At 44.4% G+C, this 288,358-nt stretch overlaps 6 protein-coding genes, 2 long non-coding RNA genes and 1 pseudogene across 31 annotated transcripts in view; 5 read left to right on the top strand and 4 right to left on the bottom strand.

The window, feature by feature from the left end:
• URGCP (upregulator of cell proliferation) overlaps positions 1 to 56,340 on the bottom strand; it is a 92,327-nt gene extending 35,987 nt beyond the window's left edge. Inside the window, exons 1-2 of one of the 3 annotated variants that reach the window (XM_019939284.3) lie at positions 56,207 to 56,340; positions 45,450 to 45,573 (exon numbers count right to left, since the gene is read on the bottom strand). The gene's annotated coding sequence lies outside the window, so the exon portion shown is untranslated. Of the gene's footprint in view, positions 1 to 32,380; positions 32,475 to 45,449; positions 45,574 to 56,206 lie in introns of those variants that run through there. The other 2 variants (XM_073809488.1, XM_073809487.1) reach the window with 2 other exon arrangements.
• On the top strand, positions 32,348 to 32,949 carry LOC101337051 (ADP-ribosylation factor 4 pseudogene; annotated as a pseudogene).
• Positions 39,867 to 55,962, top strand: LOC141279497 (uncharacterized). The gene is made up of 3 exons (XR_012333831.1): positions 39,867 to 40,716; positions 50,402 to 50,490; positions 55,141 to 55,962. It is a non-coding gene; the product is annotated as an uncharacterized lncRNA (long non-coding RNA).
• A 213-nt stretch (positions 56,341 to 56,553) lies between the features above and the next one.
• On the top strand, positions 56,554 to 80,132 carry UBE2D4 (ubiquitin conjugating enzyme E2 D4). 10 transcript variants are annotated; one of them, XM_019939327.3, is made up of 7 exons: positions 56,588 to 56,681; positions 63,785 to 63,858; positions 63,970 to 64,033; positions 67,813 to 67,890; positions 71,341 to 71,380; positions 72,247 to 72,277; positions 79,716 to 80,132. In XM_019939327.3, exons 1-7 carry the CDS (start codon positions 56,658 to 56,660, stop codon positions 79,720 to 79,722), a joined length of 318 nt encoding a protein of 105 aa, XP_019794886.2. In that variant the 5' UTR covers positions 56,588 to 56,657; the 3' UTR covers positions 79,723 to 80,132. The 10 variants fall into 10 exon arrangements, 7 of the variants coding, with proteins under 7 accessions (XP_019794894.1, XP_019794886.2, XP_073665591.1 ...); XM_073809490.1 differs by lacking the exon at positions 79,716 to 80,132 and adding an exon at positions 73,524 to 77,166; XM_073809491.1 differs by lacking the exon at positions 79,716 to 80,132 and adding an exon at positions 73,720 to 77,165.
• LOC141279498 (uncharacterized) lies at positions 78,648 to 80,667 on the bottom strand. The gene is made up of 2 exons (XR_012333832.1): positions 80,574 to 80,667; positions 78,648 to 78,881 (listed from the first exon to the last, which is right to left on the bottom strand). It is a non-coding gene; the product is annotated as an uncharacterized lncRNA (long non-coding RNA).
• DBNL (drebrin like) lies at positions 80,625 to 92,964 on the top strand. Of its 7 annotated transcripts, none has more exons than XM_033862794.2 (13): positions 80,626 to 80,780; positions 84,282 to 84,337; positions 86,252 to 86,364; positions 86,976 to 87,050; positions 88,053 to 88,199; positions 88,993 to 89,070; positions 89,381 to 89,532; positions 89,643 to 89,688; positions 90,095 to 90,188; positions 90,789 to 90,884; positions 90,987 to 91,099; positions 91,332 to 91,428; positions 91,910 to 92,964. In XM_033862794.2, the coding sequence occupies exons 1-13, from the start codon at positions 80,698 to 80,700 to the stop codon at positions 92,047 to 92,049; spliced, it is 1,290 nt and encodes a 429-aa protein (XP_033718685.1). In that variant the 5' UTR covers positions 80,626 to 80,697; the 3' UTR covers positions 92,050 to 92,964. The 7 variants fall into 7 exon arrangements, with proteins under 7 accessions (XP_073665590.1, XP_033718685.1, XP_033718682.1 ...); XM_033862791.2 differs by having other exon boundaries at positions 90,963 to 91,099; XM_033862793.2 differs by having other exon boundaries at positions 89,640 to 89,688.
• Positions 92,965 to 93,785: 821 nt separating this feature from the next.
• PGAM2 (phosphoglycerate mutase 2) lies at positions 93,786 to 96,510 on the bottom strand. The gene is made up of 3 exons (XM_019939360.3): positions 95,721 to 96,510; positions 95,435 to 95,615; positions 93,786 to 93,988 (listed from the first exon to the last, which is right to left on the bottom strand). Exons 1-3 carry the CDS (start codon positions 96,132 to 96,134, stop codon positions 93,822 to 93,824), a joined length of 762 nt encoding a protein of 253 aa, XP_019794919.1. The 5' UTR covers positions 96,135 to 96,510; the 3' UTR covers positions 93,786 to 93,821.
• Positions 96,511 to 125,074: 28,564 nt separating this feature from the next.
• Positions 125,075 to 211,543, top strand: VOPP1 (VOPP1 WW domain binding protein). The gene is made up of 5 exons (XM_019939419.3): positions 125,075 to 125,357; positions 169,341 to 169,399; positions 194,307 to 194,384; positions 199,898 to 200,034; positions 208,731 to 211,543. The coding sequence occupies exons 1-5, from the start codon at positions 125,304 to 125,306 to the stop codon at positions 208,919 to 208,921; spliced, it is 519 nt and encodes a 172-aa protein (XP_019794978.1). The 5' UTR covers positions 125,075 to 125,303; the 3' UTR covers positions 208,922 to 211,543.
• On the bottom strand, positions 199,897 to 282,322 carry LANCL2 (LanC like glutathione S-transferase 2). 7 transcript variants are annotated; one of them, XR_012333823.1, is made up of 13 exons: positions 281,928 to 282,318; positions 264,015 to 264,132; positions 245,995 to 246,202; positions 244,969 to 245,116; positions 243,477 to 243,623; positions 240,339 to 240,521; positions 229,820 to 229,996; positions 226,768 to 226,840; positions 216,619 to 216,771; positions 213,826 to 215,767; positions 206,023 to 213,299; positions 201,041 to 201,224; positions 199,897 to 200,115 (listed from the first exon to the last, which is right to left on the bottom strand). XR_012333823.1 is itself a non-coding variant. In XM_019939387.3 (9 exons), the coding sequence occupies exons 1-9, from the start codon at positions 282,114 to 282,116 to the stop codon at positions 224,293 to 224,295; spliced, it is 1,353 nt and encodes a 450-aa protein (XP_019794946.1). In that variant the 5' UTR covers positions 282,117 to 282,314; the 3' UTR covers positions 224,093 to 224,292. The 7 variants fall into 7 exon arrangements, 3 of the variants coding, with proteins under 3 accessions (XP_019794946.1, XP_004310874.1, XP_033718676.1); XR_012333824.1 differs by having other exon boundaries at positions 206,023 to 211,509; XR_004528042.2 differs by lacking the exon at positions 206,023 to 213,299.
• Between the last annotated feature and the right edge of the window lie 6,036 nt (positions 282,323 to 288,358).

Raw genomic sequence — 288,358 nt, 5'->3', positions numbered from 1 at the left:
TTCCTTTGACATTCACCTTAACTATCTAAGGCCAGTATCCTGTTTTTAACGATCCTGAATTTCCTCGGGGTACACAGTCTGGGACGGCTGCAGGGGCTGATGGCTTGGTGGCTGCAACATACTTTGTTTACTGTTATGGCAGTCCACACAGACATATACGGAACACTCCACTCAATAACAGTAGAGTACACATTCTTCTCAAGTGCACATGGTACATTGTTTGGAATAGACCATACATTAGGCCACAAAACAAGTCTTAATAAATTTTAAGAGACTTAAATCATCTTTAAAGATCTTTAAAGATACTACAAAGTTACTTTTCTGATCACAGTGGAATGAAACTAGATACCAAAAAAGAAGGAAAACCGGAAAATTCACAAATATGTGGAAATTAACACACTCTTAAAAATCCAATGGATTAAAGAATAAATCATAAGAGAAATTACAAAATACCTTGCTAAAAATAAAACCACAATATATCAAAGCTTATGTGATGCAGCAAAGTCAAGGCTAAGAGAGAATTTTATACCTGTAAACATCTATGTTAAAGACGAAGAAAGATCTCAAATTAATAACCTAACTCTATGTCTTAAGGAACAACAGCAACAACAACAAAATGAAGGCAAACCAAACTCAAAGCTAGCAAAATGAAGGAAACATTAAAGTTTAGAGCAGAGAAAAAATACACTAGAGGATAAACAATAGAGAAAAATCAATGAAGTAAAAAGTTGATTCTTCGAAAAGATCAGCAAAATTAACAAATCTTTCGCTCAACTCACTAAGAAAAAAGGAGGGAAGACTCAAATTACTAAAATCAGAAATAAATGTGAGGACATTACTACTGATTTTACAGAAACAAAAATAATTTTAAGAGAACATTATAACAGGTGTACACCAACCAACTGGATAACCTAAATGAAAAAAAATAATTTCCTGGAAACACACTATCAACTATAACTCAATAATGAAGAAAGAAAAAATCTGAATGAATCTACAACAAGTAATGACTTTGAGTTGGTAGTCAAGAAACCTCCCAACAAAGAAAACTGTGGACCAGGTGGCTTCACTGGTGTATTTCACCAAATATTTAAAGAAGAACTAAGTCAAATACTTCTCTAACTCTTCCAAAATGTTAAAGAGCACCTCTGATTTCATGAGGTCAATATTACCCTGATACCAAAGCCTGACAAAGAAACTATAAGAAAACTACAGATCAATATCCCTTATGAATATTGATACAAAAATCCTCAACAAAATACTAGCAAACAGAACACAGAAACATAGAAAAGGATTATACATCATAACCAAGTGGATTTATTCCTGGAATGCAAGGATGCTTCAACACATGAAAATCTATCAATGTAATATATCACATTAATATGATGAGGGAAAAAACACCACATGATCATCTCAATTCATGCAGAAAAAAAAAACATTTGACAAAATTCGACAATCTTTCACAACATAATACACTAAAACTAGGAATAGAAGGAAACTTCTTCAGTATGATAAAGGTCATATATGAAAAACCCAGAACAATGATGAAACATTGATAAAAGTTTTTCCCTAAAATCAGAAACAAACAAACAACAACAACCAAAAAAAAGAATGCTCTCTTTTGCCACTTCTGTTCAACATAGTGCTATAAGTCCTAGAAAGAGCAATTAAGCAATAAGAAGGGGAAAAAAAGGCATCCAAATCAGAAAAGAAGAAGTAAAATTATCTCTGTTTGCAGATGACATGATCTTCTATGTAGAACATCCTAAAGACTCCACCCAAAACTGTTAGAACCAATATATGAATTCAGTAAATTTGCAGGATACGAAAGGCAACATAAAAATCAGTTGCATTTCAATACACAAATAAAAACCTATCCAAAAAGGAAAGTAAAAAAAAAAATCTCATTTATGATAGCATCAAAAAGAATAAAATACTTAGGAATAAGCTTAATCAAGGAGGTGAAAGACTTGCACACTAAAAACTATAAAACATTGATGAAAGAAATTAAAGAAGACACAAATAAATGGAAGGACATCCCATGTTCATGGATTGAAAGAATATGGTTAAAATATCCATACTACCCAAAGTGATCTATAGTTTTAATACAATCCCTATCAAAATCCCAATGGCATTCTTTACAGAAATAGAAAAAATAATCCTAGAATTCACTTGGAACCATAAAAGACCCTGTATGTCCAAAGCAATTTTACACAAGAAGCACAAAGCGGGAGGCATTACACTTCCTGATTTGAAAATATATTACAAAGCTATGGTACTGGCAATAAAACAATGGAACATAGTAGAGAGCTCAGAAATAAGTCCACACATCTACAGTCAACTGATCTTCGAGAAGTGTATCAAGAATACTGGGAATTCCCTGGCAGTCCAGTGGTTAGGACTCTGTGCTCTCACTGCCGAGGGTCAAGTTTCAATCCCTGGTTGGGGAACTAAGATCCCACAAGCCAGGTGGTGCAGCCAAAAGATAAATAAATAAATAATACAAAATTGGGAAAGGATAGTTTCTTCAATAAACAGTGATGGGAAAACTGGATATACACATGCAAAAGAATGAAGTTAGATCATTGTCTCACACCATATAGAAAAATCAACTCAAAATGCATTGAAGAAATAAACATGAAACCTTTATACATAAAACTCTTAGAAGAAAACATGAAAAAAGCAAAATATTGGACTTTGTGATGATTTATTGGATATGACATCAAGACCTCAGGCAACAAAAGCAAAAATAGACAAGCGGAATTATATCAAACTAAAAAGCTACTGCACAGCAAAAGAAATAAAATGTAAAGGGAAACTATGGAATGGAAGAAATATTTGCAAAAGACATATCTGATAAGAGGTTAATACCCAAAATATAGAAGGAACCGTTAAAAATTGGGCAAAGAACCTGAATAGACGTTTCCCAGAAAACAAACAAATGTCTTCCATTATACAAACAGGCATATGAGAAGGTGTTTATCAGGGAAATGCAAATAAATTAAAAAATGAGATATCACTTCACACCTGTTAGAATGGCTATTACCAAAAAAAATTAAAAATAAAAATAAAAGATAACAAGGATGGTGAGGATGTTGGTGAGGATGTTGAGAAATGGGATGCCTTGTACACTGTGGCTGGGTATGTAAATTTTTACAGCCACCATGGAAAACCTATGGAGGTTCTTCAAAAAGCTAAACATAGAAATACCTTATGATCCAGTAATCCCACTTCTGGTTATATCTCCAAAAGTATTGAAGTGAGAGTCTCAAAGAGATATCTGAACTCCCATATTCATTACAACATTATTCACAATAATCAGGATATAGACACAGCCTAAATGACTGTCAATAGATGAATGGGCAAAGAAAATGTGGTATATAAATACAGAATATTAGCCTTTAAAAAGCAGCAAATCCTGCCATTTGGAACAACCTGGATGTAACTGGAGGACGTTATGCTAAGTGAAATAACCAGACACAGAAAGACAAATCCTGGGACTTCCCTGGTGGTCCAGTGGTTAAGAACCCACCTTCTAACAGAGGGGAAGCAGGTTTGATCCCTGGTCAGGGAACTAAGATCCCACATGCCGCGGGGTCAACTAGGCCCGTGCACTGCAACTACTGAGCCCGTGTACTCTGGACCCTGTGTGCCACAGCTACTGAGCCCATGCTCTCTAAAGCCTGGACACCACAACTAGAGAGAAACCCATGCGCCAAAACGAAAGATCCAGCATGCCGCAACAAAGATCCCACATGCTGCAACTAGGACATGACACAGCCACAAAAATAAAAATAAAAAGACAAATATTACATTATCCTACTTTTATGAGGAATTTAATCAAATTCAGAACCAGAGCATAGAATATTGGTTACCAGGGGCTGATAAGAGGGAAAAATAAAGAGGGGTTGGTTGGTGAAAAGGCACAAAGTTTCAGTTATACAAAATGAGTAGGTTCTGGAGATCTGCTACACAACTTAAGGCCTAAGTTAACACTAATATACGGTATACTTAATCTGCAAAGAAAGTAGATCTTACGTTAAGTGCTCTTACCACAAAAGAAAAAAAAATGTATGATAGGGCTTCCCTGGTGGTGCAGTGGTTGAGAGTCCGCCTGCCGATGCAGGGGACGCGGGTTCATGCCCCGGTCCGGGAAGATCCCACATGCCGCGGAGCGGCTGGACCTGTGAGCCATGGCCGCTGAGCCTGTGTGTCTGGAGCCTGTGCTCCGCAATGGGAGAGGCCACAGCAGTGAGAGGCCCACGTACCGCAAAAAAAAAAAAGTATGATAAATATATAAGTAAACAAATAAATAAATAATAAAATTAATAAATGAATGGAGTGAGAGGAAACTTTAGGAGGTGATGCCTAAGTTTATGGCCTTGATTGTGGTGATGTTTTCACAGGTGTATACTTATCTCCAAGCTGATCAAGTTGTATACATCAGACATATATGGCATTTTTAAGTCAATCATACTCAATCAAGAGGTTAAGAAAAGGTCAGCTGCATTTCCATACACTAACAATGAGTAATAACTAAAAAGAAATTGAGAAAGCAATTCTGTTTATGTTAGCATCAAAAAGAAAAAATATTTAGAAACAAATTTATCCAAAAAGGCAAAACATGTGAACACTGAAAACAACAAAACAATATTGAAAAACATTAAAGAAAATATAAATGGAAAGACATCCCATTTTCACATTGGAATCTTAATATTAAGATGTCAGTACTAACAAAGCAATCTACAGATTCAATGAAATCCCTATGAAAATTCCAAGCATTTTCTACAGTAATAGAATAATCATTCCTAAACTTCATAAGGAATCTCAAGGAACACTGAATAATCAGAACCGTTTTAAAATAAAGTACAAAGTTGGAACTCACACATCCTGATTTGAAAACTAACTACAAATCTACAATGATCAAAACAGTGTAGTACTGGCATATAGGACAATGGAATAGAATAAAGAGTCCAGAAAATCTCAAATATATTGTCATATATATAATTGAAGTATATTTGATTTACAGTATTGTGTTAGTTTAAGGTGTACAGCAAAGTGATTCATTTATATATATATAATATTCATTTACATATATATAATATTCATTTATATATATATTATATATTATATATTTTTCTGATTATTTTCCATTATAGGTTACTACAAGATATTGAATATAGTACCCTGTGGTATGCAGTAAATCTTCGTTGCTTATCTATTCTCTGTAGAGTAGTTTGTATCTGTTAATCCCATACTCCTAATTTATCACTCCCCCCTTCCCCTTTGGTAAATATCAGTTTGTATTCCTATGTCTGTGAGTCTCTTTCTGTTTTGTATATAGGTTCATTTGTATTATTTTTTATATTCCACATGTAACTGATAGCATACAATATTTGTCTTTTTCTGTGTGACTTACTTCACTAAGTATAATATTCTCTAGGTCCACCCATTTTGCTACAAATGGCAATATTTCATTATTCTTTATAGCTGAGTAATATTCCATTATATATATATATATATATATATATGTATCTATATCACATTTTCTTAAGCCAATTGTCTGTTGATGGGCACTTGGGTTGTTTCCATGTCTTGGCATGGGGTGCATGTATCTTTTTGAATTATAGTTTTTGTCTTTTCTGGGTATCTACCCAGGAGTGGGGCTGCTATATGATAGCTCTATATTTAGTTTTTTAAGGAACCTCCACTGTTCTTCATAGTGGCTGTACCAATTTACATTCCCACCAACAGTGTAGGAGGGTTCCCTTTTCTCCACATGCTCTCCAACAGTTGATATTTGTAGACTTTTTGATGATTGCCATTTTGACCTGAGTGAAGTGATAACCCATTGTGATTTCGATTTACATTTCTCTAATAATTAGCGATTGTGAGCATCTTTTCATGTTGCCCATCTGTATGTCTTCTTTGGAAAAATGTCTATTTAGGTCTTCTGCCATTTTTTTTATTGGGCTGTTTGGGTTTTTTTTTTTTATATTTAGTTGTATGAGCTGTCTGTATATTTTGCATATTAATTCCTTGTTGCTTGCAACATTTGCAAATATTTCTCCCATTCTGTAGGTTGTCTTTTCATTTAGTTGATGTGCGAAAGCTTTTAAGTTTGATGTAGTCCAGTTCGTTTACTTTTGCTTTTATTTTTTTGCCTTGGGAGACTGATCTAAGAAAATATTGCTACAATTTATTTATGTTTGAGAATTTTATGCCTGTATTCTCTTCTAGAAATTTTATGGTATCATGTCTTGTACTTAGGTCTTTAAGCCATTTTGAGTTTATTTTTGGATATGCTGTGAGGGAGTGTTCTCATTTCATTGATTTACATGTAGCTGTCCAGCTTTCCCAACACCACTTGTTGAAGAGACTGTCTTTTCTCCGTTGTATATTCTTGCCTTTTTGGTCACAGATTAATTGACCATAGGTGTGTGGGTTTATCTCTGGGCTCTCTATTCTGCTCCATTGATCCATATATCCCTTATTGTACCAGTATCACACTGCTTTGATTACTAGAGCTGTGTAGTATAGTCTGAAGTCCAGAGGATTATGCCTCCGGCTTTATTCTCTTTCCTCAGGATTGCTTTGGCAACTCTGCGTCTTTTGTTGTTCCAAATAAATTTTAGGATTATTTGTTCTATTTCTGTGAAAAATATCATGGGTATTTTGATAGGGCTCACATTAAATCTGTAGATTGCTTTGGATAGTATGGCCATTTTAACAATATTAGTTCTTCCCATCCAAGAGCATGGGATATCTTTCCATTTCTTCGAATGGTCTTCATTTCCTTTATCAATGTTTTAGACTCTTCAGTGTATAGTTACTTCACTGCCTTGGTTAAGGCAGTGAAGTAACTTCCTCAGAGAGGCCTCGCCACCCCCTGCCCACTGTGGACCCGCTGGTACATGTGAGGTGATGCTCTGTCCTTTCCCACAGCACTCACCACATCGGCAATGACTGGATCTCCACTTCTGCCTCCCCCACCAGGTGGTGAGCCCCCCGAGGGCCAGGCTGGCTGTCTTGTTGACAGTTGTGTCCCCAAAGGCAGTGAAGTAATGAGTAATAAGTATTTTATTTTTTTGGACATGATTTTAAGTGGGATTTTTTTTTTTTTTTTTGGCTGTCTCTTTCTGACATTTCATTGTTAGTGTAAAGAAATGTAACAGATTTCTGCATATTAATCTTGCATCCTTCTACCTTGCTGAATTCATTTATTCTAATAATAGTTGTGTGGACACTTTAGGGTTCTCTATATGGAGTATCATGTACTCTGCAAATAGTGACAGTTTTACCTCTTCCCTTCCAAATTGTACTCATTTTATTTCTTTTTCTTGTCTGATTTCTGTGGCCAGGACTTCCAGTAGAAGTTGAATAGAAGTGGTGAGAGTGGGCATCCTTGTATTTTTCCTGAATTTAGCAGAAAGGCTTTCAGTTTTTCACTCTTGAGTATTATGTTTGCTGTGGGTTTGTCATAAATGGATTTTATTATGTTGAATTATGTTCCCTCTATACCCACTTTGGTGAGTTTTTAATCAAGAATAGATGTTGAATTTTGTCAAATGTTTTTCTGCATCTATTGAGATGATCATATATTTTTTGTCTTTCCTTTTGTTAATGTGATATATCTGCCTCTATAATCATCAAGATATTGACCTATAATTTTCTTTTTCTTTTCTATTTTGTTTTTTTAGTGTCTTTGTCTGGTTTTGGTAACAGGGTGATGGTGGCTTCATAGAATAAATTTGGGAGTGTTCCATCCTCTTCAATTTTCTGGAATAGTTGGAGCAGGATAGGTGTAAATTCTTTGTATGTTTGGTAGAATTCCCCAGAGAAGTTGTCCAGTCCTTGAATTTTGTTTGTAGGGACTTATTATTATTATTATTATTACAGAATCTATTTCACTTCTAGTGATTGGCCTGTTCAAATTACCTGATTTTTCTTGACTCAGTTTTGGCAGGCTATATATTTCTAGAACCTTGTCCATTTCTTCTAGGTTGTCCAATTTGTTGGCATATAACAATAGTATTCTCTTATGATTTTTTTTGTATTTCTGAGGTATATGTTGTGATTTCTCCTCTTTCATTTCTTATTTTGTTTATTTGGGTCCTCTCTCTTTTCTTCTTGGTGAACCTAGCTAGAGGTTTGTTGACTTTACCTTTTGAAAAAAAACCAGCTCCTGGTTTCATTGATCATTTTTATTGTTTTTAATATAAATATTATTTATTTCCACACTTATCATTATTATTTCCTTCCTTCTGCTGACTTTGGGTGTTGTTTATTCTTCTTTTTCTAATTCTTTTAGGTGGTAGGTTAGGTTTTGTGTTTGAGATTTTTCTTGTTTCTTGAGGAGGGCCTATATCACTATGAACTTCCCTCTCATAACTGCTTTTCTGCATCCCATAGATTGTGTAATGTTGTATTTTCATTGTCATTTGTCTTGAGGTATTTTCTGATTTCTCTTTGATTTCATTGTTGACCTGTTGGATTTTTTAGTAGTATGTTGTTTAGTTTCCTTATGTTTGTTATTTCCCCATATTACTTTTTGCAGTTGATTTCTAGTTTCATATCATTATGGTCAGAAAACATGCTTGTTGTAATTTCTATCCTCCTGAATTTGCGAGGCTTGTTTTGTGACCTTGTATGTGGTCCATCCTAGAGAATTTTTCTTGTGTGCTTGTAAAGAATATGTATTTGGATGTAGTGTCCTGTAGATATCAGTTAAAGCCAACTGGTCTGTTGTGTCATTTAGGACCTCCATTGCATTATTGATTTAATTTCTGGAAGATCTGTCCATTGGTGTCAGTAGATTGTTAAAGTCTCCTACTATCATTGTATTATTGTCCATTTGTCCCTTTATGTCTGTTATTATTGTTTTAGTATTTAGGTGCTCCTCTATTGGGTGCATATGTTAATGAGTGTAACATACTATTCTTCCCTTTATCATTATATAATGTCCTTCTTTGTCTTTCTTTATGGACTTTGTTTTAAAGTCTATTTTGTCTGATATGAGTATTTTTATCCCCAGTTAACCTGTCATTTCCAGTTGCATGAAATACATTTTCTCATCCCCTTACTTTCACTCTGTGTGTCTTTCGCTGTGAAGTGAGTTTCTTGTAGGCAGCATATTGTAAGGTCTTTTTTTTTTCAGTCTGCCACTCTATGTCTTTTGATCAGAGCATTTAGTCCATCAACATTTAAAGTAATTATTTATTGGTATATACTTATTGCCATTTTAAACTTTGTTTTCCAGTCATCGTTGTAGTTATTTTTGTTCATTTCTTCTTTTTGTTTTTCCTTTTGTGGTTTGTTGATTTTCTTTTGTAGTATACTTGAGTTCCTTTCCTTTTGTTTTTTGTGAATATATTGTCTGTTTTTTTTTTTTTTTTTTTTTTTTTTTCGGTATGCGGGTCTCTCACTGTTGTGGCCTCTCCCGTTGCAGAGCACAGGCTCCGGACGCGCAGGCTCAGCGGCCATGGCTCACGGGCCCAGCCGCTCCGCGGCACGTGGGATCTTCCCGGACCGGGGCAGGAACCCGTGTCCCCTGCATCGGCAGGCGGACTCTCAACCACTGTGCCACCAGGGAAGCCCCTATATTGTCTGTTTTTGATTTGTGGTTACCATGGAGTTCAAGTATGTTGACCCATACTATATATATTTGCTTTAAACTGATAGTTGTTCAACTTCAAACACATTCGAAAAGATGTACATTTTTATATACCCCTCTGCCACATTTTGTGATTTTTATGTCCTATTTTCCAACTTCATGTTTATCCTTTTGCTGTTAATTGTAGTTATCGTCACTTCTACAGATTTTTTGTTTTTTAAGCAATCCTCAATCCTTTCATATGTTTGCCTTACCTATTGTGATTTCCCCTTTCCTCTATTCTTGTTTCTTTTCTTTCTTTTTTTAATATATTTATTTATTTATTTATTTATTTTTGGCTGTGTTGGGTCTTCATTGCTGCGCACGGGCTTTCTATTGTTGTGGTGCATGGGTTTCTCATTGTGGTGGCCTCTCGTTGCAGAGCATGGGCTCTAAGCGTGCAGGCTTCATTAGTTGTGGCACACAGGCTCAGTAGTTGTGGCTCACGGGCTCTAGAGTGCAGGCTCAGTAGTTGTAGCACATGGGCTTAGTTGCTCCGTGGCATTTGGGATCTTCCGGTACAGGGCTCGAACCCATGTCGCCTGCCTTGGCAGGAGGATTCTTAACCATTGTGCCACCAGGGAAGCCCCTTGTTTCTTTTCTATTTGGAGAAAACCCTTAAATATTTCTTTAGGCTAGGTTTAATATTGCTGAATTCTTTTAGTTTTTGCTTGTCTGAGGAATTCTTTATCTATCCTTCTATTCTAAATGATAATCTTGTTGGGTAGAGTATCCAAAGTTGTAGGGTTTTCCCTTTCAGGAATTTGAATTTGTCGTTCGACTCCCTTCTGGCCTGCAAAGTTTCTGCAGCAAAATCAGCTGATAGTGTTATAGGCGTTCCCTTGTGACCTACTCTTTGTTTTTCTCTTGCTGCCTTTAGAATCCTCTTTTTATCTTTAAATTTTGCCATTTTAATTCTGATATGTCTTGGTGTGGGTCTGTTTGGGTTCACCTTGTTTGGGATCTTCTGTGATTCCTGTCCCTGGATATGTGTTCTTTTTAACACTTGGGAAGTTTTCAGCCATAATTTCATCAAATACATTTTTGATTCCCTTCTTTCTCTCCTCCTTCTGGAACCCGTATTATGTGTCATTTGACATGTGTTGTATTATCCCATAGATCTCATATATTGCTTTTTTTTTTCTTTTGTCTTTCTGTCTGCTGTTCTAGCTGGGTGATTTCCATTATTCTGTCATCCAGATCACTTATTCGTTCTTCTGTGTCATTTAGTATGTTATTCATTGCTTCTAGATTGGTATTTATCTCAGCAACTGAATTATCTAATTTTGGTTGGTTCATCTTTATAGTTTCTTGTTACAATGATATGCGTTTCTAATGATAATCTTTCTTAATTCCTTTAGTATTTTTAATACCTCCTTTTTAATTGGGTTCTAGTAAACTGAGGTCTATTTCATTATTTGTTCTTTCAGGGGATTTCTCTTCTTTTGTTTTTTTGCAGTACGCAGCCCTCTCACTGTTGTGGCCTCTCCCATTGCGGAGCACAGGCTCCGGACGTGCAGGCTCAGCAGCCATGGCTCACGGACCCAGCCGCTCCACGGCACGTGGGATCCTCCCGGACCGGGGCACGAACCCGCGTCCCCTGCATCGGCAGGTAGACTCTCAACTACTGCGCCACCAGGGAAGCCCCTCTTGTTCTTTTAATTGGGAATAATTCCTCTGCCTTTTTATTTTACTTAACTTTATCTCTATGAATTTAGGAGAAACAGTTGTCTACTGTAATCTTGAAGGGGAATTTTTATGTGGGAGCATCCCTGTGTAGACTGTGTGTGTCCAATATTTTTGGTGCAAGGGCTGGTTTTGGTATGGATACCAGCCACATCTTTCCTCCGAGTGTGCTGGCTGTTATCCCCTTGATAGGGGGTGTGGTTGGTGTTTCAGTGTCTAGAGCCTGTGCTGGATATGAGGTGGTTCTTTCTCTTTGTTCATGGCTGTCACTGCCCTGCTGGGGGCAGGGTCCATTTCCCAGTTGGAATAGAAGCCTTGAGGGTTGGGTTTCATCAGGCTCTGTTACCCTCGAGTGTGTCACCTGCCCCAAAGTTTGTAATTGCTGAAGTAAGTGAGGCCTGTGTGGTCACAGCTAACCTATGGGTCATCCATGCAGGTGTCCATGGTTCCACTCAGAAGCATCCCAAGGTTCCGTCCCTTTCTCTGTTAAGTTCATCCCACATTTAGTGAAGGGCTGTGGTGTGGAGTAGGCTGGGACTGGGGGTTGGGGCATTGTGGCTGCAGGAACTGAGGTGGCTGTGCTTCATCTGAGATCTGGGCTGCCTCTGTGGAAGACTTCTCTGAGGACCCGTCTGCCCCAGATCTAGTGCTAATCTGTGGTGTGGAGTGGGTGGGGTTGGAGCACTCATGCTACGACATAAACCACTGTGCACTCCTGCCCAGGGCCATTCTGCCTGAGAGTCAGTGCTGAGCGTTTGTACATTCTTGTGGCATCCCCCAGTGTGTGCGCTGACAACGTCTGCCCAGCCGGGCTTGGTGCCCCAGTGCATGTGCTGACAATGGTCTCTGTGGTTCCACCCAGATCACACCCCAGGTGCCCTGGTCTGTCTCTGCATAGCTAGACTGATCTTTGCCCTGATCTTGTGCCAGGCTGTGGTGTGGAGTGAGCAGGAGTGGGGTATTCATCCTTTTGGACTGGGAAGTGTGGCAAGATAGCAGCAGCCAGTACAAGGCTCTCTCCACCCTGATTCTTATCAAGCCAACATGCAGGCGCTGCTCACGAGTCTAGGCTTCCTCAGCCCTTCTATCTGTCTCAGCGGATTTCCCAGCAGGACCTCCCTGCAGGACCCCAGAACTGGGATGCCCATATTTTTAGTCAACCTGCTCCCCAGGGTGAGAATTCACCTATGTGGACTTCTGTTCCTTACAGATCCCTGCCAGGGGTGCAGCTTCTGACCCAATGCCTTTTTTCCCCATCCTGCACAGTTACATGGACATCTTTCTTCCAGCTTTGGCTGTATAGGAGGAGTTCTTTTGCCAGTTTCCAGTTAGTTTTCCGTGATTATCGTTCCACGTGTAGATGTACTTTTGATGTGTTTGTTGGGCGAGGTGAGCTCCATGTCCCCCTACTCTTCCATCTTGGTCCCCCTTGGCCCAATATATTTTTGACTTAAGTACTAAGGCCATTTAATGTGGAAAGGGTGGTCTTTTCAAAAACGGTGCTGAGAAAACTGAATATCCACATACTGAAGACTAAAGTTGGACTCATACCCCACATCATACACAGAATTACTCAAATGAATCTAAGACCTAAACATACAAGTTAAAACAATAAAACTCTTGGAAGGAACACAGGGGAGGAGCTTCAGGCGTTGGATTCAGCTGTAATACTTTGGATATGGCACTGCAAGCACAGGCAACAAAAGGAAAAATAGATAAATTGAGCTTCATCGAAATTTAAAATTTTTGTGCATCAAAGGACACTATGAAAAGAGAGTGAAATGGCAACCTATAGACTGGGAGAAGATATTTGCAAATCACATACCTGATAAGGGATTAATATCCAAAATTCATAAGGAAACCCTACAACTCAACGACAAAAAACAACCCAATAAAAAATGGGCAAAGGGCTTGGCTAGACATTTCTCCAAGGCAGATATACCCTCCGAGTATATGAAAATATGCTCAACACAATTAGTCATTAAAGAAATGCACATAAAAACCACAATGAGATACCACTCCCCACGTACTAAAATGGCTACAATCAAAACAACAGAAAACCCCAAGTGCTGATGAGAATGTAGAGAAGTTGGGACCCTCAGACACTGCTGGTGGGAATGTAAAGTGGTTCAGGCACTGTGGAGGACAGTTTGGCAGTTGTCCAAAAAGCTAAACAGAGAAATTCCGTATGATCCAACAGTTCAGCTTCTGGGTATATGCTCAAAAGAACTCAAAAGAAGGACTCAAACAGATACACACACACCAATATTCACAGCAGCAATGAACCACAATCGCTAAAAGGTGGAAGTAACCCAAATGTCCATCAACAACTGAGCGGATAAACAAAATATGGTATAAATATAAAATGGAATACTATTCAGTCATAAGAAGGAATGGAATTCTGAATCATGCTACCACATGGATGAAGCTTGAAAACATGCTAGGTGAAGTAAGGCAGACACGAAAGGATAAATATTGTATGATTCCACTTAGATGAGATAACAAGAAGAGGCAAATTAATAGAGAAAGAAAGTAGATTAGAGGTTACCAGGGCCCAGAGGTATATGGGGAATGGGGAGTTATTGCTTAATTGTTACAGAGTCCCTAGAGATGATAAAAAGTTTTCTTTGGAAATAGATATAGTGATGTTGTGGTTGCACAACATTATGAATGTAGTTAATGCCACTGAATTGTACACTTAAAAATGATTAAAATGGTACATTTATATGTTACCACAAAAAAAAATTATAAGAGAATCAATTACATATCTCAGAGTCTTTTAAATATATTGTTGAAATTAAAGGCCTGAAAGAGTGGATTTTAATCATCCGAAAATGCAGGCTAATAAAAAGAAACAAAATTGAGTTATTTGTAGTGAGGTGGATGGACCTAGAGTCTGTCATACAGAATGAAGTAAGTCAGAAGGAGAAAAACAAATACCATATGCTAACACTTATATATGGAATCTAAAAAAAAAAAAAAAATGGTCATGAAGAACCTAGGGGCAAGATGAGAATAAAGACGCAGACCTACTAGAGAATGGACTTGAGGACACGGGGAGGGGGAAGGGTAAGCTGGGACAAAGTGAGAGAGTGGCATGGACATATATACACTACCAAATATAAAACAGATAGCTAGTGGGAAGCAGCTGCATAGCACAGGGAGATCAGCTCAGTGCTTTGTGACCACCTAGAGGGGTGGGATAGGGAGGGTGGGAGGGTGGGAGGGAGGGAGACGCAAGGGGGAAGAGATATGGGGACATATGTATATGTATAACTGATTCACTTTGTTATAAAGCAGAAACTAACACACCATTGTAAAGCAATTATACTCCAATAAAGATGTTTAAAAAAAAAAAGAAAAAAGAAAATGCAGGCTATATATTTGCTTTGACCCTAGTGCTATAAAGAATTTTAAAACTCTGGACAATTTAAAAAATATTAAACCTCTCCAATGAGTTTGTAAGAAAGTTAGGAATTCTCTGGTTCAAAACAAAGAAGTGAACCTAGAGAGCAACTTCAGCCTCCTTCTCTTTGGGGATCTGTGCCTTACCAAGTGAACACGAGTTTGGGTTTTCATAGGCTCAGGTGTTTGAGAAAGAGAAAACAAATCTCAGGACCCACCCAAGGCAAGGACTGTAGAAGAAGAGCCTCCCTCCCTAAAGCTGCAACGCCAAAGGGCCACACACATAGTACTGGGAGTGAACTAGAAGTAAGCTGGCCTCCACCTCAGAGGAGAGTTGACTGTCTCCAGTTTGGCTTAGGAGGATAACCTCTGAGAATATCACAGTGATAAGTGATCCTCACATGAGTTTACAGCCTGAATTCATACTGTCTGGGTAATCGGAAAATTGAGAAGTCAATTTAGAGTAATCCTGGACTGGGAGTCCTTCCAGGAGCCTGGAAGAATACACATTTATTCCAGGCCTCAAAGAATTTCTGAAATAAAATTCCAAGAAAAATGAGCATCTGATAGTCAAAAATAAAACAAACAGAAACAAGGCCCCATGCATGCAAAAAAAAAAAAAAAAGCTGGAACAGACCTTCAAGAATTTTAAATAAACGGAATTATTAGACACAGATTTTACAGTAACTATGTTTAACACTTTGAAAGAAATAAAAGATAATCTTGAATATATATACAAAAAATGACGAATGAGATTTGGAAGAGAATCAAAACAAATAAAATATAATTAAAATCACAAGTGTAATGGATGGGTTTAACTGCAAGTTAGACACACTGAAAAGAAATTGGTGAACTGGAATATAGAACTGAAAAGATTATCTAGAATGGAGCAAAAGGTCAAAGAGATGGAAAATATGAAGAAGGGTTAAGAAACACAGAAGATGGAGAAAGTTTAACATATATGTAATTGTGGACCCAGCTGGGAAGGAAGAGAAAATGGAGAAGAAGCAATATCTGAAAGGATAATGACTAAGAATTGATGAAATACAACAACTCACAGATGCAAAGAGCTGAACAAATATCAAGCAAAACAAACAAACAAAAATCCATACCTGGTTAGATAAGAATGAAATGCGTAACACCAAAGAATGTACTCTAGGGAAGAGGAAAATTGGCAGATGGAATATCTGGGCTGCAAGCGTTAGTAAAGAGCACAGAAAATAGTAACTGTGTGGGTAAATTTAAACAAACATTGGCCTTAAAAACAAAAACAACGATAATAATGTATTTTAGGTTAAATAAAACAATTCTAAGGCAAGATTAGTAGGCAAAGTAATGGTGCCCCAAAGATGCCCACATTCTAATCCCTATAACCTGTGAACATGTTATGTTACATGGCAAAGGGAAATTAAGGTTGCAGGTGGAACTAAGGTTGGTAATCAGATGATTTTAATATGGGAAGAGGAAATGGATCACTGGGGGAGGAGCAGCGTCCACCACAAGGGTCCTTAAAGGTAGAAAAAAGTTAAAAAAAAAAAAAAGAAAAGTTCAGAATGATAGGATACAAGGACTTGACCTGCTGTTGCTGGATTTGAAGAATAAGGAAGGGGCCCTGAGCCAAGATATACAGGCCACCTCTAGAAGCTGAAAAAGGCAAGGAAACAGATTCTCCCCTAGGGCCTCTAGCAAGGAATACAGCCTTGCCAACACATTGATTTTAGCTCAATGAGGTCTGAATTGAACTTCTGGCCTACAGAATTGGAAGATAATAAATTGTGTTGTTTCAAGCCACTAAGCTTGTAGTGATTTGTTACAGCAGCAGGAAAAAACTAATACAGAGAGTTAAAATACATGTCAACAATAGCATAATAGTAAGTGGAAGAAAAGTATTCTAAGACCCTTTAATTGATTGAGGGTGTAAGTGGTGTGCTGGCAGCTCAATGCCACTTACAAGCCATTTCTGGACATTTCTTTCTGACTCCACATTCAACGATGCTAGCTTGAAATCAGCCATGATGGGAGCACTTACATCACAGAAACAGGCAAATGCTACAAACCAGATTTTTATTTATTATTTTTAAATTTATTTATTTATTACTTCTTGTTAAAGAAAAACAGCATATTTTAATTCTTGGAGTAAAAAAGTATTATAGCCCTAACCCTAACTTCCAGACTGGGCATGGGGGAGAGGGAAATAACAAGGGGAAGATGAGAAAAAATACCGAATATATCCAAAATAGGGCAAGAAAAGGGAAAAATACATATAAAACAGGTGGGAGAATAAAAAGTACAAAGATGATAGCTGTAAACTGAAACATTAGTGATTACAATCATAAAAGGCAAAGGTCGTCAGATTGGATTTTTTTTAAGTGTACTACCTGCTTTAAAGAGACACTTTTCAAGCACAAGGATGCTGAGATGTTGAAAGTAAAAGGTTAGAAAAAGATATTAGGGAAATTCTAACCAAAAGAAAGTTGCTAAAGTTACATTGATACCAGACAAAATAGACTTCAAGGCAAAAATCACTACAAGTGATAAAGAGGAAAACTTCATAAAGTATTATTTCACCAGGTAGATACACAATTTTAAATTTGCATGTGCCTAGTAATATAGCATTAACTATATAAAGTAAACACTGATACAATTATGAAGGGTAATAGACTAATCTACCATCATGGTGGAAGATTTTAACACATTCAATACTTGAGAAATGCACATAAAATCAGTTAAGCACATAAAACATTTTCACAAAAACTTGGCTTAAGGAACATTTTCAATGTACAGAAAATTTGCAATGATTGCATAATTCGCTATGTTCTTCACCCAGCATCCCCTAATGTCAACATCTGTATAACCATAATACAATTGTCAAAATTAAGAAATTAACATTGTTGCAATACCACACTAACTAAACTACAGACCTTACTCAGACTGTACCAATTTTCCCACTAATGTTCTTTTTTTTCTTCCAAAATTCAATCCAGGATTCCACTTTGCATTTAGCTGTCATGTTTCCTTACTTTCTTCTAATCTGTGACAGTTCCTCACTCTTTCCTTGCCTTTCATGACCTTGACACTTTTGAAGCGCACAGGTCAGGTATTTCGAAGAATGTCCTTCAATTTGGGTTTGCCTGATGTAATCTTGTAAGTAGACCGAGGTTACAAATTTTGGAGAATACCACAGAAATGTTGCTCAAATTTTTTCAGCTGTGACAATGGGAGCTCTTTCAGGTTGGCTCCTGTGTCTTTCTATGTGCTCCCATTTTTTTTCTCTCATCACCATTGGTGTGTCACTGCTTCTAGGTCCTCTCAGCTGGCAGAACAAGGAAATGTGTGAATATTAAGTCATATATACATACATCTGTATTTTAAAATCTATCTGTACAGATATGTATTTTTTCAGCTGAAAACAAGAAGTGTTGGCAAGGATGTGGAGAAATTGGAACTTTTGTGCATTTATAGTGGAAGTATAAAATGGTGCAGTCAGGGGCTTCCCTGGTGGCACAGTGGTTGAGAGTCCGCCTGCCAATGCAGGGGACACGGGTTCATGCCCCGGTCCGGGAAGATCCCACATGCCGCAGAGCGGCTGGGCCCGTGAGCCATGGCCGCTGAGCCTGTGCTTCTGGAGCCTGTGCTCCACAACGGGAGAGGCCACAACAGTGAGAGGCCTGTGTGCCAAAAAAAAAAAAAGAGACACTGATGAAAGAAATTAAAGATGATACAAATAGATGGAGAGATATACCATGTTCTTGGATTGGAAGAATCAACATTGTGAAAATGACTATACTACACAAAGCAATCTACAGATTCAATGCAATCCCTATCAAACTACCACTGGCATTTTTCACAGAACTAGAACAAAAAAATTCACAATTTGTATGGAAACACAAAAGACCCCGAATAGTCAAAGCAATCTTGAGAACGAAAAACGGAGCTGGAAGAATCAGGCTCCCTGACTTCAGACTATACTACAAAGCTACAGTAATCAAGACAGTATGGTACTGGCACAAAAACAGAAAGATAGATCAATGGAACAGGATAGAAAGCCCAGAGATAAACCCACGCACATATGGTCACCTTATCTTTGATAAAGGAGGCAGGAATGTACAGTGGAGAAAGGACAGCCTCTTCAATAAGTGGTGCTGGGAAAACCGGACAGGTAATGTAAAAGTATGAGATTAGATCACTCCCTAACACCATACACAAAAATAAGCTCAAAATGGATTAAAGACCTAAATGTAAGGCCAGAAACTATCAAACTCTTAGAGGAAAACATAGGCAGAACACTCTATGACATATGTCACAGCAAGATCCTTTTTGACCCACCTCCTAGAGAAATGGAAATAAAAACAAACATAAGCAAATGGGACCTAATGAAACTTAAAAGCTTTTGCACAGCAAAGGAAACCATAAACAAGACCAAAAGACAACCCTCAGAATGGGAGAAAATATTTGCAAATGAAGTAACTGACAAAGGACTAATCTCCAAAATTTACAAGCAGCTCACGCAGCTCAATACCAAAAAAACAAACAACCCAATCCAAAAATGGGCAGAAGACCTAAATAGACATTTCTCCAAAGAAGATATACAGACTGCCAACAAACACATGAAAGAATGCTCAACATCATTAATCATTAGAGAAATGCAAATCAAAACTACAATGAGATATCATCTCACATCAGTCAGAATGGCCATCATCAAAAAATCTAGAAACAATAAATGCTGGAGAGGGTGTGAAGAAAAGGGAACACTCTTGCACTGCTGGTGGGAATGTGAATTGGTACAGCCACTATGGAGAACAGTATGGAGGTTCCTTAAAAAACTACAAATAGGGCTTCCCTGGTGGCGCAGTGGTTGAGAGTCCGCCTGCCGATGCAGGGGACACGGGTTCGTGCCCCGGTCTGGGAAGATCCCACATGCCGCGGAGCGGCTGGGCCCGTGAGCCACGGCCGCTGAGCCTGCGCATCCGGAGCCTGTGCTCCGCAACGGGAGAGGCCACAACAGTGAGAGGCCCACATACCGCAAAAACAAACAAACAAACAAACAAAAAACTACAAATAGAACTACCATATGACCCAGCAATCCCACTACTGGGCGTATACCCTGAGAAAACCATAATTCAAAAAGAGTCATGTACCAAAATGTTCATTGCAGCTCTATTTACAATAGCCCAGAGATGGAAACAACCTAAGTGCCCATCATCGGATGAATGGATAAAGAAGATGTGGCACATATATACAATGGAATATTACTCAGCCATAAAAAGAAACGAAATTGAGCTATTTGTATGAGGTGGATAGACCTAGAGTCTGTCATATAGAGTGAAGTAAGTCAGAAAGAGAAAGACAAATACCGTATGCTAACACATATATATGGAATTTAAGAAAAAAAATGTCATGAAGAACCTAGGGGTAAGACAGGAATAAAGACACAGACCTACTAGAGAACGGATTTGAGGATATGGGGAGGGGGAAGGGTGAGCTGTGACAAAGCGAGAGAGTCATGGACATATATACACTACCAAATGTAAGGTAGATAGCTAGTGGGAAGCAGCCACATAGCATAGGGAGATCATCTCACTGCTTTGTGACCGCCTGGAGGGGTGGGAATAGGGAGGGTGGGAGGGAGGGAGACGCAAGAGGGAAGAGATATGGGAACATATGTATATGTATAACTGATTCACTTTTTTATAAAGCAGAAACTAACATACCATTGTAAAGCAATTATACACCAATAAAGATGTTTAAAAAAAAAAAAAGAATGGTGCAGTCATTGTGGAAAAAGTATGGCTGTCCTCAAAATATTAAACAGTCTTAACATTTGATCTAGCCATTTTCCTTCTGGGTATATAACTAAAAAAACTGAAAAGATGAACTCAAGCAATTGTCTGTAATCAGTGTTCATAGAAGCATTGTTCACAATAGCCAAAAGGTGGAAACAATCCAAATGTCCATCAATGGATGAATGGATAAACAAAATGTGGTATATATAGTCTTTAAAAAAGAATGAAATTCTGATACATGCTACAGTGTAGATATACCTTGAAGACATTATGCTAAGTGAAATAAGCCGAACAAAAAAATACAAATATTGTATGCGTCCACTTATATGAGGAAGCTTGAAGAGTTAAAAACATAAAGAAATGAAGTAGAGCAGAGATTATCAGGGGCTGGGGGAGGGAGAATGGGGCGGTATTGTTTAATAGATGCAGAGTTTCACTTTGGGATTATGAAAAAGTTCTGGAAATTGATAATGGTGATGCTTTCCCAACAATGTGAATGTACTATTTCCACTGTACTGTATACTTAAAAATTATTAAAATAAGGACTTCTATGTTATGTATTTTTACCACATTAAAAATGCATATTAAAAAAAGGTCAAACTAATACCTCAGAATCTAATCCAGGGACTTCTCTGGTGGTCCAGTGGTTAAGAATCTGCTTTCCAATGCAGGGGACGCAGGTTTGGTCCCTGATCGGTGAACTAAGATCCCACATGCCGTGGGGCAACTAAGCCCACACACCGCAACTACTGAGCCCGCACGCTCTGGAGCCCACACACGGCAACTAGAGAAGCCCACGCACTGCAACTAGAGAAGCCCATGCGTCGTAACAAGGAGCATGTGCACAGCAACGAAGCAAAGGCCCAGCGCAGCTAAAAATTAAAAAAAAAAAAAGAATCTAATCCAGCACAACAGCATAGAATTTTTCCTTTGTGTATCTGTAACTTCTTTCTCTGACAGTAAGAAACATGACTCTCGTTATCATAATATATATATATTTACCTGTTTGTCATATATGTAAACTAGTTTTAGAATTGCTAACCCATTTCCTGTGGGTTAAAGGATGTGAGAAATAAATTTAACAACCCAATTCAGTGTTTATGTATTATACAGTTCTTTTTATTATTAGCCTTACAATATTCAGTCAGAACACTGTTGTTCAAAGTTATATAGGTTAGCTCTTTTCTACCCTTTTCAAGTGTGGAATGTCATACATTTATAATACAGTTAGATTCATTGGTCATACTCTGCTTTTCATCTTGGGTTTCCCCAACAGCACTGTTTCCCCAACAGACAAAAAGCAGTAAGTGTTGGTGAGGGTATGGAGAAATCAGAACCCTCATACACTGCTTGTGGGAATGTAAAATGGTACAGCCACTTGGGAAACAGTTTGGCAGTTCCTCAAAAAATTAAACACAGAGTTACCATAGGACCTAGCAATTCTACTTTTAGAGAAATAAATTTCTACTCAAAAGAAATAAAATCATAAATCCCCACCAAAACTTACAGACTAATGTCCATAGTACCATTATTCATAATAGCCAAAAAGTGGAAAAAAACCAAATTTCCATCACTGAGAAACTATATGTATATATATATATAGTTTATAAACTATATATATAAGCTATATATATATATATATATATATATATATAAATAAATTTGGCCATAAAAAGGAATGCAGTACTCATACTTGCTATAAAATGGATGAACCTTAAAAACATTATGGTAAGTAAAAGAAACTGAAGACAAAAGGCCACATATTTTATGATCCATTTATATGAAATATCTAGAATAGGCAAATCTATAGAGACAGGAAGTAGATTAGTTGCAAGGGGCTGGTGGGGGGTGGGCAGTGACTTCTAGTGGGTCTGTGGTTTTTTTCGGGGGTGATGAAAATGTTCTGGAATTACTAGAGGTTATGTTTGCATAATCTTGTAAGTATACTAAAAACAATGGAATTGTATACTTTTAAGTGGTGAATTTTACAGTATGTGAATTTTGTATCAATTTTTTAAATTAACCATATATATGTCTATAAAGTCATTCTCAAAATGTTTCGGATTAAAACAATATGGACCACATCTCTGACCACAATGTAATTAAATTAGAAATTTAAAAGACAACTTAATAATATTTCTATGTTTAGAAATTAAGAAACTCACTTTTTTTAATTGAGGTTTTTTTTTTGAAGTTAGTTTCTGATGTACACAAAAGTGATTCAGATATATGTTCTTTTTAATAGTCTTTTCCATTATAATTTACCACAAGATATTGAATATAGTTCCCTGTGCTATACAGTAGGACCTTGTTGTTTATCTATTTTATATACAGTAGTTTGTATCTCCTAATCCCAAACTCCTCTAATTCCCTCCCCCTACCACCCCACTTTTCCTGTTGGTAACCATGTTTGTTTTCTATGTCTGTAAGTCTGTTTCCGTTTTGTAAGTAAGTTTATTTGTATCATATTTTAGATTCCACGTATAAGTGATATCACATGATATTTGTTTTTCTCTCTCTTACTTCACTTATTATGATAATCTCTAAGTCCATCCGTGTTGCTGCAAATGGCATTATTTCATTATTTCTTGTGGCTGAGTAATATTCCATTGTATATATGTACATCTTCTTTATCCATTCATCTGTCAATGGAAATTTAGGTTGCTTCCATGTCTTGGCTTTTATAAATAGTGCTGCTATGAACACTGGGGTGCATGTATTTAAGAAACTCACTTTTAAATAAAGTTTGCATCAAAAAGAAATTATAATGTAAAATATAATATATTGAATTAAATAAAAATGTAAAAATCTATTGATACCCTGTTTTAAGAAATAGAGTTCAAGGGCTTCCCTGGTGGCACAGTGGTTAAGAATCTGCCTGCCGAGGCAGGGGACACGGGTTTGTGCCCTGGTCCGGGAAGATCCCATATGCCGCGGAGTGGCTAGGCCCGTGAGCCATGGCCACTGAGCCTGCGCGTCCGGAGCCTGTGCTCCGCAACGGGAGAGGACACAACAGTGAGAGGCCTGCGTACCAAAAAAAAAAAAAAAAAGGATTATTTTAGGGTAAGTTAATAAAATTGTCTCACAAAAAGAGAAAACCTGAATAGACCAACAAGTATGGAATAATTTGAAAATATTTTAACCCTAAAAATGATACCAGTTCAGCGCTTTATGGAAGAGCTTTTACTACATCGTTTTATTGTGAGATCATTCTCTTACGTTATGATCAGAGAATGAGAACAGAGGAGAAAAAATGATGGAAATCTTCCAAACTATTCTTTGATGATAGTGTAACCTTTAATGTCAAAATCAGACAAAAATAGTACAAACAATGAAAACCGGAAACCAGACGTGTGAGCTTAAATGCAAAAATCCTAAGTGAAATCTAGCAATCTGTTCTAAAAGAGTAACATATCATGACCGAGCAGGTTTTTCCTAAGCATTCAGGGATGATTAAATATTATCTCAATGTAATAATCTACCTTAACTTTAGCTACATCCCACAAACTTTGAAATACTGTGTTTTTATTACTGGTCAGTTAAAAATAATTTCGAGTTTTGATTTTTACTTGTGCATTATTTAGAACTGTGTTAACTTCCAAATATTTGGGCTTTTCAAGTTTAACTTTATAATGGTAAAAAAACACAGTCTGTGAGAACTCAGACATTTGAATTTTATTGTTTGATGGCCCAGACCAGAGTCTGTCTTAGTCTGTTCAGACTATAACAAAATACCATCAGCTGGGTACCTTATAAACCGATATTTACTTCTCACAGCTCTAGAGGATGCAAAGTCCAAGATCAAGTCTTCAGCAAGGCCCCATTCTGGTGAAGGCCCTCTTCCTGGTTCACAGCCAGTGCCTTCTCACTGTGTCCTCACATGATGGAAGGGGGCTAGGAAGCTCTCTAGGGTATCTCTTTATAAGAGCACTAATCTCATTAATGAGGATTCCACCATTATGACTTAAGCACCTTCAAAAGGCTCCAAGTTCCATCACCATTATATTGGGCTTCAACATATGAATATGTGAGGGATACAAACATTCAGACCACAGAGTGGTCTATCTCAGTGAATGTTTCCTGTGCACTTGAAAAGATGTGTATTCTGCAGTTATTGGGTAAAGTGTCCTATAAATGTCAATTAAGTCAAAGTCATTGGTGGTGGCGTTCAAGTCTTGTATTGTACCTGACTTTTTGCCTAGCTGTTCTATCAGTTACTGAAAGAGGGGAGTTAAAATCTTCAACTCTTGTTGTGGATATGCCCATTTTCCCTTTCATTTCTGTTAGTTTTTGCTTTATATATTTTGAAGTTCAATTATTCGGAGCATAGACATTTATCACTGTTATAGCTTTATGACAGATTAATCCTTTTTCCACTATTAAATGCTCTGCTTTAATTCTGGAAATACTGAATTGTGGATACTCCAGCCTTCATATGTTTAGAGTTTGCATGATATATCTTTCCTATCCATTTGCTTTCAACTCCCTGTGCGGTTTTATAAAACTATGGCTTTATTGAAGTATAACTGACATACACTAAATAAACTGCACGTAAAGTATGTAATTTCATGTTTTGATATATGCATAAACACACAAAACCACCACAATCAAGATAATGAACATACCACCTCCAAAGTTTCTTCATGTCCCTAGTAATCCTTCCCTCTTCCCTCTCCCCCATCTTCTTCAAGCATTAACCTGCTATCACTATAGTTTATTTTGCATTTCCTAGAATTCTGTATACATTGAACCATTTTCATATAAACAAAAGCAGATTTCTTGAGCCAAAAAGACAAGAAGCCAACAGGTACTGAGGTCCATAGGAAGGCTGGGTGCTACCTCCAGAATGTCCTCCACGCAATGGGCTCGATGCAGCCTAGGCCCCAGGTCTCAGCTATCCAGTGAGAATCTGGGAGTAGTTTATATACAGTTTGGGGATTCACTCCCTCAGCATGGCCCTACCCCAGGATTTCGCCATGATTTCTGGACTTCTGTCCATTGACACTTCAGCTTTCAGCTTCCCTACAGGCAAAGAGACAGGGTAATGTAAACCCTGCCCTGGGCTGTTCAAGGGTAGACTTCCCTCCAACTTCTACCTGCTTTTGTTTGTCTCCAGAGCCTTCAAATAATTTTTTTGAATTTTCCCCATATTTTGTAATTATTATCTGTGGGAGGGTTTTGGTTCAATCAAGCTACTATGTCAGCTACCAGAAGTCACTGCCATCTGAACATTTGATTCACGGGTATACCTCAGAGATATAGCAGACTTGGTTCCAGACCACAGCAATAAAGTGAATACTGCCATAAAGTGAGTCACACAAATTTTTTAGCTTCCCAGTGCATATAAAAGTTATGTTTACTATACTATAGTCTATCAACTGTGCAGTAGCATTATGTTTTTTTAAAAAAAACAATGTCCATACCTACATTAAAACATGTTTTAGGGACTTCCCTGGTGGAGCAGTGGTTAAGAATCCACCTGCCAATGTAGGGGACACGGGTTCGATCCCTGGTCCAGGATGATCCTACGTGCCGTGGAGCAACTAAGCCCATGCGCCACAGCTACTGAAGCCCACTCTGTAGACCCCCGAGCCACAACTACTGAAGCCCATGTGCCACAACTACTGAAGCCCATGTGCCTAGAGCCCGTGCTCTGCAACAAGAGAAGCCACCGCAATAAGAAGCCCATGCACTGCAACGAAGAGCAGCCCCCGCTCGCTGCAACTAGAGAAAGCCCGTGTGCAGCAACAAAGACCCAATGCAGCCAAAAATAAATAAATTAATTAATTAAAAAAATATAGCAAAGATGTCAATTCTAAAAAAAAATACTTTATTGCTAAAAAATGCTAACCATCATCTGAGCCTTCAACAAGTCATAATCTTTTTGCTGGTGGAGGGTCTTGCATTGGTGTTGGTGGCTGCTGACTGATCAGGGTGGGGGATGCTGAAGGCTGGGGTGGCCATTTCTTAAGACAACAATGAAGTCTGCCACATCGATTGACTGTTCCTTTCATGAACGATTTCTCTGTAGCATGCAATGCTGTTTGAGAGCATTTTATCCACAGTAGAACTTTTTTCAAAATTGGAATCATTCCTATCAAACCCTGCTGCTGCTTTATAAACTAAGCAACATTCTAAATCTTTTGTGGTCATTTCAACAATCTTCAGAGTCTTCACCACAAATCGACCCTACCTCAAAGAAGCATTTTCTTTGCTCATTCATAAGAAGCAACTCCTCATCTGTTAAAGTTTCATCATGAGATTGCAACAATTCAATCATATCTTCAGGCTCCAGTTCTAATTCTAGTTCTCTTGCTGTTTATAACACATCTGCAGTTACTTCCTCCACTAAAGTCTTTAACCCCTGAAACTCATCATGAGGGTTAGAATCAAACCCCTGTTAATGTTGATATTTTGAGCTCTTCCCATGAATCACAAATGTTCTTAATGGCATCTAGAATGGTGAATCCTTTCCAGAAGGTTTGCAATTTACTTTACCCATATCTATCAGAGGAATTTCTATGGCAGCTATAGCCTTATGAAATGTACTTCTTAATAAGACTTGAAAGTCAAAATGACTCCTTGATCCATGGGCTGCAGGATAGATATTGTGTTAGCAGGCATGAAAACAATATGTATCTCATTATACATCTCCACTAGAGCTCTTGGGTGACCAGGTACATTGTCAATGAGCAGTAATATTTTGAAAGAAATCATTTTTTCTGAGCTGTAGTTCACAACAGTGGGCTTAAGATATTCAGTAGACCATGTTGTCAATAGACGTGCTGTCATGCAGGCTTTGTTGTTTTGTTTATGGAGCATAGGCAAGTTGGTTTAGCAAAATTCTTAACAGCCCTAGGATTTTCAGAATGGTAAATAAGCATTGGGTTCAACCTAAAGTGACCAGCTGCATTAGCCCCCAACAAGAACATCAGCCTGTCCTTTGAAGCTTTGAAGCCAGGAATTGACTTCTCCTCTCTAGCTTAAAGTCCTAGGTGGCAACTTCTTCCAATATAAGGCGGTTTCATCTACACTGATTCATTTGTTATTTAGTGTAGCCACCTTCATTATCTTAGCTAGATCTCCTGGATAAGATGCTGCAGCTTCTGCATCAGCACTTGCTGCCGTACCTTGCTCTTTGAAGTTATGAAGATGACTTATTCTCTTAAATCTCATGAACCAACCTCTGCTAGTTTCAACTTTTTCTTCTACAGCTTCCTCACCTCTCTCAGCCTTCATAGAATTTAAGAGAGTTAGGACCTTGCTCTGGTTTAGTTGGCTTAAGGAAATGTTGTGGCAAATGTTGTGATCTGATCTTCTATCCAGACCACTAAAACCATCTCCATATCAGCAATAAGGCTGTTTCATTCACGTGTTCACTGGAGTAGCACTTTTAATTTCCTTCAAGAAAGTATCTCTTGGAGGAGGAGGAGACAAGATAGCGGAGTAGAAGGACATGAGCTCACTTCTTCTTATGGAAACATCAAAATCCCAACTGACTGCTGAACAACAATCGACAAAACAAACAAAAAACAAACAAAAACACTGCAGCCTACCAGAAAAGATACCCTACATCCAAAAACAAAGAAGTCACAGGGACTTCCCTGGTGGTCCAGCAGTTGAGGACATGAGGCAGGGGAAGGGTAAGCTGGGACGAAGTGAGAGAGTGGCATGGACATATATACACTACCAAATGTAAGGTAGATAGCTAGTGGGAAGCAGCCGCATAGCACAGGGAGATCAGCTCAGTGCCTTGTGACCACCTAGAGGGGTGGGATAGGGAGGGTGGGAGGGAGACGCGAGAGGGAGGAGATAGGGGGATATATGTATATGTATGGCTGATTCACTTCGTTATAAAGCAGAAACTAACACACCATTGTAAAGCAATTATACTCCAATAAAGATGTTAAAAAAAAAAGATTCTGTGCTCCCATTGCAGGGGGCTCAGGTTTGATCCCTGGTCAGGGAACTAGGTCCTGCATGCCACAACTAAAAGATCCCGCATGCTGCAACTAAAGATCCCGCACGCAGAAACGAAGATCCCGTGTGCCTCAACTAACACCTAGTACAGCCAAATAAACAAATAAATAAATATGTTTTTAAAAAAGAAGCCACTAAATAGTAGGAGGAGCAAGACTGCAATAAAATCAAATCCCATAAACCCTAGGTGGGCGCCCCACAAACAGGAAGATAATTATACCACAGAAGTTCTCCTATAGGAGTGAAAGTTCTGAGCCCCACTTCAGGCTCTCCAGCCTGGGGGTCTAGCAATGGGAGAAGGAGCCCCCAGAGAGTTTGGCTTTGAAGGTGAGTGGGGCTTTATTGCAGGAATTCCACAGGACTGGGGGGAACAGAAACTCCACTCTTGGAGTGTGCACACAGGGTCTCATGTGTGCCAGGACCCAGGGAAAACAGCAGTGACATCATAAGAGACTGGGCCAGACCTACTTGCTAGTATTGGAGTGTCTCCTGCAGAGGTGGCTGGGGGGCGGCTGTGGCTCACTGTGGGGACAAGGCCACTAGCAGCAGTAGTTCTGGGGAGTACTCATTGGGGTGAGCCCTCTTGGAGGCTGCCATTTTCTCACCAAGACCTGGCCCCGCCGCAACAGCCTAAAGCCTCCAGTGCTGGGATGCCTCAAGCCAAACAACCAACAGGGTGGGAACACAGCCCCATGCATCAGCAGACAGGCTGCCTAAAGTCTTCCTGAGTATGCAGCTGCCCGATAATGAACACACAACCAGACACGAGCCTGCCCACCAGGGGGACCAGACCCAGGTCCACCCACCAGTGGGAAGCTACCAGTCCCTCCCACCAGGAAGCCTGCATAAGCCTCTTAGACAGCCTCATCCACCAGGGGGCAGACAGCAGAAGCTTGAAGAACTAAAACACTACAGCCTGTGGAACAAATCTGCAATCACAAAAATGAGACAAAATGAGATATCTGACAGAGGAATATGTCCCAGATAAAGGAACAAGATAAAACCCCAAAAGAACAACTAAGTGAAGTGGAGATAGGCAACTTATCTGAAAAAAATTCAGAGTAATGATAGTGAAGATGATCCAAGATCTCAGAAAAAGAATGGAGGCAAAGATCGAGAAGACATAAGAAATGTTTAACAAAGACCTAGAAGAACTAAAGAACAAACAAACAGAGATGAACAATACAATAACTGAAATGAATAATACACTAGAAGGAACCAATAGCAGAATAACAGAGGCAGAAGAACAGATAAGTGACCTGGAAAGCAGCATGGTGGAAATCACTGCTGCAGAACAGAATAAAGAGAAAAGAATGAAAAAGAAACGAGAACAGTCTGAGAGACCTCTGGGAAAACATGAAATGCACCAACATTTCCATTATAGGGGTCCCAGAAGGAGAAGAGAGAGAGAAAGGGCCTGAGAACATATTTGAACAGATAATAGCTGAAAACTTTCCTAACATGGGAAGGAAACAGTCACCCAAGTCCAGGAAGTACAGAGAGTCCCAGGCAGGATAAACCCAAGGAGGAACACACTGAGACAGTTAGTAATCAAACTGACAAAAATTAAAGACAAAGAAAAAGTATTAAAAGCAACAAAGGAAAAGCAACAAACAATATACAAGGGAACTCCCATAAGGTTGTCAGGTGATTTCTCAGCAGAAACTCTGCAGGCCGGAAGGGAGTGGCACAATATACTTAAAGTGATGAAAGGGAAGAACCTACAACCAAGAATACTCTACCCAGCAGGGCTGTCATTCAGATTCAACATAGAAATCAAAAGCTTTACAGACAAGTAAAAGCTAAGAGAATTCAGCACCACCATCCAGCTTTGCAACAAGTGCTAAAGGAACTTCTCTAGGTGGAAAAGAAAAGGCCACAACTAGAAACAAGAAAATTATGAATGAAAAGCTCACTGGTAAAGGCAAACATACAGTAAAGGTAGGAAATCATCTGCACACAAATATGATATCAAAATCAGCAATTGTGAGAAGATGAGAGCACAAATGCAGGATATTGGAAATGAATTTGAAATGAAAAGACTAGCAACTTAAAACAATCTATATTGTTGTTTATATACAGACATCTATATCAAAACCTCATGGGAACAGCAAACTGAAAATCTACAATAGATACACACAAAAAAGAAAAAGCAATCCAAACACAACACTAAAGTAAGTCATCAAATCACAAGAGAAGAGAATGAAAGAGGAAGGGAAGAAAAAACACAAAAACAAATCCAAAACAATTAACAAAATGACAATAAGAACATACATATCGATAATTACCTTAAACGTAAATGGATTAAATGCTCCAACCAAAAGACATAGACTGGCTGAATGGATACAAAAACAAGACCCGTACATATGCTGTTTATAAGAGACCTACTTTAGATCAAGGGACACATACAGACTGAAAGTGAGGGGGTGGAAAAATGTATTCCATGCCAATGGAAATCAAAATAAACCTGGAGTAGGGCTTCCCTGGTGGCGCAGCGGTTGAGAGTCCGCCTGCCAATGCAGGGGACATGGGTTCATGCCCCGGTCCGGGAAGATCCCACATGCCACGGAGCAGCTGGGCCTGTCAGCCATGGCCACTGAGCCTGCGCGTCCGGAGCCTGTGCTCCGCCACGGGAGAGGCCACAACAGTGAGAGGCCCACGTACCGCAAAAAACAAAAACAAAACAAAATAAACCTGGAGTAGCAATTCTCGTATCAGACAAAATAGACTTTAAAATAAAGACTGTTACAAGAGATGAAAAGGACACTACATAATGATCAAGAAATCAATCCAGGAAGATATAACAATTGGAAATATATATGCACCCAACATAGAAGCACCTCAAATTATAAGGCAAATACTAACAATCGTAAAAGGAGAAATCAACAGTAACAATATATATAATAGTGGAGGGCTCTAACACCCTACTTTCATCAATGGACAGATGATCCAGGCAGAAAATCAATAAGGAAACACAAGCCTTAAATGACACATTAGACCAGATGGATTAAATTGATATTTATAGAGCATTCCATCCCAAAACAGCAGAATACACATTCTTCTCAAGTGCACGTGCAACATTCTCCAGGATTGATCACAACCTGGGCCACAAAGTGAGCTTCGGTAAATTTAAGAAAATTGAAATCATATCAATCATCTTTTTCCGACCACAACGCTATAATATTAGAAATCAACTACAAGAAAAAACTGTAAAGAAACTGCGTCTTAGCCTAGGAAGCTTTACTTGTTCACTTCCGATACTAAACCTATTAAATATTTTTAAGGATAAAAGGAATCTTTAATAAAATCATTATAAGGCTCAAACAGAAATTTAGAGTTCAGAGAGAAAACTACCATGTATGGCAATAAAGCTGAAAGAATTTTTAGCAACAGAAACATAACCGTAGTGCCAGAAAAAGAGTTCAAAAGCTTTTTTCATGAAATGATCAGATACGGGCAAATAGATTTATGTACCAAGAGGTTCATCAAGGTATTTTGTATAATTGCAAAATCACTGGAAACAACCTAACTTTTTAAAACTAGGGGAGGGGGAGGTGGTGGCGGTGACGCGATTCTTTCCACGTTGGAGAGGCCGGGCCGCTGCCGGAGTCGCCGTGGCTGCCATGTGACATGGCACAGCTAAAGATTTAGCACCAGAGCCAGAGCTGCCCCGCCAGTCGTCAAGCAGGTCATCACCCCGCTAATTCCTGTCCCGGAGGGCAGCTCCAGCCTACACACCGGTTAGCGAGCTGTCCCTGCCAACTTCATCTCCTCTTTCCTCCCTGAGTTTGCCAGGAGCATGAAAGAAGGCCCAGGGATGCCCTAAACCCCTTCTGCTCCTGCCCATTGCAAGTGCCACTACCACCATGGGCCTCACCTTCTTCTCCCTCTTCTCGCATCTCTTCGGCAGGAAGCAGATGTGTATTTTGATGGTTGGATTGGATGCTGCTGGCAGGACAACCATTCTGTATAAACTGAAGTTAGGAGAGATAGTCACCACCATTCCTACCACTGGTTTTAATGTGGAAACAGTAGAATATAAGAACATTTGTTTCACAGTATGGGATGTTGATGGTCAAGATAAAATTAGGCATCTCTGGAGGCATTACTTCCAAAATACCCAGGGTCTTATTTTTGTGGTAGATAGCAATGATTGTGAAAGAATTCAGAAAGGAGCAGAAGAGCTGCATAAAATGCTTCAGGAAGATGAGTTGCGAGATGCAGCGTTGCTGCTTTTTGCAAACAAACAGGATTTGCCAAATGCTACGGCCATTAGGGAAATGACAGATATATTAGGTCTTCAGTCTCTTCGTAACAGAACATGGTATGTTCAAGCCACTTGTGCTACACAAGGAACCAGTCTGCATGAGGGACTTGACTGACTGTCAAATGAGCTTTCAAAACATTAAATGAAACTAGATATCTAACCAAGGACACATTTGATAGAACTGGTCTAGGCTTGTTACAACAAAATTAGTTTGCATCTTGGTTATTAAACAGTATCTGGGACTGGTTTGGGCAGAATATTACAGCATTTAAACATATTTTGTTGCCAGCTATTGTTTACCAAGTATAATGTTGCCATTTAGCAATATGCTTGGTTTTAAAGAGATTCTCCTTAACTTGGGGGAAAAAAGGTGTCCTCTTTTAATTTTACATCCCTTAAGCCTAAACGCCTGGACATAGCTAATGTGACACCTTTAAATCAATCCATTTTGAATGTTTTTCTGAGCCCACAGTGAATAATGTTTTAAAGTTGTCCCCTTGCTATTCTATTGATACCTTTATCATTCCTGGGACAGTCTGCTGATTTCAAAAATGTAGCATTCCATTTGTATTTATTTTTCTCCCTTGCCAAAAAGATTTTTTAATACTGCTTGTACCAGCCAGGGAAATGCTCCAAAACACTGTCCAGATCTTTTGCACTGAGGAATTTATATTTCCCCCCTATTATTGACTCCTGGCTTCCATCAGCCAAGCTTACCTTGGTGTGGTTTGGATTTGATAGCTAATTAATTCTGTGCTAGTTGCAAAGAGTTCATATTGAGATGATTTTTAATACTCAGCAGATTGTCTTCCTTTATATTGTATCTTTTTTATGTTGCATGTTGCTTTGGGTACCAGCCAGACTCTTTGCTCAGTATATGATAGTTCTGCTGCATGTTTTATTGTTCATTGGTGAACATGTCTTCATTAAGAGTTTTTGGAAAATTCATCAAACTCAATGAATAAGTTTTCTCCATAACCCATTTGGAATTATTCCTAATAAAATGATAAAACATGAAAAATAATTAATTAATTAAAAAAATAAAACTAGGGGATTTGTTAAGTAAAATAAAAATTATTATATGGCCATTAAAAACTATACTTTGAAACCTACTTAGTTATGTGGGAGAATGTTAATAACATCATTAAAGAGTGGTTTCTAAAGAGCAAATATGGTATACTTTTTAATAACAGATTTATTGAGATATAATTCATATATCATGCAATTCACATACTTAAAGTATACAATTCGATGGTTTTCGGTACATTTAGAATTGAATAACCATGACATCAACCAATTATAGAAAATTTTCATCACCTCTAAAAGAAATCTTACATCTACTAGTAGTCATTTTGTATGATAGTTTTTATTAAAAGTATATAGTTGTGGCATATCCACAAAATGGAATATTATTTGGCAATTTAAAAAAAGTATGACACATGCTACGACATGGATGAAGCTTGAAAACATGCTAAATGAATTAATCCAGTCACAGAAGACCATATATTGTATAATTCCATTTATATGAAATGGCCAGAACAGGTAAATAGAGAGAGAGAGAAAGTAGATTAGTGGCTGTCCTCAGGACTGAGGGTGGTGGTTATGAGCAAATGGGGGGTACTCGCTAATTGGGGTTTCTTTTCTGGAGTCATGAAAATGTTCTAAAATTGGTTGTGGTGATTTTCATAATCTTGTGAATATACTAAAAAACCACTGAATTGTACACATTAATGGATTACTTGCATGGTGTGAGAAATGTCTCTCAATAAGCTGCTTTAAAAAGTACATAGGTTTATAGAGAAAAAATCTGGAAAGATATTAAAAAGGTTAACATTATTTTCATGCAAAAGAATTAGATGATTTGTTTTACTTATTTTCTAATTTTTCTATAGTAATCACATATTAGTTGCATATTAAACAATTATTTTTAAAAAGAAGAAAAAAGAAAGTACTCTATGCATTCACAACTTGGCTAACTGTTTGGTGCAACCGTTTGCTTTCAGCCTATCTTGGATTTTGACATGCCTTCCTCACTAGGCGTAATCATTTCTAGCTTTTGGCTTAAAGTGAGAGACATGCAACTCTTTCTTTCACTTGAACACTTAGAGGCCATTGCAGGTTATTAATTGGCCAATTTCAATATTGTTTTGCCTCAGGGAATAGAGAGGCCTGAGGAGAGGGACAGAGATGACGGGACAGCTGATAAGTCGAGCAGTCAGAACACACACAGCATTTATTGATTAAGTTCACCATCTTATATGGGAGTGGTTTGTGGCAATGCAAAACAATTAAAATAGTAATATCAAAGATCGCTGATCACAGGTTACCATAACAAATATAATTCATCTTTTTAATAACTGCATAATAAATAATCCATAGTAAAGAGGTACTATAGTTTAGTCAAACATTCTATTGATTGGCATTCAAGTAGCGTTCAGTTGTTAATTAATTGTGTATATATTTATGCCCCTAGAAACCTGCCTGTGGAAAATATCTGTGTTTGTTTGTGTGTTTGTGTATGCTTTATTTCCACAAGATATATCCCCCAAAATGAAATTTCAAAGAACATATGTATTTTTCATCTTAATATCTATTTCCAGGCTTTTCTTCCCAAAGAATGGAGCAATCCATACTCCCATCAGGAGCATCTGAGGCCCTGCTCTGAAGTATTATGGTTATTGGCTAAATGAAAAAGAATATCCCTTGGCTGTTTTCAATTTCATTTTCCGTGATCACCAGTGAGGCTGGGAATCTTTTCAAACTGTCCTTAGTCATTGGATTTCCTCCAATGTAAATTGTTATTCATACCCTTCACCTGCTTTTTCCATTGGGCCTTTTCCTTATCGATTTTTATAAACTCTGCATATTTTTAAGGAGGAGGAATAAAAACACTGGTGAACAAGGATCTTATAATTTTGAAAAATAATATTTCTTCCAAAAGGGCAAGGCCTTAAGCAATAGAGAGATTTCTACTTCCTTCTGGACCTCTGCTCCTGATAATTCATTTTTTATAATTCCAGTGCTTAAAATCTGTTTTGATTATCTTTTGGTTTTGCTACTTCTCACCATGGTACCAGTTATCATGCATAAAAAATTAACTAACTTGAGGCCTTAGATGACAACACTGTCCTCCACAGAGGATCTGCTTTTGCTTCTGTTAAGCACCTGGAAGTATTATCAGTTTAGAATTATCTCCACCAAATTCAAGGTTTGAGGTCCCCCTCTGCAGACCACCCAGCAGTACAAACCTAGGCTGAAATTTAGAAGAGTTACTTCATGTTGCCACTTAATCTAGGGCCATAGCACTTTGGGATACAAATGTATTTAGACTCTAGTACAGGTCTTGAATTTGATTTTTGAGCCCATTACTTACAAGGCTGTCAAAACTGTCAAGATGAAAGATTAAGTTTGCTGTGATCATGGTTTCAATTGTCTTTTTTTTGTTTTTTTACTGTGATGAAATACACATAACATAAAATTTACCATATTAACTGTTTTTAAGTGTACAGTTCAGTGGTGTTAAGTATATTCATATTGTTGTGCAACCATCACCATGACCCATCTCCAGAACTCTTTTCATCTTGCAAGACTGAAATTCTGTACTAATTAAACAATAACTCCCCATTCCACCACCACCACCCCCCCCAGCTACTGGCAACCACCCTTCTACTTTCTGTCGCTATGATTTTGTCTGTTCTAAGTACTTCATATAAGTAGAACCATACATTATTTGTCTTTTTGTGATTGGCTTATTTCACTTAGCATAATGTCCTCAAGTTGCATCCATTTTGTAGTATATGTCAGAATTTTCTTCCTTTTTAAGGTTGAATACTATTGCCTTGAATGCATATACCACATTTTGCTTATCCATTCATACATCACTGGACACTTAGCTGGTTTCGACCTCTTGAGTATTGTGAGTAACGTTGCTATAAACATGCGCGTACAAATATTTCTTCCAGACCCTCTTTCAATTATTTTGAGGAAAGTGGAATTGCTGGATTAAATGGTAAGTCTATGTTTAATTCTTTGAGGAGCCACCATTCTCTTTTCCCCAGTGGTTGTACCATTTTACATTCTCACCACCAGTGCACAATTCCAATTTTTCCTCATCCTCACTGACACTTGTTATTTACCGTTTTTTCGATAGCAGTCATTCTAATGGGTGTGAGGTGGTATCTCACTACAGTTTCAATTTGCATTTGCTGAATAACTAGTGATGTTGAACATCTTTTCATGTGCTTATCAGCCATTTGTGTATCTTCCTTAGAGAAAAGCCTATTCAAGTCCTTTGCCCACTTTTTAATCAGGTTGTTTGTTCTCTTGTTTAGTTTCAGGAGTTCTATATATATTCATATTAATCTCTCATGAATATTTGATTTTCAAATATTTTCTCCCATTTTGTGAGTTTCCTTTTTACTTTGTTGATGTCTTTTGATGCACAAATTTTTTAAATTTTCATGAAATCCAATTGGTCTATTTTTATTTTTTTGTTGTTGTTGTCTGCGATTTTTTGGTGTCATATCCAATAAATCAAGGCCAGATCCAATGACATGAAGCTTCTGCCCTATATTCTAAGAGTTGTATAGTTTTCGGTCTTATATTTAGGTCATGGATCCATTTTGAATTGCTATAGATTGAATTGTGTTCCCCCCAAATTCATATTTAAGCCCTAACCCCCAATGTGAGCGTATCTGGAGATGGATCTTTAAGAGGTAATTAAGGTTAAATGAGGTCATAAGGGTGGGTTCCTAATCCTACAGGATTAATGACCTTATAAGAAGAGGAAAAGAAATCAGAGTGCCCCCTCCACCCTCTCTCCATATGTACTGAGGAAAGGCCAGATGAGCACACAGCAAAAGGCAGTCATCTGCAATGCAGGAGGAAGGCCTTCACCAGACACCAACTCTATTGGCACCTTAATCTTGGACTTCCCAGGCTCCAGAAGTGTGAGAAAATTAAATTTACATTGTTTAGCTACCCAGTCTGTAGTATTTTGTTACAGCAGCCCGAGCTCATACATGAGCTTATTTTTGTATATGGTGTGAGGGTCTAACATCATGTTTGCATGTGGATGTCCAGTTTTCTCAGCACCATTTCATGAAAAGCCTGTCCTTTCCCCATTGAATACTCTTTGGCCCCTTGTGGAAAATCATTTGACTATGCGAGGGTTACTTCCGGGCTCTCTATTCTTTTCGGGTAGTCTATATATGTAGGCCTTTTGCCAGTATTACGCTGTTTTGACTACTATGGCTTAATACTAAGTTGTGAAATCAGGATGGCAAGTCCTCTAGCTTTGTTCTTTTTCAAGATAGTTTTGGATATTCAGTGTCCCTTGAGATTCTATATGTATTTTAGAATGGGTTTTTCCATTTGTGCAAAAACTGTCACTGGGATTTTGATAACGACTTCATTGAAATGGTAGATTTCTTTGGTAATACTGATAATCTTAACAATATTAAGATTTCCAATGTGAACATGGAATGTCTTTTCATTTGCTCATGCATTCTTTAATTTCTTTTAGCAATGTTTTTTAGTTTTCATTGTACATGTCCTTCACCTCCTTGCTTCCTAAGTATTACTAAGTATTTTATTCTTTTTGATGCTAATGTAAATGGAATCGTTTTCTTAATTTCCTTTTGGTTCACTGTTAGTGTGTAGAAGTGCAACTGACTTTTTGTGTTGATTTTGTATCCTGTGACTCTACTGAAATTGTTTATAAGTTCTAACAATCTGTGTATGTGTGTGTAATCTTTAGAGTTTTCTACCTATAAGATCATATCATTTGTGTACAGAGATCATTTTACTTCTTCCTTTCCAATTTGGATGCCTTTCATTTCCTTTTCTTGCCTAACTGCTCTGGTTAGAATTCCCAAGACTCTGTTAAATAGATATGGTGAAAGTGGACCTTTTTGTCTTGTTCCTGATCTTAGAGGAAAAGCTTTCAGACTTTCACCTTTGAGTGAAAGATGTTCACTGAGGGGTTTTCATATACAGCTTTTATTATGTTGAGGTATTCCTTCTATTCATAGTTTGTTGTGTGTTTTTTTAATCATAAAAAGCTGTTAAATTGTGTAAAATGCTTTTATGCAACAATTGAGATAATCATGTGGTTTTTTTCCCCTTTCTACTGTTAATGTAATGTATTACAATGATTGGTTTTCCTATGTTGAACCATCCTTAAATTCCGGGGATAAATCCGATTTGGTCATGGTATATAGTCCTTTTCCTTTTGAGAAAACTTGGCACAAAGCAAATATTATTTTACCTTTATGAGTTACAAAAAGGGAGTCCGTCTTTTGTGTTTCCATACAAATTGTGCAATTTTTTGTTCTAGTGCTGTGAAAAAATGCCAGTGGTAGTTTGATAGGGATTGCATTGAATCTGTAGATTGCTTTGGGTAGTAGAGTCATTTTAACAATGTTGATTCTTCCAATCCAAGAACATGGTATATCTCTCCATCTGTTTGTGTCATCTTTAATTTCTTTCATCAGTGTCTTATAGTTTTCTGCATGCAGGTCTTTTGCCTTCTTAGGTAGGTTTATTCCTAGGTATTTTATTCTTTTTGTAGCAATGGTAAATGGGATTGTTTCCTTAATTTCTCTTTCTAATCTTCCACTGTTATTGTATAGGAATGCAAGAGATATCTGTGTATTAATTTTGTATCCTGCAACTTTGCTAAATTCATTGATTAGGTCTAGTAGTTTTCTAGTGGCATCTTTAGGATTTTCTATGTATAGAACCATGTCATCTGCAGACAGTGAGTTGTCCTTCTTCTTTCCCCAATTGGATTCCTTTTCTTTCTTTTTCTTCTCTGATTGTCATGGCTAGGACTTCCAAAACTATGTTGAATAATAGTGGTGAGAGTGGGCACCCTTGTCTTGTTCCTGATATTAGAGGAAATTCTTTCAGGTTTTCACCATTAAGAATAATGTTTGCTGTGGGTTTGTCATATATTGCCTTCATTATGTTGAGGGAGGTTCCCTCTATGCCCACTTTCTGGAGAGTTTTTATCATAAATTGATGTTTAATTTTCTCAAAAGCTTTTTCTGCGTCTATTGAGATGATTATATGGTTTTTATTCTTCAGTTTATTAAGATGGTGTATCACATGGATTGATTTGCATATATTGAAGAATCCTTGCATCCCTTGGATACATCCCACTTGATCATGGTGCATGATCCTTTTAATGTGTTGTTGGATTCCATTTGCTAGTATTTTGCTGAGGATTTTTGTGTCCATGATCATCAGTGATATTGGCCTGTAACTTTTTTGTGTGATATCTTGGTCTGGTTTTGGTATCAAGGTGATGGTGGCCTCGTAGAATGAGTTGGGGAGTGTTTCTCCCTCTGCAATTTTTAGGAAGAGTTTGAGAAGGATAGGTGTTAGCTCTTCTCTAAATGTTTGATAGAATTTGCCTGTGAAGCCATCTGATCCTGGACTTTTGTTTGTTGGGAGTTTTAAAATCACAGTTTCAATTACAGTACTTGTGATTGGTCTGTTCATATTTTGTTTCTTCCTGGTTCAGTTTGGGGAGGGTGTACCTTTCTAAAAATCTGTCCATGTCTTTTAGGTTGTCAATTTTATTGGCATATAGTTGCTTGTACTAGTCTCTTAAGATCCTTTGTATGTCTGTGGTGTCCATTGTAACGTCCCTGTTTTCATTTTTAATTTTTTTGATTTGAGCCCCCTCCCTCTTCTTCTTGATGAGTCTGGCTAAAGGTTTATCAATTTTTTTTTCTTTTTTTTCGGTATGTGGGCCTCTCACTGTTGTGGCCTCTCCTGTTGTGGAGCACAGGCTCTGGACGCGCAGGCTCAGTGGCCATGGCTCACAGGCCCAGCCGCTCCGTGGCATGTGGGATCTTCCCGAACCAGGGCATTGAACTCGTGTCCCCTGCATCGGCAGGCGGACTCTCAACCACTGCGCCACCAGGGAAGCCCTAAAGGTTTGTCAATTTTATTTATCTTTTCAAAGAACCACTTTTTACTTTCATTCATCTTTTCTATTAGTTTCTTCATCTCTATTTCATCTATTTCTGCTTTGATCTTTATGATTTGTTTCTTTCTACTGACTTTGGGTTTTGTTCTTCTTTCTCTAGTTGCTATAGGTGTAAGGTTAGGTTGTTTATTTGAGATTTTCCTTGTTTCCCGAGGTAAGTCTCTATTGCTATAAACTTCCCTCTTAGAACTGCTTTTGCTGTGTCCCATAGGTTTTGGATTGTTGTGATTTCATTTTCATTTGTCTCTAGGTATTTTATGATTTCCTCTTTGATTTCTTCAGTGATCCATTGGTTGTTTAGAAGCTTATTGTTTAACGTCCAACGTGTTTGTGTTCTGTACACTTTTTTTCTTTCTTGTAGTTGATTTCTAATCTTACAGCATTATGGTCATTAAAGATGATTGTTATGACTTCAATTTTATTAACACATTATTGACCAGAGATGTATTAATACATCTTTTGTTACCCGGATGTTATTGACCAGAGATGTATCAATATGTTCTTAGAGAGTGCTACAATTAACATCACTGTGCAATTTGTTAGAGCATAAATTGATCAAAGTTCTTTATACAACTTACAATTGTCATTATCATTCACATTTTGCTCCATTAAGTTTTTGTTCCAACCTTGTATATATTATATACATAAAATCTTCCAAAATGACGCTTTGCAAAATTTTGAGTGAAGAATTTTTCAGTCCATTTTATGCACATACTTTCTCTGATTGTCTGATTGACACATGTACTAGTGTCTCAGAAGATGATAGTTTTTCAGAATACAGTTCTGATTCAGATGATGTGAATATTAGACCAATAAAAAGATTTTAAAAAATAGTGACTGATTCTGATACAAAAAGTGAAAATGAAACTCAGGGTGCCAGAGAATGCACCTTTGCTTCTACAGAATAGTGAAGTGAAAACAACATTTCATGAAAATTAGAAGATTTTACAGGTATGTCAAGTGTCTCTATTGAAGGCAGTAACCCACAAAGTGTTAGTGAAATAAAAGAATTAATTTTTGGCCAGCCAAAATAAAAATCACCAGCTAAAGGCATTACTTTCTGCAAAAATCCCTGGGTCAATAATCAGTAAAATTTACTGAGGCTCGCTTTGTGGCCCAGCATGTGCTCAATCCTGGAGAATACTCCATGTGCACTTGAGAAGAACGTGTATTCTGCTGTTTTGGATGGAACGCTCTATAAATATCAATTTAGTCCCTCTGGTCAAATGTGTCATTTAAGGCCTGCATTTCCTTATTGATTTTCTGTCTGGATCATCTGTCCATTGATGAAAATAGGGTGTTAGAGTCCTCCACTGTTTTTGTGTTACTGCTGATTTCTCCTTTTATGGTTGTTAGTAATTGCCTTATAAATTGAGGTGCTCCTATGTTGGATGCATATATATCTACAATTGTTATATCTTCTTCTTGGATTGATCTCTTGATCATTATGTAGTGTCCTCTTTGTCTCTTGTAACAGTCTTTATTTTAAAGCCTATTTTGTCTAATATGAGTATTGCTACTCCAGCTTTCTTTTGACTTCCATTGGCATGGAATACATTTTTCCATCCCCTTACTTTCCGTCTGTATGTTTCCCTGGATCTAAAGTGGGTCTCTTGTAAACAGCATATATACAGGTATTGTTTTGTATCCATTCAGCCAGTCTATGTCTTTTGGTTGGAGCATTTAATCCATTTACATTTAAGGTAATTATCATATGTATGTTCTTATTGCCATTTTGTTAATTGTTTTGGATTTGTTTTTGTGTTTTTTCTTCCCTTCCTCTTTCATTCTCTTCTCTTGTGATTCAATGACTTACTTTAGTGTTGTGTTTGGATTGCTTTTGCTTTTTTGTGTGTATCTATTGTAGATTTTCAGTTTGCTGTTCCCATGAGGTTTTGATGTAGACGTCTGTATATAAACAACAATATAGATTGTTTTAATTCAATAAAGACAATATAGATTGTCTATAATTTCAAATGCATTTCCGATATCCTGCATTTGTGCTCTCCTCTTCTCACAATTGCTGATTTTGATATATTTGTGTGCAGATGATTTCCTACCTTTACTGTATGTTTGCCTTTACCAGTGAGCTTTTCATTCATAATTTTCTTGTTTCTAGTTGTGGCCTTTTCTTTTCCACCTAGAGAAGTTCCTTTAGCACTTGTTGCAAAACTGGATGGTGGTGCTGAATTCTCTTAGCTTTTACTTGTCTGTAAAGCTTTTGATTTCTATGTTGAATCTGAATGACAGCCCTGCTGGGTAGAGTATTCTTGGTTGTAGGTTCTTCCCTTTCATCACTTTAAGTATATTGTGCCACTCCTTTCCGGCCTTCAGAGTTTCTGCTGAGAAATCACCTGACAACCTTATGGGAGTTCCTTTGTATATCGTTCGTTGCTTTTCCCTTGTTGCTTTTGATATTTTTTCTTTGTCTTTAATATTTGTCAGTTTGATTACTATCTGTCTCAGTGTGTTCCTCCTTGGGTTTCTCCTGCCTGGGACTCTCTGCATTTCCTGGACTTAGGTGACCGCTTCCCTTCCCATGTTAGGGAAGTTTTCAGCTATTATCTGTTCAAATATTTTCTCAGGCCGTTTCTCCCTCTCTTCTCCTTCTGGGACCCCTATAATGCAAATGTTGGTGCATTTCATGTTTTCCCAGAGGTCTCTCAGACTGTTCTCATTTCTTTTCATTCTTTTCTCTTTATTCTGTTCTGCAGCAGTGATTTCCACCATGCTGCCTTCCATGTCACTTATCCGTTCTTTTGCCTCAGTTATTCTGCTACTGATTCCTTCTAGTGTATTTTTCATGTCAGTTATTGTATTGTTCATCTCTGTTTGTTTGTTCTTTAGTTCTTCTAGGTCTTTGTTAAACATTTCTTATGTCTTCTCAATCTGTGCCTTCACTCTTTTTCTGAGATCTTGGATCATCTTTACTACCATTACTCTGAATTTTTTTCAGATAAGTTGCCTATCTCCACTTCGCTTAGTTGTTTTTCTGGGGTTTTATCTTGTTCCTTTATCTGGGACATATTCCTCTGCCATCTCATTTTTTCTAACTATCTGTGATTGCAGTTCCTGTTCCACAGGCTGTAGGGTTGTAGTTCTCTTGCCTCTGCTGTCTGCCACCTGAGGCTGTCTGGTGGGAGGGACTGGTACCTGCCCACTGGTGGGTGGAGCTGGGCCTGGTCCCTCTGGTGGGCAGGGTTGTGTCTGAGTGTGTGTGCATTATTGGGTGGCTGTTTATTAAGGAAGACTTTAAGCAGCCTGTCTGCTGATGCATGGGGCTATGTTTCAGTCCTGTTGGTTGTTTGGCCTGAGGTGTCCCAGCACTGGAGCCTTCAGGCTGTTGGGTGGTGCCAGGTCTTGGTGAGAACATGGCACCCTCCTAGAGGGCCCACGCCAATGAGCACTCGCCACAGCCACCACCACCAGTGTCCCTTTCCCCACAGTGAGTCACAGTTGCCTCCTACCTCTGCAGGGTACCCTCCAACAATAGCAGCTAAGTCTGGCCCAGTCACTTATGAGGTCACCGCTTTTTTCCCTGGGTCCTGGTGCACATGAGACCCTGTGTACACCCTCCAAGAGTGGAGTTTCTCTTTCCCCCAGTGCTGTGGTCAAACCCCAGTGGCTTTCAATGCCAGACTCTCTGGGGGCTCTTCCTCCCATTCCCAGGCCCCCAAGCTGAGGAGCCCGACATGACGCTCTGAACTTTCACTCCTGTAGGAGAACAAATTCCACCCAGTGTGTATGGGATTCGATTTTATGGTGATTGCACCTGTCTTACCATCTCTTTGTGGCTTCTTCTTTGCCTTTGGATTTAGGATTTAGGGTATCCTATCTTTTTTGGTAGGTTCCAGCATTTTTTTTTTTTTTGGTCAGTGGTTTTTCAGCAGTTAGTTGTGATTCCAGTGTTTCCATAAGAAGGGGTGAGCTCACATCCTTCTACTCTACCATCTTGCCTCCTCTCCTTCCATAAACTCTTTTCAGGGACATATTTTGTTGATATATTTTTTTCCTTTGAATGGGCCACACTTTCCTGTTTTTTTGTATGCCTTGTAATGTTTTTGTTGAATACTGGACATTTGAATCTAATAATGTGGTAGCTCTGGAAATCAGATTCTTCCCCCTTCCCCAGGGTTTGCTGTTGTTGTTGTTTTTGATTGCCATAGGCTGTCTCTGTCCTGAGAATCAGCCTAAGGTGTAAAGTTAAGGGCTTATGTCTTTTCTGAGACTCTTCTTAGGCATGTGTAATCACTTTCTAATTTTACCCATATATGCAGCTGTTTTTTAATAGTCTAGCCTTTAATGTCTGTCTCCCAAAAGAGGAAAAGCAAAAAATGAAGGGGGGATGAAGAGTGCTGGCCTTTAAATATCTTGAAAGACACTTGAGCCAGATGGGGTAGGGGCTTGCAATAATGGGAGGAGGTGCAACAACAATGGCTCCCCTCTAGCTCTATTTGTCTGCACCTCTGTGATCAGAAGCAGCAATCAACAATCATATAACAGATCCCTGATATTTGAAAGAAAAGGTACTTGTTGCCCACCCTGACTCTCACAAGTTGGGTGCAAGTTGCTCCAGGAACACAGTCACACAGATTGTGTGTTGGGAATTGGTAGCTGCTACTGTGCCAAGTGCTGATTATTGACAGAAATTTACCATCCAAGGGTTCCCCTAAAAGTTACCTGTGTTCAACAGACTCCAGAGGTCCAAAACAGTTACATCAGATGATTCTGCTGGTGCAATTTTTGCCTAGTTGGGTAGACAGATTCCTGGTGTTTCTGGCTCCACCATCTTCCCAGAAGCCTCCTTTTAAAAAAAAAAAACAAAAAAAAAAAGTTTTGTTTTCATTCATTTTCCCTGCCATTTTTCTAATTTATATTTCATTCATCATCTCTGTTCTAATCTTTATTATTTATTCCTTGTGCTAGCTTTTGGTTTAATTTCTCCCTCCCTTCTAAGGACAGTTTGGGGCAGATTTAGGATTCTTGATTGACACTTTTTGGTGGTTTTCTTTTGGCACTTTGAATATACCAGCCCACTGACCTCTGGCCTCCAAAGTTTCAAGTGAGAAATCTGCTGATAATCTTACTGAAGATCACTTCTATGTGATGAATCACTTCTCTCTTGCTGCTTTCAAGATTTTCTTTTGCTTTCAACAGTTTCTATGTCTCAGTGTGACCTTCTTTGAATTCATCTTACTAGGCGTTCATTAAGGTTCTTGAGTGTTTAAGTTCATGTCTTTCTTCAAATTTGGGAAGTTTTAAGGCATTATTTCTTCAAATAATCCCTTTGCTCCTGTCTGTCTCTCTCTTCTTCTGGGACTCCCACAATGCATGTTGATACTCTTGAAGATGTTCCACAGGTTCCTTGGGCTTTGTTCACTTTCCTTCAATCTTTATTCTTTCTGTTCTGCAGACTTGACAATTTCAATTGTTTTATCTTCTTGTTCACTGATTCTTTCTTCTCCTACTCACATCTGCTTTTGACTGGGATCTAGTGAGTTTTTCATTCAAGTTATTGTACTTTTCAGCTCCAGAATCTCTTTTTAGTGTGCTCTTATACTTTCTCTTTATTCATAGTTCCATTTTGTTCATACATCATTATCTTGACTTTCTCCATGTATTCCTTTAGTTTTTTGAGCGTCTTTAAGACAGGTTTTTTTTAATTCTTTGTCTATTGGGTCTGCCATATGGCCTTTCTCACCAGTTTCTGTTGATTTTTTTTTCTTTGCATGGAAAAAATTTTTTTCCTGTTTCTTTGCACATAATTTTTTTCCCTGAAAATTTAATATTTGAATCTAACAATGTAGTAAGTCTGGAAATCAGATTTTTCCATTTCTCAAGCGTTTCCTTTCATTTTTGTTTACTTTATTGGTATTTTTATTGTTTTATGCTCTCTCTCCCAGGGATAAGCCTGAGGTATAAACTTAAGGTCTTATCAGGTCTGAGTCTGTGTTTTTCCTTAGACATGTATGGTGATCTGTACATGGGTTGCTTTTGAATGTCCTAGTCCTTAAATGTCTGGCTCCCCAAATAAGGAGAAAAGATAAATAAAGATGGAGAGAAAAGTGCCAGCTCTTTAAATCTCCTAGAAGTTGTTTCAGCTGTAGGGCTTGGGGCTTGCAACAATGGGAGGGGTGGTGCAGCAATGACTGCCCAGTTCTGTCTGTACTTCCATTATCAGAAGCAGCAATCAACAATCAGAAAACAGGTCCCTGATATTTGGAGGACAGGGTCCTTATTGCCCACCTTGGGTCAGCAAGCTGCATGTAAGATGCTCCTGGTACAAATGCACAACTGACTGTCTCAGAGCTGAGGTTGGGGGATGGGTAGCAATTGCTGAAATTGACCAAAATTAACTGCAATTTCCCGTTCAAGCCTTCTCCTTGAAGTTGCAAGTCTGAATAGACTTCAGAGTTCCAACATAGCTATATCAAGCAGATTCTGCCAGTGTAACTGTCCAGGAAAGAAGACAAGGTTCCCGGCACTTCCTACTCTGTCTTCCCAGAATCCCAAAACTCTTTTTATATATTGCTGAATTCTACTTATTAATGTTTCATTGAGGAATTTTTGCATCTGTATTCATGAGAGATATTAATCTGCAGTTTTCCTTTCTTGAATGGTCTTTGTATGGTTTTGGTATCAGGATAACACTGGCCTCACAAAATGAGTTGGGGAATTTCTCCTTTTCTGCTTTCTGGTAGATAATGTGTAAAATTGCTTCTTCTTTTAATGTTTGGTAGAATTCTCTGCTGAAAACATCTGATTCTTTCTTTGGAGTTTTTATGTTTTATTTCTATTTTATTTATTTATTTATTTGGCCACACTGCATGGCATGTGGGGTCTTAGTTCCCTGACCAGGGATTGAATACACGCCCCTTGCATTGGAAGCATGGAGTCTTAACCACTGGACCGCCAGGGAAGTCCCTTCTTGGGAGGTTTTAAATTAAAAACTCAATTTCTTTAATATTTATAGAACTATAAAAAATTTATATTCCATATTGGATGATTTTTGAGGAATTAGTCCATTTCACGTTAGTTGTCAAATTTATGTATGTAAAATTATTTATATTTCCTTATTACTTCTTTGAGATCTACAAGATTTGTAGTGGTATCCCACTTCATTTCTGATATTGCTAATTTGTGTCACTTGGCAATATTATTGATCTTTTCAAAGAACCATCTTTTGCTTACTTTCTCTATTGTTTTTCTACTTTCAATTTCATTATTTCCCTACTTCTGCACCAGATAGGATCCTAAAGTGAGAGCTTACATGATTTTCTTGAGACTTTCCCTTTTTTCTAATGTAAGAATTTGGTGCTATAAATTTATCTCTAGCACTACTTTAGTTATAGCCCACTTGTCTTGGTATGTTTTAATTTCATTTTCATTTAGTTCAACGTGTTGTTTTTATTTCCCTTGAGAGTTCCTCTTTGACTCAAAGATTATTTAGCAACTTGTTTCCAACTAGAGATTTTCCTGTTATCTTTCTGTTACCGATTTTTAGCTTGGTTCATTTGTGGTGAGAACACACACAGTATGATTTCACTTATTTTAAACATGTTGAAGTTTGTTTTATGGCTCTATCATGGTAAGTGGTCTATCTTGGTAAACGACCCATGGGAACTTGAAAAGAATGTGTATTCTGCTGTTGTTGGGTGAAGTGGTGTGTGTGTGTGCATGCTGCATCCTGTTAACTTATGGTACTGTTATTACATAATCTTGCTGATTTTCCACATAGTTCAGTCAATTATTGAAAGAGGGGCATTGAAGTCTCCAACTATAATCATGGGTTTGTCAATTTCTCCTCTCAGTTCTGTCCGTTTTTGCTTTAAGTATTTTGCAGCTCTGTTGTTTGGTACATACAAATTTAGGATTGCCATGTCTTCTTGATAGCCTTGACCCTTTTAGTATTATGAAATGCCCCTCTCTGACCCTAGTAATTTCCTTTGCTCTAGAGTCTACTTTATCTGACATTAATGTAGCCACTACAGCTTTTTTCTGATTAATGTTTGCATTGCATATCTTTTGCCATCTTTTTACTTTACTACCTATACCATTAATTTTGAACTGAGTTTCTTGTGGGGAGCATATAGTAGGGTCTTGTTTTTTATCTACTCTGTTCTTCTCTATTAGTTGGTATATTCAGACATTTACATGTAATGTAATTATTGATATGCTAGGACTTCAGTGGGGTTTTTTGTTTCATTTTGTTTCTTTCCTCTGTTTTCTTCTTCTGCCTTCCTTTGGGTTACTTGTACCTTTTTTTCTTTTAGAATTCCATTTTGCTTTATCAATAGTGCTTTTGAATGTATCTCTTTGTATAGACATTTAGTTGTATTATATTATGCACACATAACTTTTCATAGTCCTCTGGTGTCACGATTTCACCAGTTTGAGTGAAGTGTAAAAACCTTTCAATCCTTTCAGTTCCTTTACCCTCTGTCATTTATAATACAATTGTCCTAAATATTTCCCCTACATGCTTTGAGATCCATAGACAATGTTACAATTTTTGCTTCAATCACCAAATGTAATTTAGAAAACTTAAGAAGAGAAAAAATTCCATTGTATTAAGTAATATTTTTACTCTTTCTATTGTTCTATCTCCTTTCCTGATGTTTCAAGAATTCTTCTTTTATCATTTCCTTTCCAGTTCAAGAACCTCCTTCAGCCCTTTTTAAAAAATATAGGGTGGATCTACTGGTGACAAACCCTTCTAGTTTTCCTTCATCTGAGAATGTCTTGATATCTATACACTTTATTCCTAAAGAATATTTTCACTGCATATAGACTTCTTAGTTATAGTTGTTTTCAGCACTTGGAAATGTGATGCCCCTTCCTTCTGGCCTCTTTAGTTTCTGATAAGAAACTTGCTGTAATTCAAATTGTTTTTTACTTATAGGTAAAGTATTGTTTTTTTCTTTCTGCTTTCAAGATTTTTCATCTTTAGTTTTCAGAATTTTGACTATGATGTATCTTGGCATGATATTTTGGGGGTGCATCCTATTGTGGGTTAGCTCAGCTTCTTGAATCTATAGTTTTATGTCTTTTGCCAAATTTTTTTTTCAGTCATTATTTATTCAAATATGTTTTCAACCCCACCCTCTTTCTCCTCTCCCTCTGGGATGCAGATGAGATAAATATTAAATCATTTGTTATACTACCATAGGTCCCTGAGCCTCTATTCACTTTTTTTTTCCCAATCTATTTTTCTCTGTTGGTTAATTTCTATTGTTTTATCTTTACTTTCACCAATCCTTTCCCTATCATTTCCACTCTGCTGCTGAATCCTTCTAGTGAGTTTACTATTTCCTTTATTGTAATATCCAGTTTTAAAATTTCCACTTGGTTCCTCTTTATATTTTGTATTTCTTTGCTGAGACTTTCTAGTTTTTTGTTTCAAGCATTTTCAGAATTTTTTATTAAAGTATTTTTATCATGCCTGCTTTAAAACCTTTGTCAGAAAATGCCCATCTCTGTGTCATTTCTGGTTTGGTGTCTGATGATTATCTTGTCTTTCTCAAGTTAAGGTAGTCTTGGTTCTTGGTATAATGAGTGATTTTCAGTTGTACCCTGGACATTTTGATTACTGCATTGAGACTCAGATCCTATTTAAATCTTCTGTTTTACAGGCTCCTCTGACATCACATCAGTACAGAAGGGAAGACCCCACCTCAATTCTGCCAAGTGGGGGTGAAATTCCATCACCCTGGCTGGGAGGGTATGATGATTAATTTTATATGTCAGTTTGACTGGGCTACAGAATGCCTTGATTGTAAAGATTATTTCTGGATGTGCTGTGAGAGTGTTTCCAGAAGAGGTTAGCATTTGAATTGGTGGACTGAGTAAAGCTGATGGTCCTCTCCAAAGTGGGTGGGTATCATCCAATCTATTGAGAGCCTGAACAGAACAAAAGCTCAGGCGCAAATGCTTGAGCTGATATCAATCTTCTCTTGCCCTTAGTGTTCCTGGTTCATCTCTTCTTCCCACCTCCCTCTAGTTTCTCAGGAGAACCCTAATACGAGGCATGGGCGGTGGGGGGAAGAGGGGAGAGTGCCTTGTAACTGCTCCCTACATGTTCATGACTTTCATGAACACTATGAAGGAGGAAAGGTCTCATTATTATTGGGTGGCCATGACAATCCCAGCTTCTCTTGGTCTTTTCTGAAATCATCCCAGCAAGACAATCGTGGAAGTCTAGGTTCCCCACTTAACCTTTGCTGAGGGGGAGGAGGGCCCATTTTGTTCCATGGTGTCTGGCTGCAGTAAAGCAGTTATTGTCTGTAAGTTTTCTGTCTTGCTAAGTTGCCTCTTTCCTGGTCCTTGTTTATTCCCCCCCCAAATTCATATTTTGAAGCCCTACCCCTGAGTGTGGCTGTATTTGGAGATGGGGCCTCTAAGGAAGTAATTAAGGTTAAATGAGGTCATAACGTTGGGCTTTGATCCAATAGGGCTAGTGTCCTTATAAGGCACACCAGAGAACTAGTGTTCTCCCCATGCAGCCCCAATCCCTATGTACATGCACCAAGGAAAGACCTTGTAAATATATAGTGAGAAGGAGGCCATCTACACACCAGGAAGAAAGCCCTCACTGGAAACCAAGTCAGCCAGAACCTTGATCTTGGACTTCTGACCTCCAGATCTGTGAGAAAATTAATTTCTGCTGTTTAAGGCACCCAGCCTGTGGTACATAAGGTAGTCCTAGCAAACTAATACAGATTCCCTTGGCTCAAGGTTTTTCATGGGGTTGCAGTCAAGCTGTCAGCCAGGATCATCCCAAGGCTTAAATAAGGAAGGATGAATTTCCAAGCTCATTACTATGGTGTTGGCAGGATTCAGTTTCTTGTGGGGTGTTGGGCTGAGGGCCTGTTTTTCACTAGCTATTGCTAGGAGGCCTCTCTCAGTTCCTTGGCACAGGGGCCTCTCCACAGGGAAGCTCACAATATGGCAGCTGGTTTCCATCACAGTGAGGAAGTGAAGGAGCAAGGGAACAAGAGAATGAGAAAGCAAGAGTGTCTGCTCAAGAGAGAAGCCAGTCTTTTACTTAACCCTAATCTCAGCAGTGACATCCCATCACCTTTTCGATTCATTAGAAATGTCACTATATCCAGCCTACACTCACGGAGAGATTAAGAAAGGGCCTACTATCTACCTACTAAGAGGTAGATATTGTCGGAGGCCATCTTAGAGGCTCCCTACAAGCTTTCAGTGGCCAAATTTGGGACAATTTGAGCAGCATAATAAATGACACTAATGGATTAAAACTGATAGAATAAACATCCATGAGTCCATACTGTTATAAACAAAATAATTGAATAAATAAATACAGATCTTCAAAATATGGTGGGGTTATATCCTGATAAACCCATAAGTTGAAAATGCATTTAATACAGCTAACTTATGGAACATCATAGCTTAGCCAAGCCTATCTTAAATGTGCTCAGAACACTTACGTTAGCCTAAAGTTGGACAAAGTCATCTAACACAAAACCTACATTATAATAAACTACTGAATATCTCATGTATTTTATTGAATACTATGCTGAAAGTAAAAATCTAGAATAGTTGTAAGGGTACGGAATGGTTCTAAGTGTACTGGTTGTTTACCTCCCTGACTGTGTGGCTGACTGGTTCACTGCCACTGCCCAGCATCACAAGACAGTATCATACTACATATCACTAGCTCAGGAAAAGATCAAAATTCAAAATTCGATGTACAGTTTCTACTCAACTTCTATTGCTTTCACACTGTCGTAAAATCAAAAAATTATAAGTCAAACCACTGTAAGTCAGGGACTGTCTGTAAATAAATGGAGGGGAAAGGACAGCTCTTCCTTAGAGTAGAATTCCATTTAACAAAGGTAGAAAGAAAACAGGAAATAGAAAATCACCATTTGGTAAATACCACAGTAATAATTGCTGTGAGCAAGAATGAAATCTAAAATTACTGGATGAAACTCTGATTTAAAAAATAAGGTAAATGCAGTCTTAAAGTTTCTCCCCACAAGCTACTTATTAATTTCAAAAGAAAATTTTTTAACTTTACAGTGGAGAAATCTGATAAATAACAACTTAACAGAACGATCAGACTTAACCATTAATGACTTACCAATTTCATGTACCTCTAATATGATGCACCAAGAAGGGCACATCACTTCTGTAATCGTCTTGCCAAAAATGCATCAATCAGAAAACCCAAACTGATTGATTTCTCATCAGTCAGAAAACCCAAATTGAGGGACATCTTACAAAATAATTTTCCCATACTCTTCACGTGTCAAGATCATCAAAGATCATCAAAGACAAAGAAAGACTAAAAATTGTCTAAGATTCCAGGAGGCTAAGGCGACAGGATAAACCAACACAACGTGGGATCCTAAATTGGATCCTGAACCAGAAAAAAAGACATTGCTTGGATAATTTTTTTTAAGAACCATCTTTTATTGAACTATTTTGTTTATTTTTAAAAATTTTTATTGGAGTATAGTTGCTTTACAATGTTGTTAGTTTCTACTGTATAGTAAAGTGAATCAGCTATATGTATACATGTATCCCCTCTTTTTTGGATTTCCTTCCCATTTAGGTCACCACAGAGCACTGAGTAGAGTACCCTGTGCTATACAATAGGTTCTCATTATTTATCTATTTTATACATAGTATCAATAGTGTATATTGACCCCAATCTCCCAATTCATCCCACCCCCCTTTCCCCCTTGGTATCCATGTTTGGATAACTAATGAAATTTAAATGGAGTCTGTAAATTAGTAAAGAGTATTGTATAGATGTTAATTTTCTCAATTAAATAATTATATTACAGTTATGTAATATACTAACATTAGAAGCTGGATGAAGGGTAAACAAGAACTCTGAGTCTTGTTATATTTCAAACAACTTTACAGACGTATAATTTACCCACTAGCAATCCTGCTCTCCCTCAGCCCTAGGCAACTACTAATACACTTTGTCTCTAGAGTTGCCTATTCTGGACCTTGCACATAAATGGAATCATATGGAAATGGAAGCTTTTTGTAACTGGCTTCTTTCTTTCAGCATAATGTTTTCGAGGTTCATCCATTGTTATGTGTTGAATTGTGTACCCCCAAAAGATGTTCAAGTTCTAATCCCAGTACCTGTGAATGTGCCTTTATTTGAAATTTAGATCTCTGCAGATGTCAAGTAAAGATGAGGTCATTAGCTGTGGTGGGCCCTAATCCAATGATTGAGTCCTCATAAAGAGGGGAAATTTGGACACAGTGATAGATACACTTAGAGGGAAGATGAGATCAAGACACAGGAAGAACACCATCTGCAAGCCACAGAATGCCTGAGGCTACAAGAAGCTAGAGGATAGGCATGGAAAAGATTTTCCTTCACACCCCTCAGAAGAAACCAACCCTGCCAATACCTTGATTTCAGACTTCCAGCCTCCAAAACTATGAGACAATAAATTTCTGTTAAGCCTCCCAGTTTCTGGTACTTTGATATGGCAACCCCAGAAATTGAATATATTCATGATACAGCATATTATCACTACCTCGTTCCTTTTTATTGCCAAAATTATTCCACTGTGTGGCTGTATGACATCTGGCTTATCCACTCAACATCTGGGTTATTTTGACCTTTTGGCTAGCATAAAAAATGTTGCTGTAAATATCTGCATACAAGTTTCTGTGTGGACATGTTTTAATTTCTCTTGGGTATATACCTAAGAATGGAATTGCCAGGTCATATAATTCTATGTTTACCTTTTTAAGGAACTGCCAAACTATTTTCCAAAGTAGCTGCACCATTTTATATTCCCACCAGTGAAGTGTGAGGGTTTCAACTTCTCCACATCCTCACCAACACTTGTTACTATCTGTCCTTTTGATCATAGCTAAGAGAGTATGAAGTAGTATCTAATTGTGGCCTTGATTTGCATTTTTGTAATGACTAAGGATGTTGAGCTTTTTTTGTTTTATGTGCTTATTGGCCATTTCTATATCTTCTTTGAAGAAATTTCTACTCAAATCCTTTGCCTAGTTTTTAATGAGTTTATCTTTTTTAATGACTTGTAAGAGTGTATATATTCTGGATACTTCCTTATCAAATATATGATTTGCAAGTACTTTCTCTCATTCTTTTTGCTTTCTTGATGGTGCTGTTTGAAGCACAAAAGTTTTACATTTTTATTAAGTCCAATTTGTCAACTTTCATATCTTTTATTATATTTGCAAGACTTCAGTATATCTAAAATTATTTCAACATAAAAAAACTATAAAAATCTATGTAAAAAGTTTAGAAGACTATGTTCTAGACTACCAAAAGGAAGGAGAAATGGAATTTTTCATTTGCTATTCAACACAATTCTGTTTCTTTTCTTTTTTCTAGATTATACAAGTGATGCAAATTCTCTGGAAATTTTAGAAATTAACATCATTAGTAAACTCACCATACAGGGATAACCATCACTGTCACTGAAGTTTATAGTCTCACACAAGCTTATAAACACTCATAAAAATTGAGGATCATTTGTTCTATGAGGGGCGAGCCATGTAAACAATGTGGGGATGGATGACTCACGGACTAACAGGAATTTGTGTTGCCATGCTACACCAAGGAGAGGTGGTGCCGGGGCCATTCAGCGGGCAATGACTTGAACTGGCTTTACAAGGTGAATGATGGCTGTGCTTTAGGGGAAAGAGAGAGGAAGTTTTCTAGAGGGCAACCAGGAGTAAAGGAATGTCAACGGAGCAGTGATGTAAACCCCTGATAGTAAGCCACACTGGATGACACTGGATTTTGAAGGGGCTTCCATGGCATGGGATGCAATCCATGCAGGCCACGGGGCATCCTTGAAGACTTCTGGACAAAGACATGGCCGGGGACCATGGAAATGTCTGAGATACATTTTATATTCGGCGTACTCACATGCAGATGACCATACATCCTGGTTGGTCAGAGACAGCCTCAGATTACACCTTTGGTCCTAGAGTTGCACCCCCTTTCATTCTCAAAAGCGCCCAAATTTGGAGGATAAATATTATCATCTACACACACACACACACACACACACACACACACACAACAGAACTTTCACAATTCTCACCTTTATTATGCGAAATGCACTGAGATTTTGCGTTCTATTTTATTTCATTAAAAATATATATTGGTTGCAACCCATTAAACTGACTTTGACACACTAATAGCTCCTAGCCCAAAAACTCTGACCTAGATGCCTGTCAGGTCCTGGGAAAAGGGGGAAGAAGACAGTTAAGTTTGGATATGTACAGTTTAAGGCCGTGGTTCTCACCCTTGCCAGTGCATCAAAATCAACTAAAGCATTACTGAAAATGCACATCTCCAGGCCCACTGCATAGAAAGCTCTACGTGTATTTCTATGGAAAGAGCTGTAACATATTTGACAAATAACACATGAAAGGGGATGAATACTTACAGAATTAAGTTCAAAGCAGAACCACTACTTTCAGGAGTATGTGACAGCCTGGGATGGAACACGGCGGGGGGGTGGGTCAGAGGGCATGGCTGCGGTACCTCCTGGGTGCTCGGCGGGTCCCTGTTAAAGCAACGACCGCCCCTCTCTCCGCCAGCCTCCCTAGACCCTCACTGACCCGAGAGGTAGGGTCGCGTGGCGGCAGAGACCACGGGAGAGGCAACTGGCGGCGCGGCCGCTCCGGGTCGCCAGAGCCTGCTTCGCTCGCCGGCGCCAGGACGCGCCGACACGCGCCGAGACTCGCCACAGGCAGAACACCGCCCCATAGTGCCCCGCGGCGCGCACGCGCAGGCGGCCGTTCCCAGCTTGTAGCACAGCGCGGCGGCCGAGCCGGCCAGTGGCCGCCTCTGGCAGCCCCGGGCCGGTAGCCCCTGTCCCCAGCAGCGGTGGCAGGATGGCGCTGAGGCGGACCCAAAAGGTAAGGAGTCCTCCCGCCCTCGGGCTCCTTGCTAGTCCGAAGCGTCGATTCGCGGGCGGGGGTGGCGCGGCCGCCAAGTGAACGGCGGCTGGGAAGGAACAGGGTACGGTGACACCTGCCAGTGACGGAAGCAGAACCAGCGCCCGCGCGGCCTTAAAAGGGAACCGCGCTGCGCGGGGTTGGGGGGGGGGGCGAGGTCACGTGGGGCTAGCGTGGGGCGGGCGCGGGGCGGGGCGAGCGGAGCGTCTCCACCCGGCACTTGGAACCAGCTGCGGACTCGCCACGCCTTGGGCCATGTGCGCGGGCATCCTGGGCAGAGTGACGGCGGCTGGCCCCAGAGGAAGGAGTGTATGCCCTTGTCGGGGGATCTGGAGGGCTGAGCAGAGGAGTCGACGTTTGAACTGGGCCCTAAGGGATGAGTAGGGTCTCTGCAGGTGCAGAAAAGGGACAAGGGGATTCGTGGCCCGGGAGAGACGTGGTCGGGCTTGGGGCGGGGAGGGGATGACTGGGGTTTAAGCGCAGCTGGAGCTGGGGATGGGAGTGGGTGGGCCTTAGGGGCAGTGCTGGGATAACTTTTTTGTCCTGTAAGTAATTGGGAGTCTTTGCAGGCGTTTAATATATTAACTAGAATTTGGAAAATGCACAGCAGTAGAAGAAAGAAAAGGTATTTTCAGTTCTGCCAGATTTCAGTTCTGTTTGTTGACATTCTAGCATATCTACTACCAATCTGTTACCTCTACTTAAAATAAATTATGCTATATTTTGTATCCCGCTTTTTCATATAGTTTCATAACTGTATTCATAACTGTAATTTTTAGTATTCATAACTGTAATTTTTTTTTTTTCCGCTACGCGGGCCTCTCACTGTTGTGGCCTCTCCAGTGGCAGAGCACAGACTCCAGACGCGCAGGCTCAGCGGCCATGGCTCACGGCCCCAGCCGCTCTGCGGCATATGGGATTTTCCCGGACCGGGGCCGAACCCGCGTCCCCTGCATCGGCAGGCGGACTCTCAACCACTGCGCCACCAGGGAAGCCCCATAACTGTAATTTTTAACATTAGCATTCCGTAAGTACATTACCAGTAATTTATTTAATCATTACCTGTAGTGAATAAACACACTGGACATGGATGTCAGAGGGCAAGGCACTTAATCATTCCCACCCTCCGTGTCCACATGTTTTTACAGGTGTTTTTTTGAGACTTAGATGATACATGTTTAGTACATGCTTGGCATATATCAAGTGCCTGGTATGAGTTAACTGCCCCTGATATTCTAAATTTTATATAAAGTAAATAATGCTGTAATAAGCATCATTGTGTGGTGAGTTTAGGCTTGATTGCCAGAGGTGAGATAGCAGGATCTCTAAGGGTATGGGTCCTTTTTAATAAACAGCTCTCCAAAAAGGAATGTTTTCGGCAAATTATTCTCTGAAAGAGGTCATCTGTCATCCTAGGACTTTGAGACAGGTGAATGACATGCTCAGATCTGTGTTGCAAAAAGAGCCTTCTGGCTCTGATGTGGCCTGGAGTGGGCCAGACACTGGAACAAAGGGAGAGTGGAGGGTATTGTGAAAGTCCAGCAAAGGCTTCATCCGAGTGAATGACCATGGAATGGATACCGAGGCAAGAACTGTACTTGGATGATGTGGAAGAGTAGAATTGACAAGACTTGAAAAAGAGTATGTGGTGAAAGTGAGAGAGGGAGGTGCACAAGATGGGTAGCTGGGTGGGTGGTAGTAGTATTGCCTGTGTTGGGGAATCAGACATTGTGAGGGCAGGGAGCAGGGTGCGGGAGATAAGGAGGGTAGGTTTGAACTTACATGTGTGAACATGTAGGCTGGTAAGATTTACAAAAAGGAGAACTGAGAGTAACAAGTTTGGACCTTGAGGATGACATGGGAACCGTAGATGTAAGGTGATTGAGGTCACAAGGGCAGGGAGAACTTTCCTTGGTAGGAACCAATAAAGGAAGTAAGCAGAGCTGGCTTCACCAGTATGTGACTCGTAACTCGTAACTCATAACTTGTAATGTCTCACTTGCTATGAAGGGCCCTGCCCTTGGTTTAATGCTGTGCAGTCACCGTCTTGAAATTCTCAATAATTTTGACCAAGAAAGCCCGCATTTTCATTTTGCACGAGGACCCTGCAAATTCTGTATCAAGACCTGGAAGAAACAGACCACAGTGTTCAGAAGACATCACTGGGATAAGTTAGGAAGCCCTGGCTGCAAGTAACAGAGACCCAGCCACCCTTGCTCACAGAATTGGAGGTCCATAGAGCTTTGGAAGTGATTTTGGAGCTCCTGCTCTGTTTTTGTGAAATTCTCTGGACTGAGTAGCTCTGGGCCCCAGAGCTCACTGGACATACCCTGGGAGACAAGGAGGCGTTAGCTTCCAGAAGTTCTCAGAAAGCCCAGCAAATCATTTTTTTTTCCTTCACCCCTTGTTATGAATCATTTCACATGCTCATTCTTGAACCGGTGGATGGTAAGGGGTGCAGCTACTCTTAGACCTGGAGCTGAAGGTGAGTCTGCCTCTCCTGAGGGACTGGAACTGAACAGGAGCTCTTCAGGACAGAGGAAGAGGAGTGGCTGCCAGCAGTATGAGGCCTGATCAGGAGGTGGCCTTGCACTATGTCCCCTTAGCTCCCAACCCACAGCCCTTGCCAACCAATTCATACCTTTTTAAAAAGTTTCTTCCAAAGAGTTGAGTATTTGTACGTGAACTTTCAGTTTATTGATAAAGTATTTCCTTCAATTAAACAAGAATTCACATTTAAAAATCTGAATATGTGTCAGTGTAACATTTCTAAACGTCTTCAGCAGGGACAGGGATTTATGTGGCAGCATTACATTTATGTTTACATTAATGATTATTTTTTGCTTTTTAAGGCAATAGGTATCCTTTAGAGAAAATTTGGAAAATACCCCAAAATGCAGTCTTTTAAAAAGTCATCTGTAGCCCCATGGGATAATTATGGTTAACGTTTTGATAAGATTTCATTGCAGTCTCTTCACTGTGAATGTACGCTTCTGATTATCAGAGTCACGTGGTGCATCAAGCTTTATATTCTGCCTTTTCCCCCTCTTTTTACCTTAATGTTGTTTCATGACTTTTACTCCTGTAGTCTTTAGAAACTATAATTTTTAATGATTGCATAATACTTGATTTAGCTTTTCAGAAAAAGTTAACTCTTTTTCTGACTATGAATGTTAGTTGTTCTTCAGAGAGAACTTGGAAAATCAGGAAAGTATAGATAATACCATATTTCATCTACTCTAAGATGAACTGTTTTTTTACATTTTCACATCTCTGAAATTGGGATGCTGCTCAAAATCGCTGTCAGCCCGGCAGCAGTTGTAACTTGGTTGTCACCATCTGTATGTGAAAGCCATGTCCCAGCAGTGTATACTGAGGTTAAGTGCATTGTTGGTGTGTTGAGTAATTGCTTTAAAAATGTCTTCAAGAAGATACCGTGGGAGGCAGACACAGGAGGGAGAAGATATGGGGATATATGTATATGTATAGCTGATTCACTTTGTTATAAAGCACAAACTAACGCACCATTGTAAAGCAATTATACTCCAATAAAGATGTTTTAAAAAAAAAGATACTGTGACTTAATGCTGAAAATAAAAGCTTTTGTGGACACAGGCACAGAAGCAGAACAGTGGGGAATAAGTTTCATATCAATGGAATAAATGTTGCTGGAGAAAGGACTGCAGTTCTTTGTTTCCACGCCAAGCTAGCCAGATGCTTCATAGACCACAGAAAGGAAGGTTCCACCTACCCTCAGGTCGGTGAGGCTGGGTCCCCTTTACTCACCGAGGTTTGTGCAAAGAGATTGTGTATTGTGGGCCTTTGCGGAATGGATATCAGTGGCTTGGAAGAAAACTCCAGAAACCGTATAGTGGAGGACTGTTGAAGAATTGCCACATCATCATTGCCTGGAAGGCACAGGATGATGGTGAGGACATCCGTGACCCAGGGTTCGTATTGGACTCTAAACAGGAAGAACCAATTTATTTATTTCACTTGTTTTTCCTTTTTGGTGTGTGTGGTATGCATGACTGGGTGAAAAACAAAAGCATGTGCCCAAGTGAGCTTAAAGCTGAGTTTTAAAATAGAAGTTTTAAGTGTAAACAATATCATAATGATATCACTTGTGTGTGGAATTTTTAAAAAATGAGACAAATGAACTTGTTTACCAAACAGAAATAGATTCATAGACATAGAAAACAAACTTACGGTAACCAAAGGGGAAAGGGTTGGGGGGCGATAAATTAGGAGTTTGGGTTTAACAGATACATACTATAAAATAAACAATAAGGACCTACTGTGTAGCACAGGGAACTATATTCAATATCTTGTAATAACATATAATGAAAAAGAATCTGAAAAAGAAAAAATATATATATGTGTAAGTGAATCACTGGTGTAATCCAAAACTAACACAACATTGTAAATCAACTATACTTCAATTAAAAAAGATTTTTTTTGAAGATAGCAAGAACACAGCCCACAGAATGAAGGAAAATATTTGTTTGTCAAATATCTGAAAAGGGACATGTATCCAGAATATGTAAAAATTCTTACAACTCAACAATAAAAGACTATCCAATTAAGAATAGAAAAAAAAATGCATTTGGTCTTAGTTTAATTGCCAGTGTGTTTTCTTTCTTAGTTTTATATAAGATGGTCGTACATTGAATGAGATCTTGGATTCAGTGAAACACAGTAACAGAATTGAGTGTGTAACTATTTAAAGTATAATGGTTTGCTTAACTATTTTCCTCTGGTAATCTGCTATGCTTTAACCTTCTTTTCCCCTTTCAGGACTCACTTTTATCATCAATGTTATTTATAACAATAATTATTACACAATTTTAACCTGCCTAGTCCTTTACAATTCATAAAATATATTATTTATGTGTTTATTGACTAGGTAATAAATTCCCATGATTCAAAATTCAGAAAATACAAAAGGGTCTACAGGGGAAAGTCTTCCATTCACTCCTGTCCCCAGCCATCCAGTTTTTCTCCCAGGGTGTCATCAGTGTTAGTTTCTTCTGTATTCTTCCAGTACTAGATATCTCTATCCATTCCTCATTCTTCTTTGTGTAATACTAATGACTGCATCCTCTGTGAACTGTCAGCCTAGACTCTTCACTGGGTATACTTGTGTATGGTTATACACATTACAAAATTATAGCCAAACGTTAGTGCTGGCCGGTTGGCAGGCACGTGTTATAATTACAACTGAACAGATAATTATACTGAGGCCCAAAGAGGTCAAAGTTATTTTCCCAGTGACAGAGCTGGGACTCAGACCTGGGTCTTCTAGCCTCTATTGGGAAGACACAGGAATGCGATATATTAGTGAACTAGTTTCTTTCGAATCACACTGTCCTTCCTGGAAATGCCAGTTAGCATTTGAAACTCCTTGGTGCTAGTTGGAACCTGTCAGTTGAGCCCCCACTTGTGGGCCTTCAGGAATCATCAACTCTTAGTAACCATTCGCCACACCGTTTATGAGGTATATGCGCTCTAGAGACAGGGAACAACAGCCCATGCGAATGCCTGCAGCTGTGGAGAAACCTGCTGAGTTGGGGGGCATTGGCCAGGAAAAACTGCTAGCTTTTCCTGCCCCTGACTGCTCATCTGTTCTCTCTGGGATTTGCCTTAGTGCAGAGGGTATAAACAATCCCCTACAGAGTCGTAGTGGAGGTGTGGAGGACACAAAGCAGAGGGAAGCAGGAAAGAAACCGTTCTGAGGTTCCTGGAGCCATACTGCACTTTTGAGCACGTCCTCTGGTCCCTCACATGACCTTAGTTTTTCCCCAAGCTCATTTCTGTTGTGACAACTAGCAATGCTGAGTACTGAGTGATTACCAAGTGCAACCTATTTAGATACATTAGATACGAGCAAAGAACTGACTGGTGGTATACTGGTAGGTGTTTAAAAACCAGCCCTCTGGGGCTTCCCTGGTGGCGCAGTGGTTGAGAGTCCGCCTGCCAATGCGGGGGACACAGGTTCATGCCCCGGGCCAAGAGGATCCCACATGCCGCGGGGCGGCTGGGCCCGTGAGCCATGGCCGCTGAGCCTGCGCGTCCGGAGCCTGTGCTCCGCAACAGGAGAGGCCACAACAGTGAGAGGCCCGCGTACCGCAAAAAAAAAAAAACCAAAAAAACAACAACCCTGTGGGATGAAACATGGCCCTGATTTGTAACACTTTCTGGCTTCTGTGATACAGTTATTCTCACTGTGGCCAATTACATTTGTGCGTATGTGGGATAAGTACCGGATGGCCAGAGGGGTAGGGGTTACTAGAATGATCAGCATGCCCAGAGATGACAGTGGGATCAGGAGGGCGTTTGTGGATGAGCTCGGTTTCAGGCATAGTTCAGGTAAGGAAGAATGTGATCATCCGGGTTTAAACTTCAAGTGCGTGCCCCAGACCCTGGGGTTTGCCGTCCCCTGAGGAGTTTCCCTGCCACCTGATGGACCATTACTTGTGCCTCCTTCCTTCTCTTCAGAACCTCTCCGGAAACCCCAAGAAGTTTACCCAGATCTGGAATCTGGGGAGAGTGCGGAGTATTAGGCAACATCCTAGTACGTGCAAGCTAGAGCTTGAGTCACTGCCCAGACTCTTAGGCCTTGAGGCTCATGCTGGGCCGGGATAACTTTTGAGGATTGTGTCTACAAGTTGGTATCCCATTAAGGGAATCTAGTTATGATGTAATTCCTGTCTCCCCCGCTGGTACATGGGATAGCTGTGCTAGACTGATTGGCGTGTGCTTCATCTCCCACTTGGAGCCCTAGGACTCCCATACAACCAGAGGTGTGTAGGGCAGTCGGGGAGGTAGAGAGACTGAAATACAGGAGCCCTGTCCTTAATTGGGCACTTCCGCTTGGCTAAGTGCTTCCACTCAGGAGCCCAGAGCTAAAACCCAGCCCCTGTCCTTCTCCACCTGAGTGGGTGATGGAGCCCTGCCCTCTTCCAGCTCTATGACCTTGGGTAAGTAATTGAACCTCTTCACATCTCAATTTTCTAACTTATTAAATGGAAATGATAATACCTTCTTCCCACGTATCTTCACAGCCACGAGTAGACCCGTGTTTTCAAGGGTATTGCAGATCACTTGTTTTCCTTCGCCGGGCCAACACCCTCCTGAGGTGCGGGAGCCCCTCCCACTAGGAGGATGCACTTCTGGCCAAGAGGCGTGGGGTGTAGAGCGGCATCCCCGGGTCACACACCAGCTCTGAGCTCACTGTCGTGTGTTTCAGGAATGAACCGACTTGCAGAGGGATCCTCCTGCCCAGTGCTCTGCAGGACCTGTGGGAGATGATGGTAAGTACCTTTCAGGGCTCCAGATCCCAGGAGCCTTGCAATCAAGACCCCCAAATTTATCAGCCCCTCGCGTTTTTTTGTTTGTTTGCTTGTTTGAGAAAACCTATCGTTTTCCCTTCATTTGGTTGTGAATTGCTTTTTCACTAGACGCCTTGAGTTCATAGCCCGCCTGGTCAAGATGCTGCCAGAAATCACCATCTCCCTCCACAGGGGCACAAGAAAGCCATCTTATCCTGAGGCACATTGGCTTCTGGAAGGTGCCTCTGACCAACTACAACTTGGGATGTTGGTATAAAAATGGTCATGAAGCTAATCATGGAGGTCCTGCTGCTGTTGCACGAGGGGGCAGAGCTCTGGGGGTTGGTGAGGGGAGGGGGGGGTGCTGGCTCCTGGCCTCTGCGAAGGGGAGGGGCAGTTCTTTTCTCCCACTTCTGCTCTTCCCCAGGGGAGACTGAAGGAGCAGCGCTAGCCAGCCCTCTGCCGCCCTCTATAGCCGACTGGCCGTAGGCCAAGCTGCCCAACACTTGGGTTTCCCAAATCTGTACTCTGCTCTCCCACTTCACCTCCACTTTCTGAGCGTCTTAGGCTCTGGGACACACTCATCCTTTACTGTAAGGCTGCAGTAGCTACAGCTGAAGGAAAAGTAGGCCGGGAAGGGAAAGACTGCGTAAAAGAAGGGTGATGTGCCCTTCAAGGACACTGAAGAATTAAAAACACGGACTCAAACAGAACTTGTACACCAGTGTTCATTGCACCATTATTTACAATCCCCCAGAGGTGCCCAAGTGCCCATCAACAGATAAATGAAAAAGCACAGTGTGGTATATATATATACAATAGCATATTATTTAGCCTTAAAAAGGGATGAAGTTCTGACACATGCTCCAACGTGGGTGCACCTTGAAAACATGCCGTGTGAAATAAGCCAGAAAGAAAGGGGCAGATATTGGATGATTCCATTTACATGAACTAACTAGACAAGGCAAATTCATAGAGACAGAGGGCAGAGTAGAGGTTTCTAGAAGCTGAGGGGAGGTAGAAATGGGGAATTCTTTCGTGGTACAGAATTTGTTTGGAGTGATGAAAAAGTTTTAGAAATGGATAATGGTGGTTTGCACAACATTGTCAATGCACTTAATGCCACTGGCTTGTACACTTAAAAATGGCTAAAATGACATATTTGATGCTGTGTGTTTTAAAACTTTTTTTATCCTGTTAAAATACAAGAAAGAAAAATTTCACAGAGCTGGAATAAAAGAGGAAGTGGTGTCGTGTGTGTGTTCCTGCATGTCCTGCGGGCTGAGGCTTAGAGGAGCTGAAGGTGGGCAGACAGAGCCACTGAAAATGGCAGATTCCAAAAGCTTTATGCGAGAGTTTAAATAATTTTTTTAGAGCAAAACAGAAATGATTCCCACTGCATGTGCAGAGTTAATGAACAAGGGTGGCTTCACGCGATTGTTACCCGACCTGTGTTGTCCTTCCAAGCGTCCCACATCTTGCTAACGTATTTCCCCCTCTTACCTGTTGCTTAAGATAATGTTAACTAGGGTCACTGGTAAGATTGGACTGGTACTGATGCAGCCTCAGCTTTCTAAAGGTGTCCCTCGTTGCTTCTCTGCACCACACGCACTCTCACCCTTCCCTGCCGCCCTGCGCTGGAAGGTGGCTACCCTCACCCGAGAGGCTAGCCGCCCTCTGCACTCAGTACCTGAGTTCTGATGAGGTTTGTACAGCCTCGGAAACTAGCTTACCTTTGGGGGCCATTTCATGCCTGCCCTGTGGGCAAGTAGCCCCTTGCCAGCGTCCCTCTGCAATTTCCTTTCTCTTCCTCTCTCTTTTGGGTCCTTCTCTTCTGACTGTGCCCCCAAGCCCTGCTCAGCCCCTCAGCAGACCTCAGGGGTTAAAGTGAATGATGGGACCAGAGTGTCCCAACCTGTTTGCTAGAAGGAGCCACGCGTATTAGCTCCTCCTCCCCATGGGCTCCTATTCTCTAGTATGTTAATTATCAAAAACACTTATTTCATAAGCAATTCTAGTCTATATTATGCTTAGGCAAAAGTGTACCTACCAGCTAATGATTAGCATGAGTTGGAATAAAGGCAGTCAAAAGAAAAAGACGTGACACTTGCATTAGCTCAGGCAGCCTTATTGTAGGGAAAGGTGTTCTCTTCAGTAGCATTTCTTGAAACGTTTAGAAAAGGTCAAGGGCTGCTCTGTCTTTGGCTACCTCTAGGGGTTGGGGGAACCTCTCCTTTGGTCCCTTCACTTGCACCCCTTCTCATGCCTTGGCAGTTTCCTATCCTGCTGTCAAGGGTAGAGTCTGTGAGACATTTGAACAGGTGGCAGGAAACCCAGTACAGGACCAGGTCTGAAACCTTGGGCTAATACTTCCACGCCCGTCATGGAGCCGTAAGACAGAATTCCCTAGAGAATAACAGACCCCTCAGATGCTCTCAGCAGCCCATTCAGGTGGGCAGATAGGTGCTTTCCACAAAGACTGTCCTGGGAGCTTTGGAGATGAGTCACTGGCCCACTCTCGCCCAGCCCTGCTGAGTGTACAGGAGCTCAGCCCTGCTGAGTGTACAGGAGCTTCCCTAGGGATGGGTCCAGCAATGAAAGTAGCCTGAGACTCCAGAGAGGGCAGCAGGCAGGATGTGCTGCAAGAGAAGGCTCTAACCCACTAAGGAGGGAGCCTGGCCTGACCACCTAAGGTGGGGACCTGGGAGGGAAGCACAGGGGAAGCCCCCCTTGTTCTTGCTCCTGGTTCTGTCACCTAGTCCCTGGAGCACAGGGCACCACTTGGGGGATGTGTGAGAGGACACAGATGGAGGGTGGCCGCATTGAAGCCCCAGGGCCACGGGCATTGATTGGCTCCTAAAAGAGACCCTTTGGAGAGGACTTCAGAGTGAACTGGGAAGAACTAAGGAGCAAGATTTATAAAAGTAATGTGGAAAGTGGCTAAAGCCTACCTAAGGCTTAATTCTGTGCAAAGAGAAGACTGAATTGTAATTTACTGGCACCTGGGTAGTGAGGAATTTAATTTTGTTCTTAGAAGAGCTGGCCTCTGTCCCGAGCCTCTGGGAGGCGATCTCTAAAACGTCCTGCCTGATGGGACTGTCTGTTTACCCAAAGGCTTTGACCCATACCAACAATGTGAGTTAGGGTGAGGGCTGGCCACACTAGCTAGACCAGCCACGTGGTTTAAGGTGGCGGCTTTGGGTCATTGCCAGAGGAGCTGGAGACTCAGATCAGCCACGTGGGTGGTCCATTAATCCATCCTGCTTCCGTGATGGAGCCCTAGTAAAAGCTCTGCACGCTGAGCCAGGGGTGAGCATCCCTGCGGGCAGTGTTGTGTGTGCTGTCACACGTCAGTGCCAGGACTCCAAGGAGGAGGACAGTGGAAGCTCTGCATTTGGACCCCTCCTGGACTGTCCCCGTGAGCTCTCCCCTGTGATAAACTGGAGCTGTGAGTACAACAGCCTTTCATGAGTCTGGAGTCTAGTCAAATTACAGAACCCCCTGCAGGGGCGTTTGGTGTCAGAAGTGAGGGCAGGCGTGCGTGAACGGCACCCTCTGAGCAGAGCAGCTCCTCTTTGGTGGAGAGACGTGTTCGTCAGGGAGTCTCAGTTTCCCGTCTCTCTTTTGTCTTGCACTGTCCCACCGGCAGGCCACCATCGTGGGCCCGGTAGGTAGCAGCTGCCGGGTGCACCCCTCGCTTTGCTCGTTGCGCTGTACGCGCTCACAAACGCACTAACCCGCTTCGGTGTCTCCTCCTCCAGAATGACAGTCCTTACCAAGGAGGTGTTTTCTTCCTGACCATCCACTTTCCTACAGATTATCCTTTCAAGCCCCCAAAGGTAAGGACGGGACAGGGACAGCGTGTGATAAAGTCACTGGTACAGAAAGCTGCACCTGGGACTCCTCCCAAGGGCCCTCATCCACCACCATGGGTACGGCCTCCCAGGAGTTAAACGCGGGACTTCCAGAATCCATTCCTCTTGTGAGCAAGGGCCGGTGTGGTGACAGGGGTGCTGCTTGTAGGGTGGCTGAGTTGGGACGTGTCTCAGGCTCCAGTTCCCTTCTCTGCAGTCCCTTTCGGTCTAGGACAGGGCTTCTCAGCCCCTGTCCCAGGGACATTGGGCAATGTCCTGGGATATTTGTGGTAGTTAAAGCCTGACGTGGGAGGTGGGGAGAGGACAGGTGCTTCTAGTATCTAGTGGGTGGAGGCCAGGAATGCCACTCAGCACCCTGGATTGCATAGGACGGCCCTCAATGTCTGCAGGTGGAGAGACCCTGGTCTGGGGCCCTGGCAAGTCACCTCCTTCCCGCACCCAGAGGAGTCCTGCCCTCATGAGACTCACAGTCCTATGTGGGAGACATTCAGTATGAGAGCTGGGCCACGCAGAGGAGAAGCACAGAGCAGGAAAGTGGGACATGACAGTGAGGGCGGATGGCAGGGGGATCGCCCTGAGCATGGGAGGGCCCACAGGGAACTGGGGGACAAGCCTGTGTTTGGGGGCGGGGAGGATGCCAGAGGGGTGGCCCATGGCATGGGGTCTGTGGCTTGCTGTGGTGCAGAGAGGCGGAATGGGGGCCGGGCTGGTTGTGAAGGCAGGGCAGGTGGCACGAGGGCAGGCAGAAGAGGCAGATTCTGGAGGATTCCAAGATGGAGCCAACAGGAGAGGCGGCAGGCCAGATGTGGTCACACGGCAGTGACGTGTACGTGATTCACGTCACTTTTAACATATTTTTATTTTTCTGATTGGAAAATCGATAAAAATTGGTTATTTTAAAATTAGAACATTTGGAGAACTCACTAACATACAGATGGAAATCAGTCTCCTTATAAACCTATCCCCAGAGGAGATCGCAACTGACAGCCCTGTATACACTCCTCCAGGATTTTTTTTCATACACCAATATATATTTTCATTCTTATTTTTTTTAAAAAAATTGTCGATTCTGGTTGTGAATGAGAAAACTGAGGCTTTGAATGGGCACGTCATTTCCTGAAAATGGCATGGCTCATAGTGGAGGGTGGGACTTGAACCCAGATGTGTCAGCCTATTTTCTTTTTAACTTTTTATTTTGAATTAATTTTAGACTTAGAGAAAAGTTGCAAAAACAGTACAGAGTTTCCATATATCCCTGTCCAGCTTTCCCTAAGTCAACATCTTACGTTACGGTAGTACAAGTATCAAATCCAGGAAGTCAGTGTTGGCCATGATACTCTGAACTAAACTGACGGCCTTACTTTTTTACCAGTTTTCACTGCTGTCACCCTTGTGTTCTAGGACCCCGCACTGCATTTATTGGCTTGTCTCCTGCATCTCCACGGTCTGTAGCAGGGCCCCCGTTTCCCCTGGTCTTTCATGACCTTGATGCTCTTGCGAGGCATTGATCAGTTATATTGTCAGAGGTCCCTCTGTCCCTCTGTTTGTGTGATGTTTCCTCAGGGTGAACTAAGGCTTTGCGTTTTAGCAAGACATGCGCAGAAGTCTTGAGTCTGTCTCAGGGCCCCCGATCTCAGGGTTTGTGATATGTCGTACTGCCCCGAGGTTGACCTTGATGGTTCAGTTGGAATCAGACCCCTTACCCCGTGTGTGCACGTTGTATCGAAGCCGTGGGAAGAGGCCCCATCGGGCTTCTCAGCCGCAGCTCTTCCTGGGCATTGCCACCAGAGGCCATCTGGTGCCTCCGTATTTTAAATCATGGTTAAATGTGGTTAGGATCCCTGAGACCTTGCCAGCTTCTAGCAGGGGAGACCGGGGTGTGCTGGGCAGAGGCGGGCAGATGCTAAAATAACTCTCTTGAGTATGACTGTTATTCCAAGGGGTTTGGTTGCAAAGCGTGTTTCATGGTCTTGAATGTACTCCCTCGCCCCTTTCCCTGTTGAGAGATGCTGCAGTGTCTTGTAAGGTAGGAACCTTCCATCTTACCTCCTTCATGAGAGTATAAGCTGCTGCTGATCTTTCTTAAAATAAACAGGATGTAGTCCTGTATGTCTCTTGGGCATTTTCAGGATTCCTGACTCCCTGCCCAAGGACAAAGAGAAAACAGCGCCTATTATTAAAAGACTGAAGTAAGCCCTGTGAGTTGGAGAGGTGTGTGCTAAAAAGTCCTATCTCCTACAAGAGAAGAGGGTGTTTCTGTCTTTTTAAAATCTCCTTTCCACAGGAGAACAAGATAAAGTAGACTGACGTTTTGGCAAGAATTTTCTGACTCTGAGGGGGGTCTGGCAAGACTGTGTGATCTTCTTTCTAGGAGATTTTGGGAGATAAGGCAGATACTTAGTGCCTGAGACGCTTTGGAAGTTTGACCCGTCCTGGAAGAAATCATTTGGTAATAGATGATAAGCCTCCCATACACACAGCTTCCTCTCCTCATATTGTGAAATAAGTTGTTTTTTTTTTTAAAAAAAAACAGGCAAAACCCCCACTATTTTATTATAAACTATTTCAGGCATGTAAAATATTGTAGATAATAATATAACGGATGCCCACGTATGCGCCACCCAGCCTAAGAGCTCCATTTTTCAAGGAGACTTCCGAGTCTTTGCCACCGTCCTTCTTGTTGCCCCTTAGAGCACACTACTTTGGGGCAGGTGGTGTCAGTCCCCGTGTCTAGCTCAAGTACCCAGCAGGAAATGGGTTGGGGGTCTACTCCTCCGGGTGCCCCCTCCTGTATCCTGTTCAGGTTTGGGGAGGGAGCCCAGCTCATCCAGGACCGTGCAGGGCAGTAAGTTATTTCAACACTTACTATGATATATTTTAGATATACCCAGAGTGGTTGTTTTCATTGCCTCCTCTGATTGCAAATCTCTCTTACAGTGTCATGGCACCAGATTTCATTACAGTAATGAGGATAAACGCACATACTCTCAGTGGGCACCAGACCTGCTCCATGCTGCCAAGAGTGGCACTGACTCACACGCTGGTGGCCAGATTCCTGGAGCCCACATGCTGGACAGCCAGGGCTGTTCCACGCTGACCTCTGTGTATCTCTTCCTCATCCACATGCATCCGTGTTGTAGGACGGGAGAGACGGAGGGAGGAGGTTCTTTGCACTATGAAATCTTCCCCAGCAGACAGTTGTGAAGAACCCTCAGGACTCACCAGGCTAGGGGTTTACGGCCGTGAATGACCCGTTCCCGCTCCGGGCAGCCTTTATTGCATTCGTCCATCAGTCCTCGGTATTTGACTGGAAGCAGCAGCATTGCCCCCGTATCAGTTCTGTTCTCTGCTCTGCATTGAAAGGAAGTGACCATTATGCATGAGGGTGTCACCCCCTCTGCTTTTTTCTTCCAGGTACAACAGACTAGCGAGAGTGGACACAGAAATATGCTGTGTAAGTGCCTCAGAGGTTTTACGGGAGACATTGTCCAAGAGAAGCTGAGCTGAGGTGCTGGCCGAGCCACTCACAGAGCATCATGTCCTCTGCAAACAGACGCTGCTTGCCCACTTTCCCCAACCACAGCATGTTGGTACCACTCTCAGCCATCGTGCCAGATCAGCGGTCACTGTTATGATCTGCAGCCTTCCTGGCTACATTGGAATCTGTCCCGCCACCCCGACTCACTGCTCACCTCTTGGGGGGACCTGTGCGCCTCCCCTGCCCGGCCTCACTCAGGCGGCATCGCTCACGGAGGGGATACACAGGGGGCCTCAGCGTGGCCCCTTACCACGTGCTCTTGGCCTTTTAGAATTCAGTGCCAGCTCGGGTGCCCAGGGCGGAGCGGGCAGGCTTCCCTCACATCCTGTCTGCCGCAAACCACATCCCGAGGAGTCTCCACTCATCCCAGGAGTTCCTGGGACTTGGGAACAGTGTCACTGGGAAGTGGAGGCCTTACCCCACAGCTCCCACCAGCCTTCCTCGGCAGTGCCACACGCTGGCCCTCTCCCCTCACGCCGAGCAGCGGTAAATAGAAGATATAAAGGGGTATAAAGCACATAACACGCCATGAGAGATGACTGTCCTTGTAGAAGCAAGAGCAAAATTATGAAACCTGGAAAGATTTGGGTTATGCTTTTCTACCCGATGAGGTTTTTCATCACCCCTACCTCCTCCCGTTCAGAGCCTCCATGAAGTCCAAGTGTGAGCCAGTCACTGACCAGACACAGGGAGAGAGGGGGACTGTTAAACGTAAATAAAAATGTAATTCACTCATAACCCTAAATGATAACTGACATTGAAGTCTCTTTTTCTTTTTCCAGGCAGAAGAGAAGATACGGAAACTTCTAGCAGGTAGCCTGTCGGGTAACTGGCCTCCTCTCTTAAGTTTCTGATGCAACACATTTTAAGACTTGCCTTCAGAGTTCAAAGGTTTGAGATTACGTTAGTGAGGAGAAGGGTAGGAAAGGGGTTAGTCTAATTAAACCTCCAAAGAGAGGGAGGAAAACTGAGGGACTTCAAACCTCTAATGTCAAATTTGGCCTGGTCTTTCCTAAGGGCGTTTCAAAGCTGGTCCACTCCCAGAACAGCCCTATGAAAATAATGTCTGGGTGAGTAGGACCAGGGGGTGGAGAAACACTAAAATGCTGCAACCAGATGGCCAGGCCTGTGGAGTTTGGAAGGAAGCCTACAGACCTTGCAGCTGGGGATCAGCAAACGATAGGTGAGCCCGGGAGGCTCATCTGCTCCAGAAGGTGCCCAGTTGTAGCACAGCTTCATTGCTCTTGCTTCCCAGTGAGAGTGCCGGGATTAGTTACCACCGCTTCCTTAGCAAAGCAAGCAGCAGTCTGAGCCTGGTCTGCATCTACCTTATGGGGATCCCCACTGAGGATCCTCTGTTACCACAACAAGGCTGCTTCCTGTGTTCCGTGGGCCCCATTCCCTGCCTGTTACCGTGGTGAGGGTGGCCCTTTTAATTTTCGTGTCTTTGCTACCCCTTCGGTCTTTACCTAAACAAAATGATAAACGTTAGGTGTCCCCTGGGAACGCTGTCATCACACAGCTCTGCCACTTCAGACAGGGGTCACGGTGCTCCTTGAACCACGCGTAACAAAGCACGGGAAGGTAGATTCACGTTTCAGAGACAAGTCAGAGGCTCAGAGGAGAGACCTCCAGGCCCAAGTTGGTGCCACGTTTCAGCTTTCCAGTGTAATGGCTTATGACTCGCAGCAAGCTGATGAATTTTCTCAGTCCAGTCAAAATTTCCCCAAGCCTGCTCTCCCTGTTGGAGATCTGCAGTAGAAAAAGTAAAATTATCCCTTTGGGATCCCCAGTATAAATTACCATTCACTCTTCGCTAACTTGAGTCGCACTCTGTACCTGCCAGAGCCCTTGGACAGGCCACCACAGTGACGCTCCACAGGCCTGTCCCTGGCAAATTCCCTGGACTCTGTCCCCATGGGAAACTTGCTTTTCATGGCTTCCAGGGTTCAGGTCAGTCTGAAGGACAGGCATCTTAGGTCGAAAAGCTTATTTTAAAATGCACTGTGGTGCAGGCAGCTCCCGTGTAAGCCACAGGTACACATATCATGTTTCCAAGGCGAGTCCCAGGTCAGTCACTGGACAGCAGCTCTGAAAAGCTAACGGCGGGAGTGATACATTCTCTTCTCTGCGGACCAGAGATATCATGGAGATGCATGATCTTAAGCAATTGGTTCAACATGAACAAATGACTTAGCTCTGGCCAGAAGTGTCTCAGTTTGCAGGATGGTGCTGAGATCTTGATCCTTTGTCAGGCTACGGGAAGACCCAAGAGTTCCAAGAACACGGCACAGGGTCAGTCTCCCGACAAGGGATGAAAACACCAGAACACCAATGTCCAATGGCCTGGCAGCTCACAGCTGAGCTGTGTGTCAGCACCGTGGGGTCCCACACCACCCGACTGCAGATGCTCAAGGACGGGCCGGTTTCTGTCTCTGAAATTCAGGAGACAGTCTCCTGGAGTTCCAGAGAGGTGCTTATGGGACTGGTCTGCAGAACTCCTGGCCGGAGGCCTGTCCTGGCAGAGGCAGAGAAAGCTTGAGAGCAACATAGGCCACCCATCCCTCCCGCCCTCGCCCGCCCATCCCTCCTGTGCCTCTGTTCCTCCAGCTCTCCTCGCTGCGACACATGCTTCCTCCCTGGCAGCACTGGCTGAGGATTGGATGAGGATTAGATCTAGCCGTGAAAGCTGGTCCTCTGAGAAACGGAGGATGGCTTCCCAGGGTTACCAACCTGGGTCCTTGGACTATTTAATCAATAGAAATTGATGAGAGACCAGACAAGAAATTCCGGCGAGGCTTTAGTGGGACTTGAGCGGCGGCAGGGGGAGTGAGAACAAGTAACAGGCGCGCTTGCTCGCTCCCCGAGCCGCAGTGGGCATGGAGGGGTGGCTTCGGCGATCTGCGCACCCCCTTGCCGGTGCCGTGTGCGGGGATCACGTGCAGCCCCCCGCTTTTGCTCCGCGCACCTCAGAAATGGCAAGTGGGTTTTGGCCTTTTTGTATCTTACTGCTCATAACGGACCCCACCTGCGCACGCGTGCAGTTATGTTTTAGTCCCTTCGAGTTTCTTTGCATTCTGTCGCTTGAGGAGAGGAGGCGTTTGTCCAGGTGCAAGCACTCCAGGAAAGGGTCCCGAGTCCCAGGTCCCAGCCTATCTCGCCAGCACCCGCAAGCCAGCAGCCTGGTGCCACGCAGGCAGGCAATGCTCGCCCCTCAGGTCTGGTGTTCTCCCCCGGCCCGTCTGCTGGCCTCCTCATGACCACCACCAGGGTTTCTATTCTGTTGCCACAGAGGTTTTATTAAAAACGAACCCAAAAAGCTATAGAAAATCTGCAAACCCCCTATCAGACCAAATAGTGGCTTCTTGACTTTCCTTAAAAAAAGTCTCCTTCTTATCCCATCTCCACCCCACTTCTCCCAGACTCCCAATTCTCACCCTTCAGAGAGGCCCACTTGGTGTATCCAGCTCCCTACCACAGAGCTTCCCTCGGGGTGCAGGGGCTTGGCTACCTCTCTTTGGGAGGTAATGACAGAACTGCCCCGTTGGAGCCTGCCTCTCACGCCTGCTGCCCACCCCCATCACCGCAACAGCTCAAGGGCCTAGTCACACCGTGGCGGGGGGGAAGACCACAGGCCTCAGGGAGGAGGTGGGACTAGGGTCAGGTCTAATAGATGGACGGGGGAGAGGGTCCTGCAGGCAAAGGGAGCCCTTCAACAGAGGCTGGGTTCCAGCATATTCTGGGAGCTGACTCAGCACCTGGGGATAATTCCGCACATGGCCCTTCCCAAACTGGGGCCCTGTTACCTTCTGGCAGCCACAGGGGTCACCAGGACACTAGGGTAAATGGAATCACAGGGCTGACCTTTCCGGAGAATCACTGAAGGCAGAGGAGTGGCAGGATGAATACAAATGTTCATACTAAGTGGATGGTACGCTTCATATAAGCTGGTGTGTAAGACCATTTCACACCCTAGACCCCCAGGGAAACAAGCACCATCACTGGACCAGGGACCTGTTAGGGGCAAGGACACAGGCACAAAGCTGCATCTATCTAGCCCTCTATCCACGTGAAGAAAGACGTGCCATTAGGCCTGGGCCCAGCCTGGCCTCAGAGTTTGTTCTCAGGAGCAATAATGGCCTGGCTAGGGCACACGAAAGAAGGTCCGCAGTGCTCAATGGGCAAAATGATCCAACAGCTCCAGAAACAAGGATGCGGAGGGAGGCATGGGCCATGAAGTTGAGGGTGGCAGAAGCAAGGGATTTAAGGCTTCTGAGGAAAGTTGAAAGTTCCGTGTCAAATGTCCAGCAGTGGGAATTCCCTGGTGGTCCAGGGGTTAGGACTCTGCACTTCCACTGCAGGGGCCACAGGTTCAGTCCCTGGTGTGGGAACTAAGATCCTGTATGCCGTGTGGTGTAGCCACAATATATATGTATGTATGTCCAGCATGCAGGCTCAGGATGCCTTCATCCTGAAACAGGAGGGACTCACAGAACCTGTTGATATCTTTGGGTTTAAAATGTCGGCAAAGGGGCTTCCCTGGTGGCGCAGTGGTTGAGAGTCCCCCTGCTGATGCAGGGGACGCGGGTTCGTGCCCCGGTCCGGGAAGATCCCACATGCCGCGGAGCGGCTGGGCCCATGAGCCATGGCTGCTGAGCCCGCGCGTCCGGAGCCTGTGCTCCACAACGGGAGAGGCCACAACAGTGAGAGGCCCGTGTACCACAAAAAAAAAAAAAAAATTTTCTTTTTAGGGCAGGAAAAGCAACGATTTCATTTCTCTAACTCTGTAGTAATGTGGCCGTGTGTGGCTGGATCAGAGAGATGTAATCCTGGTGGTTTTTAAGAAAATGCTTTTCTTGCTAATTGACACATCTGTGGAGGAAGACTTTGAATAAACACCTATTCTTTCCTACTGATGGCTGTGGTCTGAATGATTGTGTCCCCTCAAAACTCCTATGTTGAAATCTTAACCCCCAAGGTAATGACATTAGGAGGTGGGGCCTTTGGGAGGTGATTAGGTCCTAACGGTGGAGCCCTCGTGAATGGCATTAGGGTGCTTACACAGGACGCCCCCAGAGAGCTCCTTTGCCCCTTCCACCACGTGAGGACACGTGACGGCCATCTATGAACCAGGCAGTGGGCTCTCACCAGATACCAGATCTACCGGTGCCCTGATCTTGGACTTCCAGCCTCTAGAACTGTGAGAAATGAATTTCAGTTGTTTGTAAGCCGCCCAGTCTGTGGTGTTTTGTTACAGCAGCTCGAATAGGTGGAAACCCTGGGGGACACCGCTGTGGCAATTCTTTTTCTTAACGTTGTTGACGCCTTCTAGGCAGTGGGCTCCGGAAGGCGTTTACCAGCATGGTCCCTCCACACTTGGGCCCAGATGCCTTCAGGACACAGCTGCCCTCAGAGTGTGAAGGACACTGAGCATTTGGAGCCCTGCTCTCATGCCCTGGATCTGTTATCCTAACGCACCAGGAGAGCATCAAGAAGTAAAGAAGATCTGAGTCTATCAACATGCAAGAAGAGCATACAGGCTTGTGTGAATGACAGAGCAATTTGCTAAGGAGAAGAGGGAAGAGTCCTAGGAATGACCTGTGGAGACATCTCACATTCTCAAACCAAGGAAAAACCAACAAGAGGGAGATGGCCAAAAGGAAATAGGAACTCAGGAAAAGCAGGAGTGGGAGGGAGAGGGGCGTGGACAGGATCTACACACAGCAGCCAGAGGGACATTTTTTTTTAATAAATTTATTTATTTATTTATGGCTGTGTTGGGTCTCGGTTGCTGCGCACGGGCTTTCTCTAATTGCGGCGAGCGGGGGCTGCTCTTCGTTGCAGTATGCGGGCTTCTCATTGTGGTGGTTTCTTTTGTTGCGGAGCATGGGCTCTAGGCATGCGGGCTTCAGTAGTTGTGGTGCATGGGCTCTAGAGCACAGGCTCAGTAGTTGTGGTGCACGGGCTTAGTTGCTCTGCGGCATATGGGATCTTCCCGGACCAGGGATCAAACCCGTGTTCCCTGCATTGGCAGGTCGATTCTTAACCACTGCACCACCAGGGAAGTCCCCAGAGGGACATTTTAAAAACATCCCTAGATCAGGGACTTCCCTGGTGGTCCAGTGGTTAAGACTCCATGCTCCCAATGCAGCGGGGGCCTGGATTCGATCTCTCGTCAGGGAACTAGATCCTGCATGCCGCAACTAAGAACCCACATGCCACAACTAAGAAAGATCCCACATGCTACAACAAAGATCCCACATGTGGCAATGAAGATCCCGCGTGCCACAGCTAAGACCCGGAGCAGCCAATAAATAAATAAATAAACATAGAAACATCCCTAGGTTACATCCTCTCTGTTTAAAGCCCTCCAGGGATTCCATCACACCTAAGAATAAAGTCCTCCCCCCTGACCCACAGGGTCCTACAGGATCCAACCCGCACCCATGCCTCCTTCCCTCTCTTCTTCTCTGGGCTCCCACCTCAGAGCTCCAGCACCTCTTGTTCCCTCTGCCTGGAACACTTCTCTCCAGATCTTCCACAGCTGCGTCCCCCACCCTCCCACCCCCATATCCAGTCTCTGCTCCTGTGTAACCTCTGGGAGGCCTTCCCTGATCTGTCAAGCTGAAATAGGCTACCACACACTAGAGCAGGAAGTGGAATCCTAATGTCCCCACCTTGCCACACCAGGGACCCCCTCAGCCTTCTTTCAGTGGAGCCTGGGTCTCCCTGCTCTTCCCTCATCAGTATGGATGGACCTGGTCACCACACTGAGCTGATCTAGTGCCAGGACAAAGAGACCTGCCTCTTTGGTCTGCACAGCCTGATTCAGGCAAGGTAGGGCCGCCTCCAGTTGACTGAAGTGTTGAAAAGTGCTCCCTAGTAGGCCTTAGGGATCCAGGGCCCCCAGGCTGGGGGACTGGCAACCAAGTGGATGAAGGAAACTGGTAACTAGGACGTGTTTAAATAGGAACATTCCCAGAGAAAGAAGAGAAAACAAAGACATGTGGAGCCAAAGAAAATAAGAAACAAGAACAATACGAGTGTCTGTGGGTTGAACTCCCCTGGAATATGGAGGCAAAGGGACTGGGGCGGATCAGAAAATCACCTGAAGGTCAAGTCTGAGGAAAAACATGACAGCAGAGTTGTTACTGAAGACAAAAAATAGACTAGAAATCGGGAGAGCTGGGAGGCCTCCATTTACTAGAGTTCATTTTTCCGAGGCAAACACATTAGCGAAGTCAAAGTGGAGAAACGAGGAGACCTGTACACTGCAGAAGATCCAGGGTGGTTGGGGAGTGAGCAGGGCCGCAGACAGAGCTGCTGAAGGCGAGGAGTATTTGGCCAGGACCGAAGGTTTCCCCAGGGTGGGACCAGGTAACTGCTCTGTCCATCAGAGAGATGCCAGAGTTTCTGCCTGTAAGACAAGCAACAGTGATGTGAACAGCAATGAAAATGGACATAACAAATGAAAAGTATTTGTGCCCAAATAAGGTTTACAAGCCCTTAAATGCACAGTCCAGACCCCAACACCTTAAGATTTTGGTAACTGATTTGGCAGCAAAATCTGACCTGAACTGCCATGAGGCTATTTAGAGTCTTTCTATAACCCACTTGACTGATTTTTCAGACGTCACTGCAGAAAAATGAACACGTTTGATTACCAGACTCTGCTCGGGTTCCTGTGGTAGAGTTTATAGAGTATAAAGGGTATATGCGATATTTTCTGAAAGCTGAATGACTCTGAATTCCAAAGCATGGAATTCTAAGGGCCTATGGGACTGTGGATCTGAATTTTAGGGAAGTGGGGGAGTTCTCTAGGGCAGAGGAGGAAGCTGTGAGCTGCTGTGGGCCGGGCATGTGTCTCTGTTTCCCTCCAGGTAGGTCAGTCATAGTCAGGTGCAGGTTGAGGCATGGTGGACCCCTTCCATCAGTCAGCCAGGGCCTGGAAAGAACCAGGACCATGACGGAGCAGGACCCTATGGGGCCTTCCCGGAGCAGACACCCCGCCCCTGCCACCATGTCCTCTGCCTGCCTCTTGTCTTTAGAAAAACTTTAGCCTTCTAGGCCTTCCCTAAGTTCCAACGAATAAATTTAATCAGAGAAGTGAGAAAATGCAGAAACAAAGGAAAACAGTCAAGCAAGACAAAATAATAATAGTTTAGCCACTAAACAAAGTCAAGGCCCTTTACTGCCTCCTCAAAGGCTATAGATATTATTTGGAGCCATATCCTTGAGCTATTTTTTGCAGATACTGAAGCCCCCACTAGGTGGAAGAAGTTGACTGCGTGCTGCCCACAACCCAGACTGCTTGGAACCAGAAGGTTGACGATGTTGATTACCGGTTACCTCACCACCAACCAATCAGAAGAATGTCCGCGAGATGATCACACACCCCCTCAGCCCCCTTGCCTCACCCTATCTTTAGAAACCTTTCCCTGAAAGCCAGCGTGGGGAGCTCAGATCTTTTGAGCGCTAGCTGCCAGGACTCCTTGCTTTGGCGCCCTGCAATAAATGCTGCACTTTTACTTCACAACTTCATGTCAGTGGATTGGCTTTACTGCACTGGGGCCAGTGGACCCAAATTTGGTTGGGTTAACAGGACCAGCACGGGGCAGGTTCTCATCTCTCCTCCGCCACCGCATCCTCTACCTCACTAGAAAATTCAGGTGAGGTCAAAGAAACACGACAGCACTTCGAGTTAGGTTTGTGGCAGTGTGACCATCACTTAGTGTTCATTTTTATTCCTCTCATTAACTCATGCCTGCTTCATTCATAGATAAAATTTCTTTTGAGGGTCCACACAGAGGATCGGGGTATCCCGTGCCTGTCATGAATCCAGGATTCTCAAGCAAGTGCTTTAACTGCAACAAGAGTTTAAGAATAAAATGCACGGTGCTCCGTGAGTGTAGCGAACAGGGGGCTGGGTGGGGTCCCTCCGCCGGACCCACAAGGCGCGCCCGGGCTCGGCGGGGCAGAGCACGGGGACGCGCAGAAGGCCGCGCCCTCCCTCCACCCCCTCGTCCAGCTGTCTGCAGACCGCGACCCGCACGCGGGCCCCAACTCCCCAGCAGCCCCCTAGACGCCTAGCCAGCACTCGCCCGCTCACCCGGGCCCCGCCTGCACCGCTTCCGCTTCCGGCTGTCGGGGCGGGGCTTCCGGCCGACGGGCGGGGCGTCGGGCTGCCCGGGCCCGGAAGCGGCGGCGGAGGCGCGGGCGCCGCAGTGTCGGCCATGGCTGTGAACCTGAGCCGGAACGGTCCGGCGCTGCAGGAGGCCTACGAGCAAGTGGTCAACGGGAAGTCCCCGACCGACTGGTGGGCGCCGAGGCGGCCAGGGGCGGGCCGGGGGCGGGCCGGGGGCGGGCCGGGAGCGGGCTGGGGCCAGGGGGCGCGGAGCCCTGTCTGCCCCGCACCTGCGCCACACCCCGGGGGGGTGGCGGTCCCCACCCTGTCACCCCTTGCCCCACCGTGCGTGGGCAGGTTAAACCCGGCGTGGGGGTCCGGTGAGTCCCCAGCCCTTTCCCTCCGCTGGCCACCGGTCTCGGCCGTACGGGCCTCGTTGATGCATCCTGTACTTGGCTGTGCTTGAGGGCTTCGCCAGGTTCTCCTTTCTTGCCCGGGGACTTCCGTGGACAAAGGGGCCCTCCACAGCCCTCCTTGAGAAAGCGGAAGCTACGCCCGGCTTCTTCCAAACTCTGTGTTCAGGGATGGCCCTCTGAGGGTGGTCTGGCAGCCTTGCTTTGGAGATGTCAAGCAGGAAGGTGGAGGGGTTTAAGTCCCTGGTTCCCTGTGAATGTGTATTTGAGAACCTCCCTTTCTCCAAGAAGAATATACTTCATATTCCTGAGCTATGGGGAGATGAAGGAAAGGACGATGCTGGTTATGTGTTTGGGAAAAGGTCCCATCTTCCGTCCACCTCCCAGTGACATCCTTTCCTAGGTTGTCAGTGTTAGGGGCTTTATAGTACTGGAAGCCTGGATCTGAAGTCTCTGGGAGAGCCCTGGGCAGCCCACACATAGGGCCTGCTGTCTGTCCTGCAGCTAGGGTTGTTTTTTGCATGGTAATTCTCTGTTACCTTCCTTTTTGCTTAAAGTGTGTTCACTGACCAGTTTTGAGAACTTGTACTTCCAAAAACTATGCTGAGTACGATCGAGTGAGGTGACCAGCTTTTGGGTTGGGAGCCTTTTCCCATTGCCAAGGGAGGGGCCCGCTGGGCGTGGCTGAGCTACTGTGGCTCTCTCCACTTGTCAGGTGCTACTGCTTTCTCGTGTCTACTTTCCCTGGTGCCCAGCACAGAGTGGCTTTTGTACAGTGTACTGTTGTGACACTGAGGGCATTGTTGCCTTGCCATTCCTTCACCCCCAGGCCTTTTAGGGAAGAGCTTCAGGACACCAGCTGCCTGGGTCTGCAGAATCTCTGGGGCCACGTCGATGTGGGCAGGTCTCCATTCACTAGCTGAAAAAATATCTAGATCCATGTCACTTCCCTGCTTAAGCTCTGCAGTGGCTTCCTGTTGCATCATAAACACAGCCTGGACTCTTTGCCATGGCCGACAGGCTCCTGACTGCCCCCCCTGTTTACCGTGCTGTGGTCACACCTGTTTACCACCACTCTACCTTTCTTTCTTTTCCTTAAACTTGCAAAGCAGTTTTCTCCTCATAGCTCTTGTTCTTTCTGCTTCCTCTGCATGGAGCGCCTTTCCACATCATCCTAGGGGGCTCCCCAAACTTCATTTCTCAGCTCTGATGTTGCCTTTTTGGAGAGGCCTTTCTGGATTCCTGTCTCCCTGGCTGCAGTACATTTTCCCATCTCCCTGGTTGACTGCCTTCAGGCATGCACCAGACACCCTCACTGGTTTTCTTGTCACCTTTGTTCTTCACCAGAAAGGGTGGGGTTGTCCCCATCTCTGTGCCTGATGTAGGGGTACTGAGAGCGGTGCGGAAAAAGAGGATATCAGAGCAAGAACAGGTGGTCTCCGGTTTGGCGGGTCATAACATGTTTCTCATGCAGAGTGGGTGCCCCGGGCTAGGCCCCGCAGGTGGTTCTCCCCCTAGCTTGTGGCATGTTTGCTCAGTTCCTGCTCCCACTGCACTATCTGACAGTATCTGACACTATGGGGGGGGGGGTTCCACGGGCAGGGCCTCTTAGGGATTATTTGAAGCTGCATTCCCATCGCTAGCAAGCAGCAGGGTCTCAGATTGGGTTTTTGGGAAGTGACTGGATTATAAGGTGCCCAGTGCCCCATACTCCTTGTGCTATGTGCCTGCACAAGCCAACACACCACTTTTTTTTTCATGTCGGTTTGAAAGAAGGGTTGTTTGATTGAATGTGGTATGAGCCTCTGAACCGGGAACATTCAGGAAGGTGGCTTAGGCTGGAGCCCAGGGTGGAGGGGAATGAAGTCAGAGGGGTAGGTAGCAGGCACGGAGCGTGGCCTTTGCTAGCTGCTGGATCCCTTCTTGGAAAAGCTAAGCTGAGCAGCCATCTCCGTTTCTTGCTGCTTGTCCGGGGCCCCTGTCTTGTGCAGCCAGGGGCTTCTTTCCTCCGGGAGGAAGGCTGGTCAGGACTCTGGCCACCAGAGGCTGGATGTCTGCCACCACCCAATCTTCCTTTTCCCTGTTTTTCTGAGTGTTTCTCTCCTTCTGCACTCTCTCCTCTGCTGGGAAGCAGTGGTTCTTTCCTGGCAGTCTGTCCTCCCTCCCAGCCAGATCTCTGGACCTGGGTCTAATTTCTTCTGACTTTCTCAGGCTTAGGCAGCTCTGCCCAGTGGCATTAGCGAGGCCCTGGGGAAGCTGAGTGGACGTTGACATGGTTCCTGTCAGGCTGTTGACCCTGGAGCTTCTGTCTGGCGCGCCTCAGCAGGCCTGTGCCGTGAAGCGTGGGGTGATGATACCCCAGACCGGGTTTTGCCTTTGACTTGCTGTCTGATGGATTAGCACCCTCACCCTGTGGTCTGCCAGCACTCCCTGGAGCTGGGCTGCTGCAGAGTTCATGCAGATGTCTGGGCTTCATGTGGACTGCACAGAGCCGCCTCTTCTAAAATGTTCTCTTTGAGTGACCTTTGTTCTGGTCAAGGGACCTTCCGTGGCCCAGATTTAATACAATTTACCATAATTTATAAGGCCACATCTTTACCAGAGTTCTTATGAATAATTAGGCTTACAGGAGAAGGGCGGTGTGACCCAGGGTCACCTGTGGAGACCTAAGGCTCTGCTAGATACAGCACGTGCCCAGCCAGGGAGCCTGTCTTGTGAGGAGCCTGACTGCGTGTTGAGTCATGGCCCCTGTGGTTTCCGGTGCCATATGCAACCGATAAAAGCCTGTGTGTGCTGGAAGGGCCTCAGGCCAGACAGACCTGCTCCAGCAACCCTTGAGGCTTCCCGGAAGACCACAGATACACACAGGGTCATTGGAAATGCACGTATTTCTCCTTCCTGCTTCTCCTTGGGGTGCTTTGGTTTCAGGAATATGCAGGTATCTTTTGTTTGTTCAAATGCACACACGTGGTAGCTAGGTGGGTGTTTCACACGTAAACGTGTAGAAGGTTGCCATAAAACTTCACAGCTTAGTTTTCTTCCGAGTGGATGTATGCTCCCCGTCTCCATAGGCTTGTCCTCACAACAGGCCGGCTGCAGCTGAGAAGGCTCAGCTCTGGGAGGCCCAGCGGCCTACTGAGGTCCCGCCTTGTAGTTCAGAGTGGGGTCTGGGTCAGCCTACAGGGCTACTGCCAGGCTGAGCTCTTTGGGGCGCAGCGTGAAGCCTTGGTGGGCACAGTGAGGGCAGATGGTGGTAGAGCCTGTTTGTGTTTTGTTTCAGGGCCCTCTTTACCTATGAAGGCAACAGCAATGACATCCGTGTGGCTGGCACTGGGGGTGAGTATGATAAGTGAGGAAGCAGATGGGCTCTTATGGACCATCAGGAGGCAGAAGCCCGGGAGGGAGGGTGAGGCGCGTGGAGGGGAGGGAGTCGTGACGTCACTGCTCCATCTCTGCTGGCATTTCAGCCGCCACAGCGGGAGGAAGGGCACTCAGGGTGCACAGGTGTCCCCTGCGTGTGGCGAGACTACAGTGACACCTCCCGTGGCTAAGGGTGAGCCTCCCCCACGTCAGTTTCATTCAATGTTCAGGAATTCCCTGGTGCCCTGATCGGGCCGGCTGCAGCCAGCCAGGCAGGACAGAGGCTCCTACTGAGCAGTGTGGGCCCCCTGGCACTCACAGCTCCTCCTGGCCAGCTTTAGGTTTCAGATGTTTCTAAGTGAAAATACCTTCTCCTTGGCTTTCTCTGCCTGGTGGTGCGAGGCAGCGCTGCTCTCTGTCTGTGTTGTAGTTGGAAGAGCTGAGATGGGAGATAGGCCAGCCCACTCCAGCTTGCAGGCAGCCCAAGGCCGGGCCTGTGCTGCATCCTTAGCCCTGGGCTGCAGCTGGGAGGGTAACAGTCCCACAGAGCTGGGTGCTCGTGGTGGAGGAGAAGGTGCGGACACATCCTTCCCTCTGTCCTCTTCCTGCTGGGCACACGCTTACCCAGGAGAGGTCACATCAGTGCACATTGGTCCACTGGGACAGGGTGACCTGGAAAAGTGCTACTCAAATACGGGATGATAGGAAGTGCCTCGGGAAGAACAGGCTCTTGGCCAGTGCTGGGCAGAGGGGTAGAAACTGCAGGCCCCCCACCTGATAGCCCTAACTCCTCGTTCTCAAGGCCAGCTCACCTGACCTGAGTGACACGGCTTCACTGTTCAGTGCATGTTCACTAGCATGTTCTCTGCTTGCCCCATGAATGGTTCTGGTGACTTGTTGGTAGAAAACGTCTCCCTCTTTCGAGTGCCTCTCCTTAGTGGTCCTCTTTCTAGAAGGACTGCCACTGACAGTGGTCTCAGGTGCAGTGTGATGCCGTAGGGGACTGAGAATTGCAGAGCTCAGCTGAGTTTCATACCACCGTCCTCAGTGGTATTCACAGGCTCTGCTGTAAGAGCCCAGAGCAGGGCCTCAGGACTGCCCCAGGTTCCCTGGAGCCCTGTAGCTAAAATACCTGATCCAGGTCCTTCTCACGGTCTGAGGAGGTTTGGGACACCTGATGAGAACCCAAAACTCTAGTACGTGCTGGGGCTCACAGCCTGAGTGTCAGGGGAGAACGGCATAGGGTGGTTCACTTCTATGCCCCGTCACTCCCTTATCCCCACTCAGAGAGTCTAAGAGCTGAGGCCCTATATGGCGGAGAGCTAACATCTGCTTGGGACCCTCTGGGTGGCCCTGGAGTCTGAGCAGACGTGGGTAAGGGCAGGGTGCCTCACATCAGGCCCTGTTATTCCAGGGCGGTTTGTGGAGTCCAGGCTATGGTAAAATTGTTGCAGAGCCCCTCCATTTGGAGGTCTGGTGCCTGCCTGGTTTGTAGCGTAAATGACATTTTTACTTCCAGAATCACGTGTGGGTTTACAGGAGTGGTTTTTAGACTAGTGTGGCTTAAAAAATCACCTGAGGTGCCTTTCCTTCCTCCGTCCCTCCCTCCCTCCCTCCCTCCCTCCCTTCCTTCCTTTGTCTTCATTGCCTCTTAGGGGCTTCTCTTGTGGTGAGCGGGGCTGAGGTGCTTTTCACAAATGTAGATCCTGGGTCCCATCCAGTTCTCATAAATCAGCTTAGTGCGGGTAGTCCTAGGAATCTGGTTCAGACGCAGATGGGGCTGAGAACCCTGGTTTAGAGGCAGCTGGGGTTCCCTTTCCTGATGGACTAGGTGCCAGGGTGGGCGTGGGGTGCCTGGCCTGCCCCTGACTCTCCTTGTGACTGCTGCAGAGGGGGGCCTGGAGGAAATGGTGGAGGAGCTCAACAGTGGGAAGGTGATGTACGCCTTCTGCAGAGTGAAGGACCCAAACTCCGGCCTGCCCAAGTTTGTCCTCATCAACTGGGTATGTGGAACTTGAGGGCTTCTGAGTTCTCACCTAGGTGTGACCTGGAAAAACTCCCTTTTCTTCCTTTGTGCTTTGCCTTTTGTGAGTGGAGTGGAAGAGGACCTGACTTTAGAACAGCTTGAATCTGGTGAATGAACAGAATAGTGGATTAATTCAGTGTGGCCCAAAGAATACCTAGGGCCTTGCTAGTGCAGAATTCACTGTTCCAGCCCAGAACTACTCCTGTGAATGGACTACACACAATCACAGGGCACTCATGTTCTTGTCCCCTTCAGGGTAGTCATCCTGAGGGAGCAGAGTGCCTGGATTAGGGCTGGGAGGGCACTGGGAGTATAGGACAGGGGCTCTAGTGAAGTGGAGCCCCCTGGGTGGGGACTAGGGAATTCTAAGGCAACGCCCCACAGTGGACGCTGGTGACCGTCCTGCTCCAAGAACCTCCCTGACTCGGAGGTATGGGGGCTCACCGTGTCCTCTGCTTTGGGGTTGTGGTTTGCTTTTTCCCGGGACACAGGGAAACTGCTGAGTCCCTGGAGTGGGCAGTGGCTTTGCGGGGAGACCTGGGTCACACCGAGGAATTGGCGGGTCATGCTGGGTGTGCTGTGTTGCAGACCGGCGAGGGTGTGAATGACGTACGGAAGGGAGCGTGCGCCAACCACGTCAGCACCATGGCCAGCTTCCTGAAGGTGAGGGCTGCTCTGTACAGGGCCTCACAGAGTTCACCAGGTCCCTAGGTTCCAGGGTGTGAGTGAGCGGGAATCACAGCCAGAGTCAGAAGTGTGCCTCACATCCCGATGATCTGTCTGGACTTCAGGGCGTAGCCAGAGGCTGCTCTCGTCTTGCCCAGGAGGCAGCCAGAGCCACCTGCAAGCTGGCTTCAGCGGGAAGGAAGGACGAAGGACCTTGAGGAGGCCCTGCTGGAGCTGGTCTTGGGGCGGGGCTAGGCCTTGGGCTGCATTTGTTTTATAAGTACAAACTTCTAGCAGTACTAGGAGGATTTGGACGAGAAGAAAGCTGCTTCTGCTCGCAACCTCAACGTGCATGTTCCCTTTAACGCATTCTTTCTGGTCCATTTCTGCACGTATTTATTTCAGTCATCATATAATGGAACCTCGTTTAACTTCAAAAGCATTTTGTATCAAAAAGCGTTTGTTGTTCACTTGTCAGCTTACTCTTTGCATTTCTTTGGTTACTGGCAAGGAGGCTCAGGACTTTGTTTTCTGGTTCTGCCAACGCTTCTTCAGATGCACCTCAGTTTCTCCATCTAGGAGCTGAAAGAGAAGGTCCCAAGCTTATTGGTATTTAGTAACAACAAGGTCATAGTTGTAACTTCTCAAGAAGAAATCAGTAACTTGCTTTTTGTAGAAAATGTGTTTGTTTCCAGATGACTTTGAAGGTTGGATTTCATTCACTAGAAAGAAGCCCTTTAATGCCGGGGCTGTCTTACAGCGGCACAGAACAGGCCACACCGTGGAGGGCAAGGGCCTCCCACGCAGGCTGGGACAAGAGCGATGGGTTTCCCTCAGCTGGTTTTTCTGAGGCCTCGGGACGAGCGTGCCTTGGTTCCTGGCAGGGTCTCCCGACCCTGAGCGCGGTGCAGCTGTTGCGCTGTGCAGGCCGAGGTGTGCGGCCTGTCTTCTCCTGGGATTGCAATGCTGCTTCTTCATTAAGTGTCGCTCCTGCTGCAGGGGGCCCACGTGACCGTCAACGCCAGGGCCGAGGAGGACGTGGAGCCCGAGTGGATCATGCAGAAGGTGGCCAGGGCCTCCGGGGCCAACTACACGTTCCACGGAGAGAGCAGCCGCTTCCATGACACAGGCCCCCAGGCCCCGGTGGTGAGTGCTGTGTGGGCCTGAGGTGGCCGGGCAGGAGCGCGCGGTTCTAGCTGTGGACCGATTCGGCCCGCCCTCAGCGCTTTCTCCCTCGGGGGCTGGGCTCCCCCTGCCTGGCTTCCGGTCCTGGAGCCGGACTGAGGTGCAGATGGTGACCCCGAGCCTGACAGGAGCAAGAGCTGCCTGCTGGTGAGGTGGGTGCTGGTGGGCATGAGGCGTGGCCTTTGACCCTGCCTGGTAGTTCCAGAGCCTCTTGTGTGTGCGCAGAGGTTCTCTGCGGGGAAATTCCATCCACCCTCCAGGCCGTGGCCCCAGAGTGTCCTGTGCCGCCCTGGATGGTGGTTGCTTTGGAGAAACTTCTGGTGGTGGACAGGGCAGGCCCCTCTGAGTTGTGGGCAGACGGACGCCTGTGGGCCTGTGGTCCGGTGCGGGATGGGAGCTGGGGTTCTTGGAGACCCTGTGGGCGCTGCCATGGCAGTCAGCTGTCTGAGGGCCCCTGTCCAGAGGCCTGCCTCAGAGCTGCCCCGCCTCCAGGAATCTCAGGCAGGCCAAGGGGCCTTTCCTGCCTTGGCTTCCATCCACAGGGGCCTGGTGCAGCCAGAGACTCCTCCAGTGTTGTCTGGGGTTGAGCTTCCCCACTTGTGGTTTCCAGGGCCTTTCAGGCCCTCTTGGTATCAGTCTCCTTATGGGCCACCGGGCCAGGCGCCACTCCGCCTGCCGGGTGCCATCCTAACAGTTCTTACCTGCATGCTCTGCTCTGTCGACGACCCTGTAGTGAATTCTCTGTCCGCCTCAGGGCTCTGTGTACCAGAAGACCAACGCCGTGTCTGAGATCAAAAGGGTTGGCAAAGACAGCTTCTGGGCCAAGGCAGAGGTAAGTGCCGCCCAGGGCATGAGGATGAGAGCTGGCATTCGGTCTGGTCCCGTATGCAGCAGACAGGAGGAAGTGGTTTACTCGCTGTGTCTCGGTTTTTCCTACAATAAGCTCCTAGATCAGATGTCCTTGGTAGCACCCATTCGCAGATGGTTGAACTAGGGGTCAGAGGTGTTAGGGAACAAGGCCAGGCAGCGAGTGTTGCTGTAGAGCCCACACTTGACCGCGGCCCGTGCGGGCTGCCTGGGCGGGTCCATGCCGCCGGCAGCGCCGAGGCCGAGGGGGCAGCCGCCTGCGCCTCTCCCCGCAGAAGGAGGAGGAGAACCGCAAGCTGGAGGAGAAGCGGCGGGCGGAGGAGGAGCGGCGGCGGCTGGAGCAGGAGCGCCGAGAGCGGGAGCTGCGTGAGGCCGCCCTCCGGGAGCAGCGCCACCAGCAGCAGGGCGGCGAGGCCGGGCCCCACAGGTGCGGCGGTGCTGCCCCCACCTCCTCTCCCCTCCCAAGGGCTGTCCCCCAGGACAGGGGAGGGGGGGCCGAGGCCGGGCTGCAGCTCTTGCCTCTGCCCCTCCCAGCAGGAAGTATGAGCAGCAGGAAGTGCTTTCAAGGAGCGGAGAGGAGCAGGTGAGTCTTGAGGGCCAGAGTGATGCGCGCGGGTTCCCGACCAGCTGAGGCTCGTCTGGGACAGGTGCGCAGGCTGCCTGCTGTGAGCCGTGGTGGCCGTGTGGGTCCCTCCAGATGCACACACCCCACCCAGCAGGCCTGAGGGAGGCGCTTACTGGGAGGGGCCTGCAGCCTGCTGGGGCAGATTAGAACGTGGGACACGTGGTGTGTCAGGGCCGTCAGTGGAGAGGAGAGCCAAGGGCAGAAGCTCAGCCCGGCATGGACCTCCGCCTGATGCTGGAAGAGGCCTGTGAGCCCCTCAGCTTTGGTGTTTTGCTTCCTGACCCCCTGCACAGCTGCAGGGAGCCAGGCAGGCCGATGGCTCCCGGATCCTCATTCACTGCCGGCTCCGTGCGCGCTCCTTCAGGAGCCTGTCTGTCCACAGCCAGCACACCCACGGGAGATTTTCAAGCAGAAGGAGAGGGCCGTGTCCACCACGCCCATCTCCAGCCCCCAGCCAGGTGAGACTTTGCTCTGCGCCCAGCTATGAGGCAGGGGAAGGCTGAAGGGGAGCCTGGGGTCCCAGGGCAGGGCCCCCTGACTTAGTGACAGATGTATCAGAAGGTGAAAGGGATGAGTAAGGAGAGCCCGTGCTCATGAGGGTTGCTTCTTGCACGGGAGCCGGGGACCTGGGTGTCCCCTTCCTGCTCTTGACGTGGTGGGACAAGAGGGGCCGTGTGTGGCTCTAGAGTGGACACCCTCCAGCCCCGGCCCTGTAAATCCCCCAACGTTGGGCTGTTAGCTGGGTCTCGGGCCTGCATCAGTCACCTCTCTGGCCCCCAAAGGCTGTATCGGACTGCACTGCTGGTCAGCTCTCCAGCACTGCACGTGGCCGCCAAGGGGCTGCTTGGAGTGTACCATGCGTGTGTGTGAGAGATGTGTGCACAGCGGGTGGTATTCCTGCAGCTGCTGCATGTCCCTGTTCGCTCCCTGTATGACAGCCACTGTCCCAGAACAGGTCCACCCTCCGGGCAACACAGGGCACAGAAGGGGTAGAGAGGACTCGGCTCTTCCCCCTTTCCAGCAGTGTGATGTCTTCGATGTTTACCGTTGGTTTGCAGGCAAGCTGAGGAGCCCCTTCCTGCAGAAGCAGCTCACCCAACCGGAGACCCCCCTCAGCAGAGAGTCAGTTCACGCCACCTCAAGGCCCAGGGCAGGCAAGGCTCTCGGCTGCCCTGTGGGGAGTTGGGGGTGGGAGGGAGACGTGGCATGTCCTCTCCCCTCCCCTGGGTCAGAGTGGGCCGTGTCCTCCCGTGCAGATCCCCGCCAGGAGCCGGTGCCCAGCGCCCCTCCGTGCTCGGTGCCGGCGGAAGAGGAGGCCGTGTACGAGGAGCCCCCAGAGCAGGAGACCCTCTACGAGGAGCCTCCAATGGTGGGTTCTCTGCAGCAGGGCAGATGTGTGAAGGGCCCATGTGCCCGGAAACGCGCTCCTTGGCCGTACCATTCCGTGGCTCCCTACCTGTGAATTACCTTGTTTAATTTTGGAGCATCCCGTGCCCCGTGTGCCCTCCCCCCAAGTCTGCCGTGAGCCCTGGTCACAGGCAGGGTTGAATCTGGGTAACCACGATCCCAGACTTCTCTTCTTCTTTCCCATCCGTGGGCAGGTGCAGCAGCAAGATACCAGCTCTGAGCGCATTGACCACTACCCGGGGCTGAGTGGGAAAGGGCTCTGTGCCCGGGCCCTGTATGACTACCAGGCAGGTAACGTGCTGCAGCCCTGCCACCTCAAACCACAGGGCCCAAGATCAGGAGGCAGGATTTGCAGACTCCCTCAAGGGGAGAGCCCCGGGGCGTGTCAGAAGGGAAGGCAGGAGGGTGCGAAGGGAGAGTGGGTGGGTGCCCTGCACAGCTCAGGCCTCCCCACATGCTGCGGGCAGCTACTTGCTGTCCACTGGTGTGAATCCCAGTTGCCCGCCTTGTCCTAGTGCCGGAAAGTGCGACTAGAGAAGAGGGGCCAGGCCTGGATGCCGGTGCCCCTGCTGACCCTGGGTAGAGGCCTCAGGGAGCAGGCTGATGTGTGGAAGTGCTGTGCTCCAGCCTTTCGCTGGGACAGTGAGCCCAGGGCCGGGCCCCGTAGGAAGGTGTGTGCTGGGGGAGTGGCCCCAGGAGCAGCGTCAGCACAGGCTGAGGGCCGGCTGGCCCAGGGCCCTCAGCACCGCATCTGGGCTCACCTTCTTTGCAGCCGACGAGACCGAGATCTCCTTCGACCCTGAGAACCTCATCACGGGCATTGAGGTGATCGACGAAGGCTGGTGGCGTGGCTACGGGCCGGACGGCCACTTTGGCATGTTTCCCGCCAACTACGTGGAGCTAATTGAGTAAAGGGCCCCGACTGCTGGCCGAGGCCAGGGGCTGTGCTTCCCCTCCCCTCCCAGACGCGACTTCCTCGTTGCTGGCAGAGGCGGCGTGAGGGCTGTGTACGGCACTTTTCTAGGAATGGGATCCCCCTGATGAGGGCAGGCCCTCGGGCTCCCTCTGGCTTGGGTGGCTCGGCCTCTGTTGCCCCAAATGCAGCAATAACCTGGTGATCTCCAGACGTGCTTCCAGCAGCTTCCCAAGTCCTCCCAACCAGCCTGGTCCTTGACCCCCAACAGAAGACACTGAGCCAAGCCTGCTCAGGGCCAGCCTCTTAGTGACCTCTGCCCAAGGGGTACGGCACTGCCAGTCTGCGGGGGCGGGTCTGAGCAGGGGCATCTAGAGGTCTTCTTGTGCACTTGCCTTCTTTTCCTTTTCCTCTTGGCTTTAAGGGACAGTGTCTGTAGCTTCAGTGACCCTTGGGAACAGTGAACTTAGAGTTTATGACCAAAGTCAGAGTGGGTCATGACAATTTTGGTAGCAGTCTTTCTGGAACCTGCTCTGTGCTCCCCATTTCTCTGTCCCTCTGCCTGGGCTCTGGGCAGTGGAGATAGGGACAACCAAGCCCCCATCTAAGTATGTGAAGGAAGAGGTGAAAACATCAACAGACACTGCGTGTCCTTCCACGTGGCTCACTCTTGTCTGCTGGCCCCGGTGTGCACCTCAGTTGATACGGTTTAGGGAAAGTAACCATGGTGGCCTGTTCCTACTGTCTTTCCTTCTTTCTGCCCCAGCCTATCCGTGCCTGCTTCTGGAGTAAGAATTGCCCTACACCGGCCCTAGCCCCCATCCCTCCTGTTGTAGCCCTCATGTGTGCACCCTCAGACCTCTGACCAGCCCTTAGCCACCTGAGGAGGCATAAAGGTCAATGTGTGACTGCAAGTCAGCCTCCTGCACTTCAGTTCTCGGGGGGGGCCGAGGGCCCCCCGACCCCTGCCACGGGGGGCCTCCTCCCACGCAGGACAGCCAGTGTGCACGTGTGCCTGGAGTGAGGCACCTGCACCCACAGAGCGTCTGGGGAATTAAGCTCTTACGCTCTGGGAGGTGCCAGGTGGAAGCAGCTTGGGGCAAAGGATGCGCCGAGGGGGCTGTCGGCCCAGGTGGTGGCCAATCCCAGTGCCCCCTCCCCACCTGGCTGCAGATGGCGTTTCCTGTCTTAGGCTGAGCTGCAGGCAGGCCTCACCGTGTCCTGATTTCTTAGGACAGCCTCCAGGGCCCACCCCAGCTATGAAAGCCCCTTGAATCAGGTATTGCCAGCTTTGAGGCCACCTGTGGGCTTGTCTGTCCCGGGACAAGGGAACCCCCGTGGGTCAGGGCTCAGGGTACCACCTTGCCCTTCCCACCCTGGGGCAACCAGGACAGTAGAGGACAACCAATGTGAAGGAAGTGGCGTGTTGGCCACAGTCCTCGCTCGCCATGGGGAGGGCTGGGTCACTTGGACTCTCCCTAAGTGACCCTGGACACTCGGATTTACAGCAGGCTTGCCAAGTGGCTCTTCTGCTTTGCGGGTCATCGTAGGGGCTTGTCAGGAGCCACTCGATAGCCGGGGATAGGGAGGCTCTTGGCCTCTGTGTTCCCGGGGTCCCCACACCCAGTGGGGGAGGCTTGGGCAGGCAGCGGGGGTCCGGGGCTCCAGGCCCACGGAACCAGCCCTGAGTGAGCACTGGGGGGCGGGCGTCCTGGGGCCACACTGGCCTGAGGCAGTGAGAGGACGTGCCTTTATTGCCGGAGCCCACCCTTCACTTGGCCTTGCCCTGGGCAGCCACAGCTTCCATGGCTTTGCGCACGGTCTCCTCGTCGCCCAGGAACCGCATGGGCTTGGTGGGCTTCAGTGCCTGGTCCAGCTCATACACGATGGGGATCCCCGTGGGCAGGTTCAGCTCCATGATGGCCTGGTCCGACATCCCTGGACCGGAGGAACAAGCGTCCTGAGCCCCTCCCAGCCTGTCTGCCAGGCAGCCACCTGCTCTTGCATTTAGCAGGCTTCGTGACCTTTATAGGCCACAGGGCTGTTGGCCAGGCAGCAGCCCTCCCACCCCAACAGCAAGGCCGCAGAAATGCTCCTCGAGAAGGTCAAGGCAGCCCTGAGACAGCAGCCTACAGAAATAGCTGTGGTGAACCGAGGACCTCGCTCCGGGCCCGAGCTGGCCGCATCTGGGGTGACGCCATCGGCCCCCTTGGCCCAATGTGAGCTCTGGTCAGACTGGTGGGTGTTTGGGATCAGGAAAGACCTTAACCACTTGGCTTCCAGAGAGTTCTAGTTTCTGGACGTCCTAAGCAGCGGAGCAGGGCTGCTCCTGAGAAGGGGGGTGCGATAGGGACGGCGAGAAGCGCTGCCTGTGGCCGAGGTGGATGCAAGGCCCTGCCAGGTGAAGAGAGTTCTCTGTGGAAACCCGACCCAACCCTGCTGGCCTCCCGAAGACCTGGCCTGGAATAGCAGCTCGACCTTTGGTATCGCTGTCATCCCGCCCAGCCCGCTGGTGCAGGGAGGCCTTAAGGGAACATGCTCTGGGCAGTGGGAGACCCCGGTCATGTTTGCCTCGGTGCATTCATTTCTCCTGGACCAGGCTGCAGGGAGCCCCCAGAAGGGAGGGAGGGCAGGTGGTCTTTCCATCTGCGAGGCTCAGCACCCGCCGTGAGGCGTCTGTGTGGACTCAGCCTCGGGAAGTCCTCAGAAAGGCCGACGGGGGCTTCCTTGGGGGAAGCCTGTCATGCTGGGAGGGGCTCCTTCCCTTTTAGTGGAAGCCAAGCTACCAACCTATGGTCTCTGGCATTCTCCACACCCTGCCACCTGTCTTTTGACTAGTCTTTTGCTCTGAGTGGGTGGGCAGGGGTGTGGGCAGGGCCCCACCCTCAGTCCCATATCCAGCAGCTGCCAGTGAAGTGACTTGACCAGGGTCACTCAGCAAGCTGGGATTTAGAGCCACATGGCCCTGCCTCTTCAGGGGTGGGTGTCCTTGGGCAAGATGCCACCCCTGGGCCTTCCCTCCTCTCCCCTGAGGCTTGTGTTGGGGAAGCCGGGCCAGCTGTGGACCCCTGTGCAGGGCCTGGGCCCTGGGTCAGTGGCGCACACATTTTCACCCAGAATCTTCAGAAGGATACGTTACACAGTGTCCCAGTACACACGGCAGTGGACGGTTCGTTCTTACAGAGCTGTTTTTTCAAGTGGTTTCTCGCCCCACCCAGTCTAGTTCACAGTTTGGAGGCCCTGCCCGGGGTGCGGATGTCTGTGAAGCCGCCTCGGCGAGGCAGCCAACACGTTTACGAAATGAGCAGCTGGGGGCTCACTGGTTCAAGGGGACGTGTCACCCCACCCGCCTCTGCCCACACCGTGTGTGAGAATGGGCCTCACCTTCCAGGTGCTTGACGATGCCCCGCAGACTGTTCCCGTGGGCTGCGATGAGCACCCTCTTGCCAGCCTTGATCTGGGGGACGATCTCATCATTCCAGAAGGGCAGAGCCCGGGCGATGGTGTCCTTGAGGCTCTCATGCGTGGGCAGCTCCCCCGGCTTCAGGCCTGCATAGCGACGTGCCTGGGGGCATCCGTGCTGCTGTTCACTCCCCAGACAGCCCCCCGCCCCCCAGCCTGGGCCCCTGTCCCCAGACCTCCCCTCCAGCCCCGCACCCCAGCCGCTCACCTTGCTGATGGAGTTGTAGTAGGGGTGCTTCTCATCCATGGGGGGTGGAGGTATGTCAAAGGAGCGCCTCCAGATCTTCACCTGCTCCTCCCCGTGCTTGGCGGCCGTCTCCGCCTTGTTGAGGCCAGTGAGACCCCCGTAGTGCCGCTCATTGAGGCGCCAGGTGCGCACCACAGGCAGCCACATCTGGTCCGTTGTGTCCAGGATGGTCCAGAGGGTGTGTATGGCCCTCTTCAGCACCGACGTGTAGCAGATGTCAAATTCCATCTTCACGTCCTTGATGGCATGGGCCCCCCTCTTGGCCTCCTCAGCCCCCTTCTCGCTCAGCTCCGCGTCGAACCAGCCGCAGAAGCGGTTCTCCTGGTTCCAGGTGCTCTCACCGTGCCGAACCATCACGAGGCGGTGGGTGGGCATGGTGGCGGCGGAGGGCACTCGCGGGCTGCAGACAGGGACAGGTGACCCCCAGGCGTCCCCAGCTTTATAACGATCCCCAGCCCCCGCCCCAGCCGACTGCCAGTCAGCATTCCAGGCCTGATGGGCGGCAGCAGGTGGCCGGCAGCAGAGCTGGGTGGAAGGCAGGCCGAGCGCCGGACTGGAAAAAGGGCCTCATCAGCTACCAGTCCCCACGTGCCCAGAGCCCAGGCTGGGCGGGGCTGCCGAGCAGGGCTGGGCATCAAGGGCAGAAGTCCCGGCCTCCAGCAAGCCTGAGAAGGGGGCTAGCGGGAACAGGAGGACTGGCCGGGGAAAGACTCCCCCTGAGGTCGGGGTCCCGAGCCCTGTCAGCCTGCCGCCTGCTCTCGGGGGTTGCCGCTGTCGGGCAGGGGCACGGGAAAATCCTGACTGCTTCCTCCGAGTCACTCAGCGCAACCGGAGACAAGCCCGCGTCTCGGGAAGTACACTAGCCTGGTGTCAGAGGGAGCCAAGGGTGTGAGTATGCACGTGTGTCCGCCCACCCACACGTGCGTGCCGAGGTGCGCGTGCACGTGCTGCGCACGTCCTACTGCATGTACACGTCCGTGTGCCTCGCGCTCACGTCTATGTTGCATGTGCGCACACCTGGGAGGAGCTGTGCCGTCATCTCCACGCGGGAGGAGGAAAGGTTGCTGTGGGCAGAGCGGGGGAGCTGGTGAGGAGCGTAGCCCTGGGGAGAGGTCTGGCCTTGTGGGAGGTGGCAGCAGTGTAGGGCAAGGGCTGAGCTGGGCAGAGCTGGGTTTCCAGGACAGCCAGGGGTAGCTGGGGGCCTGGCTGCTTGGGCCAGAGAGGAACAGAAGGTTTTCTGCTTTCGCATGCCTTTGTCAAGTTCTTATCCACAAGTGCCACACTCTCCCACTCTAGTTACCTTCACCCCAGCCAGGCTCACTCCTCCCAGCTGAAACCACCTTTGAAAAGAAAAAGAAAAATCCAGGATTCATGTCCCCAAGGAGCCCCAGAATCAGAGGTACTGGTTATTAGATCTGTGCCCAGCTCATCAGGAGCGCCCAGAGGTAGGCCAAGGTTGGGACTAGGGGCAGTGTAGAGTTGGGTGCAGGCCCAGGACTTCTGCATTCAGGTTTTGGGGGACAAGGGCTACTGCGATCTGGGCTGTGAAGAAACGAAGCAGAGCGGCGGGGTCAAGATGCCAAGTTGCAGGTGCACCAGCAAAGAACCAATCCTCATAGAACAGCAAACAGGTGTGTGGCAGAGAAGCATAGAGGGGCTGGGCCTTGTGTCCTGACGAATGGGAATCACTGGAGAGTCTGAAGCATGGTTATGTTTTAAAGTCACTTGCCGCTGTGGAGGCAGGATTGGAGGCCAAAGGCCCTGGTAGGGGTGGTGGCTTTGGGTTAGGTGAGAACAAGGCTGCTTGGCCTGGGCTGGGTGCAGGTGGCGTGGTGAGGAGCTGCTAGGCTGGGGGGCCACTGGGGCCGTACTGCCAGCCAAAGCAGGGGATGGGACATGCCTTCTTGCCTGTCTGATGGCTGTTGAGAAAGCCGGGGACCGCAGAGGAGAGTTAAAGCCTGAGAGGACTAGACACAGCTTGTAAGCCTTGGCTTGCTCCAGCCTGACTCTTACTCATTCAAAAAGTGTTTGTTGGGCATGTCTGGTGTGCCAGCGCTGTTGAAGCACTGGGCAAGCAAGGCCCTGCTCATGGGGGTCTCCATCCCAGTCATGGGAGATGGACAACATGTGATGTGTGGCATGGTAGGCAGCGATGAGGTCCATGGAGAAGCAAACAAGCGGGCAGGAGGGCTGCTGTTTCAACAGGACTGTCCTGGGAGGGTGGAGCGAGCACCCTCCACTGGTCTCTCCGCATGACCACAGCTATAAATCCTGGACAAAGGCAGAAAGCAGATCTCAGAGAACTGAAAAGTCAGTAGCAGGCAGATGAAGCGGATCAGATTCCAAGTTCCATGGTGAGTTTACCATTTTTATCTCCCAGGATTGCCCAGCTTGAAACCTAGAAGTGCCCCCAGTGTGGACAGAAAGGGCTCCAGAGAATCCCTCTGGTCCAAGGAACAGAAATAAAGTTCCTACAGGCCCCTTCCCTTTTTCCCCTTCTTACCCACCACAGCTCCTGGGCAGTAACGTAGAGGTGGCAGTGTTAGCCAGGCAGGCACCTGAAACCCTGAGAGAAGAGCTACCCTCTAACCAGAGGAGGTGAGGCCACAAGAGTGTATGGCAAACACCCACTGCTTTCTCTTTCCTCCCTCCTGCAGCTGAGGATGGGATGCAGCTGCAGGAACTGTGCGGCAAGGCGGGGGGAAACTAAGGCCCCAGGTTTCTGGCTGGAAGTCTTGGAAAGCAGGCCCCAGGGAGCTGTCAAGTATCAGGTCAGGCATGAAGAGGAGGGAGATTAGGTGAGTGATGCAGTACAGTTACAGGTGAATTCCTGGGCTCCCCGTACTTGTGGGCTCTGACCCAGGCTGACCCACTGGTGACCTGATTACCTGCCAAAACAATACGATCTACATTCTCCTTAGAATTTAAACAGACTCTCAAAATAATGTTCAAAATACCTAGGACAATTTTGCATGTGACTGTCCAGTTCTCCCAAAACCATTTATTGAATGTCCTTTCCCTATTGTATATTCTTGGCTCTTTTGTTGTAAATTAATTGACCACATGTGGGTGGGCTTATTTCTGGGTTCTCCATTTCTGTCCTTTGGTCTATGTGTGGGTTTTATGCCAATATCATACTGTTTGAGCACTATAGCTTTGTAATATAGTTACAAAGAACTGTGATGTCTCCAGCTTTGTTCCTCTTTTTCAAAATTGCCTTAGCTATTCATGGTCTTTTGTGGTTCCATACAAATTTTAGTGTTTTGTTTTGTTTTTTTCTTTTTTGAGAAAAATGCCATTGGAATTTTGATAGGGACTACATTGAATCTATAGATTGCTTTTGGTAGTATGGACATTTTAACCATGTCAATTCTTCCAATCCATGAGGATGGAATATTTTTACATTTATTGGTGTCATCTTCAAATTTTTCATCAATGTCTTAGTTTTTGGTGTACAGATCTTTTACCACCTTAGTTAAATTTATTTCTAGTTGTTTAATTCTTTTGATGCAATTGTAAATAGGATTTTTTTTAAATTTCTCCTAGTTGTTAGTGTATAGAAACAGACTGATATTTGTGTATTAATTTTATATTCCAAAACTTCATTGAATTTGTTTACTAGTTCTGACAGTTCTAGATTTCTTCTAGATTGTTGAATTTGTTGGCATAGTAGTTTCTTATGATCCTTTGTGTTTTATCAGTTGTAATGTATCCTCTTTCATTTATTATTTTGTTTGAGTCCTCTCTCTTGAATTGATAAGAGTAGCTAAAGGTTTGTCTATTTTGTTTCTTTTTTCAAAGAACCAGCTCTTAGTTTCATTGATATTTTCTGTTGTCCTTTTAGTCTCTGCTTCATTTATTTCTGCTCTGATCGTTGTTACTTCTGTCCTTCTGCTAACTTTGGGCTTTTCTAGTTCCTTCAGGTGTAAGGTTAGATTGTTTATTTGAGCCCTTTCTTTTTCTTAATGTAGGTGTATATTGCTATGGGCTTCCTTCTTAGAACTGCTTTTGCTGCATTCCATATGTTTTGGTATGTTGTATTTCCATTTTCATTTATCTTAAGATGTATCTGGGTTTCTCTTTTGACTTCTTTTTTGACTCATTGATTGTTCAGGAGTATGTTGTTTAATCTCCACAGGTTTGTGAATTTTCCAGGTTTCTTGTAATTGATTTCTAGTTTTACACCACTGTGTCAGAAAAGATGCTTGATATAATTTGTCTTCTTAAATTTATTAAGACTTGCTTTGTTGATATTATCCATCCTGTAGAATATTCCATGTGTGCCTGAGAAGAATGTGTATTCTGTTGATGGATGAAATGGTCTGTATGTCTGTTAAGTCAATCTGATGTAATGTGTAGTTTTAATCCACTGTTTCCTTATTTTCTGTCTGTATGATCTATCCATTGTTGAAAGTGGGATAGTAAAGTCCCCTACTATTACTGTATTTCTGTCTACTTTTCCCTTTATGTCTGTTAATGTTTGCTTTATATATTTAGGTGCCCCTATGGCAGGTGCAAAAATATTTTTAAATATTTGAAATTACTCTTGTTGGATTGACCCTTTTACCTTTATATAATGACATTCTACGTCTCATACATATATAATTTTAAGTGATTTTTAAAAAATTTTTATTGGAGTATAATTGATTTACAATGTTGTGTTAGTTTCAGGTGTACAGCACAGTGAATGAGTTATACATATAGCCACTCTTTCTTAGATTCTTTTCCATATAGGCCATTACAGAGTGCAGAATCCCCTGTACTATACAGTAGGTCCTCCTTAGTTATCTATTTTATTTTATTTATTGAAGTATAGTTGATTTACAATGCTGTGCCAATCTCCGCTGTGCAGCAAAGTGACTCAGTTATACACATGTATACATTTTTTTAATAGTCTTTTCCATTATGGTTTATCACAGAATATTGAATATAGTTTCCTGTGCTATACATTAGGACCTTGTTGTTTATCCATTCTAAATGTAATAGTTTGCATCTACCAACCCCAAACTCCCAGTCCAACCCTCTCCCTCCCCCTCTCCCCCTTGGCAACCACAAGTCTGTTCTCTATGTATATGAGTCTGTGTTTTGTAGATAGGCTCATTTGTGCCATATCTTAGATTCAACATATAAGTGATATCATATGGTATTTGTCTTTCTCCTTCTGACTTACTTCACTTAGTATGATAATCTCTAGTTGCATCCACATTGCTGCAAATGGCACTATTTTGTTCTTTTTTATGGCTGAGTAGTATTCCGTTATATATATATATATATATATATATATATATATATATATATATATATATATACCACATCTTCTTTATCCATTCATCTATTGATGGACATTTAAGTTGTTTGCATGTTTTGGTTATGTGAATAGTGCTGCTATGAATATAGAGGTGCATGTATCTTCTTGAATTGTAGGTTTGTCTGGGTATATTCCCAGGAGTGGGATTGCTGGATCATATGGTAATTCTATTTTTAGTTTTCTGAGGAACCTCCATACTGTTTTCCATAGTGGCTGCATCAATTTACATTCCCACCAACAGTGTAGGAGGGTTCCCTTTTCTCCACACCCTTTCCAGCATTTGTTATTTGTAGACTTTTTAATGATGGCCATTCTGACCAGTCTGAGGTGATACCTCATTGTAGTTTTGATTTGCATTTCTCTAATAATTAGTGATGTTGAGCATCTTTTCATGTGCCTACTGGGGCTTCTTTGGAGAAATGTCTATTAAGGTCTTCTGCCCATTTTTTGATTGGGTTGTTTGGGGGTTTTTTGTTGTTGAGTTGCATGAGCTGTTTGTATATTTTGGAGATTAAGCCCTTGTCTATCTCATCATTTGCAAATATTTTCTCCCATTCCTTGGGTTGCCTTTCATTTTTTTATGGTTTCCTTTGCTGTGCAAAAACTTGTAAGTTTGATTAGATTCTGTTTGTTTATTTTTGTTTTTATTTCCATTGCCTTGGGAGACTGACCTAAGAAAACATGATTTATATCAGAGAATGTTTTGCCTGTGCTCTTTTCTTGGAGTTTTATGGTGTCTTATGTTTAAGTCTTTAAACCATTTTGAGTTTATTATTGTGCATGGTGTGAGGGTGTGTTCTAACTTCACTGATTTACATGCAGCTGTCCAACTTTCCCAGCACCACTTGCTGAAGATACTGTCTTTTTCCCATTTTATATTCTTGCCTCCTTTGTCAAAGATTAATTGGTGTGTGGGTTTACTTCTGGGCTCTCTATTGTGTTCCATTGATCCATATGCCTGTTTTTGTACCAATATCACACTGTTTTGATTACTGTAGCTTTGTAGTATTGTCTGAAGTCTGGGAAAGTTATACCTCCTGCTTTGTTTTTTTCCTCAGGATTGCTCTAGCAGTTCTGGGTCTTTTATGGTTCCATGTACATTTTTGGATTATTTGTTCTAGTTCTGTGAAAAATATCTTGGGTAATTTGATAGGGATCACGTTAAATCTGTAGATTGCTGTGTGTTGTATTGCCATTTTAACGATATTAATTCTTCCAATCCAAGAGTGTGGGATATCTTTCCATTTTTTTGAATCCTCATTTATTTCCTTTATTAATGTTTTATAATTCTCAGTATATAAGTGTTTCACCTCCTTGCTCAGGTTTATTTCTAGATATTTTATTTTCTTGGTGCGATTTTAAAAGGTATTTTTTTTTTTTTTACTTTCCCTTTCTGATATTTCATTGTTAGTGTAAAGGAATGCAACTGATTTCTGAATGTTCATCTTATATCCTGCTACTTTGCTGAATTCATTTATTAGATCTAGTAGTTTTTGTGTGGAGTCCTTAGGGTTTTCTATATATAGTATCATGTCATCTGCATATAGTGACAGTTTTACCTCTTCCCTTCCAATTTGGATACCTTTTCTTTCTTTTTCTTTTTCTTTTTTTTTTTTTTGTCTGATTGCTGTGGGTAGGACTTCCACTACTATGTTGAAGAGAAGTGGTGAAAGTGGGCATACTTGTCTTGTTCCAGATTTTCGTGGGAAGTCTTTCAGCTTTTCACTCTTGAATATTATATTGGCTGTGAGTTTGTCATAAATGGCTTTTATTATGTCGAGATATGTTCTCTCTATTCCCACTTTGGTAAGAGTTTTTTTTTTATCATGAATGGATGTTGAATTTTGTCAAATGCTTTTTCTGCATCTATTGAGATGATCGTGTGTTTTTTGACTTTTCTTTTGTTAATGTGGTGTATTACATTGGTTGATTTGTGTATGTTGAACCATCCTTGTGAACCTGGCATGAATCCCACTTGGTCGTAGTGTATGACCTTTTTTATGTGTGGTTGGCTTCAGTTTGCTAATATTTTGTTGAGAATTTTTGCCTCTATATTCATCAAAGATATTGGCCTGTAATTTTCTTTTTTGGTGGTATCTTTGTCTGGTTTGGGTATCAGGGTGATGGTGGCTTCATAGAATGTCTTTCAGAGTGTTCCTTCCTCTTCAGTCCTTTGGAAGAATTTGAGAAGAATCGGTATAAGTTCTTCTTTGTATGTTTGGTAGAATTCTCTTGTGAAGCCATCTGGTCCTGGACTTTTGTTTGTAGGAAGTTTTTTTAAATTACAGATTCTATTTCATTTCTAGTGACGGATCTGTTCAAATTATCTATTTCTTCTTGATTCAATTTTAGTGTATGTTTCTAGAAAGTTATCCATTTCTTCTAGGCTGTCAAATTTGTTGACATATAATTGTTCATAGTATTCTCTTATTTTTTTTGTATTTCTATGATATCTATTGAGATTTCTTTTTCATTTCTTATTTTGTTTATTTGGGTTCTCTCTCTTTCTTCTTGGTGAGCCTGGCCAGAGGTTTGTCAATCTTGTTTACCCTTTCAAAGAACCAGCTCTTGGTTTTGTTGATTTTTTTCTATTGTTTTTTAATCTCTATTTTATTTATTTCCTCCCTGATCTTTATTATTTCCTTCCTTTTGCTGATTTTAGGTTTTGTTTGTCCTTATTCTTCTAATTCTTTCAGGTGGTAGGTTAGGTTGTTTACTTGAGATTTTTCTTGTTTTTTTTTGTTTGTTTGTTTTATGAAGGCCTGTATCTCTATGAACCTCCCTCTAAGAACTGCTTTTTTGCCGCATTCCATAGATTTTGTGTGGTTGTGTTTTCATTGTCATTTGTCTCAGGGTATTTTTTAATTTCCTTTTTGATTTCCTCGTTGACCCATTGGTTTTTTAGTAGCATGTTATTTAGTCTCCATGTAATCTTTTTTTTTTTTTTTTCATTTCTTTTCCTGTGGTTGATTTCTGGTTTCATGACATTGTGGTCAGAGAAGATGCTTGAAATATTTCTATACTCTTAAATTTGTTGAGGTTAATTTTGTGCTCTAGGATGTGGTCAATCCTAGAGAATGTTCCGTGTGCACTTGAAAATAATATATATTCTGTTTTTTTTGGATGTAATGTCCAAAAGTCACTACAAAAATAGTGATTGAAAATATCACTATCTAAAATGATCAATTAGGGGCTTCCCTGGTGGTTCAGTGGTTGAGAATCTGCCTGCTAATGCAGGGGACATGGGTTCGAGCCCTGGTCTGGGAGGATCCCACATGCCACAGAGCAACTAGGCCCATGAGCCACAACTACTGAGCCTGCACATCTGGAGCCTGTGCTCCGCAACAAGAGAGGCTGCGACAGTGAGAGGCCCGCGCACCACAATGAAGAGTGGCTCCCACTTGCCACAACTAGAGAAAGCCCTCACACAGAAACGAAGATCCAACACAGCAAAAAAATAAATTAATTAAAATGATCAATTAAGTCTAACTGTTCTGTTGTATCATTTAGGACCTCTGTTGTCTTACTGATTCTCTGTCTGGAAGATCTGTCCGTTGATGTGAGTGGGGTGTTAAAGTCTCCTACTGTTATTGTATTACCATCAGTTTCTCCCTTTATGTCTGTTAGTATTTGTTTTATGTATTTGGGTGCTTCTATATTAGGTGCATATATGATGATGAGTGTAAAATCCTCTTCTTGTTTTGATCCTTTTATCATTATATAGTGTCCTTCTTTATCTTTCTTGATAGCCTTTGCTTTAAGTCTATTTTGTCTGATATGAGTATTGCAACTCCCACTTTCTTGTCATTTCCATTTACATGAAATATCTTTCCCAATCCCCTCACTTTCAATCTATGTGTGTCCTTTGCCCTAAGGTGGGTCTCTTGTAGGCAGCATACTGTAGGCTTTTGTTTTTTTATCCAGTCTGCCACTCTATGTCTTTCAGTTGGAGCATCCAGTCCTTTGATATTTAAGGTATTTATTGATACATATGTATTAATTGACATTTCAAACCTTGTTTTCCAGTTGATTCTTTGTTTCTTCTTTCTTTTTCTTTTTCTTTTTTGTGGTTTGATGATTCCCTTTTATTTTATGCTTGTGTTCTCTTCTTTTAGGTTTTTGTGAATCTATTGTATGTTTTTGATTTGTGGTTGCCCTGTTTTTCAGTATGTTAACCCCTTCCTATATCTACTTGCTTTAGACTGATAGCCATATAGGCTCAAACACATTCTAAAAAAAAGGAAGAAAAAAGAAAAAGAATTTGCATTTTCTTACCCTCCTTCCCCACACTTTATGATTTTGATGTCCCTTTTTACATCTTCATGTTTGTCCTTTTGCTCTTCTTTGTGTTTATCATTGCTTTCACAAATAGGTTTTTTTCTTTTTCTTTTTGATCTGTATACTGGCTAATTTAAGTGATTTACTTTCCAATTGTGATTTCCTCCTTCCTGTTTCTTCTGCTTCTTTTCTATCTAGAGATGACCTTTCAATATTTCTTTTAGGATAGGTTTAGTATTGCTGTATTCTTGAAGTTTTTGTTTGTCTGAGAAATTCTTTATTTCTCCTCCTATTCTAAATGATAATCTTGGTGAGTAGAGTATTCTAGGTTGAAGATTTTTCTCTTTCAAGATTTTTAATATATTTTGCCACTACCTTCTGGCCTGCAGTGTTTCTGTAGAGAAATCAGCTGATAGCTTCATGAGGGTTCCCTTGTAAAGAACTCTTTGTTTTTCTCTTGTTACCTTTAGAATCCTCTCTATCTTTACCTTTGGCCATTTTTATTATAATATGCCTTGCTGTAGGTCTGTTTGGGTTCATCTTCTTTGGAACCCTCTATGCTTCCTATATCTGGATATCTGTTTCCTTCTTTAAGTTTGGGGACATTTTTAGCCATAATTTTTCAAATACATTTACATCCCCTTTTCTCTTTCTTCTCCTTTTGGAATCCCTATTATGCATAGATTGGCCTGCTTTATATTATCCCACAGGTATCTTATATTGCTCTCATTTTTTAAAAAAACTGGGCTTTCTGTCTGCTGTTTTGATTGGGTAATTTCCATTAGTCTATCTTCCAGGTCACTTAATCTTTCTTCTGTATTATTCGTTCTGCTGTTCATTGCCTTGAGCTCAGCTATCGTCTCAGCAAATGAATTTTCTAAGGTTTCTTGGCTCCTCGTAGTTTCTAGTTCCTTTTTACAGTAATCTGCATTTCTATTGATAGCCTTTCTTAATTCCTTCAGTATTTTTATTTGAACTCCTTTTTGAACTTGGTGTCTATTAGACTGAAGAGGTCTGTTTCATTGTTCCTTCAGAGGAGTTTTCTTGGTCTTTTAATTGAGGGTGGTTTCTCTGCTTCATTTTGCTTATATTTCTCTTAGTCTGTGAGTTTAGGAGAAACAATTATCTACTGTAGTCTTGGAGAGCTATTTATAAGTGGGTGTGTCCCTGTGTAGCTCGTGTGGGTTTAATATTTTTTGGTGTGAGGGCTGCTTTTGGTTTGGACGCTTGCCATCTCTTTCGTCAGTGTGTGCTGGCTGTTATCCCCTTGATAGGGGGTGTGTAGGTGCACAGCTGCACAGCTCCTGCAGGCTCCCAGGAAGGCAGGGGCAGCGGTTGGCTCCAGGTCGTGGGTCCCTCCACAGCAGCAGTGGCAGTGGGTCATGTGCCCCCAGGGAAGTTGGCCCCGGCCCCCACGGAGGTGGGGCAGTGACCTACGCTTGCTCACAGGACCCTTGGTGGTGGCAGCGGCAGCAGTCTGTGCCTGCCCCTGGAGCTCGTGTAGGTGATGCCCTGCTGCCTGCCTGTGAGCTTGGAGAAAGAAGCTCCTATGGCAGGCCCACCCCTCTCCTTATGCACCCCCCAACAATGGCGCCTTGCCTCTCTGGCGGGCCCAGGCTTTTTCTGGACTCCCTCAGTTGTGGCACACTACAACCTACCCCCCTCAGGCTGTCTTCACGCAGCCAATCCCAATCCTCTCTCTGGGGTCTGACCTCCAAACCCTGAACCTCAGTACCCAGCCCCCACCTGCCCCGCCCGAGCAGATGAGTGTCTCAGGCTAGGGAGGGCCGGTCAGCACCAACCCTCTGTGAAGGTCTCTCTCCACTTTGCCCTCAGCACACCTGTTGCTGCACTCTCCTCCAAGGCTCTGAAGCTCCCCCTCTGTCCCTGCCAGTGAGGGGACTTCCCAGTGTGCAGAGACCTCTCCTCTTTCACAGCTCCCTCCCAGAGACGCAGATCCTGTCTGGATTCCTTTCTCTCTTTTTTTTCTTTTGCCCTACCCAGGTATGTAGAGATTTTCTTGCCCTTTTGTAAGTCTGAGGCCTTCTGCCATCGTTCAGTAGATGTTCTGTGAGAGTTTTTCAACATGTAGGTGTATTTCTGATGTATCTGTGGGGAGAAGGTGAGCTCCACTTCCTACTCCTCCGCCATCTCGATCCAATCTCCCTAGTTATCTATTTTATATACAGTAGTGTGTACACGTCAATCCCAATCTCCTAATTTATCCCTCTTCCCCCTTCCCCCCTGACCAGTAATCATAAGTTTGTTTTCTACATTTGTAACTCTGTTTCTGTTTTGTAGATAAGTTCATTTGTACCCTTTCTTTAGATTCCACATATAAGAGATATTGTACGATATTTTTCTTTCTCTGACTTACTTCACTCAGTATGACAATCTCTGGGCCCATCCGTGTTGCTGCAAATGGCATTATTTTGTTCTTTTTTATGGATAAGTAATATTCCATTGTATATATGTACCACATCTTCTTTATCCATTCATCTGTTGTTGACATTCAGGTTGCTTCCATGTCCTGGCTATTGTCAATAGTGCTGCAATGAACATTGGGGTGCATGTATCTTTTTGAATTATGGTTTTCTCCAGATATATGCCCAGGACTGGGATTGCTGGATCATATGGTAGCCCTATTTTTAGTTTTTAAAGGAACCTCCATACTGTTTTCCATAGTGGCTGCACCAGTTTACATTGCCAGCAACAGTGTAGGAGGGCTCCCTTTTCTCTGTACCCTCCAGCATTTATTATTGTAGATTTTTAAAGATAACCATTCTGACAGGTGTGAGATGATACCTCACTACGGTTTTGATTTGCTTTTCTCTAATAATTAGTGATGTGCCTGTTGGCCATCTATATGTCTTCTTTGGAGACATGTCTATTTGGGTCTTCTGCCCATTTCTTGAGTTTTGTTTTTGTTTTTGATACTGAATTGTATTAGCTGTTTGTGTATTTTGGATATTAACTCCCTTGTCAGTCACATCATTTGCAAATATTTTCTCCCATTCTGTAGGTTGTCTTTTCATTTTGTTGATGGTTTCCATTGCTGTGCAAAAGCTTTTAAGTTTGATGTAGTCCCATTTGTTTATTTTTCCTTTTATTTCTTTTGACTTGGGAGACTGATCTAAGAAAATATTGCTACAATTTATGTCAGAGAAAGTTTTACACATGTTTTTGTCTAGGAATTTGTTGGTGTCATGTCTTATATTTAGGCCTTTAAACCATTTTGAGTTTATTCTTGTGTATGGTATAAGGGAGTGTTTGAATTTAATTGATTTACATGTAGCTGTCCAGCTTTCCTAGTGCCACTTGTTGGTGTCTTTTTTTCATTGTATATTCTTGCCTCCTTTGTTATAGATTAATTGACCAAAGGTGTGTGGGTTTCTTTCTGGGCTCTCTATTCTGTTCCATTGATCTATGTGTCTGTGTTTGTGCTAGTAACACAATGTTTTGATTACTAGAGCTTTAAAGTATAGTCTGAAGTCTGGAATGGTTATGCCTCCAGCTTTATTCTTTTTCCTCAGGATTGCTTTGACAATTCTGCGTCTTTTGTGGTTCCAGATAAATTTTAGGATGATTTGTTCTATTTCTGTGAAAAATGTCATGGGTACTTTGGGTAGTGCTGCCATTTTACCAATATTCTTCCCATCCAAGAGCATGGGATATTTTTCCATTTCTTTGAACGGTCTCCTTATCAATGTTTTAAAGTCTTAGGTTTATAGTTTTTTCACCTCCTTGGTTAAGTTTATTCCTAGGTATTTTTCTTTTTGGACACGATTTTTTGTTACTATTGTTCCTTTTCTTTTTCTAATTTATTTTTGGCTGTATTGGGTCTTCATTGCTGCGTGTGGGCTTTCTTTAGTTGTGGTGAGTGGGGGCTACTCTTAGTGGCAGTGCACAGGCTTCTCATTGCAGAACACGGACTCTAGGTGCATGGGCTTCAGTAGTTGTGGCTCTCAGGCTCTATAGAGTGCAGGCTCAGTAGTTGTGGCACATGGGCTTAGTTGCTCCGTGGCATGTGGGACCTTCCTGGATGAGGGCTCGAACCTGTATCCCCTGCATTGGCAGGCGGATGGATTCTCAACTACTGCACCACCAGGGAAGCCCTTGGACATGAATTTTAATGGGTTTTTTTTTTTTTTTTGCTTTCTCTTTCTGATATTTCATTGTTAGTGTAAAGAAATGCAACAGATTTCTGCATATTTATCTTATACCTTGCTACCTTGATGAATTCATTTTTCTAATGGTTTTTGTGTGGAGACTTTAGGGTTCTCTATATGGAGTATCATGTCATCTGCAAATAGTTGCAGTTTTACCTCTTCCCTTCCAATTTGTATACATTTTATTCCTTTTTCTTGTCTGGTTGCTGTGGCCAGGACTTCCAATACTATGTTTAATAGAACTGGTGACAGTGAGCATCCTTGTCTTCTTTCAGATTTTAATGGGAAGGCTTTCAGCTTTTCATCCTTGAGTATTATGTTGGCTGTGGGTTTTCATAAATGGCTTTTATTATGTTGAGATATGTTCCCTCTATACCCACTTTGGTGAGAGGTTTTATCATGAATGGATGTTTAATCTTGTCAAGTGCTTTCTCTGCATCTGTTGAGATAATCATGTGGGTTTTGTCTTTTCTTTTGTTAATGTATCATAATGATTGATTTCTGTATATTGAACCATCTTTGCAAACCTTGAATGAATCCAACTTGAACATGGAGTATGATCCTTTTTATGTATTTTGTTTTGTTTGCTAATATTTTGGTGAGGATTTTTGCATCTATATTCATCAAAGATATTTGCCTGTAATTTTTTTTTTTTTGGTAATGTCTTTATCTGATCTTGGTATCAGGGTGATGGTGGCTTCATAGAATGAATTTGGGAGTGTTCCCTCTTCTTGAATCTTTTTTTTTTTTTTTTTGCGGTACGGGGACCTCTCACTGTTGTGGCCTCTCCTGTCGCGGAGCACAGGCTCCGGACACGCAGGCCCAGCGGCCATGGCTCATGGGCCCAGGCGCTCCGCGGCATGTGGGATCTTCCCGGACTGGGGCACGAACCCACGTCCCCTGCATCGGCAGGCGGACTCTCAACCACTGCGCCACCAGGGAAGCCCCCTCTTCTTGAATCTTTTGCAATAGTTTGAGAAAGATAGGTATAAGCTTTTCTTTATATGTTTTGTAGAATTCCCCAGTAAAACCATTTCATCCTGGACTTTTGTTTGCAGGGAGTTTTTGTTTGTTTGTTTTATTTGTTTGTTTTAATTACAGATTCCATTTCACTTCTAGTGATTGGGACATTCAAATTATGTTTCTTCTTGACTCAGTTTTGGCAGGCTGTATGTTTCTAGAAACTTGTCCATTTTTTCTAGGTTGTCCAATTTGCTGTCATATAACTGTTCATAGTATTCTCTTACGATTTTTTTGTGTATTGCATGGTATCAGTTGCTATTTATCCTTGTTCATTTCTTATTTTGTTTAGTTGGTCCTCTCTCTTTTCTCCTTGGTGAGCCTGGCCAGAGGTTTGTCAATTTTGTTTATCTTTTCAAAAAACAAGGTCTTAGTTTTAGTAATCTTTTCTATTGTCTTTTGGTCTCTATTTATTTCCTGATCTGTGTTATTTCTTCCCTTTTGGCTTTGGCTTTTGTTTTTTCTTATTTTTCTAGGTGGTAGATGGTAGGTATTTTCTTTTAGGGGGTTGGTTAGGTTGTTTATTTGAGATTTTTCTTGTTTCTTGGGGAAGGCCTGTATGAACTACCCTCTTAGGACTGCTTTTGCTGCATCCCACAGATTTTGTAAGGTTATGTTTTCATTTTCATTTGTCTTGAGGTATTTTCTGATTTCCTTTTTGATTTCATCACTGACCCATTGTTTTTTCTAGTAGCATATTATTTAGGCTCCATGTGTTTGTTCTTTCCCTGTTTTTCTTTCAGTGGTGGTTGATTTCTAGTTTCATACCATTGTGGTCAGAAATGATGCTTGATATGATTTCCATCCTCTTAAATTTGTTGAGGCTTGATTTGTGACCTCATATGTGGTTTATCCTAGAGAATTTTTTATGTGCACTTGAAAAAAATGTGTATTTGTTTGTGGTGTCCTGTAGATATCAATTAGGTCCAACTGGTCTATAGTGTCATTTAGGACTTTGTTGCCTTATTGATTTTCTGTCTGGAAGATTTATCCATTGATGCTAGTGGAGTGTTAAAGTCTTTTACTATTATTGTACAGTTGTCCATTTCTCCCTTTCTGTCGGTTAGTATTTGTTTTATACATTTAAATATTTCTATATTGGGTGCCCATATGTTAACAAGTGTAATATCCTCTTTTTGTCTTTATCTCTTTATCATTATATAATGTCCTCATTTGTCTTTCTTTATGGATTCTCTTTCAAAGTCTATTTTGTCTGACATGAGTATTTCTACCCCCACTTTCTTGTCGTTTCCATTTGCATGAAATATCTTTTTCCATTCCCTCATTTTCAATCTGTGCGTGTGTCTTTTGCCCTGAAGAGAGTCTCTTGTAGGCAGCATATTGTAGGTTCTTGTTTTTTTAATCTAGTCTGCCACTCTATGTGTTTTGATCAGAGCATTTAGTCCATTGACATTTAAAGTAATTATTGGGGATTCCCTGGTGGCGCAGTGGTTGAGAGTCCACCTGCTGATGCAGGGGACGTGGGTTCATGTCTGGGAGGATCCCACGTGCCACGGAGCAGCTGGGCCTGTGAGCCATGGCCGCTGGGCCTGTGCATCCGGAGCGTCCGGAGCTTTACAAGATATGTTAAAGAGACTTCGCTAAACAGAAAAGATTACAACAAGAAATATGAAAATTACAAAAGGAAAAATCTGATTTGTAAAGGCAAACTTATAGTAAAGGTAGTAGATCAGACACTTACAAAACTAGTAGGAAAGTTAAAAGAAAAAACTGGTCAAATCATCTTTATCAAGAATAAGTAGTTAAGGAATACACAAAACAAAAAGATGTAAAATATGATGTCAGAAACAGTAAACGTGGTGAGAATGGAGTAAAAATGCAGATTGTTGAACTACGTTTGAACTTAAGGGATCAGCAACTAAAAATAATCACATATATAATAAATATAATGTATATATATATATCTTTTTTGTTTTTCTATATGTATAAATCTTATGATAACCACAAACCAAAAATCTATAATAGATAAGCACAAAAAAGAGAAAGAAATTGAAACATAACACAAAAGATAATCATCAAGTGAAGATAGTAAAAGAAGAAGAAACAACAAAGAACTAGAAAAATAACCTCAAAACAATTAACAAAATGTCGGAGAGACCTTCAAGATGGCAGAGGAGTAAGACATGGAGATCATCTTCCTCCTCACAAATACATCAGAAATACATCTACATGTGGAACAACTCCTACAGAACACCTACTGAATGCTGGCAGAAGACCTCAGACTTCCCAAAAGGCAAGAAACTCCCCACGTACCTGGGTAGGGCAAAAGAAAAAAGAAAACAGAGACAAAAGAATAGGGACAGGACCTGCATCTCTGGGAGGGAGCTGTGAAGGAGGAAAAGCTTCCACACACTAGGAAGCCCCTTCACTGGCAGAGACAGGAGGTAGCAGGGGGGAAGCTTCAGAGCCACAGAGGAGAGCGCAGCAACAGGGTTGCAGAGGGCAAAGCAGAGAGGTTCCCGCACAGCGGATCAGTGCTGACCAGCACTCACCAGCCCGAGAGGCTTGTCTCCTCACCCGCGGGGGCAGGCGGGGGCTAGGAGCTGAGGCTCGGGTTTCGAGGTCAGATCCCAGGGAGAGGACTGGGGTTGGCTACGTGAACACAGCCTGAAGGGGGCTAGTGTACCACAGCAAGCCAGGAGGGAGTCCTGGGAAAAGTCTGGACCTGCCTAAAAGGCAAGAGAACATTGTTTCAGGGTGTGCAAGTAGAGGGGATTCAGGGAACAGCCTAAACGAGTTCCAGAGACGGGCACAAGCTGCGGCTCTCGGCGCGGACACCAGAGACAGGTATCAAATGCTAAGCCACCAACAATCCTGGGTGCGAGCACAGGTCACTATCCACACTTCCCCTCCCGAGAGCCTGTGCAGCCTGTCACTGCCAGTGTCCCGTGATCCAGGGACAACTTCCCAGGGAGAACACACGGTGCACCTCAGGCTGTTGCAACGTCACGCCAGCCTCTGCCGCTGCAGGCTCGCCCCGCATTCCGTACCCCTCCCTTCCCCCGGCCTGAGTGAGCCAGAGCCCCCTAATCAGCTGCTCCTTTAACCCCCTTCTGTCTGGGTGAAGAACAGACACCAGAGGGCGACCTACACACAGAGGCGGGGCCAAATACAAAGCTGAGCCCCAGGAGCTGTGCAAACAAGGAAGAGAAAGGGAAATCTCTCCCAGCAGCCACAGGAGCAGCAGATTAAATCTCCACAATCAACTTGATGTACCTGCATCTCTGGAATACCTGAATAGACAACGAATCATCCCAAAATTGAGGTGGTGGATTTTGGGAGTAACTGTAGACTTGGGGTTTGTTTTCTGCATCTAATTTGTTTCTGGTTTTATGTTTATCTTTGTTTAGTATTTAGAGTTTATTATCATTGGGAGATTTGTTTACTGATTTGGTTGCTTTCTTCCTTTTTATTATATATATATATTTCCTTTTTCTCTTTTTGTGAGGGTGCATGTGTATGCTTCTGTGTGTGATTTTGTCTGTATAGCTTTGCTTTCACCATTTGTCCTAGGGTTCTGTCTGTTCCTTTCTTTTTTTTTTTTTAGTAAAGTTTTTAGTGCTTGTTATCATTGTCAGATTTGTTGTTTGGTTTGGTTGCTCTCTTCTTTCTTTCTTTTTATTTTAAAATTCTTTTGATTTTTAATAATTTTTTTATTTTAGTAAATTTTAAATTTTATTTATTTATTTTTTTCTCGCTTTTCTTCCGAGCCGTGTGGCTGACAGGGTCTTGGTGCTCCGGCCAGGTGTCAGGCTGTGCCTCTGAGGTGGGAGAGCCGATTCCAGGACATTGGTCCACCGGAGACCTCCCAGCTCCATGTAATATCAAACGGCAAAAGCTCTCCCAGAGATCTCCATCTCAACGCTAAGCCCAGCTCCACTCAATGACCAGCAAGCTACAGTGATGGACACCTTATGCCAAACAACTAGAAAGACAGGAACACAACACCACCCATTAGCAGAGAGGCTGCTTAAAATCATAATAAGTTCACAGACACCCTAAAACACACCACCGGATGCAGTCCTGCCCACCAGAAAGACAACATCCAGGCTCATCCACCAGAACACAGGCACCAGTCCCCTCCACCTGGAAGCCTACACAACCCACTGAACAAACCTTACCCACTGGGGGCAGACACCAAAAACAATGGGAACTACGAACCTGCGGCCTGTGAAAAGGAGACCCCAAATACAGTAAGTTAAGCAAAATGAGAAGACACAGAAACACAGCAGATGAAGGAGTAAGGAAAAAACCCACCAGACCAAACAAATGAAGAGGAAACAGGCAGTCTACCTGAAAGAGAATTCAGAGTAATGATAGTAAAGACGATCCAAAATCTTGGAAATAGAATGAAGAAAATACAAGAAACGTGCAACAGGGACCTAGAAGAACTAAAGAGCAAACAAACAATGATGAACAACAGAATAAATGAAATTAAAAATTCTCTAGAAGGAATCAATAGCAGAATAACTGAGGCAGAAGAACAGATAAGTGACCTGGAAGATAAAATAGTGGAAATAACTACTGCAGAGAAGAATAAAGAAAAAAGAATGAAAAGAATTGAAGACAGTCTCAGAGACATTTGGGACAACATTAAATGCACCAACATTCAAATTATAGGGGTCCCAGAAGAAGAAGAGAAAAAGAAAGGGACTGAGAAAATACTTGAAGAGATTATAGTTGAAAACTTCCCTAATATGGGAAAGGAAATAGTTAATCAAGTACAGGAAGCGCATAGAGTCTCATACAAGATAAATCCAAGGAGAAACACTCCAAGACACATATTAATCAAACTATCAAAAATTAAACACAAAGAAAAAATATTAAAAGCAGCAAGGGAAAAACAACAACATACAAGGGAATCCCCATAAGGTTAACAGCTGATCTTTCAGCAGAAACTCTGCAAGCCAGAAGGGAGGGGCAGGACATACTTAAAGTGATGAAAGGGAAAAACCTACAACCAAGGTTACTCTACCCAGCAAGGATCTCATTCAGACTCGACAGAGAAATTTAAAATGTTACAGACAAGCAAAACTAACAGAATTCAGCACCACCCAACCAGCTTTATGACAAATGCTAAAGGAACTTCTCTAGGCAGGAAACACAAGAGACCTACAATAACAAACCCGAAACAAATAAGAAAATGGTAATAGGAACATACATATTGATAACTACCTTAAATGTAAGTGGATTAAATGCTCCAACCAAAAGACATAGACTGGCTGAATGGATACAAAAGCAGACCTGTATATATGCTGTCTACAAGAGGCCCGCTTCAGACCTAGGGACACATACAGACTGAAAGTGAGGGGATGGAAAAAGATATTCCATGCAAATGGAAACCAAAACAAAACTGGAGTAGCAATTCTCATATGACACAAAAGAGACTTTAAAATAAAGAGTATTACAAGAGACAAAGAAGGACACTACATAATGATCAAGGGATCAACTCAAGAAGAAGATATAACAATTGTAAATCTTCATGCACCCAACATAGGAGCACCTCAATACATAAGGCAAATGCTAACAGCCATAAACAGTGAAATTGACAGTATCACAATAATAGTAGGGGACTTTAACACCCCACTTTCACCAATGGACAGATCATCCAAAATGAAAATAAATAAGGAAACACAAGCTTTAAATGATACATTAAACAAGATGGACTTAATTGCTATTTATAGGACATTCCATCCAAAAACAACAGAATACACTTTCTTCTCAAGTGCTCATGGAACATCCTCCAGGATAGATCATATCTTGGGTCACAAATTAAGCCTTGGTAAATTTAAGAAAATTGAAATTGTATCAAGTATCTTTTCTGATCACAATGCTATGAGACTAGATATCAATTAGAGGAAAAAAATCTGTAAAAAATACAAAGACGTGGAGGCTAAACAATACACTACTAAATAGCCAAGAGATCACTGAAGAAATCAAAAAATACCTAGAAACAAATGACAATGAAAACACAACAACCCAAAACCTATGGGATGCAGCAAAAGCAGTTCTAAGAGAGACGTTTATAGCAATACAATCCTACCTCAAATAAACAACCTAACCTTACACCTAAAGCAATTAGAGAAAGAAGAACAAAAGAACCCCAAAGTTAGAAGAAGGAAAGAAATCATAAAGATCAGATCAGAAATAAATGAAAAAGAAATGAAGGAAATGATAGCAAAGATCAATAAAACTAAAAGGTGGTTCTTTGAGAAGATAAACAAAATTGATAAACCATTAGCCAGACTCATCAAGAAAAAAGGCAGAAGACTCAAATCAATAGAATTAGAAATGAAAAAGGAAAAACAACAACTGACACTGCAGAAATACAAAGGATCATGATAGATTACTACAAGCAACTCTATGCCAATAAAATGGACAACCTGGAAGAAATGGACACACACTTAGAAAAGCACAACCTTCCAAGACTGAACCAGGAAGAAATAGAAAATAAGAACAGACCAATCACAAGCACTGAAATTGAGACTGTGATTAAAAATCTTGCAACAAACAAAAGCCCAGGACCAGATGGCTTCACAGGTGAATTCTATCAAACATTTAGAGAAGAGATAACACCTATCCTTCTCAAACTCTTCCAAAATATAGCAGAGGGAGGTACACTCTCAAACTCATTCTACGAGGCCACCATCACCCTAATACCAAAATCAGAGAAAGATCATAAAAAAGAAAACTACAGGCCAATATCTCTGATGAACATAGATGCAAAAATCCTCAACAAACTACTAGCAAACAGAATCCAACAGCACATTAAAAGGATCATGTACCACGATCAAGTGGGGTTTATCTCAGGAATGCAAGGATTCTTCAATACATGCAAATCAATCAATGTGATAAAGCACCCTAACACACTGGTGGAGGAAAACCATATGATCATCTCAATAGATGCAGAAAAAGCTTTCAACAAAATTGAACACCGATTTATGATAAAAACCCTCCAGAAAGTAGGCAAAGAGGGAACTTACCTCAACATAATAAAGACCATATATGACAAACCCACAGCCAACATCGTTCTCAATGGTGAAAAACTGAAACCATTTCCTCTAAGATCAGGAACAAGACAGGGTTGTCCACTCTCCCCACTATTATTCAACATAGTTTTGTAAGTTTTAGCAACAGCAGAGAAAAAAAAGAAATAATAAAAGGCACCCAAATCAGAAAAGAAGAAGTAAAGCTGTCACTGTTTGCAGATGACATGATACTATACATAGAGAATCCTAAAGATGCTACCAGAAAACTACTAGAGCTAATCAATTAATTTGGTAAAGTATTAGGATACAAAATTAATGCACAGAAGTCTCTGGCATTCCTATACACTAATGATGAAAAATCTGAAAGAGAAATTAAGGAAACACTCCCATTCACCATTGCAACAAAAAGAATAAATACCTAGGAATAAACCTACCTAAGGAAACAAAAGACCTGTATGCAGAAAACTATAAGACACTGATGAAAGAAATTAAAGATTACACAAACAGATGGAGAGATATACCATGTTCTTGGATTGGAAGAATCAACATTGTTAAAATGACTATACTACCCAAAGCAATCTACAGATTCAATGCAATCCCTATCAAACTACCAATGGCATTTTTCACAGAACTAAAACAAAAAATTTCACAATTTGTATGGAAACACAAAAGACCCCGAATAGCCAAAGCAATCTTTGAAAGGAAAACGGAGCTGGAGGAATTAGCCTTCTGGGATGCAGACTATACTACAAAGCTACAGTAATCAAGACAGTATGGGGCTTCCCTGCTGGCACAGTGGTTGGGACTCCACCTGCCAATGCAGGGGACACGGGTTCGAGCCCTGGTCTGGGAGGATCCCACATGCCGTGGAGCACCTGGGCCTGTGTGCCACAACTACTGAGCCTGCGCTCTAGAGCCAGCGAGCCACAACTACTGAGCCCATGAGCCACAACTACTGAGCCCGTGAGCCACAACTACTGAGCCCGCACGCCTGGAGCCCATGCTCTGCAACGAACAGTAGCCCCCTCTTGCCGCAACTAGAGAAAGCCCGTGCGCTGCAATGAAGACCCAAAGTAGCCAAAAATAAAATAAATAAATAAAATATCATTAAAAAAAAAGACAGTATGGTACTGGCACAAAAATAGAAATATAGATCAATGGAACAGGACAGAAAACCCAGAGGTAAACCCCACACATATGGTCACCTTATTTTTGATATAGGAGGTAAGAATATACAATGGAGAAAAGACAGCCTCTTCAATAAGTGGTGCTGGGAAAACTGGAGAGCTACATGTAAAAGAGTGAAATTAGAACACTTCCTAACACCATACACAAAAATCAACTCAAAATGGATTAAAGACCTAAATGTAAGGCCAGACACTATCAAACTCTTAGAGGAAAACATAGGCAGAACACTCCATGACATAAATCACAGCAAGATCCTTTTGACCACCTCCTAGAGAAATGGAAATAAAAACAAAAATAAACAAATGGGACCTAATGAAACTTAAAAGCTTTTGCACAGCAAAGGAAAACTTAAACAAGATGAAAAGACAACCCTCAGAATGGGAGAAAGTATTTTCAAATGAAGCAACTGACAAAGGATTAATCTCCAAAATTTACAAGGAGCTCATGAAGCTCACTATCAAAAAAAAAAGAAACAACCCAACCCAAAAAATGAGCAGAAGACCTAAATAGACATTTCTCCAAAGAAGATATACAGATTGCCAACAAACACATGAAAGGATGCTCAACATCACTAATCATTAGAGAAATGCAAAACAAAACTACAATGAGATATCACCTCACACCAGTCAGAATGGCCATCATCAAAAAATCCATAAACAATAGATGCTGGACAGGGTGTGGAGAAAAGGGAACCCTCTTGCACTGTTGGTGGGAATGTAAATTGATACAGCCACTATGGAGAACAGTATGGAGGTTCCTTATAAAAACTAAAATTAGAGCTACCATACGACCCAGCAATCTCACTACTGGGCATATACCCTGAGAAAACCATAAAAAAAAGAGTCATGTACCACAATATTTATTACAGCTCTATTTACAATAGCCAGGACATGGAAGCAACCTAAGTGTCCATCGACAGATGAATGGATAAAGAAGATGTGGCACATATGTACAATGGAATATTTCTCAGCCATAAAAAGAAATGAAATTGAGTTATTTGTAGTGAGGTGAATGGACCTAGAGTCATACAGAGTGAAGTAAGTCAGAAAGAGAAAAACAAATACCGTATGCTTACACATATATATGGAATCTAAAAGTTAAAAAAAATGGTTCTGAAGAACCTAGAGGCAGGACAGGAATAAAGACGCAGACTAGAGAATGGACTTGAGGACACGGGAAGGGGGAAGGGTAAGCTGGGACAACGTGAAGAGAGTGGCATGGACATATATACACTACCAAACGTAAAATAGATAGCTAGTGGGAAGCAGCCACATAGCACAGGGAGGTCAGCTCGGTGCTTTGTGACCACCTAGAGGCGTGGGATAGGGAGGGTGGGAGGGAGATGCAAGAGGGAGGGGATATGGGGATATGTATATGTATAGCTGATTCACTTTGTTATAAAGCAGAAACTAACACACCATTGTGAAGCAATTATACTCCAATAAAGATGTTTTTTAAAAAGTTATTAAAATTCAGATTCTATGTTCCAATTGGCTTGAAGCTGAATCTTAGTTATGCACACACTATTTGAAAAAAAAAAACGTGGCCCTTCTTCATGTGCATTTCTAACTAAATGGACTGATGGGACCAAAGGCAATTTAGAATATCAGTGGCCACTATGGGAAACTTTTGAAATCTCCAACCTTAATTTCCTTAAAACTAAACTGGACTACAATAGATCAGAGTTTCCCAGAACTGAGTGGAATGCTTATTTTGATTGGTATTTTGAGTCTTCCCAAGGTTATCAGTGGTCTCTCTTCAAAATAAGGTTTTAAGATTAACTGGGGCAAACAAATGATCAAAGGGCTCCTGAAGTTGCAGGCCTTTCTTCCTGGTCTCTTTTTCTCAGCTTTTGCGTCCTGGGCTGTCCTGTCTCTCTCAACCCCTGTGCTCAGACTCCACCTTCAGCACCATCTTCCTCCTTCTCTTCTATGCTGCCTATGCCTCCTGTATACCCTCAACTACCTCACACTAATTCTCTCACCAAACTTTTACTTTTCTCTGAAACTGTCTTCTCCTCTGAAACTATCAGAATCTGTCCCTTTAATATTAAGCCTTCTGAGGATCCCAAGGCTAATTTCTTACACTCCCTGGACTAAAGCTGAACTGTGAGCCAGTCAGAAATTTCCCAGAGTAATGCAGATCCTCAGAAATTTACTGAGGAATTCAATACAGTCGTTCAAATGTATCAGCCTGGTTTCACTGACTTATTCTTGTTCATATGCTTGTCAGCGAAGGGCAGGCCCAGCACTGGATGAAAACCACTAACTGGGAAAATCCTGAAAGATCTCTAGAGTTACAGCTGGGAGGCCAACCCTCTTGGCTACAATAGGCTAATCTATTATACAATCAAGCTCAGGCAATCGCTAGATGACTTCACTGAGCAATGCCTAGGGCTTTTCCAAAGTCTGTTGGTTGGAACAAAATTCAGTCTTGTGCACAAAAGTCTGATGAACCTGTTCATGAATATTATAATTGAGTTCAGGTTGTTTTTAAAGAAATGTCTGTAGAGAACAAACTTATGGTTACCGGGGGGGAAAGGACGGGGGATAGATTGGGAGTTTGGGATTGACATGTACACACTGCTATATTTAAAATGGATAACCAACAAGGACCTACTGTATAGCACAGGGAACTCTGCTCAATATTGTGTAACAACCTAAATGGGAAAAGAATTTGAAAAAGAATTAAAAAAGAAAGAAAGAAAGAAAAGTCTGGTCTTCCAGATGTTGACTCCACTGAGTAGCTTTTAACTCTATGCTTATTAATTGGCCAGACCAGGAGCTTTCCCTTCTAGTACAAAGGACCAGGATGGAAAGGGAAACTATGTCCACTCCAGGTTTGGTTAGACTGGCAAACCAGCCCTCTCACACTCCAGATGAGTCATCCAAAGGAAGACTGCTAAAATTCATAATCTTCAACGCCAGCAAATGAAGGCCCCTAAGCAAAACCAAAACCTTCCTATTTGTTGCTGCTGTGATTGCACAGAGCCAGGACATTGGAAAAGAAATTGTTACAGATTCAAACTCTTCAGGTACCTGCAGCCCTCTAACCAGCCTTTACAATGTACTCCCAATTCTCAAAGATGGGGCTCCGTAGACGGGGCTCTTCCCAATTCCCTCTCTTAATTGGCTGGGAGAAACGTTTCTCCAGATGGGGGATGAATCTCTTCCAGTACGAATTGACCCCAGAGCCACACTCTCAGAGCTCAGCCCCACTACTATAAAGCAGCCCCTGTATCAGAGGACTACAACTGTTCAAACAGTAGGGATCTCTAATGAACCTCAAGAGGTTCCTGTCTCTGAACCTATTCCGCTTTATTTAGGCCCTTTGAGAGAGACACACCCTTTTCTCCTGGAATTTATCTCTCCCCAAAGGGGAGAATGATTCTAGAAATTGACAGTGGTCATCAAAGTAACGCACCACATGAATTAAATGACCCTTTGACATCTTTTATTTGTCCCATCTCTGATGGTACCAGAGCTGATTCTGGAAACACTAATCATTTGTCCCTGTTGAGTCAGCTACCACCCTCCTTATGGGCAAAATCTCCAGGTGACCCCTCAAATCCTCTTAACGAATGTCCTACAAGTAAAGAAGCCCTTAAAGGTATAAAGACCATAATAGAAGATTACAAGGCTCAAGACCTCATAGTCCCTTGCACTAATCCTTGTAACACCCCCATTTTACTGGCAAGAAAATCTAAGGACCACGAGTGGAGGTCTGTCCAGGACCTCCAAGCAATAAACAACTTAAAAAAAATTTATTTATTTGGCTGTGTTGGGTCTTTGTTGCTGCGCGCGAGCTTTCTCTAGTTGCCGTGAGCAGGGGTTACTCTTCCTTGCGGTGCACAGGCTTCTCATTGCGGTGGCTTCTCTTATTGTGGAGCACGGGCTCTAGGCGTGGGGGCTTCAGTAGTTGTGGCACGTGGGCTCAGCAGTTGTGGCTCATGGGCTCTAGAGCACAGGCTCAGTAGTTGTGGCGCACGGGCTTAGTTAGTCTGCAGCATGTGGGATCTTCCCCGACCAGGGCTCGGTCCCCTATCCCCTGCATCGGCAAGCGGATTCTTAACCACTGCGCCACCAGGGAAGCCCTAAACAACTTATTTTTTAACACCTTGTTGTTCCTAATCCTCAGGTGTCACTAACATCCATTCCCACCAGAAGCCAATTCTTTACTGTAATTGGTTTATGCCGTGCATTCTTTACAAGCTGATCATCTACCCTGCGACCCCACCCCCCACCGCCTCTTGGCCTTTAACAATGCTTTGCCGAAACCCTTCGGGGAGCTCAAGGCTTTTCAGGGAATGAGTCACCTCGTCTCATTGCATGGCCTTGCAATAGACCTTTCTCTGTTCCAAACTCCGACGTTTTAGTTTGTTTGGCCTCACTGTGCTTTGAGCACACAAACTTGTGTTAAGGATCCCAAATAAACCCATCTTTGCCGTAGAAATAACTGGCAGTCTTATTTGTTTCAGGTCAACAACCCATTAATGAGGGAACCAGAGGATGACAAGGCTGCTTCAAAGGAGAATGCAGGCAACTGACTATGTGTACATAGCCAGCGAAAAAGAGCAGAAAAGGAAACTCTTGGGATGAGATCGATAAATCAAGCAGAAACCTGGTTAATGTTCTGAGCTGGCAGAGGTCATTTGCATTTTTACCAGATAAAATCATTTACATCACCACTGGAGGAAAAAATTTGCATCTCTATTACACAACAAAGCTTGTGTTTGGTTTTCTACAAGTTAACTTCTACCCTTAAAAGAGTAATAAGGGCTTCCCTGGTGGCGCAGTGGTTGGGAGTCCGCCTGTCAGTGCAGGGGACGTGGGTTCGGGCCCTGGTCCAGGGGGATCCCACATGCCGCGGAGCGGCTGGGCCCGTGCGCCACAACTGCTGAGCCTGCGCTCTGGAGCCCGCAAGCCACAACTACTGAGCCCACGTGCCACAACTGCTGAGGCCCGTGTGCCTGGAGCCCATGCTCCGCAACGGGAGAGGCCACTGCAATGAGAGGCACGCGCACTGCAACGAAGAGAAGCCCCCGCTTGACACAACTAGAGGAGAGCCCGCGCGCAGCAACGAAGACCCAATGCAGCCAAAAATAAAGAAAAAAAAAAAAAGAGTAATAAAATGCCCTCATTTAAAATAGTAAGTCAGGGCTTCCCTGGTGGTGCAGTGGTTGAGAGTCCGTCTGTCGATGCAGGGAACACGGGTTCGTGCCCCGGTCCGGGAGGATCCCACATGCCGCGGAACGGCTGGGCCCGTGAGCCATGGCCACTGAGCCTGCGTGTCCGGGGCCTGTGCTCCGAAATGGGAGAAGCCACAACAGTGAGAGGCCCGCGTACCGCAAAAAAAAATATAAATAAATAAATAAAATAAAATAGTAAGTCAAAGTTACTAAAATCCCAGGCAGGACCCTTGGTGGTCTTGTCTGATACTGTATTACCATGACAATGAAGGCCACCAAGCATCTTTTCTGCTTGACTTGCAAGTTCTGGTTCCAACAGGTGTGGTCTGGTGGTGCATGTTTTAGAGTCATCAGATGAGTAAATATGTTGAAGTCTGGAAAGCGTTTGGGACATGCATTAGGTAACATCTATTTCCCTGACCCCTCCCTTCACCTCCAGTCACCGGTAGGTTCATGTCCTTTATTATCCTGTACCTCCTGGTGTGCGCACCCAGCACTTTGCATCCTATTCGTGTAAGTGACTATCTCTCCCTTTGGACACCAGGCAGAGTTTTCTTGCCCCCCTCTATGTACTGGCTCTCCAGCTCAGGGTCTGGTACAACTTACAAGTTCAATAAATGCTTGTTGAATAACTGTATAAATGAGATGGAATCTGAGCCATGTTGTGAAAAAACCATGGTAGGTACGAGGTAGTGGGGGGAAGAAAGTCAGTTCAGCAGAGGCAAGGACATCGCAAACTTACTAGCGGGAGGGTGGGCTTCAATGTGGGCCAATTGTGCGGGGAGTACAGGCAGGGCCAGCACAGGAGGATGCGGGCATGAAAGCACCACATCTAAGCGAGAGGTGAAGCGCAGGGATTCTTCCATTCTCCGTCTGCCTCATCCTTTGGCCGTCCTTGCCGTCACACGTCGGGAGGGTGCACCGCCCCACGGTGTGCAGGGATGGGAGGGACGGTGAAGAACCTGGGGGCACACAACGGGTTCATGTATCTCCCTCTGGAACGAGCCTCACTCCGCGGAGACTTTGCTTCTTTTAAAAACCTTACCAGGTCTATTCAGGGGTGACTGGGCGGTCTCCTAGGAGGGAGGAAACAGCTGGCCCCTCCCCTCCCATTCGCCAGCCTCCGCGACTCATCTCCCAGCTCCTGGCGCGCGCACTCCGGCGGGGCTGACCCTGACACCCCGTAGCTGAGCCGGGGGCGCGCGAGCCGGGGGCGCGCGAGCCGGGGGCGCGCGCGGCGAGGGCTTAGCGGCTCAGCCCGGCTCCCCGCCCGCCAGCCCGAACCCCTGTGACTCCGGGCCGGGATCCCGCCCGCCAACCGGCTGGCCCCCTCGTAGGGGACGTGCTGCTGACCCGCGCCTGCGACCAGGAGGACGCGCAGCCATGGGCCGCCTGGCCGGGAGTGCGGCGGCGCTGCTGCTCGGGCTGCTCGTGGAGGTAGGGCCGGGCCGGGCGGGGCTGAGCGGTAACGGCACCGAGGCGCCCGGGAGACCGTGTGCGGGAGCCCTGAAGGCTGAGGGCCGAGAGCCGCGGCCTCACGGACCCGCACAAGCCCCCGTGCGGAAGGCGTCCGCGCCCTGGTGCCGGGGTCGTCCCAGCCCTCCCCGCTCCTCCGACGGCCCTCAGTCCCCCCGCCCCGCGTTACCGATTCTCGCGCGTGGGGAACACCCGGGAGAACCCTTTGCGCGCTGTGCGCCCGACCCCTCCCCTCGCCTCCCCCGGGGGCCCGGGTCTGGTGGGGCTGTTGGGCGGGTGGTCCCTGAAGCGGCGCAGGCGCAGAGTCAGGGCGACCAGCGGTTTGGGGCTGGGGAGGGGGCGCCGCCGGGTCGGGGCGCGACCGCGCGGAGACGTGGATGAGGGAGGTGTCACGGGTCCCCGAGTGAGATGGCGGGACTGAGCAGGAGTAAATGTCCCCGCCGGTGAGGATGAAGCGCAGTCTTCCGAAGCGAGAGAAAACCCCCGAAGAGCCGGGGTGGGTGTGGTCTTTTGGAGCCGAGACAGGGGACTTGTTGAAGCGACGGCGGAGGAATTGCTGGTGACCGCAACCTCGTGGGGACCTCGGCTGCCCCCGGCCGGAAAGTTGCGCCCTCGGATGGCGACCACCCCCTTCTTGTTAAAGCGGGTTCTTTAAAATGGGAGCTAGTGGGGCCCTAGGGTGCAGTCTGGATTAAGGTTTGTTCTATTCCCTGCTCACTTCCATTATTTTGAATGAAATTTTATTAAATTAATGAAGTCAAAGTAAATGAGTGACGAGGTTCTTACGTTTTCTCTTTTAGGTAGTAAAACTCTGGAAACGACTCCTTGGTTTTCTTCATGTATAAGGAAATCAGTGTTACAAAATGGGAGGGAGAGTCTGAGCTCTCCTGAAAAGAAGGTTGATGGAAGTTTCTTGCCCCCGGCCCCGCCATAGCAAAGACTTACTCTTTTTGTTCTTCTGTCTCCCTGGCTGAGTGGTTCATGTTTTTGTGGAGTGCCCTCCACTTGCGTCCTTTTTGTTGATTCATAATTTTATGACCTTAGGTATCACGTCTCCTGGGTGATCACCAGACAGATAATGGAGAAGTGAATCTGAGACCACTATTCACATAAAAACGCATGCATCTGTACCTACACATGCGATCCCCCCCACTTTTAAATCAGCACTTGGTGAAATTACCTAGCGTTTCGTTGGTTCTGCCTCCTGCACGTCTTTAGTGTGTGTGGTGTTGTGCCCTGTACGTAGGCTAGACTGCTTCAAGGACTCAGTTCTTTTCAAAATACTTAAGCCTGGGACACAGCCTCTCAGATCACTCGGAGGGACTGCTCTGAAGGGTTAAGGGAGGAGCCAGGATACAGAGGAGGTTTTTTTTTAATATAAAATTATTTATTTATTTTTGACTGCGTTGGGTCTTCGTTGCTGCCCGTGGGGTTTCTCTAGTTGTGGTGAGTGGGGGCTGCTCTTCGTTGCGGTGCGCGGCTTCTCATTGCAGTGGTTTCTTTTGTTGCGGAGCATGGGTTCTAGGCACACGGGCTTCAGTAGTTATGGTGCGCGGGCTCAGTAGTTGTGGCTCGCGGGCTCTAGAGCTCAGGCTCAGTAGTTGTGGCGCACGGGCTTAGTAGTTCCGCAGCATGTGGAATCTTCCCGGACTAGGGCTCGAACTTGTGTTCCCTGCGTTGGCAGGGGAATTCTTAACCACTGTGCCACCAGGGAAGCCCCCTATAGAGGAGTTTTTGCCAAACAAAAACAAAAACCAAACAAAAAAACCCCAGGTAGTTGGAACATCAAAAGATTACTATTAAAGAAAACCAGACATCTCAGGTTAATGAATTTAGCACTATTCTATGTATGGGAAGTTGCAAGAGTTTGAGCATATTGAAATCATTCCTTTGATATGCACCTCAGCTATCTGGGGCCAGTATCCTGTTTTTCTCCATCCTGAATCCCCTCTGCGTGCACAGTCTGGGAGACGCGACGTTCTTCAGGAATTTATCATCTTAAGAGAGAGTTCACATCAGGCCTGAAAGGTTCAAATGATATTAAGCAGAACTGTGACAACACTAAAATTTTTTTTTGCGGTACACGGGCCTGTCACGTTGTGGCCTCTCCTGTTGCGGAGCACAGGCTCCGGACGCGCAGGCTCAGCGGCCATGGTTCACGGGACCAGCCGCTCCGCGGCATGTGGGATCTTCCCGGACCGGGGCACGAACCCGTGTCCCCTGCATCGGCAGGTGGACTCCCAACCACTGCGCCACCAGGGAAGCCCATACACTAAAATTTAAAGGAGTAAATTGATGTTTTCACAAAGTCAGATATCTAGATGATTGGTCATTTTTGTTTTCATGGGATGGTGTGGTGTAGCCCACTTTTGCACGACTGTCCCAAGCACCTGTTTTGTTTGTGGTACAGAGGTGTCTCTCTGAGGAATTAAGGAGATTTCTTTATAATGTATCACATGGAGTCTTACACGTGAGTTATATATCTGAGATCTTTTCATCTTGAGTGGGTTGCTCTGAATTTCATCTAATATTGGTTGTTATCAGTACGCCTCTGATGCTTTTGAGGTCCTGAATCACATACATAAATGTGCTATTTCCGTTGCCGAGTATGTGATGAGGCAAAGAGCTCTCTTCAATTTGAGGGCCTAAGACAACTGGGAGAGATGTTTGAAGGCTTCTGACAGCCAGCTGCAACCTGGAATACCTGTCTTTGTTCTGCTTGAGCTGGTTTCACTGTGGCTGTCGTGTAGTGGACCATAAACCACCTGGCAGCCTTTATGCTGCCCTGGCCCTCTGGCATCCTGTTCCTAGGCAGCACTGCTCAGGGTTGTGTGGGGCGGGCTTGGGGCGGGGCTGGTGTGCTCAGGGAGAAGTCCTTGAGCATGGAGGGTGTCTAAAAGTTGTTTCAGAAGGGCTTTCCTCCCCTGCCTCACATCCTCCTGTAGAAGTTCACTTACCTGTTAGACAGCTAGACTGCGTATTGGTTTTTCACTTAGCAGAGTGCTTCCCCTGTGTTCTAAGCACATTACAAATATTAACTCGTTAATCTTCTTAGCGATTACTTTTAGTCCCATTTTTGTGTCAAATGGGGATGTTAAAGAGCTTGTCCACAGTCTCACTGCTGTGACGTGTGAGGGCCTGAGATGCTAACCCAGCCAGAGGGGCTCCGACTGCCGCATCCTGTGCCTCTCCCACTGCTGGACACAGAGACGTGGAGAGAATCTGTACTCGGTCTGTCCCGAGGCCAGTGGTAGACTTGGATGGGTATGGCCCCACGAAAACCAGCAAAATTCCCTCTAGGAACTCAGCTCCATTTAGGGGACCATATAATTTAGCATGCAAACTATGACACTGGAGAGTGACGCTGGGGACTGTTAACAGTCGTGTCCGCACAGCAGGCATCAGTAGGACTGTCCTGGAAGCCCCGGCCTGTGCTCACCCCAAAGCCCAGGCAGAGCTGTAAGTAGGAGCCGGCTGGGGGGCAGCATTATCCCTTCCCCGGGGAGGCTTCTGGGACGCTCATCACTGAAGTGACCTTTCCTTTCTGTTAACCCGGACTTGCCTGTGAATCGCATGGGATGCCGGCGAGGACCCTTATTTCATCTTCCCTCCTCCCCAGTTGCTCCGTGCCAGCTGGGTAGATATCCCAGGCACGTGGGCCATGGGGCGGCCACAGAATAGGGGAATCCCGCGGCTCTTCTTGGGTCATGAAATTCTAAAGTTGTGTGTTGTCCTCCTGTCCACTGGTCTGTGTGAGGCCCTGTGAACAGTGGCTGCAGGAACAGTGACGGTGCTGAGCCGTCTCCCAGTACCCCTGGTGAACTAGTCCGCTAGTGCGCTGGGTGGCAGCCGCAGCATAGAAACTGAAGAAGAAAAGCGGTTCCAAGCCTGAGTATGGCTTAGTAGAACCCGAGGAGTCATTAGGTGCTGAGCATATGCGCCCCCCGTGGGCTTTTGTCAGAATACGTGGCTTTCTGGATATTGTCACAGCAGTCTCTTTCTAGAGGTCAGGTTGTTGACACTTCTGTAATATACTGAGCAGTATTTGTTACGCGTTCTGTCCTTCCTGAAATGATCCCAGAAATGTGTAGTGTACTATTTAGTATAAATTCCCCCTGTGCCAGGGTTGGGGGCTCTGCTGCATCCATCCGTGGGGGAAAGAACTCTACTAGGTTATTTTATTCAAGAGACCGGCATCAGTATCTTTCTGTTCCTCCCCTGGAACCCAAAGCTGGAAACCTTTAAGTGAGGCCGCCATGTGTTTCAAACTTACTCCGGCCAAAGAACATCCCTTCTTGGGCTAGAAAAAGGAGTGGTCTTCTCTTCGAGAGAGAGGATTGGAAAGGGAACATTGTCTTTTGAAACTAGGGAAATTCACAGGCTTACTGAGTATTTTTCTAAAGTCCTTTGTATTTTGATGCCCAGGAGTCTTGAAATTAGAACCAAGTCATGTTTAAGGGTGTTTTTTGTCTCATGCCAAATGTTTTTTGTACCCTGGAATTGCGATGAACGTGGCAGCCCTTGGACGCCAATTTTCTGAAATAAACTACTGCCACCTTCCCACTCTTTAGAGTTTTTAGAATCTGAGCAACATGCAGTTTGAGTGAAAGAGAAGACTGTGGGGGAGTTTGTTATCTATGGAAGCTCCACGGAGGCTGGGTGCTGAGGACGAGGGGTGGCAGTGATACGTGAGCCTGGTGGCGAGGGCTCCACTCTGAACTGGGGGAAACTGGCTCCGGGTGTGTGAGGAGGGCCTGGGGCTCTGGGCCCTGACTTGGGGCCCTCCCTGGCCCTTGCTTTCCTGTGGCTTGTGCAAACCTATTAATGAATTAATTTATTTTTGCTGTGTTGGGTCTTCGTTTCTGTGCAAGGACTATCTCTAGTTGTGGCAAGTGGGGGCCACTCTTCATCGCGGTGCGCGGGCCTCTCACTATCGTGGCCTCTCTTGTTACGGAGCACAGGCTCCAGACGCGCAGGCTCAGTAGTTGTGGCTCACGGGCCTAGTTGCTCCGCGGCATGTGGGATCCTCCCAGACCAGGGCTCGAACCCGTGTCCCCTGCATTAGCAGGCAGATTCTCAACCACTGCGCCACCAGGGAAGCCCACTTGTGCAAACCTATAAAGACCAACGAGGGGGCCGTGACTCTAGAAGCACGTGGATCAGGCTTTTGGCCACTGGAATATCTAGCCATGGGATGGCAAGTCCTTTTCTTAGAACGTCCATTTATCCGCTCAGTGAGGCCTCAAATGTCACCCTCTTGATGAGGCCTACCTTGACCACCCTATATAAAATTCCAACCCAATTCTCCTCCCAGCACTCTGGCTCTGACCAATTCTCTCCTTTCTCTGTATCTCTTACCTTCAAAACATGATGGAATTTACCTTCCACAATCTACACATTATAGGAGCAAAGGTTTTGATCCATTTTGTTCACTGAAATATCCCCAGCTCCTGGAACAGTGCCTGGCACACAGCAAGGACTCAGTAAATATTTGAATGAGTACAAAGAACCGTGGTAATGACCCTGCGGGAGGGAGCTGACTAGGTCTACAGTAGGAGAGGGGAAGGTAGCTGATCAGCTATGACTCTGAAGGGGGCCTTGTGTGTTAGGACTTAGAGCTAATCATTATTTGAACACCTCTGGTGATGGAAACTCACTATCTCAAAGCAAGGCATCAACTTTTTGGACAATTTTAGTTGTTAAAGTTTTCTGTTATACTGAGTAGAAATGTCCGCATTGTTTCTACCTGGTTCTACTTTTGTACCCCTTGGGCTTTTCAGAATAAACATGTTCACAATGACAGTCCCTCAGTTGAACACAGCTGTGCTGGTCTCCGCGCACCCCCTGTTCCCCGCCCCGTGTTCTTCTCCAGGCATCATTTCCTTCTGTTATTTCTCACAAGATGTGGTTTTGAATCATCTCACCGTCCTCACAGCTGCCCTCTGAAAACTGCCAAACTGGATGAACAGTGGTCAGGAAATCATCACTGTCTGAAAAAAATGGTCCTAGAAAAAGGCCACTCAAAGTGAATCCACTTAAAACAGGGATCAAAATTTCATAGTTAATAGTGAGGAAAAAGTTTCAGCTTAATTTGGAAAAACAAAGCCCAGATAATAAAACTAAGATAATTCCATCCCAAGTACCCATTTTTAGAATTGAACCAATTTGGGCGGGGGAGATTAATTTCTCTGATAAAAGTCTGTGATGCGTAATAGCATAGTCTTCCCTTGACCTTGAAAGTGAGTGGCATGATCATAGTAAGGGACTTTTCTTTTTTTCCCAGAATTATTGCTCGAGTGATCAAACCCCGCCGTACGTCCACCTCTAGCTTCTCTTGGTCTTTTTTATTCATATCATTCTGTTTGGGGCATCTGTTGGGTCATTATTAACGGGTACCTGCCAGAGCCTTTTGTCTCTTCCATAGACTTCATGTATCTTTGCGAGATCTGCAGGGTCATTTTGCCGTCCATCTGTGTGGTATTTGTGTCGTACTTGCCTGTGATCCTGACACCGGAGGCTGATTATGGAGCTGCTGTGTTAAGTGGGCTGCAGTGTTGGTACGCTGTTTTAGAAGGAATGAGTTCAGTGTTGGGTGCATTTTGTCATGCAGCCTTTGGCTTGCCTCCCATCTCTTCCCCATTGGGACTTGTTTGAACAATAAGGACACTCTGTTCCGTAGATGTGGTCTCACTGGCACTGTCACAGCCCTTGTTTGGACCTTTGCATTATGCAGATAAGCCAAGAGATTTACACTGAGTTTGCGGTGACACAGATGTTTTTAACATCTGTTGGTGGTAACCCACAAATCCTAACAGTTGTAGAGTATAATATATAAAACCTAAATTGAGGACTATATATTAATTCTATTTTACATTACTTCCTTCATCTCATCTTCTTAAGCCTGTCCACCTCTGTCTGAATGCTATATTTTAAAATCCAGTACCCTTTATGGTTTTGTGCCATATACAGATTTGATTATCGTACCGTGTCGGCTTTGCCCAATGGAGTAAAAAAAATGTTAAATCGAGCCAAGTCAAAGATGGAGACTTACATCTGGGTTGAAGTAGATGATTGAGATTTTTTTAAAGTTAATTAATTAATTTTTGGCTGTGTTCGGTCTTCGTTGCTGTGCACAGGCTTTCTCTAGTTGCGGCGAGCGGGGGCTACTCTTCATTGTGGTACGCGGGCTTCTCCTTGCGGTGGCTTCTCCTTGTTGTGGAGCATGGCCTCTAGGCGCACGGGCTCAGTAGTTGTGGCTTGCGGGCTCAGTAGTTGTGGCTCGCAGGTTCAGTAGTTGTGGCTCACGGGCTTAGTTGCTCCGTGGCGCGTGGGATCTTCCCGGACAAGGGCTCGACCCCGTGTCCCCTGCATTGGCAGATGGATTCTTAACCACCGTGCCACCAGGGAAGTCCCTGGTTGAGATTTTGACTTGGAGAATACTGATGTCCTTAATTTTAAAAAGTCAGAATTTAGCTTTAAACGTGCAGTGTTTTGAAGTGTTTGATCATCTGCCCTCTGTGAGGAAAGATCCAAGAGTCTAGCCAGATATCTAAATTTGGGAGTTATCTGCGCTCATGCTGCAGAGCAGTTGAGAGCCTTATGCACGGCCATTGTGTTCGGTGAGTAGGACACGGTGACCTTTGCTGGTTGGGGTAAGGAGTCAAGTGGTCAGCGGATACAGGGAGGCAATGAATGTGAATATATATATTTTCACGAAGTGTAGCTGCATACTTCAAAGCTCTTGATTAGAGCACAACATCCTCAGACCAGAACAAAGAAGTAGTATCTTATAAATCAGGTTTGAAATTGATCGATTGTGTACTTGAGGCACAGAAGACCCGTGATGGGAGTTAAGTTTCTGGTTTAGATAGTGTCTTAGTGCATTTGAGCTGTTATAACAAAATATAAAATACTACCTACCGGGTAGTTTATAAACAGCACAATTTCTGGAGGCTGGGAGGTCAGTCAAGGCACCAGCAAGGTCCAGTTCGGTGAGGGCCCTCTTCCTGGTTCAAAGCTGGCGCCTCTGGCTGTGTCTTCCCATGGTGGAAGGGTAAGCAGTCTCTGTGGGGCCTCTTTTAGAAAAGCATCTATCCCACTCGCGAGGGCTCCACCCTTGCGATCTAATCACACCCTAAGTGCCCCTACTTCTTAATCCCACCGCATTGGCGTTAGCACTTCAGCGTGAATTTTGAGGGGACATGAGCATTCAGACCATAGCAGATGGCAACATAGCGATGTTTTGTGGAATCTCAGCCCTTTGTGTATTGGCTGGGAGTCTTTTGGGTAAATTACTTAGGCTCTCATTGACTCTACTGAGTCACCTGTAAGAAGAGAAGTGCCCCAGGGTAGAGGGAAGCTCGGGGAAAATCCACCGCTTGGAATTTAGCTCTGCACAGTTTGGACCAACAGATTGTGAACATTGTCAGTTGTTTCTAAGCAAGGTGCCTTGCCCAGGTTCCCTGCCAAAATGGAGAGAGGGCTCCAAAAATACCTTTTTATTTAAAAATTGTGCTTTCTTCCCTTTTTAGTATATCTGTGACTAGATTGAAAAGAAACTTGGTCATTAGTGTTCAAAACGAGGGAAAGGAAGATTGTGATTACTACCATCTTTGGCTTTCAATTTTTGCTCTGGGTAAAGCAATAAAAGGGTTCAAACTAGAATGCTCTTCCCCTTTGATGCTTTTTGGACGGCGGAGCAGAAGGCAGCATCCACAAAGGTAACACCTTGACTTTTAACTAACTGGGAGTAGAGTTGAGTGAAACCCTTTGGCTCTGTGGCTGGTCTCCGTCTCTTGGTATCTTGTGATTTATGCCCGTGTTGTCCAAAGAATCAAACTATGGCTTCCTGGAGAGAGTGGGGACAGATCTTAAACTCTTATGGGCGGGGTGGGGGGGGGGCAGGGAGTGGGGGAGTTAGTTTGCTTGTGAGAGTTTGTGGAAAGTTCCTAGTTGTGGTACTTTGTTTCCTTAGTTGTATAGAAAACAAACGGATGAGAAGGGGGTGGGGTGTGTGAGGCAAGTCCCACAGCCTCAGGGCATCCTTCTCACACTGCTGCAGGGTCTCCCCACTTGGTTAAAATCTCTGCAACCTCAGCTGCTCTCTACTGACTTCAAGGTACATTCCAAGCAGTTCAGGATTCTTTTTCCGGAACCCTGGCTTCTTTCTTTTGTTCTTTTTTACTTATTTCTTGTCACTTTCCTCCTGACCGTTTTTTTCTAGCTCAGAGAGTGTCAAACCTTTTGTTTGTATCCTCTCTTAAGGAATTTTCAAAAACTGTATACCCCTGCACATATTTTTTGAGTTGACTTGCAATCTTTTTTATTACAGATTTTAAATGACGAATGAATTGGATCCAGTGAGATGATTGGATTTGATCTCTTGTGTATTGTGAAAATTAACTATTTAAAATTGAACTAGAAGAGCACTCAGTGTATACAGTGGAATTTAAATACCAGGAGCAATTTGATACTGATTATTGTAGAGGAAGGATGTCACCGGCCACATCAGTTAACAAAGGTTGTTGCGGCCATCAAGCCCTCAGCCACTGCAGCCTCCCCAGACTGTGCACCCTGAGGGGATTCAGGATAGAAAAAAACAGGTTACCGGCCCTAAGTAGTTAAGGTGCACATCAAAAGAACGATTTCAAAGAGCCTAGACTCTTGCATCTTCCCATACATAGAAAACTGCTAAATTCATTAACTCGAGATGCCTGGTTTTCTTTAACAGTAATCTTTTGATGTTCCAACTACCTGGGAGGTTTTTGTTGTTGTTTTTAGAGAAAGACAGAGATACAGATATCTCTCTCTATATATATCTATCTCTTCGCTCCTCCCCGACCTCTTCAGAATAGTCCCTTAGAGCTACCTGAGAGCCTGTCTCCAGGGCTTAAGTCCTCAGTGTATCTCCTGAATAAAACATAATTCTCAACTTTTAGGCTGTGCACTATCATTCCTTTAAAAATATGCAAACAAGCTCATCTTTAACAGTTGGAAATTTTACATCACCTCCTTTTCTCTTTGATCTGCTTCCATTCTGCTTCCCACACAGAACTTTAATGAAATCTATGCTTGCAAGTCTGTTTTTGCCATCCTCTTTTTGGTCACAAAAATATATATTGAGTTAATTTTTAAAACGTTTCCTCAGATAAACGATTAAAAGATTAAAAATTTACTAACAGAGTTATCATTACAGTTATTACACATTCGATGGAAACACTGTAAATATATTACCAACTGAATATTAGTAAACAGAAAAGTTTACTGGCAATAATTTTCTGAGTGGGGTGGGGGAGGATTTTAGTTTTTCAGTTGGATCATGTATCACGGGTAGAAATGGAAGAAGTTTCATATTGAACTTCTTCTGAGTCATGGGCCCAAACCTCACAGTAAACTGTGATCAGGTCATTTTTCAATTTAATTTAAAGCAAAGAGTTTGAGAGCGCCTGAGGTGTAAAGTGTGTGTTGACAAAGGTAGTCTCCTTGACGGAACTTCAGTGAGGTTCCTCTGTGCTGTCTTGACTGGGCCTCTCCCTGGCCTTCTTCGTCTGTCTGCACTGACCCACGTTTAGCAAGGGTCTTGCTACATTATCCCCCTATCCTTGATATGCGATTACTTTGACCTGCCTTCAGCAAGAATTCTGTTAAATCAACTTAGCAAGAATGCCCCTCCCCTTGATATGTCCTCTTAGTGATTTTCCGTCCCTGATTCCTTCACTCTGTTCCTTGGCTGTAAATCCCCACCTGTCCTTCTTGAGTTTGGGATTGAGCTTCATCACACTCTCCCCTGGTGCCATAGTCTTTTTTTTCGCGGTACGCGGGCCTCTCACCGCCGTGGCCCCTCCCATTGCGGAGCACAGGCTCCGGACGCGCAGGCTCAGCGGCCATGGCTCACGGGCCCAGCCGCTCCGCGGCATGTGGGATCCTCCCGGACCGGGGCACGAACCCGTGTCCCCTGAATCGGCAGGCGGACTCTCAACCACTGTGCCACCAGGGAAGCCCAATTACTTTTTTGAAACATCTTAGAGTATTTTTAAAACTCTCCAACATTCTTTACTTTCTCTGACTTATAAGAGATGATGGTGATGATGTGATAACTAGCACTTACTGTGTGTTTACTATGTGCCAAAGACTATTTTTTTAAAAATTTTTTGATACTTTCCAATTTTCTTTTTCTCTTTTTTCCAGCTTTACTGAGGTATACTTGACAAATTAAAATTATATATATTTAAGGAGTATAATGTGCTGGTTTGATATGTGTATACATTGTGAAATGATCACCCCATTCAAGCTCATTAACACTTCACACCTCCCGTCACCTTGTGTATGTGTGGTGAGAACACTTAAGATCAATTCTCTCAGAAAAATTCAAGTACAGTTTTATTAATGACAGTCACCATGCTGTACCTGAAATCTCCAGAACTTAGGCATCCCGCATAACTGCATCTCTGTACCCTTGGACCGACACCTTTTCATTTCCCCATCCTCTCAACTCTTGGCAACTGCCATTCTGCTCTCTGCTTCTATGAGTTTAACTCTTTTACATTCCACATATAAGTAAGATTAGGTAGTATTTGTCTTGAGTTGTCTTATTTCACTTAGCATAATGTCCTCCAGGTTCATCTATATTGTTAAATGGCAGGATGTTCTTTTTTTTAAGATTTTTTTTTTTGGATGTGGATCATTTTTAAAGTCTTTATTAAATTTGTTACAATATTGCTTCTGTTTTATGTTTTTTGGTTTTTTGGCTGCAAATTGTGTGGGATCTTAGCTCTCTGACCAGGGATCAAACTGTACCCCTGGAATTGGAAGGCAAAGTCTTAACCACTGGACCGCCAGGGAAGTCCCAGTATATTCTTCTTTTTTAAGACTGAATCATATTCCATTATACATATAACATTATATTTTCTAAATAAATAAATTTATTTAAATAAGTTACTTTTATTTAAATACATGTATATTTATTTACTTTATTTTATTTAAATAAACACATATAATATATAAATATGTAAAATTTAAATGAATATATAAATAAATTAAATTTTATTTTACATAAATATGTATTATATATAAATATGTTTAATATGTTTATATATATATATAAATAAATGTTTTCTTTATCTCTTCATCCATTGTTGGACACCAGGGTTGTTTCCTTATCTTAGCTACTGCAAACAATGCTGCAGTGAGCATGAGGGTTCAGATATCTCTTCAAGATAGTGATGTTATTTCTTTTGGATTCGTACCCAGAAATGGGATTGTTGAATCATATGGTAGCTCTATTCTTAATTTGTTGAGGAGTCTCCATGCTGTTTTCCATAATGGCTGCACCAGTTTACATTCCCATTAATAGTGTGCAAGTGTTCCCTTTGCTCCACATCCTTGCCAACACTTGTTCTCTTGTGGTTTTGATAATAGCCATTATAACAGGTGTTAGGTGATATCTCATTGTGGTTTTGATTTACATTTCCCTGATAATTAGTGATGTTGAGCTGCTTTTCAGGTACCCGTTGGCCATCTGTATGTCTTCTCCGGGAAAATGTATTTTCAGGTACGTTGCCTAATTTTATTGGGTTATTTATTGTTTTGTTTGTTTGTTTGTTTTATTTTTTTGTTACTGAGTTGTATGAATTTCTTGTATATTTTAGATATTAACCCCTTATCAGGTTTGGTTTACAAGTATTTTATACCCCTCTGCAGGTTGCCTTTTCATTTTGTTGTTTCCTTTGCTGTGCAGAAGTTATCTAGTTAGATATTTAGTTACTTGTTTATTTTTACTTTTGTTGCCTCTGCTTTTGGTGTCATATTCAAAAACATACTGCCAAGACCCATGTCAAGGAGCTTTTTCCCTGTGTTTTCTTCTGGGTGTTTTGCAGTTTCAGGTCTTACATTTAAGGCTTTGAACTGGTAATGCTTTGATCTGTTTGAAATTTTTACAACCTGTTTTGTGAACTGTGATGTGATCTGTCTTGCAGAATGTTCTGTGCGCACTTGAGAAGTGTATGTATTCTTCTGTTGTTGATGGAAAGTTCTGTATATGTCTGTTAGGTCTATTTGGTCTATAGTGTTGTTCAGCTCTGCTGTTTCCTTACTGGTATTCTCTTTGGGTGACTTATCCATTTTGAGAGTGGGATACTGAACTCTCCTGTTATTATTGTGTTTCTGTCTATTTCTCCCTTCAGATCTGTCAGTATTTGCTTTATATATTTAGATGCTTTGATGGTGGGTAAATATATATTTATAACTTACAGTTTCCTGTTGAATTGACCTTTTATCATTATGTAATGACCTTCTTTGTCTCTTTTGACAGTTTTGACTTAAGGTCAATTTTGTATAATATAAGAATGGTTTACCCTTGAACAATGGGGGTTAGGGGTGCCAACTGCATGTAACGTTACAGTGAGCCCTCTGCATTCAAGATTCTGCATTCACAAATTCAACCAACTGTGGATCGTGTAGTACTGTGTATGTATTTATCAAAAAACATCTGCGTAAAAGTGGACTAGCATAGTTCAACACTGGCACAGTGTTGTTAAGACAACTTAGGACAACTGGGGCTTCCCTGGCGGCGCAGTGGTTGAGAGTCCACCTGCCGATGCAGGGGACACGGGTTCGTGCCCCGGTCCGGGAAGATCCCACATGCCGCGGAGCGGCTGGGCCCGTGAGCCATGGCCGCTGAGCCTGCGCGTCCGGAGCCTGTGCTCTGCAACGGGAGAGGCCACGACAGTGAGAGGCCCGCATACCGCAAAAAAAAAAAAAAAAAAAAAAAAAAAAGAGGGACAACTGTGTAGCCACTCCTGCTCTCTTTTGGTTAACATTTGCATGGAGTATCTTCTTCCATCCGTTTAAGCCTATGTGTATTTTTAAAGCTTGAGTCTCTTGCATGCAGCATGTAGTTGGATATTGTATTCTCATTCATTTAGCCACTTTGTTTTCTTGATTGGATAATTTAATCTGTTTACATTTAAAGTCATTATTGACAGGTAAGAACTTACTCTTGCCATTTTGTCCAGTATTTTCTGACTTTTTTGTAGTTTCTTTGTTCCTTTCTTCCTCTTGAAGAATGCCCTTTAGCGTTTCTTGTAAGACAGGTCTAGTGGTGATGATTCCCTAGTCACCACCATCATCTAGTGGTGATTTTGTTTGTCTGAGAAAGTCTTTGTCTTGTCTTCATTTCTGAAGGGCAGCTTTGCTGGGTATAGTATTCTTCATTGGTCATCTTTTTCTTTCATCACTTTGAATATATTTTCCCACTGTCTCCTGGCTTGTAAGTTTTCTGCTGAGAAATCCACTTATAGCCTTATAGGGGTTCCTTTGTATATCATAAATCCTTTTTTCTCTTGCTGCTTTTAAAATTTTCTCTTTGTCTTTGACTGTTGATAATTTAATTATAATGTGTTTCTGTGTAACATTCTTTGGGTTGATCCTGTTTGGGGACCTTTGAGCTTCAGGAACCTGGATGGGCATACCCCTCTTAAGATTTGGGAAAGTTTCAGCCATTATTCCTTTAACTAAACTTTCTGGTCCTTTCTCTCTCTTTTCTCCTTTTCAGAGTCCCATAGTGCATCTGTTGAGTTGATTGATGGTGTCCCATAAATCCCATAGGCTTTCTTCACTATGTTTCATTTCCCCTCCCCCCCGCCCCGACTGGATAATTTCAAATGACCTGTTTTTGAGTTCACAGATTCTTTCTTCTTCTCGGTCAAGTAGTGTTGAAGAAATCTGTTGGATTTTTCATTTCATTCATTGTGTTCCTCAGTTCCAGAATTTCTGTTTGGGTCTTTTTTTATGATTCCTCTTTTTTGAAATTCTCATCTTGTTCGTGTATCGTTATCCTGATTTTGTTGAGTTGTCTACCTGTGTTCTCTTGTAGCTTATTGAGCTACCTTAAGACCATTATTTTGAATTCTTCGCGAGGCAAGTCACAGATTTCCAGTTCTTTATGGTTGGTTACTGGGGCTTTATCAGTTTCCTGTGGTGGGGCATGTTTGCCTGATTCATCGTTATCCGTGTAGCCTTGTGTTGATGTCTGTGCATTTGAAGGAGCAAACACCTCTTCCTGTCTTTACAGGCTGGATTTTAGTAGGTAAAGACCTGCTGCTCTGTCCCCGGACTGATGGGACTGCCTCAGGGATTGCATTGGAGCAGGGCTAGAGCCTGGTCACTTGGCTGCCACCAGGTCTGCGGTTGTGTTCACCGTTGGCGGGCTTGTTACTGGGGATGCAGGTGGTTTGAATCCTGTCTATCACCTGGGTGATGGGCCTGCCTCCAGGGCTGTGGTTGAGCAGCCTGGTCATGGTGCCATTTCTAGGCCTGTTACCAGGGTCATGGGTGAGGGTGGCATCTGCTGTATCCCTAAGCGTGCTCCCACCAGGTCTCTGGGTAGGCGGCACTGCCTCTGGGACCAGGGTAGAGTGGGGTTAGAATAGGGTCACAGGGCTGCTTCAGGATTTGCAATCAGAACTGAGGTCAGCAGACCTGCCAGTGGGGGCTCGGACAGGCGTGTCTCACACTGGTTTCCTGGGTGGGCGGTATTGCCCCTGGACCATGGCATATTGGGCCTGGAATCAAGTCATAGGGCCCTTTGAGGGTCTGCAGCTGGGACTGAAGTCAGCAGTCCTGCTACCAGGGGCAAAGGTGGGTATGGCTGGGTCCCTGGGCCGGCAGGAGTGACTCTAAACCACCTTAGAGTGGGGCTGGGGCCGGTCACAGGTCGGGTCTGAGGTTGGAGATCCTGTTAACAGGGGCATAGACAGGGTGGCACCTCCTGGTGCCTAGGCAGCATGGCTCTGTGCAGGACCGTGGCCAAGCTGGGCCACAGCCGAGTCCATGGGGGCAGGGCTGCTTTCGGTCTGTATCCAGGGCCACTGTCAGGGAGCCTGCCTTCTCCCAGCGACTCGTCTCGGTCTTGGGCTCCACCAGGGTTTTGCAGCTTTGTACCTGGATCCCAAAGCTCCCATGAGGACCCTTTGGTCTGTGGATGGATGTCAGTTTGTTCTTAACGTGGGGGATGTGAGCTGGGCACCTTCTATTCAGACATCTTGCTGATACCCTGCTAAGCACGGCTTTAAACACTTGACGTTTCATCTCTACAACCCTTCTCTGAGTTTAGTGCTGCATTATATCCATCTTGCAGGTGAACCAGGTGAGGCGCAGGAGATTAAGAAGCTTGTCCAAGGTTTTCTAGCTCGAGCCAGGATTCCAACCTCGTCACACTGGCTTCAGAGTTTGTGTTCTTAAATACTGTTGGTTCCCCCGCCCCAGGTGTTTACGTTCGTATAATAATAATGTTCTCTTCTCTGCGGGTCCTGTCTGGGCTGCCCTGGAAGGAGTTCCTGCTAGATGGTTCACGTTTAGGACTTTTTCATTCTCAGAGTCTGAGAAATTCAGCCATGTTACCCTAAGTGATATATCTTTATTGTAAATAGTATATGGAAATGGGGAATGTGGGAATTTTGGTTCACGGAATCCAGAAACATATAAACAAACTTAAGATCTGGAAGGTAGCTCAGGAACCAGAGTACCTCATTGGGTTGTCTTTGTGGCCTTTGAGTCACGTCTCCTGCTGACCTGCCCCCCACCAGCGCCCCCGAGCCCCTACCTTGCTAGGTAGGCTGCAGTCAGGGGCCCAGCCTGTTCGGCCCAGTGCTTTGTGCCACCACGGGTCAGGGAGGGTTTAAGGGGGCTTGACAGGCGCTGTGGGAGTGGAAGACTGCAGAAGCAGGCTTCAGAGGTGCTAGGCGAGCGCCTTGTATTCGTAAATGTGACTGCTTGGTCCCTGCACACCTACCCACTGTGGCATTGCCTTGTAGAAATTATTATGAAAATCTGTTGGAAAATATCTTAGAGCACATATAAAAGAAAACAAACAGAAGAGTGGGTTTTGGTTTACGAACCCTTTGGCATTATTCATTAATTTATATTTATTTCCTCTCTTTATTTTCATTAGTAGAGCACATTGAAGGAATTCTAGTGCAAGCGGTCTTTTTTTTTTGTTGGCTGCGTAGTATATGGGATCTTAGTTCCCCCACCAGGGATCGAACCTGTGCCCCCTGCAGTGGAAGCACGGAGTCTTAACCTCTGGACTGCCGGGGAAGTCCCAAGCAGTCTTTAAATCAGTGGAATTATAATCCTTGAAAGGCCTTGCTAAGTAGAAATTATGTGAGTGAAATTTGGTTTTCTTTTTAAAACTCATCATAAAGACTTATGTTCTCAGGCAAAGGCATGCCACTCCTGTGAAAATAATTAGCCACTACTGCTGTATTTAATAATGAGGTATGGGGCAGGGAGATGAGGGGCCCATACTTAGCTTTTGCTACTTGGACACTTAGGGAAAGGGCCACCTAGAACAATACACTGGGCTAAGATGCCACTCCCGCCCGTAAGAGCCGGATCTCATCTGCGCTCCGTGTGCCGCGCACCGTTTTAGTTGTGTGCCTTACTTGTGTTCCCCACGCGAACCTTGTAAATGTCGTCACTCCACTTTACAGGGTGCAAACTAAGGTTGAGAAGTTAAGTGATTTATTAAAGGTCACGTGTGCAGTCAAAGAAGATGGTAGGAGCTTTCTCTTCAGCTTTCCCGTGTGGGGAAACTGAGGCACTGAAGTTTAGTGGTTGTTGCAAGTCAGCATCTGTTATACATGTTGTCCTTCAAGGGCTGGGGTTTGAGCCGGGGAGAAGGGAGCGGGCAGCAGTGCTGACGGGTGAGGGGGGTGTCGACACAGGGCCCCCGCCTTGCCCAATCCCCTGCACCCTCACCTTCTATCCCAGCCCCGCGTTTCGCTGCTTTCCTTCCCCTTTTTTTTGGCTACTTCTCCCAAGTCTGCAGACAGGCTGATGCTTTTTTAAAAGACTTTTTAAAGGTGTATTTCTCTGTGCACCTTAAGTTTCAGGTGGATCGTCCTTTGGCTTACAAGCATGTTTCAGTGTAACGGGCTAACTTGGAAGCAGCACCACTTCATGAAGCTCTTCTTCCCAGCACACAGCAGCACCCCTCCTCAGGGGCTCTTCTTTCACCGTCCCCGTCCCGACCTCTCGTCTGCACCTTCGATGCTCATGTCTTCTAGGCTTGGTGGAGCACCTCCTCGTCTTCCCGTTCTCTGAAAGATCCCGAGGAATCTCATTCGCATCTAAATCTTTAATCACAGTATTTACGCCAATGTCTCCAGAATCTGTGTTTCTAGCCCAAGAATTCCCTGCTCAGTGACAGCCCTTATCGATCCAGTTGCCTAATAGAAATCTCTCAGACCCTGTATCTGAAACAGAGCCCATCCTTTCTCCAAGCGGCCCCCGTTGGTTTTCATCTTGGTCAGTGGCCACGCCGCCCAGCCAGGAGGCTGCCCCAGAAGCCTGGACCACTCCAGCCCCGCCCCCTCTGCATTCTCCGCAGTCCTGTTGACCCTTCCTCCAAGGTTCTAGAATGCACCTCTCTCAGGCCTCCGTCCTGTGCGCCTGCCTCAGTCCTGGCTGTTCTCCCTGTGGACGGCCCTCTTCCTTCTGCCTGTGTGATCTCTTGAAACCCTAACCCAAGCTGTCACTTCCTTATTTGAAATCCATGAATGAACCTAAAATTTCACCCACCCTTAGCTTAGTTCAAAGTGCCCATCGGTGCCCGTGCATTCCTTAGGTAATGTGTGGTGTTTCTGTCCTGTCCCAAGCCTTGCTGACTCCACGCCCTTGCCCTGACCAGGTGCTGTGTCTAAGAGTGAGGCAGCAGACGGCACACATTTTTAAGTGTGTTTTTTTATCTTACGAGAATTAACTGATCGCTGTACGAGTTTTAGAGCCTGTCTCGTCAGCAGTGAGTGGGGGAGGAGGGCCTCTGAATGGCTCGTTCTCTCTGCCTCGCCTCTCTTTACCCGTGATCACAGTTCTGGATGAGGGTTCACTTTCTGGAAGTCACAACGGGTTGGAGGGAAGGAGATCCAAGATTGCCAATTTTGAACAGGGTGGGCAGCGTTGCTAAGATGCAACCAGGATATGCCTGTCAGAGCAGAGTCTTTCTGAATGGTACCTGCTGTGTTGTGCAGTGTGCCGTCCATGGTGCCGACCAGGACGGACTTGGGAGCAGCCGTGCTGTGAGGCTCCAGGGTCTGGAAGGAAACGATGCCTGGCTGTGCGGCTTAGGAAGAGTGTGAATGAGTGTGTGTGTGTGTGTGTGTGTGTAGGACACGGAGCACGGTGATACCAGTGGAATCAGAGGTTGGGAGGGCTTCTTACGTGGTGATGAATGACCTAAGCAGCTGTGGTGTGTGCAGGGATGGAGCTGCTGGGGTTGGGGATATAGGGACTGGGGGCGTCTGGTAGGGCTGAGGGGAGCCCCAGTGTGTCTCATTGGTTTTGTTCCGGGAAATATTTAAAGCAAAACCAAAATCTTGAGGCCTAGGTCTGTAATCTAAATATTGTTTGTCTGGCAGGAGATGAATTGGTGCTTACAGCCAAGCCTAGGAACCTTGTTTTAGGGTCTATGTTATAGGTAGACAGCCTCTGGCTCCCCAGGCTAGTCGTCTATTTCCCTCACTTTGAAAGCAGGCCTCCTACAAAGATTTTTCACTGGTGAGAATGCCACCAGCCCTGCCCTGACTCTTCCTCCCAAGTGGTACAAAAGTGGAAATGAAAATATATCCCCATTAAATTATGCTAGGTGGTGGAACTATAGTTGCTAGGGACTAGAGGCATTAAAAACTTTCCCCCAGGGCTTCCCTGGTGGTGCAGTGGTTGAGAGTCCACCTGCCCATGCAGGGGACACGGGTTTGTGCCCCGGTCCGGGAAGATCCCACATGCTGCGGAGAAGCTGGGCCTGTGAGCCATGGCCGCTGAGCCTGCGCCTCCGGAGCCTGTGCTCCGCAGCGGGAGAGTCCGCAACAGTGAGAGGCCCGCGTACCGCAAAAAAAAAAAATAAATAAACTTTCCCCCAAACCTCTCCTTTTTGTGAAAAAAAAAAAAAAAATCTTGAATTGAAAATTTAAAATTAGCCGGTACGACGGATGAACGATGGTTCCTTTCCAGCAATAACCTCCTGGCGGTGTAATGCACACTGGGAATAAGGTTATGAGATGCAGTTAACTCCTGTACCTACTGTTTAATTCCTTGTAGGAAGATTGACAGTTGTAATTATGTTGTCAAGCGTTTGTCTTTTTTGCTGTAGCAACACTGACACCCAGACAGAGAGCTCCGCCCTGACTTTGACTAGCGCGAGGCGCAGGTCTTGGTCGCGTGTCTTTCCCAAAGTATGTCATCATTCATCAGCACTTTGCAGCCAGTGCTGTGTGTACGTTTTTCTCTGGGTTCAAGGGTACAGTCTAGGGAATCCTGTGTCTCTTCTTCACAGCGTTCTGTCGACTTTCTGAGTTTAGCACAGTCGGCACTTGGACGTTCTCCTGGGAGAACAGGGCTCCACCGGCTGCCTTATCACTTTCTTCTGTGAGTGAATCTCCGTCAGCTGCTTGGTAGATCAGACTCCATGACCTGAGGTCTCCCCCAGTCTGGGGAGGTGATGTGATGTGGTAGAAAAAGGGCCACTTTGGAGCCAGGCAGACTTGAGTTTTAAACTGACTTCTGGCATTTCGTTTTGGGGCGTGTGTCGCTTAGCTTTCCTGGACTTCCTTTGTAACCCAGGGGAACTCTTGCCGGGGGTGTGTGAGTGTGAAGGTCTGCCAGGTAAGAGACATTTAGTAGACCGTGCCTTATGTCCTTAAAATGTCTTATGCTTTCTGATAGGAGCAGCCGTTCAATGTAAGGTGGGAAGGAAAATACTTGCCACCCCATTTCTAGAGACAGTGTGGAGAGAACAGCCTGTGAAGGCAACTTAAGCTTCTTGCGGGGAGACGCATTTTGTGCAGAGCTTTTGAAATCACCTAACTTCTCTCCTTGCTGTTCCTAAATCCCAAAGTCGATCGTGTTTGTCCGTCTCGTCTAGTCCTTTAATGGACCGCCTTACCCATGCAATGCATGTTAAAACCCGGCAGAAGGCCCGGGCCTCGACGGCAGCGGGTCCCACCATGGCCTTGGTCCTGTGTCGCTGGTCTCTGACTTGCCTTCCAGCGCCGTCCCTCCACCTCTCCGCCCTTTATATCAGTTCAGCACCCACTTTGTATTGTCCGTGTGCTCCAGCTTCCATTCCCTCCTTTGCTGTGTTTCCGTCTGCCTTCTTCCTGTACCAGAGGGAATCCAAGCCCTCTTTCTCTGCCTCATGGACCCTTCCCACTCAGGGCTTCCCTTGGGAGGAATGAATAAGACGACCCTTCTCCATTTATTTTTGTGCACTTTAGACATTCGCTTGGATGGGAAAATTGACCTTGGAGATGTGAGGTGTGCTCAGAATCTGATTTGGCACTGAACACATCTTGTGCTGTTTCAGCCCGCTAGGAAATTTGTAGGTAATTTGCCAACCAAACTGGACTGATCAGTGTTTCCACAGAAGAGCCTGTCCCTTTGCTTCTGGTGGCGCTGTTCCCCGCACTGGGAACGCCCTCTCTCTTTGTCTTTCTGTTTTCACTTCAAATACAGCCTCCCCCGGGAAGCCTGTCCTGATGCCTCAAGCCAGTGTAATCTCTGACTTTCCAACTTCATAGTTAAAACATTGCTGTGTTTATTATGAAAATGAAACGAATGCATTCTAATCATGGAATAATTTTAAACTAGAGAAATACACAGAGAAACAAAACCACGTCTCATAATTCACAAGGACAGGAGCTGTCAATGTCGAATGACGTTTTCCTTCCAGCCATTTTCTTTGCATTCTTCATACAGTGGTCATAACCTGTATAAAGTTTTGTATTCTCCTGTCATGATCACTCCCATTCCGTTCTTTTTGTTTTGTTTTGTTTTTTTGCGGTACGCAGGCCTCTCCCTGCTGTGGCCTCTCCTGCCGCGGAGCACAGGCTCCGGACGCGCAGGCCCAATGGCCATGGCTCACGGGCCCAGCCGCTCCGCGGCATGTGGGATCCTCCCGGACCGGGGCACGAACCCGTGTCCCCTGCATTGGCGGGTGGATTCTTAACCACTGCGCCACTAGGGAAGCCCTTCCATTCCGTTTTAAATTACCTGTAAACATTGTAGTAGCTGTATAATATTTCATGATGTCGCTATTGATTGACTCATCGTTCTTCTGATGTTGAATATTTAGCTCGTTCCTTATTTTCCTGTGTTTTAAGAATCCTAAGATAAGCATCTTTGTGCATTTTGGATTTTTTTTTAAGATAGGTTTCTAGAAATGAGATAACCAGACCAGAGCTCATTGACAGTTTTTTTTTTAAAGAATGAAGTGGAGGGCTTCCCTGGTGCCGCAGTGGTTAAGAATCCACCTGCCAATGCAGGAGACATGGGTTCGAGCCCTGGTCCGGGAAGATCCCACATGCCGTGGAGCAACTAAGCCCGTGCGCCACAGCTACTGAGCCCGTACTCTAGAGCCCGTGCTCTGCAACAAGAGGAGCCAACGCAGTGAGAAGCCTGCGCACTGCAACGAACAGTAGCCCCCGCTCACCGCAACTAGAGAAAGTCCACGTGCAGCAGCAAAGACCCAACGCAGCCCAAAACAAATAAATTAAAAAAAAAAAAGAATGAAGTGGACCATTTTTATTTAAAAAAATAAACTTATTTATTTATTTATTTTTGGCTTTGTTGGGTCTTCATTGCTGCGCATGGGCTTCCTCTAGTTGCAGCGATCGGGGGCTGCTCTTCCTTGCAGCGTGCGTGTTTCTCACTGTGGTGGCTTCTCTTGTTGTGCAGCACGGGTTCTAGGCACGTGGGCTTCAGTAGCTGTGGCACGTGGGCTCAGTAGTTGTGGCTCACAAGCTCTAGAGCCCAGGCACAGTAGTTGTGACGCATGGGCTTAGTTGCTCCGCGACATGTGGGATCTTCCCGGACCAGGGCTTGAACCCATGTCCCCTGCATTGGCAGGCGGATTCTTAACCACTGGGCCACCAGGAACGACCCCGAAGTGGACCATTTTTAAAATCTTTATTGAATTTGTTACAATATTGCTTCTGTTTTATGTTTTGGTTTTTTTGGCTGCGAGGCACGTGGGTTCTTAGCTCCCTGACTGGAGATCGAACCTGCACCCCCTGCATTGGAAGGTGAAGTCTTAACCACAGGACCGCCAGGGAAGTCCCTATTGACAGATTTAAAGGCATCTGATATGTCTTACCAGACTGACTTTCAGAAAGTTTACTTTTTAAGCCAAATTTATACTCCCTCCCGCAGTGTATATGACTACAGGGTCAAATATTATATGTTTGCTTATTTGAACAAACATACATTTTCCCCATGTTACAAGACGCAGAGGTTTAAGACACTAGCATGTGTGTGTGTTCATTGGGTGTTGGCTGGTGTCCTCTCGGAGGCGGACCAAGAGTCCACCCTCTTGTCCCGCTCTCACGCCAGGTAGACTGGCCTCTCGGCTGGTGTTGGATTGGACTGAGTTACGCAGTGATAGGAAGTGGGATTCTGCCGGGAGTCCTTGGACTGATGCCGTGCCCTCTCCCAAGCACCGTGTTCTCCGGTGTCCTCCTTCATTCTGCTCGGCTGTTCTGGCCCCTTGACCCCCGCCCTGTGGTCCTCAGGGACCTGGGCTCTGGGGGCATCCTGGAAAGCAGCCAGTCTGGATGTGGATGACCCAGGGGCTGTTTTCCTGGTCAGGGCAGTCAGTCCCTGCAGTCACCCTGATGGGAGTGGGTGAAAATGAGCCTTTTCCTGATTTGAGAGCACCATTTTTTCCTTCAGAAAGGATGGAAGTGGAAGCTTTTAAATATATGGGATTTCTCTACGCGGGCCTCTCACTGCCGCGGCCTCTTCCACCGTGGAGCACAGGCTCCGGACTCACAGACTCAGTGGCCATGGCTCACGGGCCCAGCCGCTCCGCGGCATGCGGGACCCCCCCAGACCGGGGCACGAACCCGTGTCGCCTGCATCGGCAGGCGGACTCTCAACCACTGCGCCACCAGGGAAGCCCGGGGGATTTCTTTGCGAATAGTTCCACATTCTCTTGTCTGGAAAGCAGGCAAAGTCTTCTTCATATAGTTGGGTACGTGTCTGTCTAGAATGTAGCGTTTGGGGTAAAGGAAGTCGATAAAGCCTTGCATGCGTCAGCATACGCTTCCTCTCTTTGTTTTGTCTTCAGGGTAAGTGTTCAGTGCAGAGTGTCCGCCCGTGCAGCCCTGACTCTACCAGTCCCCCTGGGGAGGATGTGAAGGTAGAGCAGAGTGTTTCAAAGGGTGGGAAAAGTGAGAAGGTCTCTAAGAACATGGGGCCCTGGTTCTGTCCCAGTTGCAAAAATGACGTTTGAGGGTCACTGCCTTTCTCAGCTTTTGTCCAGATGAGTCACAGATTTGGGGGTTTTGGTAGAAATTAAGCCATATCACCAAGGCTCCTGTTCCGTGGATTGTGGATGCCTGACCTGGGGGCCCCTTGCCCTGAGGGAAAGGCAGATGGTAAAAGACTTGGGCCCCTTGCTAACCTTCTTGTCCCCTGATGTCTGTAGAAATGGGCCTTTGCTTTAAGAGCCTGGGTGTTTGTAATGCTTGGGAATGGTTTATGATGAGTTAGTCCAGTCTCCTTTATCAAGCCTTTAGGTAATTTCGGGTCCATTTGGAATACCTGGTCTCCCGCTGCCTGGACTGTCTGTTGCCGGCTGGGAAACCTCTCAGATGTGCCTTCTCCCTGCCACGCAGGACCTCACATGACCCTCCTCCAGTGCTGACACCAGGCCCTGTATGTGACCAGCCCCACTGTCGTCACTCCAGGCTGTTCCGAGACATAAATGGTGATAAAACAAGACGCCCCTCTCTCCCTCCTAAGATTGTTGATCTTGTTGGTTATTGGGAGATGCTGTTTTCTCATTATCCTGTAGTACCTGTTGCAGAACCCGTAACATTTGCCAGCTTTTCCTCATATTTCGTTTACTCCTAGCTTCATCTCATCCCAGGTAATGGGAAGGAGGTGGTGATCCAGCGCGGTCTCGTCATGTGAAAGGCATGTTGGCGGGGGGCAGGGGGAGGGAGACGGTATGTACCACTCAAGGTCTAGGTGATTGTCGACAGGGCCTTGGATTTGTCACAAAAAGCTGAACATCTAGCTTTTTCTGTAAAGTTTCCTTATCTTAAAACTGCTGTGGGCCAAAGAAAACGCATCCGTGGGTGGCTAGCTGGAGATGACCGTTCCGAGCTCAGCTTCCGGTAAGGGCTTGAATGATTGGTGCATTTAGTTCTGGGTGTTCAGAGGTCTCTGTAAAGGAATTTTCCTGCTGTTTCTCGAATTAAATGGTTCTGTAACTCCCAAGAAGCTGGCAGGATTTATTGGTTTGCAGAGACCTAAGGATAAGTTACGGATCCCTGCACTTAAATGTCACAGAACAGGACTTCACTGTAAGATTAGCCAACATGCCCCGCCTCAGTACTCCACGTGGCATGACAGTTGGGAGGAGCCTCAGAGGTCACTTGGGCGCCCCTCGTCCTCTTCGGGCCTCCGGGGGACGGGGTGACCATCCTCCTGCGGGATTCTATTTGTGAAATCCCTGGGGTCTCTTGTGTCTTGTTCCCCAGCCTCAGAGAGGGGGGCAGGGTTTGACAGGAATGTTAGCAGGCATGAGCTGAGAGGATTGGACAAATATCTAGCGCACCAACATCCCGCTCTGCTTCCTAGAGCCGTGCCAGCTGCCCCCATGTCCTTACCACTGACCTGGGGCTGCTGAAATCCAGGTCACAGGGATTACGAAGGGCCCAGTTCTGCCACGCTGGACACTTGGCGTCCTGTGGGTCAGGAGAGCTGACTCGCCAAGCTCACTTCTGTGCTCAGGTGCGGGTTCACTCCTCTGTACCCCGAGGCCTGCCCACCAGCCCGTGTCCCAGAGGCTTCCCCTCACGCTCAGGATGAAGCCTCAGGGCGAGGCTTGAGGGACGGTCACCCCGACCAGTCCTTCCCCATCCCGCCTGCCTCTGTTCTTTGCGCTTGAAAGCCAGGAACCTTCGTTGAGGTTTTGTGGACGTTGTTGTCTATTTGTTTTTGGCACAATATGTATATTTTTAGTCAGCTTTTAACTTTGAAAAGAGTTTAGATTTATAGCAAAGTCGCAAAGCCAATGTAGAGTTCCTATATGCCTCTTACCCATTTTCTGCTAATTTAACATCCGCTATTGCCACACTATATTTGCTTAAAAAAAACAAACCTACATTGATAATGTTACGATTAATTAAACGTCTGGCTTTATTTGAATTTCACTAGTTTTCCCACTTGTGTCTTTTCCTGTTGCAGGATTCCATGTTGAATTTAGGCTTAGTTCAGTGTTACCCTAGCTTCCTGCCTCCCTTTCCCTTTTCTTTCCAGGTTCTCTCTGTGTCACCATTCTCAACCTGGGGCACTCCTGGGAAGGGGTACAGCTAACACAAACCCACGTGGGGGGCTTCTCAGGGGCCTTGGAAGCAGAATAGGGGCACAGCCACCCCGAGCTCTGTCAGACGTGTAACTGGTGCGGCCCATAAGCTGGGACTCCAGCTGCAGTCATGTCTGTTTTATTTTTCCAGTCACACCAGGGTGTCATCATACCTGCATTTCTCTCTGGGTAAAGTCAGCTATGCCCACCTGGCCAGAAGGTGGGAGCAGGAAAGGACACAGTGTGGACCGCACCCATGCGCATCGGCCGTGTTGGGGCTGGCGGGAGGCCCCGGCCAGGCGCCGGCGGGTGGGCGAGCTCCTCCACCACAGCACCAGGGGCTCCTCACCTGGTCTCACCCGGTACCTTCTTTGCTAAAGCCACGTTCACAGCTTATACTGACTATAAATGATGTTTGCTGTATGTAGCTGGTTTATTTTTATTTTTTTATTATTATTTTTGCGGTACGCCGGCCTCTCACTGTTGCCGCCTCTCCCGTTGCGGAGCACAGGCTCCGGACGCACAGGCCCAGCGGCCATGGCTCACGGGCCCAGCCGCTCCGCGGCATGTGGGATCTTCCCGGACCGGGGCACGAACCCGCGTCCCCTGCATCGGCAGGCGGACTCCCAACCACTGCACCACCAGGGAAGCCCTATTGTTTTTTATTTTTAAGAAAGTGACATATGCATATCAGTGGAAACGCTGAATAGTGCCAGAGCTTAAAACTAAGAAGAGTAGCCCCCTTATGCCTCTGCTATGGTGGTCTGCTTCTGAAAGGCAACGACGTTCAACTTTTTTAGCTGGTTCATTTAATATTTGCCTCCAGATTTAAAAATAATACACATATACTTCTAGCTGTAGACTCAGCGGTGTTGGACATTATCTATTCAGTCTCTCTCCCTCTGTCCTCTCAGTGTGTTCGGTTATAGCAATGCACCTACGACACAGTTTGTATACAATATTTGGCTAAATCCCTACCCAGATCCTCATTATTATGACTGTTTAAACTTCGCTGACTGTTGAGCCATGTAGAATACTAACATTTTACCTCTTTTATTGGACAACTTTTTCGTTTTACCTTGAGTTCAAAGAGGCCTCATGTTTTCATTAACTTAGTTTATTTAGAATGCGTGTCTGAGCTCCCAAGGTCTCCACCAGGCTCTGCAGAAATCCTCAACAGCATTTTCCAGAGTTTAACATCAGATGACATTGTCAGTTGCAGTTCCCCTCTGGGGAGGCCCTCCCTGGAACCCTGAACTCTCTTTCATGCCACTCACACTGTGTTCTCCTTGGGAAGAACATTCCGATATCAGAAAGATGACTGATCCTCTGAATTTTCTCCCATCTGATGGATCTCGGGATGTTCTGGCTGATCACGTTTCTGTCTGCCTTGGCCTCTGGAAGCTGGGCGCCCACCTCCTTCATCCACCAGCCATACTGCCCCAGATCACCAACGTTGTGTTATTTCGTGTATGTCGTTCATTCCAGTTTCATCATATTGATATTTTCCTCTTGTTTCCATTTTGCTCAGCTGTCATTTAAAAAAATGTATCTTAGAAATTAACACAAACGAATACATGCTGGTTGCTCTTATATTTTTTTAAAGCAGTTTAATTGAGATATAATTCACATACCATACACTTTGCCCGCTTGAATTGTACAGTTCAATATATTCTAGTATATTCACAGGGTTATGCAACCATCACCATGATCTAATTTTAGAATATTTTTTACCTCCTGAAAGAAACCCCATGTGCATTAGCAGTCACTCCCCATTCTGCCCCACCCCGTGCCCAGCCCTAAGCAACTGTTGATCTACTTTCTGTCTCTCTAAAGTTACTCGTTAGGGACATGTTATGTAAATGGAGCGTACAATATGTGGTCTTCTGTGACTGGCTTCTTCCCTATTATAGCACGTATTAGTACTTCATTCCTTTTTTATTGCCCAGGAATAGGCCAAAGTATTTATTCATCCGTGGATGTACTTTTTGAGTTGTTTCCACTTTTTTTTTAATGCATAATGCTGCTCTGGGCATTTGTGTACAAGTTTTTATGTGGATGTATGTTTTAATCTCTGTTGAGTGCATACCTGGGCATGAAATTGCTGGGTCATATGCTAACTGTTTAGCCTTTTGAAAACCAGCCAGAACGGTTTTCAAAGCGGCTGCACCATTTTATATTCTCAGAATCAATGTACGAGGGCTCCAGTTTCTCACATCCTTGTCAACACTTTTAATTGTGTCTTTTTTATCATAGTCATCCTAGTGAGTGTGGTGTCTCATTGTGATTTTGACTTGCATTTTCTTAATGACTAATGATGTTGAGCATCTTTTTATGTGCTTAATGGCCATCTGTATTTCTTCCTTGGAGAAATATCTATTCAAATAATTGCCCATTTAAAGAAGAACAATTTTATTGAGTTATAATCCACATACATGCAATTCACCATTTAAAGTGAACAAGTCAGTGGTTTTTAACATTCAGAGTTGTGCAAGTCAGTGGTTTTTAACACTCACAGAGTTGTACAAGTCAGTGGTTTTTAACATTCACAGAGTTGTGCAAGTCAGTGGTTTTTAACATTCAGAGTTGTACAAGTCAGTGGTTTTTAACACTCACAGAGTTGTACAAGTCAGTGGCTTTTAACATCCACAGAGTTGTGCAAGTCAGTGGTTTTTAACACTCACAGAGTTGTACAAGTCAGTGGCTTTTAACATCCACAGAGTTGTGCAAGTCAGTGGTTTTTTAACATTCACAGAGTTGTGCAAACGTATTACCACAGTCATTCCTTTGTTCCTTTTTCATGGGTTGTCTTTTTATTGATGAGTTTTAAGACTTCTTTATAGAAGTTGCTTATCAGCTGTAGGACTGGCAAATATTTTCTCCCATTCTATGGGTTGCCTTTTTACTTTCTTGATGGTGTCGTTTGCAGCATAACAGGTTTTTTTTGTTGTTGTTGTTTTTGGTTTTTTTGGCTGCGTTGTGTCTTCGTTGCCGTGCACGGGCTTTCTCTAGTTGAGGCGAGTGGGGGCTGCTCTTTGTTGCGGTGCGCGGGCTTCTCATTGCAGTGGCTTCTCTTGTTGTGGAGCATGGGTTCTAGGCACGCGGGCTTCAGTAGTTGTGGCTCACGGGCTCAGTAGTTGTGGCTTGTGGGCTCTAGAGCACAGGCTCAGTAGTTGTGGCACACGGGCTTAGTTGCTCCGCGGCATGTGGAATCTTCCCGGACCAGGGCTTGAACCCATGTCCCCTGCATTGGCAGGCGGACTCTCAACCACTGCACCACCAGGGAAGTCCCAGCATAACAGTTTTAAATTTTGCTGTAGTCCCGTTTATTTATCTATTTTTTCTTTCAATACATTTGCCTTTGGTGTTTTTTTTTTGTTTTGTTTTGTTTTTTCCGGTACGCGGGCCTCTCACTGCTGTGGCATCTCCCGCTGCGGAGCACAGGCTCCGGACGTGCAGGCTCAGCGGCCATGGCTCACGGGCCCAGCCACTCCGCGGCATGTGGGATCTTCCCGGACCGGGGCACGAACCCGTGTCACCTGCATCGGCAGATGGACTCTCAACCACTGCGCCACCAGGGAAGCCCTCAAATTAAAACTTTTGAGCAGGCACTAGAGGAGGAGGATACGTGAGCATTTCCACAAAAGCATTTCCTGAACCCCTGCCCTGGGCCAGACACTGGCGGTCACTGGGCGGATGTGACAGGACCCCTAAACTCCCGAGGCGCCTGGTCTGTGGGAAGAGAGCACCCCAGCAGTGGGTGGGCAGGAGTGTGAAAGAGTGGGCCTCACGGGGACAGCACACAGGCACTTGGAGACAGCCTCATACCAGCTGCCAGGTGGGTGCCACACGCTCCCTGATGTAAGAGGGACGGTCCCCCCCGCCACCACAGCATGGGACGGCCCACCCCACGCTAAGCATGCCTCCAGCCTCAGCAGCCTGCCCATTCATACAACACTTTTAGGACCAAATAAGATAATGCAAATGAAACGTTTTGTGCTAATGATTTTAGTAAAATTTAGAGCCCCAAGGAGAAAACTAACATCTTCTTTTCTGAAAGTTCAGGAAATTTTCATCCACGCGACACTGAGCCGGGCCCCAAACCATGGGAGCTCCAGGGAAGAGCATTGCAGGTGGAGATAAAGAAGACCTAGACTTGTCTTCAGGAGCTCGCCCTCTAGAGGCGGTGGATGGCAGGGGATGGAAGGTGGCCGTGGAGTGGCAGAGACTGGAGCTCTAGTGGGCTGGGGGCCGTGGCCAGGACCTTCCCTGGTTGTCTGGATTTTAATCTGTCAGTGAGGCATTTTCAGGGTTTCTGGGGAAACTGGTACAGGCCAGGTTCTCTGAGCCCCACCACTTTTGCTTGTTCCGTATGTATGCAGTCCTGTCTAGGCTCAAATTATATTCAGAAGGAGGGGTTTTGTGACCTCCAGGAAAGAAGAAAAGAGAGAAACGTGCAATGAGTGGGGATCCACCGGAGAACCGCAAGCAAGGAGTGGGTGTGCTCGCTCTCTTCCCTCTGGGCTGTCCTCTGCAGAGCCCTGTGTAGCCACCTGAGCCTTGCAAAGTCTCGTGAGAAGGGAGGGAGGCAGGTGCAGTGCCAGCAGCGCCCCGAGCCTGGCCTCCCGGGGTGCAAGAGGTCATGCGGGCTGTTGAGGATGCAGGAGCGGCCCTGGGCTCTCCTGTCCCCACTGGTCTCCACCTGCCTCTCCTCGTCTTCCGCATCCCCTCCTTTACCACGGGCAAGCCCACACGCGCTCGCTCTTCATCTCCCGGCCCCGGACCAGCCTCACTGACCAGGTGCGTGGGGAGGAGCTGGCCCTGGCGGGCTGGAATGCCGTCTTGGGCGGCGCTGCTGCTCCCAGCTAGGAGCCCGAGGGGCCAGAGGTGGTGGAGGCTCTCTGCTGGGATGCCACCGTGAGGTTCCAGCAGGCACGGGGTCAAGGTGCGAGGCGGCAGGTGGAGAGAGGTCCCCGGCTCAGTAGAGAACCCCGCACAGCGTCGCATTCTGGCATGTGTTGTGCTCAGGACACCCGCAAGAGGGCCACAACAGAGACACGTGGGGGACTTGAGGTCAGACTTGGGGAAACTGCAGAGCAAACTCAGAAGCAGAAAGCCAGTTGGGGGCAATACTGAACATCGGGCTCTGAATGACAGACGGATGCAGAGATGTGGCGTGAGGCTGTGGGCAGCCCCAGCTTCCCAAACAGCTGCCCGCCCTGGGAGTAGAATCGGCACGTGCTACAGGTAACTGTTGCAGGACCTTGTCCTTGCCAGGACTGCACAGGAGAAAACTGCATGAGAATTGAAGCTGAGTCCACCAGTGGAATTTGTCATCTGCTTGCATTTGCTTTTTTACCACCAGACGGTCTTCCTCTTCTCTCTCCATCCTCCGTTCCCTTAAGGAAAAAAAAAAAAACAAAACAAAAAAAAAACAGCCGTACAAAACAATCTCCGTCACAGATTTTTAAAAGCAGAACACAGTGACAGCTATTAGAAATGATAGCTGACAAGCTAGGAGACAGAGCTATAAAAAGTTTGCTGACATTCTTCCAGAAATGTGCTGCATTGGGCGGAAAGCCATGGCTGTCTACGATACTTAAAGAATTGCTTTCCTTTTTGACCCGAGTTCTGCTGTCCTCCTCCCTGTGGGTGTTTTCCCCCAGCCCGCCCCAGCCCACTTCCTCAGTAGGAGAAAAGGTGAGGCGGCACCCAAAACGGAGCATCAAGAGGGTGATGTCCCCATGAGATCAGTTGAGTGTAGCCGCTGTCAGATGTGGGCCAGCAGGTCATTCAGACTACGTGCCCTGGACTGTTTCAGGGCATATTTCCTTTCACTTTTTAAACTCAGATATTATGCACCGTGTACCTGCAAGGGCCAAGTGTGAGGTCATGCCGATGTGTCCCTGCCCTCCTGTTTAGGGGGGGCAAGGGTGGTGACAGCAGGTAACGCCAAGCACTGCGCTCGCTGTGCATTTCCTGGAGAGACGAGAGTCCAGGAGATGTACGCATGGGGCTCAGACGGCACCGGGGTGGTCAGTTCAGCAGAGTCCTCCCGGGTGGATTCAGATCTAGGAGGAACTTCATGTTTAAGCTGAGACCTGAAGGAGGAGTGGCGGCTGCTGTGGAGTTGGCACGGGGATGCCCCTGGTAAGTCGAAGCTGCAGGACGGGACTTGCGGGGCACAAGCAAAGGGCTGCAGGTTCCTGCCCCAGGGTGAGGGGTAGGTCACGTCGCCTCTGACCACGGGGAGCCACGTCAAACCTCAGCTCTTGTCACTCTCTTGTCCTCTTTACAGTTAGAATCCAGACTTTTAGAAACCTATCTGTCGTCACACAATCCGACACACATTCCTTCCAAAACATAAATCGAATAGGGAGGGAGGGCAGTGCACAACCTAAGTTAGGGAATCCTTACCTACTCTGGCATTTTTGCTCTCAAAGCCGCTGCTGTTACTAATCAGTCTTTCTAGGCATTCCTCTCCACACAAGCTGAGAAGTTGCTATTTTCTCCTCTGTCTGGTGGTTAAGTTTTGGGTCTGCCGGTAAAGACTTAGGCCCAGTATATATCTGTTATCCCACTTGGGGGGACTGTGTGATGTGGTTGGAAACAACGTATCTTTCTCACATTCTCACTCACTCCCCATGAGGTCATTAAAGCAGCGTGTCCCCTGCCACCCCGGCCTGCGGTTGCAGAGCTGCTCTGTTGGCCTCTTCACGTTGCAGCTCTTGAGCTCCGGGCAGTGCCGTTGAAAGGGGTGCCTTTCCTGGATTAGGCCCTTAGGGAGAGTATTGAAGGTCTGGTCTTTCTGCAGTGCTTCTGTTGGAATTGAGCCCATAACCAAGGTTGATTATATGCGTTTGTTGCCAGCAGATAACAGTGGCACTGCTATTTCCATCTGTTATCACTGCTTTCAGATCATTCTAATTAAATCTCCTAGTCAGTTTCTGAATGAATTATGTTTTGGGGCATTTGGAAAATTTGTCCCATAAACCCTTTGAGCTGCAGCCCATGCATTCATTTCATGTTGTTTTGTGCCCCAAAGTTGCACCTCTGAATATTTTTAGGAGCTGAGAACTCTCTTCTAAGGGCACGAGGGGTTGTTTTGTGGTTTGCCTCTAAGACGGGCTTTGGGCCCCCTTGGTTTGTGGTTGTTCATTGGCAGGTCAGCCATTCTGAGTACCTTTGTTTTGATTTTGCTCTCAGAGGTGCAGTAATTGGTAGTTGACATAGCTGAGGTATAATCCCTGATAACCCGTAAAAGGAGATGGAGGTGGGCTCTTCCATGTGGTTTCAATTGTCATTTTAGTTCTCTTCTAGACAGTGAAATGATGCCTAAAATAAACCTCATTCTGACTCCTTGTGAGAGATGTGTCAGACATCCCAAAGAATGAGATTATGCATCATTGTGGCACAGGAAACGGCAGCATCTATATACTGCCAGAGAACGTGCACAGACGTTAGAAACCGACTGACCTCATTCAAACCCAACTTTCTGCTTGCTTCTTGTGTTAACCTTGGCCAAGTTAATTCACCTCTCCCATACTTAGTTTACCCCTCTGTAAGTACATAAGCTGCCCAATTCCCAGGGTTTTTAGGCTGTTGCATGAGATTTCATATGAAAAGCCCCTGGAGGATAATAGGTTCTCCATAAATGGTGGCTGCTACCTTACAACTGAGCCAGTGTGAAAAGATGCTCTACCTCGTTATTAGGGAAATGCCGGTTAAAACCACGGTGGGATACCAGTACAATACCAGATGATTAATGTGGAGAAACTGGAACCTCATACATTGCTGGTGGGAATGTAAAATAGTGCGGCTGCTTGGAAAACAGGAGGTTCCTCAAAAAGTTAAATGTAGAGTTGCCACCTGACCTAACAATTCCACTCCCAGGTATCTACCCAAGGAATGAAGACACAGGTCCACACAAAGACCTGCATGTAAATGTTCATAGCAGCCTTATTCATAGTAGCCAAAACGAGGAAACAACCCAAATGAATGGATAAACAAATTGTGGTGTATTCATTCAAGAGAATACTATTTAGCACTGAAAAGGAGTGAACTGCCGATAAATGCAAGGTTGATGGACATATGCAGACATGAAAGACTATAAGTTGTATGATTCTTATTTAATTGAACCTTGTAGAAAAGGCAGAGCTATAGAGATGGAGAATTGGTTGGTGCTGCCTGGGCTGCAGTGGGAGCTGGACTTGACTGCAGAAGGAAATGAGAGAACTTTTACGGGGGATGGAAATGTTCTGAAACTTGATTGTGGTGTTGAATGCACAGCTGCGTAAATTTCTAAAACTCAGCAAGCTGTGCATTGAAAATGGGTGACTTTTAGGAACTCCCTGGTGGTCCAGTGGCTAGTAGTCCATGCTTTCACTGCCGAGGGCCTGGGTTCAATCCCTGGTCAGGGAACTAAGATCCCACAAGCTGTGCAGCTCAAGCCCCCCCAAAAGAAAGAAAAGAAAGAAAATGAGTGACTTTTATGGTTGTGATTTTGTGACTTATAGTGAGAAATATATACCCCTGTAAAGGTGTCTGTTGTTAGGTTAAGGGAGTGACTTTTGGAAAGCCCGTAGGTAGTCTAAGGATGGGGGCTGCTTCCAGGGGAACCAGCCATGTGATTAGAGGATTGGAACTTTCAGTCCACCCCCAGATCTCCAGAGGAACGGACAAGAGCGGGAGATTGAATCTGTTTACCAGTGGCCAATGATTTCATCATGCCTGTGTAATGAAGCCTCCATAAAAACCCAAAAGGATGGGGTTCACAGGCTTCCAGGGTGACCACGTGGAGATTCGGGAAGAGCGGTACACAGAGAGCCTGGAGACTGTGCCCTGCCCTTCCCCCAGACCTTGCCCTATGCGTTGCTTCCATCTGGCTGCTCCTGAGTTATATCCCTTTACAATAAACCAGTGATCTAGTGAGTAAAATGTTTCCATGAGTTCTGTGAGCTGCTCTAGCAAATTGACGGAACCCAACGAGGGGGTCGTGGGAACCTCCAATCTATAGCTGGTTGGTCAGAAGCACAGGTGACAACCTGGACTTGCGATTGATGTCTGAGAGGGGAGGGGAGTAGGGCAGTCATGGAGGACTGAGCCCTTGACCTGTGGGCTCTGACGCTGTCTCCAGGTAGTGTCAGATGGAGTTGAATTGTAGGACCGCCGGCTGGTGTCGGAGCATTGCTTGGTGAGGGGGAAGCCCACGCACATCGGGCATCAGATGTGTCGTGAGTGTGGTCATTGTGTGTGAGGGAAGCACAGGAGGAGTGTGGCTTTTCCAACGCAGTGGTGTATAAATTAAACCTCACGTTGAGCTAGAACTTGGATGACATGACAGTCTCATAAATTATGCTTTCTATTGATAATTATGTTAACAAAACAACGTGGTTTTCAGAACTCTTGTGTTCAGGTGAACAGGAGCGCTGCACGCCTGTTTTGAGTGCTTCAGGGGATCCTGTCTTTTGCACTAATTTAGGGTTATGTGCCTGTTGTTACCACAACAGCTTCTGATTATTGTTAGAGGAACTTAAGACTCAACGGCGAGATATTTGTAAAGTAACCCAAAAGAAATCACACTGTCCAAAAAAATAACACTATAAAGTTAAGCTTATATATAGTCCCATTCTTTTTCCTATGACTATACATTAATATTTATTTTTATATTGTTAAAATCAAGTATATGTAATGTGTTTAAGATTGACTGCATAAAATGAGCATTTTCCATGATGTTAAAATTTTTATAAATACGGTTTTAATTACTGATTACGTGAGTATTTGTTTCAGTAACCCCCTCTGGCCTTGTATATTCTTTTTAACAAACTTTGCTTATCTGTTACTTCTTATTTAATTCCTAGTTGGATAATGTTCACTTTTGTCAACCAATTATATTTCCTTAATTTCAATATCTCTTTATATCCACTCTCGAATTCTGTATTGATACGCAAATGATCTGCTTTTTAAAGTGACATTTATCATCAGTATTTTGAAATATATCTTTTCATGTTATTTTCTCTCTCCTATGATTTATAACAAAAATATACTATCTTAGATATACTATTTTACTGACTTTATTTTTCTTAGCAAAATACTCCCGTGCTATTGTATGCTTCTCTACAATGTCTTTTGGATGTGTTATAATATTGTTAGCCAAACCCATATTCTGAAAATTTTGGTTATTTCCAATTTTTATTACTAACATTTTTTCACAATTGTTAATATTATTTCCTTGGGATAAATGGGTTTTTTTTTACATCTTTATTGGAGTATAATTGCTTTACAATGGTGTGTTAGTTTCTGCTTTATAACAAAGTGAATCAGCTATACATATATCCCCATATCCGCTCCCTCTTGTGTCTCCCTCCCACCCTCCCTATCCCACCCCTCCAGGCGGTCACAAAGCACTGAGCTGATCTCCCTGTGCTATGTGGCTGCTTCCCACTAGCTATCTGCCTTACGTTTGGTAGTGTATATATGTCCATGCCTCTCTCTCGCTTTGTCACAGCTTACCCTTCCCCCTCCCCATATCCTCAAGTCCCTTCTCTAGTAGGTCTGTGTCTTTATTCCTGTCTTACCCCTAAGTTCTTCATGACATTTTTTTTTCTTAAATTCCATATATATGTGTTAGCATACGGTATTTGTCTTTCTCTTTCTGACTTACTTCACTCTGTATGACAGACTCTAGGTCTATCCACCTCATTACAAATAGCTCAATTTCGTTTCTTTTTATGGCTGAGTAATATTCCATTGTATATATGTGCCACATCTTCTTTATCCATTCATCCAATGATGGACAAGGGATAAATGTTAATAACCCTGTTTAAGTTATGTACATTTCAAAGGTTCTTTGACATATATTGAAAAATTGTCCTCCTGAGACATTATACTCCCAACAGTATCGTGTGATATGTATTTTCCTTCATGCCCTCATCAACTGTAGATACTAGGTCTTTTTCTTTTTCATTAAATAATTTGATATATAAATCCATACTATTATAATTTACATTTATTTGATTACTAATGAACTGCATCTTTTGAAATAGGTTTATTGACCTTTTGTGTTTCTTCTTTGAAGAATTCTCATTTCTATCACTTTTATTTTTTCCTATTGGGATTTTTATCCTTTCTTATTGGATTATATAAGCTCTTTATTGTTTAAGGGCATTAGTCTTATTCTACTTGAATGCTTTCCTCTATTTTCCTTTTAATTTTGGTGATCTAATTGAACTTGAGGAAATCTGCTCTCCTACCATTCTTTTATGAAAAACCAAAGCAGATAAAGCAAAGAGACTTTATTTAGAGTAAGTTATGGGAGTTCACAGAATTTTCTCAGGGCTATGCAGCTGGGACTACTTATGTCTTATAGTCTCCATGACCCTAAGATCTTCAGGATATTAGTAGATAGTGCTACCTCTCTGTTGGTTATTTGCTGGCCATTTATGATGTGGTTTCTTCTGTAAGACACTGGAAGATTCTTTATTTCTGTTTTCTTGAGTTTCTCTGCTTTTTTCCCCTTTAATAAATGATGTTTATGAGCAGCCTCATGCTCTTATTTCTAAAGACAGCAGCAACAACAAAACAAACACAAAAAAACCAAGGTTCCTTGGAAATGTGCTCCTGAAAAAAATGAATGTCCAGAAACCCAAGGATTAAGTAATAAACACTTAGGGAATTGATTTAAATTCCAGTACAGGAATTTAAAGCATGATCATTCCTATTTATTATTTGAAATTCGGAGACCTTGAGATAATTAACTGTCACTCCCTCCATAAATTCTTGATCAGACTTCAAGGCCTCTCCACGCCTCGTGCCTCTGTCCCTGGTCCTGAGCACAAAACCCACCAGCGTCCGGGAGGCTCCCTCTTTCAGACTGCAGAGTGTGGAGCCCATGCTCACTGGGCTGAACTGAACGCAGCCGGATCTCAAGGCGCATCTGAGTTCAGCTTTTGACCAATGTGAAAGCAGCACCTTGTCCCAGCACAGCGCGGAGAGAGTCGTCGGGCTGATTTCTCTTGGGGCAGAGCAGATTGTGGGCTTACTGGCCCACGGACAGACTGGCTAAAGTTATTACCACAATAAGTAAAATAAGGATCCTTACTTTCCAGGTGTGGGTGGGATTAGTTCTGTTAGTGAAGCCCTCGTTTGCCAGTTTGCTATTCATTTAAAGATCCCACCTAAACTGCCACTGAACAGAAGGAAGAGGGGTAGGATTTAGATAAAATCCTCCGTGCTTTGAATCCCTTCGACTTTGCTCTTGACTACCACGTGTCCCAAAGTCACAGGTGGATTCACTTCTCTCAGAGTCGATCAGAATTGTGGTACAGCTATTCTTTGAGCTTGGAATAGAAAAAGGATGTACTATTTTATTAAACGGTGGCATCCTGGTTCTTCCTATAGGCAGTAGAGATAGATGTAGAATAACTTATGTCAGCATGAGGATTATTATTTGGGATTAGCAAGGATTTGTTCTTTGGGGCTTATTAGATCTTGGCTAACTATGGATAACTATATTTAGGAGGGCTTAACTACATTTATAGATATCCTAGTCCTTCAATCACAGACCACTGGGATTCTTTCCTGAGTACAGATGTCTTACAAGACTTTCCAGTTTAAAGCTTAGATTCCTCACTTGGATTTCTCCTGACACTAGATGTTCTCTCACAATTCCACAGATTCTGCTTTGTTAATAGTTTGTAAATTGTATGTCGCTACTCTTTACACTCTCTTCAGGAAATAGATGCTTGTGCTATCAGTGCTTCCACTAGACACATCATGAGCTCTTTGAAGGCCTGCCGTTTGCCCGGAACGTGGTAGAGCATCTTGGCTATTGTGGGCGCCCAGTCAGTGACAGAAAGTAGCCGACCTGACCCCTCCTAACAAGTGTATTTTCTGTTTCAGTAGATGGTCAGTTTTTGAGAAATCACGGTAGTATCTTTGCAGAATGCATAGAGCTACTTTTAGGGGTAGACGTAAAACCCTGAAATTGATTTTTTCCCCCCTTATTTACTTTTCAAAGTCTTTTTGGAGAGGGGCTTATTGTTTTTAGGGAGATTTTGGAAAACTGCATACCACAGAGTTTCCCAAAATGTAAGGTATTATATATTTAGAATCTTTGTTCTCAAGAGGTTCGGAAGCATGGCTTCTGCTTAAATGATAGATGGTCACGGGAAAAATGAGCCTTGGAAGTCATTTGTTCTAGAGAATTGAGATAGCTGGCTTCAGGGTGCGCATTTCGGGATAGAGTTGCTAACGGTGGCTGTGGCATTTAGTCAGCTATACCCAGGTCTGGCATTTAGATATGTGCGGTCTCAGTTACTTCATAAAGCCGTCTTATACATTCAGCAGGGAGGAGAGTCTGTCCTGTTTTATTTATTTTTTATTTTTTTATAACATCTTTATTGGAGTATAATTGCTTTATAATGGTGTGTTAGTTTCTGCTTTATAACAAAGTGAATCAGCTGTACATATACATATATCCCCATATCTCCTCCCTCTTGCGTCTCCTTCCCACCCGCCCTGTCCCACCCCTCTAGGTGGTCACAAAGCACCGATCTGTCCTGTTTCAGAGGTAAGGAAGCTGAGATCTGGACTAACTGGCGACATGGCTGGTGAGTGGCAGTCAGGATTGGAACCCAGTTTTCTAGGCTTTAATCCATCCTTCCTCTGTGGGGTGGATTCATCCGGGCCCCTGTGCCATGGAACCTGGCACAGTGCTTCTGTCTGCTTTTGCCCATGCTGCCATCTGCCTGCCTGTTGTGTTGCCTCTGACAGCCCAGCATTGTTGGGCAGTATTCTGGAAAGCCCCGCGTCACTCATCCTTTACAAACTCCCATTTTGACCACATCTGCAAAGTTCCAGCTGTCTGGCTCCGCTGAATCCTGGTGTTTATGCTGATTTGGAAATTGGAATCGGTAGGCTAACTGTGGCTCTGCTGGTGGACTTTCACTTGGCAGGAACTGGCTCTTCATCCTGGGTGGTTTCCAGCAGGAATCTCCCTCTGCACTTCCTACCTGTGGAACCTAATCTCCATTTTTAACACGAGGCCTCTCGGATGCTGTGCAAACCGACTGTGACACCGGTGTGCAGTTAACCAGCGTTTACTGGAGGAGAGGCTCAGCAATGGAAAGGATCAGAGCTCCCCAGTCCTCATTCACTGTTTTTCAGTTGATTCATGAAATGTGACTTGCGTTCTTCCTATTCTCCAGCTCTAAAATGATATAATAATGTGTTAACTTTTGTGAGGTACCATATATACGTGTTGCTACGGTATCGACATTCCTTACAGGAAAGCTGTTGTAAAAAGTCCAGCGTCCAAAAGTAGTGAAGACGTTGCCTGGATATTAGCAGATTTCAAGAACTTAACTTCTAGGCAGCTCAGTTTAAAAGGGATTTTTCTCTTCTCAGGAAATATGGCCGCAACATTTTCTTAAGAGAATCTCTAATAAAGGAACAAACGGGGTTCATACTTTAAAAATTGGTCTTACTTGAGTGGCTTAGTGAAAAATGGTGAAAGGTTATCAGCAAAGAACTGAGAAAAAGTAACAAACAAGCACCAGTGGAGTTACTGGATACCCCAGCAAACGCTGGGAAGAGACTGTGGGAGGTCTGAGCGCGAGTGGGTGGAGCTAGTGACCTTGGCATCTGAGGGCCCAGGAGGAGAGGGTGTCCTTGTAAGTTTCGTGTGCGCGTTAATCCCAGCTCCCTCCATGTGGTCACTCCTGGCAAAGGGGTGGCCTGTGTAGGAGCTCCGTGATGGCACTTAGGGAATCTCTTTGGGCCGGGGAGAGTGGATTTAAAAAAAAATCTGGGCCCATTGCCCTGAGTCTCCATTGAGATGCCTTTTGGCGTGGCCAGGGCAGCAGGAAGGGAGGTTTTGTTTTTTTTTAAATTTTATTTATTTATTTTTGGCTGCGTTGTCTTCCTTGTGGTGTGCGGGCTTCTCACTGCGGTGGCTTCTCTTGTTGCAGAGCACGGGCACTAGGCACTAGGCACGTGGGCTCAGTAGTTGTGGCATGCGGGCTCAGTAGTTGCAGCGCAATGGGCTCCAGGTGCGTGGGCTCAGTAGCTGTGGCTTGCAGGCTCTAGAGCGCAGGCTCAGTAGTTGTGGTGCATGGGCTTAGTTGCTCTGCGGCATGTGGGATCTTCCTGGACCAGGGCTGAGAACCCGTGTCCCCTGCATTGGCAGGCGGATTCTTAACCACTGCGCCACCAGGGAAGTCCAAGGGAGGCGTTTTGGACTTGGGCTCTGGTATCCTGAGCTTCGGGACTGGCATCAGGGGCACCGTTTCTTGACTGTGTGTGGAACTTGAGTGTCAAATTCCAAGAAAGTGTGTCTGTCTCTAGCGGTGATGGAGAATGAAGAAGAGACGTTGGAAATGCCACCTGGAAATAAGACCCAGTTTCTCAGTTTATCATAGAAGACTCTAGTGAAATGAGTTGTAATTTAGGGCAGAGACCTGAAATTGCTCTTCCTTGCCAAAATAAATTGATTTCTTCAGCTGTCTGAACTTCATTTCTTGAACTGGACAAGAGCTAACCTAGTCTAAATTAAACTCATTTTCCCTTAATAAAACTGGGTCACTTCAGGTTGCCTGAATGTGCTTCTGAGTGTCTTAAAGCATATATATATTTTTAAAATCCCACGTTTCATGCTCTTTTCATAACTCATCTAATTTAGCCAGCATAACACATAACAATTTTTTAATATATTTATTTATTTATTTGGCTGTGTTGGGTCTTCATTGCTGCGCGCGGGCTTTCTCTAGTTGCGGCGAGCGGGGTCTACTCTTTGTTGTGGTGCATGGGCTTCTCATTGTCATGGCTTCTCTTGTTGCAGAGCACGGGTTCTAGGCATGCAGGCTTCAGTAGTTGTGGCTCACGGGCTCTAGAGCGCAGGCTCAGTAGTTGTGGCGCACGGGCTTAGTTGCTCCGCGGCATGTGGGATCTTCCCGGATCAGGGCTCGAACCCGTGTCCCCTGCATTGGCAGGCGGATTCTTAACCACTGCGCCACCAGGGAAGTCCAACACATAACATTCGAACTCATCTCTCCCTTGGCATTCTGCAATAGATTTGGGGTCTGTTTCTGAACTTCTACAGCTGTCAGGCAGACTGAGGCAGGAGGACATCACCATACTCCCGCAGGGGTAGGCGCTGGACAAGACAGTTCGTCCCTGCCTTGCCCAAAGAAAGCTTTGTTTTCACTGTGCCTTTTCCTGCTGGTAGGGACCGATGAACATGGATCATGGAGGTAGGAAGTCGTGTATTTTTAAAGTGATGGCATGAGTGGATTAATTTTAGAAGAGCCTTGCTCAGCTAGGTCAGAGCGTTTCTGCTTGGAGCGCTCACTTGCAGTTGGTGCCACTGGCTTCCTCTTACTTGTCAGGTGTTTGAGATACTGAAGCCTCCAGGGTGGCATCGCACCTGCTCTGCCCTGCCCTCCCCTCCAGAAAGTTCAGCATCAACTTCCTTGGAAAACACAGGGAAGTCTCTCCTTGCGTCCTCTTCCGTCTTTCTCCTCCCTGGGAATGATCAAGGGCAGGGCCCCTGCGGATGCGTCAGGTCAGTTCTGCCTCACAGAGTCTGGCAGACATGGGTGCCCACTGGGGAATCAACGACTTGAATATGGCTTTTGGAAGACAGTGGACCCTTGAACAACGTAGGTTTGAACTGCATGGATCCACTTACACCTGAATTGTTTTCTGTGGTAAATACGACAGCACTACACGATCTGTGGGGACAGAGGGCTGACCAAAGTTCTACGCGAATTTTCAACTGTGTGGACAGTGGGTGCCCCGAACGTCTGCGTTGTTCGAGGGTCAGCTGTATTCTGAAATATAAAGGTCTAGAAATGTTGAGACTCTGGGAAATGTCTTTCAAAACCAAAGATTGGGTGAAACCTTTGTAATAATTTACTTCTATCATTCTTTAGATATTTGAAGTATCATACCATGTGAATTTTTAAGAATGGATTGTTTGTAATCTGCATTTTTAATGAATTATTCATCGCCATTTATTTATTTATTTATTTGGCTGGGCTGGGTCTTAGCTGTGGCACACGGGATCTTCGTTGCAGCCTGCTGGGTCTTTAGTTGCGGCGTGCGAACTCTTACTTGCGGCATGTGGGATCTAGTTCCCCGACCAGGAATTGAACCCGGGCCCCGTGCATTGGGAGCACAGAATCTTAGCCACTGGACCACCAGGGAAGTCCCCCCACCCCTTGTATTTAGTCCCCCCACCCCTCTAAATACAAGGGGTGGGGGGACTTCCCTGGTGGTCTAAATACAAGGGGTGGGGGGACTTCCCTGGTGGTCCAGTGGCTAAGATTTTCTCTTCTGAAAAGCTAGAAAAATTATAGGGAAATAGATGTTTTCCTATGTTTTCTTCTCTTTTAAAAAATTTGAAGAAATAACAAGTCATGTTGGGGATGGATCTCCCTCTAGTTCATCGTCCCCCCAACCCCTGCTTCTCACGCTTTAAGCTGCATTCACTCATCCTTCCTTGTTTCTTTTCATGGGATCTTCTCAACAATATGCAAACTACTTTTCACTGACAAAGCTTTTCTTCCTTCTATTTCCAGTGCACAGAGGCCAAAAAGCATTGCTGGTATTTTGAAGGACTCTATCCAACCTATTACATGTAAGTATTTGCACTTATCTGTTGGTTTGATTCTGTGGGCACATCTTTCTCTGGGAATTATTTCTTTCATAGGTCACAGGACTGGTTATGGGATGGGGCATGCCCAGCCTCACGAGGCCTCCACCCCACAATGAGCAGGCGACCTCCCTAAGGATGCTCTCCCTGCCCAGACCAGCTGCTCTGAGGACAGCATGGAATTCTGGGTGCTCTGTTCTGTGAGGCATGTTAGCTTGTACATGATTGGTCACAAAGGGTAAAATGTCTGAACAAGGCCAGAGTTATGCTGGTTTATACAAATCTTCCTAGGCAAAGGGAGCAAAAGGTGGTGGGAAAGAATTTTGAACTTGAGCAGGACAGGACAAAGTACTTAGCTCAGCTGCTGTGACTGTGAGAGAGAGAGAGAGAGAGAGAGAGAGAGAGAGAGAGAGACGACAGTGATCACAAGGGTCACCCAGCCTGGCCCCTCCCCAGGCAGGTGCAGTCAGCCTTGTATGGCTCTTGGTTCAGGGCAGGTTATGCCTCTTCCTGTGCCCTCAGCACCTGCCAATATTACTCTTATTAAAGCATTACCATATTTTCTCCCTATTGTTTTTCTGTATTTTTAATATCTGCTGTGTTAGCCACTAGCTCTGCTGAGCCACCTGTCTAGGTGGCCAGATTAACTCTCTAGATTATTAATTATTATTTTTGATAGTGTTTTGAAGTTCTGTAAGTTTTGAGTGGAATGAGCCAAATTAATTTTTCCCAGAAACTCTTCTATTGAATTTTGTGAAACATGAGAAATTTCAGTAATGCATATAATTGTGTTATAGAAGAAACACTCTCTTTTCTAGTATATAGGGAGATTGGACAGGAAATACTACACAAAGAGGATTAGTTCTTAATTGGCCAAGATGTATGTTTTTCTTACCTGGCGTTCTTGGGGAGTTTTTTTTTTTTTTTTTCGGTACGCGGGCCTCTCACTGTTGCGGCCTCTCCTGTTGCGGAGCACAGGCTCCGGACGCGCAGGCTCAGCGGCCATGGCTCACGGACCCAGCCGCTCCGCGGCATGTGGGATCTTCCCGGACCGGGGCACGAACCTGTGTCCCCTGCATCGGCAGGCAGACTCTCAACCACTGCGCCACCAGGGAAGCCCTTGGGGAGTTTTTAATCTCAGAGAGACCAGTGTAGGTGGGGAAGGTTGCTGGGCTGTGAATGGGGACGAAGCACAGGGAAATGGGCAGTTTTCCAGCCTTGGCTTCATATCAACAAGCAGGAGTCCTTACTGCCCTACGTGGTGGGAGTCCTGGCAGAAATCCTCTGAAACTGCAAAAAGGCAAAATCCACTTGGAAGGTAAAGCAGCAGCAAAAGGGCTTCGGTTCTAATTACAGAGTTGTCAGGTTGAAGAAAAATGGTTGTGGGATAACAGGGAGATGAAAAACTTGGTTCTTAGTACAGTGGGTTTTCCCTGGGAAGCTTTAGTTCTTGATTCAACTTCTTACGCAGGTGTGGCAGGTGTGAATCAACCGTGTCTTCCTTTGAGCTCTTTCTCCAGCTGTTTTGTAGATCAGCTGATGAACCATTTCCTGGTTTTTCAGAGGTTGGTAGTCAGAGGTCCTTGCTGTTCTTGTACTTACTTGCTCGTTTGTTCCTTTATACGTTTATTTATTCACTACATATTTTGAAAGTGTTTTTGCATTGACAGAAAATACAGAGACAAGCCCTGTTTTGTCACTCAGACCTGCTGGTTTGGATTCCTTTCACCTCTCTTCTCTGCTGATAGTGAGGGGAAGGGTCCTAAAAATTAAAAAGCAAAGTCACTCTGCTTTTAGAGTACTGAAGCTCAGTATAAAAGTAACAACAGGTGACATTCATTGAGCACTTAATATAGGCTAGGCAGTTTTACGTCCCTTACATGAATTTATGTCACTTAATCCCCTAGCCATTCCTCTCCTCTCTGTTCCCACTGCCTTCACCTGAGTCCATACCTCTGTCAATGCTCATCTGAAGCACTGTATAAGCTCCCCCTGCCCAGTGTTACTGAGCTATAATTGGCATATAACATTGTATAGGTTTAAGGTATATAACGTGATGATTTGATACACTTATATATTACAAAATGATTACCACAATAGCGTTAGCTAACACCTACATCACATCACATAATTACATTTTTTTGGTAAGGAGAACATTTAAGATGTACTCTTTTAGTAACTTTAAAGTATATAATAAAGTATTATTAACTATAATCACCATGCTGTACATTAGAGCCCCAGAACTACTTATTTATCTTATAACTGGAAGTTTGTACTCCTTAACACGTCTCCTCATTCCACGCCTCCTGCCCCAGTCCCTGGTAACCACCATTCTACCCTCTTTTTCTTTTTAATAAATTTATTTATTTATTTTTGGCTGCATTGGGTCTTCGTTGCTGTGCACGGGCTTTCTCTAGCTGTGGTGAGCAGGGGCTGCTCTTCATTGCGATGCACGGGCTTCTCCTTGCGGAGCATGGGCTCTAGGCGCACGGGCTTCAGTAGTTGTGGCACTCAGGCTCATTAGTTGTAGCTCGCGGGCTCTAGAGCACAGGCTCAGTAGTTGTGGCGCACAGGCTTAGTTGTTCCGCGGCATGTGGGATCTTCCTGGGCCAGGGCTTGAACCCGTGTCCCCTGCATTGGCAGGTGGATTCTTTTTTTTTTTTTTTTTTTGTGGTACGCGGGCTTCTCACTGTTGTGGCGTCTCCCGTTGCGGAGCACAGGCTCCGGACGCTCAGGCTCAGCGGCCATGGCTCACGGGCCCAGCCGATCTGCGGCATGTGGGATTCCCCCTGGACCGGGGCACGAACCTGTGTCCCCTGCATCGGCAGGCAGACTCCCAACCACTGCGCCACCAGGGAAGCCCGGCAGGTGGATTCTTAACCACTGTGCCACCAGGGAAGTCCTACCCTCTTTTTCTAAGAGTTCTGTGTTTTAGATTCCACATGTAAGTGAGATCATAACGATTTATCTTTCTCTGTCTTATTTCGCTTAGCATAATGCCCTCAAAGTCCATCTATGTTGTTGCAAATGGCAGGATTTCCCTCTTTCTCAGGACTGAATAAAATTCCATTGTGTATATATGTACCAGATCGTCTTTATCCATTCATCCATCGACAGACAGGTTGTTTCCATGTCTTGGCTATTGTGAATGATGCTACAAGGAACCATAAGATTGCAGATACCTCTTTGAGATCTTGTTTCCACTTCCTTTGCATATACACCCAGAAGTAGAATTGGCAGCTCTATTTTTAATTTTTTGCTGTTCTCCATAGTGGCTGTACCAATTTACATTCCTACCAACGGTGCACAGGGTTCACATTTTTTCCACACCAACACTTATCTTGTCTTTTTGATGATAGCCATTCTAACAGGTGTGAGGTGATACCTCTGCGTGGTTTTGGTTTGCATTTCCGTGATGATTCGTGATGATTGAGCACATTTTCTTGTACCCGTTGGCTATCTCTGTGCCTTCTTTGGAAAATGATCTGTTCAGTTCCTCTGCCCATTTTTTAATTGGATTATTTGGTTTTTTTGCTGTTGAGTTATATGAGTTCCTTGTATGTTTTAGATATTAATCCCTTATCTGATATATGGTTTGCAAATATTTTCTTCCATTCAGTAGACTGCCTTTTCATTTTGTTGAGTGTTTCTTCTGCTGAACAGAAGTGTTTTAGTTTAATGTAGTCCCTTTTGTTTTTTGTGTTTTTGTTGTTTGTGCTTTTGGTGTCATGTCCAAAGTCATTGCCAAGACCAGTGTTGAGGAGTTTCAGTGTCTTCCCTACAGTTTCTTCTAGGAGTTTTAGATCCATTTCAAGTTAATTTTTGTGCGTGGTATAAGATAGGGGTTCAATTTCATTTTTCTCCATGTGTTTCTTCAGTTTTCCCAGAGCTATTTGTTAAAGAGACTATCTTTCCCCATTGGATGCTTTTGGCTCTTGTGTTAAATATTAGTTGACCTTTTATGCTAGGGTTTATTTCTGGGCTTTTTATTCTGTTCCATTGGTTAGTGTGTCTATATCATGTCAGTACCAAACTGTTTTATTACTGTAGCTTTGTTGTATAATCTGAAGTCAGGGAGTGTGATACCTCCAGCTTAGTTCTTTTCAGGGTTGCTTTGGCTATTCAAGGTCTTTTGTGATTCCATACAAATTTTAGGATTGTTTTTTCTATTTCTGTAAAAATGCCATTGGAATTTTGATAGGAATTCCAGTGATGCTCTAGATGACTTTATAATGGATCTCCTTTCATTCTCTTCTCCCATCAAGTTCTCACTTCTTTCTAAATTACTGAAAATTTTGTGTCACTCTCCTACTTAGAAACATCAGGAACAAAGTTCAAATCCTTAGCCAACTGTAAACAGGTTTCCATGATACTTGGCTGGTTTTATCTTCTTTATTGTGAGTCCCATGAAGGCAAGGCCCACAGCTTTATTTTAAAAATTTTCTTATTTGTCTTTTTTTTTTAATTGAAGTAAAGTTTATTTACAATGTTGTGTTAGTTTCAGGTGTACAGCAAAGTGACTCAGTTATTTTTATATATATATATATAAAGAATATATATTCTTATCAGATTCTTTTCCGTTATAGGTTATTACAAGATATTGAATGTAGTTCCCTGTACAACAGTAGGTCCTTGCTGTTTATCTATTTTATCTAGTAGTTGTGCCTGTTAATCCCAAACTCCTAATTTATCCTTCCCCCCTTCCCCCTTTGGTAGCCATAAGTTTGTTCTCTATGTCTGTGAGTATATTTCTGTTTTGTATTAATGAACTTATGTAAGTTCATTTGTATAGTTTTTTAGATTCCACATATAAGTGATATCATGTGATACATGTCTTTCTTTGTCTGGTTTACTTCAGCTTAGTATGATAATCTCTAGGTCCACCCATGTTGCTGCAAATGGCATTATTTCATTCTTTTTAAAAAATTTTTGTTGCAGTATAGTTGATTTACAATGTTGTGTTAATTTCTGCTGTACAGCAAAGTGATTCAGTTATACATATATATATTCCTTTTCATATTCTTTTCCATTATGGTTTATCACAAGATATTGAATGTAGTTCCCTGTGCTATATGGTAGGACCTTGTTGTTTACCTATCCTGTATACTATAGCATCTGCTAATCCCAAACTCCCAACCCTTCCCTCCCCCACCCCTCCCCTTGGCAACCACAAGTCTGTTCTCTATGTCTGTTTCTGTTTTGTAGATATGTTCATTTGTGTTGTATTTTAGATTCCACATATAAATGATATATGGTATTTGTCTTTCTCTTTCTGACTTATTTTGCTTAGTATGATAATCTCTAGGTCCATTCATGTTGCTGCAAATGGCATTATTTCATTCTTTTTATGGCTGAGAAATAATCCATTGTATATATGTACCACATCTTCTTTATCCATTCATCTGGTGATAGACATTTAGGTTGCTTCCATGTCTTAGCTATTGTACATACTGCTGCAATGAACACTGGGGTGCATGTTTGAAATAGAGCTTTTGTCTTTTCCGGATATATGCCCAGGAGTGGGATTGCAGGATCATACGGTAATTTTTAGTTTTTTAAGGAACCTCCATACTGTTCTCCATAGTGGCTGCACCAATTTACATTCCCACCAACAGTGGAGGAGGGTTCCCTTTTCTCCACACCCTCTCCAGCATTTATTGTTTGTACACTTTCTGATGATGGCCATTCTGACTGGTGTAAGTTGGTACCTCATTGTAGTTTTGATTTGCCTTTCTCTAATAATTAGCACTGTTGAGCTTCTTTTCATGTCCCTATTAGGGCCCACAACTTTTAAATGAACTCTCCATGCTAGGACAGTGCCTGGCACACAGGGGACATCCCTGAATGTTAAGTGGATTTGAGTGGGTGCTTTTCTATCCAGTTACCACCACTGGTCAGCATTGGCTCTGCTGGTTCCTCTCAGGCATTTCCATGTTCTCTGCTGGGCAGGGTCCTAAGTTCCTCCTTCCTAGTTGGCTCTGATATAGCATCTTAGAGGGTCTTCACACAGTGTTGTGTGTCCACTGAGGGCTTCTGAGATAGATTGGGCCTTGATGTGTGCATCTGTTTGGCCTCAGTGTGTGGCATAGTACGTGGCACTCGATGCTTGTCTTCACGTTTGCAGTTTGTTTACTACCAGCTTGTTTTGCCCGGATTTCATTTCCCATATTCTGGAAACTTGTCCTTAAATAGATCTTTAAGTGTTCTGGGGTCCAGAAGATCAGGGGTCAAATATTTGCTCTATTACTTTTTTACAAAACTGAGATGAAACTTACCACAAAAAAAGAAAATTACAGGCCAGTATCACTGATGAACATAGGTACAAAAATCCTTGACAAAATACAAGCAAACTTAATCCAACAGTACATTAGAAGGATCATACACTGGGTTCAAGATGGCAGAGTAAAAGGACGTGCTCTCACTCCCTCTTGTAGCAACACCAGAATTACAACTAACTGCTGAACAATCATCAACAGGAAGACAGTGGAACTCAGCAAAAAGGATACCCCACATCCAAAGACAAAGGAGAAGCCACAATGAGACACCAGTAGGAGGGGCGCAATCACAATAAAATCAAATCCCATAACTGCTGGGTGGGTGACTCACAAACTGGAGAACACTTATACCACAGAAGTCCACCCACTGGAGTGAAGGTTCTGAGCCCCATGTCAGGCTTCCCAACCTCGGGGCCTGGCAATGGGAGGAGGAATTCCTAGAGAATCAGACTTTGAAGGCTAGCGGGATTTGATTGCAAGATTTCGACAGGACTGGGGGAAACAGAGACTCCACTCTTGGAGGGCACACACAAAGTAGTGTGCGCATCGGGACCTAGGGGAAGGAGCAGTGACCCCATAGGAGACTGAACCAGACCTACCTGCTAGTGTTGGAGGGTCTCCTGCAGAGGCAGGGTATGGCTGTGTGTCACCTTGAGGACAAGGACACTGGCAGCAGAAGTTCTGGGAAGTACTCCTTGGCATGAGCCCTCCCAGATTCCACCATTAGCCCCACCAAAGAGCCCAGGTAGGCTCCAGTGTTGGGTTGCCTCAGGCCAAAAAACCAACAGGGAGGGAACCCAGCCCCACCCATCAGCAGACAAGTGGATTAAAGTTTTACTTAGCTCTGCCCACCAAAGCAACAGCCAGCTCTACCCACCACCAGTCCCTCCCATCAGGTAACTTGCGCAAGCCTCTTAGATAGCCTCATCCACCAGACGGCAGACAGCAGAAGCAAGAAGAACTACAATCCTGCAGCCTGTGGAACAAAAAACACATTCACAGAAAGATAGACAAGATGAAAAGGCAGAGGGCTATGTACCAGATGAAGGAACAAGATAAAACCTCAGAAAAACAATGAAATGAAGTGAAGATAGGCAACCTTCCAGAAAAAGAATTCAGAATAATGATAGTGAAGGTGATCCAGGACCTTGGAAAAAGAATGGAGGCAAAGATTGAGAAGATGGAAGAAATGTTTAACAAAGACCTAGAAGAATTAAAGAACAAACAAACAGAGATGAACAACACAATAACTGAAATGAAAACTACACTAGAAGGAATAGCAGAATAACTGAGGCAGAAGAACGGATAAGTGACCTGGAAGACAGAATGGTGGAATTCACTGCTGTGGAACAGAATAAAGAAAAAAGAATGAAAAGAAATGAAGACAGCCTAAGAGACCTCTGGGACAGCATTAAACACAACAACATTCGCATTATAGGGGTCCAAGAGGAGAATAGAGAGAGAAAGGACCCGAGAAAATATTTGAAGAGATTATAGTCGAAAACTTCCCTAACATGGGAAAGGAAATAGCCACCCAAGTCCAGGAAGTACAGAGTCCCATACAGGATGAACCCAAGGAGAAACACGCTGAGACATAGTAATCAAATTGGCAAAAATTAAAGACAAAGAAAAATTATTGAAAGCAACAAGGGAAAAATGACAAATAACATACAAGGGAACTCCCATAAGGTTAACAGCTGATTACTCAGCAGAAACTCTACAAGCCAGAAGGGAGTGGCATGATATACTTAAAGTGATGAAAGGGAAGAACCTACAACAAAGATTACTCTACCCAGCAAGAATCTCATTCAGACTCGATGGAGAAATCAAAAGCTTTACAGACGAGCAAAAGCAAAGAGAATTCAGCACCACCAAACCAGCTCTACAACAAATGCTAAAGGAACTTCTCTAAGTGGGAAACACAAGAGAAGAAAAGAACCTACAAAGACAAACCCACAACAGTTAAGAAAATCGTAATAGGAACATACATATTGATAATTACCTTAAATGTGAATGGATTAAATGCTCCCACCAAAAGACACAGGCTTGCTGAATGGATACAAAAACAAGACCCATATATATGCTGTCTACAAGAGACCCACTTCAGAGCTAGGGACACATTCAGACTGAAAGTGAGGAGATGGAAAAAGATATTCCATGCAAATGCATATCAAAAGAAAGCTGGAGTAACAATACTTATATCAGATAAAATAGACTTTAAAATAAAGAATGTTACAAGAGACAAGGAAGGACACTACATAATGATCAAGGGATCAATCCAAGAAGAAGATATAACAAGTAGAAATATATATACACCCAACATAGGAGCACCTCAATATATAAGGCAACTGCTAACAGCTCTAAAAGAGGAAATTGACAGTAACACAATAATAGTGGGGGACTTTAACACCTCACTTACACCAATGGACAGATCATCCAAACAGAAAATTAATAAGGAAACACAAGCTTTAAATGACACAATAAACCGGACGGATTTAATTGTTAGTTATAGGACATTCCATCCAAAAACCGCAGATTACACTTTCTTCTTAAGTGCACGTGGAACATTCTCCAGGATAGATCACATCTTGGGTCACAAATCAAGCCTCAGTAAATTTAAGAAAATTGAAATCATATCAAGCATCTTTTGTGACCACAACGCTATGAGATTAGAAATCAGTTACAGGGAAAAAAACGTAAAAAGCACAAACACATGGAAGCTAAACAATACGTTACTAAATAACCAAGAGATCACTGAAGAAATCAAAGAGGAAATCAAAAAATACCTAGAGACAAATGACAATGAAAACACAACGATCCAAAACCTATGGGATACAGCAAAAACAGTTCTAAAGGGAAGTTTGTAGCTATACAAGCCTACCTCAAGAAACAAGAAAAATCTCAAATAAACAATCTAACATTACACCTAAAGGAACTAAAGAAAGAAGAACAAACAAAACCTAAAGTTAGGAGAAGGAAAAAAATCATAAAGATCAGAGCAGAAATAAATGAATTAGAAACAAAGAAAACAATGGCAAAGATCAATAAAACTAAAAGCTGGTTCTTTGAGAAGATAAACAAAATTGATAAACCATTAGCCAGACTCATCAAGAGGGAGAGGACTCAAATCAATAAAATTACAAATGAAAAAGGAGAAATCACAACTGACACTGCAGAAATACAAAGGATTATAAGAGATTACTACAAACAACTCTATGCCAATAAAATGTACAACCTGGAAGAAATGGACAAATTCTTAGAAAGGTATAACCTTCCAAGACTGAACCAGGAAGAAATAGAAAATATGAACAGACCAATCACAAGTAATGAAATTCAAACTGTGATTAAAAATCTTCCAACAAACTAAAGTCCAGGACCAGATGGCTTCACAGGTGAATTCTATCAAACATTTAGAGAAGAGCTAACACCCATCCTTCTCAAACTCTTCCCAAAAACTGCAGAGGAAGGAAAACTCCCAAACTCATTCTATGAGGCCATCACCACCCTAAAACCAAAACCAGACCAAGATACTACTAAAAAAGAAAATTACAGACCAATATCACTGATGAATATAGATGCAAAAATCCTCAACAAAATATTAGCAAACAAAATCCAACAACACATTAAAAGGATCATACACCATGATCAAGTGGGATTAATCTCAGGGATGCAAGGATTCTTCAATATATGCAAATCAATCAATGTGATACACCATATTAACAAATTGAAGAAGAAAAACCATATGATCATCTCAATAGATGCAGAAAAAGCTTTTGACAAAATTCAACACCCATTTATGATAAAAACTCTCCAGAAAGTGGGCATAGAGGGAACCTACCTCAACATAATAAAGGCCCTGTATGACAAACCCATAGCAAACATCATTCTCAATGGTGAAAAACTGAAAGCATTTCCTCTAAGATCAGGAACAAGACAAGGATGTCCACTCTCACCACTATTATTAAACGTAGTTTTGGAAGTCCTAGTCACAGCAATCAGAGAAGAAAAAGAAATAAAAGGAATCCAAATTGGAAAAGAAGAAGTAAAACTGTCACTGTTTGCAGATGACATGATACTATACATAGAGAATCCTAAAGATGCCACCAGAAAATTACTAGGGCTAATCAATGAATTTGGTAAAGTTGCAGGATACAAAATTAATGCACAGAAATCTTTTGCATTCCTAAACACTAATGATGAAAAATCTAAAAGAGAAATTAAGGAAACACTCCCATTTACCATTGCAACAAAAAGAATAAAATACCTAGGAATAAACCTACCTAGGAAGACAAAAGACCTGTATGCAGAAAACTATAAGACACTGTTGAAAGAAATTAAAGATGATACCAACAGATGGAGAGATCTTCCATGTTCTTGGATTGGAAGAATCAACATTGTTAAAATGACTATACTACCCAAAGCAATCTACAGATTCAATGCAATCCCTGTCAAATTACCAATGGCATTTTTTTTAATAGAACTAGAACAAAAAAATCTTAAAATTTGTATGGAGGCACAAAAGACCCCGAATAGCCAAATCAGTCTTGAGGGGAAAAAATGGAGTTGGAGGAATCAGACTCCCTGACTTCAGACTATACTACAAAGCTACAGCAATCAAGACAATATGGTACTGGCACAAAAACAGAAATCTAGATCAATGGAACAGGATAGAAAGCCCAGAGATAAACCCACACACCTATGATCAACTAATCTATACAAAGGAGGCAAGGATATACAATGGAGAAAAGACAGTCTCTTCAATAAGTGGTGCTAGGAAAACTGGACAGCTACGTGTAAAAGAATGAAATTAGAACACTCCCCAACACCATACACAAAAATAAACTCAAAATGGATTAGAGACCTAAATGTAAGACCGGACACTGTGAAACTCTTAGGAAAACATAGGAAGAACACTCTGACATAAATCATAGCAGAATCTTTTTTGATCCACCTCCTAGAGTAATGGAAATAAAAACAAAAATAAACAAATGGGACCTAATGAAACTTTAAAAGCTTTTGCAAAGGAAAGGAAACTACAAGGAAGACGAAAAGACAACACTCAGAATGGGAAAAAATGTTTGCAAACAAATCAACGGACAAAGGATTAATCTCCAAAATATATAAACAGCTCATGATGCTCCATATTAAAAAAACAAACAACCCAATCAAAACATGGGCAGAAGACCTAAATAGGCATTTCTCCAAAGACGACATACAGATGGCCAAGAAGCACATGAAAAGCTGCTCAACATCACTAATTATTAGAGAAATGCAAATCAAAACTACAGTGAAGTATCACCTCACACCTGTTAGAATGGGCATCATCAGAAAATCTACAAACAACAAATGCTAGAGAGGGTGTGGAGAAAAGGGAACCCTCCTACACTGTTGCTGATAAAGTAAATTGGTGCAGCCACTGTGGAGAACAGTATGGAGTTTCTTTAAAAACTAAAAATAAAACTACAACATTATCCTGCAATCCTACTTCTGGGCATATACCCAGAAAAGATGAAAACTCTAATTTAAAAGATACATGCACCCCAATGTTCGTTGCAGCATTACTTACAATAGCTAAATGGAACCAACCTAAATGTCCATCAACGGAGGAATGGATAAAGGAGATGTGGTATATATATATATACACCACATATATAATGGAATATTACTCAGCCATAAAAAAGAATGAAATTATGCCATTTGTGGCAACATGGATGGACCTGGAGATTATCATACTACTAAGTGAAGTAAGCCAGACAGAGAAAGACAACTATCATATGATTATCACTTATATGTGGAATATAAAAAAAAGATACAAATGAACTTATATACAAAACAGAAATAGACCCACAGACTTAGAAAACAAACTTATGGTTACCAAAGGGGGAAGGTAGGGGGAGGGATAAATTAGGAGTTTGGGACTATCATACCCACACTGCTATATATAAACTAGATAAACAACAGGGACCTACTTTATAGCACAGGCAACTCTACTCAATATTTTACAATAACATATAAGGGAAAAGATTCTGAAAAAGAATATATATGTATTTATATATGTGTGTATATATGTGTGTGTGTGTGTATTGTGTATATATATATATATACATATATATACACACACATATATGCATAACAATTACTTTGCTGTACACCTGAAACACAATATTGTAAATCAACTATAGTTCAATTAAAAAAAAAAAACCAGGTGAAATTTACATAACAGAATGAACCATTTTGAAGTGAACAGCGTGGTGGCATTGTAGTTTGGGGCCTGTGCATGGCCAGCACTGAAATCATATGCAGATGTATACACACCCAAGTGTAGCTTGCATCTGTGCTGTGTATGCACACAAGGCTGGTTCTTACACAAACCGACCTTGCCACTTGCCTCCACCCTTGAGGCGTGTTGATGGCCTGACACACCCACGGGCTCAGTGTGCTGCTGGCAGAAGAGCTGCTTTTTACCGTCCGCTCCATTGAGCATGTGAAAACGCATCTCCCTGCTTTCCATCAAGCTGGGGCAATGGAGTGCTTATATCCAAGGGGAGTCAGGAGCAGTGACTTAGATGTATTCTACTCTGTCCCAGCTTTCGTTGCTCAAGGATCGATTTGCTGCAGGCTAGATACCAGCCGCAGACCGATCACAACCTAGGCTAGAAGCACTTGCGCCTGTGTGTCGTTCCTGGAAGCCAACCCCATCGTGGTTTCTGTGGACGTGGCACAGATGGTGGTACAGGAAAAGGAGACTCGCTTACAGCCCAGGCTTGCCCTTGCTGGGGGCCTGGGCATCAAGGTCCAGCACTGTGGTCTGCATGGCACACCAGACCTGCCTCTGGACACACGTCCGGTGCCACGTGCTTACTGCTCGAGGAGCCGGATGCTACACCTCCTTCGTTCAATCCCCCGATGCCTGTTGAGTGTCTGCCACATGCCGGCTGTTGGGGTCCAGTGGTGCAGGTCAGGGGTGGTACTGTGCCCCAGGGAGCTGGGACACAATAATGTGTGACCGACCAGTTAATATTTTGAAGCACCTTTAACATTAAATTGAAAAATCATGAGTTATGACCGATCTCATTTAACAAATATATTCCTGGTATATTCTGCCTTCCATTTCTTCTGGGCAAAGTGCTTTGTGTAAGATTCTCCTAGACAGATAATTCCTGAAAGATATGTTGACTCAAGATGGTATTTTTATTCTGTTTGAGGGTTCCCCCCTGTGGAAAAACATGTTACAAACAACACCTCTGTTTTGTGCTTATAACTTACCATGGAGCACACTGGGGAGAGAACATGCAGGTCACACACTTGTTTTACAGATTTTACTCTTGCTTTTGAAATCTAATTTCATTTGACTCACCAGAAGTCCCAGAAGTAGACACTCCTTCTGCTTCCTTTGTCTGTCTTCATGTTCCTGAATTTCATTCTAGCATTGTAGTCATCAAGCTACTAGAGGCTAATTTTTTAAAAAGATAATTAGGTTTCCACTGTAGCTACCTGGACGTGTAAAATGACTCTCCCCTGATTGGTTTGTTGATCCAAACTATATCTCTGTCTGCCCTCTCCCTTCATCAAGGTTTTTGATCTCTTTAATTTGTTCATTTATGGAATAGGTGTATGTACAAGCAAAATGTATTCTCATTTTTGAAGAAAAAGTCCCTTTGGAATCTGAACAGAGAAGCAACACATATTTCAACCCTCTTTCCTATGATTTTTTTCTTTCCATCTGTCCTTCACTACCTTTCTTTCCTATCTACAGTCTGAGCTTTCAAAAGCTTTTAATTGAAATGTACCTTTTCTTTTTTTTTGGCTGTGTTGGGTCTTCGTTGCTGCGCACGGGCTTTCTCTAGTTGCGGCGAGCGGGGGCTACTCTTCCTTGCAGTGCGTGGGCTTCTCATTGCAGTGGCTTCCCGTGTTGCAGGGCACGGGCTCTAGGCGCGCAGGCTTCAGTAGTTGCAGCATGGGGGCTCAGTAGTTGTGGCTCACGGGCTCAGTAGTTGTGGCTCACGGGCTGTAGAGTGCAGGCTTCAGTAGTTGTGGCTCGTGGGCTCAGTAGTTGTGGCTCATGGGTTCTAGAGTGCAGGCTTCAGTAGTTGTGGCTTGTGGGCTCAGTAGTTGTGGCTTGTGGGCCGTAGAGCACAGGCTCAGTAGTTGTGGCGCACAGGCTTAGTTGTTCTGCAGCATGTGGGATTTTCCCGGACCAGGGCTCGAACCTGTGTCCCCTGCATTGGCAGGCAGATTCTTAACCACTGTACCACCAGGGAAGTCCTAAAATGTACGTTTTTTGTGCTTTGGTTCTGGGCTTACTAGATACGTGCTCTTAGCAACAGTGTGATTTAAAAATAGCAGGGAGGTCATGTGGCCTCACCAGTCCCGTCCCTTTGCTTTCATTCTCGACTTGAGTTGTTCTTGGGCCAAGGACTTGCTCATTCAGCCCCTCTGTCTGCTGCAGGGGCGGGTGAGGTGAGCAGATGGGGACGGGTCTGCTGAGGAGCCCTTGCCGCTGGCCGCGCAGGGCTGCACACGTCTGCAGGGCCTGGCTTCCTTCCTGTGTGTTCAGAGTCCAGAGGGCACTGCAGACCAAGGTGGCAGTTGTCAGGGAAGAGTCCCAGTGCAGTGTCACATCCTGGAGCACTTCGATGCCCTGGTGGCTGGCGGGAGCGCCTGTCCTGCTGGGAGGTGCACCCCGGGCTCCGCTCCTGCGTGTGCAGGAGGGCAGGCACGGGGCACGGGGCTGGCTCTGCTCCAGCTGCTCTCACCAGCAGACCCCTTGGCCTCTACGCCTTGGTTCTTGGGGTCCCGTGGCTGTGGTCATGGTCACTACCACATTCAGTTTCTGAGAGGGTAGATACTGCCCTGCGTGTCCCTAGTGTCTATAATCATCACTGATATTTGCAGTTTCCTGGTGGCTTGGAGAGGGTCAGTGGGTCTGTGTCCAGAGGACCAGATGGGGCCCCTGACTTTAGATGTGGGCACTGCTGCCCCAGAGAGAGGCAGGAGGGCTGGGCGAACCTGCCTCACTGTGGGGTACAATCCTGGTGACTCTGGGAGGGCCCTTCCGCTTGTCTCCAGTGTCCAGAGGGCCCCTGGTGGACCACCACGGCCACAGTCGACACCCTTGTGGGCAGAGGGGGCCTCTCAGGTCAGGAACAGTGTCTCTCTGTTGATGAGAAATGTCACACTTTCTGCTGAGATCTGTAGCCCCGAGGCTCGCTTGCCCACAGCCGCCGTCCGCGGAAGGATGTGAGTGTCCAAGGGCAGAGGTGGGAGGCAGAACCAGGTGGAAGGCGGAGGGTGCTGGGTCTGTGTCGGTCGCTTGGACTCGTGTGAGTCTCCAAGTATGGGGCCCAGGGACCTCAGGGCCTTCTCCGAAGTTCACGGTGGCGGAAGGACCTCAGTGCCCTGGCGCACCCGCCAGCACTCACCGGGAGCCACCCATGCTTCCGTGTCTCCCTCAGACCAAGACAGAGCAGAGCGTGTCCCTGAGTTTTCCCAGACTGTAGCTGAGGCGGAGCGCTCCACGGCGGCGAGGAAATTGTCCGGGAATTAATCGTAATACAAAGACTAAGAATAATAACAGCTGACATTCATTGAGTGCTTACGGCACGCAGTGGACTTTTCTGAGCACGCTACATGCATACTCTTCCGAGGGCTTTTGAGAGTGGCCCCTCTCTCCTCCCCTCCCTTCTTTTCCCTCCGTTTCAGCTGAGGGACCTGTGTCCTTCTCGTCCTTTGGTACCACGCTCCATCCTCGGACTTCCTGTTGCTGAAATAAAACATCCATTGTTTCCTCCCTAGACTGGGGGTTCGTTGAGGGCACGAGTTCTGTCTTCTGTGCTGACACACTGTCAGGCACATGGAAAGCACTCGGTACTCGTTTAGTAACTCACACGTGGTGGCCTGGAGCAGGGTTGGGGAAGGAAAGAGTGACTCACTGTCATTCTTCAGTGATGGAAATTGTTTTAGGGACCTAATGTCAAGAGACCTCTAGCCCTGCTCTGCCGTTAGGTTGCTCTGTGATCTCGATCAAGTCTCCTAACCTTTCTGGGCCCCAACTTCCTGGGCTATATAATCTCCAAGGTCTTATACTGCTTAATTCTATGACACCCTCTGGCTGGCTGTGCAGAATAATTTAGAGCATAGAGAACAAACAATGAACGACCAAGCAGGCTTCTGTGTTGTAGCAGAGACAAGGGTACAGATATGAGATGGATGTTAGTGCATTAAGGGTCCAACCTGCTTGCCAAGTACAAAGCAATCACCTAACATTTCCTTTCTAAGCAGTGAGTCATCTTTCTTCTGCAGGTCTTAGTATTGACACAACAGTGGGGAGGAGATGTTAATCACACAGTCAGATGGTGGAATGGATCTGGGAGCCTGGGACCACTCCCTGCTCCAGACTGGGAGGTTCCTGAGATGTCTTATTAGGTGCTGAACTGGGCCTTCGTGGGAGTCAGGTACATGGATGCTTACTTAAACCATGACTGTTTTCATTGGATTTTAAACAGGCCAGAGAAAGCTGGTGATTTAGACGTGCATGTTTCCTGTTCTTTAGGAATAGAATTGGATCTGGTAATTCCTTCCAGAAAATTGAGGGTAGGTTAGAAATGGGTTGGGTCTTCTTAACTAGACACCAGTGATTTAAAAACAAGATGAACCAGTGGCGCTCTGTAGAGCTGGCCAGTGGGAAAGGACCCAGAGGGGATCCTTGATTTACCTATAGTCTCCTGGAATACTAAGGAAACCTTAAGACCCTCCCTACCTAGTTTTACAAATGAAGTAATTGACAGCACCCACCTGGGCCCACAGTGTCTTCAGGGGCCTCATTGTCTGACTGGGTCACACCTCTGGCCGCCGCGTGGATGGAACAGAGCTGCAGGGCATTTGGGTCCTGGGTGTTGTGTTTGCACACTTATTCTAGTTTCTGGTTCAGCTCTAAGTACCACTGAAGGAGAGAATGTGGGGACGCTTGTCTTAATCATCTCCACTGAGACTTGAGGAAATCCCCAACTGCCCAGCTCAAGGGAGAGAGTGAAAGGGAACAGATGGTTGGAAAGCACTTTGGTCAGACATATAAAAGGAAGATAGGATGCATGAAACAGTGAGGACACACATCAGGGTCATTCACTGATGACCCTGACGTGTGTGCTTTGTTGAGTACCTGTTACGTGCACACCACCGCTACGGGGGAGGGAGTGAGCGTGTACCAACCCTGGGAGTAGAGACACAGAGGCGGGCCTCAGGCCCACCTCCTGCAGCTCTAGGAAGGGCCGTTCCTTCCAGCACTGCCCTCCTCTGGCTATCGGTTTCGACCAGGCTATTCTCAGGCCCTGTGCCCAAGTTTCCCATTGCAGTGTTGAAGCTTCTTTCAAAGTACTCCCATTACCCTGGTTTATCGTGTCTTTCTTTCTGGGTTCATTCCTCAGCTGTGAATAATTAATGGTGTGAATGGGTGAAGTGTTTGCAGGTGTCAGATCAAGATCCCAGATTCAGGCTTTGCAGAGCCCGCACCCAGCTAGGAGGTTGGTGCCAAGGTCAGTTCAGGGGCCCTGCGGCACAAGGTCCCCCCGAGCAGTAGCAGGCTGTGTTGTGACCTGGGCCCGGTGCCCTGCGCCCTCTGTGCCCAGCTCCCCAGCAGCTTGGGGAGCCTGAGGTGTGTGCAGGGTGGGGCAGGGGAGGGGGGGCTTCAGCTGGTGAAGCAGCTGAGCACAGCCTTTGGAAGCAGCCTGGGGAGGGGGAGGTGTCTGGTCTGGGGACAGATACTCTAGAGAAGAATTTTTCTCCTCCCTCACTCCTTGTTGTTGGGCTTCTCACTGAAGACTGCTGGCGTAAGTTGGGGGCATTTTCGTGTCCTTAGAACAGGGAGAAAGGTTTCACCGTCATCCCCCTTTCGGATCGCTAGACTCCTGTTGTGGTCTGAATATTTGTGTCCCCCCCAAATTCACATGCGGAGTCCTAACCCCCAAAGGTGATAGTATTAGGAAGTAAGGACTTTGGGAGGAGCTGAGGTCCTGAGGGTGGAGCCTTTGTAAATGGGATTCGTGCTCTTGTATAAGAGCCTCCAGAGGGCTCCCTTGCGCCATCCACCATGTGAGGACACAGGCTGTGAACCGGAAGGGGGCCCTCACCAAAACACGACCATCAGCTTGATCTTGGACCTCCCAGCCCCCAGAACTGTGAGAAGTCAATTTATGTTGTTTGTAAGCCGGTGGTATTTTGTTATAGCAGCCGGAACAGACTAAGACAGCCTCTAAAATGTCATGTTTCTCTATATATTCTGTAACTGGATTTTTTCCCCTTAACTATAGATTATAAATCTTCTTCTAAATCAGTATACAAAGCAACCTCATTGTTTTTCTTCATGACAGAGTGTTCCCTGGGGAGGTACCATAGTTCATTTACACATTCCATTATAAGCATTGTACATTCAGGTAGTGCCACTTTTGTTTTGTTTTTACTACTGAAGGTCTGCATATCCTTACCTGTTATTCCAGAATTTGAGACAGTGATCATAAACGAATTTTTTAATACTTGGTAGCAGGAATGGATTTGGACAACACGAGGCTTTTAAAATTCTTTTTAGAATTCCATTTAGTAGGATGTGCTACTGAGGCATATTAAAGTTTTCAGGAGTTTATCTGAGGAAACATCAATTCACATTGGGCAGTGATGAGCATTCCACCGCCAGAAGCCAGGGGCGAGGTGTTTATAGAGAATCAAACAAGGAAGTGATTTGATTGGCTACAGTTTAAGAGATTGCCTAGTCTGGGAAAGTCCTGTTGGCGGTTGGTCATTGGTTTCCTTCCCACCTTGAGGCATTCACGGGAATCCACTCTGCCTTAGGTTTCAGTTTGCTTCCAAAGGCAACACAACTGTCAGAGCCCCCTCAGGCTAACGGCCTTCTTGTTTGAGAACTGTAACAGATGTTTTGTGTATTTCAGTGCAGATTTCTGCTGGTAATGTTATGTAGCACGTGGTTACATATCTTACAATTCATGAATCCAGACAGTTCTCAGTCTGCACATATCTGGTCCCCAGAGTTTGGAGGAAGGATTCTGATATGCCCCGTACTCACTAAACATCTTCCTACACGTACTAGAACTTATTTTGTCGTGAAATGGATTTGCAGAAATAGAATTGCTGAAGCAAAGGTTATGCTTGTTTCATATTTTAATAAATGCTGTTAGTCTCCCAAACGTTGTCATAATATAATCGGCCATCAGGGTGTGAGAGCGGCTGCTTTCGACCATCCTCAGCACCACTGGGTGTAACACCGTAATCAGAGGACGCTTTGTACTCTGGGTTCTTGTTAGTTATGTGTTGTCTCATCCCAGGGAGTCTCTTTCTGCTGCAACATCACTTCCGCTGAAGGCAGACACATGTGATACCGGGAACCGTGGTAGGCACCTTGGCTATACATAGAGGAATGAGATAGGATTGCTCTTGAGCTCATGGTCTGGTGGCGGATCTATAGATGCCTTTAACGGTGAACAAATATTGTACGTGGTCAGAGCTGGAGACCCAGCAAAGGGAGGATCCTGGCCTGGTGGGGAGGACGGGGGATGGTGCTGAGAAAGACCTCACAGAGCTGATCTTTGACGGCTGACGAGCAGTTTCAGAGGCTCTAGTGAGAGTGTATTTGGGGCAGCACAAGGCTGGAGTGTAGGCTGCCCTGCCGATGGCAGGGGCTGAGATGAGTAAGGAGGGGGAGGGGCCTTGAATGTCCTTCTGAGGAGCTGAGACTTCCTTCTGCACGAAGCAAGGCGACAGCACCAGCTTGGCCTCTCAGAAGGCTGCTGGCACAGCACTGGGCTGGGAGGTGGAGACTGGAGCTAAGGAGGTTGCTGTGTAGTAAGGGCACAGTGTGGAGGGTCTCTTTCAGTGAAGATGGGCTGAGAGACCAGTCGGTGGGCTCCAGTGTATCTCAGAAGCATCAGTGTGGGGCTGAAGAGTGGTCTCTGCTTGGCAGACAGTGAGAGAGGGTGCAGAGAACGGGTTCAGCGAGGGGTTTCGCAGAAGGGGGAGAGGGGGGCGGTGAGTTGAAGTTCTTGCAGGGCAGTGGGGCTTTGCTTCTGCAGCTCCGGAGGGTCCACGGACAGAATGTAGATTTGAGAGTTCTGAGCAGGTAAGGAAAGTGAAACCAACTCAAGTAAAAGTCAAGCTGAGAAAGTCAGCCGGGTGTCAGCCTGAATCCAGGTTTCTAGACTTTTGAGCTAATGGGGACTGGGGTCCGTCTGCTTTCCAGAGCTCATGGCCACACTCATTATGCCATTTATATTTGCCTTACTTGTGTTATTTCAGTGAAATGCAACCTAGTATCAGGTTTCAATTCTATAAGATCACAGGAGGACTTCTGTTTTTCACGTTCAGTATTACTTCACTGACCAGCATTTATTTTTTAACCTGAGGGTTAATCAGCCCAAGCTATAGAAGGATAAGTTTCTTGTTTTCCAGGTTAGAGTTGAATAGAACTGATATTAAATGATCAGCAGTTCACTGAAAGGAGGAAGAGGAGAAACCTCTACCCCAGAAACACAAGGGCAGAGTTTGAAAACCTGGAGCCAGCGATGTCAGCAGTCATGGGAAAGCGTCTAGGCCATCTATCTTTCCTCGTCCGCTCCCTCAGCTCCGGGGGCAGCTGGGCGTGGAGGCAGCAGCTGTTCAAGGGTTAAAATGGCAAGGAAATGAGCACTTCTAACCCATTCGGTCTGTTAATTTTAGGGCTTATAATAAGCACTTATAATACTTCCTCCGTGGAAGAAGTAGAGTGGAAGTTCCCTGTGTAAATCCCATAAGCCACCCTAAGTACAAGCAATTTTGGTTTATTCCAGTTTGAGATGTTTTCTGGTAAAAGATGTGTCTCTGGAGGAATGACTCCCAGGGCACCTGTCCTCCCAACCCCCAAAGGCTCAAGATTGGGTCTCATCAGAGCCACTGTGGTCCCCTCTTTAGAGCCCATAGACGTGTGACTTTGCCATGGAGTGTTAAAAGGTCATCAAACTCTAACCATCTGTTTCCACAGACGGGCACATCCCCGCCTGTCAGGGAGATCAAGTCAGACTGGAAGGAAAATATTCTGACATATGAATTGTCAGCTGAGATTGACAGAAAGAACCGTCAGTTCATCCTCAGATCTGTGAAGTTTTTGACTTGACAGCCAGACACGTATAAGGTCTAAAACCTGTGATTGGAGAGATGAAAGTTCTTTTTTTTTTTAATTTTATTTATTTAATTTATTTATTTTTGGCTGCGTTGGGTCTTTGTGGCTGCGCGCCGGCTTTCTCTAGTTGCGGTGAGCGGGGGCTACTCTTCATTGTGGTGCGTGGGCTTCTCATTGCAGTGGCTTCTCTCGTTGCGGAGCACGGGCTCTAGGCGCATGGCCTTCAGTAGTTGTGGCACGTGGGCTCAGTAGTTGTGGCTCACGGGCTCTAGAGTGCAGGCTCGGTAGTTGTGGCGTATGGGCTTAGTTGCTCCGTGGCATGTGGGATCTTCCCGGACCAGGGCTCGAACCCGTGTCCCCTGCACTGGCAGGCGGATTCTTAACCACTGCACCACCAGGGAAGCCCGAAAGTTCTTTTGAAATGACTTTTTCTCACAGATATTTAATATTGAAACTTATGAGAATATGTCTATTACCTCTTGTGTGATGATGGTGTCACGGGTTTGTGTGGGTCCAAACTCAACAAATTGTACCTATTAAATATGTACAGTTCTTTGTATATCGATTATACTTCAGTAGAACTGTTTTTTTAAAAAACCGATCAGGAAAGCCAAAACAGCGTCTCCTCCCCTGCTATGTTCCTGCCGGGTGCCCCGAGAGGAAACACCGACAAGCGGGTGGTTCTCCGTCCCGGCTGTGTCCTAGACTCACCTGAGGAGCGATTACCAACCCACAGGCAGAGGCGTGTCTTAAAGCTGCCCAGTAATTGGGAGGTGAGCCAGGGTCGAGAACCACTGCTTTCCAGAGTGCTCGTCACAGAGTGACCACCTGAAGCTGCAGAGGTTCCTCCTGGGCTGCCTCCTTTCCTGTTATACGCCCACAGGTGGAGGGTTCTGCTACTTCGTTCAAATGGAGAACTTTCCCATGGCAGGTTTGGGCCCTTAAGGAAAAGCTGGAGAGATGGTCTCCATGTTAGGCCATAATAAGGCTAAAAATAAATAAATATTGAAACATTAAATAATATTTTAAAAGCTTGCTATAGGAAGGTAGAATTGGTGGTGAGTAGTATATTTTAGGATGATAGACTCAATATTGGGAAAGAGATGGCTGTGACATATTGATGTCCGTCTGAACGGGAAGATGCTTCGGGGAATTAGTGGGAAACCCGAAATGTCACGAAGGTCACAGAGACCTAGTTTAAGGAGGGAAGAGGCGGGAATTCCCAGGATGTCAGTATACTAAGGAAACAAGCAGCCTGCTGGGGTGAGATTTTAACAGCGCACGTGCGAAAGATGAAGGGTGGGCTCATCACCCAGCGCAGAGTGGTAGGGAACCTACATGAAGGCTTCAGGAGAATCATCTAAAACAGATTATTAAAGGGGCCTTTTGTGATCATTTGGAACTAATTTGGGTTTGCCTGTTAACGTCCTGTGAGGTTGGGCTCATTTTTTCGATGGGACCGTGAGACGGGGAGATCTGTGACTTGACAGTGTGCCCGAGTTGCATGAAGACATTTAATAGCAACTCACTCCGTATTTCAGCTGATAAGATAGAAAGTCTGGTCTAAACAAACAGGCCAGTTAGGTAGATTTGTGGCTGGTGTAATAGCTGTACCTATAAAAGTACGATTAGTAAAATACCACCATGGAAGGCAGGCCTTTAATGGAATTGACCATTGGCTCCATCATCACTACTTTATAATTGATTTGAATGAAAATATGGAAGGCATGCTGTAGCAGTCATATTCTCAGGTTGTAGGGAGAGGGGTATCGCATCCAGCTCTTTCTTTTTAAAAGTTCTTTTAAAATTTTTATTTATTTAGTTTATTTATTTGCGGCTGCATTGGGTCTTCGTTGCTGTGCACGGGCTCTCTCTAGTTGTGGCAACGGGGGCTGCTCTTCCTTGCGGTGCGTGGCTTCTCTTGTTGCGGAGCACGGGCTCCAGGCGCACGGGCTCTAGAGCGCAGGTTCAGTAGTTGTGGCGCGTGGGCTTAGTTGCTCCACGGCATGTGGGATTTTTCTGGACCAGGGCTCGAACCTGTGTCCCCTGAATTGGCAGACAGATTCTTAACCACTGCGCCACCAGAGAAGCCTTCCATCTCTTTCCTTTTCCTTTCCTTCTTTCTCGCTGGCGCGCCCTCCTGTCCTTCCGTCCTCATTTTTTTTTTTTTTTTTTTTTTTTTTTTAGGTACGCGGGCCTCTCACTGCTGTGGCCTCTCCCGTTGCGGAGCACAGGCTCCGGACGCGCAGGCTCAGCGGCCATGGCTCACGGGCCTAGCTGCTCCGCGGCATGTGGGATCTTCCCGGACCGGGGCACGAACCCGCGTCCCCTGCATCGGCAGGCGGACTCTCAACCACTGCGCCACCAGGGAAACCCTTAACTAATGTTTTATAGGGAGCTATTTTCTACATATTTTTCTACATAAAACAAGTCAATTTGTACTGGAATTACCTACAAATTGTGTCCAAGGTCTTGGATCAAATTGTGCATTTCTCCCAACTACTTTTTTGTTTTTAAAAGAAAAAAATTGCCAGGAACCTAGATCACAATTCTGTGATCATTTAATACGATTGAGAAACAGCCTTGCCCACCCTCGCACACACCCAGTCCACTGCCCCTTGGACTGATATTGCTTTAGTGAAAGTGTCTCTGTGAAAACCAAAGTGCAGACGTTTTCACAGCTCCTCTCTTTTCATAAAGAAGGCGGGGCTGGAGAAGAGTGGGAATATTGAAGGAGGCCAAAATAACCGCTTGGAGCCTGGACCCTGACCTGCTCTGGACCTGCCCTCGGAGGGCGAGGGCCTTTCTCAGGGATCTTCTGGGGGAGGGAGGGTGCTGAGCGCTGTGAGTGTCAGCATCGCGGGGGCAGGACAGGTGTGAGCAGCCCTGGCCCTTGTCAGCACTTCACACGAGGATGCTGGCCTTCAGACTTAAAACAGCGCTGTAAGGAGCACCTGCCCACCCACCCCTTTTGCTTATGGGGAAACTGAGGCTCACAGCGGTTGAATAACTTGCTAGAAGTCCTGCAGCTGGCAAGTGGCAAGACCAGGACTCAACCACCTGACTTGTCTGACTTCGTAACCTCTTCCCTTGACCTCGCTGGCCTTGTCGGTACAGAGTCCCATCTTCTGACGGGGGTCAGCGCTGAGCAGGGTCTACAGCGCTCTGATGCTCCCCTCTGGTTTCATGCAGGTGTTTGGTCATCCAGTTACAGGGCCTCCCTGGAAGGAAACCACTGTGATTCTGCCCACAGGATATGGAGCAGACAGGTGCTTTGCATGACACTGTCCCTCTCAGCGCCTTCCGTTTGGGCCACCCGTTTGGACTACCACAGCTCCGCTAGTTTCCTGAAGTGCAGTGGTGGCAGTTCTGTCCTTTGCACTGAAGTCTGCCTGGACCTCCCGACTGGTCTGGCCCTTCTTCCGCAGGGTGCTGACGGCCTGTGTCCTCTCTCCCGCAGATGCCGCCCCTACGAGGACTGCTGTGGTTCCAGGTGCTGTGTGCGGGCCCTCTCCATCCAGAGGCTCTGGTATTTTTGGTAGGTCACGACTCTTCCTGGTCTCAGCTGCTCCCCCTGCCCTCCCCCAGGGCTCTGCCCGGTCAGTTTGTCACAGCCAAGGTGACGTCACCTTCCCCTGAGGACGTGGTCTCTGGGTGGCCTCAAGAAAGCAGGTACGTTGGGGCTGGCTTCATGTCAAGCACTTCTGCTCACGGAGTTTGGAGAAAGCTCGTCCCCATTTCCACAGACTTGTGGCTCAGAAAGCAGACTTACTCTTTTGGAAGCTGGACTGTACAGAAGCCGGGTCCTTCAGCGGCTCCTCCACCGATTTCTGAAAGGGAGCTGAGGCCAGTTGTGTTAATCAGAGAATCGGCCCATCTCGTTATAACGTTTCCACTGCCTGGAAATCTTCCGTATTCGCATTGTGTCAGCTGAGTCCTGACGTTCCAGACAGACAGCCCGCATCCTTGCCCATCTTCCAGCTCTACCGGGGGAAGTTGGAAGAGCTGTCTGGAGTCTGTAAGATTGGACCTTGGGAGAGAATGAGGGAGTAAAGCTGACAGGAACCTCCCGTGAGTGGCCACCCTCAGAGGATGCCTGTTTGGAGGTTTGCCTGAAGATTCATCTGACTCTGTAGATAAGAGGTAGGCTTCAGATGACAGAGATGGCAGAGTATGTGTGGGAAAGGATTTGCCTAAAACCAAAAGGGCATTTCCTGTGCCTGCCGCGCTCTCCTCTGCACCACTGCAGAGGTACAGTCTTCGAGGCAAACCCCGTGAGGGATTAGGACCCAGCTTTAAGGTTTAAGCTTCTTCATGGGTTTCAGATTCTGACATTCCTGACGTCTAAAGACTTTAAGGCCTTTCCTGAGCATGTGGCGGCAGACACTTGGATTTCTGGTGAGATTTTTGCCTTTGCCTCCTGACGGCTGTTCCTAATGTTTGATTAGGGAAGTCAGCAGGAAGTGGGCACTCCACCTGCCACGTTTTCTTTAATAGGAGACCCTCTTCTTGTTCTCACCATCACCACCTCCTTGATGGGCTTTGGCCATTTGGGGGCTGGACTCACCTGTCACGTCGGGCCCTGAACAGTGCCACGCTGGTGTTGGCTTCTCCCCACCTCCTAGTTGCTAGTGCCTCAAACTCTATAGCAGAAGGAGAACTTTTTTACCCTGAGATTTTCCACATGTTAACACCTCTGTGTACCTAGCAAGGTGGAAGGGACTGGTACCAAAGCTGGGGTGAGGAGGGCCGGGGGAGGGGGCACTTCAGAGCTTTGCCTGGCTTTACACACGCGCCCCCTCAGAACTTGCCTCCCCGGGGTCTTGTGGTCGAGGGTCCCGAAAGGGATCAGCTGTGCTTCAGGTTGGCCTGAAACACCAGGCGAATGATGATGAGATTGTGGAAATGCTCCTAAAAATGAGAAAACGTGTCGACGTTTAGACATCACGTGATTAGAAAGAAGGAAAAATGGAAAGTCCAGGAGAGCTCTGAGGACCTGGCTGCTAGAGCAGCTTCTGTCGACCTTCCCTGGAAGCGTTCGTTCCCTGAGCTGGTAGCCGGTGCTTCTGAGCTGTCGGCCGGTGTCACTTGTCAGGGTCAGGGCACCTCGGCGAGCCAGTGGGTCCCTACACAGAGGCATCTCATGAGAGCCGTGGAAGGGGGGCAGGTCTCCACGGTCGGGGTGCCAGATACCAGAAGGTTCGGTTGAGTTCTTTGAGTTGAGATTCTGATACCAGATAGCAGCTTCTAAACTGGGGATACAGCCAGAGAGCACCTTGAGATGCAAGCCTGAGGTGCCCCAGCTGAAGTCAGAGGACACAGGGTTTCCGCTCCATGGGTTCCTTCTCTCAGTTATGTGTCTGGTGTGGAGAAGGCCCCACGGCAGCCGGGCTCCTGAAACAGACAGATGTCTAGACACATGAAGAGTTTTAAACCAGTGTTCTGGAAACGAAGCGTGCAGCCTCTGATGCCACAGACGCTGGGGAGAGCTGCACAGCTTCTGACCGGGCCTCAGAGAGGGGCCTTCCCTGCAAAGGGCCCAGCACACTGCACTCAGGGAGGGCCTTCCCTGCGAAGGGCCCAACACACTGCACTCAGAGAGGGCCTTCCCTGCGAAGGGCCCAGCACACTGCACTCAGGGAGGGCCTTCCCTGCGAAGGGCCCAACACACTGCACTCAGAGAGGGCCTTCCCTGCGAAGGGCCCAGCACACGGCACTCAGAGAGGGCTTTCCCTGCGAAGGGCCCAGCACATCGCACTCAGAGGGGGGCCTTCCCTGCGAAGGGCCCAGCACACTGCACTCAGAGGGGGCCTTCCCTGCGAAGGGCCCAACACACTGCACTCAGAGAGGGCCTTCCCTGCGAAGGGCCCAGCACACTGCACTCAGAGGGGGCCTTCCCTGCGAAGGGCCCAGCACACTGCACTCAGGGAGGGCCTTCCCTGCGAAGGGCCCAGCACACTGCACTCAGGGAGGGCCTTCCCTGCGAAGGGCCCAACACACTGCACTCAGAGAGGGCCTTCCCTGCGAAGGGCCCAGCACACGGCACTCAGAGAGGGCTTTCCCTGCGAAGGGCCCAGCACATCGCACTCAGAGGGGGGCCTTCCCTGCGAAGGGCCCAGCACACTGCACTCAGAGGGGGCCTTCCCTGCGAAGGGCCCAGCACACCGCACGCAGAGAGGGCCTTCCCTGCGAAGGGCCCAGCACACGGCACTCAGAGGGGGGCCTTCCCTGCGAAGGGCCCAGCACATTGCACGGGTAGGGACGTAGGCATGCCCCTGGTGAGGGGGTGATGGGGAGCTGGTGTGGGGGCAGGTTTGCAGGGCGGGCAGGAGGTTGGCAGGATGGAGCTGGGCATCGCGCGGAGGGAGGGCGGCTCTCCAAGCTGGTCCCACTTGACTCTGGAGGAATTTGGGCTCCTTACCATAACACAAGAGGTTTTGGAGGAGGATGCTTTCAGAAGTCCCTGCCAGCTCTAAAATCTTAAGTAATCTTTAACCAGGATAGTCAAATGAAATCCCCAGGATCAGAAAAGGTGTGGAGTTGGAGAGCGCACTGCAACAGAGCGCAGCCTGGCAGGTGAGTGCAGCCCTGCTGCCAGGGCTGCCGCGGGGCTGGGGGCTGGGGCAGGCCGGCCCTGGATCTGCAGGGGCTCTGCTGCTGCCTGGGGCCTGCATTGGGAGCTGAGAACTGCTGTTCCAAGTGCTGCGGCAGGGAGGCAGGAAGGGACTGGAAAAACAAATTGAATTGAAGAAACCGGATTACTTTTGATGACAGAAAAGGCACATACTTCCTCTCTTGATCCCAGGGAAGCTCCCCAGACTCGCTCAGCAGTGGAAGAGAATGTCTAGGAAACAATCGTCCTGTAACTCACAGCACTTCCAAGAGCTGCTTTCTTACCGTGGCACGCCTTCCCTCACTGCCACCCTGCTTCCTCTCGCTGCTACCAGAAGCTCATTCCCCTGCACCCTTGTTACTTTCTCTCACACTGCTGCTTCAATACGGAATGAGTCTGATGATTGCCCCCCAAGCCGGGAGCTGGTCTCCTGCCATGTGACTTTGTTCTTATTAGCTTGCACCTGTGTGCTCGCCAGCAGCCCACGGTGTGAGGTGTGTATCACTTTTATGTGTCTAGGAAGAAATATGTATTCCATTTGACGGTGCAACCGACATTTTGGCTTGTCTCGTGGAAGAGACCAAGACCTCGTATGGCTTCTGCATTTCTGATCCAGAGAGCCTGGTCCCTTGGGAGCGAGCAGTAGCGTTACTGAGAAGGGAAACCCTCACGTGCATTTAGCTTCCCTGTGCCTTACCTTTCTGCCCGGGTGTTTAGAGTTGGACCCAGGGTTGAACGTAAGATTATCATGGAGTCCAGATGAAGCTGTCCCCTTGGGCTTCCAGCATCTGACTTCGGAGAGGGCCTTGTTTTGCACGCCTTGGATTCCTCTAGCTCCCCAAGACTGTGCCCCTCTGACCCCCTCCCCATCTGCAGCTCACAGCTGTCCTCTCCGGGTCTCTCACCCACCCAGCTTTTCCTGTGGGAGCACCTGTGCTGTTCTTTCCACCCAGAAAGAAAGCTCCTTCCCTTCCCTTCAATTTGTCTCTTTCTTTCCATCATTCAGACTCAGCTCAGATGTTGCTCCTCGCTCTGACAGATGCCCTTGTTAACCCTCCTGTTGCATTGAACTGTACCCTTGAAACGATGAACACAATTGTGTGTTATGCATGTTTTACCTGCCACTCCCACCCCGAACCTGTGTTGTATCCTTGCTTTTCTTAGCGCTATCAGAGCTGTAAATAAACACTTTTGTTAATTTGTTGTTTACTGTCCCCCTCCTCTATGAGAACTCAAGTTCAGTGAGGGGGAGACCCCACCTGTCTTACGCCCTGGAATGCACAGACTGGTGCTGGGAGCATTTTTGTTGAATGAATAATGAATTAGACGAGAGATCAGGAAGCCACAATTTCAGTCCTTTTCCTGAATCATTTCCTGTCTGGTGCCCCTGATCTTTGTTCGTGTTCAGCGCTCCAGGGTTGTCCGGTAAACGCTTACTGACTGACTAATGGACTTAATTTAACCCTTAACATTATGTTAATTATTCTTGAAGCCTTTATTGTCTCCTCTTTTCTTAAATTTCATTTGTGTGTGGACAGGTGCCTTTAGACCATGACATGGCCAGCTCAGCTGTGTGTGCATCCTTCACAAGAGTGTGCGTGCGTGTTGAGTGAGGTTCTGGAAGGTTCTGTGAGTCCCATCGTCATGTCAGTTTAGAGATGGGCAAGTTTCTCAGTTATATCTGTGTGGAACAGACAACTCGGCCCTTCTCAGAATGACTCCCCCTGTTTCTAGAAAAACAGGTATAGTGCAAATGTGAGGTGGGAAGAGTCATTCATTATTTATTGAATGCCAGTGATACATCTGAGAATTCTTAGATGATTTGGACAAAGGTCCCATCCTTAGCCGTCCACTCTGTGTCCATTAGACTGTAGGGTCATGGTAGAAGGTTCAGCCATACTTAGAACCTAGAGATTTAAAAACAGCCTGTTTATTGATTGTGAGTGTTTTCTCTATTCCTATAGCTTCTCTCTAATTAAGAAGTGCTCTAGGAAGGGCACTTAAAAAAATTTTTTTTATGGATGTTCATATAATAATGGAGAGAAAACTGCTAGAAAGGATCACGTGCTTACTCTTCTTGCTTTGACAGTAAAGAAAAATGGGGGAAATAGACAGCGAAGACCAGCAGTAGTGTTCAAACTGGATTGAAAAGGCATCTCCCGTTTTGACTAAAATATCGAGTTGAGGTCAGGAAGGTAATTGCACCAGCCCTTTGAAGCCAACAGCCATCTGGAGCTTTGAAGCAGAAAGCTCACTTCGAGAGCTTCTCAGGACGAGTGGCCTCCATCCAGGGGCACCCAGAGCTCTGCAAGCCAGCTGTCTCCCTGGTGTGCTCCACCGGGCCCGTCCCGGGGGAAGGTGGTCGGGGAGGACCAGCCAGGGAGGCCTGCCGTCTGCCCGGGCCTCTGCCTGGGGCCTCACCCTGTGCTCTCGCCCAGGTTCCTCCTGATGATGGGCGTGCTCTTCTGCTGTGGAGCCGGCTTCTTCATCCGGAGGCGCATGTACCCCCCGCCGCTGATCGAGGAGCCGGCGTTCAACGTGTCCTACACCAGGCAGCCCCCGAACCCCACTCCAGGTCAGCCAAGCCCTCTGTCCTTGTCTCTCCTCCTTTCAGTTTACATGTTCTCTGTAAGCATGTTCTCTGCCACGGAATATGCTGGAAGAAAAAATTCAGGCCATGCTTATTCATTTAAGTTCTGATGATCAACCTTCCTGTGCATCTGTGCTGCTAGCAAGTGCACTGTCTGCTGTGTTGCATGTCTGTCGCCTCTTATTCTTACCTAATTATTGGTGCATCTTTTATGCATGTTTATGCAGGACATTATTTGCTCTTTTTTCCTAAAAATTATTTCATGTGTAAATTTTTATGTAGAAACTGTACTGTCCATGATATTCTTAATGCTTCTGGACTAAATATTAATCGTGTTACTAAATGGTGATTTGCTTAGATAGTCTGTCCTTGCTGATCACTTGTTTTCTTTTGTTTTGCTTTTCATTCGTTCATTCAATAAGCGTTTGCTGTGCGTTTATGCGTATTGTGAGTACTTATTAGTTGTGCTGCTATGGACACGTCTGCACAAGTTACATTTGGCCTATTTAGGGAACATTACCCGGAGTGGTGCCCCAGGGTCAAAAAGAATTCGTGGTTTCCTAATTCTTATAAAACGCTGCTTTAACTACCTAAACCTCAGACATACTGTGGTGGGTGAATTCAAGTTTCCCTCGGGACACGAGCCCGTTCCTTGTTTTGAAATTACATGTGAGATGATGCCCTTCCCTTTGGGGGCAGGGGGCGCCAGGGACTCTGCAGGGCTGGGGAGGCACTGCTCCTTGAGCTCCTGTCTTTGGGCCCGTGTGGTGGGCCAGTGGCTGCGTGGCTCCCTGCGTGCCACCTGCCCCGTCAGGCTTCCCACCTCCAGAGTGTGGGCGGGTTCCCTCTATTCATCACACGCCACAGGGAGACAGTCGGACATCTAGAGTTCTGTTCCAGTGTTTACAGAGTTCCGGTTCTGTAAGATAAGTCCTAAGATCTGCTGTACAGCGTGGGACCTATAGTTAGTAACGCTGTGTCGTATACTCACGCCTTTGCTGAGTGGAGGTCTTATGTTGTGTCATCACAAATTCAGAGGGCAGCAGGAAATGCTTGGAGGTGATGGACAGGTTTATGGCATATACTGTGGTGACGGCTTCACGGTGTATATGTATGTCGAAACTCATCAAGTTGTAGACGTTACATATGTTCACCTTTTTGTATGTCAGTCACACCTCAAAGAGAAAAGAAAGAAGTTGGGGGATTGAGCGTGGGAAGAGCTCTCTCTCATCTGCCCTTTAGACACAGAGATGCAGAGATGGGCATTTGCTGGTCTGTGTTTTATAGTTTTATTCCACCAAACACTCCGCCGGGTTTTCTTTTATTATTTTTTAAAACGTTGCTGAAAATCTGAATATGTGTTTTCCACAACAGTTCTGAGGTTGCTGTAGCTTAAACTTTCTCTCAGGGTTAGTACCACTTTTCATGCATAAGTGGATTTTTATTCTTTCATATTTGGAAAGATTTGAATAGCTTCAAATCTATGCTCCAGCATAGGGCAAAGTGAAAATTTTCAGTTAAAATGGGAGGCCAAACCTAGATTTTATCTGGCTTAGTCTGAGTTGTCAGTCCTTTGATTTTTTTTTTTTTTTCAAGAAGCAGACAGTAGATCAGAGAAATGAGTAAAAGACTAATGAATTTCCTTTTCCTTCTGTCTTCATGACATGGATTTTTAGTGGCCTGTGTGGCCACAGACGCAAGATGCCGCGTGTGCTTGGCCCACAGCGTCAGGCCTGGGCTGGGGCCCGGGAGCTCAGCTGCCTGCACACAGCGGCCTCTTTTCTTTCTTTCTTTTTTTTTTTTTTTTGCGGTACGTGGGCCTCTCACTGTTGTGGCCTCTCCCGTTGCGGAGCACAGGCTCCAGACGCGCAGGCTCAGTGAATGACGTATCAATGAAAAATTAATACAAAAACATATGCAATGTAAGTGAACTGACATTTAAAGGTAAATTCATAGCCTTATTCTTTGTTACAAGTTTAAAATAAGAAAGTGAATTAGCTGACCTCTCCTTGAAAGAGGTTCAGAAATTAATAAACTCACAGAAAGCAGTAAGAAGTACATAATAAAAAATAAAAATTAATTACAGGAAAAAGAAAAATCGATTTGCAGATCTAAAAGTTAGTGCTTGGTGAAAGGCAATAAAAGTAAATGATATTGCTAATATAGGTCCAGAAAAAACTTTAGTTGGAAAAGATACATGCACCCCTATGTTCACAGCAGCAGTATTTGCAATAGGCAAGACATGGAAGCAACCTAATGTCCATCGACAGATAAATGGCTAAGGAAGATGTGGCACATATACACAAAGGAATATTACTCAGCCATAAAAAGAATGAAATGATGCCATTTGCAGCAACATGGATGGACTTATCATATTAAGTGAAGTAAGTCAGAAAGAGAAAGACAAATACCATATGATATCACTTACATGTGGAATCTAAAATATGGCACAAATGAACCTATCTACAAAACAGAAACAGAATCACGGACATAGAGAACAGACGGGTGGTTTCCAAGGGGGAAAGGGGTGGGAGAGGGATGGAGTGGGCGTTTGGGATTTCCAGATGCAAACTATTATGTATAGAATGGATAAACAACAAGATCCTGCTGTAGAGCACAGGGAACTATATTCAATATCCTGTAATAAACCATAATGGAAAAGAATATAAAAAAGAATATATATATATATGTCACTTTGCTGTACAGCAGAAATTAACACAACGTTGTAAATCAACTGTACTTCAATAAAGTAAATTTTAAATAAAGTAAATGACATTGCCAATCCCATCCCTGATAAATCTAATTAGTAAAGCTGGATAAAGAAGAAGTAAAATCATAAACTGAAACATTACATATCCAGAGATTAAAAATTACAAAGAAGTACTCCTGAAATGGAAAATTTTGGTAAGATAGGAAAGTGTACATTACCAAAGATTCATTAGAATATTGAAAATTTCAGTGGTCCACAAAGCAAGCAAGAGTTTGAGGATGTTTTCAAAGAGTTAGCTCTCAGAATGGCTCCGAATTCATATGGTATCTTTGAAACTTTTAAGAAACAGTTCATGTCAATGCTTATGAATTACTACAAGTATAGAAAGTTATGGAAATTACCTAATTTGTTTTGTAAAGCTAGTATAACTTGTAGAACTAGTGTAACCAAAGTAAAATTATATTGGATCATGTTTAATGATCGTAAATACAAAAATCTTGGGAAACGGAATTAAACAGTGTGTCTGCTCGGTTGGGGCGCTTGTCAGTCGACGCATCTCTGCTGAATCTAGGGCTCCCTCTCAAATCGCACAGACACTCTCAAGGAGGAAGAGACGATGGCTGCAAGGGGTGGAATAACTTCAAGTCTCCGGAGAAGGAGGCTGTGGCCGGCTTAAGAGCGCAGCCCGGGGCGGGTGGTGGAGCCCGGGGAGCCTGGGCCGTGACAGCCCCCAGCCAAGCCCTTAGTCCTCGGATGGCGCCCAGAATGTCGGTCCCTCACGTCACCAGCCTTCTCTGGTTTTGCCCGTCCCTCTTTAGCCGGAACTTCTTCCCCCATTTCCTCACCCCGTTGTGAGACACACGCCACAGTGGAAACAGCCTGGGCTTGCCAGTACACTACTGGGTGCAAATTCCAGCGCCTCCATGTGGCAGCTGTGTGACCTTGGCACGTTTTGTCTCGCTGAGCCTCCGTGTCTTCAGGAAAGTGGATGCAAGGCCGATACCCTTGCTGTCCCCACCGCGCCCTCCGCATAGGGTAGAGATGCAATGCAGGTGAGGGAACAGCGGGGGCAGCGGTGTGGCTGCAGCCGTTTTGCCCACTTCTCCTGGTCCTTTCCTCTCTATCTCCTGGAGAAACAGTCTTCCTCTAACTCCAGCTTCTTCACAGACGCTCTGTCTTTTCTTTCTCTAACTAAACCATCTACCGTAAGCCTTCAGAATTGAAGGGCAAGTTCTCTTCTCCCACATTCCGCCCCCGCTAAGTTAGGGAGATGGTGCAGGTGTCCCCTTGTCTCCTGGCCATCATTTCTGTACCCTTACAGTCCCGGCTACTTTGAATCCCATGCCAGTTGGCTGTGCCGCTCTTTGTCACCATTTTGCTACTGTCTGTGAGCATCTCTTCTTTGAGGACTTTGGAATGTGTCTGCTCAAATCACCGACCCGCAGTGGCACGCAGTACAGAGGCTGCCTGTGTGAGCGCCAGGTCCTTCTTCCCACGCACGGAACTGTGGGTCCCTGTGTGCTGCTTCTCTCTGCCCAATTGACAGGACGTGTTGGGTGCCCTCCTGTGTACCAGGCTCTTTGCTAGACAGTGGGGTTCAAATGTTGAACCAGGCTTATAAGGTCCCTGCCATCATTGAGCTTATATTCTCTGTAGAAATCCTCTCTCTTTCCTGTATTTCTGCCCCTACCTCTATAAACGCACTCAAGCATTTCCCATCCTTAAAAATACTTCTGCCGTAAGAATATACAGTGGGGAAAACACAGTCTCTTCAGTAAGTGGTGCTGGGAAAACTAGACAGCTACATGTAAAAGAATGAAATTAGAATATTTTCTCATACCATATACAAAAATAAACTCAAAATGGATTAAAGACCTAAACGTAAGCCCTGAAACATAAAACTCCTAGGAGACAACGTAAAGCAGAACCCTCTTTGACATAAGTCAGCAATATTTTTTTTTGGATCTGTCTCCTAAGGCAAAGGAAACAAAAGCAAAAATAAACAAATAGGACTACATCAAACTAAAAAGCTTTTAACAGGGAAGGAAACCATCGTCAAACTAAAAAGGGAACCTTCTGAATGGGAGAAAATATTTGCAAATCATATATAAGGGGTTAATATCCAAAATATATAAAGAACTCATGCAACTCAACAACAAAAAAACCAAACAACCTGATTAAAAAATGGGCAGAAGACCTGAACAGACATATTTCCAGAGAAGATATCCAGATGGCCAATAGGCACGTGAAAGGACGCTCAGCATCACTGATCACCAGGGAAATGCAAATCAGAGTCACACCGAGATATCACCTCACACCTGTCAGAATGGCTAACATCAACAAGTTAGCAAGGATGTGGAGAAAAGGGAACCCTGTGCACTGCTGGTGGGACTATAAGTTGGTGCAGCCACTATGGAAAACAGCATGGAGGTTCCTCAAAAAACTAAAAATAGAACTAATAGAAATAAAATGATCCTGCAGTTCTACTCCTGGGTAAAACATCCAAAGAAAATGAAAACACTGATTTGAAAAGTACATGCCACCCAGTATTCTCAGCAGCTCTATGTACAGCAGCCAAAATACGGAAGTAAACTAAGTGTCCATCAACAGATGAACGGATAAGAAGACCTGGTGTATATGTGTGTGTAGATATATATATACTGCATTACACACACACACACACACACACACACACACACACACACACACACACACAATGGACTATTACTCAGCCATAAAAAAGAATAAATTTTTGCCATTTATAACAATGTGGATGGACCTGGAGGGTATTATGCTAAGTGAAGTCAGTCAGACAGAGAAAGACAGACACTGTTATCACTTATATGTGGGATCTAAAAAATACAACAAATGAATATAACAACACAGAAGCAGACTCACAGACAGAGAGAGCAAACTAGTGGTTACCAGTGGGGAGAGGGAAGGATGGAGGGGCAAGATAGGGGTAGGAGGTTAAGAGGTACAAACTGCTATGTCTAAAATAATAAACAAGGATATATTGTACAGCCTAGGGAAATATAGCCATTATTTTGTAATAACTTGAAATGGAGTATAATCTATAAAAATTCAGAGAGGTTAAGAGGTACAAACTGCTATGTCTAAAATAATAAACAAGGATATATTGTACAGCCTAGGGAAATATAGCCATTATTTTGTAATAACTTGAAATGGAGTATAATCTATAAAAATTCAGAATCACTGTGTTGTACACCTGAAACTAATATAATCTTGTAAATCAACTGTACCTTAATTTAAAGCAGTTTTTTTCTGTTTGTTTTGTTTTGGCTGCGTTGGGTCTTTGTTGCTGCACGCGGGCTTTCTCTAGTTGCGGTTAGCTGGGGCTACTATTCGTTGCAGTGCGCGGGCTTCTCATTGCGGTGGCTTCTCTTGTTGTGGAGCACAGGCTCTAGGCACGTGCGCTTCAGTAGTTGTGGCACACAGGCTCAGTCGTTGTGGCTCACGGGCTCTAGATGGCAGGCTCAGTAGTTGTGGCGCACGGGCTTAGTTGCTCCGCGGCATGTGGGATCCTCCTGGACCAGTGATTGAACCCGTGTCTCCTGCATTGGCAGGCGGATTCTTAACCACTGCGCCACCAGGGAATTCCCTTAAAGCAGTTTTTTAAAGAATAAAAAAAAAACAAAAAACACGTCTGCCCTTGTCATGCATCCCTTTAGCCACCACTCCTCCCCTCTGGTCTTCACCCCTTACCCTGGAGCAGCTGTTTGCCCCGGCAGCTGGGCTTCTGTGCCAGCCATGGTGCTGAAACCGCTGGCCAGAAATCCCGAATGTCCTGTGGGCTGATAAGGCGCGGTGCTGCCCTGTTCCCTCCTGAACCCCGCCCGGTGACACAGCTCCCGCCTCACTGCTTCACTCTTTCCTCGCATTCTCCTTTCATTCTTTGCTGCCGCCTACGCCTCCTGTGTTTCTCCTCGTCTGAATGCTGGCCTTGTCTGCGCTGCTCTCCCCAGCCGTCCTCTGGCCCTCCCACACACTCCTCCTGGGAGGTTTCGGCCAAGGCCACGTCTGTGCTGCCACTTCCACAAAGAAGGCCCCCAGAGCTGCCTGGGCTCCCGCAGGCCCTGCCCTTTTCCTCTGTCCCCTCTCTCGCCTGGTGGGCCCCTTATCAACACCAGAAGCCGGGCCTTTCCGACGCAGGCCTCTCCTCCTCCCGACGCGCTCCACACTGAGCTGGTCCCGGGTCCTTGGATACACCTCCTGGGCCCCTCTCTCGTTCTCTCGTCCCCATTTCTTCTCTCATATTCAGAGGCTTCCATTGTGTCTTTCCTGGACTCTTACATTAGCCTCTTTTTATTCATCTTTAACTTTTTATTTGTATAAAATATAAAGGGATTCAGAGATAAATAAAATATAATCTCTGCCCCTGAGAAGCGCACGGTCCTGGCTGGTCACGGGCTCGTATACAAACATGTCTTGTAAACGAGCCCGTTTCCTGGCAGCAGGCAAGATGCACCAGGAGAAGCAGGTGCCGTCTGTTGGGCCACACAGGTGTGAGACGAGGCAGGAGCTGATGAAGGTGCCACCCGTGGCTGATGGCCGGCCTCCCGACACCCTTGAGTGCCTCTCTGGCCAGGTGTTTCTGTCCTGTACTCTCTCCTTCAGCACACCTGTAGATTTCCAAGACATCCTGCACACCTCGGTGGGCATCTTTCCAGGAATCTGACCTTTATTCAGTTAAACTGTGGCAGAGGAAGATTTGCACAAAAAAAGACCCTACACGATACACACACAGAGACGACCTCTCTGGTGCCCGAGCGTCTCCTGGGTTGAATGAGGCCTAACTCAGATACACCTGATTTCACTTGTGAACTTAGCCCAGCCCACATAAAACCCGGAGCCCCCAGTTTTTCTTCTTGATTCTTTGTTTAGTCAGTATCCTGTCATGTTGTCAACACGATCAGAAAAAGCAGATCTAAGGAATAGGCTCCAAAGCAGCAGCTCAGGTATTTCTACTGTTAACATGAGAGGTAGGGGCCTTCCCCAGTGGCGCAGTGTTTGAGAGTCCACCTGCCGATGCAGGGGACGCGGGTTCGTGCCCCGGTCCGGGAAGATCCCACGTGCCGCGGAGCGGCTGGGCCCGTGAGCCATGGCCGCTGAGCCTGCGCGTCCGGAGCCTGTGCTCCGCAACGGGAGAGGCCACAGCAGTGAGAGGCCCGCGTACCGCAAAAAAAAAAAAAAGAGAGAGAGAGAGAGTTAGGGCTAGATTTGGGGCAGGGTGACCAGTATATTCCCTCTTGTCACCGTCTATGCTCTCTGGACCCCCGTGCCCTGCACCCTGGCTCGCAGCAGGGCTCAGCCTGCATCCTACAGCCTCTCCTTGAGACAAGAGCATCCTTCTCCTGCAGCGTCCAGGGCAGGGAGAGTCCACAGACACGTCAGCCCACCCCGCTGGCATCCGCCCCTTAGGTCGTCGCCTTATCTGGGAACTGGGTTCACCTGGATGACAGGTAATCGGCCCTGATTAAACGTTAATCCAGCAGGTGGGAGTGGAGCTGATCCTTCAGCAAACTGTTCTCAGAAAGTGCGTGGAGGTGCCGGTGATGATTCTGGCCGAGATTCGGGAACACAGGGTCCTCTTGTCAGTTCTCTCTGAGTTGACTCACCTTTCCACGCCCAGGCTGTTTAGGCTGTAAGGGACACTCGGCCCTCTCCGTTGGTAATTTCTTGGTGCACCTCCCCAAGGTCTTGGCAGGGCTGCCCTGCGTGTCACTCCCACACCTATCCCGCTAATGTCCCTCCATCACTTAGACGCCCTCTTGGGTTGTGGTGCTTTCTGGCTGTCTGCATCCAGTAGAGGAGAAGCTCCAGGAGGCCAGGGCTGGCATGTCGCCTTTGCTCGTCACCTGATCCCAGGTGCCCTGCTGTGTCTGGGCCCTGGCTGTGATGGGCTGTGGGTTTTTTCTGCTGCGCTCACATCTGCTTACCTGTCTTTCAGGAGCCCAGCAGCTGGGGCTGCCGTTTTACACCGACCCTGGAGGACCAGGGGTCAATCCTGCTGGGAACCCTGTGGCGATGGCTTTCCAGGTCCAACCCAACTCACCCCAGGGAAGCATGGCCTACCCACCACCCCCTTCCTACTGCAACACGCCACCGCCCCCCTATGAACAGGTGGTGAAGGCCAAGTAGCCGGGAGCAGCCTGGCACCTGCCTGTGCAACTGGCCGGGGAGGCCGAGGGAAGCTGTCACCCGCCCTCCCTGGCGCCCCATCACTGTTCACCTCCAGGAATGGTCTTCTGAGCCACTAAGGGCAAATTCCTTTCTGATATCTTCAAAGCAAGCACAGCTTCCTTTCAAGCTTTCCGCGGAGGACCAGTATTTGAATTCACCCCGTGTCTCGTCTGTTGCTTCTGTTTCCAATGTCATCTCTGCTCTGGCCGAGTGGACAGTCCCGAGGGTTGACCCCCAAGGGTGGCGCACCCAGACCCTCAGGGGAGAGACCCCGGCAGAAGGTGAGGCAGGGCGCGTGCAGGTGAGTACGCGCGAACGCAAGGAGGGGCCCAGGGCGCCCGGAAGGCCCCCCACACGGCAGGTGGCCCGTCTGAAATGAGGCACCACAGGGCCAGCTGTGTGAGCCCCTTGCCCGTCAGTCTTCCCCTTCCAAAGGCTCTCAGAGAAACAGGCGTGGGCAGCGCAGCCTCGGAGCCCTCGCTTCTCCATCCCCTTCCTGAAGACCAGAGCTGCCCTCTGCACAGCCAGGGCGGGGAGAGCCCTGGGCACGGCTTGCACCTCAAGGAGATGGGGATCCAGAATCAGGCCAAGCCGCTGTCTATAGTTACCTGAAGGTCACTAAGGAACGTTATTTAAATTCATGGGAAATTGCCCCCTGCCTCCAACCGGACATTGCGTTTGATGAGCTCTTGGTCTGACTTGGGGAAAAAAGTGTTCGAGCCCTTTTCAGTGTGTCCTGTGGAAGGTGGCGTGGAGTCCTGTCCTGAGGTCAGACTCGGAGTCTTTCCTGGACATCGGCAGCTCTCTGGCCTGGGATCACGGCCAGGCAGCTCTGCGCCCTCCCCTGAGGTAGCTCTGACGGTGCGTTGTGATGGACGCTTTCAAAGCAGACAGGCACATCCGGCTGGGAAGCCACGTCAGCCTCTGGAGAGAGGTGTCCCGGCAGGGCGCAGTCAGTGGCTCGAGCCTGGGTTGGGCAGGCCTGGGCCCTGGCTGGTTGGCCTCAGCAGGTGTACGCCGGGCTCCGAACAGGAGGAGCTTGCTAAGAAAGAGACGGGAACGCAAGACCCCAGGACTGCAGAGCGATCTCTTCAGAAAGGACTGAACAGATTTCACTGATGATGAGTTCACCAAAATTAGAATAAAGAAGATCTGGTTGGAAATGCAAAGCCTGGCTCAGAAACCTCTCTGGCCCTGGGATCACAGGTAGTCCTGGGGTTGTCAGGGGGCCGGGGTCCTGTTCCTCTGCGTAGCGAGTACTGCCCACGATCGCGTATTTAAACCCAGAGTGAGCCCTGACAGGTCACGTACAGGAAGGGCAAAGCCGCGTAGCCGAGACATGTAGATCCCTGTATATGTAGTGGTGGGGCGAAGTGCTTTTTTTTTTTTTTTTTTTTTTTTTTTTGCGGTACGCGGGCCTCTCACTGCTGTGGCCTCTCCCGTTGCGGAGCACAGGCTCCGGACGCACAGGCTCAGCGGCCATGGCTCACGGGCCAAGCCGCTCCGCGGCATGTGGGATCTTCCCGGACCAGGGCATGAACCCGCGTCCCCTGCATCGGCAGGCCGACTCTCAACCGCTGCGCCACCGGGGAAGCCCAGAGTGCTTATTTTTGAAATGAACTCAACAGAGCCTCTTGAGGAGTTGTCACTCATTGAACCTGAGCGTCAGGACATCTCACCGAGTAGATACTGAGGGTTTTCATTCCCTAGCCCTAGTCTCCGTGTCCCTGCTCTACTGGGACACGTCTGTGGCATAGGAGTGAGGAATCAGGATGGGGCCACAGTGACTTACCTTTTCTAAGGGTGGGGAACCTGGGAGCCTCCCCGGGAATTCCACAGGACACTCCTGCAGCCAGATGAACCCCTTGGAAACAATCTGTGAACACGGATGCTGCTGCCGGTGTCTTTGACCACCGAGTGTGACCTCCGAACTCCTGTACCCAACGTCAGTACCTCCCCGCACTCAAGTCCTTGATTCGAATGAGACAGGAAAGCGCAACATTTGCTGTTTACAACCCAGGACAACTACATGGGTCCAGAAGGTCCTCTTCCTCCAGGTCATTCGTTTTGCATTTTCAGGTCCAGTTTCTCCCTTTACTGTTCCGATGAGGAAGCGCGCCGAGAGCTGCCCCTGGCGTTGGCCTGGGTGCAGCTGAGTAGCCACCCAAATGTCCGTGACGAAATTTTGTTTATCTTTTTGATAGCAAATGATCTTGAGACAATGATTTACGTAGCACTCAACAATTTTATATTCATGTTTGTGTGAGATAAATTTTGTTTTCCCTTGAACCGGGGTGAGAACCCACTACTGTGGGCACTGACACTGTGTGTGGAAATTCCACTCGCAGTGACATTTCCTGCCCATTCTGTTTCCCCCCGTGCTGTCGGTGGACAGTGCCCACTGCCTGGAGCCGGTCCAGCTCCTGGTGTGTGAAGTTCCGTAGCAGGTGTGGCCAGGAGGAGCTGGGAGTAGATCCGTGTGTGCTTTTCCTCTTGTAACACTTGGCTTATTTCTCTTTTCTGTTCTTTTGATAGGGTCGTGTTTCCTATGTATGCAAAATAAAAATAAATTTGGGTGTGTGCTTTGACTCTTTTGCTGGGGAGTGGGAAAGAGGGGAGAGACAAAGTTTCTGAAGAAGGATGCACAGTGGGCTCTCAGTTCGGCTGGGTGGGGTGGAGCACGTGAGGAATGCACCCAGTCTCAGGAGAACTGGAAATTAGATGCTATCCAAGAAGATAAGGAACTTTTGTTTCACCAACACATATAAAATATCTAGCTAAGGAAAAAGTTATCGGAATAGGAAGACAGAAGCATTAATTATGTGGACTCACAGCTAATACTGATATTAATTATCTGGGGGCCTGAGTGTGCTTTGCATAGGTAGGGGAGCCTTGATTTTAAAATCCAACTCTAGGGCTTCCCTGGTGGCTCAGTGGTTAAGAATCCGCCTGCCAACGCAGGGTACATGGGTTCGAGCCCTGGTCTGGGAAGATCCCACATGCCGTGGAGCTACTAAGCCCGTGTGCCACAACTACTGAGCCCACGTGCTGCAACTACTGAAGCCTGTGCACCTAGAGCCCATGCTTCACAACAAAGAGAAGCCACTGCAATGAGAAGCCCGCGCACCACAAAGAAGAGTAGCCCCCGCTCGCTGCAACTAGAGAAAGCCCGCGCGCAACAACGAAGACCCAATGCAGCTAAAAATAAATAAATAAATTTATTTAAAAAAAGAAAGAATCCAACTCTATTTGGTCAGAAACTATTTCTCTCACAGATCTATAGCTGCTACAGTTAGGCTGTATTTTAGATGAATCACCAACTGAGATAATGTTTATCAAGAAGTGTCTTATAATTTACTACATTAAAACAGGACAGGAAACAAGGTAGAAGAGGCCAGCCTGCCTGCTGGTGGGGAACGCAGAGCTGGTTTAGACGCCTCACTGGACAACCCACTGGTCCTCAGCTTCCCCCAGTGAAACAGGAGCAGGTCATTTACACATCAAAGGTCATGACTGGAGATGGCAAACAGTACTCACTCTTGCTTGTCTGTCCCTCCCAAATTTCATGGAACTCCAAAAAGTCCATAATAGTTATCAAGGCAAAAAAGTGCAAGATCACAAATTGTAATTTCTGAAATAGAAGGTGAGCTGCTATCAAGCAAGGGTAGGGAGGGAAAGGCAGTAGTTGGCTTCTTCACGCCTGTCATGGTCAGGAGGAAGGTAGCAGCGTGCCCCCGTGTGGGTGCATAAGAGATGCGGACACGGATTGCAGAAGTCGTGTCCTCTCGCCAGAGCCCTCATCCCCCAAAACCTGCTAACCACGCGTGCCCTTGAATGAGTTTCTCCCCTCAGAGGTGACAAGGTTGTACTCACAGGCAGCTAGGACCTTTCTCACCTGAGTCTAGGACTCGGCCCTAGGATGCAGGTACAGGAGTTGGATGGGTGGAGGGGTGAGGGGGGCAGAAAGAAGGTGACAGGATCCACTGAGGGCAGAGTCTGGTGGGCGGGAGGCCTCCTGTCTCCAGGTCCCCGGGCAGGCAGTCCCGCTCTCCACGCCCCTTCTCTGCGCTCCCCTGGGGAGATGTGAAGCCCGGTCCCTCCCTCCAGGCGGCGGAGCAGGGAGGGTCCGTTTGTCTCGTCCTCAAGTACCCAAAGGCCCCAGTGCCCGGCACGTGTAGTTCGGTTCTGCGGAGCCCTGGGAAGGCACATCCGCGCCTAGCTCAGGCCGGTGCCCGGCCAGCCGAGTCCCCCAGAGCCTGGGGAGGACGCTGACCTTGGAGACCGGCTCCCTCTGCCCACCTTCTGCGCTTGCTCTCGCCGTGCCGTCCTCGTCGCCCTGTGTTGTGGTGAGGGCCCTGGCTTAAAACTCGCGGTGGAGCCGCGCGAGGGACCATACGCGCACATGGATGGGCGTTTCGGACGCCCTGCCTCGGAGTCGCCCTGACGACTGGGGGCACGGGACGTCCTGGTGTCCCCGTTTCCCCATCTGGAAAGTGGGGCTACGGAGGCGCCCAGGGTGTGGTGCGAGTTGGACAGCCAGCGACGCACGCTACACCCCGCGATGAGCCCGGGACCGGGGACCGCGGCTTCTGCGCCCAGATCGCCCGCCCAGAGAGGGGACCGGAGACTGGGCCCCGGGCCCCGCCCCAGCCCCGCCCCGCCCCGAGCCAGGTTGGGGCGCGGCACCTGCGTGAAGTGGGTGGGGCGGCCCCGGGGAGGCTCCAGGAGGGGACCCTGCTTAGCCCTTCGTGGCAAAGTCCCTGCTGATATTTTTTTACTCAAAACCAAACCCATGCCTTTATTTTTAATCTAAAATGAAGACCGTACAGGAAAGCACAAAGCAAAAGGTAAGCAGAAATCACCTGCGACCCCAGCATCCCGAGACTGCAGCTGGGCGTGTTTCCGTCGCTTTCTAGGTCCCTCGCTCTGACGACACAGGTGCACCGCGGGATCCTTCGTAGCCCGCTTTCCGCTAGCATTTTTCCTGGCATTTAAATAGTCTCCTGCTTCTTCCCTGCAACGATTAAACAGCGCCCCACCACACGGCTGCGCCGCAGGTGATTTAACCCACACACTCCGATCTAATTTTGGGGTCGCTCCATTTTATTTTTCATTTTTAAACAGCAAAGTATTCTACACACCCAGAATAATGAGAGTAACTTTTGCCTAAGGCGTATGGTGGATGCTTGCCGGACGCTCGGGAGCGAGCGGCGAGGGGCCGGGCCGGTGGTGGGTCAGGACGCAGGGGACCCGAGTCGCCCTGAACTCCCGCCGGGCCCCGAGGCGCTCCCTCCCGCGCCAGCCCGGACCCCGGGCCGTGGACGCCTAGTCCCGGATGACTGTGCGGGGCCGAGATCGCCTACAAACCCCCAGGACGGTGGCTGGCATAACCGCGGATGCTGCAGGGCAGATGTACTCACGTGAACACGCAAGCCACTCGGGACACAGGACGGAGGCGCCCCGCGCAGCTGCTCCACTGCGCCGCCTACCACCGCCTGCATTTTACGTTTACCACCCACTGCTTTTCTTCCTAATTTTACCACATATATGTTTTGTTTCACTTTTCGGTATTAATGTATTTCTCCAACTTGCTTTTTTTGCAAAAATTGTTGCTGATTTTTCCCTATTATGGACAATGCTGTGCTGAGCGAGCTTGTGACCATTTTAAAGGTTCATCCACATTTATTTCCTCAGAATAAAACCTTAGACTTAAATTGCTGGCTCGAAGCATCTGTACCTTTCTTCAGGCTTTCGGCAAATATTCCCATTAGGAAGATTGTACTGACGTGTCCCAGCAGGCTTTGCAGGCACTGCGTATGAGCCATGGTCCATGCATACCTGCATGGAAGAGGGGCTGGAAGCCCCATTTTTGTTCAATTTGTATCATTTATTCCATGAATCTCTTACCAATTGTGAGAAGCACCTTCTCGAAAGGTGTGTGGTTGGCAAGACCAAGGATGGCAACACTAAGCTCTCATGGAAAAGAGAAGGTTGGGGAGAAAACATGAAATGTAGTATATATTAAATAAATATATTTATGAAATATTTATGATACAGAAACGTAGCACTGAATATATATAGCATTAAGTATATAGATACATGAAATGTAGCTTTAAATATATATTACGAGTGGAGTAAGTAAAACTTCTCTAAGCTGTCCATCCCCAAATACCTCTGGCACTCTTCTCCTGAATGTCCTTCCTCAGTTTATTATTCGGGTGGCAGCATCACGGTCTGGGGCAGCCTCTCCCCTGTTCTTTGAGGACACACACATCCTACCTCTTGAAGTGTTTGAACCAGCCCAGACCTGGCAACCTGAGTCCTCATCTTCATTCTTCAGTGAGCACACTGTACTCATCATGGGCTCTGGAGTCAAAGCATCTCTGCCGCTGAAACTCACTGGGTAGCCTCCGGTGAGGGATTCTGCACTCTGAGCATCAGCTTCCTCAACTGAACCGTGAGGACAGGAACACCTCCATGTTGTTTGGTTTAATCCAACCTCCATTCCCTTGCCTGTTTCTTCTGCAGAAGCCAGAAGAGCCACACATTTTCTTTGCGACGGGCACAGTCTTGGCCAATGATAGATACTACAGAAGTCTCCTCTGGGCCTCTGGGAAAGATTTCACTTTTGTCATAAATGAGACTGGAGTTGCTGGCACTGCCACATGCAGGTTCACCCTGCTTTCAACACTGATGTGATATCTGGAGCTGCAGCAGCTACCTTGTGACCATGACGGAAAGGCCAAGATGATCACAGAGATACCAGCTTTCATAGGGTTGAACCAATTCTAGGTTTCTTATTACCTGAAAAAATAAATTCCTGTTAATCAGAGATTTTCTGTAGTAACCTTCCTTGTGGGGTGGTTGTGAGAATCGTGTGAAGTAATTTTTTTAAGGACTAACTACAGTACCTGACACTGATAAATATTTTATGATTATTTTTAGTAGTGTGATCTCAGTTGCCACAGGGTATTTTCGACTCTGATATACGCATGGCCAGGAGTACGAAGATGCTTGTCGAAGGTGATTCTCTGCTTCCAACTAGCATCAGTGACCTTGGGCAAGTCTTGAACCTCTATGGGCCTCAGTTTCCTCAGCTGCTTATAAAATAATCAAACTTCCCTCTCAGCTCTAATATTCTTTGATTTTATTTTCTTTTCCCTAGAAATCTTTCCATCGCAGGATGTAGCATCCCGACTGACGACCAGAGAAGGATGTGGCGGGCGTGTGATATTCCTAGTGCAGTTTACAAGTCCCTCAGGACACCCTGGGACTCCCAACCAGGCCTCTGCGTGTGATGCAGTACTGAGTACAAAATACCACCTAAGAAAGTCTTGCCAAAAATGTCCAACCAGGATATAACCACATCTGGAGCAGCGTTACCCGACAGAAATTTTTATGATGATGGAAATACTTGCACTGCCCAGTACAGTAGCCACGGGCTAAATGTGGATATTGGGCACTTGAAATGAGGCTAGGATACATATAGCTGATTCACCTTGTTATACAGCAGAAACTAACACAACACTGTAAAGCAATTATAGTCCAACAAAGATGTTAAAAAAAAAAAAAGAAACGAGGCTAGGGAGATGCAGGAACTGGATTTTAAAATTTAACTTAATCTTCATGAAACTAATTTACATTCCGATACTCACCGGTGGCTAGTGGTTACCATATTGGACAGTGTAGCTCCAGAGTCCAAACTGAACCTCCGAGTTGCAGGAAGTGGGAGATGGCAGGACAAGTTTCCGTGGGGAAAGAATCAGACAAACTCATGGGGGAGATTTATGAGACAACAGTCCTGGTGTCTTCAGAAAGTTGATGTCGTTAAAAACAAAACAAAAAAGCAGGTGAGTGTCCTAGGTTATGAAAAGATTAACAAAATATAAAGCAGGAACCTAGATTGGATCCCGACGGAAAACAGCAATAGAGACTTAAAGCACTCCTGACTCGGTTGGGGCACCAGACATGGCCTGGATGCAGCGTAATATTACAGAATCATTGTTAGTTTTCTCAGGTGTGACACTGGTATTGTGATTATGCAGCACATTATTATAATAGTAATTTATTTTTGGCTGCGTTGGGTCTTCATTGCTGCGTGCGGGCTTTTCTCTGATTGCAGCGAGCGGGGGCTGCTCATTGTTGCAGGGCGCGGGCTTCTCATTGCAGTGGCCTCTCTTGTTGCAGAGCACAGGCCCTAGAGCACAGAGGTTTCAGTGGTTGCAGCACGCGGGCTCAGTAGTTGTGGCTCACGGGCTGTAGAGTGCAGGCTAAGTAGTTGTGGCACACGGGCTTAGTTGCACTGCAGCGTGTGGGATCTTCCCGGACCAGGGATTGAACCTGTGTCCCCTGCATTGGCAGGCAGATTCTTAACCACTGAGCCACCAGGGAAGTCCCTACATCATGTTTTTTAAAAGCTCCCATTGGATCACATTGGTTTACAAACATGCTATTTAAAAAAAAAAAGTTTTTTCTTGATCTTATTTCTTTTACCAACTATGGCCCCATTTCTTTCCTCTCTTTTGCAACCAAACTCCTTTTAGCGTTGTCTGTTCTGCTCACCAATTCACCAAGGACCTCCAGGCTGCTGGATGCAATGGCCAACTCCTAGCATTTCTCTCACTTATCAGGATCGGCTGAAACAGCTGGTCACTCCTCTGCACACGTAAAATTTCCTCACTGGCCTCCAGGAAAACAGACCTCTACCCAATGAGGTAGAGGTCTTCTTCTCATCCTCCTTTGCTGGAGCAAACTCCTCCCGATTCTTGGTGTTACGTGGCCAAGGCTCTGCCTTAGCTCCTTCCTTCCCTATTCCCTTTCCCCTCACTTTCTGGGTGAGCTCTCTCAGCTCATAGCTGTAAATAATCAATATGCAAATGACTCCAAAGTGACAGTTCCCTCCCAGATTTCTCTCCAAACTCCAGCCGTCCCGGTCACCTCAGACTCCACATGCCCTGAGCCCCGAGTGGCCTCTTCCACATCTCAGCTGCTGGCGACGCCCCTTCCAAGGCTAACTCTGCTCTCTCGTGCTCTGCACTGGCCGTCAGGAATCCTACTGGCTCTAGGACACAGCAAGAGGCCGACCATTCTCGCCAAGCCCACATCATTTCTCTCCTGGACCAGCCTTCTGGTTTCCCTACGTCCACCAGGCATTCTCTCAGGATGTCCCCTTCGACGCATAAATCAGATAACGTCCTTCCTTTGCTCAAACCCTCCAGTGGCTCTGTAGTTCACCCAGAGCAAAAGCCAAACTCCTCCGAATGGCCTTCCAGGCCTGGGCCTTCCTTCCTCCCCGCCCCCTCCCCCGTGTGGTCATTCACTCCACTCTTGAACAGGGCACGGCCTTTGTCAGGTGCTCTTTCCACAGATACTCATCTGGCCAACTCCTTCAATTTCTTCAAGTCTTGGCTCAAATGTCACCGTCTCTAGTCTTACTCTGACCATCCTGTTTAGAACAGTAATTTGTGTTCTCTCCACCATCAGTCCCTCTTATTTTGTTTTATTCTATCTTTTTTTCCATATTATTTATTACCTTATAACATAGGAGAAAATTTGTCTATTTAGCCTTATTGCTTGTCTCTCGCTGCTACAAACTCTACAAGATAAAACTTTTTGACTGTTTTGATCACTGATGGATTCCAAGTGCCCAGAATAATGTGTGGCATTGAATAAGCCCTTCATGACTATGTGTTGAATAAATTAACATCCTCAAAGAGATACAATATTGCAACAAGAAGAGGATATACACAAAAGATACCCTGAGAACAAGAAAAACTCCTGGAACTAAACACACAATGGAAGGATTCGAAAATAAAGTTGAAATCTCTTGGAAAGGAAAGCAAAAAGGTGGAAGGGAAAAAAACATTAAGAAATAATTCAAGAAAATTTCCTACAATTGAAACACACAAGTTCCCAGATTGGAAGGGGCTACCAAGAACCCAGGACTACATCGACAGATGAATGGATAAAGAAGATGTGGCACATATATACAGTGGACTCTTACTCAGCCATAAAAAGAAATGAAATTGAGTTATTTGTGGTGAGGTGGATGGACCTAGAGTCTGTCATACAGAGTGAAGTAAGTCAGAAAGAGAAAAACAAATACCGTATACTAACATATATATATGGAATCTAAGAAAAACCCAAAAAGTTCTGAAGAACGTAGGGGCAGGACAGGAATAAAGATGCAGACATAGAGAATGGACTTGAGGACACGGGGAGGGGGAAGGGTAAGCTGGGACGAAGCCAGAGAGTGGCATGGACATATATACACTATTAAATGTAAAACAGATAGCTAGTGGGAAGCAGCCGCATAGCACAGGGAGATCAGCTCGGTGCTTTGTGACCACCTAGAGGGGTGGGATAGGGAGGGTGGGAGGGAGACGCGAGAGGGAGGGGATATGGGGATATATGTATACATATAGCTGATTCACTTTGTTATACAGCAGAAACTAACACACCATTGTAAAGCAATTATACCCCAATAAAGATGTTAAAGCAAAAAAAAAAAAAAAACCAGGACTAGGCTCATCATCGTGACAGAGAAAAAACTGTACAATTTGCAAAGTGCTCACAATCAAAACACAACATCTGAGCACAAGGAAACAAGAATCACTGTGGCTCTGAGGTTCTCGGAGGTAACACTGGAAGCTAGATGTCAGTATGCTGCCTCGAAATTTCAGGAGGAAAGTGGCTTCCAGTGCAGAATTCTCTAAACAATCTCTGATTCAAGTGTCAGGGCAGAACAATGACACCCTTCAGGCAGGCAAGTTCTCAGGACTTTCAGTTCAGCTGCAGGGAGCATGGTCCTTCTTGCTACTGGAGAGCCTCTGGAGGCAGCACCGTCCTGTTCATTACCCCCCTTTTAGTTCCCAGCAGCCAAGCATAAAGCGCTGGATAACTTCCCTGTGGCCTCTCTGACGAAATGGTTGAAAAGCTGGCTTCCTCAGTTCTTGGGACCGTGGGAGACATTTGTATGATTGTGGGTGGATATGTGATTATGCTGCTTGCTACACGCTTTATTCTCTCATGAACAATACTTTAAAAAGGGCGTAAGGTCCCTGTTAACATGTGACCAGCACTGCATCTGATGATGATCTTATGAAAGCCACAAGGATCTACCTGGTACAGAAGCGGGAAGACCTCCAGGGGCATTAAACAAAGAACAGGCTGGAGGACGGAGAACCCAGCCTCTCTGAACGTCTAGATTTTGTGTAAGCCTGAAACTGTGGCTTGGTTCCTCCTTGCCCCTGTGGCAGACTCTTCCCCTTGAAGGACCCTGGTGCGGCTGGGCACACACACGCCCACGCCCACGATGGCCGAAAGCTCGGGGATGCTAGGCAGAGCAGTGGTGCGCGATGGTGGCGTGGCTTGGGATCTTGGAGCTGGACAGACCTGGGTTTTCATTTCATTACTCAGGAGAGTGAGCCCGTTTCTTCACACACAAGCACTACCTGCACACCTTCAAGTCCCCCATCACAGAGCACTTCCGCATGCTAGATGCTTTCTCCGTTTGTTATTCCGTTTTAATTCTCCCACTAACCAAATAAGGTTGGTTAGTCCAAATAAGGCCCTGATTACACAGAGAGACTCTGTAGGAAACAGCTGATCCAAATTCACACAGGCTGCTCCAGCCTCTGCGCTGGATGCCCACTCCACAGGCTCCCTGACGACTGGGGCCAGCCGCAGCCTCACGCCAGAGGTCACGGCGCCGCAAGGCTGAACCGGTCACACTTCGCCGCGGTGCCCTCCTGCCATTAGCAGAAGTGCACGCCCGGAGGCCCGCCGCCCCGCCCGCGCTGCGGAAGAGCTGTCCGAGGTCCTGACACAGGCGGGCCGGCCCTGAGCCTGAGCGGGGCTGCGCCCTTCCGCAGGCGTCCGTCGCGGGGCCGGGCGAGCTGCAGGAGGGTGGCTGTCGCCGTCCCTCTCAGCACCGAGCACAAGGCCTGGCATGCTGGGTGGAGCACTTGAGCAAACTGGAGACGGAAATGGGGGCAGGGGCGCGTTGTGAGGCCGACTGGACGCGTCATAGCCTCCGTCACCCAGCGACCCAACCCCAGGGAGCAGGGGCCGTGGAGGAGCCTGCGGCCTTCCTCTGATCAGGAGAAGCGATGATGACGCAGCACACGGCCTTACGGGCCACCGGCCAGTTTGACAGAAGGCTGACAGGCACTGGGGGTGACCGTCTGGTTGGAATGGACACCTGGCTCTCCTCCAGAACACAGGATGTGGAAAAACAGAGACCTGAGAGGAAGGGGCCCTTGAAGCTTAGCAAAGAGACTGGGAAGGAGTAAAGACAGTCTGTAAACACGTTTGGGGGACCTGGGCCTCACGCCTGGGTCCTGCTTTTGTGAATTTAGCAAATGAAGTGATAGCGGTTGAGAACTGCCTCACGAAGTTAAGAGTATGGAATTGCACTGAATGGTTCAAGGGACCCAGGAGGACAGGGGCACAGATGACAGGGCCTCTCCGGGGTTTCAATTTCTCACCTTCCACGTTGGGCACGTAGGGGAAGAGGTACTGAGTACAAGTCAGAAGTATGGCCACTGGCAAGAACCGTCGGGTCGGAAGCCTGACTGTCCCTCATTCCAGCTGTGACCCTGGGCAAGGCCATCAGCTTTCTCATGTGTAAGACAGTGATGAGAAGAGTGCCCACCACCATGCACGCTGTGACCCCAGCCGTGCTGGGGCCATTCACGGTGACTGTGAGCGTAAAGGCCTGTCACACGGGCAGGCTCAAGACAGGCTTCCCTTGGTGCTGCCCAGGGCTCGGAGGCCCTTGGGATAGAGAGAGAAAGCCGTCATTCTAGTGAAGCACCTGGCACGCCATAACGTGAGCAACGGCCACGTTTTCCGTGAGCAAGGCCATCTCCAGAACGGTGGCCGAGGCTTCCAACCGTCGCTCTCAAAGGCAGTGGTGAGAAGAGACGAAGACCCCGCAAGTGTCACAACAAAACCATGTTTTTACTAAGTACCGAACCAGGGAACCCCACACACTTTCTGTGGACATCGTTTTCTCTTTCATATTTTAAAATGGCATTGTGCATACACATTATTTTAAACACTTAGACACATCTTGGATACAGAAATGTAAGAAATCGCCGTGAGCTGCTCTGAGATCCGAAATCGCACTCATCAGAACCACTAAACCAGCTCTGGGACTCCTCTGTCCCGCTGCCTCTGGGGACTGAGAGCTGGACCCGGCACCATGCAGCCGCCCGCGTCGCGCCCCAGGAAGCGGGTTACTGTGGAGTCACAGACTGCGTCTCTGTTGACATCTGGTGGGTAAGCGGGAGGGGTCAATCCAGCTGGCTTCTAAAAACACCCTGCAAATACAATCTCCTCCGTTTACCTCACCAGCGCGCCATCTTCCCTCAGTGTGCGAGCAGAAACAAGCCAAACGCACAAGGCATCGTGATGCCCAGGTGTCACGAAGGGTCACCCTCACTGCTTCCGGTCAGGAGACACGTGGCCAGGACCAGGGCCTCCATGAGCTGCCCCCTCTTGCTGAGGGGGGTGAATCCTGTGCAGCCCCACTGGCCTCCCCTGAGAAATGAGACGGCTTGGGTAACACTCTGTGCCGAAGCCCCGGGGGCTGCCCTGAGCTTTGGCCGAGGTGGCAGCAGTGCAGCTGGGCTGAGCTGTGACACCAGGGGAGCTCTTCGGACAAACAGCCCCTCAGCTCACTCACGTCCCCGCCTGCAGGTCCCGGGGAACCGGGCTGCCTGAGACGCACATGAGCAGGCCCAGGAAGACGGTTAAAACACAACCGTGAGGATTTATACCCATGGAAGTCATCAGCCTAACCTGAACAGTCGTGACGGAGACTCATGAGGCATCATTTAGAAACCGAAGGGCACGTGTTCGGGAGTCAGCCCCACCGCCAAGGCTCAGCGGGACCCTGAGGACTGCACAGAATCACACACGTGTGAAGGATCTGTCTTCTACATGGACACTCTTTCACCTTTATGAAAGGAGTGGAAACGAGGCTGATAAACATCTGACAATCCCTTGTAGATAAGGACCAGACCATCAGAGAGACCTATCTTGTCTTTTATGAACTGGCTTAGCTCATGAGAAGTCTGTACAGTCCTAGACCACTCACACCATGACAGCAAAACTCTCCTAAAAACAGATGTACAGGGTATAATTACTGAGGGTATGCTAACCCAAAGTAATGCCCAGTTTTAAAATAAAAGTTGTCAGACAGAATCGTAATTTTCTTGGTTAGAAGACTGCTTTCCATATGCATAAATGCAGACTAGTACTTTATGCTTAATACATTTCATCAAAGGTGAGACTTTTATCAACCAAATAGTAGACAAAAATAAGGACTAAATTCATTCCAATTTGTACTTGGATAACTTACCAAGTTTTGGAGTAAGTTTAATTGGAGGGACATGGAAGAGATGAATATCTTTCTGCTTATTATGCATCTGGAATTGTATCCACTGCACTTATAACACTAAGTTATAATGTTGATAGAACCGAGGTGCAGCCTGCTTTAATAATACACACTGAATCTAGACTTGCCAGCCCTCAGTCGCTGCTACATGATTTACAATGTGGCCACGAACACGGTTCCCTCGAGTGGCCCTGGTGTCATGAGTCCACCCCCCAGGGCACGGGCTGCCTTGGATTGCGAGGAGGGTCCGGAACTTCACACGAAGAGCCTGAGAATGGGAGCCCCAGCAGAGCTGCAATGCACCCCCTTTGGCTTCTTAAAAACACTGAGGTGAGCACAAAACACAAAGAGGGAGCATTCGACTACCTGGTGGAAAGGCTCACCACCCCCTACTCCAGCAAACCCCCTCTACCTGTTCTATTTCTTTTCATTTCTGGAGTGGTCTTTCTCTCATGCTGATCTGAAAGGTACCCACAGAAAATGCTGGAAAGTCTTACGACTGGGACATCACTGCGGAGAATATTCTGTTACATAGGACGGACACCACCTGCCTATTTCCTGTTTGTCAGTACAGAAAACACCCCACTTTAAATATTATGTACAGAGAAGAGGCTGCCGCGTGCCCTCATGCACAGCCAGCTCGGGCTCATGGACAGAGAAGGGCTTCCGTTTAGAACCTACACCTACAGACAGCAAACACCAAGAGACATGCACACACTACAGAGAACTGGACACGAGGAATTCATATTTTACACCAGTGAGGGGACACTGTTACAGAACGCTGATGGGATGGTCTGTCATCACACTCTGACACAGGGGGTCTGGGAGGGTGCCTGCTTCTCCTTTTTCTCCCTCTTTCAGGATTCACACTTGGTTCCGTGTCAGGCATTAAGCAACCCGGTGGCTTCTGGTCCAGTTGGATCTCTCAGTCGTCTTTTTGCACCTTTGTATCCCTCTGTGGAGAGCCGAGTTCAAATGCTGGAAACCGTGATGCCTCTGGGGCCAGGATGTCGGAGAGGAAGTGAACAGTGCCAGCCATACCTGCAACGCAAAACGCGGTCCTTCGTGAGAAAGGGTGCGTGGTGGGGTCCAGAACCAAGTGACCTCTGATCGCTGCCTTTACTGGGGCTGTAAGGATGTGGGAAAAGGTGGGGAGGACTTTGAAAATAACTTCACACGCACAAAAAGGAAGTCTTCACATCAGCACCCAGCAGGTAACACCAGTTTTCTTCATTATCTTAATTTTAAAAATTGGTTTCTGAGCTTTAATCTTGTATCTTGACACTTTAAGATGATTTCACAGAAGTGCTAACACAGAAGTTAAGGGCGCTGCTACTGTGATATTCCAACATATAAACGTCCTCTCAGAGCCTTTACGTTTTTATTCCAAACGGAAGGTTGCACTTTGGGTTTCAAAAATGTTACTTTAAAACGAACTTTACTTGCTTGGTCAAAGTCCCCACCGCCAATCACTGCAGTAACTCAGCAGCCTACCCGAAGGATCCCTTGGAGGGAGGGAGCTCCTCCACAAAGGGTCCTGGGCGCTGTGGGCCCTTCCAGCCTAGTGGCCTCCACACCGGCACTCACCCATCCAACGAGAACCTAGTCAGCGCCTCCTGCCAGGCACTTGTGAGGCACAGGGGCCCAGAAGAATGCAAGAGCTTCCCAGCCTCTCGGGAGGGTACATTCGAAGATTTTCACCCGCTGGGGCTTTGAATTTGCCATTATCAACTTGAATTTATGAACCTGAATGAACTCCATTTAGAGTTCAGGTATTAACTGTGTTATATCTGATACAAATACACCTCATTTTTATGACCCAAAAGACGACATTTTTATTCTGAGAAACATTTTTTCCATTACGGTTTCTTTGAATATTAAAAAGATCTTATTCGGCAAAAGATAACAACAGACGCTCTGATTTTTGCTCGTTTATCTATTATATGATTAAAATCTCAGTAGCTGACATAAAACACGGCATTAGCACGACAGACAGTTCAGACATCAAGAAGATAACGAAGGACTGCCACCAAAGCTTTTTATGCACAAAAATTTAACCCCTCAGGTGAACTGGAGCCATATCTTGAAAATACAAACTACTAAAACTCACTGAATATGAAACAGATAACTTGAACAGCCTTGTAACCTATTAAACAAACTGAATTTGTAAATTTCAAACTCCCGGAAAAGAAATCTCTCGGCTAGGAAGGTTTCGCTGAAGAATGCTACCAAACATTTAAATGAGAATTCTTCCACCAATTAATATACAATCTATTACAGAAAACAGAGGAGAAGGTACTTCTCAGTACAGTTTATTAGGCCAGCATTACCCAGATAGCAAAACCAGACAAACACAGTATAACAAAGGAAAACTACAGGCCAATATTCCTCATGAATATAGACACAAAAATCATCAACATATTAGCAAATATTATTCTGCAATACATAAAAAGAACTGTACACCATGGCCAAGTAAGGTTTATTCCAGAGATGCAAGGTTGGCTTAATATTTGAAAATCAACCAGTGTGATCCACATTGCTAGGGGCCTGAAGAAGAAAAGCCACATGATCTTACCAACTGATGCAAGAAAAGCACCTGACAAAATTCAACACCCATCTAATTTTTGAGTTTTTAAAAAGTATTCATTTATTCCTTCTGAAATTTATTTTGGAATTACTATAAAAGGTGGCTCTAAAGTAATTAAAAAGTCACCATCCATTTATCGTAACACCATTAACGTTTGCCCTCTGGTTTCTGTGGCTTATGTTCCAAATTACCATTACACACACACACACACACACTAAACAAAGAATATCTGAGTCTCTGTAGGACTTCCGTTTTGTTTTCCTGAATTATATTCTATGTACTGTGTGTGCCTGGAGCAGACTCGCAATGTGTTTGCTGGTTTCTTTCATTGCTCTTGTTTTTCAGAACTGTCTTCAATATTCTCATTATTTTTTCCAACTACTAATACTTGTATTTACTAATACTTTTAAATTACTAATATTAATTATTTACACTTCTTTACATGACTTAATTAAATACATTTAAGTAACTAACCAAGTTTGCTGTGAATAGATCAATACTACACGCACAATATTACCGATGAAATGCACAGGAGTAAACGTTATTTTCTTCCATTACTGAGCAGCAGACAGTCTATGCCTATACAGGTCACAAAAGATCTAAAAATACTTGGAGGAAGTTCACACGAGCACACACAAAACAGGCAAGAAGGTAAAGAGACTCAATATAATTTTCAGCAATGAACAACTTTGCTCACGGTATTTACCAGCTGTGCAGCGATTACTAATTAAGATCAACTGTGAGTGTGCACAGTCAGGAGAACCAAATGCACACACCCAGATACTTAAACCTGGAGCTTTCCCTCACTCTTACCTTCAAAGAGAGAATAGGGTCTGTCAGGAATGCGGCAACCATGTGTTCCATATTCTAGGCACCATTCTGCAAACTAGGGAGAAAGACATTTCTTTTTAAGAGTGGGGATTTCACTTGGTGAAAATGGAACGCCTAAGACACTGCAGTGAATTCACCCAGAATCAAAGTAAGCAGACTCCCAGGCAACAGAGTGGTCAGGAGCGTGAGCTCGGAGCGACTCGGCACCACCTCTTCTGAGCAGGTGAGACCTGGCAAGCTGTCACCTGCCTAGGCCTGCTTCCTCCTCCGTAGGGGGGAATTTACCTAGGAAGGTTGTTGGGAAGGCTGAAGTAAGGAATCTCACAGCCCAACAACCTCCGGTCTTTTCTAAGCACCGCCTCCTGCCCTTGCAGGCGCTCCATCCAGATTAAAACACTGGCTCTGAAACCGCTTGCCTGGCTGCGCTCTCTGGGCTCACCGCCAGCCCCTCTGCTGAACACGCAGCCCTCCCTCCCTCCCTCCTCTCCCCACTGCTCCCCGGCCGGCCCACCCACTGCCCACTGCCCACCCTGCTCATCTTGAAAACTCATCCCTTAGCTTTATCAGCAATTTCCTCTGGGCTCCCTGACCCTTTCTTCTTAAACCTCTTCAATGGATTTTTATAACATTATAATAAATTTCCCTTTTTGGCTTAAGGTAACTTATTTTTGTCATGTGTACATAAAGAATCATAAATTCAGCACATATACAATAAACCTTCTACCCTCCAGATCTGCTCACTCTTCTAGCTTGTCTGATGCTCCACCACCTAGTCAGAGACCAGAGAGACATTCACACATTTCTGTCTTCTCCACATTAAGAAAACCCACTGAATTCTGTGGGCTCAGCTCCATATCTGTTTTTTTTTTAGTGTCTATCATGAGGAATTTATTTATTTTTTTAACATCTTTATTGGAGTATACTTGCTTTATGCTGGTGTATTACTTTCTACTTTATAACAAAGTGAGTCAGCTGTATCAATAGCTTAAGTGTTTCTGAATCTCTCCTCTTCAGTATCACAGCCAATGCCCTTGGGTTTATAACTCAACATTTCTTGCATTAATTATTAAACAACAATTTGGAGAAACCCAAATTGTTTACCTCTACCTCATCCATTCCACCGTGGCCACGGCAATCCTTCTGAGAGGAGTCTGGACATGAATCACAAACCTTTGGGAAGCCCCGCCTGCAGATGAGAACCACCCAGGAGCTGGTACCCGGGGGCCTGGCCTCCCGCAGAACCGGGCCCAGGGTGTGGTCCAGGCACTCTTTTTTTTTTTTGCAGTACGCGGGCCTCTCACTGTTGTGGCCTCTCCCGTTGCGGAGCACAGGCTCCGGACGCGCAGGCTCAGCGGCCATGGCTCACAGGCCCAGCCGCTCTGCGGCATGTGGGATCTTCCCGGATCGGGGCCCGAACCCGTGTCCCCCACATCAGCAGGCGGACTCTCAACCACTGTGCCACCAGGGAAGCCCCAGGCACTCTTTTAAAGCTCCAGTGATTCTAAGGTGTAACCAAGGCTCAGATCTACTGACTAAGGGGAAGGACCAGCTTTCTTTGGCCTCGGCCCCTCTGACTTCACCCCTCGCCCTTGCACCCTCCCGTGCTGAGCGCTCGGGGTCAGGCTGCACTGTGCCGTGCCTGCCTCCGTGGCTCTGCAGGGGCTCTTCTCCTACTGGGGTGCACTTCGCCTCCCCATGCCCTGCCTTCCTGGCCCACCTGGAAAGCTCCACATCTTTAGAAAACTAGCTGTGCCTCAGCCCCCATGAAGCCTTCCCCAATCCCCATATTTTCTTACCCATCTGCTACTGTGACTGCCGTCCACCCGAGCTGCCCCTCGCCTCGCTGACCCCAGCTCCTGCCCTGCTCTGCTCTGGCCGAGGGAACGCTGCGGGCCCCAGGGTGCTCACCCCGCCAGCTTCCTCGGCTGGCGGCACCGCTCCCACCCGCCTGCTCAAGCTCCAGCTCTGCTCTGGGTCTCCGCCTACACGGCACCCTCGACGCCCGGGTCAGGCACCTGCCCTCTGCATCCCCACAATACCCCGCGTGGCCTCTGCTGAGTGTGGGCACTACGACCGTGTGCGTGTCTCGGGGCACCAGGTCGGAAGGCTCTGTTCCATCTGGTGTGAGAAAAGGCTTCAGAACAGTAATAAATATACAGAATAAGCCACCCGAATGCCTCCATCTGTCAAGGTCATGGGACATTTTGGTGCATTTTCTTCCAATCTTTTTTCTGTGTTCCTGTAACTTTATTTTGTGAAATGTGCACAGCAATAAAAACGCCAGCAAACATTTACCGAGTCTTGTTCTGTGCGTCCACTTGCGCACATCCCATGCGTATCTATTAGGCCTGTCCTCGGTGCCGGCACTGCCCTAGGTACTGGGTAGGGTCGGACGTTGACTAGAAGATCACGCGGCTCGTGGTCTAGGGTGCGGCACACTCAGGCACAAGCAGAAGCGCACGGTGAGTGCCCTGGTGGCTCTGTCACTGGGGAGCCCTCAGAGGTCGCCTCCACCAGGCAGATTTCGGGGAAGCCCCGGGAACGCTGCACCCCGTGGAGAGCGTGGGGCAAGGCGGGCGAGAGGCAGGCAGGGGCCGAGGCGCACGGGGCTCTCCACTTCGGGGCTGTGGGTGCCGCTCACGGGCAGTGGGAAACCACTGGAGGATTTTAAGCAGGGGCAACTACCGACGACCTGCCCATTACCTCAACTGATTCTTCCTGGAACAAATTTAGGAGGCGGGTAGTATTTTTACAGATGAGGAAACTGAGGCTTGAAGAAGGGGCGCCCCAAAGTCATGAAGCGAATAAATGCACAGGAGGGCATCCTAACAGGTCATGGGACTCCTGAATGCATTTCCACCCCTTAGTCCCATTGTACAGATGGTACGGCCAAGGCACACGGCCGCCAGGGACAAGGCTCTGCAGAAGAAACCCCAGAGTTGGGAGAAACATGTCTGAAGGAGGAGAGAGCTGTATTTGGGCTGTGTGTGTGCCCTGGAGGGTTCAGAAGCGGTTTGGATAGAGATGCCCTTACCTTGCAAGCGCGGTAGAGGTACTTCTTGTCCCGTGTGAGGTGGTAAAGGGAAAGGAAAGAGTAGCCGTTGCCAGCGGTCCCATGGCAGATCCCATAGCCCTTCCGCAGCAGACCTCGCTGCCAAATCACGTCGCTGCACTCCATGGCCTCCTTCAAGTACTTCTCCTCCTTAAACACCTGGGCGATGAGAAACAAAGCAGTGTTAAACAGAGGTCTTATGCAACGAGTTAGCGAAATATTTCCCCTTTCTGTTTAGGAAACTGCACGGCATTCAGAAACCTGAAATGACGGGTAAACCAAGCCCAGAGGCAGCAGCAGTGCACCAGGTACCGTGCCTCCTGGGACCTGTAGGCTGCAGCTGTGACACCCCTACTCGTGCAGAGGGCAGTCGAGGATTCCGCACTGTCCCGTCATGCAGGTCAGGAAAATTCCACATCCTAGGTTAGCCACACATCCAATGCACCCGATGAGCTGTCATAAACCGTCACAAGGAACCCCGCAAAGAGTGTCCTCAGCCCCAGCGCCAGGCGGCACCATCTCCACGCAATGGTTTATGGGGACGGAGGGACAAACGTGCTCAGTGGAGGCAAGTGCGCCAGCATGAGGAAGCTTTCGCTCCCCCAGATTCCCCTGGACACTCCTCTGTCTCCTCTCATTTCATTTATTTTCTTTCCCTGGTCCTCTCCTCTGAATCTGTTATTAGCAGTCTCCCCTGCTTATTAGCTCATTCCATTCTAGTGCAAATGCGTTTTGGACCACGGATGAGAGGCAAAGGGTCACTGGAGAAGAGCTCCTCGGGGTGGCAAAGGGGACCCTCCTTGTGACTGCTGAGCGGTGACTCCTGGGCACCCGCCGAGGAGGCTCTGAGGTGCAGGAAAACCCAAGTGCCTGAACTGCGACCAGCGCCTGCCGTGGCCAGCAGGGGACGGAGGCAGATCCGCACCGCAGTCACCGCTCCGGGCGCAGGGCCTCGCCAGGGGCAGGAGCAGGCCTCTCGGTCATAAAAGCAGCTGAGACGTGGACTCTGGGGCCCCTGAGTGTCAACCTCAGCTCTGTCACCTTTTAACTGTGACCGAGGACAAGGCACCTCTTACGTCTTAATGTACTATAAAAAGATACCCTTTCTTCATCTCAGCGGCTTGTTGTATTAAAATGAAATAACACACAAGAAGCTCTCAGAACACTGCCTGGCGCCTGGTGAGTGCTACTTCCGAGCTGTCACTGACCACCATCCTTTCTGTGTTATGAGGCCAGCACAAACGTGTCATCCTCGCATTCGCATCTTAAGCCTCTTAAAATGAATTCTAAAAGGAACCTTGCTCCCATCCTGAAAAAGACTAGGTCAAAGCTGACAGCTGAAAGGAGACTGTTTTGGAGGCTCTGTCATAAAATCACACTGAGTAAGGCCAGTCCTAAAGAAAACCTGACTGGCTCCTTTCTGATGGTCACCCAGGGGTACGTGCAATCAGTCGGACTTCTTTCCCATTGTCCCTGCCCCCTGCTGAGACTGAGCTGCTAGAGGCACCCCACGCAGCAAGCTTTACCTTCCTTCCCCGGTGCATGCCCGCAGCACGCCCACCACGCCCACTACCGTCACACACTCATGCTCCACGTGAGGAGCTACTCTGAATAGCGGGCCATTTGAGGGGCTTCCCTGGTGGCGCAGTGGTTAACAATCCGCCTGCCAATGCAGGAGACATGGGTTCGAGCCCTGGTCCAGGAAGATCCCACATGCCGCGGAGCAGCTAAGCCCGAGTGCCACAACTACTGAGCCTGTGCTATAGAGCCCACGAGCCACAACTACTGAGCCTGTACTCTAGAGCCCGTGAGCCACAACTACTGAGCCTGCGCTCTAGAGCCCGCGAGCCACAACTACTGAGCCTGTGCTCTAGAGCCCACGAGCCGCAACTACTGAGCCCACGTGCCACAACTACTGAGCCTGCGCTCTAGAGCCCGTGCTCTGCAATGAGAAGCCACCGCAATGAGAAGCCCACACACCACAACGAAGAGTAGCCCCCGCTCGCTTCAACTAGAGAAAGCCCACGTGCAGCAACGAAGACCCAACGCAGCCATAAATAAACAAAAAAAAAAATAAATAAATATTCCTTTTAAAAAAAATAAATAGTAGGACATTTAAAAATTTAATGAACACTGAAGCTCCCAGATTTATCTTCTCTACATTGTAGCCATTATAACTTGGCCAGAAAATCTATCTACTGATCCACATTACCTCTCTCAAATCATAAATTTCCCTGGGAAATGTCATGACAGAAAGTTTGAAGAGACAGTGCGATGCAGAGGAAGAAGTAAGACATCTGGAGTCGGAAGATATGGCTGGACTCCCTCTTCCACGACAACTGACCAAGTAACTTTGGGTGAGTCATCTCAACTTCTCTGAGTCTGTCTGATCACATTAGAAAATGAACTGATGCTGAGACGACCAAATGTTGAAAACAGAGACAAGCATTTGGGGCAGTTATTAAAAATCTTTAAGGATGAAAAAGAAACTAAATACATCATCAATGAATGGTTTGGAAATCTCAGAGAAACATTACTATAAAAAGAAATAGATATTCAGGAACTGAAAAAACACCAATAGATGAAATTAAAAACTTATTGAGTAAGGCTTAATAGAGAAGAACTCATTAGTGAATATGAAGCTAAATAAATAGCAATTATACAATCTGAATTACAGAAAAGAAAAGAAATTAAAAACAAAAGCCTCAGAGACCTGTTGGAAAGTAAAGGCCTAACGTTTACCAAATGTAGTGGAAGACATACAAGTTCAAGAAGCTTAAAGGCTCTCAAGCAGGATAAACACAAACAGATACACATGGGTACATGATAAAAATATTGAAAACCAAAAAGAGAAAATCCCGAAAGCTTCCAGAGAAAACACAGACTACTTATAAGAGAACAATATAAAGAATGACTAACATCCTAAAAACAGTGAAGGCCAGAAGACAGTGGAGCAGTATCTTTAAAGAACTGAAAGGAAAAAAAAAAACTGTCAGCCTAGATATTCAGCAAAAATATCTTCAAAGAATGAAGGTGAAACTTACAATAGCCAAGACATAGAAGTAACCTAAGTGTCCATAGACAGATGAATGGATAAAGATGTGGTACATATATACAATGGAATACTACTCAGCCGTAAAAAATAAGAAAATAATGCCACTTGCAGCAACATGGATGGACCTAGAGATTATCACACTAAGTGAAGTTAGAAAGAGAAAGACGAATGCCACATGATATCACTTATATGTGGAACCTAAAATATGACACAAATGAACTTACCTATGAAACAGACACAGACTCACAGACATAGAAAACAAACTTATGGTTACCAAAGGGGAAAGGGGGGACAGATAAATAAGGAGTTTAGGATTAACACACACACACTACTATATATAAAATACATAAACAACACGGTCCTACTGTATAGCACAGGGAACTACAGTCAATATCTTGTAATAATCTATAAGGGAAAAGAATCTGAAAAAGGATATATATAATATCTCTGAATCACTTTGCTGTACACCTAAAACCAACGCAACACTGTAAATCAACTATACTTCAATAAAAAACATAAAATAAGAGAGTGAAGAGTAGGAGCCAGTGGTACCACAGCCCTCTGAGACCACACACTGTTTCACACCTAACCCTTTGTAGAGTGAACCTAGCTCTTCTGCACCACGGTGGACTAGAACACACCCTGTCCCTTCCTCAGACCTGGTCCCCGAGACCTCTCCTCGGTATAACCCTGTTGTGGATTGCATGGTATGAAGCAGAATTCAGAATTTTTTAATACCTGGTGTAATTTTCCATTGAGCTATAAGAGTCTGACCTTACTCCCTCTGCCTCTTAAGCTTTTCCAAGGGAAAACTGGGTTGATTTTTTTCTTTTATGGCTTAATACATGACTACATGCAACAGCCTTTGGGATGCAAATCATTATGTCTTACTGTCATGGTGTTTACCATTTCTTCATAAACACTGTGAATAACAATGTCTGCTCCAAGGAAATGAAGATTTTTTTTCCCTTCCTTCTTAATGCTTTCATCTTTTCATCCAATATTTCCTTTATCTTCTTTAAGATGATTTCAACTACTAAAATTAAAGCCTTCAAGGAAAATATCAAAACAGGAAAAATGAGCTCATATTCAGTGAAACTGGATTGGTAAGAGGGTCTGGACTTGCCAAGAAACAAACATGACAGGAAGTTAATAACACTACTTAACATTTTTTTTTATTCTCATAAGTAGAAGTGACGTTTCAGCTGATTCATTTACAAGACCTCTTCCAGTAACAATACTCAATTTATTAGGAGATTAACCTTACAATATTTTAGTAGTTAATTAAAAAACTAATTCCTAAGAGGCATTTCCACTGTAGGTCTTGGAGAGAAGGAATCCTTCACAATTTTCCACTTCAATTTTTTTTTCCCTCTTCCATTTAGACTTAGTAGCCAATCTGATGGGGCAGCAGAACTGAGTTTTCTTAAGTACAGGGTAATATTCACCTCTCTCATTGCTTTTGCTTATTATTAGGCATTCCTAAAGTGCAAGGGAATTTCTGGATCAGTTATTACAAAACCCCTGTTCTCTGCAGTTTTCGGGATAATAAAGAAATGTCCACAGAATTGATCTACATGTTCACGGTAAGGACAGCATTCTTCACAAACCACCACAGGATGTGGAAGGAAGATTGAAGCACCACCCCAGAGGGACTGTTTCAGATTTTGCCTATGGAAATCACCATTGTAGGAACAACCAGGAAGTAACCAAAACTTTTACCTACATTAGGAAAAGTTCCCTGGTATGTAAGGCAGATATACTAGTAATCCCAAAATGTCAAGCTCACCTTGAAAACTACAAAGCAATTCGGTACAAACTGTACCAGTGCCACAGGAATATGTAACAGTAGGAATTCTACTGTTAGAATTGTATCAGTTCATTCGGATGTCAAGAACCACACATCATCGTCACACAGAACTGCAAGAAATTTTCTTCAGTTAGAGGAAGATACAGAATCCTCGTTATCACAGATTCCACAACGATCTACAAACTAGAGGCTGTTTGCAGACATGCATTCCTTGCAAGAATCATCTCTTTGACAATGGATCATCCTTTAAGTAATCTGCTGAATCAATGAAAGCCAGGCCAAAGGAGTTCCGACTGGCGCATTCAAGTGGGTGGCTCCAGGCAGAACATGGTGCCCATATGGCGCTCACCACCCGAGGCAGGGCCGGAGGCACGGGACTGTTTAGCAATGAGTTGGGATCCAAATGCATGCACTACAACTAAAATGTACTGTCCTTTATTTTCCATTAAGAAAAAAAAAAAAGAATGAATGAAAGTGAAATAAAGACAAATTTAAGATAAGTGATAAATCTGCTGTCACCAAACCTGGACTATAAGAAATGCTAAAGGAAGTTCTCTGGGCTGAAGGAAATGATACTTGATAGAAATCGGGACCTTCAAGAAGGAATGAAGAGCACTGAAAAGAGGAAATATACAAATACATATCAAAGACCATCTTCTTTGCTTGTCTTAATTTCTTTAAAATACATATAGGACTATTTAAAAAGCAAAAATTATGAAACTATACTGGGGGTTTATAACATTTGTTGATACATCTTGACAGATGTAATAAAGATGTACAGAACTGCTGTCAAGAGAACTAGGCACTTACTATCTCCTTACATTTTATATGAAGTGTACAATGTTAATTCTAAGCAGACTGTGAAAAGTTAAGGATGTATATTGCAATGTTAAAGATGTATATTGAGCAACCACTAAAAAAATGTTCAAATAGACATAGTTAAAAGAGCCAACAGAGAACTTAAAATGGAATTCCAGAAAATATTCAGTTACTCTCTCCTACCTCCCTAAAAAGGCAAGAAAGAAAAAACAGAGGAGGAAAAAAGAGTTCCAAGATGTAGCCAATAGAAACCATATGGAAAAATGGCAGAGCTAAATCCAACCACATAAATAATTACATTAACTCTATATGAACTTAACATTCCAAATTAAAGCCTGAGGTTGTTAGACTGCATTGCTAGACAACACCCAACTACGAAGACACACACTTTAAATATAAAGACATCAAAAACTATAAAACACTGCTGACATAAATGAAAGAAAACGTAAAAAGTGGAGAGATATACCATATTTGTGCATAAGAACACTCAATACTGGTATCAATTCTACCAAAACTGTTCTACAGACTGAATGCAATCTCAGTCATAATCCCACTAGGCCTCTTTTGCTGACAAACTGATTTCTAAAACTTATACAGGAATGCAAAGGATCTAGAATATTTAAAGCAATTTTGAAAAAGAAGAACAAAGCTGAAGTCTTAAATTACCTGATGTCAAAACTTAGAGTAAAGCTAAAGTAATCCAAACAGCATGGTATCACAGTGACAGATAAAGAAGCCAAAGAAACAGAACAGAGAGCCCAGAAATAAACCTACACTTACTAGGTCATTTGACTTTTGAACTAGTGCCTCTACATGTACCAAATCAATCAATGGGGAAATCAAATGATGTGGGAACAATCAGATACTCCTATGGTTAAAAAAAGTTCTTCACTCCTTACTTCACATAATATACAAAACTTAATTTGAGACAGTTCTCAACGTAAAATCTAAATCCATGAAGCATGTAGGAGAATACTATCTGTATAACCTGGGAGTAAGTAAAATTTCTCAGACAAGATACAGAAAGTAGTTACCATTACAAAAAACACACTGATAAGGCAGATTTTACCAGAATTTAAAACTCTATTCATTAGAAGATGCCATAAAGAACATGATCGGGCCAACTACAGACTGGGAGAAATTATTTCCAAAACGTATCTGACAAAAGGACTTACAACCAGAACATAGGAAGAATTTTTATGACTCCATAATAAAAGGAAAACAATAAATACATAAAACAGTGTGGGTAAAAGATATGAACAGACACTCAACAAAGATACACAGTTGACCCTTGAACAACATGGGGGTTGGGGTGCCAGCCCCCACCTTGTTGAAAATCCTCGCGTAACTTTACAATGGGCTCTCTCTGTATGCCATTCTGCATCCCCGTATTCACCACACTGCATACCGTGTGGTACCACAGTACTGTATTTACTGAAAAAATCCATGTATAAGTGGCCCCACGCAGTTCAAACCCATGTTGTTCAAGGGTCAACTGTACAAACAACCCATGAGCACAAGCAAAATTGCTCAACATCATTAACCATCAGGAAGGCAGAAATTAAAGCCACAATGAAACACCCACCAGAATAAAATCAAGATGCCTTTCAACACCAGGTGTTAGCAGAGATGCGGAGCGACTGGAACTCTGTTTACACTGCAGATGGAATGTAAACCGGTACAGCCCTTTGAGAAAAGGTCTGGCAGTGTCTTATGAAACTAAAAAAGCTGCCTTCTGATCAAGCAGTTCTAATCCTAGTTATTAGCCCCAGAGAAATGCAAACATATGCCTACGAAAAGGTCTGTACAAGAATGTTCACTACAGCTTATTCACAATAGCAAAAAACTAGAAACAACTGAAAAACAAAGGCATAAACTGTGGTACGTTTATAAATGATGCTTAATATTAGGAAGATACCAGAATCTTGAGGAAGAAGGAAAGAAAATATAGTTTGAAAATAACCTCTCCAGGTGATCCTGATATACACCACCTAGAAAGACATTCCATGTTAGAAATAATCAACTTACAAATGAGCTTTTGGAAAATAATTCATATGAAAACATTTTCTGATGGACAGTGAAGAGTCGACCATGAGGACGCATTCTAACCCAGGTCTACTGTGGGAATTTCAGAGCAGGATTGTGGGTGCAGGAGGCGAAGGTATGGTTGTTTCACACATCTGGCCCAGAATCAAAGGATTACTTTGATATCACTTTGGTATGACTTACCTGGTTTTCCTGGGCAACATATTTACTTTTCCAAATGTAATTTTATTTGACCAATGCTAGCATTTGTTTATTAGTGGCTGAGTCCACACAAACTGCTAATGCCCCAGGGCCTAAATGTGTGGTTAGAAGGTGGTAGGATTTGTTACCGTAACCTGTAATTTACTGTCAGATAATTAAGAACTGATCGTAACTATTCATCAAAATGGAGTCCAGCTACGAGGTCCACAAATGTAATTGTTAGGAAATCATTTGCAAGTAACAAAATTCCTAATACAGCATACAAATATTGTTAAAAATCTTGACCTTTTTTCCAAGGCCATCTACAATACTACATAACGGCGAATACATGTTCATACCAAGAAGAGTATACCCTACGTGAAATGTGATTAGCATCTATAGGAAGGGAAAACAAATTTAGTGTGAATCTGGACTCAAATTATAGTTCTATTTGTGAAAGATATTAATATATTTTTTAAATACTTGAACACCTTATGCCTTCCTAAGTGCTGCTGAAGGACTTACAACTTTATGTGCCAGCGTAAGAAACTGCTGAAAGCTTGTTATTACACAAAATTTAAACATTTCCTCGCTTTGAGAGATGGCTTCAATGGACAATGACCCTCTTAATCTGAGTTAACAATAACCTGAGAGAAAATAGAGTCTAGAGCTGTGTTTCTCTAGCTTTGTGCCACCCCCTGTCCTGGCCAAGTACAAATTTCATACTCCACTAACTTATACTCTGAAGACATATTTTCACCCCCAACTGTAAAACTACATGATCTATGCTTCTTCAAACTACCAGTGACACCTTCTGCCCCAGAAGATTCCGCTATTCCTCCCCTTCCTCGTGTTTGGGAATTCTGAAGTACATGGACAAAATTAAGTTTTAGTGACTAAGTATGGGATCTTATTGACATTGTCCATGCTTCTAGAAAAGAGGAACTTCTGTTTTGGAATCAGTGTGTGTAGGGGGGTGGGGGCGGGGACAGGCACCCAGTGGTCTCTGGAGCGGAAGCCCTGCAGGCAGAGCCGGGCTGGGACGCAGTGGCCCTGCCGCTGGCAGGGGTCTGTGGCGCCTGCTCCCTTGGTACCAGCAGTGGTGGAAGCAGCAGGTGGTGGCCACGGTCAGCATGGCTAATGGAAATGGAACTGCCCAGGACAAGGGCCCACTGAGAGCCCTGGCTCCTGACCACTTCTTACTGGCCACAGCTCAGCTCCTAAAGCAGGAGTGGGGAGACCCCCAGAAGCCAAGACTACCAGCCACCAGGAGTGCCCACCCTATAGCTGATCCTCTTTAAAGCAAAAGGGAAAAGGAGTTTGACAAATAGAAGCTTTCAGCTTTTAACAGTCAAACATCTGTTTTGAATACCAAAGGATTCCTGTTTATGCTGTCAGTGCTCAGATACTATGGTTGGATATTTATAATATTACAGACTTATCTCTACGTCACTGAAGTTACATTTCCTCTAAAGCTCTAGAAAAGGGGAGGCAATGACTGGAACAGAAGTCTGTTCTAATTTAAAAGCTGAGGTATTGTTAAGAAGATGAATCATTAAGTTCTTCAGATCTCCGAAAAGTATACTTCGTTGTGCTTTCCTCTCATCAAACATCATAACTTTCTGAGTTATTTTCTTGAATGCTCGTACCTGACTTCTATATTATGTGAGTATTTTTGGTGTTATTGTTGTAGGACTAAAAAATTCTGAGAAATCAGCCTAAATCATGAAAGGTTAATTCCCCACAGTTTTTCTAAGTAATTTACTATAGTTAATGACAAAAGGAAAATAAAATTGATTCAGGGACCAGTTCTTCTGTAATTTTCAGGTAGACATATGAATTCTGCTCCAGTAAGCCTATTTCTGCAAAACTAAGAGACCTTGCCAAAACACTAATCAGTCACAGTGGTTACATTTGTATACGCTGGTATATAAGCAACAATCTCCAACGTCAACTATTACAAACAAAGACGCATTAAAAGAAAAATAAAATTGCAAAAGAAGAATTGTTTGCTTTCAACTCACATGATAATTCTAAGTCCAGGGGAGAAATCAACAGTATTCTTAATACTGTGCCCAGATAGATCTACAGAGTCTACTACAATTCATCAGTAAAGGTACTGCCTAATTTCCAATAATACCTCATACGTGTAAAAATTTGAATGCCACATCGATCTTTTGTAAATAATTTTATAATAATTTAAAACTCAAATTTAACAGCTCCTGGATCATCATCATCCGGCAATAAAGGCTTATTCAAGCAAGGAAATCAAATGATGTGAAGGCAAATAAAAAGCATTTTGGTTACAATACTGCCTCCTGCCTTATTGGATATTCACACTTATGTCATCTAGGTTTTCTTTTACACACGAATATAATCCCTGTTAAAACACACACACACATACTTACAACTCTGATTACAGTGGTGATGAACAGTGAAATAAAAAGACTTTCTGTTTACTAGTAAAAACATTAACTCTAAAATGTTTTTAGTTTGCAAGCAAATGTGCCTACCAAAACCAAACTGAAAACTTGGCGGTGAAAACCTGTCTGTGCACATCGGGTGCTAAGGACACGCCCTGCAGCACTGACCTTGTACGCCTGCATGAGCATGTGGATGACACCGGGGGCCCCGTGACACCAGTGCACCAGTCGGTCTGTCTCATTGCTTAGGGATGACGGATAATTCCCAGATCGGAATCTTTTGTGGCGCATATAGTCAATACTAGGTTTCACCATTTCTGTCAAGGTTTCTTGGTCCACTTTTGCTGCTGGCTTTTAAACAAACAAAAATAAAACATTTAATTTATGTTTCCATAAGCTTTTTTTTTCTTTTTTTTTAAACCTCTGCATTGTGGCTAATATAGTTAAGCATCAATTACCCAGAATACTGAGGAACACATAAAATTAGAATTAGTCCACTTCTCTGGTTACTTAAGGCCTGGGCAGACCTTTGCATCAACCCTTTCCAATGCTGTGCATGAAACTGATGGCCATCCGCTGGGGAATTCCCTCTTGCTCGGGGGAGGCAACTGACTGGATGAGGCCCACCCACAATGCAACTGACTGGATGAGGCCCACCCACAAGCGGAGAGCAAACTGCTTTACTACAAGTCCACCTGTTTAAATGTAAGTATCACCCAAACTCCCTCACAGACACACCCAGAATAATGTTTGACCAAACAGCTGGGCAATGGCAGCCCAGCCAAGTGAACACATACAAGTAACCACCGCAGACAGCTAGCCACCTTTTTTAATGGGGACTGCCACATACCTATACCTACACATCTTTTATCTGAGCTGTTTCTCCAAAAGAGAGACTTCACTCCCCCAGGTGAGGTGGTGGCCGTGTTGCCGGCTGGGGCGGGGAAAGGTGCTGGCGCAAGGCTGGCTGTGGCAGCAGGGAGGTCTCCCGCTGACCGTGTGGACAGTCACCAAGCCCCGCTTTCAGGTCTGTGCTCCACTTCCACTCTCCTCTCCACCTGCTTTTCTGGAGTCAGAAGAACTGGTTTGACTGCTCCAGACCACGTACTGTTTCCTGCAGTCACCTCACCCTGCACAGTGATCTCACTGCACAGGTCCAGCTGGGCCGCACAAGGATCTCCAAAGAAGCTCTCCTGCAGCCCAGACCTCACTCCCACCTGAACACACGTGTGGCGCCGACACCGAGGGCGCCGTAAGCTCCCGAGTGCAGGGGCCTGCAGGACACCTGGCTGGCTCCTTGCTGGCATCCTCCTCCTCAGGCACCTTGTGCGGGCATCCCTGTCCCGTCAGGTCCCCTGCTGCTCCTTCGTTCCTTCATCCGTTCTCAGTCCACTTGTCGCACAGGGCTCCAGAAGTCTCCGAGTCTCATCAGAGAAGCTGGGTGTCTGTTTTCCTTGAGGTTTTGAAATGATTTTCCAGAGGAGAACTGTGCTTTTATTCTTCATCGTGAGAGCGGAGTTCCCTTTAAGTGATATTTTGAAAGTTCTTGTGTATGTCGTTCTGACAGCTGTCCAGATGAAACCACACATGGAACCCCCGCACAGCTAGGCTGGCATCGCTGGGGAGCGGCGTGTGCGGCTGGCCTTGTGAGCCCAGCTCTGGCACACTGCTGCTATCCACCAGGAGAACGCTGACACCAGTTTCTAAATAGGATCCTCACGAAAGAGCGTTTCCACGTTCTTCACTTTAAAAGCAGATGAGTTGTAAATTTTATGATTCGTGATTCTCTCAAGGAACCTCCCAATATCTAGCAAAATTAAACTAAACACCTAAATCTAACTTATTTTTTATTGGTGTGATTCTCATATGATTATGTTTCCCTTAAGGGTATGATCACTTTTAAAACAGGGTTCAAAAGCCACTGTTAAAACCTTTTTCTCGGAAAATAGAGAAAAACGGACAATCTACCAACTGTCTAGAACAACACTGCCATTTTAAAATGAGACATGGAATTGATTATTTTGGAAACATGTCTGCACCTAGATTCACAAATTGGAATACATACGTGTTTTACTTTCTACAATGATAACCAAAGACACCTACTAATCACCAGAGAAGGGAGTTCTAGTCCTGTGCAGACAGGAATCTCCAGTTTTCCCTTAGTGAGTGGCAGCATGATGCAAAATGTAGAAATAAAACAGGAATTTGTAAGTGAAAATTTAAAAAAGGAATACATGGGCTTTTAGTTAAAAAGATCTAAATTCTAATCCATGCTCCTTGACTTACTAGCGTTGTAATTTTGAATAAATTTATAAAGTACTCTGTTATGGGTGTAGTAGAATAAAGGCTTAATTGGGGGAAAAAACAAACAAACAAGAGGCACAGCCAGACCGTGTTTTACTGTTCTTTGCTTTACTGAGCTGCACTTGCGGTTTTTAAAAATTGAAGGCTTGCAGCACCATTTTCCCAATAGCATTCGCTCATTTTGTATCTCTGAAACATTTTGGTAATTCTCACAATATTTCAAACTTTTTCATTGTTATGTTTGTTATGGTGATCTGTGATCTTTGATCTTACTATTGCAAAAAGATTACAACTCACTGAAGGCTCAGATGATGGTTAAGCATTTTTTAGCAACAAAATATTTTTAATTTCAGGTAAGTACACTTTTTTTTTTAAGACAATGCTATTGCACGCTTAACAGACTACAGCATAGTCTTGCTTCACTGCGACGTTTTGCTTTATTGCAGCAGTCTGGAACTGAACCCGCAACGTCGCCGAGGTCTGCCTGCAGGCTGCATACAGAGCGGAAGAGGGACCCACAGGCCATAAGGCTGGAAGCAGGTTGAAGCAATATTTGGGGTGAGGTCTCTGACTGCCTGACGCAAGAGTCAGTATTTAATTCAGTAGATGTCAGGGATGATTCAGAGACAAAATCATAACCACAGCAATAAACTAGTTAAATTTTGAACACAACTGATAGGAAGCTGGGGGTATCTGAATATGAAGTCTCTGCCCTAGTCTGCATTCTGGAAGCCCTCTCTGCTCCCCGAAGGTTTTCCCCTATTAAAAGAGCAGGAGGACATGGACAGAAAGAAAGTGTGGGCCACAGACAACTAATCCAACACGTAACTGCACACAGAATGTGCTCTCAGGAGGCCACTGCTTGGGGATCCATGGTTCAAAGCAGGATCCTTATTTCATTTCAGCCTGCTTGGTTTGTAGTAAAATGTCAGTACACATTTCCGATTTGATCTAGTATTTTATAATACGGTCACTGCACTAGTATTTCAGAGTATCACTCACCTGCATTAACATGTAGTAGATTCCGGCCATGCCATGGGCGGCTCCAACATACTGCTTCCTGTGCCACTGATACAACAGGGGACAGCGCTCAGCCTTCTTTTCTTCCCTTGACAAAGCCTTGCCCGATTCAATAATAGCGTCGACTACCTACAGACATAACGAGATAGCGTAAGTCTAAAAAACTTACATGTAATCTGTTTCAGTCTAATTAACAATAACAACATGTCTTTATATAGATTACTTATTCTAAAAATCTTTAAGCAGTTAGTAGCCAACACTGTTATCTTTATTTTATAAATAAATACAGGCAGAGAGAAACCAGAAGACAATCTCAGAGTAGAAAAAGATGTTAAGAAGTAGAACCAAGAGATCAAAAGGTCTTTCCATGAACAGTTTACTACAACCTGGAAAAACTTCCAATAAAAACTATCCTAGACTTAGTTGCTTTGTAGCTTCAATGTTTTCCCCCAAACACTGGCAAGTACAGTCGGCCCTCCATATTTGCTGCGGGTTTCACACCCACGGATTCACCAACCTCAGATCAAAAATACTGGTAAAAAAACATTCCAGAAAGTTCCAAGAAGCAAAACTTGAATTTGCTGCATGTGCGCAACTTTTTACATAGCATTTACGTGGTGTTAGGTATTATAAGTAATCTAGAGATGATTTAAAGTACATGGGACGATGTGCACAGTTTATATGCAAATACATACCACTTTATATAAGGGACTTCAGCATCCCGGCGTTCTAGTATCCAAGGGGGGTCCTGGAACCAATCCCTAACAGGTACTAAAGGATAACTGTACATCTTCCAAGGCTGGAGGAACTGGCTTTATTTATGAAAGGCTAAGGAAGTGGGGTCTGTTGCAGGATTTTAGAATGACTATGCAGCAAAGACAGTATTGTTTCCTCATATCCTCTCTCCCCTCACACTTTTGGTAACAGTGCCCCAAGTTTTAGCAAGGCATCTGGCCTCAGAGATACAAACAGCTGGACACGGTCATCTGACTGAGTTCTGGAAGTGGGATGGGAGCAGAAGTGAGGTGGGCAACTTCTAGTTCTCAGGCTTAAAAAGGAAGCTGCTCATCTCCCACTTCCTCACCGCCCCCTGGGCTGGGGGTGCTCAGCGAGCTGTGGTCGTGCACACAGGGGCACGGTCCTAGGATAAGGCAGAACAAGACAGAAGCTGGTGCCTAGCCATATTCGCCTGGTTTGCCTACCAGTTCTGATACCTCCTGAAAGAGAAATAAACATTCTATCTTCCTGACGCTGCTGTTTGATTCTAGTAAAGACAGCTAAATTAATACAGACCTAAAGTTTTTTTAAAAACATCCCTGGAAGAGAAAAAAGGAGCAATTTATTAATTTTATGAGTGGCCTTGGGAAGTTACTCCTACCTAGAAGCAGAGTCCAGCCACTACTGCAAGTTTCTGCTAGCAGACAGGCTGCGTGGCAGATAGGAGAGGACGCCCCGGGGCGGGACCCCACAGTACCTCTTTGACAGCTGACCCACACACGGCGCCCGGCCCCATCTCCGTGCTCACGTAGAGTAAGGCGTACAGATAGCCTGCCCGGCCCTGAAGCAGCTCGTCGGGAAGGTCTGAATCTCGGCAGACGATGGCTCTCTGGAGCTGCAAAAGTCTACCCAACAAGAAACATCCTGCTTTCCCAGAGAGAGAATGTCTAACATACCTCTTCCTGAAACTGCAAGGAACCCTGTCACTTTAGGAACCATCTGCTACTATTTTTAATTTAAAACTAATTTTTAAAAATACCAAAAAAGAGGGAAAACAACGAAAACTTCCCCACTACAAAACCAAACAAAAACTTCTCTCTCAGATATCATCAACACGAATGATAAAACACCTTGCTGTTCAAAAGTTCTACATTTATATCTAAAATGTATAGGATATATGCATATAAGAGAAGATACTCTAAACCATATACGAGAAGATACTCAATTTTGTAATCCAGAATTACAAGAAAGTGATTTCAAATTTTAACAAAAATGTTACTAAAATGTAGCCAATGCTTGAAAATTAGCTTGAGTCACCCCATCTTTAACAAACGTTAACCGACCAGCACCTGCCAGACACTCCACCAGACCATGGCCGTGAGCTCTGATTTCTGCTGCTTCAAAAGAGAATATAAACCAAAAGGTACCATAAAAGCTTACATTCTGTAATTGTTTCCTAACAATTGAACCTAAAAATAACTGAGTTATTATAGAGAATCTAAGGCATATAAGGTAATTTTCATGCATTGAAGGCAACCAAAAATTATTTAGGAAAGAACATGTTTATTCCTCCCTCAAATTAAGGCAAACGCATGCTTGGATAGAAAGGTAGCATACAATCCCACCATTACGCTCAAGATTAAACTACAAACTCTTCGCTTATTGGAGAGAACTGTCTGCAAGAGCAGGTGAATTAAAAGATAAATTCTTTTTCGTTTTTTGAGTTTCTTTCTACATCAAGACTGAGAATTTGGAGAAAATACTTCCAGTTGTAACAACTCACTTTGTGATGCATTCCTGGGACTCGTAATCACTTCTGAGTTTATGATATACCACAGCTCCAACGGCCAAGGGCCCAGCATCTCCACAGAGGAAAGTGACCCTCCGGCCATTCAGATTCCGAAGTGTTCTCTTTACGTAATCCAGGGATCTGAGCAGATAGGTCTGGTCACATGTGACCCGATACAACTGCAGGTACAAAAGGGCTATGCCTGGAATAATCACCACCACCCCCCCGCAAAAGAAAAGCATTATTGTCTTTCCTTTTTACTGTCAGGACATTATTTCATGATTACGTGAAAAACCTACATAAAGCCTACGTTTCTGAAGGAGTAACTTCAAACAAATTACATATGATATGTTTCTTAAAAATGGGGAAAAAAAAGAACCCAGTGTAGAAAAAATTGCAAACAAGTTAAAATGTTGCTAACTGTTCTGACACAATGATTCACTACCTCCTAGATAAAGGAAATACAAGACTTCCCACTCATTCCCCTTTAATTTTCATTCGTTTCCAGGTTGTACTTATTCTCCTTTGTATTATAAGCTAATCTGGATCCTTTTCTTCTTACTTCTCATATAATAATGTCCTCCTATCTTACGCCAAATTACATGATTGCTTTTCTGAGTTTTATACCATCTTCTTTCTAATTTATCTATTTCTCACAATTTTTCAATTTTCTTTAGTGACCAACCAACCAGTGAGTCAACTCACCGTTTACAGAACAGCTACATGATGCAGAGTAAGGTAGTGAATTCAGAAGACATAGCTTATCACCTATCCAAACTTCCTATTTTAGATTAAAGAACAGATCTGCTTACTCAAGGGAACCAGAGAGGGGCCTTTTTCCGAAAATCTATGGAGGATGACCTATATGACTTCTAAAAGGAGCATGCTATTATTCCTGGGCTCAAGAAGTCAATGTGACAGATAAGTAATAAAGGAATCTGTATAAATATATACCTAATAAAGTATACCGTAGGAAAAAATACTTAAAGAAATGATATGATGGCGAAAAGGCAAAAAAATCTATTAATGTTTGAACTGAGGTTCTCTAATATTCTGTTCTTTGTCTGATATCCTACTCTCACTTTTAATATTTTTCATTTTGCTTTTCAAATTTCTCTAAACAGGTAGCTTCTTCTTTAATTCTCCTATTCAGCGTATCCTACTTGCCTTTCGAATTAATTCTTAACACCTACATATATTTTTTGAGAAGTCCTTCTTTTGTCATTATCCATTTTTTCTTTTAAAGACATTAAGTCAAACAGATATAAAAGCATATTTGTAAGCCCTGAAAAAAATCCCTCCATATGAATTGCTTATGACCTCGAGTGTCTTCTGTATTCAAAAAATTGAAATGATAAACATACAGAAAACAAGTTAGCAGTTAAATACCTACAAATTTCAAACATAATAATCACTATAAAAGGTTTACAAGTACTTCATGATTGACTCAGAAACCTCTAAAAATAGGATGATGATCTGGTCAACCTGTGAACCTAAAAACCTATGGTTGTATACATTCAAAGCTTAAGTATTTTAAAGTAAATGATGATGGGTAAAGTATCAAAAAAAAAAGTCATCATGACATTCTGCCCCTGAATACTTCAGTATGAAAATCTAAAATATATGAACCTTTTCTTACAAGCCAAAACAGCACCATAACTATCAAAATTAATACTTAGTGAGACTGAGCTGTGTTTTTTTTTTGGTAGATATTTATATCAGTTTTGGTACCAGTATTAACCTTGCTTCATAAAACAATGGGACGTATTCCTTATTTTCCTATTCTCTAAAACACTGTAAGAGGAGCACTGAGATTTCCTGTTCTTTAAAAAAAATTGTCTTTTTATTAGTTTGTTGTTTCTTTTTCCCGTTTTATTGAGGTATAATTGACAAATAAAACTGTATATATTAAAGTGTACAACAGGATGATTTGACATACAATGTGGAAATATTACCACAATCAGGTTAACACATCCATCATCACACACAGTTATCATTTTGTGTGTGTGTGTATGAGAATGCTTCAAATCTACTCTCTTAGCAGATAACAAGTATACAATACACTGTGTGTATGTATAAAAATGCTTAAAATCTACTCTCTTAGCAGATTACAAGTATACAAATTACAAGTATACAATATAGTCCCAGGTTGTACATTAGATCTATAGAACTGGTATATCTTATAAGTGAAGGCTTATGCCCTTTGACCACCATTTCCCCATTTCCCCTACTACACAACCCCTGGTAATCACCATTCTATTGTTTCCATGAGTTTGACATTTTGTTTGTTTGTTTTAGAATTAATATGTATGTGAGATCATACAGTTTGGGCCTTTCTCTGTCAGGCTTTTCACTTAGCATAATACCCCCTAGGACCATCCATATTGTCAAAAATGACAGGATTTCACTTTTTCTTGTGGCTGAACATTCCATTCATAGACAGCATAACATTCCATTAGATATAGTTAGAGAGATGGATCAATCGATCACAACTTCTTTATCCATTCAAGGATGGATGGATATTAGTTGTTCCCATATCTTGGCTATTGTTAATAATGCTGCTATAAACATGGGGGTGCAGATGTCTCTCTGAGATACTGACTTCCCCAGAAGTGAGACTGCTGGATCATATGGCTCTATTTTTAGTTTTTTGAGGAATCTCCAAACTGTTTTCCAGAGTGGCTGCACCAATTTATGTTCCCACCATATACTAGGGTCCCCTCTTCTCCACACCCTCAACCAACACTTGTTCTCTCTTGTCTTTTTGACAAAAGCCTTCCTAATAGGTGTGACGTGATAGCTGCAGTTTTTGATTTGCACTTTGCTGATAACTAGTGACGTTGAACACTTTTTCATATATGTGCCAGCCATATGTATGTCTTCTTTGGAAAAATGTCCACTCAGGTCCTTTGCCCATATTTTAATTATTTATTTTTTGCTATTGAGTTATATAAGTTCCCAATATACTCTGGATACTAACCTCTTAGCAGATATATGGCTTGCAAATATTTTCTCCTGTTCTATAAAGCTGCCTTTTCATTTCAACTGTTTCCCTTGCAGTGCAGGAACTTTTTAGCTTGACCTACTCCGCTTGCTTATTTTTTTATTTTACTGCCTGTGCTGTTGGTGTCATATCCAAAAAGTCATTGCGAAGACCCAAGGAGCTTTTCCTTTGTTTTCTTCTAGGAGTTTCACGGTTTCAGGCCTTACATATTTAAGTCTTTAATCCATTTTGAGTTAATTTTTGAGAGCGGTAATAAGACAGGGATCCAGTTTGATTCTTTTGCACGTGGCAATCCAGTTTTCAGCATTTATTGAAGAGGCAATTTTCCCCACTGTGTGTTCTCGGTTTCTTTGTCAAGAATTAATGAACCATTTATGTATGGATTTCCTCCTGGGCTCTCTATTCTGTTCCATTGGTCTCTGTGTCTGTTTTTATGCCAGTGACATATTGCTTTGATTACTATACCTTTATAATATACTTTAAAATCAGGAAGTGTAATGCCACCAGCTTTATTCTTCTTTCTCAAGATTGCTTTGGCTATTCTCGGTCTTTTGTAATTCTATATGAATTGTAGGACTGATTTCAATTCCTCTGAAAAATACCATTAGAATTTTGATAAAGACCGTATTAAATCTATCGATCACTTTGGGTAGTATGGATATCTTAACAACATTAATGCTTCCAATCCATGAACAGAGAATATTTTTCCATTTATTTGCAGCTGCTTCAATTCCTTTCATCAATGTCTTATAATTTTCAGTATACAGGTCTTTTACCTCTTTGATTAAATTTATTCCTAAGTATTGTTCTTTCACGCTGTTGTAAACAGAATTGTTTTCTTAGTTTCTTTCTTCAATAGTTTGTTGTTAATGTACAGAAGAAACTGATTTTTGTATATTGATTTTATATACTGCAACTCTGCTGAATTGATTAGTTCTAACAAATTTTTTCGGTGGATCTTCAGGGTTCTTTACATATAAGATTATGTCATCTGCAAGCAGAAGCAACTTTACTTCTTCTGATTCGGATGCCTTTTATTTATTTATTTATTTTTGGGCAGGCCTTAATTGCTCCCCCCTAGAATTTTCAGTACTATGTTAAATGGAAGTGGCAAGATTGAGTGTCCTTGTCTTGTTCTAGATCTTAGAGGAAACGCTGAGTATTGTTAGCTGAGTACGAGTATCCTTGAGTATGACGATAGCTGTGGGCTTATCATATATTGCTTTTGTGATGTTGAGGTACATTCTTTCTGTACCAAATTTGAGAGTTTTTATTATGAAAGTATGTTGAGTATTATCAAATGCTTTTTCTGCATCTACTGAGATGATCATGATTTTTATCCTCCATTCTGTAAATGTTGTGTATCATATTTATTGACTTGTGTATGTTGAAACATCCTAGCATCCCTGGGATAAAACCCATTGATCATGCATATTCTTTTAATGTGCTCTTGAATTGTGTTTGCTAGTATTTTGTTGAGGATTTCTGTATCTGTGGTTTATCAGAGATACTGACCTTTAGTTTTCTTCTTTCCTTCAGCTTTTTTGGAACAGTGTGAGAGGGACTGGTATTAATTCTTTAAATGTCTGACAGAATTCACCAGTAAAATCATCAGGTCCTAGGCTTTTGTTGGGAGGTTTTTGATTACTGATTCCATCTCTTTACTCATTATTGGTTTGTTTAGATTTTCTGTTTCTTTATGATTCGGTTTTGGTAGGCTGTATGTTTCTAGGAGCTGATCCATTTCTTCTGGGTTATCCAATTTGCTGGCTTATAATTGTTCATTGTAGTGTTTTATGATCCTTCCTATTTCTGTGGTATCAAGTATAATGTCTTCTCTTTTACTTCAGATTTTATTTACTTGGATCTTCTCTCTTGTTTTCTCAGCTAGGCTTGGTAAATTGCCTATTTTGTTTATTTACTGAAAACCCAGCTCTTAGTTTCACTGATCTTTTCCACTGCTTTCTGGTTTCTATTTCACTTATTTCTGCTCTGATCTTTCTTATCTCCTTTCTGCCATCTTTGGGTTTAGTTTGTTCTTGTTTTTCTAGTTCCCTGAGGTGTAAAGTTAGGTTCTTTATTTGAGACCTTTCTTTTCTCTTAATGTAGTTGCTTACTGCAAGGTACTTCCCTCTTAGAACTACTTCTGCTACATCCTATTAAGTTTTAATATGTTGTGCTCTCATCTTCATTTGTTTCAAGATATTTTTTGCTATTCCTTTGATTATTCTTTGACCCACTGGTTGTTCTGGAGCTTTCTGTTTTACTATCCACATAGTTATGAATTTTCCAGTTTTTCTACTATTACTGATTTCTAGTTTCTTACCACTGTGGCTAGAAAAGATACCTGATATAACTTCTATCTTCTTAAATTCATTGAGACTTGTTCTGAGTTGTAACACATGATCATCTTGAGGAACGTTCTGTATGCACTTGAGAAGAACGTGTTCTGCTGCTACTGAATGCAATATTCTGTTTATGTCTGTTAGATCCATTTGGTGGATCTAACAGACATAAACGCATAACGCATAGTTATGCGTTTATGCGTATAGTTATAAAACTATATATAGTTATATATAACTATATATAGCATAGTTATAAACGCATAGTTCTAAAACTATGCGTTTATAAACATAACGCATAGTTCAATTCTAATGTTTCCTATTGATAATGCAGATGACCTGTCCAATGTTGGAAGAGGGATCTTGAAGTCCCCTATTACTGTTGCATTGTTGTATATTTTCCCCTTCAGAACTGTTAGTGTTCGCTATATTTTTAGGTGCATATATATTTACAACAGTTATATTCTCTTGATAAACTGACTCCTTTATCATTATATAATGACCTTCTTTGCTTCTTGTTAAAGTTTTTGAAGTTAAAGTCTATTTGTTCTGACATAAGTATACCTACTCCTGCTCTATTTTGGTTTCGAGTTGCATGGAATATAATTTCCCATCTCTTCACTTTCAGCCTATGTTCATAAAGCTGATATGAGTCTCTTGTAAGTAGCATATAGTTTTTCTTATCCATTTAACCACTCTGTCTTTGATTTGAGAATTTAAGCCATTTAGATTTAAAGTACTTACTGATAATGTAAGGACTTACTAATGCTATCTTATTATTTTTCTGGCTGTTCCATAGCTCCTTTCTTGATCTCTAGCTGTCTTCCCTTGCAATTTGATGATCTTCTCTATTGGTATGCTTCAATTCCTTTTTTTTTAACAACTGCTTGTGTATCTACTACAGGTTTTTGCTTTGTAGTTACTATGAGATTTACATAAAACATCTTACAACGTTCTATTTTAAGCTAGTACAAAAACTCTCCTCCCCTCTCCCAACATCTTATGTTTCTGACATCACAAATTTACATATTTTATGTTGTATACCCAGTAAAAAATTATTATTGTAGCTAGAGTTAATTTTAATACTTCTGCTAAAACTTTTATAGTAAAATTAAGCACTACATGACCATATTACATTACTATAGTATTTGGATTTGACTACACACTTGCTTATAACAGTATGTTTTATATTTTCATGTTACTAATTAGCATCCTTTTGTTTCAGCTTGAAGAACTCATTTCAACATTTCTTGTGAGGCAGGTTTACTTGTGATGAACTCCCTCAGCTTTTGTTTGCTTGTGAAAGTATTTCTCCTTCATTTCTGAAGGACAGCGTGCCAGGTATATAGTATTTTTGGTTGGCATTTTTTTTTAAGTACCTAGAATACATCAACCCACTTTCTCCTCGCCTGTAGTTTCTGCTGAGAAATCTTCTGACAGCTTTCTTGGGGTTCCTTTGTATGTAAGTAGATTTTTGTTTCCTGCTTTGGAAATTCTCTGTCTTTGGTTTTAGACAGTTTTATTATAACGTGTCTCAGTAAAGTCCTCTTTGGGATGAGTCTGTATGGGAAATTATGAACATCATTAACTCTCTCCCCAGATTTGGAAAACTGTCAGCCATTATTTCTTTAAATAAACGTTCTGCCCCTTTCTCCCTGTTTTTCCTTCTGTGACACCTATAATGCATTAATTGCTTTACTTGATTATGTCCCTTAATTCACGTAGGCTTTCTTTACTTTTATTCACTCTTTTTACTTTTTTCTGCTCTGAATGGTTAATTACAAATGACCTGCCTTCAAGTTCACAGATTTTTTTTCTTGTTGATTCATTCTGCTGCTGCTCTCTACTGCACTTTTCATGTCATTCATTTATATTCTCCAGCTCTACACTTCGTTTTTGGTTCTCTCTCTTAAACTTGTTTTGTTTATGTATGGCTTTCCTAATTTCATTAATATGTCCCCTGCACTGGAAGGCGGATTCTTAACGAATGGACCACCAGGGAAGTCCTCTAATTTGAATTCTTTATCAGGCACACCATAAACCTCCATTTCTTTGGGGGTGGTTACTGGCAAATTATTTTATTATAAAATTATAAATTATTAGTGCTGTTATATTTCCTTGATCTTTCATTTTCCTTGAAGTCTTGTGTTGCTGTCTTAGCATTTGAAGACACAGTCGCCTCCTCCAGTCTTTACTGACAGCCTTCAGGAATGAAATGTCTTCTGTCAGCCTTACTACAGATTCTCAGGCATTCTCAGGCCTTCTCTATGGATATGCCTGCTCCACACTTTTTGTTCCCTGTTAGGGGAGAATTCTTAAGACTGTATGCCTTCTCCTGATTCCACAAAGCCAGGCTGAGTGCGGACAGTCTCGTTTGCTTCCCTAGGGCAGTGAGGGATGCTCAGGTGTCTATGCCTTCTCCCAGTTCTGCAGGGCTGGGCCAGCTTTCTGCCCATGCTCACTGTCCACTAAGGTTTGCACACACTGCCCTCAAGGGCACACACAGTTATGGGGTGGATCAGTGTGTGGGTGAGGAATGCAGAACGTTGGAGGTAACCATGGGCTAACTGGGGGATCCACTGGTGAGGTGTCCCCAGTGGCTCACAGGCAGGCTTCCTGATGGAGTCCTCAAAGTGGCTAGTGGACCTGCATCCCTTGTTGAATTCTGAGCCCTGGTTGCTATGCTCTCAGCCCTTCCTTGCCCCTTGGTCATGAACATCTCCTCTGTGTTCTGAAAGGGATGGGAAAGAAGTGGGTATCCTTTGTAGCTTCCCACATAGCTGGGGAAGCCGGGCACTCATTCACATGTTCTCACTTTCCCCTGTAGGAGAAATCACAGGCTGAATGTGTCTCTTGGCATAAGCTGTGCCACCTTGGGGATGGGGTGACACAGGTGAAGTGAAAATTTTCCTCTTACCCTTTTCAATGTGTCCAATCTCAGTTTTTGTTTTGTGTCCCCCCCCGCCCCCGCCCAATGGTATTGTGTAAATCCTCCACTGGACTCTTGGATCCCAGAAAGGTACTCTCATCTGTGTATAATTATCAAAGTCAGTGTTCTTTGGGGAGGAAGACAGTAGAAAACTCCTATTCCACCATTTTACTGTTGTCACTCCTAAGGATTTCCTGTCCTTTAGTAAAGGTTTGGTATAATTTCCCAGTGAAATTTTTGGGTAAATATTTGACAACATTCTCAACTTTTTATTTGGAATTTTGTCTGTTTACATGTCCTATCTCTTCTAGGGTCAGGTTTGGTAGATTATGTATTCACAGAGAATTATCCATTTCAAGTTACATCGTGAAATAAATTTTTGTAAAGTGAAAAGTAGTCATGTGATTTCTAAAATTTCCTCTATTTATTTATTTATTTGGCCGCGTCGGGTCTTAGTTGCAGCATGTGGGATCTTCACTGTGGCATGCGGAAACTTTCGTTGTGGTGCGCGGGCTTCTAAGTTGTAACGCTAGGGCTCTAGAGCACGCGGGCTCTCTACTTGAGGCATGAGGGCGCCAGAGTGCGCAGGCTCAGCAGTCGTTGTGTGTGGGCTCTCTAGCTGTGGTGCACGAGCTCTAGAGCACACGGGCTCAGGAGTTGCAGCACATGGGCTTAGTTACCCTGCAACATGTGGGATCTTAGTTCCCCAACCTGGGATTGAACCTGTGTCCCCTGCATTGGAAGGAGGATTCTTAACCACTGGACCACCAGGGAAGTCCCTAAAATTTCCTCTGTTTTAAGGCTTCCCGATTTCATTTATGTTTTTGTGCCCTTCATCCCCTATCTGTAAACTTCTGTTCCTAATTAATGTCACTATAAAATTATGCCCATTTCCTCAATCATATTTGGCTAGTCCTCTAATACAGGAATCAGCAATTTTTTTTCCATAAAGGCCAGATAATCATCTTTAGGTTAGGCTTCAAGGGCCACATTTAGTCTTTGTTGGGTTTTCTTTTATTTCAAAATTCTTAAGAATGTAAATAAAAATGCTTCTTGGTTCAAGGCCTGTGAACAAACAGGCTGTATCCCAGATTTGGCCCACGAGCCACTGTTTGTCAATTACTACACTAGTAGAGTCCTCTGGAATGCTCTTGATAAAAATATTTCCTAGGTTACTGTTATACTTTTTGTTATATTTCATATGCCTGGAGGGCAGTAACCTAGCTGGATTTAACATCTTCATATTTTCATTCCTTGAATATCTTGTAGGATGCCAGTTAACTTCTTTTTTAAAAAATATTTATTTATTTATTTGGCTGTGCCGGGTCTTAGCTGCAGCACATGGGATCTTAGTTGCGGCATGCAGGATCTAGTTCCCTGACCAGGGATCGAACCCAGGCCCCCTGTATTGGGAGCGTGGATACTTAACCACTGGACCACCAGGGAAGCCCCTGCTGGTGAACTTCTGAATGTGGCCACTTAGAGGTTTGATACCAATGTGATTTTCTCCCTGTTGATATTTCTGTCATATACCTCCTCCTCAACTACTGACATCCCACACCACAGTGGTACATTTATTACAATTGATGAATTGACACTGACACATCATTTTCACCAAAAGCCCATAGTTTTTATTACGGTACACTCGTGGTGCTGTACATTCTGTGGGTCTGGACAAATGTGTAATGAGATGTATCCACTACTGTACAATGATCCAGAGCAGTTTCACTGTCCTGAATATCCTCTGTGCTCTACCTATTCATCTGTCCTTCACCCTCTAGCTCACTGAAAACACTAACCATTTTTATTGTCTTCACAGTTATACATTCTCCAGAATATCATATAGTTGGAATCACATAGTATGTAGCCTTTACAGATGTCTTCTTTCAATTAGAAATATACAATTTAAAAAATTAATTAATTAATTAATTTTTTGGCTGCATTGGGTCTTCGTCGCTGTGCGTGGGCTTTCTCTAGTTGCCGTGAGTGGAGGCTACTCTTTGTTGCAGTGCACGGGCTTCTCATTGTGGTAGCTTCTCTTGTTGTGGAGCATGGCCTCTAGGCACGCGGGCTTCAGTAGTTGTGGCACGCAGGCTCAGCAGCTGTGGACCGTGGGCTCTAGAGCACAGGGTCAGTAGTTGTGGCACATGGGCTTAGTTGCTCCGCAGCATGTGGGATCTTCCCAGACCAGGGCTCGCACCCGTGTCCCCTGCACTGGCAGGCGGGTTCTTAACCACTGCGCCACCAGGGAAGCTCAGAAATATACATTAACCTTTACTCCATGCCTTTTTGTGGCACACTTCCTTTTAAGTCTGTATAGTGTTTCCTTGTTTGGATGCACCATTTATTTACTCATTCACCCATTGAAGGACATCTTGGTTACTTCAAACTTTTGGCAATTATGAATACAGTTGCTATAAACATTCATGTGCAGGTTTTTTGGTGGGCCTAAGTTTTCAGTTCATTTGGGTAAAGAAGAGCACAATTGCTGGCACATATGGTAAGTGTATGTTTAGTTGTGTTAAAAACTTCTGAACTGTCTTCCAGTGTGTCTATTTTGCATTTCCACCAGCGGTAAATGAGAGTTCTGGTTGTTCCACGTTGTCACCCGCATTTGGTACTGTCAGTGTTTTGAATTTTGGCGATTCTGTAATGACATAAGACGTTGAACATATTCTTATACACTTACCTGCCATCTGTATATCTTTTCTGGTGAGGTGTCTGCTCATGCATTCTGCCTATTCTGTAATAAGGTTGTTCATTTCTTATTGTTGAGTTTTAAGAGTTCTTTGTTTACGATGGGTAAAATCCATTATCAGATATGTCTTTGCAATTATTTTTTCCTTGTCAGTGGCTTGTCTCATTCTCTTTCGCAGGTAGTTTTTAATTTTAAAGAAGCCCAGATTATCATTTACAGGGATACCTCATTTCACTGTGCTTCACTTTACTGCACTTCCCAGATGTTGTGTTTTTTGCAAATTGTAGTTTTGTGGCAACTATGAATTGAGCAAGTCTGTCAGAGTCATTTTTCCAATAGGATTTGCTCACTTTGTGTCTCTGTGTCACATTTTGGCAATTCTCACAATATTTCAAACCCTCAACCAGCAAAAAAGACTGACTCACTGAATGCTTAGATGATGGTTAGCATTTTTTAGCAATATTTTTAAATTAACATATGTACATTGTTCTTTTTGGACATGATACTATTGCACAATGTACTGTAAACATAACTTTTATATGCACTGAGAAACCAGAAAATTCATATGACTCACTTTACTGCGATACTCGCTTTATTGTGGTAGTCTGGAACTGAACCCACAATATCCCCAAGGTACGCCTGTATTTCTTTCACAGATCACATCTTTGGTGTTGTATCTAAAAAGTCAGTGCCATACCAAAGGCCACCTATGTTTTTTCCTGTGTATCTTCTAGGACTTTTACAGTCTTGAATTTTATGTTTCGGTCTATGATCCATTTTGAGTTAATTCTTTTGAAAGGTATCTAGATTCATTTGCTGCATGTGGATGCCCAGTTGCTCTAGGACCATTTGTTGAAATGACCATCTTCACTACACTGCATTGCCTTTGCTCCTTTGTCAAATATCAGTAGCTATATTTATGTGGGTCTATATTTGGGCTCTCTATTCTGTTCTATTCTTTCACCAGTACTACACTGGTTTGGTTATTGTAGCTTATAAGTCTTATAGTCTTATAAGTCTTATAAAGTCAGATAGCGTCATGTCTCCAACTTTGTTCTTTTCCTTCAATATTGAGTGGGATATTCTGGGTCTCTTTCTTCTCCATACAAACTTTAGAATCAGTTTACTGATATCCACAAAATAACCTGCTGGAATTTTGATTGGCACTGCATTGAATCTATAGATCCAAGTTGGGAAGAACTGACATCTTGACAATATTGAGTCTTCCTATCCAAGAATATGGAATATCTCTCTTTAGTTCCCCTTTGATATCTTCCATAAGAGTTTTATAGTTTACCTCACATAGATTTTGTATATATTTTGTTAGACTTATACCTCAGTATTTTGGGGGGATGCTAATGTAAACAGTATTGTGTTTTCTACTTCAAATTTCACTTATTCATTGCTGGTATATAATGAAGCAACTGACTTTTGTATATTTACCTCATATCCTGCAACCCTGCTATCACTGATTATTAGTTCCAGGAGATTATTTTTTTGTTGATTCTTTCTGATTTTCTACATAGAACAGCATGTGATCTGCAAAGGTAGTTTTATTTCTTCCTTCCCCATCTATACACCTTTTATTTCCTTTTCTTGTCTCAATACATTAGCTAGAACTTCAAATATGATGCTGAGAGCAGTGGTGATAGGGAACATCCTTACCTTGTTGCTGACCTTAGCAGGAAAGCTCTGAGTGTTTTACCATTAAACACAACGTACTTTTTTTGTGGATGTTCTTAACCAAGTTGAAGATGTTCCCATCTATTCACAGTTTGCTGGGAATTTTTAATCATGAATAGCCACTGGATTTTGTCAAATGCTTTTTCTGCATCTGTTTATATGATGTGATTTTTTTCTTGTTTAATCCCACTCCACTTTCAAATATTACTGTACCACTTCATGGGTAGAGCAAGTATCTTGTAATAATAAAATATTCCTAATTCCTTCCTCCTACCTCTTATATCTTGCTGTCATTCATTTTACTTATACATAACATGTACATATAAACATATATATATATGCATACATATAAACATATACTTAAGCATATGTAATTGAACACATTATTGCTTTTATTTTGAACACACATTTTGATCCGTTATATCATCTGAGAATAAGAAAAATAAAAGTTTTTATTTCGCCTTCACTTATTCATACTCTGAAGTTCTTCCCTTTTTTAACATAGATCCAAATATCTAACCAATACCATTTTCCTTCTCAGAAGGATTTGGCTTACCATTTCTTGAAAATCAAGTCTAATGGCAACAAATTCCCTTGATTTTTGTTTGAGAAAGCTTTTATTTCTCCTTCACTTTTAAGGATAATTTTGCAGGGTACAAAATTCTAGGATTTTTAATTTCTTTTTAAACTCTCAATACTTTAAGTATTTCACTCCATTCTTATCTTGCTTACACTGTTGCTGAACAGAAGTCTGGTGTAATTCTGATCCTTGCTTTTCTATAATAGGGCAGTTTTTTTGTGTTCTTTCAAGATTAAAAAAAATTTTTTATTATAATATAGGTGATTCACAACGTTGTGCTAGTTTCAGTTGTACAGCAAAGTGAATCAGTTATACACATATCCACTCTTTTTTAGATTCTTCTCCCATATAGGCCATTACAGAGTATTAAGTAGAGTTCCCTGTGCTACACAGTAGGTCCTTATTAGTTATCTGTTTTATACATAGTAGTGTGTATATGTCAACCCCAATCTCCCAATTTATCCCTCCCTCCCCCCTTTCCCCTCTGGTAACCATAAATTTGTTTTCTACATCTATGATTCTATTTGTTTTCTAAGTAAGTTCATTTGTACCCGTTCTTTTTAGATTCCGCATATAAGCAATAAGATATTTGTCTTTCTCTGTCTAAATTACTTCACTGAGTATGACAATCTCTAGGTCCATCCATGTTGCCGCAAAAGGCATTATTTCATTCTTTTTTATGGCTGATTAATATTCCATCATATATATGTACCACATCCTCTTCATCCATTCCTCTGTCAATGGACACTTAGGTTGCTTCCATGTCCTGTCTATTGTAAATAGTGCTGCAATGAACACTGGGGAGCATGTATCTCTCACAAGATTTTTTATCTTTGGTTTTATGAAGTTTGGATACTATATGCCTAGATGCAGGTTTTTTGGTTTTTTGTTGTTTTTGGCATTTATCCTCTTTGGTATTCTCTGAGCTTCCTGGACCTGTGGTTTAGTGTATACTAATTTGGAAAAATTCCTGGTCATTATTGCTTCAAATATTGTTTCTGATTCTTTGTTTCTTTTCCTTCTGGTATTACCATTTCACAAGTGTTGAACCTTTTGTCATTGTTCCCTAGTTCTTGGATACTGGTTTTGGGGGGGTTTTTTTCAGCTTTTTTTCAGTTTTAGAAGTTTCTACTGCCATATCCTCAAGCTCAGTGATTCTTTCCCTAGCTGTGTCTCATCTACTAAATGAGCCCATCAAAGGAATTCTTCGTTTGTTATAGCTTATTTGATTTCTAGCATTTATTTATGTTCAATTCCTTCTTAGGATTTACATCTCTCTGCTTACATCATCCATGGGTTCTTGCGTGTTGTCTACTTTTCTCATTAAATCCTTAGCATATCATCATAGTATTTAAAAATTCCTGGTTTGATAATTCCAACATTCCCGCCATATCTCATTCTGGTTCTGATGTTTGTTTGTTTAGTCTCCTCAAACCGGTTTGTTTTTGCCTTTCAGTATGTCTTGTAATTTTTTTATTGAAAGGTGGACATAATGTACTGGGTAAAAGAAACTGCAACAAGTAGTCCTCTAGTAATGGAGTGGTAAGGAGTGGGGCAGTGGAAGCGTTCTATGGTCCTATGACCAGGTCTCAGTGTTTTGATGAACATGTGCCCCTGGACCATGAACTCCACCAGTGCTTCTGTGTCTTCTTCCCCTTAGGTTGGACAGAATGGCTAGAGGGAGCTGGAGTTGGCTACTACCCTTCCTCCAGGTAGGTTAGTTTCTGATAAAACTCCAGGAGGCGAGGCTCTGGTAAAGCAGTTTCTCCTGAAGGCTGGCCTTGTTAAGAACAGAATGCTCTAGCATATTTCAGAATGGTTCCTTTTCCCCTCCCCCAACCAGAGGCATGAGAGGATTTTTCTCCAATATTCACATTGAGGACCTGGGATAACTCCAAAGTTAACCTCACAAAAGTGTGGGTGCCTCCCTATGATTGGGTCCTCCTAGAGTTTTTTTAACTCTCATATTTGCCCATACTGAGCTTCTAGCAATTAATCAATTACAGTTTTGGCTCCTGTGGAGATCTCTCCTTGTAGGTCTCTGCTCCAGTAAATTGTGATTTTCTGAATCTCCCTGTCTATTGCTATTTTTGGTGCAGCCGTTTGTCATGTAACCCCACTTCTCTGACGGATCTTAGAAAAGTTATTGATTTTTCAGTTAGTTCAGCTTTTAACTTTTTAGGACAAAGTGGTGACTTCTAAACTCCTTACACATCAGACCAGAAACTGGAAGTTTTTCTCCAGTTTGATTTTTTTCCTTTTATGGTATTGCTGTGTTTTCTGCGGTGCCAGTTCTTTCTTCAACTCCTTGCAATTTGGTCCTCATTTCTGAAGTGGTTTTGCCTTTTCCTTTAATTTCTTTTCTTAGTTCTGTCAATTCTTATTTCACATCACCTTTCTGTCTTCCCCTCTCTTCTCTGAGTTACTTTATTTCTGCATTGTGACTATATTGCATAATTAACTTACAAAATTAATGTTGAAAGTACTGCCCTTTTTCTCCATCTTGTAGTAGAATTTTCCTGGTGTGTTTTCTTCTGCTGACAAAATCTGATTTTCTTTTTCCTATGTAAATAATTGTAGATTTTTTTTTCTTAAATTCAAAACAGATAGATTTTTCGGGATCAACTATTAACAGGAAGAGGAAAATGGTTAGGGTAGTTGTAATCTGAAAGGCATCCTCTTCTTAGTAAGTGATGTACAGTTTAGTTAATAAATGATGACTTTTGGTAGCCAGATTTCCTTTGAGTCTCATATTCTTTCTTGTTTGAGGAGGGCCCCTATCATTGCTGTTTCTCTCCTTACCTACACCATTAGCCAGTGCCACCAGGAATGCAGCTTCTGCTTTGTAAGTTAATCCCCTTTTTTTCAGAATAGTGCTTTTATAGAAAGTCTAAAATAAAACCTGTTCCCTGTATACCCTAAACACCTTTTTTCTCTGCTTTGTCCAGCATTACTTGCCCACTTTGCACTTAGATACACCCTCAGGGTGTGTCTCACTCCTTCTGGGAATAACTACTCGTTAACTGGGAAAGTGGGGAATGGTGGGACAGATTTTGCCAGCCCTGGATCCTTTGTCTTTCCTCACCGGCTCTGCCACTGTGACTTTCCATAGTTATTCTGGATGCTATTTGTTTTTCACCCCTTATTATTTGTGTATATTCTCATTCTCACTTTTTGCTAAAGGGATAAATTTGGGGTGCTTCATTTATTCTTATATTGTACAGTTTAAGGAGAAAAGACAGGGAGGTAGGGGTGTAAGTGGATTCCACACAGCTACATGAACCCCAAAGTCCTAAATATTATTTGAAATCATTCAAACCAAATACTTCCATGATGACTCTCAGTGATTACAAAAAATGACAACAACCGGGGATTTTTAATAAACAGTGATTCTTAGAATCCTCCCCCCAGAGCTCCTGATGTAACTGTCCTGGGGTGGAGGCTGACAGTCTTTGTTGATTATAAAGCTCTCTGGGTAATTCCAATGCACAGCCAATTTGGGACCTAACAATCATGGAGTTAAAGCCCCTTTTCAACAAGAAGAAATGCTTTAAGTAAAAGACTTTATAGGGGGAAAACTGTGCTACTAATAACTGTTTTTTCTTTCAAGATAACCTTATTCTCTGTATTTTACTTCAAGTTAGCCAAAACTATTTACTTTTACATTTAGGGGACTTCCCTGGTGGTCTGGTGGCTAAGACTCTGCGCTCCCAATGCAGGGAGTCCGGGTTCGACCCCTGGTCAGGGAACTAGATCCCACATGCCACAACTAAGAGATCACATGCTGCAACTAAAGATCCCGCATGCTGCAACAAAGATCCCGCGTGCTGCAACTAAGACCCAACACAGCCAAATAAAAATATATTTTAAAAATTACATTTAGGATAAGTTTCTTTGGCTCTGTAAGAGAACTAGCTCCTTGTCTGTTTGGGTATAAAAGTTTGAAAAATTCAATTCTAATGTTACTATGTACTACTGTATTGATAACAGGCAAACAATAAATAAAGCATCGCATAAATGAGTACAAATATAAACACAAATAATAAAAAAGACAGGGCCATCAAGTTTGAGCGTGCACTGCAAAGACAAGTGCCAGCTCTTGGTGACTCCAACAGGTACACTTGTGCCCATACTGTTCACTGACTAAACTATAAAAACTTAGCAAGACAAGGCTATAACGATAGCAATGCTCATACTGCAGTCTAATCCCTCAGAACAAGGTCTGTCTCATTTCTTTTATATTCCCTAAATAGCTACGACAATATTATGGCTACATGGTAAAATAACAAAAAGAATGTAAAGATTAGTTAACGCAAATTCATTTTGAAATTAAGTTTTTTGATGTGAAATGTATTACTGGTTGCTTGTTTAATTATTATTATCAGAATCAAAATCAAAATCTTTATGTGTACAAATGATGTAAATGAGTACAAAAAGTAGGTTAAATTGTTCATACGTATCGGGCCAGAGAAATCACACAAATATATCTTGTTGCAAAGATCAAAGACCCAAAAGCAGACAAAAAAGCTGATCTTAACACATTTTCAAAAACAGCCATAAATTAGGTCAGATAATTAATGTTACAAAAATATGACATACAAACTCATATGCCATTCAAACTTCAGGCACAAAGAATTTCTCATCAATGAAGATAGCTCAAGACTTCTTTTAAAAGGTATAAACCTTTGACTTTTAAAAGAAGAAGAATTCAGATCCAAGGCTTACATATCATAATCCAAAAATAAAACATATCAATTACTTACATCCCAGAGGCTTACCTGTCCAACCAGTATACGCAGAGCAATCATGTGGATCTGCTGTCTTCAGCCCTTCTTCCATTTGCTGTAGAAGGTCTTTGATTTTGGTCTGGATCCGCCTTGTGAAATTATTAATAATCTGAGAACCAAAAGAAGACATAAAATTAAATTGCACAAGAACAGGACAATGTTGTAGTAACTAACAGCCTAAGTTGTAAAAACAGACAGAAATTATATTACCTGGCTCATTTCAATGTTTCATTGGTTGGAGGGAGTCTACCTTGGTTTTACAAGGTAAGTTTTAAAATGAGAGAATGCCCTATACGGACTCTAAGTCATAAGGAGAATTAGAATACCCTATATGGACTCTAAGTCATAAGTATTGTAGAATCACAAAAAATAAGTTGCAGAAATCAAAGGAAAAAACTAAAAAACAAAAAAAGAGGAAAGAGATGTATCTGACTACACAAACATTTTAATTTCTTTAAGTTAAAAAACATGAGATGGTTTAAAAGTCAATGACAAGGGGAAATATGTGCAATATAAAATATTATAAATAAAAGAAAACTATACAACAATATAGAAATACACTTAAAATTATCAATGTACCTTATAAGAAGAAAAAAATCAAATGACAGGCATATGCAAAAATGTTCAATCACTTAGCAATTAATGAAATGCAAGTAAGTACAAATACTGTGGTTTGCCTATCAGATTAACAAATAATAAAAAAATTTAAAAATGTTAACTCCCAAGGCTGCCAGGAGCTAAGATAACAGGTATTCTTATTCACTGCTGGTGATCTTTCTCAAGGGAAATTTACCAGTATTCTTAAACATGTAGTTGACAGTGTTGTCCAGATTTTTCTGCCTTTGATGATTTTTGAAGACTCCAGCTGTTACATCAATTGCTGAGGTGTATTAAAATCTCCAGTTGTGACTGTGAAATTGTCTGTTTCTCCCTTTAATTCTGTTTTTTTCTTTAGTGTACTTGTAGTTCTGTTATTTGGCATAGACAAATCTAGGAATGCTAGATCTTCCTGACAGATTTTATCATAAAGAAACATCCCTCTGTGGGACTGCAGGGAAAATATTTTCATGTTACTGGACAGTTAGGGTTTTCAGGCCAAATTTTACTGAAATTTGGGATTCTGGACTAAAAGCAACCTTAGGAACTAAGTTACAATAGTATACATTGTCAAAGCCCCGGGGAGGTTTTACTTAACCCCGGAGGGCTGTGTCTACATTTCAAAGGGGATGAGAAGCTACAGCAGGGAAACCCTTCCCAGTCATAGAACTGAAGACAAACGGGCCTGTCTTTTCACAGAGAGAGTTATTTATATTCCAAAGACTTTGATATTTCCAATGAAACTCTCTCAGAAAGGGAAGGAGAGACAGTTGTCTCCTTCCCTTGTATAAAAACACAGAAAACTTGTTTTTCTTCATTCTTTGCCTACAATACAGACTTTGTGTACGTAGGACATTTGACCTGGCTTTCACTGCGAAAGAGGTAAGACGTGAGACTGAGGGAACCACTCACTGGTTATTTTCTGTCTAGTAAATAAGAAGTCTCTGATCCAGAAACCTCTTGTGTACATTCAGGAAAAAATTAATAAGTACAAATACTGAAAACCTAAACCAGGGTAATATCAACATCATGGCAGTACATCACATCCCTTGTTTTTGTTTTCCCCTTTAACAACAAAAATTAGGCATCCATCCACCAACGGAAGTGCCTTCGCGTGAATTGTGGAATGCAGCACCATACACCAAGGGACCCACGGCAAAGCTAGCCCACTAGCGAACTAGGTAATAAGCAGAGAGACTTCAGTACCGGCTGTGAAACCTATAGGAGACTGAATCGGTTCCAGCCCCTCAGCTACAGTCTGGGAGTGCAGGCAGAACAGTGACTTAGGCAGTCGCCTTCGGATGAGATAGCCTTTGTGGAAGTCCAGATTTCCCGAGGAGAAGTACCAACACTCCATTGGAGGAAAAAGAAAAAAAGGAGTTTGGGTCCACTCAAGTGGGTAAGAGTAACAGCTTGTCTCTGCTGGCATCACCTAATGTTCAGGTATAGCATATGGCTAAATAGATGGCCCGTTATTTCTCCATCTGGGGAAAGGGAGAGCCACTGAGTGACTGCCTGGTTTCTAAATCTGTGCAGGACTCTGATGAAGAGACCTATTTCTCTCACTTCTCATAATGCATCCAGAGCATTACAGAGGGAGTCCAGGCCTGGGGAGAGGGAGCAAGTCAGATAGCAGCATATAAGATTCCCAGGGCATTAAAGGAATGTAGCTCCCGCTGGTCCATTTTGGACTCTACCAGGAACATGAAAAATCAAGAAGACATGATGTCACCAAAAGATCACAATAATCTTCCAGTGACCAAACGTAAAGACGTGAAAATCTAATATTTACACAAGGAAGAATTCAAAAATAGCTGTTTTAAGGAAACTCAACGAGCTATAAAACACAGAAAAACAATTCAATGAAATAAAAAAAACAGTATGTGACGAAAATGAGAAATTTAACAAAGAAACAGAAATCACTGAAAAATAAACAAATAGAATTGTGGAGCTTAAGAATTTAATGAATGAAATGAAAAATGCAATAGAGCGCATCAAAAGCAGGCAGATCAAAGAGAAGACAGAATCAACAATATAGACAGGAGCTTAGAAAGAACCCAGTCTGAAGAGAAAAAAGAAAAAAGAATAAAAAAGAGTGAAGAAAGCCTACATGATCTATGAGACATCCTGAGACATCCTGAAAAAACCAACAGCCAAGTCATTAGAGTTCCAGAAGGAAAAGTGAAGGAGAAAGGGGGCAGAAAACTTATTTAAAGAAATAATGGCTGAGAACTTTCCAAACCTGGGAAGAGATATGCACATCAAGTTCATGAAGTTAATAAACAGATTACCCAATTACTTCAACCCAAATTGTCCTTCTCCAAAACACACTGTAATAAACCTATCAAAAATCAAACACAAAAAGAGAAACCTAAAGACAGCAAGAGAAAAAGAAGACTGTAACCTACAAAGGAACCTCCAATGGGACATCAGTGAATTTCTCAGCAGAAATCTTACAGGCCAGGAGAACGTGGGATGATATACTCAAAGTGATGAAACAAAAAATAAAAAAATAAAAAATACTCCATTTGGGGACTCCATGTGGGGACTTCCCTGGCGGTCCAGTGGTTAAGACTCTGCGCTTCCACTGCAGGGGGCACGGGTTCGATCCTTGATCGCGGAACTAAGATCCTGCATGCCGTGCGGCGTGGCCAAAAATTTTAAAAAAACAGAAACAAAACCAAAAAACTCCCTGTGGCAAAGTTACCCTTCCAGAATGAAGGAGAAATAAAGACTTCCCCAGACAAAAGCTGAGGTAATTCATCATCACTAGATCTGTCTAACAAGGAATGCTGAAGGAAGTTCTTCAAGCTGAAATGAGAGGAGGCTAACTAGTAATGTGAAACATAAGAAATACACTGATCAAGATAAATATAAAATCAAATTCAGAACACTGCAATATGATGGTGTGTTAACACTTAACACTAGTATAAAGATTAGAACTAGAGTATCAAAAGTAACTACAGCTACTATAATTTGCTGATGAACATACAATATGGAAAGAGGCAAACTGTGACATAAAAAACCATAAAAGGTGGAAGAGTAAAAGGGTAGATGTTTCGTATGAGATTAAAATTAAGCTGTTATCAGAGTAAAATAGACTGTTATAGCTATAAAATGTTTTATGTATCTCATGAAAATCACAAAGCAAAAAATTTGAGTAGACTCCCAAAAGATAAAGACGAGGGAGTCAGAAGCATACAATGGTGGGAAATCACCAATTCACAAAGGAATCCAGCAAGATCAAAGAGGAACAAGAAAACTACAAAACAGCCAGAAAGCAATTAAAAAGATGGCACTAGTAAGTCCTTACATATCCATAATCACTCTAAATATAAGTAGATTGAACTTCTAATCAAAAGGCAAAAAGGACTGGATGAATAAAAACAAGAGCCAACTATATGCTGCCTACAAAAGACTCACTTCAGCTTTAAGAACACACATAGCTCAAAGTGAAAGGATGGAAAAAGACATTCCACAAAGTGGAAAAGAAAGCAGGGGTAGTTGTATTTATACCAGACAAAATGACCTTAAGTAAAAAACAGTCACGTGAAACAAAGGTCATTATATAAAGATAAAGGGGTCAACTCCTCTGAAGAAGACATTAACAATCAGAAATACATATGCACTCAACACCAGAGCAACTAAATGTATTAAGCAAATAATACCAGAGCTAAAGGGAGAAACAGACAACAATACAACAATAACAGAGGACTTCGATACCACACTGTCAGCAATGGGTAGGTCATCCAGTCAGAAAACCACTAAGGAAACACTGGACTTGAACCATATGTTAGACCAAATGAACCCAATAGACATATATAAGACGTTCAATCCAACAACAGAATATACATTCTTCTCAAGTACACACAGAATATTCTTAAGGATAGATCATATGACAGGGCACAGAACAGGCCTTAACCAAATTCAGAAGACTCAAATCATACCAAGTATTTTTACTGACACTGGTGTAAAAATGGAAATCAACAACGAGGAAACTGGAAAATCCACATATATGAGGAAATTGAACAACATACTCCCGTACAACCAATGAGTCAAAGAAATCAAAAGGGAAATCAGACAATATCTTGAAACAAATGAAAATAGAAACACATTACCAAAACTATAGGATGCTGCAAAAGCAGTTCTAAGAGGGAAGTTTATAGTGATAAATACCTACAGTAAGGAAAAAGAAAGATCTTAAATAAATAAATAATCTAGCTTTATACCTCAAGGAACTAGAAAAAGAATAAACCAAGCTCAGTTAGCAGAAAAAAGGAAATAACAAAGATCACAGCAAAAATACATGAAATAGAAACTAGAGAAATAATAGAAAAGATTAACAAAACTAAGAGCTGTTTTTAATTAGTTAATTTATTTTTAATATTCATTTATTTATTTGGCTGCACCAGGTCTTAGTTGTGGCATGCAGGATCTTCATTGCAGCATGCAGGATCTTTAGTTGCGGTATGCAGGCTCTTTTAGTTGTGGCATGCAGGATCTAGTTCCCCAACCAGGAATTGAACCTGGGCCCCTGCATTGGGAGCATGGAGTCTTAACCACTGGGCCACCAGGGAAGTCCCTAAGAGCTGTTTCTTTAAAAGATTTTTTTAAAAAACTGACAAACCCTTTAGCTAAACTAAAAAAAAGAGAAGACTCAATAAATAAAAACAGAAACTAAAGAAGAGTTATTACAAGTGATACCACAGAAATACAGCTGACCCTTGAACAGCACGGGTCTGAAATGCACAGGTCCACTTATATGCAGATACTTTTCAGTAGTAAATACTACAGTGCTACATGGTCCATGGTTGGTTGAATTCAGGGATGTGAAGACTCGAGAATATGAAGGGCTGACTGTAAGTTATATGCAGATTAACCCATATGCGAACAAAACAGATAACCTAGAAAACATGGATAATTTGCTAGAAACATACAACTAACCAAGGCCAAATCAGAAATAGTGGTCCAGTGGTGGTCCAGTGGCTAAAACTCTGTGCTCCCAAGGCAGGGGGCCCAGGTTCGATCCCTGGTCAAGGAACTAGATCCCACATTCATGCTGCAACTAGGAGTTCACATGCTGCAACTAAAGGTCCCATGTGCCACAACTAAGACCCAGCTCAGCCAAATAAATAAATAAATATCTTTAAAAAGGAATAAATAGAAAGTATGAGTAAACTAATAATGTATAAGGAGAGTGAATCAATAATACAAAACCTCCCAAAAAAGAAAACCCCAGACAAGATGGTTTCACTGGTGAATTCTATGAAACATTTAAAGAATAATTAGCACCAACCTTTTTCAAACTTTTTCAAAAAATTGAATAGGGAACACTCCCAAGACCAGCATTACCCTGATACCAAAGCCAGATAAGGACACTATGTGAAACAAAAACTACACACCAATATCCCTGATGAACATGGATGCAAAAATTCTCAACGCGACATTAGCAAAATGAATTCAAAAATACACTAAAAGGATCTTACACCATGATCAAGTGGGAGTTTTCCCTGGGATACAAAGATGGTTCAATATATGCAAATCAATAAGTGTGACACATCACATTAATAGAACAAGAGATAAAAATCATATGATCCCCTCAATAGATGCAGAAAAAGCATTTGACAAAATACAACATCCTTTCACGATAAAACTCTCAGCAAATTGGGAACAGAAGGAGAACACCTTAACATAACAAAGGCCATATACTTACTATATGGTTACAGCTAACTTCATACTCAATGGTGAAAGGTTGAAAGCTTCTCCCCTACGATCAGGACCAAGACAAGGGTGCCACTCTAAGCACTCTTGTTCAACACAGTACTGGAAATCCTGGCTAGAGCAATCAGGCAAGATAAAGAAATAAAAGGCATCCAAATCGGAAAGGAAAAAGTAAAACCGTTTATGTTTACCGATATGATCTTATATACAGAAAACCCTAAAGACTCAACCAAAAAACTGATAGAACTAACCAATAAATTCAGTAAAGTTGCAGGATATAAAATCAATATATAGAAATCAGTTGTTTCTATACACTAACAACAAACTATCCAGAAAAAGAAATAAAACAGCCTCATCACAATAGCATCAAAAACAACAAAATACTTAGGAATACATTTTACCAAAGAGGTGAAAGAGCTGTACTCTGAAAACTGTAAGACTCCGATGAAAGAAAGTGAAGAGATAAACAAATAGAAAGATATCCTGTTTTCATGGATCAGAAAAATTAACATGTACTGCTGTTATGTGTCAAAGAGGACAGATGTCTGATTCTCCATCCAACTGTTTAATAACTTTTTGACTCCAAGTTAGTAATGTAAGCCTCCTGTGTCTTGACCTTTGGTTTCCACCATTAATCAAAGAGATACAGAATAGTTTTCATGAGAAGGAAAAAAACTAGAGTACTACCACTTCATTACCTGGTGTGGCAGAACCCATAAGGTAGTAGTACCTAGCCCACACTTATTGCAGGACACCCTCCTTCCTTATGAGAATCCTGATTAGATTCACAGCAGCAATGCATCCAACCCCAGAAGAGCTACTTGCTTTCCCAGACTGCCTTATGACCAGGGGCAGCCATATGACACAGTTCTAACCCGTGAGATGTAAGTGCAAGTCTTCTAAGGGCTCTTGGAAGGTTCTCATTTTTCTTGATAAAAGAGAAAGATACAGCTGGTACTCCCTTCTTTTAACTCCCTTCGTCCTACTGTAAAATTGGACAAGAAATCTGGGACTAGAGCAGCCATCTTATACTATAGCACAAAAAAATGAGAGAAAGACCAACATAACTGCAGAAATCCTGAAATGAATCAACACCAAGAGTTGCCTACTTCTAGACTTCCTGTTATACAGGAAAAATAATCTAAGATACTTCCAAGTTGGGTCTTCTGTTTATTGTAGCTGAATGCAGGCCTAACACATTCATGTACAGTTTTAGCTCTGGCATGATAACTTTATTCCAAAGCATATGCTTTATTCCTCATAAATGATACTGGAGTATAGTTCTAAGGCTTACGATTACTCACTCTAATTCCTTTTAATACTTGACAAAATTCCATTGTGAAAATAATTTCTCTGCCTTTGCTTTAAGGTATCTTTTCTAGTTCCTAATTTTCTAACTCTCTGTCATCAAAGAGATTTCTAATTTGTTGATGTTGGAACCAAAGTCTCAAGAACAAAGAAAAAAATTTATTATGCTGTAATTCTATTTGGAGAAATTTTAACTGGTTAATCTCATTTAATAATGGTATTATTATAAAGATAATTAATAATTACTGAGCACTTTACCATATGCCTAGCACTAAGTGCTCTATGTGACATTTCAATTCATCTTCACATTACTGAATGATTCTGTTTTTTAGGTGAGAAACCTGAGGCCAGCCCAAGGTCCCATGAGACAACAAGAGACTGAGCTTTTGGGGCTGTAGCTAGACTGTCTAATTCGAAAGTTCCTGGGCCTCCCTATGCTGAGCCCTTGTTGTGAAAATCTTTGCTTGATTCTCTATTTACAGTTTACCTTTAAATTTTTGAAAGGCTTACTACAGCTTTCACTCAATCACACCATATGAATACAATACACATCTTCCACAAAGCACAGAAACAGAACGAGTAGCTAAAGAATTTGGGAGGTTTTTCTCTGACTCAAAGATTAATTTTTAGTAATTGCACTGCAATTAGAAAGAAAATATTCTTTTCCTACATACTAGGCAATTTTCCCAAACAAGGATGCCCCAAAGTGCTATAAAGCAAAACGATGTTGGTATTTCTAATACTTACATGTTTTTCTGTATTTTTTTAAATGAAAGCTGTGTTTGAGGAAATACAACCCTAAAATACAAAAATACAGAAATCATAAAAGAGATTGATCATTAACTTTAAAATTCATGATCTTAACTTCAAATAGAGAGTGGAAACTCTCAAAATAGGTGTTTAACATGCACAAATAAATAACTCCTAAAGCAAAAGGTAATGCTTGGAACAGGTATTTGTGAACCAAACTTCTGAGTTTGAATAATGCACCAGGAGAGCTTGTGAATCAAATCATTTATTATACTCCTCACATAGGTGGGCACTTGTGACACTCTATCTAATTCAATCCTGATAACCCTATAACAACATTATCATCCCCGTGTTATAGACAAAGAAATTAAAGCTAACAATGACTTGTCTACATTTTTAAAGATAATAAAAATAGCTTTTTAACCCACATTTTGTGTATGTGTGATACACAGATTATACACTCCAGAATATGTGCAAATACATAGATACCAGTAATGACAAGTATATGTATACACAGGCACATATATACACATCAGCAAGTAATTCTTTCATAGGAAAGGTTTTAACAAATCTTTTTAATCCAGGGCACAGGTTGAGGAAAGTACATTTTGTAATCTCAGATCTCCCAGGGGAAGATGCTCTGTGACAGTTTACACATATGAAGTAGGTGGGCTTGGTTTTCTAACACTTTATTTTCAAACAAAAATGCATAAGCAAAAGTACCCCAATCATTACCTCAAAGTGAATTACTAAAGGAGAAAAGGGGGAAAAAGTTGTATGTTTTGACAGTAAAGAATTAGATGGTGGGGCTTCCCAGGTGGCGCAGTGGTTGAGAGTCCGCCTGCTGATGCAGGGGACATGGGTTCGTGCCCTGGTCTGGGAAGATCCCACATGCCGCGGAGCGGCTGGGCCCGTGAGCCATGGCCGCTGAGCCTGAGCATCTGGAGCCTGTGCTCCGCAACGCGAGAGGCCACAGCAGTGAGAGGCCCGCGTACGGCAAAAAAAAAAAAAAAGAAAAAAAAGAATTAGATGGTGGGGGAACATCTACCCTCACTAGCAGTATTTTCAATAAACAGAAGAAGGATCATTACCTATACTGAATGTGTGTCAAGGAAATGCTGTTTGATTAGATGTTTGAAAATAGTTCATTCTTTTAAAAATAGGTGTATATTTACATAATCAGGTCTGTTTCTGTTTTTCTTGTTTCAAACTCAGTAACGCTATTAATAGAAAATATTCTAGACTACATATCCTAAACACATACATCTGTCCAATTCTGATATACTTATTTTGTGTCATAAAAATTAATTGATAATCTGCTGTGTATACTCTGTAGGGGATATATATATCATAACCACAAAAGAAGTTTGGAATTGCCATAAAGAACCAAGGACAGCTGCTTAGTAATGGTATATTAATAAACTGATTATAAGGGCTCAAAGCATACACAATTATAGTTATAAGGTTAATAGGACTTTGTGGTCAAATTATATTTATTTTTGGAAAGCTCTCGGTGAAAAACTAGGTTTCATTTTTGATTAAACAATTGTTGCACGGTATTAGCTAAAATCTAGGGAACAGAAACATTTTCCGAAAAGGAAACTCAGTTTGTTATATTCAATTCTATTCAAGTAGAATTGGCTCAAACCTATTCTGGCCCTAGCAGACTCCTAGGTGGCTACCCTACAGAATATAGGCCTCACCTGGGACACCCATGAAGTATATTACACAGTCTTATATTAGGTTAGAAGATTGTCTAGAGGACCTAGGTCATGACTCATATAACATTCTAGATACAGAAGAGATTTTAAAGATAAAATGATGTTATTAAATAATATATAAAAATGATTCTAATAAAAAAAAGTTTTTTATTTCAGTACACTTATTCACTCAACATTCTAAGTATCTATTCTGTCCTAGCTCAGTATCAAGTGTGGAGATAGTTTTTAAAATAATAATAATAATTCAAGCATAGGTAAGAAAAAATTCCTGTCTCTAAGAGTCAAGTGGGGAAGAGAAACAAAAATGAATCAGTCAGCCCTCACTAACCACGGAGTAAACCTTCAGAGCTCCTGTTTGGGGGTTCAAGCATACGCAGGCAAATCTGAAGATCCATGTCATGATATACAACAATTTTCAATTTTGCTGAGGCCCCAATAAAAAGAGCACGAGTTGACAGAACTGTGGGCAGAGAGTTTAGCTGACTTTCCAACATCCAATAATCCTTTTTCACCTTCCCCACCATCAGCAAGCGTGTTAGTGTCCCCACTGCAGAGATGTGAGTGAGGAAAGTATGGTACGGAATTTAGAAATCTGAGAACATACGCACATGAATACTGCATGTTTGCCTATATTTTCCTCAGAAGGAAAAGGCACAAGAATAAGCATTTCTCTAAGAAGGAAAAAGTAAAGGATATGCAATATTTTTTTATAATCCACTAAAGATATAAACCTTTAAGCAATTTTTCATTATCACATTGTATGCTATAGTGACAAAAAACAGGATACATAATAATGCTAATATAGCTATCATTAACTGAACTCTTAAACTACTTACCTATATATTAGTAATTATGTGTAACAAGGTACTAATTGTATCAGTATTAGGCACCCTTTTGAGTGCTCCAAATGTATTAACTTAAACACCATAACAACCTAATGAGGAATGGGTTGTTCTACAACTATATTATTATCAACTTTCAACCAATATATTATATTAAGAACTTCAATTACCTTTTCAACTTAACCGTTTACTACAAGCTGATGAGATAAATGCTATTATCCTATGTTAATGGGCATTGTTCTAAGTGTTTAAATGCATTAATTAAATAGTCATAATCTGTTAGGAAGGTACTATCATTGCCCACATTACTTGCCCAAAGGCTATAGCTAATAAGTGGCAGAAAAGTAGGAGTCAAACCCAGGTCTATCCAAGTTCTCACCTGCTCTATACTCCACGTTATTCCCAACAGATGGGAAATGCTGATTTGCAATATTTTTGTAGTCTCCCCTACATAATCTTCCCCTTATGCTTTTATGTCAATATCTTTCCATATCAGGAACTGAAAACTGGCTGGAGGTTAAAATTAAAAGAAAATTCAACAAGCTCTATGTAGAGCAGTGCTCCTCCAATATAATGGGCATATGGACTGTCTGACCTGGGAATTTGGTTAAATGCAGGTTCTGGTTCTTTAGGTGTAGGGTGGAAGCCGCATCTTCTAACAAGCATTCAGGAAAGGCTGATGTTTTGGGTCCACAAATCTCACTTTGAGGAGAAAGGCTGTAGAGTATATTCCCTCCCTCACCCCCATTTTAGCTCATCTGAACGAAAGAAAAATTATTGGGTCGGCCAAAAAGTGCGTTTGGGTTTTTCCGTAAGATGTTACCAAAAAACCCAAACAAACTTTTTGGCCGACCCCATGTATTTTCTGGGCAACTGAAAAGTGCTATTTCCTTATGCTTCCATGATATAGTATGACATTCAACAAATTTTGAAGTGAAAAGCAAAAATACAGAAAATTAAGTGAAAAAGTATAAAATGAAGAATTTCCAACAACTCAAGATAATGTCAAGTTATAGATTCCAAGTAAAAATTCTCTTTATCTTCATTTTTGTATGGAAAAAGTTTTAAAATCCTTAGGACCCATCAAGTCCTTTAGAACTGGCTCCAATCTACCTTTTCAGCCCCGTTACCACCCAATGTTCTCCCTCCTCTGCAGTCAGATTCTACTCCCTGCCTTTCCCTTCACGCAGCGCTCCCCCTTAGCCTGGCAAAGCCCCACTGTTGGATTCATTAGCAGAAGCCACTGGACCGAGGTGGCTCCAAAGCCCTGGCAGTGTAGTGAGCAAACCAAAACCTGAGCCCGTAGATGCCTCAAGGTTATGAAATCAAAACACCAAGGACAACCAAGCACAGACAGCTAGGCTTTAAGCTACAGCCAATCAAGAATGTCCTTGCTTTGCTTCCACACTTCTTCTACAGAGCTGACCCTTAAAGAAGACAGGTTTGTTGAACTGCCTGGGTCCACCGCATGGGGATTTTTTTCAACAGTGAATACTACAGTACCACACAATCCCTAGTTGGTTGAATCCACGGATAAGGAACCACAGATATGGAAGAAATTCAGTACAGAGGAACGACCTATGCAGAATTAAGTTATGGGGACATTCGACTGTCCGGAGGATCAGTGCCCCAACCCCCTCACTGTTCCCCTGGCTCGTCGGAAAAATGCTCCTAAACCATTTCCAGTTTGGCGCTGCCTGATTCAAATCCATTTGTGCTCACTAAGCTCTTAACACTTGTAATATGCCTCAGTTTATCTTTTGACAGTTTCGCTGTCAGAAGAGGACATTGAAGGAGACCCTTGACAGCCCCCAGGAGGTCCCCTCATTAAAACAGGCCAAGTTCAATGAGATGACTTATTTTGCAAACAAATTAGCCTTACTTTGATTATCTTTAAAAGAAATGAGGGTGACTGTAGAGAAAAAAAATTATGTTTCAGTAGAAAATTGTAACACAACCATGTGCATATCAGATTTTAGTCCTGTTCATTGTCTTTGAGGTTTGCTATATACCTGTAAACTGGACTGGATCCTGAATTCTTCTAGCTTCTTCAAATATCTGGCTATGACTCTCCAAACTATCTATAATATTTCCAGTTTTCTCCCACCTTTCTGATCTGGAATCACTAAGAACAAAGACTGCCCTTGAACTTCCTTGAAAGGCCCCTCCTCAAACCCAGATGGAAGACAAATTTCAGGACCCTGAACCTTAGATCCACATCCCTCAACTAAAAAGGGCTCCTCCGGACTCTTGGAACTGCACACCAGGTGAAGATCTGAAGTGAAATTGACCAGGGAGGTTCCTCCCCAGAAGCAGATGGCATCTCCCAAGATCCCAGAACAAGATCTTCATCTCCAATATAAAAACCTTCATTCCTTTTGCCTCTTCACTACTTGCTTTTTCTCTCTGCTAATGCACAAGAAGATAATGCTCCTTAGCTCTGGCAACTATCACTGAATCTACTGCCAAGGCCACAGCTGCACAACAAGAGTCACTGGGCTTTCTTGCTAAGGTGGTTCTAGATAATAGAATTGCTTAGATCACTTACTGGCTAAACAAGGAGTGTGCACCAAAGCAAATACTTCCTGCTGTACCTGGATCAACCCCTCTGATATTTTAGCAAATGTAAGAAATTAGCAAATAAGCTACTTGGCTGAAACAGGATGATATCCCTTCAGGTATATTCTTTGATTTATTTGATACCAACTGGTTTGGTTCATGGGGGCCCTGGCTTAGGATTAGCCTTCAGTCTCTGTGTTATCGTCCTCATAGTCGCCATCAGTCTCCCTGGTGGGCTACATTCTCTCAACCATCTTAAACGCATGTTCACAGCCATCAGCAGTACATCAGGTGGTCTCACTGCTCTTGGAGAAACAGAAACAAGTGAACAAAGAGATGAACAGCAAAAACAATTCTTCCATGGACCTGACACCACAACCTGTGAGTTTCACAATGAGACAAGGGCAACTTAATTCTGATGGTGACCCAGAGTGGCGCTTATACACCATTCGAGATCAATCTCTCACGTATGACAGCGTGACCAAAAGGGGTATTGTTAGATTAATTAAACAAGGAGACCATTGGGCTGAGGTGGCTCTACTGCCTTGGCAGCCTCTGTAAGCAAACCAAAACCTAAGCCTGTAAATGCCTCAAGGTTACAAAAGCAAAACCTAAGGACAACCAATCACAACGAGCCAACTGGGCTTTAAGCTGTAGCAACTGGATTCCTGACCCTCAGAAACTATGTGAGATAATAAATGTTTATTAACTTATTAAGTTTGGGGATCATCTCTCACATAGCAATAGATGGATAGTACAGTGGCTTCTCCCTTGAGTGCCCTCTTAGCCCCAGGAATGGGGCTGCTCCTCGTATCGGCTATTCCTCTATCCTTTAGAGTTCTCTTTACTTCTTATGAGGCAACCGCTCGTTACTCCAATCTCTTTATGCTTAGGAATAATTCTTCATATGAAACCTTCCCTACCAAATCACTGTGTGGTTTCTGTCTCCTGAGTGTATCCTTGACGATACAGCAGATAAACCTGGCGCTGCTGATCGGAGAAGCACTCTGAGAAACACTGGTGTACATCAACCATGATTCAGCTCCTGAAGTTCACGGCCACAACGAAATCAAGCAAAAAGAAGGGAAGAAAAGGCTATTAGAGAAGTAGCTAACAGTGCTGACTTTAGATACCTTCCAAATTTAAAAAACAAAAACAAAAAAAGCTGCTATTACACTGGTTCACTGCTTTTCATAGTATCTGGACCGATGTCGTCAAAATGTTACAAAAGCCTACTTACAGAAACATAATTCAGTGAAGTAGACTTGATCTGGTTTTAGAACTGGAGGTGAATTTTACTGATCGATTACACCACAACACATACACAGCTAACCTAAACGGGATCAAATAAGTGACTTAAAGAATACTTGGCAATAAAGTTACTGTGTTGGTAGATTTTACGTAATCTTTTCTCACTAACAGCACACACCATCATGATAAAATTATTCCTCAATGCCTAATTTACAAATTACACTCTGTATTAATTTCCTAGGGTGCCGAAACAAATTGAGTGGCTTAAAACAACAGAAGTTTATAGTCTCACAGTTCTCGAGGCCATCAGTCCAAAATCAAGGGTTGGCAGGGCCATGTCCCCTCTGAGACTCCGGGCAGAATCCTTCCTTGCCTCTTCTAGTTCCTGGTGTTTGCTAGCAACCTCTGACATTCCTTGGCTTACAAATGCATCACTCTAATCTCTGCCTCCATCATTCCATGGCCATTTTCTCTCTCCCTGTGTGTCTCTGCCTCTCTTCTAAGGACACTAGTTTATATTGGATTAAGAGCCTACCTTACTCCAGCATGACCTTACTTTAATTACATCTAACATAACCTTATTCCCAAGAGTCACATTCTGACATTCCACAGGTCAGGACTTCATCTTTTGGGGAGACACAATTCAACTCATAACACCCTCATTGTCATGAAACTTCATGTCTATCAAAACAAATGCATAGTTTGACAACTTCTATTTTAATTACATTCTTAATATTCTAAGAATTAAAGACGTAATAATCCCAATCTATCAATACAGAAGGCAGGGGAACTTAATTCATGTTCATTTTATTTTACGACTTCCCTAAATCTAAGCATTCTCTTACCTTAAGTGGGGTCTGGCTGCTTGCTGCTCTAAAACCAATACTCTAGAGGCAAGGCTGGTGGAAATGAAAGTTTGCTTTATTTTGGAGGCTGGCAAACCAAGGGAGGGGGGAGGGGGTACTCGTGTCCAAAGGCTGACACCCCCCGCCCCCAAGGATGACCAGTGGGTAAGAGCTTTTAAAGGCGAGTTTCTGGGGTGTGTAAGTGGAAGCGGGGGCTACGTGCAGAACAGCACAGGCAGCTCTGACAGGCATCCTGAAATTGGTCATGTGGTGGTCTGACCAACATCATCTTGTTTTAAGAACACTTAGTTTTTGGTTCCAGGGTCGGTTTGCTCCGATTTCTTTGAGGCCAGTTCTCAGAATTGTGGCAGGTGATGTCATGGCTACAGTCTGGTCATCATGTAGTTCACTTCTTCCACCTGGTGGGGCTTTCCATCTCTACAAAACAGCTCAAAGGACACGGCCCAGAATACTATCTACAGCCCCTGAGGAGGAACTAAAGGTCCTTCACTTTGCTTCATGACTAAACTACTATTATTTTGTCCTGTTTGATTGCTTTCCTTTGCTTCTGCATTTTCTCACTTCTCTAATTCAACTTATTCTTTGCCTGCAGTTTTTCTACAGACGAAAGGTGGGCTGAGGACATGGGCGGGGGGCCGCGGTGCGGACCACAGGGTCCTGCTCCATTTCATATCCACCTTTCAAAATCAGAAATTCCTCTCTCCCTTCAATGTGCTCTCATTTTCATGTTCAAGAACATGAAAAAACTCTTCCCCTTTCCTTTAGCATATAACAACGACCACCGGCATGGGTCCCCCACCCTGACTTATTTTAATTGTTTAATTGCATGGAGATATCACAAGCCCCATTAGTTATTTGTGGCTTAATTTTCTTTTACATAAGCCCGTTTGGTGTGTAGTTGACGTCAACATTATGTTTACTGGATATAAAGGTTAGAAAGAAAAACATGTAATTTCAGAACCAGTGTTTATCTCCTTCTCTGAGGTAGAAAATGAAACTCAACTGTTCTCACCTCTTTACTGTTCTCAGGGAGACTCAAATAGTGGTTCCTTTCACTTATCTTTAAACTGCAGTAGCCTCCTTACTCTAAGGATAATATTGAGACAGCAACTGATAATATGTATGAGTGACAGATTTTTCAAATGTTTGCCAGAGACTTATTTTTACTACAAAGGATTTAAACACCAAGTCACAAACAAAACAGAAATATATGTGAAAACAGAAGAAATCCAGAGAAAAAAATCAGTGCTGACATATGAATTCTAAACCACGAGCACTGACTTTTCCAGGGGAAGAATGAGGATGCATTTATTGGGGGCTTTACCAGGTACCACGTAAGGCAGTTTGACAGACCGCTTGATATACTTTAATTCAATCACTAACATCCCTGTAAGTTAGGAATTGTTCTCCAGATTTGAATTACATACAAGAAAAGCGAGTTTAGAGAAGTCACTTGCCTAAGATTCCATGTTCAGACCAATAATAGCTCTTTCAAAATTGCCTTCATTGGGGCGAACTAATGCCTTTTCAAACACAAAATACATGGGGAGCCAGGGAGGTAAAGTGGGAGTTGGAACAGAGATCAGTGGAAACACAGGAACCTAACCAGTGAACGCGCGGCTTTACCAAAACGAGAACAGCTGTGCCGATATTCACGTATTCCTTTCCGTCCACCTTCCCCCTACCGAGTTAGCTTGTTCACACGTATTCCATTTCCGACTCCTGGGCGCACATAGCAGACCCATTACAGTGACACTACTGTGTAGAAACAAGGCCTTTTGGTTGCTGTTCCCAAGCCCTACATTCCAAGAGCAGGGGACCGGAGGCCAGGGCTGACGATAACCTCGGCCCCAGGGATAGTGCCAACAGGCGGTCAGCGGGTACGTTTTACAGCTCTGGGGGCGGGCCCTCGATGGTAAACACATCTGCACCTCAACAGACCCCGAAGACCTGGCCCGCACTTCCGAAAGCCCCGAAAAAGCGTATTTCAAAGGCACGAGGGGCCAGGAGGCGCCTACCAGGAGGAAAGCGGCTAACAACGCAGAGCTCCACAGCCTTCCAGGGCCACATCGCCCGGGAAGGACCGCAGCTCGAAGCCCGCGCGCTGGGAGCTCGCCGGCCCCGGACCGCCCAGCGGCGGAACCCAGGGCCTTGACCCAGGAGCAGCGCGCGGCGCGGGTGGGTGACTTCCGCGCGGCGAGGGGGCAGCGGGTGGACGCTACCACCGCCGGCGCTCCCCTCCCCCAACGCCTGGCGCGGCCCGAATCCGGCCGCCGGTCGCCGACTCACCTTCCCATCGCTGTGGAAGGGGAGGCCCAGCTCGTCGGGAGTGAGCTGGGAGCGAGCACGTGGCGGCTCCTCGGCCGGCACAGCGGCGGCGGCCTCGTAGTCCGGGAAGGGGTTGGGGAACGCCCGCTCTTCCATATCCGCGTCCCCGCCCAACTGCAACTTAAGCCTCCGGGACATGGTCTCGCCCATGTCGGCCGCGCGCCCTGCCCTCCGCGGGGCCGCGCGGTACGGCGAGCGAGCGGGGACAAGCCTCCTCCGAGGCGCTCGGGCCCGGCCGCGGACGGGTCTCAGGCAAGCCCTAAGGAAGGCGGCGGGCGCCCCGCCCCGGCCCGGCTCTAGACGTGCCCTCGGGGAGGCTGCGGCGGTTCGCAGTCACCGGGGCGCCGCGGTAGCGGGGTCCCCTCCGAGGAGTAGGCTCCGGCCAGCGGCGCCGCAAGGGCAGCGTCTCCGGGGAGGGCGCTGTCCCTCCCAGTCATCCCGCCGTCGGGGGGGAGGGGGGTCTGGAGGAGGAGCCACCGCCTTTTTTTTTTTTTCCTTTTAGGTTTTAAGTCCCTTTGTTTTGAATAAACGGGTATCTTTGGTAGCAGCATGTAATGTGAAAGCATCCTGAATCACCTAAATATTTCATTGACCGCCCCCCCCCAGGCTCGTCCAATATTAGTTTAATTGCCCAGGAGCATAACATGGATAATAATAAAAGGACACAAGCAAGTACATCTGCATTTATGTAATCACAACATAGTTAGCAGCCTTTATTGGTTCTCTTTGTTCTTCTTGTTTCTTTAATTATTTGAAACTAAATAGATATAATGATTTCTCCTCCTTGAGGGAAATATATTATTCCTTTTTTTTTTTCCCATTTAATCGTTGAATGCCAGATGGTACTAGGTGATGACAAAAGATAGTTTCTACCCTCGGGATTCCAAGTTAGTGGGTGAGAAAAGTAAGCATAGCTTAGCATGATGTGGGTACTTTTCTGAAACCAAGCAAGGTATACATTAATATATCAAAAAGTGACGTGATAGAGGAAAACAGTACCAAGCACTGGAAAGGCTCCATCCTCCTGCCTCTGTGGCCTGGCTTCCCACTCCTGTCTGTCCTGTTGTCTCCCCCAACTGTACAAGGATGCACATATGAAACAGCCCCTACCTATAGGATGACCATGGGAAATTCCACTGTTGGAAAAAATCATTATAAAGGGGTTAGCATAAATATATATCCTTAGAGGAAACAGAACTGATATAACGGGATGCCTTGAGGGGCCCGCTCTACTCTTCTGCTTCATTCGTTTGTACCGGGGTCCATCGTTCTCCCACCCTCAGTCAAGGACATTTTCTAACTGCTCCTGAATTCTGATACTTTTACCATATAGGAAATTCAGTCCCCTTGTTAGGTAGTTAGTCAGACATTAGCAGCAAGGAGGTGACAGTGGCGAGAAAGACAAGGAAAAATCGAGTCAAACACCCAGCCTTCTGGGGACTCTCCCCTGACCCCCCCAGAACGGGCGAAACTATGGTCGTGTGGTGAGCAACTTATCCTGATAAAGAGAGGCACAGTGATACGAGGGGGACTTCCCTGGGCTGCGCATGCCCAGACCACACAGGCATATAACCTATAGTGAACCCGAACTCATTATACCATAATTATAATAAAATCTACAGGTGGTTTTGCCCCCCGCCCCCCAGTGGGCGTTTCTTAGCGATTCAAGGGTGAGAGCATGCACAGCAGTAAACTTGTTCAATAGCTCGGGACTGTCAATCAAATAATGATCCCCTGTCGCTCACCCCCGCCTCCCTGCAAAATGCTCCTTAAAAGCGCTCTTAAATAAATAAATAAATTTTAAAAATTAAAAAAAAAAAAGCACTCTTAAGCCGGTACAGGAATGCTGCTTTCAATTCGCAGAAACAGCTCTCTCCCTCCCTCCCTCCCTCCCTCCCTCCCTCCCTCCCTCCCTCCCTCCTCTCTCTCTCTCTCTCTCTCTCTCTCTCTCTCTCTCTCTCTCTCTCTCTACCTCTCTCTCTCTCTCTCTCTCTCTCTCTCTCTCTCTCTCTCTCTCTCTCTCTACCTTTGCTTCGATGAACTTTGCTTTGGGCTTCCTTCACTTCTGTGAAACAGCCCGCTCTCTCTCTCTTTCTCTCTCTCCCTCTCTGAGAGTGTACCTATGCTTAAATAAACTTTGCTTTGTGCTTAAGCTTAACGTCATAGTTTGCAATTCTTTGTTTACTATTGTGAACTGAGATTGCTGCTCCAGGCCTCCTCGGTTGAAGCTACTTTGTTACAACGCAAGTCCACACGGTGACACCCTAACCACTGAGGCTGACCTGTCTTAGGAGCCATCCTTCTCCCACCTCACGGACTTTACTACACAGAATAACCCACAGCAGACGTTTCCCAAAGCCTGCGTTATGTAGACCCTAACACCGCAGGTAGGTGCAGCAGAAGCCTCCACTGCTGGCTTTATGTTAAGCCTGGTGACCTTTGATCTCTCTCTACCCCTGTTGACTGAAAAAAAAAAGCACAACCTAAAAGTTGAGAATTATGTTTTATTCGGTGGCCTTACCGGGGGCTATAGCCTGGGATGGCAGCCCCTCAGATAGCTCTGAGGAACTGTTCCAAAGAGGTAACCTAGGAGCTAGCATATATAGGAGTTTGCTGAAAAAAACAAAACAAAACAAACCCTGTTGTTGAATATGAAAAGATTACTGCTAATCACACACACACACACACAAACCCCAGACATCGCAGATTAATGATTTTAGGCTCATTGACAGTATTCCATTGGTTGGCATCTTAACTGTCTGGGGCCAGTATCCTGCTTTTCTCCATCCTGAATCCCCTCAGCGTGCACCATTGGGAACAGCCGCACTGGCTGAGGGCTTGATGGTCAGACCATTCCTCGTTTACTGAAATGGCAGGGCAACATTGCGTCCACAACCTGGTGCCAGGTAAAGGCAGGTTTTCTCATTCTTCTTAAAATCTTGGGCATAACCATGGACAACTGTTGGCAAGTACACAAACTTGTCCTAAGGACAACCGGTATGTTCAAAGACCGAAATAGCTAAACCCAGTTTAAGGAATTGGCAAGTTTTCCTAAACGCCGTCCGATCTGCAGGTTCCTGTCCTCAGTGGAGATTTCACTTACTGATTACACTATTTTTCAAGAAGTGACTGTCTCCTTTCCTCACCTTCTTGTCTCCAAGAAGCATCTTAATGCAGGAGGTATGGGGATCCGTTCTCCCTTTCAAACCTCAGGACCATCCTCCTCTGGTGTACACTCTTTAGTAGTACAAAGACTCGGCCAGTGCCTTGAATTACAACATTTTAATTATTTTAGGCCAAACCAAATTCTTAGACAGGGAGGGCATCCTCCCCAACCCTTCTATGTAAGTGAGATGGACAGTACAAGGATTAGCTAAATGCCCATCCAAAACAAATCCCAGGAGTGGTAAGGACAATTTGCAATTGACCTGTGCTTTCTCTCAAAGGAATCTAACTGGGAGAGGGGCGCCTCTGTGTTCCCTGGCTGAAACCTAGGGCACCACTCAAGGTTGGGAACTCTGAAAGGGCCCAGGGAGTGAGACTTCTCCCTGTCACGGCAGGTTTTCCTGAGGGAGTGCAGAGGGCTGCATGGCTGAGAAACTTCCAGATGGCATGCCTGTTGGCAGGGGGTCAGGGGAAGGAACATTTGTTGATGACACATGCAGGCCTGAGGCTTTGTTTGTTTTTGATTTATTAAGTGTTTTTCTTTTGATTATATTTATCCTTCCGTTTGTCATCTGACAGGCTTTAGATTTGCCCATGTTCCTCAGCTACCAGTGAGTCCTCTGGTCCCATTGCCAGAGCTGCCCAGCCTTTCATTAAGAAGGCTTTTCCTTTGGATGGTACAAGGGGAAGTCCCAGCAGGCAGACCAGCAAACTCCCTTTGTCTTTCACTGCATTCCCCTCTGAGATTTCCCCACACTTTGTCCATCAGTCAGGGTCCAAGTTGTTAGCTAGTTGGGGAAAGAAACAAGCCCAGGGGTATAGGGGAGGGGTTTGCTTTACCCCCTTTCTCTGTTGATACATAAGACGGTTCCTTCCAGCTGCAGTCCATATACAGGACCTGTGTATGATCTACAGCCCTGATTTAAGACCAATTTGATCCCTTAAGCTGGCAGTTCTCAAAGTGTGATCAGAGACCCTTTAGGGTGGCTCTGAAGCCAACACTAGTTTTTGGTGTTTTGATTTTGAGAATAATTTAATATGTTAACTTTAACATAAACTATTATATCTTAATGTCATTATTTTAAATGTGAAGAAACAGATCCTTACAAGACCAAAATAACACACAGGCCATAAGGTGGGTTTCTCCCTTTTCCTTTTTTTTTAAATTTAAACAAATGTTCACCAGGCCAGTTCAACAAGTAAGTAATGTGGATATGAACGCTGCAGTTCACAGTATACCACATCTAGAACCTAGGGAGGTGCGTTAGACAGAAGGGGTAGTCATTCTAATTAGACAATCAAGTAACATCATGACAAATGGATTTGCGGCATCAAAACTCTTCATTCAGATTTCTTATCTCTTAGTGATCAGAGGTCCCATGTTGTCTCCAGTCTTTTTGATACCAACCAAGGTTCGTGGCCTTCCCCAGACAATAGAAATTGACTAGAGGCCGGTCAAGGCTTTATTGGGGCCCCTGCTGCAGCAGGAGGGAGAACAAGTAACAGGTTTCCCTGCTTGCTTCCTGAGGGGTTGGGAAGTGGGGGGCTCTGAGGTGCAAGCTGTTTCCTTATATGGGGTGAGGGCAGGGGTGTATCCAGGGAGGGGTCGGGCCAGAGGGGCAGCTTAGGTTGTTTGCTCACCCCTTAGGTGGTGTTGAGTGCAGGGGGCACGTGCAGTGCCCTCCTTTTGCTCCTGACACCCTGCTTTTGCTGCCAGCTCTTCAGAAGTGGCAGTTGGGCTTTTTTTGGTCTTTTGTATCTTTTGTCCAGAATTTGCCCCAACTGCACGTGCACACAGTTATTTTTAGTCCCATATAGTTTCTTTGTATCTTGTTGCTCTAGGAGCCGATTGTCCAGGTGCAAGCACGGCAGCCCTGCAGCAGAGGGTCCCAGGTCCCAGCCTGTCTCATTTTTGTTGTGTTTTGTGTGAAATCCGTTACAGAATGGAAACCTTTTGGACCTCCAACAATGGCAGGAGTACAGATCAGGGTTGTTTTTCTGGATATGAAAGGCTGCAATGATCTTTAACATAAAATCTTTTGTAAACTAGATAACCAACTGCAGCTGTCCCAGCAGCAATGGTAACTGGTGCTCTGGTAGTCAGACATGTCACTCATACACGTGCACGGGACACAGAGCACGAGTGGGCCTGTGCAGACAGCTGGAGTCATGTGCGAGAGGAGTACTCGTGAACTACCATCTCTCATGAGTGTACCGTGGGGTTTTCCAGAGGCAACATGATACGTGATGTCATAGCGGATTAAGTAGAGAAGCAGCCAGGTGAAAAGATTCGCAAAAATATAAAACAATGCCCCTTTTCTCATGCATGTTATTTTTTTTAACATCTTTATTGGAGTACAATTGCTTTACCATGGTGTGTTAGTTTCTGCTTTATAACAGTGAATCAGCTATACATATATCCCCATATCTGTTATTTTGGTTTTGAAAATAGTTATCTTTCATAAAAATATGTTTATGTTAATCTGTAGCATGTAGTTTACGTTAATATATTGACAAATGAATAAATATTAAAATGTTTTCAGTTTGAATTTCTAATTTGGTACGTATTGATAGATATTGCCCATACAGAAATTATTTGGGGTCCTCAATAAACTGTAAAGTGTAAAGGGATTCTGAGGCCGGACATTTGAGAACCACTGCCTTCAGCCAGCCGTTTCATCGGGCACATTTCACTTCGGGGACATGATTCAAAGCCGTACAATGTGCAGGTAAGCACCGCAAAGAGCTGCACCCTCACCTGCTCGTGTTTGCCACTTCCTGTAGTCTTTTTTACTAGGTCTCCCCACGACACTAATGTATTTTGATGTCATTTGTATAATTTCTTGCTTTGTGGAGCTCAATTTGTGATTGGAAAATTATGATCAAAGAAAGGCTAGGTGTCATCCAACACGTAAAAGGAGAGTTAGGAGATCCTGTCCCAAATTGCGTGTGTAGTCACGGATGTATCGATAGATTTAAAGCTTGTGCCAAAATCTAAAACGTAAGCTGAAAAAAAAAAAAAAAAGTAAGCTGGATGTTAGCGCGTCCATGATAGCTGTAGAAACCAGGAACAATCTAGATTGTAACCAATGTTGGGTTTTGCAAGCATTTGCAGGAAGAAGTGGTGGTGGATTGGAGGGCATCTTTCTCTGCTCCTGCCCCTGTGGCAGCTCTCAGCACCGGTCCTCTGTGGCAGTGCCTGTGGGTGCTGAGAACAGGGCCACTGC

The sequence above is a fragment of the Tursiops truncatus genome, chromosome 9 (assembly GCF_011762595.2).
Source record: "Tursiops truncatus isolate mTurTru1 chromosome 9, mTurTru1.mat.Y, whole genome shotgun sequence".
Lineage (NCBI taxonomy): Eukaryota > Metazoa > Chordata > Mammalia > Artiodactyla > Delphinidae > Tursiops > Tursiops truncatus.
The sequence above is the reverse complement of the archived record's forward strand: the minus strand, read 5'-3'. Positions and strand labels throughout refer to the sequence as shown.

Coding starts and splice junctions, on each gene's coding strand:
- UBE2D4 (XM_073809490.1), top strand. CDS start 56,658: ATGGCGCTGAGGCGGACCCAAAAG. Junction 56,682..63,784: donor CGCTGAGGCGGACCCAAAAG/GTAAGGAGTCCT, acceptor GTATCTTCACAG/CCACGAGTAGACCCGTGTTT. Junction 72,278..73,523: donor GATACGGAAACTTCTAGCAG/GTAGCCTGTCGG, acceptor CATGTTTCCAAG/GCGAGTCCCAGGTCAGTCAC.
- PGAM2 (XM_019939360.3), bottom strand. CDS start 96,134: ATGCCCACCCACCGCCTCGTGATGGTTCGGCACGGTGAGAGCACCTGG. Junction 95,616..95,720: donor ACTACAACTCCATCAGCAAG/GTGAGCGGCTGG, acceptor GGATGCCCCCAG/GCACGTCGCTATGCAGGCCT. Junction 93,989..95,434: donor CATCGTCAAGCACCTGGAAG/GTGAGGCCCATT, acceptor CCTCCGGTCCAG/GGATGTCGGACCAGGCCATC.
- LANCL2 (XM_004310826.4), bottom strand. CDS start 282,116: ATGGGCGAGACCATGTCCCGGAGGCTTAAGTTGCAGTTGGGCGGGGAC. Junction 240,522..243,476: donor TCTACTACATGTTAATGCAG/GTGAGTGATACT, acceptor TTTGTTTAAAAG/CCAGCAGCAAAAGTGGACCA. Junction 224,409..226,767: donor ACCCTATTCTCTCTTTGAAG/GTAAGAGTGAGG, acceptor TTTGCGTTGCAG/GTATGGCTGGCACTGTTCAC.
- DBNL (XM_033862790.2), top strand. CDS start 80,698: ATGGCTGTGAACCTGAGCCGGAACGGTCCGGCGCTGCAGGAGGCCTAC. Junction 88,200..88,992: donor CAGGCCCCCAGGCCCCGGTG/GTGAGTGCTGTG, acceptor TGTCCGCCTCAG/GGCTCTGTGTACCAGAAGAC. Junction 89,071..89,380: donor GCTTCTGGGCCAAGGCAGAG/GTAAGTGCCGCC, acceptor CTCTCCCCGCAG/AAGGAGGAGGAGAACCGCAA.
- VOPP1 (XM_019939419.3), top strand. CDS start 125,304: ATGGGCCGCCTGGCCGGGAGTGCGGCGGCGCTGCTGCTCGGGCTGCTC. Junction 194,385..199,897: donor CAGAGGCTCTGGTATTTTTG/GTAGGTCACGAC, acceptor GCTCTCGCCCAG/GTTCCTCCTGATGATGGGCG. Junction 200,035..208,730: donor GCCCCCGAACCCCACTCCAG/GTCAGCCAAGCC, acceptor CCTGTCTTTCAG/GAGCCCAGCAGCTGGGGCTG.